Here is a 281,933-nt window from a genome sequence, read left to right on the forward strand (position 1 = left end):
TAAATCACCCTCAATGAGGAGAGAACCTTGAATTCTGTCTTTGAACACTAGGAGACCATGATGTAAGGCTTGAAGCTCAACAGTTATTGAATCAGCAACACTGAGGGACCAATATAGGATGCCAAAATAGACCTGAAGAATTTCTGAAAACACCATCAAATATAGCAGGATCCAGATTGCCAAGGGACGAGCCATCAAAATTAAGTTTTGTTACTTCATTATTTGGCGGCTTCCATTCTTCTACTAAAGGAGGACTGAAGTGAGAAAGGAAAGAGATCTGGAACCAGCAACTTCAAACAAGATCATTCCTAACCTCATCAAAGAGGGGAATAGTACCAAGCCAAGTAACAATCTAAGCAAGAGTTCTTTCAGCAACTCTCTGCCAAGGCAACGCATAATTTTGGAAAATCCTTCCATTCCTCTCATTCCATACACTGCAAGAAATAATGGTAAGACAAGCCTGAGACATGATCTGGCCAAAAGAAGAAGTTTGAGGCCAGTACCAAGCTGCATGAGACTTGAGAGAGAGGCTGACAGACAAACTTGAATTTCGAACCTGTTGAAGAAGAAGCACCAAATATGCCAAACGAAATTGCAATGGAGAAGAAGATGATTGATAGATTCATCAACAAGATGGCAAAGGGGACAAATCTTGCTTGGAACATGGACTCCACAGCGAATTAAATTATCTCTGTTGAGAATTTTTCAATACTGAGCACTCTGAAGGAAGAAATTGGCTTTAGGTGGTTCTTGAACTATGCTCTCACAATAACCATTTTATGGCTTTAATAGCCAACCTCCATTTCACAACAGCAATGGCCATCCTGCATAGGAAACAGCCATACTTAGGAGCAGCCAAGGAATAAAACTGAGAGGAAATAGAGAAGGTGGTCTAATAAAACATACTGAGAAGCTGAACAAGGCAGTGGTCAAGCATAGTATTTACAATTACAACCCTGAAACCATAAAATTGTGGCTGAATTTTCCCAGGAGAACTATTCACCTTAAATCACATCAAATAAGGTAACACTGTTCAGTGGCATAATAATTGCAACAAGTATTAAAACGATAGAAATTAGATGCTTATTTTCTCCACGGACGCAAAAATTCTTTTCACCTGTCACCTCCTTATTCGCTTGACCCGGCAGCTTTCGGCCAGTGTGGTCTGGGACTCTGTTTAACTAGTAATTACAATTTCCCATTTTAAATTACAAAGAACATTCCAGAACCCTAAACTAGGGTCTATAAGTCTTCTCCTCGTGCTCCTCCGTCCTTCGATAAGCAGCCCTAGCAGGAATAATCTCCAAGCTATCTACTGTTTCTGCCACTCTCGTAGATTTTTGAGAGATTTCTCGGATGGCGGATACGGAGACGTTTGCCTTCCAGGCGGAGATCAACCAGTTGCTCAGTCTGATCATCAACACCTTTTACAGCAACAAGGAGATCTTTCTTAGAGAAATCATCAGCAATGCATCCGATGTAAGGAGAATTAATTCCTCTAGTAAATTTCTTGATTTATACACTTTTCTTTTTCTTTTTCTTGTATTTAGTTTTCCGATTGGAGACTGTCGTCTGTGGGTTTAGAAACGAGAGAAGCTTGATGCTGATTTATGTTTTAATTTTTTTTTTTGTAGGCTCTGGACAAGATCAGGTTCGAGAGCTTGACGGACAAGAGCAAGCTCGATGCCCAGCCGGAGCTGTTCATCCACATTGTCCCTGACAAGGCCAACAACTCCCTCTCTATTATCGACAGTGGCATCGGCATGACCAAAGCAGGTCGGTATTTCAATTTTCATTAATTATAATGTTTATTTCCCCTTGCGAGTGGTTTTCTTCTACCATACGTTGGATTTAGTGCTGCTTGTGATGTTAGATTTCTAATGATCGCAACACTCTCCTTTAGTTTATGCTGGTAAAAGCTAATTTTGTTTTTTGGCGTGCTTTATCGATATGTTGCAAAATCAGATTTGGTGAACAACCTTGGCACTATTGCGCGATCCGGAACTAAGGAGTTCATGGAAGCTCTTGCCGCCGGTGCTGATGTCAGTATGATTGGGCAATTCGGTGTCGGTTTCTACTCTGCTTATCTTGTGGCTGATAAGGTTATTGTGACGAGCAAGCACAACGATGATGAGCAGTATGTGTGGGAGTCACAGGCTGGGGGTTCCTTCACTGTTACTCGGGATGTGTCAGGGGAGAATCTTGGGAGGGGAACTAAGATCACCCTCTTCCTTAAGGAGGACCAGGTATCCTATGTCTGCCAATTGGAATGGTCTTATTCCCATTGTAGCTTTTACTTTCATGATTCTATCCTATGTCTACCAATTGAATGTTTTCATTCACATTGTGGCTTTTTGATTTCATGCTTCTATCCTATGTCTGCCAATTGGAATGTTTTTATTCCCATTGTGGCTTTTAATTTCATGCTTCTATCCTATGTATGCCAATTGAATGTTTTAATCACAGTGCGGCTTTTGATTTCATGCATTTATTTGTTAGTTTGGGCTGGGAGGGCCAATATTTTGAATGATTAGCAGTTTAATTTTCATTGAATTTTAGAATTTTTATCATTAGGTGCCTCACTTCCCAAATGGTTGCGAAGAACTTTTTGGTTGCTTAATTTTAAAATTGCCCTTTTTCACTGGGAAAAAATCAATTTAAAAGTTGCTTTCAGCTCTCCCAGTTAGCTATGAAACCGTTTCCTCTCTCAAATCTTTAGATTGATGTAAGGATAGGCAATATGGGTCCTTAGCTGAAGGGTTTTGACTCAAATTTAATAAACTTTATTGTTTAATTATGGTAGTTTTTGAAACAGGATTAGGCTCACAATTGTGTGACAAGGTCTTCATTACTTGGGATGAATCTAGAAGTTTTATTTATGTTAGGATGTCTGCAAATAACTCATGTTGTCTAATAACCTTCTCAGTAACTTATTTCTCCATCACCTGGGATGAATGTTTTCTATTTATATTGTCTAATAATCATCTCAGTAACTAATTTCTCCTAGGGGTCCTAATCTAGTCCTTGGTTTTTGTTATAGTTGGAGTATCTTGAAGAGCGTCGTCTCAAGGACTTGATCAAGAAGCACTCTGAATTCATTAGCTACCCCATATCCTTGTGGATTGAGAAGACCACGGAAAAGGAGGTCTCAGATGATGAAGATGAGGAGGAGAAGAAGGATGAAGAGGGCAAGGTTGAGGATGTGGATGAAGAGAAGGAAGAGAAGAAAAAGAAGAAGATTAAGGAAGTCTCTCATGAGTGGTCTCTTGTTAACAAGCAGAAGCCTATCTGGATGAGGAAGCCTGAGGAGATCACGAAGGAGGAGTATGCAGCTTTTTACAAGAGTCTCACTAATGACTGGGAGGAGCATCTAGCAGTGAAACATTTCTCTGTGGAAGGCCAGCTTGAGTTCAAGGCTATTCTCTTTGTTCCAAAGAGAGCTCCATTTGACCTTTTTGACACTCGGAAGAAGCCCAACAGCATCAAGCTGTATGTCAGGCGTGTTTTTATCATGGATAATTGTGAGGAGATAATCCCAGAGTATCTCAGTTTTGTGAAGGGAATTGTTGATTCTGAGGACCTTCCTCTCAATATCTCTCGTGAGATGCTGCAGCAGAACAAAATCCTCAAGGTTATTAGGAAGAACTTGGTGAAGAAGTGCGTTGAACTATTTTTTGAGATTGCTGAGAACAAGGAAGACTACAACAAGTTCTACGAGGCTTTCTCAAAGAACCTTAAGTTGGGTATCCATGAAGATTCCCAGAACAAGGCTAAGTTCGCTGAACTGCTGAGATACCACTCCACAAAAAGTGGAGACGAGATGACTAGTTTGAAGGACTATGTGACGAGGATGAAGGAAGGCCAAAGCGACATCTACTACATCACTGGTGAGAGCAAGAAGGCAGTGGAGAACTCTCCCTTCCTTGAGAAATTGAAGAAGAAGGGATATGAGGTATTATACATGGTGGATGCTATCGATGAGTATGCAATTGGCCAGCTGAAAGAGTTTGAGGGAAAGAAACTGGTATCTGCTACCAAGGAAGGCCTCAAGCTTGATGAGAGTGAGGATGAGAAGAAGAAGAAAGAAACTCAAAAGGAGAAGTTTGAGGGGCTGTGCAAGGTTATAAAGGATGTGTTGGGTGACAAGGTGGAGAAGGTAGTGGTTTCGGACCGTGTTGTTGACTCTCCCTGCTGTTTGGTTACTGGAGAGTACGGTTGGACTGCTAATATGGAGAGGATTATGAAGGCTCAGGCTCTGAGGGACTCCAGCATGGCAGGCTACATGTCTTCGAAGAAGACTATGGAGATCAACCCAGAAAATGCAATCATGGAGGAATTGAGGAAGAGGGCTGAAGCGGACAATAATGACAAGTCGGTGAAGGACTTGGTCCTGTTGCTTTTTGAGACGGCCCTTCTTACTTCTGGCTTCAGCTTGGACGAACCTAACACCTTCGGCAACAGAATTCACAGGATGCTGAAGCTTGGATTGAACATCGATGAGGATACCGCAGTTGATGTGGATACCGACATGCCCGCACTGGTAGAAGCTGATGACGCCGAAGGCAGCAAAATGGAGGAGGTCGACTAATCGCATCAAAACCCCGGATGAAAAGTGCCTAGTAGTTTCTCTGTGTCTATGATTTTATACAATTTAGTGTTAATTTTGAGTTCTAAAAGATGTTAAACATGCTCGGACGGTTTTTATTAATTAGCGTTTTGTTTTCATCTATGAAAGATGCAGCCACTTTGTCTTATTGTTGTGGGAACACCGACATCCCCTCTTCTGAGATTTTATTGTGAGGTCTCGTAGTGCAAATTCAACGTTAGAAAAGAAACTGGTTAGAACAATCAGCAAAATAAGGGGCTCGAACATGATCGCAACAATTGCTGCATCGTTAAATAAATATTGGTTTATATGTAAACAATATTTGATATAATTACTAATTACAAATGATATACGATATTCTTCTTCTCATATTTATCTTCACATTTTTTCTTCTCCCTTCCATAACGGGTCAGAGACCATACTCTATTACCACCTTTTTCCTTCTCTTATGAAGAAATTTTAACATTAAATAATTAAATAGTAATTTTTAATTAAAGAGCCCGTATTAATGGTAATGTAATGATGCTATGCAGTTGTTTTATAAAATATTTAATTACCCCATCAATTGTCACTATTTAATCTTTTGTACTTCAAAAGATGCCAACGACAAATATAATTGACATTATGTAACAAAAAATCTTTGAAGTTCCTCTTCTCATTCTCTCTTTTTTCTCTCTGAAAAATAGGGTTTACTACAAAATTTCCAGCTGCTCGTAAGGGTTTAAGAAGAGTAATTAAAAGAAGAAAAATAAATAAATTTCGAAGCACCAACATATACACGAGCAGTGTGAAAATTTCAAAAATCGCCGAAATTAGCAAAACTCTAATACTGCAGATATCGACAGTTTACCATTAACTTCAATAATGTTAAGGTTTCATGTATTTCTGCTTAATATTTAATGGTGTATTTACAGATGTCTATGCATTCACATGAACGCAAGGATTTAAATCTATACTTTATAAAACGGTGAAACTTCTACGTAAAAGACAAGAGTTAAAAGTTCTTCAAATTTTAATGAAACGGAACCTAGTCTTCACTTTAAAGAATACAAGTCTGCAGAAGCCATCATTCTGATATCCCCTCCATCAAATTCACCAGATTCTTCACTTTCAATAACCCCATTTGATCCTTCAACAAATGCTACAGAAATGAAGCTATGCACAACCATCTACGGTGGCCTCAGAGTACATCTGTTTCGTCTTTTGATGAGTTATTATATATCAACAGTACAATCCACACCTTGGCTTCCAAGTACCTGAACTACTTGATCTTTGGTTTAATCACGAGACATCAGCCATATAGCCCAAACCTTACTGCAATAAAGGTAGTCTTGGTGCAGGTGGATCAATAACGATTGTACAGTGCAAAACGGTTTCCAAATGGTTGGCAGTAAAAAGTGGGACTAGGGAGATGGGAGCGTGAGTCTCTGGCTTGATCAAACATTTCCCTCTTTTTTCTATGAGATCGCAAGGCAGTTACACAGTTTAACAGCAGAGAACCACACAAAGGTAAGGAATGCGATATTTTCCTAGCCAAAACAAGATATTGAAAAACCAGGCCTGTAGGCATGGTTTTGAAAGAAAGATGGAAACAGAACCATCAAATGCTACATACAGCTACATTAGATTTACACTTAACTAGTCGTGAGTTGATTTGTAGGCGTCTCTGATCCTCTGCTTTTACCGTCTGCTCTAGAGTTCAAGATGGCTCCCACCTCAGTTCCGGATGGAGAGTGTGATTTGCTGCTTGTACCACCATCACCTGAGGGCAAGGCACCGATGCTATGGGGAACGGAACCGGAACCAGCACCATCCTGATGCTGGGGAACATTAAGTGCATTGCAGTGCGGACAGTAGTAAGTTATGTAAGGAAAATCTTCTTTTCTGGCAAGTCCTGTGAAAAGAGAGTAAACAATGGACTTGAGAAAAGCTTCTCTAGGAGGTACATCAAATGATATCAAATATGACAAATGGTATGCTTAATAAATTTCTGCAAGTCAATGCTTCAAATGCTGCTTCAGTTGAAAAAGAACATTAACAGTTGGCATCATCCCAACATGGCCATTGAGTCAAATGTCCAATCCATATGACTGTACATTTGCCTTGTGGAATAATTGTACAACCCTCGGATGTAACTAAAATCGCAAATCTTTAGATTTCTTTTTTATAAAGCAAACCATATATTCTTAAGAGGTTCACGGTTAGATTTGTCTGACTCACCATTATGCATATGGCAGTTACCACATATGAGTGCAAAGCTCTGAGTTGGGTCCTCACCCACCAACAAGGCTGCCAGACGAGCAAGCCATCCCTCATTACTGTTAGTAGGTTGTTGATAATGTCCAACTACAACAGGTTGATTCTTTCCTTGAACTTCATTCTCTTCAAAGCTAGCAGTTTGGGCATTCTCCTCAGCGGAGTGTGGTGTTGCAATACTCCCAGCACTGCTGCTTTGGGAATGCCTGTGTCTTCTATTACGAAGTCCACTGGACTGGACAAGCTGAATATCGTTGCTTTTTCCAGAGGGTCTGCTAGTATTTCCTTCATCTCCTACATATACTTTAAGTCCAGCGTCTTCCCCCAACTTATGTGCCAGGACACTTGCTGCAGCTGCCTTTGCAAGAGGGTCGAGGTCATACATCTGTATAGGAGTCAAAATCACACAATACAAAGTAAAAGGTTCAATTGTTCGAATTACTTGGATAATAATTAAAGTTTTAATCAAACCCATAAGACAACTAATTGCTTTATCAAGTTTAAAATGCTTAATCTGTAGCCTATTTGCCAGTGTAAGAAAGCATGTTAGACTTAAACATAACAACAATGCCACCTAATCATTTTTCTTACGTGAATAAGCTGTTGGGTTGAGTAGTAGCCTGTCCTCTCTTTCAGTTCATCTAGCTTTGCTTTCCTCTCTGCACGCAACCTCTCAAGAGTCATCCGGTCCTTCCTTTCACCTACGCATGCACAATTGATGATTTGATCAAATGCCCAACAGGCATACTTCCCAAATAAAAAATCATCATCCATCAAAGCAGCCAAGTAGCAACAACCAGATACAACACTTGTTTTTTTTTAAGAAATGTTGGTTGACTTTATTTCTTGAAATAATATATATAGAGGGAAGAATCAACCTCAAATTGAAATTGGAAAGGAGTTTCCAACCACAACGGAGTGGCGAGAAACTCCCTCCTTAGCTAATTTATCAGACATGCTATTGGCAGATCTTAGTGTGCTGCCACATCAAGTGATTTATGTAGGCTTTTAATTTCTTCAAATACATAAAGAATCTCCATGAGGGAGGTAATGATTCTTTCATCCACATCGTTGAAAGCATATTGAGTTATTGCCATGTTGGAGCAAAGCCATTCTAACAGAAACATTTAAAGAAAAAAGTAAAATCTAAAAATTAGAATAATCATATTCAATATTGGAATTTAAAACATAAGCACATTAAGACTGATTGAGTGATAGATCCTGCATGGATTTGAGTCAACCCATCACCCGCATACAAACAAATGAACAGCTGTAATGGAGACGAGCAACAAAGAAATCACTGCCGTTTAAAAATATCTGCAGATTACAAAGGGCTTATATTAGGCTTAAATTAAAATGGACCATCAGAAACAAGATCAAACAAGCCTCGGTCAGTTCCTTAATTACGGGACGTTTTGAACCAGACAATTGCATATACTCCATATAACGGAGTGACTTTCTTCCAATACTTAGAACCAACACAAACAGAATGAATGAGATTATTACCTGATTGCACAGTTTAAGAAATTCCACTTCCCAGCTTGGATTTCACTTATGCAGCATTCTAGAATTTAGGTTAATATAAATGTGGCAGACAACATGTGAAACACACACACACACACACACACACACACAAAAGAACGAATAGCTTCCAGATAAAAATACATACTGCTTCACATCAACTTTTTTAACAAAATTAAAACATTGAAAGAACACAGGGCATAATGGGCTTCATTAACAAAGTTACAGCTCTTAACATCTTATCAATTAGTTACACAATGGAAGCCACTATTCTTGGATGACTGGTGAAGACTCAATGTATCCTCTGTACCTAGTTCCACATTCCCTGATCCGCCCACTGGTGACAGACCTCTCGCAAATGATGCAGCACATAGTCAGCATCTTATTCTGGACAACTTTGTCTCCCTCCTCAACATATACTAACAAATTCATCTGATATAAATTACTGAGCAACTGAGAATAGATTGGCATGGGTCAGGACTATTACTAGCTTCCCCAGGCAACATAGCTGAATGGATGCACAAAGGCATCAAATCCCCAGGAAGCAGTCTCAGTTAGAGCACAGAAGTTGGTCCAAGAACTCCAGTTTGGGCAGAAAGTGAACTTAAATATGATAAGATAGGAAGAAAAGACAATTTCAACTCTAAAACTGCATGGTAGCAAACGTGACAATTTAACAAGTCCCTTTGTAATTTCTCGACTAATGAGCTAACTTTGATTTTCATATCTCTTTCCACAATAACAAGAAAGATTCCTGCAATAATCATGTATTCTCTGGAGGACTTGTGACTAATGCAGAAGCACAATCAGCTTAAAAGCCATGTTATCGAGGTTTCTATTTTGAACAAACCGATCTATAAAACCAGAACAAGCAAAGTACAATAAAATCAAGACCATCCAAATGCAGCTATGCAATTATCCATCATAATCTTTCCCATTTCTAGTTATACCACGAACTACACCATTCGCTTTTTTCTTGAATGTTATTCCCTTTTTCAATCTGTTAAATCTGTTCTCGTCCCAAAACAACAGCCAATAGCAGTTTACCATCAAAGTAATGATTTTCTCTATACAATAGAACTCTGTCCAGTGGCGATTACAATTCAAACTCAAAATAGGGGTGTTCCACACTGAACTTACGCATCCTGGTGAAGCGAGAGAGCATCGAGTAAATGACAAAGGAAAGACCAGGCAAGACAAACATAGGCAACACGTGCAGTGCTCTCATCTTCCAATTCAAGCCCAATGTTCTGGTAGTTAATACTGCATAAATCACAGCAACAACCTGGGGAAAATCCAAAAGCTGTATGAGCTAAAAAACAAAGTTCCATCTGCAAATCTGTTAGTACTTAGTGGACCATAAATTTTCCACTTGAAAAGGTATCACGTATAAACATTAATCCCTTAGACTTGCCACTAAAACAACAATACAAACATAACAGGCTTATGATGAGAGTTAGAAATTGAATGCAATACGTCAATAGTTCTGTGTGAAAATACACGTCATCTCAGATAGCTTAGCACATAAACGTGAAAAAAACCCTCTAAGAAGCACACAATCATAGGACGATCACGATTGTAATAATATCTAATTCCTACTAATTAGAAGTGTGGTGAGCTAATCTTACGAAGATCCTCCCGGCACTTAGATTTCCAAATTCCAGTGTCACAAACAATAGAAATGAGCATGCAGGGAAAAAAATATGAAAGATCAAACAGCAGAAAATGTTGTAATGCATCACATATCTGTTTTTGACATCGCAATGTTCCTTCTTCTTTTTTAAGATAACGCATTTCCTTTTCTAATTAAACAAAATCGTACAAAGGAGGCATTCGACTTTACTAATCAAGTTCCTCAAGAAAGCACAGCATAAACAGATACACAGAGAATCAAAGCTTTAATAACTCACCTCAAGAACCACGGAGAGAGAAATGATATTTCTGGCGGTGGTCCGCCAGCGCCTTGTTCTCTTTTGTAATCTTGCATGAACAGAAGCTTCTTCCTTAGAGATATGCTGCAGCTTCTTCTCAAAATCGTCAGTCTTTCTAAATAGTCCATTCCAAATTCTGGAAAATATACCAGGCCGTCGCTTCACAGTGGTTTCAATCGTTTTGAGCAACTCAACAGGTGCCTTGGAAGCTTCACCCGTAGGTAGGTCTTGTTTTGGGTCATCGACCTCATCCGCCATCGTCTTAATTGCTGGGAATGAAAAAGGTAGAAAACACCCAGTTAACAGGAGTCCCAAACTCTAATGACCAATTACAAAAAGAAGGAATCATGTCAATTTTATGATCATTTCCGCAGAGTGAGAGATAACCAGATCTAGGAGAAATAAAAGTAAAAAACCTGAAAAGACAAAGGCTCACCGTAAACAAAACCGAAACCTAGAGAAAAAGAAGCAAGAATCTCAGTGAGAATCCTTTTTGCGTGGAGAAGAATTAATGAAGATGTTCAGAAAGAGAAATCAAATTCTGGCCTCCTGTTCGATCTCCTCCTCTGCACGAAATTAAATGCCGGGACGCCTTTCTGTGTTTTTCTCTGATACGAATAGTAAAAAATACACCGTTTACAGGCCGCGGTCGTGGAAAGGCGTCAGGGGCCAACGCTCGGAATCCGAATGAGATACTCGGTACTGGTCGGACCCACCTTAGTGACGGTTCGGACAGTGCTGGAGATACGATGTTTCTAGAAACATGTCTCCGTGTACACAGCAGCGAACCCCGATCCCTAACTCGCTTCGTGTCAGTGCCGACCGTCCTGATCTGACAAATATAACCTAATCGTCCAGGAGACAGGAACTCGGGAAACGGTTCGCGTTCTCGACCCGGCTGGTCCTTCCATCGTGAGCAAGAATACGACTCCCAATTCCGGATCACTCCGGCAGAAAGCTGGATTGATTTCGGTTTTTTTTCCTAATAATAGTGAATTAAACTCCACACGAATCAACATTAATTCTCTGATCGACTCAATTATCCAAGCTTCAATGTGATTACTACTTGATCAATGCAGATTTGATACACAAGTGTAAGCAGGATTTATTACCAGCAGTTGGCAGCCAGTAATTAATTACGGTCATGGTATCCGCGTCTGTGGCCGTCGTAAATGAGCGCGTGCCGGACGTCGGGGAGACGCAACAAATGGAATTCGAGGAAGCTTTTATTACTATCTGCACTTCAATTACGGGAGTAATTACGTGCACGGAGGTTATTTCTATTCCATTTCACTTTCTTTTCTTCTCTTCTAATTGCTTCTTCTGGGTACTTAAATCGTCTGGTTCACGAACTGCAAAAAGTTGTGTTCCCGTAATTTGGATTATCTGCGCCCTTTTTGGCTGTAAAGTAATCACGTCCCACGAATCGGATTAAATGATGTTTCTGGTTGCTGCTGCCACCCAGCAACTGACTCTTTATCAGAATTGGACTATTGGGAAGCATTCTTTATTATTACTTCAATTCTAACTCGGCATTATGTTGGTGGCAAATGCAGTGAGCATTCGTCAGTTTTGCAATTAGAGTTGTGATGGATTTGTGTTGAAGCAGGTTGGGCTTCTGGCTTCTGGCTTCTGGCTTCATCCCAACTGTTGTCATGAGCCTGATTCTACTATTTTTTGTATGTGATTGTTTTAGATCAATGCATGACTGAACTTGATGGTTAAGTGGATAGAACGTAATTTATGTGCATAGAAAAAGCTCTCGCTTAATTACTTTGGGGAAATTCAACAGGGTACTAGTCTTCATGGGAAAGGAAAGAAGTTATCCAACTTTGGTAAAATCTCTCCTTTGTCTTTCCTAATTATTTTAATGTCTAGTAAGCACTGTAATCAAAATTTCTATTCCAGTAGAGAAATGATTAGTTTGAATATTGTAGTCATTTTCTATTTTGGAATCCCTCTGCATAATTCCATAATAAAAACATTTTTTTGAATGGCAAAGAAAATCTTTTTCTACTACTAAGGTGTATTTTTCCTTTTATTTCAAATTTTATTGCTGAAAAAACCATTCTATCAAGCTTCAAGTAATGGGATCATTCAAAGAAAAACACATACTTGGCTTTTAAGCATGGCTTGGTGTTGGAATGAACGGTATGTACAAGACTTGTGCTTAATGTTGACAAGGGAAACGGAGGAAGAAGTTCACTCAAGCTTTTCAAGCTCTTGTTCTGCTTAGACGGTCAGTGATCCTAGCTGCATCATCTAATCTATTTGCTCTTTGATATATCCCAGCTGCCACAAGGTACAAATCTTTCTTGCTAATGTTGGGATCTTCTTCTAACCTCTCAAACAATGAATCCATCAATTTAAAGTTTCGTTGTGCACCCAATACGCTGAGCATTTGGAAGTGAACTCGATCGGTGAAAACACAACCTTCCTGCTGCATCTCCGAGTAAACTGCCTCAGCTTTGTCAAATTGCTGGAGCTTCCCATAAGCGTTCACCACCAATGCAATTGTTTCGGAATCCGGGAAGTACCCGGCATATCTCATCTTTTCGAAAACTTCCACCACATTCCCATGCTTTTTATTTCTTGAGAAGAGTTCGATCATGCATGTGAAGACAGATATGTCCTTCATCTCTCCCGCATCGACTGCCTGGCGGAAGACCCAGGTTGCCTCCTCGATACGGCCTGCCCTGGCAAGAACTGTCACCGCAGCAGTCCTTGGGAGAGTGCCGTCTGGGCGTTTGAGTTCACTGAGCAGACGCTTCGCATGCCCAACGAGACCTGCCCGCTCGTAGGCAACAATCATTGTCTGGTACAATACATGGTCGATTTCCACGCCAGAGCTCCTCAACTTTTGAAACAATATAGCAGCTCGGTCCAATTTCCCTGCCTTGCACCATATGGATATTATAGTTGAGTAGGTTATTGTATCAGGGTTGACCCCGTTCTTCTGCATCTCTTGTACCAGATTAGTGGCCTTCTCGTGCTCGAGTGATTTCCCATAAATCTTGATCATGGTATTGTATGTGACGACATTTTGGGGAACGTCCTTCCTCTGCATGAGGCGGAAGAGGTGGATTGCCTCGCCAAAGAGCTCGGCCTCACCGTATACCCGTAACATAGTGTTATAGGAGACCACATTCGGGTCGATTCCCATCTTCCTCATGCCCCAGAAGAGCCTGTCGGCCTCTTTGACCATGTCAAGCTGGCCATACACATCGATCATAATATTACAGGTGGTGAGATCAAGAGGGCAGCGAGGATCTGCCGTCATCTCCGAGAACAGAGACAAGGCCTCGACAAAGCGGCGACCCTCAACAAGCGCACCAAGGAGGGTGGAGTAGCTGACGGTATCCGGAGTCGTGGATGGACCCGACAGGCGCATTTCGTCGAGCAACTGACGGGCTTCTCGAAAAAAACCAGCTTTCGCATAGACGTTGATCATAGAATTGTAAGCCACAATGTCAGGCGTTATTCCCGCTCCCTTAAGTCGAGAGAAGATCGAAATTGCCTTGGAATAGTCCTGAAGTTTCCGAGCCAAATCAATCAAGTTGCTGTAAAGAACAAGATCACCGGAGATTCTGTCCTGCTCCATCTGCTGCAGCCAGGACAGCGCCGAATCAAAGAATCCGGCCTTAGAGAAGTAAGAGATAAGGGTGGAGTAGGTAAAGCGATCCGGTGTGAGGCACCGGGTGGCGCGCATCTCGTCCACCAGGCCAGCTGCCAGCTGCCACTGTCCGGCGCGGAGGACATTCCGGAGGACGACATTGTAGGCGAAGATGGAGGGAGAGTAACGAGCTTCATCCATCATCCAGTCAAGGAGAGCGAGGGAGCGCTGCCAGTCAGGCTCGCGGGAGAGGATGGAAACCATGAAGCGGAGGGATAGCTGACGATTCTTGTAGGGGGACATCACGGAACGGAGCTGGTCCGCGTCGGCGGTTTCACACAGACTGGATAGAAGCTGCTCCATATCGACGCAGTGGTCCAAATACTGTTGGTGGCCAGGGCGGTGGCGCAGCGGTTTTGTTACAGCCGCCGCGGTGTTCGGATTTATCCATACGTCTTTCTTCCTCCACGCCGAGGGGAATGCTGAAGCTGCAACGATATGGGGTTTGGTGTTCCTGGGCAGTGTCTGTAAGGGGAATGCACAGGCGGCAGGGGCAGCCCCTTCGAGCACTCTCAGCGTTTGCATTTCAGCTATCAACGCCCGCTCAGCAACCTCGTTGAGGACCTAACAAACATTTCAGTGGTCCAAATACAGAACGAAAATTTTCATCAAAATATCAAAGAATCGTCATTTCAAAATGAAAATCGAATAATCACAATTTATGCAAGCACCTTTTTTTGCCATTTAGGTAGGCCGCTTATTTGGTTTAAATGCAAATTTCCAAGTGAAGCAGAATAAAAAACATCGGTTTCCTTTCTCAATTTATTGGTGTAATGGGTGACGAGGAAGATAAGCAGGAGGCCGGTTTTCTTCTGGAAAGGTCTTTCCTCTTTGATTTTCTTCTGCTAAATTTAGCCATCCACTTCTTTAAAACCTGGGCTCCGAGATATGTTGATGATAGCAGACCAGTTAAATATCTCAGTGAAATGGTTTCCGTCTTGGCATGAAAGAGTTCCTGAAGCCAGTGCAAGTTCTGTTCATAATAGTTAATGTAGCTGGTCTCAGAGTGATTCAGACTTAGAAGACATGGATGAAGGGTTACCCATCAAGAAATGTTTTTCTTCTCACTGGACCATTTGGGGTACATTATCTGTACATTATCTGTACCATTAATAAATGATAAACGGAAAATCGGGTAAATGGTTAAAATTGACAATTCAATCAAATGATGGACCATGTCTGATCGAGCTTAGTTCAACCGTTTGATTCAATCAATGTTTTAAAACATGGGTTTTTTTGTAGTCTTATATCCTTGTGGGTTAGGTCTGGTCTAGTAACATTACTAAAACAATATTTGCCTGAATTATCCAAGCTATGTGCTTCATAAGTCCTCAAGTAACTCGTATGTATAATATTGAAGCATACTTGAAGCTCGTATACTCAGTTTTCTGGTTATGTGGATTGACCTGCAATGCAAGACCAGCGTTCTGTGGGACCCAACTCCGAAAGCTGGTTGGTCCTTTTCTTGAATCACGTCGGAGCCCCCAAAGCGCTGATGAACGGCCGCTGATTGTAAATTTGGTAGTTGGCCACTGCCCTGGTTTTTCACGCAACCAAGACGCCTTTTTTTTTTGTTTTTTTCCCCCGGTTGGCTTTTTTCTGATAGTTAGAAGAAATATGGAGGGCTTGCTCTGCAATGCTCACACGATTCTCTGTTGTTCTGGATCCAAGATTACAGCGAATATTGGACACCCTCTTGCATCACCTCTTCTCCCTGTTTCTAGGCCTTTTCGCTCGAGAAATCCCTTGAAGTTGCCTCAACGGCTTTGCCGTTCTCCTGTGACTGTAATGCAAGCATTTGATTTTCAAGCAGGCAAAGGGTAACGGCTTGGTCTTTCCCCCTTTTTTGTTTCCGTTTAGTGATGGTAATGGGAATCACTTTGTCGGCTGTGAGAACAAATTAGCGTCAATGTCATTAGTGCTCTTTTTTAGCATGAATTTTCTATGAAAATTGTGATATTAAATCACCGATCTCGTCTTTCCAGTATGTTTTGTCTACCTAATGGGTTTTCCCAACGATTGATCAAATTCTGACTAATAGTACCTCCGTTGTGGGTTTTTAATACCCGCATGTGGTGTCCAAACTTTTTATTTCGGAATGCAACGGGTGTGATTCTTAACCATCGATTGTTTTGTGCTCTCAATCTCTTCCCAAATATTTGGGAAAACGCTTTTTATTTTTTTTGATTGTCGATACTTGGATGTTACTTCACTGTTCTGATCAGATTTTGGCTAACGATACTTTTTATTCACATAAAGACTTCTGAACAATGTTTTAAATTTGACAATGCAGTTTTTTAACTAGTCTATGACATTACTTCGGATTCTTACAATCATACTTCTGTGGCTTTAGCGGTTTTCTGGGACGCCTCAACAGAGCAGTGGTGTACCATTTGCTCTGCCTATTTATGTTACCTGTTTAATAGTTACCTGACGTTTCTTCACTGAAAATTGACTGCCTGTTTTTAAATTTTAAGGATGAGTGGATTTCATGATGTTGAGCTTCAAGTACGAGACTATGAACTTGATCAATATGGTGTAGTCAACAATGCTGTCTATGCTAGTTACTGCCAGCATGGTGAGGTTCCTTTATGATCAATATTGTGACCGTTATTCAGCTTAAATGATATTCTGTGGCTGTAATGTTTATTAGTTTCTTATGTTCTATGGATCATACACGTAGTTTGGTTGCTCAAGGATGTTGTAATTGCATATAGTAGCCTACTGTTAATAGAGAAGAAAGGACTCTTGGAAGAAATTGCCATTTGTTTGTCAGAAACAAATGTACTGATTTTTTCATTCATTTTACCAATAAAGAAAACTGGCTAGAAGATAAAAGGTAGTAGGGCAAGAGTGGCACTAGTTTACACCCCCTCCCTTCCGCGCGGAAAAAAAAAAAAAATGAGGGAGGAGATGGACCGAAAAGTGTCTGCAGGGAACAGAGTACATCAATGCCTTGCCCTCAAACTCAAGACCTTACAATAAATTTGCAATTGACAACATGCAATCCACTTTTATTTTGTCTGAAAAGAAACTGCTACTTTGTGTAGCCAAGCCCTCTGTGCATAGTATGCAGGCCTTATCTCTTTCTTTTGTTTGGATTTCTGTTGTGTTTGTCTGTAACAAATTTTTAAAGGACTTTCTTTATAGCAGCTAAGTTACCCTCTTCAGCTTTTACTTCTATCCAGCTTAAGTGGATTGGCCATAGGCTCTTGGAGGTGTTTACCTCCTACCTTTCACTCCACCCCGCCCCCCAGCCCTTGATCTCTCCTTTCCCTAAACTTTCACTACCTTGCACTATCACCGTTTCAACAATTCTTCACTATTTCTGGATACATTCCTAAACCCCCAGCCCTTCTCTAGTCCTTGATTTATAAAGCCTATCTGAGCTATTTGGATACATTCCAAACAATGACAAATATGGTCAAGATGGAAAATGATGACAATGATGATGATCAACTGGTTTGATATGCTTGGGTACTCACCTAGTCTCTTTCAATGTCTAAAATATTTTTGTAATTTTCCTTCAAAAATTATTCTTGGAACGTCTGATGTTTATTTGTTTGTTTGTTTGTACCTGTCCAAGTAGCCTTATCATATTCATTATGGTTATGTACTTTGTTTTCTTATTTTTTTTGTATGAATTTGCTATATCATTTTATGACTTACTCATTTCTTGCATAATATTGAACAGGTCGTCATGAACTTCTTGAAAGGATTGGCATCAGTGCTGATGCAGTGGCTCGCACGGGAGATGCACTTGCGCTATCAGAGCTATCTCTTAAATTTCTAGGCCCTTTAAGAGTAAACCTTCTTCCATAAGTTAAGCATCAAACTCATGTTCTATAGGTAATTATAACCCGATTACTTCTGTGGTGTTTTGCACAGCCAGAGTGGTGATAGGTTTGTCGTGAAGGTGAGAATCTCTGGTTCCTCTGCCGCCCGCATGTTCTTTGAACATTTCATATTTAGATTACCAAACCAGGAGGTAATAGTCTTTAGATATATATATTCATGCTCCATTTCCGTTTTTCATTGACGGCCTTACCAAAGTATTCTGTCACTTTTTCTTCCAGCCCATCTTGGAAGCAAAGGCTACAGCAGTGTGGTTAGATAAAAGTTACAGGCCTGTACGCCTTCCTGCAGAAATGAAATCAAAGTTGGTACAGTTTCTTCGCTACGAGTCCAACTGATTTCGGTTTTTCTACGAAAATGAAAATAATGTAAGTCATTCACCTTCTCCATGTTGAAAATATGATACTTATTTTATATGCTATAAGGTGGCAAAAAGGTACTGAAACTCACAATAGTTCTTTTTCTCAACTGCAGAGCAGCAGAAAGTTTCATGAATTGTTGTCGATGGTGCAAGGGACTGTTCCTTTAACTCTAGCATTGGCTGGGTTAATGGTTGGCTTCTATGTATGAGTGTGACCGTTTATAATGCTTCCCAACAATTTCTACCTTTAAATGAGGAAACTTTCACATAAAAAGCATTATTCTTTTTGTTATATTCATTCTTATTAATGTCATTGTAGTCATTACCATTGGGCACAGTTTAAAGATAGCTTTATGAAGTAGCAAAACCTCTTCTTTAACTCAATTACGTAGATAATGTCAACAACAATCACAGCTTAATGACACAGTTTTCTACAACATTCATAGTTTAATTTATATGTTTAGACACTAATTTTTAGGTTATGGGCGCATACACGATTATCCGATCCATAAATTTAAGATTTAAAGCCAACTACTTTCATAAAGACTGAAAAAGTTTTGAAACACTGAAATTAATAAGATAAATTTAATAGAGAAAGTCAAGAATTCTATCAAACAATTTTATGTCGAAATTTTTAAAATAAAAGTCATGCTTGTGCACAAGAGGTACGCAGCAAAATATGAGAGTATTTTGAAAAGAAGAAAATGATTTTAGTCTTCCTGAGAGAAGTAAGAGTCTTCTCGAAAGAAAATGAGGAAATATTCTACATTCGATTCGGTTTATGCAATCATAAAAGGTCCTAAAGAATTCGTGGGCCTGCTTAGTATTGTGCACGTCTAAGAAGGTAGAAAAGTCCATTGTATCTTGGGAAGTGATGGTCAGTAGGGGTGGCTTCGAACCGTGCCGGCTCGGTTCCGGCTCGGTTCAATTCAGTATACCCAGATAAAGATCGTTTGTGTTAACGAGCCGAGCTCGACCGAGTTATGATTCGGTTCGAAAGCTCGCGAGCCGTCTCGTTAACGGACTCAAGAGTCGGGGACTCAGGAGTGGGAGCGGGGGAGCGAGAGCAAGGGGGGGGGATTCTTCCTCCCCTCGTCACTGCCGAGCCCCTCCGTCCATTGTCGTCATCGACAGCTGCTCGCCAGCCACCTTCGCTGCCTGGTTCCATTTTTTGAGTAGCTAAGCATATCCTTTGCATATTTGAGATGACTAATAAATAATTCATCAGTAGTTGGTAAAACTTCAAGACCAAGAAAGTAGATGAGCGGACCCAAATCTTTAGTTGCAAACTCATAATTAAGCTCACGAGTGAACCTAGTGATAAGAGCTGAGATGTTGCCAGTAATAATTATGTCATCAACATATAGGAGCAGATATATAGTATATGAATGCTTATGAAAGACAAATAGAAAAGTGTTAGCACGACTGTAAGAGAATCCAAGTTGAGTAACAAATGAGTTGAAGCACTGGAACCAGGCATGAGAAGTTTGCTTGAGACCGTAGAGAACTTTCTACAACTGACAAACGTGATGCAGAAAATGAGGGTCCATGTAACCAGGAGGTTGTTTCATGTAAAGATTTTCAGTGAGAGTGTCGTTGAGGACCGCATTCTTGACATCAAGTTGGTGAAGAGGTCATTTGTTGGTCACAGCAATAGATAGCACAACTCGGAGAATAATAGCTTTTACTACAAGGCTAAAGGTGTCAGTGTAATCAAGACCAGGGATTTGAGTGTAGCCCTTGGCAACAAGGCATGCTTCGATACTCTCAATGGATCCATTAGGCAGGTATTTGGTTTGAAACACACATTTGGAGCCCACAATATTGGTGTTGGCAGGTCGAAGGACTAAAATCCAGGTCCGATTATTTGCAGAGCTCTAACTTCTTCATCCATGGCAACAAGCCAAGCAGGATTCTTAGCGGCAAATTTGAATGCTTTAGGCGCAATAGAGACAAGGAGAGCAAAGAGAAGTCTAGAGGAGCCCACAATACAGAGGTTGGCAGGATGGCGTGGTTTGAAAATACCAACTTTACCTCGTGTTAGTATAAGATGAGATCCCAACGGTAGTGTAGAGACTGGAGTAGGAGTAGGAGTAGAAATGATTTGTGTCTCGGGAGGTTCTGGACTGGAAATCTGGTGCGACAAAGAGGGACCTATAAAAGAATCAGTGGTCTGCATGGACTCATCGATCGGATCAGTACAAACTGAACATGGGTTTAATCCAGATTGAGTAATGTGTGGAGAATGGTATGAGGAGGAAGGAGGAGTTTTTGTTTGGATAAGATTGGGTTCTAGAATGTTGAAAAAATGGAGAGAGGAAAGGGGGTGAGCTTGAAATGATTTTATAAAAGGAAAGTTGTTTTCATTAAATTCAGCATGGCGGGTAATGTAGATCCGTGAGGTGATTGGATCAAGGCAGTGAAACTCTTTATAAGAGGGACCGTAACCTAAAAAAATGCATGAAATACTATGAGGTAAAAATTTGTTAAACATATAATCAAGTAAGCAAGGATATGCATGACAACCAAAATGATAAAAAATTTCATAATTTGGAAAGGGACCATATAAAAGTTCAAACAATGATATACCGTCAAGAAGTGATGTGGGCAAACGGTTGATGATGTAAGTTGTAGAGCTGAAAGCTTCAACCCAAAAGCTAGGATAGACATGGGAGTGAAAAAAAAGTGTCAGACCAATTTCAGTCACAGTGTTTGCATTTTGCACATCTATTTTTTTGCAGGTGTATATGGGCAAGAAAGCTGATGATAGATTCCAGAGGTACGAATGTAACAATTAAAGGAAAATTATACGTTAATTTACTAATAGAGAGAAGATTTTTAGTGAGATGTGGAACAACTAAAACATCTAACAACTTAATATTTGGGGTAGGAGAGAGAATACAAGTATATGAGATAGGTAAAGAAGCACTATTCCCAACAATTACAGAGGCCTTACCCGTGTACGAAGTGGACTGATCTAAGATGGATATATTATTAGACATATGAGTGGAAGCCCCAGTATCCAAGAACTAGTCTGAGGGTGCAAATCCAATGAGAATGTACAATCCTATGAAAGACTCGACAAAATGGGCATGAGACTCATTGGACTCACTACGGACATAACGTTGGTTACATCAATCAGTATAGTAACCATTAAGATTGCATATCTGACAGTGAGGAGGGTGGCGCCCTTGTGTTGAATGAGTTCGCCCTTGGTTAACATAATAACGGCCAGAACTATTTGTTCAGCCATGGGTTCGACCAGAGCCGTGGCGGATCAACTAGTCTGATCCATAGTGTGTGTCAATGAAAGCAGCAACGGGAGAGACAAAGCTTCTAGTGAGTTTTGATAGAGCTCTCGGCTCTAGAGACGAGGTTATAGAAGCGGGGGAGGCGGGAGGGCCGAAACATCCTTTTGTGGTTCTGACAGAAAACACTCCCCTCTCGCGTCCCCTCTCGCGTCTTTTCACGGTTTTCTGAATCCATTTCGACTACTCACAGAGATCCCTAAATGCATCAGGATAGATGAAATTTACGCCTCCAAGCTACTCCTAGGGAGAAAACAACAACTCGGAGGAAGAGGCGAAGATGTTGAGACTCCTGAAGGAGCTGAGTATTTTGGGAATCGGAGCAGAGGAGCTGCAAGGCACGCTACGGAGTCTTGCCCAACCGGTTACAAGAGCAGATGCCACTGCAACAATGTGTGCAAGACATGCGAGGATATTCCGAAAATATGAAATCCTAATAAGTTTCCGAGCGGAAAGTTCAGGATGAAGAGCTATGGTGCTCTGAAACCGTTCAAAGGTTTTCATTCTTACTTAAAAGAAATTATAACTGTAATAAATGAGAAAATTCAAAATTGCACCTTGAAAGTTTTCACATTCTGTGCTTAAAGCTAGGTCTAGGAGTTTCAGCAAGAGAACTGATAGCAAAGACGGGATTGAAAGGGTGGAGCAAAGGTGTCGAAACTACATGCAAATTTTTTCATCAATTTTAACAGGTCAACTTCCTAAAAACATGATCCATTTGATCAATATTGTAAAAGAAGAAGTTGATCAGAAGTTCGGGATTAGATTGAGAAAGGAGATACGTCTTGTGCCTTTCCATGCTAACGGAAGAGTTCCCGAAATGTACTTCAAGTTCAAATTTCTAAGCTTATCAGGGCATTCCCCTGTAAAATTTATGATAAAGAGGTGCACCCATTTTTTTATTTTTAATCCCTGTTGTAGTACCGAAAAGGCAGATGAATGTAAACATGTTTGACTGGCATGCCGCAGCATTCCCACACAAATTATATTTATACCAATTTCTGCTTATCCAACATAGCAGCAGTAGTTTGGCAAGCATTTTGTTTCTCAGTCTTCGGCTCTGCTAGTTAGTGCCTTTCCAAGTATGCCTTTCCAGATAGAGCCTTTGTAAGTATATGAGTGAGGATTCCAATCGGACAGAAAAGCAGGCACAGAGAAACTGAATGGCGAGTCTCGATTTCGTTGTTCAGGCCATCATGATATACCTGCCTGGAAACCAAGAAGAATGTCAGATACACTAAACTAAGCTATTCAATTCTTTTCTCTAATGCCACTACAAGAACGCAAGAGAGGAGAAGCTAACACATGCATCTGTCATTAACGTACAATGAAGTCATAGCATGTGCATAGCTATGCACAACAACTTGAGAACTCATCACTGAGATTCCTTCCTTCAATCTGAAACGACTGTAGCAGTACCGCTGATCAGATGATGGTAGACATCCAGGTGGTTTCTGTTTACGATCTAATATACAGTGGGAATGCCATTTGAGCTTTAAAGGTCGGATCATGTTTTATTCGAGATTGCTCCTATTGATACTCAATTCCTACCATAACATGGGATCAAACTGGACTAGATTTCTCCAAATGTAGTGAGATTCCCATTTTTCCCATCAGTATAAACGAACTGTCTATGAGACTATGTACAGAAGCATTCTACGAGTATGAACAGGGAGCGCAGAACATATTTTCAGACCTTGCAGCAAAAAGATCAACAGCTAAGAGGTGAATCCATGCAGAAGCTAAGGTCATCTCATTGGAGAACATCTTCGCTATACCTTGAAGCTGTGAAGTACCTCAGACTGTCATAGTTAACTGTGAAATGGATCAACATGAGTAACACAAGATGCTTTTTGCAAGAGTATACACAAACCTCTGGCAACCAGTATTTACTGGCAAACATTAACTGAAGGGTGTCGGGTGTCCAAGAAAGATGCAGAAGATATGCATAAAGAGCCCCTAGGATGACATAAGGCATGCTACTCTCCATAGTTTTCTTGGTCTGCAGATGAGATGTACACTGATCATTTTTCATGGCAAATAGAGGCAGACATGCTCAAGTTCTTACATTAGAAGAACTTACAAATTCAGCTTTAGGAGCAACAACCATGAGAGTGTAAAATGGAAGAACTGCAGCTGTTCCGAGAGTGAAAACATTACTAGCAATTTGAGAACTTGTAATCCCTGAAAGAAACGTTGTATAAGATAATTTTAGTTCAGCCTGTTCCTTGAAGAGTGGATGATGAGAAGCCAAGAAAAAAGTGGTTACTAATATTAAGCATCAAACTAACAGAAGAGCTGAAAGACCATCTATCAAACACATGAAGTAATATATACACTTTAAACATATTGGCAAGTTTTTTTTCCTCTTTTGAGCTGATGGGAGTTGGCCTAAAAATGAAGAAAATATAACATTACAACAAAAGGTTTTAAACAGTAAGAGGTCAGTTAACATTCAAAACTTCTATCATATTCATACTTGGTTCCAACTGACTAGAAACAGCATTTTTGAACGAGGGCTTCACTCCAAAAGGAAAATTTTACACATACACAATTCAAACATGGAATATGGAGAAATTGCAGCTAAAGTTCCCAACTAGTAGTGTGGTCAAAGAAGGTTGTAAGGTACATACAATCGTTTTGGCTTTATCAAATTACCTATCCTGCCTCATTAACTGTTTCAAGTGAGCACTTCAGTTGACTATTCCTTTTACCTAGCAGTTCAGAAGAAAGATTAACCACAAGCATGGACCATCATCTCAACCTAATTTCTCATTTGGATTCCGGAGAATTCCAGAAATTCAAATGAAAAAGATATCCATCACTTTGTTTCAAAGGCATGTATTCCAGACTAAGATGGTTCATAGTTGAAGTAAAACTATGGGAAAAAGGCATAATTCTTTTTCTTGAGCATTGGTATGGCGCAGCCAAGATACCACTGAGAAGACTTGAATCAAAGACCTCAGAATGAGAAACGCTTGAACCACTGAGATACTACCACTTAAATTATAAAGTCAACATTTTGAACCTCATGCATTTCAAACAAAAAAACAAAAAGGACTCTGTGAATTGAAAGACTTCTAATATTACTCCATTTTTTTTCCAAAATTTCTTGTCTAAAACTAAAATATCCAACACATCTGGCACAGAAGAAGCACTTGAAGTTGAGACTTCAGAATGATGTTGAAAAAAAAAAGCTGAAACTTTAAGAACAGAGAGTTTCTCAAAAATACAGAAAGACGAGCCACCAAACACTGTAGAGGGAACTCATGATAATGCATGAAACAATATAAATACTATCAAACTCCTTTATAATGGCCAAGCACATAATAGAAAAGAGGAGAATCTTCCTTGAAACAAAAGCTATATCTCAAGAAATTTGTTGAATAGAAAGTAACAGTTGCTATCAATAGAACAGGGTACAGTAAACCATAATACAATGACGGTCATAGTTTCATAGAGCAATTAATATCACAAAAATAATGTTTACAGGCCTAAAGAAAAAGCATTTGAAACTACACAACCCAATTAAGAAATTGAGCTTTTGTGATTGTAAGTCTGGTTAAAGGGATTTCAGTCTCATTTTTCCCATAATCACTATGAGGCCAGTCCATTCAAGTCAAATAAATAACAAACTCCACCTCTAATAACATACCCCACCTCTCGAAAGAACAACTTTCAAAAAGCAAAATCAGGATTTGGACATTTGAAAAAAATATAGTATTAAAAGTTGCCCACTATGATTCATCCTCTTGCCTTTTATTGCTGAGTTTTATCTTTTATTGACTTCTGAGTTTTCCCATTCTCAACTGCACTAAGAAGATGATACAGAAATGAGTTTGCAGAAAGTGAAGACAATCCACATCAGCAGCTCATATTTCAGGTTAAAGAAAATGTTAAAATTACTAGAAGAAGGATTACATGAAGCACCTGGAATTAAGCATTTTCTGAGCGATGGAAGCCTTGCAACTCTTGGCTGAAGGCCAAATCTTAATTCTCCCATGAAACTCGAGCGAATTCTCATTACGTGAGCTATTCTTGTAACCCTCCCACTAGAGAGTTCAATATTTGATATTTCTGGAGCAAAGACAGTTCTGCTTTCTATTGCACCAGAAGGAAAACTAACCAATGATGATCGATGGGCCTACGCAAAAGATACCATGTGATCAGTGAAGAAACTCATCAGGAAGAACCAGAGAAGGATGAATGTCAAAGCAGGACTTATTTTCTACATTTTTCGTAGAACACTACAGTAGGACTCTAGTAGGCTCTCAAATCATAACAAGTACATGAAAGTTTACATATCATCTTATATTTCTTTAAAGGGCAATCAACTAACTCCAACTCCAGTAGCAAATTATGCATGTTAATATAAATCGGTGCCATAAGAATGCATTTTACTCTTTGATAGGGATCTGAAACTTCATTGAAGAAAACTATTTGAAGTATGGCAGAACCCTGACCACAAGTTGACTAGTTATTAGACTTCCGGTGAGTCTCGTAGTGTAAAATCAATGTCTCACTGAAAAGTTACTCTACAAAAATTTAATTAACAACTGCAGAGAGCCAACGCGTAGAATGAGTTATATATCCTATTCGCAAATCCGAAATAACATGAAAGGCAAGTCAACCATCATGTGAAATCTCCACCCTACGAACTAAGTAACATAGAATTCTCGGTACCAAATGTAAATCTGAATGAAAACTTTTTTAAAGTACATATAATAATCCATAAAAAGATACCAGCAAGAACACTATCCCAGAAGGTAACAGATAATGAGATATACAAAAATATAATTTTAAGGTCTTATCATGTCTCCCATCAAGAATAACCAGCATATAGTACTTCAGAAGTCGATAAATAAGAACACAATAACAACGGAATAAAGGGATGAGGAGATGACCATGATAAAAATCTGGGAAGAGCAGAGCAGAGCCATCTATTGCAAGCAAAAACGTCAATGGGAGGAAGAACGCCGACCCGAGGCAACCGTTTTCTCAAAGCCCACCTGAGTCTTTAAATAACAAAGAAAAGCAGAGAACAGACGGAACCTCGGAAAAGAAAAATGATTCATCCCGCACCGCACTAAACACTCTTCTCCTCTTCCCTTGCTCCTGTCCATCGTCCAACACCTCTCGCTCCTCTCGGAAAATTGAAATTGCACGGCTTCTCAACAAATGACTAAAAATCTTACTTACATGGACCAAAATTCCCTTTTTTCCTCTTGCTCTGCGCCTATTTTAAGGATATATATGTCATTACGTTCTAGTGATCTAGCGGTGAGGGGCCGGGTGGCGAATGTGGTGGACCACCTTAGTCGCCAACCCACGTGGGACGGAGCGATGACGTGGGAGGACCGCAAGTAGTTGAACCTTCTGACGTTGCCAACTCGGAGATCAGAAGGCCAAAGACCCATGTGACCGACAGTTATTTCCCTATTCCGGATACTCGGACCGTAGATTTTGTACGGTATAATAATTGGACGAGGAAAAGAGGAAAATAAAATAGCATAACCATAAAATTAAATTATTAAAATAATAGTTAGGCCTGTTAATGCCCCTGTTGGAATTTTAATCACAGGACAAAGCCAGATATGTTTTTTTCCTGATACATATTTCCAATAAATCAGGTAAAATTAGTGTGCCTTACTATAAATTACATGGAAAATTTTAAAAATTTCCAATGAAAATTTAAATGGTCCTATTAGTGTTTTTTTCCAAGGAAATAGATAAACCCTAATAATTAATCTCATATATTACCATACTTATTTGATAAATTTTCAATAATATAAAATATAAAATATAAAATTACCATTAAAATTTGCCATGTGTTGAAAATATTACAGTATCAATTGTTAAATACTTGTTCTAAATTTTTCTATATGGTTTTACAGTCCATCTTGGCAAAAAATTCTTAGCAAGAAAAGTGTTTCTAAGAAACATGAGGCATTAATAGTCTCTGGAAATATATTTTTAGTATAAATAATTTTTTAATATTTCTTGAAAAATACACTAACAGCGATTTAGTGATTTAGGGTTTTTTTTGTTGTTTTTATCATTTTTTAGACTAGAAATTGTTTTGCTTAATTATTTTTTATTCCTCTTGCCTCTAAATGTTAAATAGATAAAAAATAAAAAAATATTTAAAATATTAAGATTTTTGTTGTTCTTACTCCAACCTTTTTTTTGTTATATATAAAAATATTTATATTATTTCTAATGTGGACATATATTCTATATTTAATTTTCATTGTTTTCTATAAAAGCACAAATGAAAAAAATATGTTAGAGAAAATTTTAATGAAAAATAGTAAAAAAATAATTTTCTTGATACTTTGTTTTGGGTGGTATTTGGTATAATAAGCATACCCAAAGGTGCCTTATTAAATTAAGCTATATATAGTTTTATAAATTATATTTACCGAACAATCTTTCATAAAATAGTAGATTTAGATAAATTATATACCTTTTAAGGACTTATAAAGAATTTCTTAAGTGTATGTATTTTGTATAGTTTTGATATTTTACCTAATTACTGGATTTATATAGAGTAAACCAACAATTATTATGTGGGTTACACTTAAAACTATCTACTTGTAGAACCATAAAAAGAGAGTTTACACCTAAATTATCCATTTATAAAGCTACAAAAGAGGACATATACCTAAAATTATCCACTTGTAGAGCTACAAAAGAGGACTACACGTGAGGAGAAGTGTTTAGGAATAATTTAGGGTTTATCTTACACTTAAATTATCCAGTTGTATTCACATAAATTAATGAGTACAAAAATCTTAAATTTATTAATTAGAAAAGAGGTTTCTAAGCCTTGACCCAATTTAATATACGCCTATGCTAAACATGTAATTGTTGCGGTGAAATACACCCTTAACAGTCCGCCGGACATGAAAAACCTAGTATCTTTTTTAACTTACCAAATTAGTGAGTTGTATATGCACGAGGATTGTATGTCTCAATTCCGAACGTCGCTTAACACGCACTGACACAACCCAAGCATTTACGTATTTATGGTATTAACAGATAAAAACAAGTTTGATATAGTCATGTATCGGAGTTATCAATATCGGTTTTTGCGTATCCTGATACGATGCCGTTCTCAGCTGTTAGTGGAATCTGCTTCAATTGTTTTTACTGTTATCGTTCAGAACCACATGATGAATCTGTTCAAACTTCAAAGTATATCCTCATCGTGTTGTTTGTAGACCTGCATTTCCATGCTTTGTAGAGCCTCAGAATCTTTATTTCAAAGCCCATTTCCTTTGAGATGCTCAGGGCCAGAATTTTAACGCATGATGCATAGAGCTGGCTTTTGATATTACGGTTTCTGTTATTGCCCTTTTGGTGCAGAATCCTTGATATGTCAATGCATGAGCTTCAACACAACTTTGACTTAGAGGCTTCTGATTTCGTAAAGCATCCATCTCGGTATGCTAGAAATTTATTGGGGTACTGTTGTTTCAGGGCTCTTTCTGTGTCTTTCCAAGAAGTAGGTCATATCAGTGATAAGCACTTCCGCGATATGATGCTGGCTTGGGAAGCTCCTGCTGCTACAAGCCAACCGGTACTGAAGGTATAATTGTAAAATTTTAAAATAATGTAGACACATAGTTATTCCACTTCTGTAATACTGAAGCAGTAGTTTTGCATTTTTCAGCCAAAGAAACAGAGCTTACAAAAAAGTATCCTTCTGTGCCGTGTAATTATTGCTGAATGGTCGATTTTACTTGCAGATAGATGTGGAGAGTACTGTTAGAAGCGTAGCTTTTTCTCGTATAGCACCTGCAGTTCCTACTGTTGTTGATGTAATTAATTACCTGTGATGATCTCTTTGGAGCAGTTACAGGTTCAACTGGTGGTCGACTTCCTTTCTCTGTCTACGACAAGTACCTTGGTGGACTGGAAAGGTTAATTCTCTTGGTTCAGTTCATTCTACTGGCTCATCTTTGCTGAATATGCAAATCTTTACTGGCATCATATGTCTGTGCTCTGTTACTTTTATCATATCTCATAGCTTCATGTTTGTCTGATAGGCACATCATCCATGATGTCAATGAATCCTTTTGCATTCGTCATTGTAGACTTCTCTCTTAAAATATAAACCTCAGTAGAATTTCTACATTCTTATCTCATGTTAGCTTCTTTTCTTGAGATGTCAACTCTAGTTTTCACATGGGTTGCAACCAAAATCTGTTGGCTAACCAATAATATTCATTTATTCAGAGCAATAAAGAAAATGAAGACACAGTCAGAATCATCCCTTCTTTCTGGTCTCCGATTACCTAGAGGTGAAAGAATCCTTGATTTAGATGGAACAGTCACCACCGAACCGGTATTGCAACACGTGGGAACATCTACTTGGCCTGGTGGATTCATTGGAAAAAGTTGTTGATGGTTTGTCAAACTCACTGCTGACCTGATGATATCATAAATATAGATTGTTTCTTATGTCTACCATTGTGCATTTTCCTAGGGTGACAAGTTAATATTTGCTGCCTGTAGGTAGATTAGTTCTGACAGATCATACCCTTTACTTTGAGCCGCTCAAGGTTGTATCTTTTGATAAAGAAATAGTATATAATTTATCCGAAGATCTGAGACAGACTGTTAAGCCTGAGTTGACTGGTCCATGGGGTACAAGACTGTTCGACAAGGCCGTGCTCTATAAATCTGTTAAAATGTAAGTTGCTAGCCTTCTTCTTATTCTTATTCTTTTACTTCTGTTAATGTTTACTGCCCTTAACATAATGTGAGCATTTTATCTGTAGACCTGAACCAGTTGTTGTTGAATTTAGGATCCCACGATTAGAACCTCGAGCAAAGTAAGAGAGGGAGAGGATAAGAAAAGAAGAAGATAAGAGAAGAAAGAAAGGGAGAGAGAGAGCCTTTAGGCTAAGAGAGAGCTTGGACGAATTAAGTGAAGGGAAGAGAGCTTGAATGTTCTACCCCAAGCCAAGGGCCTTTATTTATAGATTGTGAGAGGATGTTACAATATCCATAATGCCCTTAGGCTACAAGCTTTACATAAGAAAAGACATAAATAGACATGTTCCTCCTTGTCTAATTACATCCTTGTACCATCTTTATGAGAAGTCTTCTTATTTACCATGATGCCACCTCTCTTGGACGTGTGGGCCTACTCCTTAAATATGTGGGTCTTCCTTGGTCATGTGGGCTTGAGCCCAGCTTCCAACAATTGTCATGGAGTTGCCAGAGCTCATGGGCCACTCTCGATGAAACTATTGGTTAGCTATCACTCAGGAAATTTTATATGCTCATAAGTTTATAAGAAAATATCAAATTAAAGGAGTTCAACAGAAAGAAGCACTTTCAAAGGCGGTATTAGGTATTTTGAGAGTCCAGGCTCTTCAAGAAATAATAGCCACTGATCAACTTCATTATGAGGCACTTCTTATGTTCAATGTAGCGGACCGTCTTCCTGGTACTGATTTAATATTGGAGGCATTTGCTAGTTTGCTGTCATCACATGAGGTGGAACTAGGAAGCACTGTAACAGTGCAGAGTGGAATGTATTCCATGTCTGCTATGGCTATGTTGTCCAACTTAGATTCTGTATTGGGGAGTAGCACACTAGCTGTTGATGAAGGATGTGTTCTCGTGGGCGATATTGTTGTTGGTGAAATGACTTCTTTGGAGGCAGCAGTAAAAAAGTGGAATTGGCACAGACAACTGTTGACGGAGTTGAAGGAGAGGGTATTGACACCATTTTGGCTGTAATGAAGGTATAGAAATATCTAGTGACCAGTATAAACACTGGTTATATCTTGGTTTCTGCTCCATTTGGTAAATGAACAACATATTCCAGTTTCTTGAATCTGATTGTGGTGTTACTGATATCAAATAAGAAATATAGGAACTAGATTTGCTTGCGGAAATGATCTTGAGCATGGTTTTCTCATATAGCTAATGAGTTTCATTTGATGCACGTTTGGTATTTGGTTTAGAAGGGATCAATATATTCAAGACCGATACAGGGCTCCTTTGGCTAATACATTATGGATATTTGAGTTCCCTGGTACAACATAACATTGATAGAGTGAACCATAATCATGAGGTGTTGAGCACAAGGTTTATGTCAAAGTTGAGTTAAAGTTCAATACGAAATGGCTAACCAAGTTAGAAGGTTTCATCTCAAGTAATCGGATCTTTCTCATTGTTGTACGTGGGATTATATTTAACTCTCTCCCTCAAGTATGGGTCATATCTATGGCTCCTACACAGAGACATTATTTGGTGGAGGCCCTTGTTTAGATAACCACTCTAATGCAATGATAAAGTTGAGTTTATATCCATCCCAAAATGACTAGCTAAATTAGAAGCTATCTTCTCTAGAAATAAGCAAAAGATCTTTCTTAAAGTTAAGAATAGTGTCACATAGACCTATAATAAGAAAGATCTTGTGCTTATTATTTGGGAAGAGATCTTTTAACTTGGTTAATCATTTTAGGATGGACTTTGACCAACTTTATCATGGTATCAACAAGTAACTTGATGGGGGCCTCCTCCCAAAACTATCCGCATGTCGGAACCACAAAGAGGACCCATACTTGACGAGGAGTGTTAAAAATAACCCCACATGGATGAAAATTAGAAAGATCTTGTGCTTACTATTTGGGAAGAGGCCTCCTAACTTTGTTATCATTTTTGGATGGATTTCTATCCAACTTTAAAAATTTATTTCATCAAGTTTTTGGTGAGTAAATTTTCTGGTGCTCAATCATTTTCACAGTGCAGTCCTTCGAGATCATTGAAAGATATGATTGTCTTCTCCTCTTTATGCAGTGCTTCGCGTGTTCTGAGTTCCATGGTTTGTGGTTGTATAAACAGTTTTCTCTTATCCTCTTATCATGAAAGGCGATTCTACAATTGTCATCGGTTGGTGTTCTTATTCTGCATGACCGCCTTAGTATTTGCTACATATTTGTGAGGAGATTCATTGGTATGCCAGGGAGTTGATTTTATTGGATATCATGTTTTGAGAAATGCAAAATCTATTGCTGATTCTCTTACTAGAATGGGAGTTAATTTACATCATATTGTTGTAGGTGACTCATTCCTGTTGGATACAGCTTGATTTGTTTGCTTTGGCTTGGGCAATTGCGTTGTGCTTCTTGTAATCTTGTAATGATATCTTCTTTAATAGAATTTTTCGCATTAGTAAAAAAAATAAAATTGAACTTATCAAGGTGGTTATTGTTTTTAGCTACCAATAGAGAGGTTAATATACATTGGCTAAACATACGGAACTAGTGTCATTGCTGAGATCGAGTAACTGGCAGTTTCTCGTAAAAGTTTCATTTGCTTGTGATCGCTCAGGAACATTTATAAATTTGACTTTTGATCCTGATATTTGAATTAGTCAACAATAGTGGTTTAAATGGACTGCAATTTTGTTCTGTACATTATGCATGCCAATCTCATTTTAAATTTATTAAGCGTGAAAAATATGATGTGGTATTATGGCCATGCTGTAATGGTCAGAATGACCTTATTTCTTTTCAAATACTCATCACGGCAATCTTTGACAGTCTTATTGTCTCCTTTCTAAGTGGATTTTTATTTCTGACTGGAATCGTCTGTTCTTTGCAGGACCTACTGCCCCCTCTAACTGAATTTGGACAATATATTTCTTTTTTGGCATCTTGAGATGTGCCCATTAAGTCTTTGGCAGTCTGTGCCATTGGTGCATACTTAATATGCAGGTTTGTTATTATTAAAGGATTAATACGAACTATTTACAGCTACCATGCATGTTTAAGATTGTGTAGATTATATGCTATATGTACTTCTACAATGCTGTGTTGTTTGGCCATCCATGCAACGTATCTATATTTGGTATATTTATGGAGAATGCAATATGGTGTACCATCACATGTGGTTCGCATGCAGGGTTCCTATGTTCTTTTTGTACTAGGACAGGTACTATAGTTGATCTGCATGTATGCATTTTTGTGCTTCTTTTTCTGTACCTCTGTGTCTATGTGGCTCCACAACTTCCTTTCCTTTTTTCTTTCTCTTGTTGAGTAATTTCCTTCAGAGCACTAGAAATCAGTTGTTCAAACGAACAAGGTGACCATGAACTCTGTTAGCTTTGCTACTTATGATTTAAAAGTATTGTAGATTTCAGGGCTTCTTGGGGGAGGGGGGGGGGGGGGGACAATTTTTGGTGTTTTGAAATTCAATAGTGGATAACCCTAATTATAGTGGGTTTATATTTTACCAAACTATTAACTATGTAAAGATTTCCCTTAAACAGAGACTTTACATTAGGCAAGTCTTTGTGTACCCAGTCTCCCGGTAACATTACCATTGCAGCAATATGCCATCTGTGCAAATCTTCTTGTTAGCCAAATAAATACAAAAAAAATACTATTATTATTGTAAATGCACTGTCTGGTCCAGATGTGTCCTTGGTGTCATTTGGGAAATCCAGTGGACATTTTAAGTATGTGGATGGATATTTTGTGTGCATCATACTGAGATTAAATCTTGTATTTCTCAAGCTCTCTCCAGTGGTTGAATTCAGGTTTAGTTTTGTGGCTTTTATGCATTTATAATTATTTTTTCAAAAAATAAAAATAAAAATAAACAATTCGGGATTAGAATGTAGCTAAGCTGTCATTGTGGTTCTGGTTAGTTTTATTCCAAACCATTTAAAAAATTTGTCTGCAGTGAAGCCATGAAATTATGTTTAAAATAATAAATGTGTAAGAGAAAGATGAGAGGACGTTTAGAATAAGGAAGACAAAGAAGAAGAAGGTTAGAATTTGAGTTGAGGGAAGTGTTTGCTGCAGAAAAAAGGGTAGAATTGACCACAATATTTGGGCCCCCTTAATTTACGGCATAGAAAGATAGAAATCCTCTCATTTGACATAAAAGCTAAGTTGCCCTGTTGGTTGTTTATGCGTAATGAACCTCAATGTTGGGCTCATTCCAAAGAAATCTGAACTATTTCTTCATTTGCAATGTCCTAGACTTCCCACTGTAAGTCAAATTCAAAATTATGCAATACTTTAACTCATGTTTTTGAAATAAAAATGATTTGTTTTTGGCGAGTTTTATAAAATAACAGAAAGGTAGGAATTTTTATAGCTCAACAAGAGTATAGAGCTGCTAATGTTTTTTCATCATACACCATATCATCCTTGTTGAATTCTTTGTAAAGTGAAAATGTCATTGATTTTATGTAATTTGAGTACAATGAACCTATATTTATAATATAGGAAACAAGTAGAATCGAATTAACTAGAAGGAAAACAACTTCCACTACTCATACTTCCAAATGAATTCTAGAATGTGAATTTTTAACCCTAATAGTAGAACTTAATAAATTTGACGAAGATAACTTTTTTTGGGGTGATCATAATTTTTAGAGTTGACAATGTGGAAGATGTTAGGAATTAGATGCCCTAATTCCAAACTAATGAGAGCAATAATAATAATCACGGAAGAAAGGAAAAACAAGAACAAAAATACAACAAGATTTATATAGGTTCGCCTCAAGTTGAGACTACGTCTTGTCTTTCGCCGCTGCAGTAATCCACTATGAAGATGAAATAGTTTCCAAGAGAGATCGCATACACTTACAGGTGTTTTTTTCTCTAACCTCTCTCAGCCGCAACTGATAATCTTACTCTGGTGATGATGATTCAATCCTAATAACGGTGTCTCCCAAATTATAAAGAGAAAACTTGGGAAACCACTTTACCAGAGTGAAATTCCCAAACTGCCCTTAATAAGACTAGGATTAAGTATGAGCAAAACTCTTTGATTAGAAGAGAAATATGGCTAAAAAAATAGGAATCTAGGAGAAAAGGAAACTCAACTCATGTCAATGCATAGAGAGATAATACGAAAGGAAAAAGGAAAAAAAATAAAATTCAACAGAACTGACCTTCAGTACTTCTGATATCAATATCTCCCACAAGATATATTAGATTCACAAACTGTTTGTTTATTAAGAAACTAGGCTCAAAAAGTTTTAAGTTGATACCTAATTTGACATAAAAATTTTGTTCTTGAGTTTGTTATGACCTCTTTATTTTCTTCATTCATTATTTGACAGTTGCCGACTCCCATGTGAATATCTCCTTACATATAGATCAGATTGACATGAAATTTTTTCTTTATGAAATTTGTTATGACCTCTTTATATGTCAAAAGACATAAAGACCATTGTGTCTTCCAATATTGAAATCTCCCTCTAAAAACTTGGATTTAGAATTTGTGTGATACATAAAAAATAAACTTACGAATATTTCTTTTGACATATAATTCTCCATATAAAGTCTCGTTCTTGACGGCATAAAATGCCTCAAAAATTGAAGTTTTTTGCGACTACTCGAACCTCTCTTACAGTCTGACCTTTGTTGTTTCAAATATCAATTTTTCTTTGTATAAACCTTTGATTGCTAAACTTCTTTTTGAGTTGGAAAGTAGACTCGAAGATCTTTCCGTCAATATATAATTTGCAATATGAAAAGTTCTTTATGGAAGTGCAAGCGCTAAGAAAACAATTAGTACTGGGATAGGAAAGAAATAAAAAATATAGAATATGAACCTAAACTACTAGAGATGATAGATTAGAAAATGATCACATTATCTCTGATGGCTTCTTTGATACCATGTTGAATTTCTGGAAAAATAAAAAACTTCATTGACTTGATGATGCAGAGGATGGGTGTGTTACGCATTTGATCTGGTTCTTCTCTGTATGCTGCTCACCTGATGCTTTAGCCAAGGGAGACCAGTTGATGAGGTCAAGGTCCTGGTTCCGCCTCCAATGAACACCTTGGAGCAGCTCTTGGCTATTCAAAATGTTATTTCTCAAGTTGAGGAGCTGGGTCAAGATGGAAATGTCTTCCTTTTGAAGTTGGGGGCGCTGCTATTGGCTGCCTTTCCCCTGGTTTAGTCTTTTTCTTTATAGTGTGTCTATATGTCTGTCTGTCTCTTTGTATGTATTCTAAGAACATTACCCTTTAAGTGCTTGTAGAAAATTTGCCGACATGTAATTTGATTACGTGGGATTCACATCAAATTCATGTGACCATTCATCTAGATCTAGGCGTGAAATTAAGTCCAAATCAACTTGACAATATTATATAGTTTATTAGCGAAGATATGATCATACCAAGTCTCAACATGAGCCATGCCTACAATTACTTGCAGGTTGATTAATACTCCCTGTGGAATTGTCTTATAGCTCTGTTCTATTTCTCTTGACATATTTTCCTGGTTACTCTGCTAGCATTACTGCATTGACTGTCAATGTTAATTTTTATGATTTTTTTGCTTCTCAGGCAACAGAAAGAGTTGCACTAACTCTAGTTCTGATGGCATTGTTTCTGGCTTTCCTTCCCGTTAAGTATCTTATCCTACTGTTGTTCTTGGAGATGTTTACAATGTATTCTCCTCCCAGGAAACCGACCACCGAGAGATGGATGAGAAGACTTAGAGAGTGGTGGTTCAGCACTGGAAGGAGGTAAAGAAGACAAGAAGAAAGGTAGCACCGGATAGACTTTAGATGTTAGTCCTTTTATATGTTTGTTTCTTTTTTCGATGGCTATTCTGACTGGACTCGTTCAGCAGCCACTAGCAAGAACTCGAGCACTAAACAGTAAATTCGTTTATCCGCCTTCTCAGCCAGAAAACACTGAACAATTCTTAAGAAATTGGCTACTAGAAGATGGGACCTAGTAGGAAAAGTCACGTCTGCATCTGGATCTGCGTCAAACTGAAGCTGGTTGGCTCAAGCAGACCCAATAAAAGAGACCCGTCAATGATGCCACGTGAAAACTTAAAAAGTTCAACAAGCCACCATTGCCGTCAAACAAGCAACCAAGGAAACGTTCTACGTAAATCTAGAAATCCCATCATGGTTCGAGATTATCTGCGTAGTGTTCTAAATGGAAAGACTGTGCAGGACCATTGTCTCAAGAGATGCTCAAATAAGTTATGCTGACAGCATTAAAGAATATCCCATTTAAAAGTTCCGCCAGATGATTTGACTGAATAGAAATCAAAAACACTTGAAAAAGAATTCATCTAGAGTTTCTCAAATATTCGATCAGGTGGTATTTGCCTCGGGTATTTGACTGGCCCAAAAAATTTCCAATCGGTTTTTCGTTTCCGCCGTGTATTTTGTAGAAACTGAACAGGTGATCAGAAATGCTTCCTATTTTCTTTGATATTCACCGTCGTATCCTTTATAAACTGTTGTTAAACGAGAACAAGAGAACGGGCCGGCGCCGCTGTGGATAATCATCGAATGGTCCAATGGCGGACCCAAATGATAGGGAGCAGGAAGGTCGGCCGAGTTTTATAATGACAGCTAGGCTCCGCTACCCCTTGTTAATAAATGTCATCGGCTTATTGCTAGGGCTATTAACGCTTATCCTTCATTTCTCAAGAGAGTAAAAAGGAAGCTTTACGAGGTTCTTAACCACCGCCTATTTCTTTCCACCAAATCCCCTGATAATCCAAGCCAAAAGCCTTTCGTATAATAAATAATTATTGGCTATTAATCTTCTATTAGCTCTACCTAACACCAACGCAGGCCGTGCCTGTGGTGAGTCTTATGAATGACATATCCGGGAGTGACAGATGTGCCGTAACAATTGGATATAAGATTATAATTTCCAAGTTCTCTCACTAATTCCCTATTTAATAATAAAATAATAATCAATTATCTTGAAATGTACTCTATTCTTAAGTTTCTAACCCACTAAACAACTATCAATAACACGGTCTTATGTGGATTAAGTGACAGCGTTATGCATTAAAGAAATGGGCCTGAAATGTAGTGGTACCCTCAACACTGGAAGCACGCGATTGACTGCCTCTCTTTACCACCACCTCACACTGCACACGTGCAAATGTCTTATAAAAGGGTCATTGCTTTTAGGGCCCACCACACACATGAAAAAACTGGTCCACTTTATCCACTATGGTGCGTACCGTGGCCTACCAAGGAACGTGTGTTTTTTGCACATTCCCACGAGCAACCCGTGTGGACACTATCAGCCTCTCGTTTGTGGTGTCAATTATCGTACAAAGCAGGTAAAATGTATACCCCTTTTTTTTTTTTTTTTTTACAGAAACATGAATAAAGAAACGGATTATGTGCTCTGGGTCCCACCACTTGCAATCTAACATAAGTCTCGCACCGTGCGCATTAGACGTCCCGATAAGCAGAAATCCAGTCATTTTCCACCACGTGTAGGACTTCTGGTGGTCAAGATCGAATAGTTTTGGCGCGGCCACTCGTTTGTTTCGAGAACGGCACCGATCACGTGCTGACTCAGCGAAAGGACAAAGTTGTTTCCCTTGCTGACTCCCTAAACTCATCCCTTTTTCTGACGTGGAAACAGCATCCTATTCTTTCCAGCCACTTGACCGGAGACGGTTCGCCACGTGGAGTAGATTATTGTATTGAAATTTCCCTGTCTCGCTCGTTAAATAGCCGTCTACCCTCTCCAGCCTTCCCTTCCACAATCTGCATTTCTTCTTTCATCAGTTGCCTGGGTCTGATTTTTTGCTGCTTTTGCCTCTTCCGTCGGTTTTCCTTTTCTTCTTCTCTGGTGAACGCTGTTGCCGACGTTCCAGGTTCTTTGTTAGGTAGAACTCCAGAGGAAGTGGTGATTAGAAGCTGTTCTGCTTTAGTACTGCTCTGTTTTTTTCAGTTTGGAACGGGTAGTTGACGCCATGGAGGTGCCCATTATCAGCAGAATCAGCGACTTTGAAGCCGGCTTTAGCCGGTTGCAGAACCCTTCTTTTGTTTCCCGAATTTTCGGTCTATCGGGAATTGATGAAATTGCAAAGCTCCGCACTTTTTGGACATGGGGAGCCCTGATTCTGGCCGTTCTCGCCACCTTCAGCAGCCTGCTTAAACGGACAAAACTGCTCTTGTTCAGATTACGGACGGTCAATACTGTAATATCTCAGCCTCTGCTTCACTGCGATGACTATGACGACGATAATGGCGACGATGACGAAGAATCCTCCTGTTCGTCATCCTGTTCAGAGGACAGCGACTCTGAAGAGGAAAACGAAGACGGTTTCTTGATGCCAACGGCGGGGAAAAGGGGCCAAAGCTTTATTTTCGTTGCAGATTCCGAGAGATCAGACGAAAATTGGAGTCAAACATCTAATTTGAAGCGCCGACCGCGGCGATTATCTGACCTTTCTGGGGACAAAGGCGGTGAGAGTCAATTTTCAACTAATGTCGTGAAGCTATGGGACGGATTAGGTCTGGGATTCAAGAACTCTGACCGGTGCGGATACATTTCGACATGTGATTTCGACAGAAATGAATCCTTTTTCGCCGGCTGGTCACAAACCTCGCAGCTTTCAGCTCCGTGTCCGGCCGGAGTGGACAAAACTCGCAGCGTGGCACTAAAGTTTTGGGACGCCAGAATGGGGCCACAGACTCCGGCGGTGGTGGCAGAGTGGGAGCCTCCCCGGCGGGAGGTGGTGGGAATCGACGCCAACGGGGTGGAGAAGGTTTACGTAAGCGATGACGTCGGATCTGTCTCCGTAAGAAACTTGAGAAACGTGACGGCACCGTCGACGGACCCGGATGGACTCACTTGGTTTGACGCTGACGCCGTCATTGTGGGCGGCGACATAGACTCGCCGTCGTCGTGTCCCGGTGTCGTGACGCGGTGAGGTCTTACTTGTTTTAAAGCGTCAAGCAAAGAAGCTCGACACACAAAACAAGTAAAAATTGCTATCGATGTAAATACATTTGAGCGTTAATGTTGTTTAAATGTTCAGAGTAAACTGCTCTTATCTCAGTTATTTTATCTTTTAATCTCTTGCGTAAATTTTTAACTCGGTTTGAGAACGATAGATACGATACTGGTGTGGGCAACCCTGACTTTTGTGCAGGAAAAGGTTTCGTGTATTTTGTGAACTTGTTTAAACAAAAAAAAGGGGTCAAATTAAAGCAACTCTTTTCTCAGATCTGTCCAGTCTCCACTGCTTCTTGTCATAATTCAAGTTGGGCTCCAACAGTAGCTTCTCAGCTCATTGACAACCTGGAATGTAGATGGTTTGATCCAGATTCCTGAACCACTCCTCCTCGCCTATTAAATCCACATCAAACCCTTTTCTTTTTTCTTCGATTATGCATCTTCTATTTCTTTCATCAATCTCTTTTGGAATCATCAAAGACCGCCCAAGCATGAAATTTTGTAGTGGAAGAGACTGAAGCGATAGGAACGGGCAAGATTTGCATCCAACCAGGTTGTTACCTGCACATAAGAAAAACCCCAAAAGCCAAAAACTCTTGTTTATATTAGGATAAGAGAAAGAAGGAAAGCCCATATTGTCTTCAGTTGGGCTATTGTCCAGCAGAGCAACACTTGTTTACGGACAGACTTCTGGTATCTGTTTTGTTGGGGTAAATCTTTTACACGGTTTTCTGAAGATGGAAATAAAACTTCCCATATGGTTCAGAACCTTTCGCACACAAACTTATGTGGCTTACATTATAGATGTATGAAGTAGCCTCGAAAGCCTCCATCAAGGATACAAGTTGCGGCACCACAAAAGGGAAAAACACACAAGTCAATTTGTAAAGGATATCCTGCTTAACAAAAGCCCGAAGACCAAACTTCCATTACTAGAATCAAAGGCAGAAGACCAGTTAGCCGAGAGGCATAAAAACCAGATTACAGTTGTAATTTTTTTGTATAAATTAAATGTAAACTTTCAATTATGGTTATAAAAAATATTTTAATTAAATTTTACATGGTATAAAAGCCTTTGACTTGTTGATGAAGGCATTTTCCAACATGAACCAGACCTCTCATGCAATGGAGAGGACAACAGCTTCGGCCATTGCCTCATTGGTTAGTGAGGAAGCTGAGAAGGAGTTAATCGATTGCTTTCCAAGCCATATATTTGATAGTAGGGGTGGTAGAATCCGCAGCGACAAACTGAGGTGGTGGTACTACGGTTCCATCCACAGTTGAGGAGATTTTGACTCTCTAGAAAGGAAAAAGTTGTTTTTTTTTTTTTCGAGAGGAAGTATGTTGGGAGGAGATTTAATGGTAATCGTGTGAATTAGGGTATAAAAGTGGAAAAATTAAAGGATTCAACAACCAACGATGTTTGACCCGAGAGACCGACTACTGCATGTTTCTAATGCTTGAGATCAATGTCTTGGACAGGACAAAGAGATGAGGAAGTTGGACCGAAAAAGTTTAGAAGAGAGGTGACTTTTTTTACTACATAAACAGTGAAGGAGTTGTTCGGGTCAACACGACCGTAGTGGTTATAGCACGCTCGAGTGAAAGAGAAGAGACAGAGAGACACCTCGGTGGGAAAGACGGTATCTCTACGACGATGATGACGAGTGAGAGATTTTATTTTCGTCTTGAAGAGTGATTCAACTCAAGATTCAACCCGATGTTACAGCCGATCTGCGAGGCGCAGCTCGCTCAAAAACAAAAACCCATTAGCCAGATAAAGAGGGGAAGGTGACAGAGGGACAGTAGATCAAAATTGTTGGGGCCAAGGTCCGATGCGTAAATCCAGCAGAGTTACAGTGGCAACGAATGCAGAGCTAGAGGAGTGCGACGGGGTTGTCAACGTTGCGACGATGGTGATGAAGGGTGCTTTGATACCATGTAAGATTTAGTTAAAATATTTGTAATCACCACGAATTGATGGTGAGAGTTTACACTTAATTTATACAAAATAATTACAACGGTAATTAGGTCTTTCTGCCACTCGACTAACTAGTCTTCTGCCTCTGATTCCGGTAATAGAAGTCTGGTCTTCGGGCTTCTGTTACGATGGGATATCCTTCAGAGTCAAGAGTCTTAAGGGCAGGTAAAACTATTTGAATTAAGGGTAGGGCTCCCGCTTAACAACATTCTCGAATATATGCAAATTATAAATACTAACAAAAAAAAACTGTCTCAATTAAGGGAAGGGCTCCCACTTTTCCATTGTTTTTTCTCTTAGAAGAGAAAGTGAAGAGAAGAGGGTTGGACGTTGGCATACTTCTCCTCATTCAACAAAAAATTGGGAGCACGCTGGTCCCCTAATGCCTATGCCTAAAAATTAAAAAAAGGGTAATCAAGGAGGACCCTTCCTAAGTAAGGGGAGGGTTTCCCCCATAATGCATGCAATGTTACAAAAGAGTCTCCCAGAACATCTAATGTTCACCACGTTACATAACTAGTTGTTTTGCATTTCAATGAAACTTCTCTACACCAGATTTTCAACGATGATTGCTAAAAAAATGACAGTAGAGTATGAGAAAACTAGATGTGTCACAGTGAGTGACAACAACGAAACATTAAAACCCTAAGTTGATTAGGAATATCTTGCTGAAATCTGCAAGTTGAAGACAACCTTTAAAGTGACCATTGCCAAATCTTTCAAATTAATGTAGCATTCCATGGTTTTGAAAATACCCATTCTAAGATTTCAATTAATAATAGGGAGTTCTAGTGTACTGCTTAATTTTTTAAAAATAATAACACAAGTAACCAACTTTGACTGGTCATCTGCACATCTGTATAGTTATAGGTGACACATAAGTTTTGACCGCTTATGCGGTGACATGCCAGTACCCAAAGAATCTCATGCCATATCATCAGTAAACCATGTCATACTCCATGTATGATGACACATAGTTTGCCATGTCATTTAAATGCTTTATCACCATTCATGATTGATGACATGTCATTGTGCCATATCATCACATGCCACAAAAGTAAAATAAGGTATTAATAGTTTTAAAATAATTTTTAAAAAAATTAATAATAAAATTTATATTTGTTGTCATATTAAAGTGAGGGTATTGAAATGAAATGTGTATGATTTTAAAACTAGAAATTAATATTTTTAATTAAATATAACCTAAATAAATCATGAAAAAAATGGGACAAAAAAGGCAAACTGATGTGAAGGGCTTACATGGTATTCGATGTCGTGGCGGGCGACATGGTGTAAGACTCTTTGTGATTACATGGCACCACATAAGTTATCAATGCTTATGTGTCACCTTTGACTATACACGTGTTGTTGATTGGTCAAAATTGGGTATTTGTGTAATTAACTTCAAATTTTGGTTATTTGTCTTATTATTTTACAAAAAGGGGTACTATACTAAAATTTCATTAATAATACCACAGTATTTATAATATTTTTTTACACTTCTCTTCAGAGAGAAACCATCACAGATTCAAGTTTCATCCTAAAAAATACTACATTATCTTAAAAGGATTTTGCTTACAGGTTACAATTTGCAATCATTTATAACAAATTTGAAATATTTTCTTTCACTCTAGTTGTTGACAATTCATAGGTATGTTTAACTTTCCAACATTGATCTGAAAAGATGATAAATTTTGTTGTGTATAATTTTCATCTTGAAATGCACAGCGTTAAGATTGACCAACAGAGAAACTAATCCATCTAATCGACACAGAAGAAGGATGAATCCTCCCTGGAGAAACGCAGTTCAGATCTATGCGAACTGTTGAACACCCAAATGCACCGGAGCGGCATTGGTTACGATGTTTCTATTTAGGTGTGATTCAGATGGTTCCGGTTATCAAATTCCGTCGAACGGCGGCACATTGGGTTCCGGTTATCAGAGTCCTTGTGATTCCATCGGCACTCTCATTTTTTTTTCGAAGAAGACGAGAATCAACATATAATCGCGACAAGGAGAATATGTAATTCACGTCAAACTAATTCTTAAGAGTGATTCAGAAAGAAGAACGATGGGAATGGTTGCAAACTGTGGGGCGAATTTTTTTTATTTTTTTTATGCATTTCAAACAGAGAGAGATAATTGCACTTCTTTTGAGGGAGAAAGAAGAAAAAAATCAATTAAATGGAAGTACGTCACATCCGATGGTCCAAGCAATGATCATCGGCCAAACTTAGTTGCTTTACCACCCTTAATGTAAATTATGAAAAGAAAAGAATATTACCTTCTAGCTTTGAACGGGAAATTTTTATGAGAGAAATCACCCTTCAGGAAAGAATCCTCTTGCACCAAAAGAAAACGGGATTTATCGTCTTCCCTTTCAGTATTCGCGGTAAGCCTCGATAGCCTCCATAACAGACGGCGAAAAGGAGTTTCCCATGCACGGAGAATTGAATACTGGATCCGGACATCTATAAAGTGACTGATGCAAACAGTAGAAGTCGGATGCGGTGGGGGTGAAGAGCGGGATATCTGAAAAGAATGGATTCTGTGGTGGACCGAAAGCCGGCGAGACGGAGGTGCTCACCTGCATTTCGGTGATCCTACCGTTCTCGTCAGTGACGACTGAAGACGAGGTGCCGTCGTCGAAACTCCCGATCGTAGTGCTGACACCGTTCCCTGTGGACAAGGTGGGGCGTGTCTCGGGGAAGAATGCGCCTTGCCGCCGGGGTTCGTCGGATCGAGACAGACCCGTGAGCTTCTGCACCAAGGCCATGAAATCTCGCGCCTCCGTGCGGATAATCTTTGGCGAGTGCGTGTAAATAATTACAGGATGGCGCTGCTGCCTCTGCTGGTGGTGTTGTTGTTGTTTCGACATAGCGGCCGCGGTGGTGAGGGAGGAGGTAGCACAAGAGGAGGCAGCGGACTGCTTTTGTACAAGATGAGACTCTTTATTGATCTTGAGCGGGGTAGGGCGTGACCCGTTGATCCCACTTCGGTGGACAAGATCGTCATGGAACTGAGGACTCATGGCTAACGTTTCGCTCTTCCTTCCTCCAAAGAGAATGAATAGCTAGCTCCTGTTGAGAGGTATGTACTTAGTAATGTTCAATTAACCAAGAAAAAGAAGAAAATCAACACACAGAAAGGACCACCAAATCCTTAAAGGGGTATATTCGAAGGGCAGCCAAAGAGGGAGTTTAGGAGGTTAGTGTAAGCAAAAAAGCCAGACAGAGAGAAACCAGTGTGGTGGTGATGGTGAGTTGTGCAGGAGGGGGTTATATAGCTTCCAACAAGACATGGGTGAGGAAGAAGAGCAGTAATGAAGAGATAAATAGGGGGGCGTTGGTTTCTACGAAGGTGTGATTTGGAAGGGAGGCACTAGCCAGCGATTCTGACCGTTGACATTGTTGTGCTGTGAGAAGTTCAGGCTTTAACGGAGAAGCCGTTGGGAGGATCATCCTCAGTTTTTCTCCTGTTTTTTTTTTTTTTTTTTTTTACCGGAATCGTCGCGTGTGCCGCCACGGCGCGATTGGAGCTTTTTTATTCTCTTCTCCTTCGCTCTTCCATCGGACTTTCCATTCCAGCCCCTTTTCACGTTAACGGGAATTGACATTTACAGTTTTCATGTCGTAGGAAATAGGATAAGGTGAAGGTAGAGAACAGTCTTGAGTCTTGACGCGCCAAAGGGATAACGAGACGAGTTCCTCACAAGGCCTTGAGTTTGACAAAAGAAAGGTCAGAACTCTGCAACTCTCTACTCATTATTACATGGAAGGTTCCAGGAAAAGCAGCTGTGCCTAATGTTGACACTCGATAGCGACTTTGTCACCCCAAACTAAGACTGTTGAGTAGTCCACTCTTCCATTAGAGCTTTCTGACATGAGAAGAATGTCAGAACCTTAATCAAGGGTAGACACGGAGCAATATTGACCACATGTGTGGTGTAATTCTTCGTTCTTACCTGTGAAAGGATACTGGGGACGATAGCCAATAACTTCATGGGGTGTTGTTAGTCAATCTGAACAAAATCCCTCGTCGATTACGGAACCGTTTTTATTGAACAGAATTCTAACGAGAAGATCAATAAGAAAAATAAAACAAGTGGCGCAGCGCAGCGGTGGAAAAGCAATCCTTCTCCATTTATTTTTACCTGGGGGGATTTTCTTTCCTTTTTATTTTGCATTGATGTTCAAAGTTGAGACTGATACGCTTCGCAAAGTAATAGCATGAGTGTGACGGCGTTGACGATCAAATTAGATGACAAGTTGTCCTCACGATACGAAGAAAAAATTAAATCACATTCATGGAAAGAGGACAAATGTTTTTATGAACATATTTATTAAACATATGATCGATGAGATGCGAACATACGAAGAGAATTTACTAACATCAGTTCAACCTTTCATGAAGTACCCGTGAACTAATCACTCCCCATGCTAACACCCACCAGAATTTTCCTAGACCACACCAATAAACTACCGAAGTTTGAGAAATCTTACGCATAAAAAGCCAGTAAAACCTCCCGCTCATCAATTCAGTCTTCATCCTCCCGCAGACCCTGAAACGATGACGAAACGTTTCTTCCCTTTGGTAATCTTAGGTGTCCTGGTCTCAAGATGCTGCGGCAAGGAGACGCCCAGTGCCCTGGCTTCGCTGTGCATCCCACAGTTTGCTCTCGCGAACGAGGCATGCTTCGTGCCACCTCACACGACGTCTCCGATGCTTCCGACCACCGCAGCGGAAGTGCACCACCGCACTCGTGATGGAGGTGGCAGCAACCGTGACACCGCAGAGGATTCTCCCTGCTGCCGCTGGTTGCTGGAAATCGACGAGGTTTGCATGTGTCAAGCGCTGGGCCGACTACCCAGGTTCATTGCGTCAATTTCACATACGATCACACTCCATCCGACCAGTGAATGCTCCGTCTCCTACCATTGCCCAATTTACTGACCTTGTGCTAGCGTCGTTAACAATATGAATCTCTGCGTAGCTTACATGAGTGAAATACGTTATCGATTAGGACCTTTTGGAGCTTTGGTATTGCGAGTCACTAGCTTTTCTATTGCGAGTATTTGATTTGATTGCTCTTGGCTTTTGTCTTCTTCTTCTCCTTCTGAGATTTGACACAAGCCCGGCATCGAATTAGTGTTTAGTGGGTTTGGATTTTTGTGTGGAAATACAGAAGATACGCTTTGCTTTTCTCTAGTCATTACTGTCTTGATCAACAAGTAGGGTTCAATGCACTTATTTTTATTGGCTTACAAACAGCAGTTTGTAGTATCCTTTCAAGTGGACAAAAGTAAGAATCGCATCAAAGAGAAGGTGGTTAGTCCAGGTGGAGCTGGCATTAGCCACTAGTTGGTATAATATATGTGTTTCACAATGCGCCCACTGGGAGGAGAAGTCGTCTTCTTCAACCCCAGCCCTTTTTTTTTAACTTGTAATTCATAATCTGTTCTTGACGCATTTTGTAGTTAAGACCGTAAAGCATTAGAGGTAGATTCTATTCTGATATGAATAAATAATAGAGCTTTGACGAAGCGTGTTCGCGTCATGCACCAAATGCTTGAGACGAGAGGATGGGTAATGGGCTTAAGGAGGTGAGATAAAGCTAATTTACGCAGTGGTACCTTTTTGTTTCTGGAAACGAAAAGGTTTTACGATAGTAGCAAATTCGTGCAGGTTAGAATTCTGGGGGACTACGATGCAGAGTTGCACACAAAATTTATCGGGATTGTTTTTCTTTGTCCTTTCCATATTCCCACGTAAACTGTCCGCATGCCCGAATGCCCTGTTTTGAACCGTAAAAATAAGAAAATCATTAAGAAACAGGAAAAGATGACAGGCGAAATGTCTCACATTTCTGTCGTGAACACTCTCTAGCACCTGTACTGTGATCACTGATATAGCTGACTCGGACACCCGCAAGAAAACTGAAAAAAAGGCAAATATACAGAGCAAGAAAGGGGGAAATTTCATTTTGCTTTAATTCACATTTTCTGCCGTTTTACTGGCTCTTCTTCTCTCTCTCTCTCTCTTTTGTTTTCTTCTTTTTGCGGGGGTTTTCATGTCTCGTATCACCTCATGCTCAGGCATCGTCAAGCATGAACTATGAAGCAGTGAAGCGCCACCGTGGCTTGCCGTCGATTCTTCATTTCATCAGGGAGGTGCCTCATGTCCAAAATCGGGCAGCCTCGTCCGCAACCTAACCCAGCCAAACCGGTTTGTAAAAATAATGGCAAAAAATGCAAGACAGGGACAAAGTTTCCCAAAAAAACACAGACACGGCGGCTAGCAGTGGCCTCCGAGGTTGGTTCTGCAGCACCTACACCAAGCGACTCTCCTCCAAAAATCGCTTCACCAACCTCACGCTCGGCTCCAACATGTTCTTCTCCCACGCTTCGTTTGAACTCTCTGACTTCGACGCCATCACCGCCCTGAACGCCTCCGTCGCGTCCATTCGGTGTAAATCCCACCCCGACAGTCTCAGCCGCTGAATCTTCTGCATCTGTCGCAACGCCAGCTCGTACGTGTTCTCCTTGATTGCCTCCACCGCCTCCTCGAACCGGACCTCTCCCGCGAAGTAGCGATCGAATTCCGGCACCCCGATGGCCTTCCGCAGAGCCACTGCCGGTAACGCAGCGGAATCTGGGTCGTAGAACTCGGTCAACTCAGTGAACATACCCAGGTCCAGCATCTCGTCGACCCGCCGGTTCAGGTACTCGAATAGAACCTGCACTGAGACGTCCACCCAGAGGAAGCAGCAATTGTAGCGGAGGTCCCCGGAGGGGTCGTCTTCATCAGGGGAGACGAGCGCGTGTATGAGTGAGTTGGAGCCACCGACGAGAATGGGAAGGCGACGACGGGAGGAGATTTTCTGTATGGTGGAGTCGGCGAGTGAGCGGAAGTCGCGGGGGGAGAGCTCACCGTCGGCTGGGTCGAATTCGCCGAGAAGGTGGTGAGGGACGCCGCTGCGATCTGGGACGGGGATTTTGTTGGTGGTGATGTCGAGACCTTTGTAGAGCTGTATCTTATCGGCATTAATTATCTCGGAGGGGAAACGACTGGCTATGTCGATGGAGAGTCGGGATTTTCCGGTGCCGGTGGCCCCCATGATGAGGACGAGCTTGTCCTTGCGATTCATCCGGCCCCACTCGCTTCCTTCGAGATTTTGTTGTCGAAAATTCAATCGGAAAGACTGAACTCGGTTGCCGCAGATGCTTGAAAAGGAAAGTCTCATAGAAAGAGAGACAGGGCGTGAGGGCTAGCGAAGAGTAGACTCTCAGAGTCGCAGTAGGAGAAAAAAGTGAGAAAGCGCGAGTGAATCAGAGGCACAAAGGGAGAACGCTTTTGGGTGTTGTGGCTTCTCCACCTCTGTGGTTTTTGTTGTTTTGTCTGTAGACCGTATAGAGTTGTTATTTTATTGGGTAAGGTAGAGAGGAGGAGGAAGAAGATGAAAGCGGTCGCAGACTCTCCACCACCTGCACGCCAACTGTTTGTCAGAGAAACCTTCTCAGACAAACGCCATTTCGCCCCCCTCGACTCTGTGTTCCCTTGTTTTTCCAGCGTTCGTTCTCTCTCCTTTTTATTGACACTCTCTCTCCCCTCCTCCGCCTCCTATTCCTATGTTATAATCATTCGTCCCCTCTTCCACACCTCCATAGAATAAAACGATAGCCACATTAATAAGGAGCAGGCGCGCGACGTCGGGTTTTTATAACATTTCCCGGCCCCGCTTCTCGTATGATAACCACGTGGAATGTAAGACCCTCTGGGTTTCTCCATCTAGTGGGCCACCTTCGCACAGATGCCTCCACTGATCTCATCAAGATCAGGTGGTACCCCACACTCCTACTTCCGATGCATTTATAGAAAAAAGAACAGGCTCATGACTCCTACTTGTTCGTGCATGGTCGTTTCGGAAGGTTTTACTTTTATTTCATAAGTAGGAACTAGAAAGAGGAGTCGACGCCTGTGTATGCATTTGTCCTACTTCGTTGTTGAGAAGGGAGTGGATCACCCACATGGTCCATTAAATCTTAGTGCTTCCATGTTGGCTATGGTGTTTCTACCTGTGTCCGCTTCCCTACTTCACCAACGACACCACTTCCTCACAATATTATAATTTAGTGAGAGCATTAACAGTTCTGCTGCTGCTGTGTGTGGAAGGGGTCACATGGGTAGTTCAAAATTCTCACGAATGGCTCTCTCCCTTTGCTAAATCCTGTCTCCGTTGCGAAACCGGCGAGTGGAGCAGGGGAGATAGCGCACCCATCCGGATTGCGACGAATCAAAATATTTCTGCATCGAATATGGGTACAGCTCCATATCTTCCCATGTGTATCCCCACATCTGGTAGCCTCTGCCGCCTCCTATCATCACTCTACACGTACTGCTGCGGCGGCAGAAACCACTGGCTCCGGTCCCAGTTCGGTCTTCACAGGAGATGATTGAAATTGAAGTGAATGTTTCTCAGAAGACGGGAGTTGCTCGTTACATGAAAGTGCTCTCACAGTAGGACCAAGTGGGGAAGATGGTAAACGCCGGAAAATATGTTTATTTTGCTAACTCACCCTACTCCCTATTCCATAGTCTCTCACTCTCACTTCATTTATTTATTTTCTTTCCTTTCTTTGCATGAGTTAGGTAAATATTAAACAATAAAATATAAATACATTTGCAATAAGCCGATGATGTCTTCCTGCCCGATGCCTGGTAATAAAACATGGCAACTTGTGCACATGCGCGTGCTTTGATCAATACACTAAACTATTTGCCTTGTCTCATAATTATACGGCCGCCTCCTCCGCCCCCCCCACGGCTTCGATCGTCTACACACTCTCTGTACTTTGCCAAACTTTTTTCCATTTAATCTTCTGTCCCGTTCTAAGCTTGAAACGAACAAGCGCAGATGCTATGGTCTCTTAATCATGTCGCTAAGATGAAAGAGCACGCGGTGCTGTACTATTTTGACGGCCCTTTTAAGCTACCCATTCACTTGCTAAGGTCCCTTACATTGAAAGCTGTAATTTGTTTATGAGCCGTACGACATGACCGCTTCATCACATTTTTATTCGTTTTTTTTTATGTAACAAAAATAAGAATCGAGGGACACAGAAGTAGAGAGAGCATGCCTCGTCATCCATCCATCACGTTTTACTTCTCAATTACCGATAATGAAAAAATAGGAATTATTGGATGAGATAATCTAATCTATCCCGGTTTCCTAAAATCTAGGTTTATAAACTGAGTGTCGAGACAAAGCTAGGGAATATTAGAAAGTGTCTGAGCATCCATCTCGCCATTTCTATCTGGGGTTAGTTAAAGCAGTTGACAAATTTCTGGCTTATTTAAATTTGTGGACAATTGGGGGTTTGCCAGTCCAATATCTGTGTCCCTCCATAACCATTTAAACTAATGCTTCTGATCTCCATTAACTAACGACTGCTAGGGTCTTCGGACTGGAGCCAGTATTAGCTGCGTTCAAAGCAACCTGGCTTTTAATAACCTCTTCAATCACTTCAACAAGCATTAATTACTTTAAAATTCTTTTTGAGGACACATTTTAAAATTAAAACAATCACAAAGACCTAAGTTGGAACTTAGAAGAGACAAGGATTACTATCATTAGACTTGAATTATATTATTTCAATGTTGTTGAGGTAGGAATTTAGTATTGAAGATAAGCCGACCTAACCGAAAATGATGCCTGTTTGGCTTTCGGGGGTCCCACCAGACACGTCCATATGTGTACGAGATTGATGTGCCAATCCATGCAGTGGGTCAATGGCCTCTTTAGTATCAAAGCTTAGTAAGTCACATCATTGGGCGTCCTTATCTAATTGAAGTACTTCGGAAAAACTAAAGAGGAGCTTGTTCAAAAGCGACACATATGGAAACGCATGTCGTGGAACTGGTCTATGTGGCTCGTTTAAAATCGTGAGTTTCCTTTTTCTATGGTAAGTCGAAGGGTTGAAGCGCTTGACCTAAGGGTTTCCGTTCAGGTCAGACGAGGATGTCTGCTTCTGTGATGGGATTGGAATGCGTCTTCGTCGACTTGCGATTTGTTTTCTCCTTCTGCAGAATCTGCTTATTTTCTCTCTATGCTTCTATCGTTCAATCAAAAATAGAGGATGGGGGGAGAACGCCCTTTCTAGTCGCCGGCAGAGGAAGCCTTGAAGCTGCTTTCCTCAAAGCTTAAGAAAAGATAATCACAGGTAATATCCTATTTGCCAATACGTAGGCTTGCTTCTAGCTTACGTTTTCTTTATATCCTGAGTACATTTCATATTATCCCTGTTTTATTTTTTCTCGTGTAATCCTCGATAGATTTCCATTCACATATAGATCGATACTTTCAATTTTCGGATGTTTCAAACCTTATTTCCAACTATATTATACAAGCAGGTTGCAGGAGGTAGTGGGCTCACGACTCACGAGACTCTCGATGGAGGAGACTCATGATTGGCGATGCAGCATTGAGCCTGAAGGTTTCGTCCACCGGCCTTGCATGCGTCCTTCATCGACTGAACCGTGGTTATATTCTAGAAAACGTCAGTCGCGTCGGATCGAATGAATTCTCAGTTTCGATTTGCGTTGCGCAATCGGGCCGACTGGTGAGTGTGCACTGTGTCCTGTGTCTCCTACTCGCACCGGGAGGACACGAACCAGGTTTTCCGGCGGAAACCATGAAAAAGGGTGCTTAAAAACTATAAAATTTTCACCTCGTGGTTATGACTCACTATAAAGTAACAATTTAATAAATGAGAAATAGTAAATTCACTCGGTACTTCTTTCCACGCTTTTGTTGCCCGTGACAGGAGTCTGCTTCCTCTGGCTCCTCTTCTCCCTGCAAACTTAAACTTCAGTTAACCTAGCACATGGTAATCAAGATCAACCACGTCTGCATTTGGATTATTTTTTTCTTTTTTTGTGATTAACCATGTTGAGGAGTGAAATACAAACAAAAACAGAAAAGTCTCCTCAGTCTTCCCATCCGGTTGTGAATTGTCATCCGATCTTCATAAATAACATTAGATAGCAGGGGCTTAAAACTGTTGAAGAAACAAGGAAACTCGAAGACCGCGATATTGAATGATCTTGATTCGATGCTTGAGCGTCCGGCGTTGCCAGAAGATCAGATCGTAAAACCAACATAAACATCCGCCTTGTGAAATTATGAAAAGGTCGATGAGTCCCCTGGAGAAGCAGAACAAGTGTCCGAATTGAAGGATAGAGAGAAAGGAGGGAGGATGGCAGGATGCAGCTTCGTGAAACGCCTCGAACGACTTCAGAAGGCAACAATTCTATTTCTACGCCGAACCGCTGGTTTTATCCAGTTTATTGTTGCAACTCTTACTTTCACTACTCGATTCCAGGCGAGTTTATGTTGATGTTGGACCAAACCAGAGATGAATTTAACGTTCATTGCTGAACCGACGACACCTGTACAGCCACACACCTAGCCTCAAACGAATTGTGAATTTGTAATAAGATGCACAATTCTTTATTTCTTTTTTTTTCTTTTACAGAATAGGGTACTGATGTAATTATCTAAAACTTAATAGGGTTTAGACAAACAGTAAGGGATTATTTGTGCCGCCACAGGAAAACAAAACAACGAAAAAATTATTTTTTATATTAATTTTTTTTTCTTTGACCGATTTTTTTTAATTTACATCACCAGAGGAAACAATAAATTTTTTTTTTTGTATTTACACTATAAATAACTTATTTTTTATAAATAATAAATATAAGGTTAAAAGTAATAAATAAGTTATCAATAAACACTTGTGCTGCTTGGTTTATTTTTCCTATACTTTCCTTTTAGAGTAATAGGAAACTTATTTTTCTATCATTTTTAACATTTATTAACGTAAGAGTAATAAAAAAGGATCAAGAATAATCACAATGAAAAAAAATTGTCCTAAAATATTAAAAAATATAGGTCAACGGAAAAAAAAATCTATGACATTTTTTCCTACTCTTTTTTAATAGTATAAACACACAACAAGGATGGTAAAACAATGAGTTTATCGTTGATACTTGCAAACCTATCGTATGTAAGACACTAACCCCTTTGCCATCTCATTCAATTAGCCAAAGTTTTCCTTATTACTCCCTCACTCTCGTATTATTGATCGGATGCATACTTTGTAGTGTTACGATTTTTTTATACCTATCGAATCACCTATATTCTAGTTTTAACTTTTAGTTTTTCTTTTAGATACTCCTAAAGTTTGTTAATTAACTACGTTTTATGATTGTTTTTCACTTTAACCTCAATATTTGCTTAAGTAAGCTAATGTTTTGTTTTTTTATTATTGATTATTCTCTATTTCTTACAATTTTATTATCTTTCACTCTGGTATTTTTTCTCTCTTTATTTTTAATTATCTACTTTGCTCTTCTTTCCAAATTTATGTTTAATTTTTTATTTGCATTTTTTGCTTCATTGTTAGTTTCTCTTTCAATTATTTCTAAAGCGTTTAAATAACCATGTTCTATGATTGTGTTTCAATTAAGTCTCAATCTCCACTCAAGTAAGCTAATACTTTATTTTATATTATTTAATATCCTTTGTGATTGTTTTCTTTTATTATGGTATGTCTTCCCTACGTTTCTAGTCCTAAAAATTTAATTTTTCCTGTTTTTCCATTGTTATGCTTAACTTTCTACCTACCTTTGTCAGCATCCATTTTAGTTATTTTTAGTGTTTGCTAATTAACCATATTGAATGATTGTTTTGCATTTCAATCTTAAATTCACTTAGGTAGCTAATATTTTCTTTCTATTATTGATTATCCTCTATTTCTTACAATTTTTTTGTCTTTTGTTCTGTTTTTTTATCTCTTTATTTCAGTCTTGCAACATTTTTGTTCTCATTATTTCAGTATTGCAACATTTCTCTCTCATTTGTTTTGACAAGGTTTACTCATAAACTCTAAGTAGAGTCTCACCAAGGTAATTGTTCATTGTTTTCTCATCTTCAATCATAATTTTAATAAAAAATCATATGTTTTAATTAAACACCGTATCAACCAAAAAATATGAATGAATTATCTTCCTCTTCGAGGATGGATGACTCTGATTCATTAAGTGAAAAATATTATTTTTTACTTTTAAAAATAATTTTTTATAATGGTCGCTGAATTTTATGAATTAGTCTGCAACCAAATGATGAAAAAGAGTTTGGAAGAGGGCAATATTTTCCACTAATTTTACAGATTTATTTCCGTCTACTACTTTTTTGCATATGACTTATTACTGAGATTATTACTATAAAATGTGATTATCAATACATATTTGATTAATAAAGATGTTGAACTAAAATACGGTGATGGATTGGCAGCATCGTTAACTTCAAGTTGTCATAACCTATCAACTAAGAAGAACATTGTTGCTTGACCAAATATTTGTTTACATTCTTTCTTCATAGGCTTCAAAATCATATTGCCCTTATGCGGGTATTGCTCACAATTCAACATCTACTCGGTACATTAAAAAACATAATACGCAGTACAAATACAATGGATGTTCAATTTTTTAATATTTTTTAATTAACTTTTGCTTTGAACAATTGACACTCCTATTTGGAATATTTGTATTACACATTTTTTTGTCTAAGTTTGTATTTTTGTCTCTTTCTCTCCATTTCATTCATAAATAAGCAATCATTGTTCAAAAAACTTCATTTGTGATAAATTCAAGTTTTATTAGCAAGTTCCGTACTTTTAAGTGATGAGGATTCTTTAGTTGAAGTTAGAAAAAATTGCATAGAAGAGAAATTATGGATATCTATTGAAAATTAGAAACATCCTATTTGTGGTAAAAAAAACTCTATTTCATGTAATTTGAGGCTACGGAGTTATGCTCCATATTTGATTATTTTATGTTTCAATGTTTTTTAGATAGTTATCGTATTAAAACAATCTACTATGTTTTCATTATCTTCACTAAAGTGGCTTCAAAATTGTAGAAGGAATAATAAAATTTCCACTAATTCACGTGGAAATTCCTCTTGTACATGTACTATAACAAATATTTAAAAGAGGCATCTTCTAGTTATCTAGGTTTGGGTGGGAAATATTAGTTTCTAAACATTATTTTGTTTTCAAATATTTAATAGTTCAAACATGTCGTTGATCTTGAAAATCAAGGCTATGTTAATCTACTATAAGAATTGTTCTAAATCTTTTTTTATGGAAATTATCTATTTTGATATTTATCGTACTACCATCCTAGGGGCAAGTACCATTGCTAACAAAAACAAGGCAAGTGTCCATTTTTCTTTGCATAGTTTTGATTTTCCATTTTGATGTGTTTTTTCGTGTTTTGGTATTGTGATGTTTTTCAATATATATATATTTTTTTAATTTTATTTCTTCCTTGAAAATAAGTTGTCACGATCTTTGTCCTCCAATCATCCTATAAAATAACACATTTGCTAAAAAAAAGTGAAGTAGCTCTATTGTTATCTGCATTGTTTTATTCTCTATTTTGATGTGTTTTGAAGATTATTTACTACATGTCTTTTATTTTATAATGTCTTTTAATATTTATGGTTTTTATCAGACATGGGTTGAGATGGCCGAGTTGGTCTAAGGCGCCAGATTAAGGTTCTGGTCCGAAAGGGCGTGGGTTCAAATCCCACTCTCAACACACTTTATTATTTTTTATACATTTCAAGTGTTTATTTTTTTCTTCCCTTTGCTTCATATTGGTTTCCATTAGTTATCTCCCTATGTGGAAAAAAATAGAGGACAATGAGTTAACATGCATTTATTTGAGCAATTCGTGTAGTATTTTTTATTTTTTTAATGAACAAAAAAGTTAATCATTCTCTCTTCATATGGAAAAAATGAGATATTGCAAATTAGATATTATAACATTACTAAATGTTGTTCAAACTATGTTAAATAAAGTTAAATATAGGGATGCTAATATGATGAATTTGGTAGTTATTCTAAAATCTTGCCTTATGTAATACATACATGAAATTAGTTGTATTGTAAAATCATATTTATGAATTAGTCTGCAACCAAATGATGAAAAAGAGTTTGGAAGAGGACAATATTTTCCAATAATTTTTCAGATTTATTTCCCTTTACTACTTTCTCATATGACTTATTACTAAGATTATTACTTTAAAATGTGATTATCATTACATATTTTATTAATAAAGATGTTGAACTAAAATACGGTGATGGATTGGCACCATTGTTAACTTCAAGTTGTCATAACCTATCAACTAAGAAGAACATTGTTGCTTGACCAAATATTTATTAACATTCTTTCTTCATAGGTTTCAAAATCTTATTGCCCTTATTTGGGTATTGTTCACAATTCAACATCTACTCGGTACATTAAAAAACATAATATTCAGGACAGATACAATGGATGTTCAATTTTTTAATATTTTTTAATTAACTTTTGTTTTGAACAATTGACACTCATATTTGGAATATTTGTATTACATATTTTTTTGTCTAAGTTTGTATGTTTTGTCTCTTTCTCTCCATTTCTTTCATAAATAAGCAATCATTATTCAAAAAACTTCATTTGTGATAAATTCAAGTTTTATTAGCAAGTTCCATACTTTTAAGTGGTGAGGTTTCTTTTGCTGGAGTTAGAAAAAATTGCATATAAGAGAAATTATGGATATCTGGTGAAAATTAGAAACATCCTATTTGTGGTAAAAAAAAATTTATTTCATGTAATTTGAGGCTATGGAGTTATGCTCTCTATTTGATTATTTTATGTTTCAATACTTTTTAGATAGTTATTGTATTAAAACAATCTATTATGTTTTCATTATCTTCACTAAAGTGGCTTCAAAATTATAGAAGGAATAAAAAAATTTCCATTAATTCGCGTGAAAATTGCTCTTGTACATGTACTATAACAAATATTTAAAAGAGGCATGTTTTAGCTATCTAGGTTTGTAATATGGTTTCTCTCTTCTACTTTTTTTTTTAATGTTTCTTGTATCCATTGGGTGGGAAATCTTTGTTTCTAAACATTATTTTGTTTTCAAACATTTAATAGTTCAAACATATCATTGATCTTCAAAGTCAAGGCTATGTTAATCTACTATAAGAATTGTTCTAAATCTTTTTTTTTATGGAAATTGTCAATTTTGGTATTTATCATACTACCATCCTAGAGGCAAGTACCATTGCTAAAAAAAACAAGGCAAGTGTCCATTTTTTTTTGCATAGTTTTGATTTTCCATTTTGATGTGTTTTTTCATGTTTTGTTATTGTGATGTTTTTCAATATATATATTTCTGTTTAAATTTATTTCTTCCTCGAAAATAATTTGTCACAATCTTTGTCCTCCAATCATCCTATAAAATAACACCGTTGCTAAAAAAAAGTGAAGTAGCTCTATTGTTATCTGCATTGTTTTATTCTCTATTTTGATGTGTTTTGTAGACCATTTACTATATGTGTTTTATTTTGTAATGTCTTTTAGTATTTATGATTTTTATCAGACATGGGTTGAGATGGCCGAGTTGGTCTAAGGCGCCAGATTAAGGTTCTGGTCCGAAAGGGCGTGGGTTCAAATCCCACTCTCAACACACTTTATTATTTTTTATACATTACAAGAGTTTATTTTTTTATTCCCTTTGCTTCATATGGGTTTCCATTAGTTATCTCCCTATGTGGAAAAAAAGAGAGGACAATGAGTTAATATACATTTTCTTTGAGCAATATGAGTACTATTTTTTATTTATTTTTGAATGAACAAAAAAGTTAATCTTACTCTCGTCATATGGAAAAAAATGACATAACATAGTGCAACTAAGATATTGCAAATTAGATATTATAACATTACTAAATGTTGTTCAAACTATGTTAAATAAAGTTAAATATAAGGATGCCAATATGATGAATTTGGTAGTTATTCTAAAATCTTGCCTTAAGTAATACATACATGAATTTAGTTGTATTGTAAAATCATCTTTATGAATTAGTATGCAACCAAATGATGAAAAAGTGTTTGGAAGAGGACAATATTTTCCACTAATTTTTCAAATTTATTTCCCTCTACTACTTTCTCATATGACTTATTGCTAAGATTATTACTATAAAATGTGATTATCGATACATATTTGATTAATAAAAATGTTGAACTAAAATACGGTGATGGATTTGCAGCATCGTTAACTTTAAGTTGTCATAACCTATCAACTAAGAAGAACATTGTTGTTTGACCAAATATTTGTTTACATTCTTTCTTCATAGGCTTCAAAATCGTATTGCCCTTATGTGGGTGTTGTTCACAATTCAACATCTACTCGGTACATTAAAAAACATAATACACAGTACAAATACAATAGATGTTCAATTTTTTAATATTTTTTAATTAACTTTTGCTTTGAACAATTGACACTCCTATTTGGAATATTTGTATTACACATTTTTTTGTCTAAGTTTGTATGTTTTGTCTCTTTCTCTCCATTTCATTCATAAATAAGCAATCATTGCTCAAAAAACTTCATTTGTGATAATTCAAGTTTTATTAGCAAGTTCCGTTCTTTTAAGTGATGAGGATTCTTTAGTTGAAGTTAGAAAAAATTGCATATAAGAGAAATTATGGATATCTAATGAAAATTAGAAACATCCTATTTGTGGTAATAAAAACTCTATTTTATGTAATTTGAAGCTATGGAGTTATGCTCTCTATTTGATTATTTTATGTTTCAATACTTTTTAGATAGTTATCGTATTAAAACAATCTACTATGTTTTCATTATCTTCACTAAAGTGGTTTCAAAATTGTAGAAGAAATAATAAAATTTCCATTAATTCGCGTGGAAATTCACTTGTACATGTACTATAACAAATATTTAAAAGAGACATGTTCTAGCTATCTATGTTTGTAATATGGTTTCTCTCTTCTACTTTTTTTTTTTATGTTTGTTGTATCCATTGGGTGGGAAATATTTGTTTCTAAACATTATTTTGTTTTCAAATATTTAATAGGTCAAACATGTCGTTGATCTTCATAGCCAAGGCTATGTCAATCTACTATAAGAATTGTTCTAAATTTTTTTTATGGAAATTGTCAATTTTGATATTTATCGTACTACCAACCTAGGGGCAAGTACCATTGCTAAAAAAAACAAGGCAAGTGTCCATTTTTCTTTGCATAGTTTTGATTTTCCATTTTGATGTGTTTTTTCATGTTTTGGTATTTTGCTGTTTTTCAGTATATATATTTTTGTTTAAATTTATTTCTTCCTTGAAAATAATTTGTCACAATCTTTGTCCTCCAATCATCCTATAAAATAACACCTTTGCTAAAAAAAAAGTGAAGTAGCTCTATTGTTATCTGCATTGTTTTATTCTCTATTTTGATGTGTTTTGTAGACCATTTACTACATGTGTTTTGTTTTGTAATGTCTTTTAATATTTATGATTTTTATCAGATATGGGTTGAGATGGCAGAGTTGGTCTAAGGCGCCATATTAAGGTTCTGGTCCGAAAAGGCGTGGGTTCAAATCCCACTCTCAACACACTTTATTATTTTTTATACATTACAAGAGTTTATTTTTTTCTTACCTTTGCTTCATATTGGTTCCCATTAGTTATCTCGCTATGTGGAAAAAAAAAAGAGGACAATGAATTAACATCTATTTTCCTTGAGCAATATGAGTACTATTTTTTATTTATTTTTGAATGAACAAGAAAGTTAATCTTACTCTCTTCATATGGAAAAAATGACATAACATATTGCAAATGAGATATTGCAAATTTGATATTATAACATTACTAAATGTTGTTCAAACTATGTTAAATAAAGTTAAATATAGGGATGCCAATATGATGAATTTGGTAGTTATTCTAAAATCTTGCCTTAAGTAATACATACATGAATTTAGTGGTATTGTAAAATCATCTTTATGAATTAGTCTGCAACCAAATGATGAAAAAATGTTTGGAAGAGAACAATTTTTTCCACTAATTTTTCAGATTTATTTCCCTTTACTACTTTCTCATATGACTTATTACTAAGATTATTACTATAAAATGTGATTATCGATACATATTTGACTAATAAAGATGTTGAACTAGAACACGATGATGGATTGGCAGCATCGTTAACTTTAAGTTGTCATAACCTATCAACTAAGAAGAATATTGTTGCTTGACCAAATATTTGTTTACATTCTTTCTTCGTAGGCTTCAAAATCATATTGCCCTTATGTGGGTATTGCTCACAATTCAACATCTACTCGGTACATTAAAAAACATAATAGCTGGATTAGGCTCGGTTCGATTCGGTGTAGCTGGATCTCGAGCCGAGTTTGAGATCCGAGATCGGCTCATTTAAATTAACGAGTCGAGCTCGACCGAATCAAGGTTCGACTAGAAAGCTCGCAAGCCAGCTTATTAATTTAACGAGCCGCATGGGATTTGGGGGAGTCAGGATTGGGGAGCGGTACCAAGAGCTAGAGCACAGAGCGGAGCGAGGGGGGGAAAATTCTTTCTCCCCTCGTCACCGCCGAGCCCCTCCCTTCTGCTGCTGTGGTCGCCTCTGTCGACGTACACAGTTGCCTCGCCGGCTGCTTTCTGCCTTTCCATCGCCGCTGATTCTATGGTCGCCGCTCGATTTCTTCCCCCTTGTCTCCCGTCGCCTTTGTTTCCGTTGTCGTCGCTTCCATCACCACCACTTCTGTCCCAGCCGTTATCCCCAACGAAAGTTCCTTGCCGACGCCGTTGGAAGCTTTTCCTTCTGCATCGTTCCTAGTCCTCGGTAGAAACCACCCTCCCCCCGCGAGAAGACAATTTTGCACTTGCGAGATCATAAACAAGTGAAAAATAATAATAATAAATTATAGGGACTATTAATGGTTTTTTTAAGGGAATTTTACCAAAATACCGATTTAAAATAACTTATTTATGAAAATAACGAAGATCTCAAATTATTTACAAAACTACCGAACTTTGACCGGTCCACTATATATGTGGACAGTCAAAGATGACACGTAAGCTTTGACTGCTTACGTGTTGCCCCGTCATCAGAACGAAAACACGTAGACTACCATGTCATCATTATTGACACATCATCTGACACATAACTTACCACATCGTTTTATATTACTTTTTTTGCCATATCATCAAAGCCACGTAAGCACCCTCCACGTCAGCCCTCACATATTTTTCACTCTAATCTCTTCCGCGATCTGTCTCCTCACCTCTCGTCTTGTCTCGGCTGCTCTCCTCTCATCGCTCCCCTGTTGCCGCTCGCTCCCCTGCTGCAGCCGCTCCCTTGCTGCCGCTGCTCTGCCTCGCCCTCGCCCTCGACGACGCCCCCTCTCAACCGCTCTCTCTTCGCCTCAACTTGGACTCTCATTCTTCTTCTCCGTTCCCCTCTGTTCATCTTCTCGCCGCCCCTCTCTCAAAACCGAAAACTATCATTTCATCTCTTCGTCGCCCCCTTTCTCAAAACCGAAAACTATCATTTCATCTCTTCATCGCCCCCTCTCTCAAAACCGAACCCTATAATTTCCTCTTTGCGCCCCCTCTCTTAGTACCCTATTATTTCACTCTCTCGTCGGCCCTTCTCTCAAAACCGAAGACCCCAATTTGAATTTTAGAAGCCGATTTAGCAGGGTGATTTTTTAGGGCGTTTGTTAATTGAATCCAATTACCGTGTTTAATTATAATGTTGATTTGAATTTAGGTGTTTAATTACTGTATTGATATTTTTGTGATTTGCTGTTTAATTTCTGATTTTATATTAATGAAATTTCTGTCATTGCAGATAAATTAAAATTATTGTAAAGTTTAATTTTAGTTTATGGATTTTTTGTATAATTTGTTGTATTTTTTGAAGTTGCTAGTTTAATTTTAGTTATTTTCGTTTAATTTTCTTATTTATGAAGTTGCATTTTACTCTATTGAGATAAGATTTGCAGGATTTTTAGTTGCTAGTTGTTGTTAAATAAATTTGAAGTGTCATGGAATGATCATTCCATGTGGTGAGGAGCTTTGGGTGTTATAAATATCCACCACATGGGTTTTTTTATTTTGTTTTTGTTTTATTATGTTTGCCCTAGTTACTAGGATGGGTACAAATTATGATGAATAGTAGGTTGGGTAATGGAAAGTGGGTTGTCTATGTTTTATTGAGTTTCCATGTGTCCCTAGGGATGGGTAGAGAATCTGATTAAGAGTAGGTTGGGTCCAGTTCAAACTAGGCTGAGCTGCTTGCACAGGCGTCCATTAGCCAACGAAGCCCAACCTCCATCACTGACGAGGTACGGTTCGTAGTGACTGCGAAGTCATATGGGGCTCTACCAGGGGTATTCGGTGAATTTGGACTTAGGTGTGTTTTTGCATTGTTAGGACTAGTCATCTGTTATAGAATTAGTTCGATTAATTTTTAAATGTTGTAGAATGTTGTTGAATAATTTTGAAGTGTTATGGAATAATTTTTCCATGTGGTGAGGAGATTTGGGTGTTATACATAACCACCATATGGTGTTTTTTTTGTCTATGTTTTATTGAGTTTCCATGTGTCTCTAGGGATGGGTAGAGAATCTGATTAAGAGTAGGTTGGGTCCAATTCAAACTAGGCTGAGTTGTATGCACGGGTGTCCATTAGCCAACGAAGCCCGACCTCCATCACTGACGAGGTACGGTTCGTAGTGACTGCGAAGTCATATGGGGCTCTACCAGAGGTGTTCGATGAATTTAGACGTAGGTTTGTTTTTGCATTGTTACGACTAGTCATCTGTTATAGAATTAGTTCGATTAATTTTTAAATGTTGTAGAATGTTGTTGAAAATTTTTGAAGTGTTATGGAATGATTTTGTCATGTGGTGAGGAGATTCGAGTGTTATACATAACCACCACATGGTATTTTTTTAGTCTATGTTTTATTGAGTTACCATGTGTCCCTAGGGATGGGTAGAGAATCTGATTAAGAGTAGGTTGGGTCCAATTCAAACTAGGCTGAGTTGCCTGCACGGGCGTCCATTAGCCAACGAAGCCCGACCCCCATCACTAACGTGGTACGGTTTGTAGTGACTGCGAAGTCATATGGGGCTCTACCAGGGGTGTTCGGTGAATCTGGACTTAGGTGTGTTTTTGCATTGTTAGGACTAATCATAAAAATTAAAACTTTAGATAATTTTTTGCATAAATAAACTCTTACTAATATATGTAGTTTTTATAGATAATATGGTGTCAGTTGTTGGGTTCTTCTGTCGATACAATGGAAAATTGAAGGAGAAGTCTGGATATTTTGATAGTTATGATGGAGGTGAATCACAAATGAAAAGGATTGCAGTTTCGACTAAGTTTAGCGAATTCTTAGTAATGATGTACAGATTCATGGGGTGGGATGGTGATACTCATCAAAAGTTTATTAAGGCCAAAATTCCATTTTCTGACGGGGTTTTTGTTATCTCAAAGGTGGAAAATGATAATGATTTGATTGAATTATTTGAGATGGCTTCAAGCAATTGATCTATGGTTGAGATTTTCTTATAAAAGATCCAAAGACAAAGGGCCCATGGAAGGGAACGTACGAGGAATCGAAACTTTATTGGTGAAACATCTTGTCCCCAAGAACAAGAATTACCACGTACTCAGGAGTAAGTATTTATGTTCGTATATTTATGATAAGAATAGTTAAGTTTACATGACTTGTTTTTAAGTACAAACTATTATCTATATAAGTTTAATACACAAGAGTGTGAAGTGGGGTTTTTGAACCCCTCGTCTATTGCATCACTGTCTGAGTGTGGAACGTCTTCTCCCTTGTAAGTTTTTTACCCTTTCGTTGTTAAATGTGTGATATTTATGTTATCCCTACTCGGGTTTTTATGTTTATTGTTGTGTTTATTCAGGGTGGTTAATGATGATGATAGTGATAGTTTTAGTGATTATGATATTGGTTCAGAAGATAGTGAAGGGGATGGGGATGAGATATTCGAAGCTGGGGTTCATAGAAATAGAGTTGAAACAGCAGATTCAATTGGATACCCGGATATATATGAAGATGCCTGGGAGGTTAATACTAGATGTATCAAAGATGATTCTAGAATAATAAATGTTTTAGACTCAACATCAAATAATATTAGCGTGGGTCAAATATTTGAGGATAAGTCCCAAATGGTAGATTTTTTTAAAAAATACTCGATTGAAAGACATGTTAAGTATAAGACATTAAGGTCTAGCAGTTGTGATTATAAAATTGAATGTGGTGAAGATGGATGTCCTTGGAGTGTTTCTGCATCATGTGATCAAAGGATTTGTCAATTTAAGATAAGAAAGTATGGTGGAGATCACACTTGTGTTAATAGTATTATTCGTGAAGATAATCCAGTGTGTACATCTTCTTTTATTTGTAGTCATTATGCCAACAGTGAGAACGAATTTTACTTTGAGTCCTAATGATATACAGCAGATCATGAAAGATAAGTATCATATCTCTGTCGAGTATGCGAAAGCATGGAGAGCAAAATGCAAGGCTATAAAAGTAATTTATGGTGATTGGGATGAATCATATAATATTTTGCCACGATTTTTAGATGCAATAAAAGAGGCAAATCCAACTAATGAATTTATACTGTGTTGTGAAGAATTTGGGCATGAAATGATGTTTAAGTGTGTTTTTTGGGCATTTGGGTCATCCATTGCTGGATTCCAATACTGTAGACCCTTTATTAGTGTTGATGGAACACATTTATATGGGAAGTATCTTCATTGTCTGTTGATTGCTACTACTCTTGATGGGAACAATGATCTTTTTCTTCTAGCTTTTGTTATTGTTAAATAAAAAAATCAAGACAGTTGGGAATGGTTTTTAGCTTGTCTAGATCGCTTTGTTATTAAAGGAAAAAAACCATTTACTTTGATTTCAGATCGTCAAAAGGGTTTATTAAGGGCGGTCCAGAGAAAATTTCTACCTTCAGAATGTTTTCATCGTTTTTGTGTGCATCATTTAGTTGCCAATTTCAAGAAGACGTTCAAAAATGATATATTGAATGCTCTCATATAGTCTGTAGCAAGGAAGACAAATACTATTGAATTTGATCGTACGATGGAGTTGATTGCGCAACAAAGTGAGAGAGCGAAACAATTATTGACAGAAGGACAATTGAGACCTGAGTTTTGGTCATTGGCACACGGTGGCAATGTTCGCTTTGGTGTGTTGACCACCAATATGTCTGAGAACTTTAATAATGTTCTAAGAGGCACTAGAAGACTTCTAATTCAAGCATTAGTGGCAACAACGTTTCATAGATTGAATAAATATTTTGTGGAAATACATGAATTTGCAAGAATGATGACATCGTTTTGTACTCCCTCTGTTGATGTTTCTCTAAAAAATAAGAGGGATAAAGCAATAGCATGTCGTGTACATCAGTATACGAATAATATGTATGAAATTTCTGTGGATGATGAAATGTTGAATCAGGTTGATTTGGTGAATATGGCATGTACATGCAACCATTTTCAAATGGAACAAATTCCTTGTACCCATGCCATTGCAGTGTGTGCAAAAATCAATTATGATTTCAATCAATTGTGTGGTCGTTGGTATAGAGGAACATATGTAATTGGATTTTATCCTCATAAAGATAAACTCTATTGGCCTAATACAGGTATTCAAGTTGTTCCACCAATTGCAAGGAAGCAACCAAGTCGTCCACGTTCAGTTCGTATACGTACAGAAATGGATAAAGGAGAACGTGGTACCCATTTTTGTGGTACATGTAAACAATCAGGGCATAACTCTAGAAAATGTCAAAACGCGCCAGTTAACCCCCCCCCCGATAAACACTCTAGGAAGTAGCAATCCAAAGTAAATATTTACATTACTCATGAAATTTAAGTATTACTATTGATAACTGCCGTTTATATTTTGGTATTCTATATGTATTAATCAGTCATTTTAAAATTTTATATTTTGTAGCCATTCTTTGTGGAATTTGTGGTTAGTGCCCATTTGGTAACCCTTGTTTGAAGATGAGGGCACGTCAGTGGTTGAGTTTCCTGATGATTCACCATTCGTGTAAAGACTGGTAATAATTCTATCGTTTCGTTTGTATTTTTTGTTTCATTTCAATATAGAGAGTACTTAGTTGAATGCATTAAGGTTTATTTTTCCTCATTTCATGTAGGTTCAAGATTTGATCTCCCCATCTAGAAATAATCAATCAAAAGCTTGGATGGGTCCTCCGGATTTGTTTGTAGAACTTGTCCAGCAGGTAAGAACTTGTCAACTTTTGAGATAATTCACTTTTAAACAGTTACGTCCAATGTCTTTTCAAATCAGGTCAAGCTGCTTCTTGAAATGCTTGTAAAGAAATGTGGTCTTAATGCTTGTAAGGTTTGTCTTGTTTCAGGAAATGTTGACTAGTGTTTTTTGAGCGTTAAAAATGAGGACAAATCAAAGTGGATACGAGAAGGTAATTGTCTTTGTGTTTTCAGTTTAATGAATTTCAGAAACTCCACAACTTTGTTTGTTTGGTAGGAAATATAAGTATGTTCCCTTGAGTTTGATCCTTTTCAGTCATATGGACAAAAACTGTCTTGAGAAAATGGCTAAACATTAGAACTAGAGCCGATGAGTTTCACTGCGATAACACTATAAAAGGTGAGTACTCTCTCTCCCTCTTTAACTTTTTTTGTAATGGAAGTCGCGCTAGTTTCATGGTCCCTCACTTTCATGCCTCAATGTGCTTTTCCTTTTTCTGAACAGAGAAGGAAGAGTTGTTCCGACAAAGATCGATACGTTTATCTAAATGAAGAAATTTCAGGCAAGACCCTTTGTTATAATCAGACAAAAGAGTGGAATGAGAATTTTAATATTCTTTGATATTTTGATGTAAAATTATTTATTAATATACAACTTTCCATTGATCATATTTAGAGCTTTCAAATTAAGAAAAAAAGATTGAAAACTGTGTGCAGATTGGTAATGGGTGGACAGACTCGGAGACAGACCAGAATGGTTTTGTAGATTATGCACGAAGTCATGCAGTGATATCAGATGAGAGTTACAGGGAGATTTTAATTCTTCTCTTATTAATGAAACTACTTGGCAGAAGGATGACTTTGATGATGAGGAAAAGGAGCATTATGATGATGAATGAGCTAAGTGTACCTTTGGCTGTTGAGACTTGAGATAACTTTTAAACTTGTTGAATGCATAATTTTATGTTGCTAAATAAATTTTATGTTGGGTTTGCTTTACAACTTGAGTCTATTTGGTTCATCCTCTATGAAGGTTGTTAGAAAAATTGGTGTGCTATAACTTGGTTCAAGAAATGTAATTTCAGTCTTTTGAAGCTATGTCAAATATGTTAGGACACCATGACGCCCATTAACGATCTCTTTGACGTCATTGTATAACATTTACTTTCTCTTGTACCTTGACCACAATTTAACATTTTTTGCTTCAATGTTTCTATCATATTTTTAAATATTCATATTTTCTTAGTTAATAAATATTTTAAATTAATAATAAAAGGTGTTGAAGTATGACCTTATTTACTTTTTAATTAACTAATGTATTTTTTAATAATTTATTATTTAGTAAATAAGGTCATAAAAAGTATACAAATTAATTGTATTTTTAAACTTTAAAATATATTTTTTGTATATTTTTTATTTTTAATATTTTAAATCCATAGTAAATGGGTAATAGTTAGATTTTTCTATTTATAAATATTTTAAATTTCAAAATATTATTATTTTTTAAATAAGGTGATAAAAGTATACAAATAAATTGTATTTTTAAACTCTAAAATATTTTTTTTTGTATATTTTTTTAGTTTATAAATATTTTAAATCGATAATATATGGGTAAAACTTAAGAGTAAGATTTTTTAAATTTATAAATATTTTAAATCCATAATAAATGGGTAAGAGCTAGATTTTTTCTATTTATAAATATTTAAATTTGTAAATATTAATATCTTTTTTATAAGGTGATAAAAAGTATAAAAATAAATTGTATTTTTAAACTCTAAAATAACTTTTTGTATATTTTTTAAAGTTATAAATATTTTAAATCGATAATATGTGGGTAAGACTTAAGAGTAAGATTTTTTTTCTTTACAAATATTTTAAATCTAATATTTTACTTATTTTATTTTATTTTTTAAATTATAACGTAATAAAAAGTATAACGATCATTTTTTTAATTAATAAATATTTTAATTGATATTAAATGGTGTTAAATAAGTAGGGGATTAAGACATGTATCTCAGAATTCTTATAGCTTAGTGTGTAAGCTGTATAAGACATCCTGCACAATATCCTCTTTTGTTGTACTTCTTACGAAGGACCCCCACTGAATCATAAGCTCAGTTGTTTGAAGGTGTTGGAGGCTCATCATTTTATTTTTGTAATGACGTATTCTCTCTGAATATTCCTTAGCATCCTGTTCTTGGCTGGTTCATTGCAATTGAATTTTTGATGGAGGATCCGTTAGACATCTCGCGCCGTTGGGGCAAGTTGTGATATTTGGGACCATAGTGGCTTTATCATTACTGCTCATGGTAGTTGTTACTCTTTTGAGGTTGTGATTAGAACATCCTCATTGGTTTTATTGATCTCCCCTGGATTCCCCTCTCTTGTGGTAATATGTCTCTCAGTTGTAGTTATTAGTGTTATGTTTGATAAAGTTGACCATTATAAATAAATTATTCTTGATAAATTAGTTAGAGATATGGGAAGCCCGCATTCACCCCCTCGTTTGAGGCGGGGTGGGTTCCAAAAGCTACCTTGCAGTTTGGGGATAGGGCTAACCTCAAAAACCTGACACAATCCAATTTATATGTGTTGGATTTTTAGTTTGAACTTGGTTCTATCCCAAAATGATTAGCCATTTAGAAGGCCTATTACTCAACTTTATGACCCATTAAATTTTCTTTTCAGTTTTCAATGTGAGACTTTTTTTACTTAACACTCCCCTTCATGTCCAGGCTTATACATAACGGGCCTAAGGTGTGGGCACAAACCCTCGAATGGGACACACGCACTCCTTAATGGAGCCCACAACATACACTCCTACCTTATGGAGCTCACAACAAACAAATAGCTTGGAGAGCAAAAATTGGGCTTTGACCCATACACACAACCTGCTTTGATATCATGTTGGATTTTTAGGTTGAGCCTGGTTCTATCCCAAATAATTTGCCACTTAGAAGGTCTATTACTCCACTTTATAACCCACAAATTTTTCTTCTTATTTTTCAATGTGAGGTTTTTTGCCTCTCAACAATATGTATAGATTAGTTAAGTTTATAAAATACCAAATATAATATGATATGATGTAAACTAATTTAACACTTAGAGTGGGGTGGGGCATGCATGCTTGGGTTTCATGGGGACAAGGTGGAGACGGGTTCTTGTGATCACAGGTTTTCAGGATTTCATTTTGGATTTGATCTGATTAGTTGCCATCCTTAGAAATAGTTGAAATCTGTTCTTCATTTATTATCTCTAGGCGGCATTCCCTTCAATAATTTTATAGTCTGCTTAGCCTAAGAAGGTGGTAATTTCAAGGTTGAAATCTGTTTAACTATCTTATGTCCATCAGTTAAAGAATCATGGTATTTCTTATAGTTTTTTATTAGTTATTATTTGTATTGGGAAAGTTCTTAATAATATAAAAGATGATATGAGAATGTTGAAGAGCATCAAAATTTTCAGCCTAAAAGTGAAATCTCAAAGGCTAAGTTGTTATTTGTTTGTGTTGATGATTTTTCTCTGGTCATCATCTTTCCTTTTTGAGCTCTTCCTTTTCCGGCCTTGATATTTTTGGCTTAATTTTTTTTTCTTTCTAAGTTTTATACCTAATATTTTCTCTGAAAAATTTCTATCATCTTCCAATTCTTCTTTTTCCTTTGAAAATAACATAGGATTTTTATCAAATGTTGTGTCTTTTTCTTTTTTTCATTTCTGTTTTTTCAGATTTCTTTTTAGGTGCATTAAAGCTACCTAGTTTGCTGTTTTCCATTTGCAAGATTTACTTTAAGATATTAGTTAGATGGCATGCATGGCAATTTTGCTTGAATATTAACAATCCATTCTCTTTTCCTCAAATATGTTATGTTCCTAGTGTATTTTTACCCTTGAAATAAGTCAATTCTGGCCTTGAATTGCACTGCACGTGTGGCTTAGGAGTTAGAAGAATAAAATGAGATGGAAGGCCCAAGACAAAGAAGAATGAAGGAGAAGAAAATGAGAAATCTATTTTTTGTATCGTGATATGGGGGAGGACACACTTTTTCATATTAATACCCTTGATTTTTTTTTATTTTTTTTATGGAAGTAATGCAAAAAAACAAGGATTTTAGTATCCTTGTTGTTCAACCTTCTAGAGGTTTTCTGAAGTAGACCAAATCATGCACCCAAGTTACTTATAACTAGTTGTTCCTCAACAGTTTTATGTTTTCATTTTGTAAGTTTGTGTGGTAATGTTGATTAGATAAATTTTATGTTCTCTTCCTTTGTGATGTGTACTTTATCTTTTCATTTAGTTTCAGTGAAGGCTGAATTACAAAAATGGGGGTGGTTAGTGACAAATGCATTTTTAAAGATTGGTTTCCTTATCGTTGTTTGAAGAAGCTCTTTCTGAACAGGTCACACAAAGAGAAGGGTTCCGCCTATGCCCCAGAATCAGGGGTGCGCTATGATGGCATTTACAGGATTGAGAAATGCTGGCGGAAAGTAGGAATTCAGGTGCCGTCACTTTCTTAAGTAGCTTACTATATTGCATGATGTTGTTGATGGCATCAGTTCTGTTTTGAATTTTTTCTCAGTTAATGAGAGTTAACATAGTGGGGTGTGATACTTTAATTTGATCTTGATTTAAGTTCAAAAACATCAAAGTTGCTTCTTTAGTTTAAATTATATGGATTCATTTCTTTGACAAACCTGTTTCAGGGGTATAAGGTTTGCAGATATCTGTTTGTCAGATGTGATAATGAACCAGCACCTTGGACAAGGTCGGTGGAGTGTCTAGGTATTTTGTTCTGATTTGTTTTCGTTTTCAATATCAACGTTATCATTTACTGTGCAACTTTGGCTGCAGTGATGAACATGGGGACCGCCCAAGGTCCCTTCCTGCAATAAAGGAGCTGAAGAAGGCAAGTGATGTTACAGAGAGGAAGGATACACCAGCTTGGGATTATGATGTATGCACAATAAACATTTTATAGCATTAAATGTTAGATGTTGTTTTTTTCCTTAAATAGTTTTGAGAGGGTAGAGAATATATTGTAGAGGCTTGTAATGCTGGAGAATATTCTTTCTAGTAGTTGTTGTCATTTTCTATTTTATTGTTTTGTGGGTTTTTGCCTTAGGAGTTTGGTATCTTACAGGAGGAACATGGTTGGAGTTGGACAAGGCCCTCACCTACAAGCAGAAAATCAGTTCAAACTGCTAATCCTGAGGACAGGAAGAGAGCTAGGAAGGCCATTAGACAAGCACAAAATTTCTCCGTCAGGGAACGTCTTCTTAAAGGTATTGTAAATCCCTTCTGAGGATCTGTCAGGCCTCATTTGGCAAAAACGTGAAACCTGCTTTGAAGAAGTAGAGTAAGATGTTGAAAAGTGTAACTTCAGAGATACAGCTGAAAACTTGATTGCTTTACTATTTTCCACTGCGGTGTTTGAACATTGAAGAATATTGATGATTCTATGTTTTCGAGAATTTCATCACAAACTTAAAACACATTGCCTTGTGGTCTCTAAGCAAATTTGGCACTGCATAAAGTTGGGACTTGTGGACTTGATAGTTAATACTTTTTGTTATTCTTGACTCGAGGCCTGTCGTACTTGTCTTTATATTATTAACTCTTCTAATTATACACTTAAAATAACTCGAATTTGTTTTAAATTGCAGAATTCAGTTGCCTGATCTGTCGGAAAGAAATGATTCTTCCTCTCACGACTCCTTGTGCTCACAACTTCTGCAAGCTATGTTTGGAGGGTGCATTTGCTGGTCAGAAATTTGTTCATGAGCGGACACGTGAGGGAGGGCGGACTCTCAGGGCCCAAAAGAATGTGATGAAATGCCCCTCTTGTCCTACTGACATTTCCGATTTTCTTCAAAATCCTCAGGTGAAGTCAAGAGTTAAAACATGTTTAACTGGTTGTTCAAACTAAAAACTTTCATTCACCTAATGTTAGTTGTCTGTGACAGGTAAACAGAGAACTGATGGATGTCATTGAATCATTGCAACGTCAAAGCAAGGATGAAAGTGGGGAATCGCCCGAAGGAGCTCCTGATGGTTCTGAAGTTTCTAAGGCCGACATGGAAGATGATGGTAGTGAGTTGGGCCCTGAAGGTCAAGACCTGGTGAAGAGAGGGGACAAGGATCATCAAACTCCGCAGAAGCGGAAGAAAAGTGGAAATGGAATTTGCATGGATACAGAGGGTGAGAAGAAGTCAAAGGAGAGCACAAAATCCGATGAGATTCTTGAAGCAGGAAATGACTCACCTTCCGGTCCGCTTCATGCTCGATCTGATACTGAAGACTCCTGAGAGAAATGCTTCAACAGATGGGAAATTAAGAGTTCCATGAGTCATGACCTCAAAATCATATACTGTTTCTTTTTGTGAAGTCCAATACTCAGTATCAAAGTCGCCGTCTAAGGTATTAACTCTTTACTTTTTTCTTCCTCTTCACCAGTTATTTGGGGCACAAAAAAATGTTGTATATTCTCCATTTCTTTGCCCCATCAACTTTACCCCCTTAGTTTACAGTCGAAACTTTGCATTAATATCGTTCATATATGAGAGGAGTGGGCTTGGAAGCTCCATATAATTAGTTGTTGGATAACACAATTATGAACAATTTCTTCACATATGGAAATATGAAAATTCTTTTGCTTGGATGAATGGATGTAGACACATATAGCTATATTTAATATCTGAATTGATTGGCAGTGCCCGATTGTTCTTTTAGTGTTAGTGGTTCTTGTCTTGCAATGGCGAGGACAATCAGAAAATATGATTTGTCTGCCTAAAATGCATGCAGTTCACAGATTTTTTCAATCAAATGATGGTTTGAATGGTAGTGAATGCCCCATAGATTGTTAGTCCTTATCTTGGAAATAAGGTGGATGTTTTATTTAGGAATTTTTGCTTTATTCGAAGCTGAACTGTACGAGCTAGGTGACAATAGAACTATGTGCATAATCGACCCTTCCTGAGCATGGAAAACAAATATGCTGAGCGGATTTGCATTTAGGAGGTGATGAGGACGGAAGCAGGTAACTAGCTGTAGGTGAGCAAAGTTTAGGGGCGCTTGATTGTATATGTGCTTCGCGGGACTCTGCACGTCTGGGTCTATATTGCGATATTTTTTACTGGGATGTCCAAATTATTCTGGTAAGAGACTGCCGCGTTATAATTTAACCTCTCTTCCTACTTTCGGTTTGGCTGCTGCAAGCACCCTTTTTATATGAATATTGATAAAAAAATATGTGAGCAATTATAGGTGCTGCGAAGATGCCACGGAAGAGGTTAATAGACTTAAACAGCGAAGAGGCCGTGGACTTTGTTGCCTTTCATACTTCTGTTGGTATTTGTTGCTTGGTGTCACACGGTTAGATTTTGGCTAAGTCCGTCTAGCCAAGCGGAATATCTACCCCGTGCGGCCTAGTTCTTCCCAAGAACTAGTCAGCCTCCTTGTGCCTCGGATCTTTTTCCCAACCTCCCACACTCGATGTTGCCAAATAAAGGGACAATGGAAAGACCAAAGAGATGGAAGAGAAAAGCTCAACTCTATTGAAGGTTAAAACTCTCTGTACACTTGGAGAGCAATGAATGCAAAGAATGCTCAAGAATGCTTTATTGGTAACAGCAAGAGAAAGCACAACACGGACAGTAGTAGCTTTGACAACCGGACTGAAGGTGTCAGTGTAATCGAGACCAGGTACCTGAGTATAACCTTTGGCAACAAGGCGAGCTTTGAGACGCTCGACAGAACCATCTGACAAATATTTAGTGCGAAACACCCATTTAGAGCCCACTATGTTGGTGTTGAGAGGACAAGGAACCAAAATCTAAGTGCCATTTTGTTGCAAAGCTTGAACTTCTTCATCCATGGCAGCAAGCCAAGCAGGATTCTTAGCTGCAGATTTGAATCTTTTGGGCTCAGTAGAAGTAAGAAGAGCCGGAAGAAGTCCAAAAGAGCCCAAGACACTGAGATGTGCTGGATGGCGAGGCTTGAAAATACCAACTTTAGCGCGGGTAATCATAGGATGAGAGCCCAAGGGAGAAGGCAGATGAGCAGCAGTCTCAATAGAAGGTGGACTAGAGACCGAAGATGGCAAAGAAGCATCTGCAAGAGAATTATCAACCTGCACAGACTCATCCAAAGGGTCAGAACAAATATTACACGGGGAGGAGCTGGATTGAGGAATGTGCGGGAAATGGGGAGGAGAGGAAGAGGTGTGTGGCTCAATATGATGAAGACGAGGTTCCAAGAAATTGGATATGTGAAGAGAAGAAAGTGGTTGGGCCTGGGAGCTAGGGATTGTAGGAAAATGAGTTTCATCAAATTGAGCATGACGGGTGATATATAGCCGAGAGGTGAGAGGATCAAGACAACGAAACCCTTTGTGAGAGGGACTATAACCTAAGAAAAGACAGGGAACACTACGGGGAGAAAGTTTGTGAGGCATGTAATCACGCAAGCAAGGATAAACACGACAACCGAAAGGATGAAAATTTTCATAAGTTGGAGAGTAGCCGTATAAAAGATCAAAAGGTGACTTACCTCCAAGAAGCGGAGTGGGCAACCGGTTGATGATATAAACTGCAGTGCTGAAAGCGTCAACCCAGAAGTGAGAAGGAAGATGAGAGTGGAAGAGAAGTGCTAAGCCATTCTCAGTCAGATGACGATGTTTTCTTTCAGCGCGACCGTTTTGAGCAGGAGTATATGGGCAAGAAAGTTGATGATGAATGCCAGAAGAACGTAGATGGGCTTTGAAGCAATTACTAGTAAATTCAGCACCACCATCACTTTGAAAAATCTTGATACGAGTGGAATATTGGGTTTCCACAAAATTTTGAAATTGAAGAAAAATATCAAAGAAATCATATTTAAATTTCAGAGGATAAAACCAGGTGAATCGGAAATAATCATCAATAAAAATGACATAGTAGAGAAAACCCGACGTTGATTTGGCTGGGGAAGGACCCCAAAGATCGCAATGAATGAGATCTAACACATGAGACGACCTGCGTTCATTTTGAGAATAAGGCAAACGATGATTTTTAGCAAGTTGGCAGGTACTACATAGTTTGGGAGAAGGCAATAAAGACGTAAGAGAAAGATGTCCTTTTTTATTTAAAAATGAAATAACAGAGTGATTCACATGACCAAGATGAGCATGCCATAAATCATATGAAGCACGCAGAGATTTATTGCGAAGAACATAAAGAAAAGCAGAGTTGCCGCAATCCAGCACATAAAGCCCTCCATCTCTTTTACCGGTTGCCACCACTCTTCCTGTTTGACGATTCTGGATAGTGAAAGAAGCATTATTAAATGTAACAGAGAGGGGGAAATCAGAAGTTAATTTGCTAATGGAAAGAAGATTTTTGTGAGATGAGGAACACCCAAAACATCTAATAAGTGAATATTTGGAACAGGAGAAAAGGTACCAGTGTGGGTAATGGGTAGAGATGCACCATTTCCTACAATCACAGAGTCCTTACCCGTGTAATGTTTGGGCTGATCCAAAGTAGATGGATCGGTGGTCATATGGGCGGAAGCCCCAGTGTCCAAAAACCAGTCAGTAGCCTCGGATCTGGAGAGAGAACAAGATGTGTTGAAGGCTTCAGCAAGATGAGCCGAGGAGTCAGTCTGAGCATACCGCTGATTGCAACGATCAGCATAATGGCCCTCCATGCGACAAATTTGGCAGCGGGGTGGACGGCGACCCTGACCAAAGTGGGTGCGTCCTCGGTTGGAAGAGTTGCGGCCGTGGGAATGAGTACGACCTCGGTGGTTACCATGGGAAGCAGTAGCAGTTCCATGGGTATTGGTACGACTGCGATGAGTGGCTGTGAACGCCGCAGTGGTGGCAGGCGGCTCAAGGGACCGCTGGAACAACTCAAAACTTTCTGCTTTAGAAACTAAATCTGCAAAATAGGGGAGAGTGGTGAGAGCCATCTGAGCGGTAGAAAAACTGGAAAACTCAGCGCCGAGGCCACGAAGGAACCAATGCACTTTGTCAATATCCTCGACAGGTCTACCAATGGCATGAAGCTGGTCACAGAGGGCTTTAAAAGTACGAGCGTACTCAGCAACTGGTTTGGTGCCGTGTTTCATCAGTTGCAAATCATCCTTGAGTCGTAGTTCACGAGCTTTCGAATGATGGCTGAAGGTATTCTCCAACGCAACCCAAACATCACGGGAAGTGGAGAGGCCAACAACAGCAGCCATGGCTTCCTCTGTGAGAGAGGATAGCAATAAACTGAAAAGTCTTTGATCGGCTGATTTCCATGCAAGAAATGTGGGGTTGAGTGTGGTAGAGGTGGCTGGTGTAAATCAAGGTGGCGGGACAAGAGTACCATCGACGTACGCTAACAGTTCTTGACTCTCAAGGAGAGGAAGAAATTGGCTTTTCCAGAGAAGATAATTAAAAGAAGAAAGCTTGATGGTGATCATGTGGATTAGAGTATTAAAAGGGATAAGATGAGAAGAAGATTCAGAAGCCATGGGAGAAGCCGAGCTTTTTTTTTTTTTTTTTTTTTTTTGACTTTGACTTTGACTATGACTATGACATGAATTTAATCAAAGAGGTAAGAGAGGGAAGAAGCAGCGAAGCGCCAAAAAAAAAAAAAATTTAGGCAAAGCGGCGAAACGAACAAATGTGGATGAAGCAGCGAAGCGAGAAAAATTGAAAACAAAAAAAATTTGGGCAAAACGGCGAAGTGAATAAATATGGACGAAGCAACGAAGCAAAGAAAAATAAATTTGGGTGAAGAAGGATACGAAGGGATGATAGCCGACTCACCAGGAGGCGCGGCGACGTCTTCTGTAAATACCGAAGCGAGAAACAGAAAGCCGAAAATCAGTGAAGGAGAAACCGGCAAACGGCGATCGAACATCGATCGACGGTAGATTGGTTCGCGTTCGGCTGGAGGTTCGCTTTGGATAGCAGTGAGCAGACGACGAACAGGGGAGATAACAGTGATGGGATGCACCGCCACCGGCTCCGCCAAGAAAGTTGTCTTTCTTCAACGGCGACGATGACAGAGACGATGAACAGGGACGCCGTGAAAATAAAATAAAGAGGTAGTGAAACTCGGCGGAGAGAAAAAAAAAATTTAGAATCGCTCGGCAGAGACAGGGTAGAACGCCTGCTCTGATACCATGAAAGGATTTGATAAAAACCACAATCCGAAGGTGGAGTTGATGATCAATTTATAAGCTTTACAATGTTGTATACAGAATATTACAATCAATCTAGAATGGAAAGTACACAAAGAATTAGCCTGTAATCAGGGCTAATTATCCTCAACGGATATACAGAAATAGAGCCTTGAATCAAGGCGAGATATCTTTAACAGTATCTTCAACAAGAGGTCCCTCCTATTTATAAGCCTCCTCCTTGGCCTTGGAAGGCTCTAGAAACTCACAAAATCGTGCCAACTGTCCTTGGCCTTTAGAAATTTCTAGAGAGGCCCAGAAAACCCGTCAGACCTGGAGATTTCCGCTTCTGGTGCCTTCTGGCACCTTTTGGCGCCAGGCCGCGCGCGCCCCGCCTGCCCCGCCTGGGTCTTGCGCACCGGCGCCTCGCCTGGACTCCTGCGCGCGGGCGCCAGGCGCCATGCCACTCTGCACAGGCGCCAGGCGCCATGCCACTCTGCGTGCAGGCGCCGGGCGCCAGGCGCCATGCCTCTGCGTGCGGGCGCCGGGTGCCAGGCGCCATGCCTCTGTGCGCGGGCGCCCCGCCTGGAGTCTTGCGTGCGGGTGCCTCGCCTGGAGTCTGTGTGCGCGTGGGCGCCTTGCCTGGAATCTGGGGCGTGTGTAACCCCGCTTTGCCTGCCTGGCTTGCGTGCGACTTGCCCAGCCTTGTGTGCGCTGCGCCAAGGAATGTGCTGGGCTTGCCGGCGTTACATCCCAAACTTGGATGACTGCCATACGCGCTTCCTCTGCCGTATGCGCATTGTCTTTCCTTGTGCTGGAGCAGTGTGGTGGGAATGTGGGTCTGCCGTCTGGACTCGGCTGGTTGCCCCTCGTCTCACTTGGGCTCTTGAAAGATGGCTCGTGAGCTTCTCCAATTGAGTTCCTCTTGCGGTCTCTATATCGGCAAATCGGCAATGATCCAGGTCCGCCTCTTACCTCTTGCGGTGTTTATTTGGCTGTCGTTGTTCTTGTGATAGTGTTTTTTCTTTCCACGCGCTTATTTTTTTATTGAGTATTCACATTTGTTGTAGTGAGATTTCAAAAATTATATTCTATTCTCTTGTGTAGATGTTCATGGTTTATTCTAGATATGTTTTTATCCTTTGTTCTTACTGAAAAAAATAAGGAGAGATGGAGAGAAAACGAGAGAGAAAGAGAACGGAGAAGAGAACTCCAAAATAGTGCTGCATTGGGGTCCTGTACAACCCCCAACTTATTTATTTAAGTGCGATTGATAAAATTATCACAATGCCCCTCGTTTAAGTGATACCTTAATCTCTTTATATCTCTCATTTTCTAAGTCCTATATACAAGTAAAATGGACCATAGACTTAATTTAATATAAAGAGAAATATTATCTGAAGATATGAGAATGAGGGTATGGTAAAATGACCAAAATACCTTTATACTTATTTTTTGACATTTACAATTAACCTGAATTCTCACATGTGTCGATGGTAACAAAATTCTGAGTTTTTGGAAATTAGGAGAACAATATTCCGTTCTCTGGATTAAAATTGTAGTAATTACCGAGGGGAAAGGAAATTAGGAGAATAATATTAATTCTTTCCTGCTATTTCATATGTTTTAGTATCTCTCTCTTTCTCTACATAGACACACACACATGCATGGGAGTCGAAAAGAGAGGAAAAGTGATAAAGTGCAAGGGAGATAGATAAAGTGAGAGATTGAAAGAATGAGAATGAGAAGGGAACACAGGGGAGTGAGAAATTTTTTAATTTCTATCTTATGGAAACATTTGACAACCATTTTTATTAGAATTTAATAAGAATTTTGTTTAGCAATGAAGGGGGAGAAAATTCATTTATACTTTATGAGTATTTCTTTTGCAAGAAATTTAAATGGATTAATAGAGATGAAGCGTGGAAGCGAGAAGTTGAATTGGTGTAGGCGGATAGGTGAGTGTGAGAGTGAGAAAGAGAGCAAGTCGTCAAGTTAAGTTTTTAACTTACAAAGACTAATATGACATTTCCTTGGTCAAAAAGAAGGAACGAGTCAATTTAATAGATATGGGGATAAGTGAAATTCTATTAAAATTTTTAAGATTTAGAATTGCAGCAATTCTTTAGTGGATTATTTAAGGAGATAGAGGATATTAGTGCTCTCTTGATTGTTACCTTGGTTCACAACCCTTAAAAGCACGTATTGCTTTCTAGTTTGGTACCCAAGGAAACGACCTCCATCAATGACTAGGTTTTCATATTTTTTTTAGTCTCTTTTCTTGAAAATGTTAGAATTCCATCTTGAAGGGAATATTTCCCTTCATTTCCAAACAAAAGAAGCTAGAAAACTTTCTTCCTAAAAGTGACCTCGTTTCTTAAGAAAAAGTTTGTAAGAAATATCCCTTCGTTTTGTTTTCTTCTAGAATATCCCAACAAAAATTTGGCCGCACGCGACAGACTTCTCACGGCTATTTCTATTTCTATTTGGACAGTTTCTTGAATCCGCTTGAAAGCGATTGGACATTCTAGCGCAGCCTCCGTCGGAACTGGTCTTCTTTGTTGGCCTAAAAGAATTTGGTGGGTGGTCGGACATGAATCACGACCTGACCCTATCGTAAAAAATTCCAGAAACTTAAATAAAATATATATGCCGGCATTGTGGTATGTGCTACATCGGTTAATGTTCATCATTTAGAGTTTATTAATATGAATAATAGCTGTGACATTCACATTGCTTGGTTATTCGCAAAGAGGTTAGGTAACCAACATTCTCTTAAGTACAGTTCTCTCTTTCTCTTTCTCTGTTAAATATGAAATATATAAAGAACGAAATAGAGTAACGGTGCATGGCCATTAATCTTGTTTTTTCTCAGGAATAATGCACGGCTCTCTTGATACTTTTTATCTTCCGACATTTTTGAAAGCTCGACTGATTTGATTCTTGGATTCTGGCCGCATGTAGGCATGTTTACTTTAATCTCTCTATCTCATATCAATCTTCTTTTAGTTAGAATTAAATTTAGTGACGCACGATCAAAAGATCGCTTTATGATAAAGCCTCAATTAATTAGTTAGAATGGCTTTTGTTTTGGATATGGATAGTCCGTTGATTTTGGTCCTGGAAGCTGGAAAGTAGTGTTGCACTTTCTAGCAACTGAAAGGAAAGGAGGGCTGAATGCATGCGTTGGGTCCACAATTGTATCGAGGCTTTGTGGTAAGACCCGCAAGCGGAAGACACGTAGCTGGTATCGTTTTTGCCTGAAAAAACCAGCCGTCATACTGGTCTTCCAGAACGAGCTTTGAATGATCGTTTTCTTCTGCGTTGTGCCTGACTTTTCCTCTTTTCTAGGAATTTCTTCCCTGACGTGGTTAATTTCTCTTCAGAGGCTTCTGGTTACTTCTGCAAGTTTTCTTCTTCTTCGTCTTCCACCAGTCGACTCTCTTCTGTTCCTTGCCTAATTCCCGGAAAAAAAATCTCAGCGTGAAGTTCTTCTGGTGGGTGGGCTTTTCGTGCTTACATCCTAACCTGCTGATTATTTTCCTTTACCAAATTTCATAGCTGAAAATCCATCTCTCCGGCTTTTGTTGTTCTTCTGTTTTGACGTTTCTTTCTCCTTGCGTTGGGTTCAGCTGCGGCAGGCACCCTTTTCTATGCATTATTGAACTGATAAAAAAGGAAGTGAGTGAGCAACTTTAGGTGCTGGCGAGATGCCAAGGAAGAGATTAAGGGATTTTTACAGTAAAGAGGCCGTGGGCTTTTTGAACCATGTGATGAAGGATCGTCCGTCGTTGCCTTTCATACTCCCGTTGGTATTTGTTGCTTGGGCTCTTGAAAGATGGCTCGTGCGCTTCTCCAATTGGGTGCCTCTTGCCGTTGCTATATGGGCTATGATCCAGGTTCGCCTCTTGCCACTCTAGTGTTTCTTTGGCTCGTGAGTTCTGTAAGTAGTACTCTGGTATGACGACTTTTTAGTTCGATATACATATTTTTTAATACAATTTAGTTCACATTTTCGCGCCGAGATGTTGATACCGTTTTATTCAATTATCTTGTGAAGACATTCGTGGATTAATCTAGATATGAATTTCTTCTTTTTTTATAAAATTACTCGGAATTTCCACAAACATCGATGACAACAAAATACCATGATTCACTGTTTGTGGCTGTACATTTGAAATTTTCAGTGTTTGTGGAATGGCGTTTTCTACTTTTTTTTTTTTTTTTTGTTGATTTGTCCTGGTTGTCATTATTTACGATTCCAATTCCGTTTCTGGTTTGAAGTAGTAATTACCTTTGTTGGAGTTGGACAGCGAATGGTATTGATATATTCTATATTCTCTAGCGTTTCCTTCTTTCCCACTTCTCTTAGTGTTGCAAGCTTGTGATGGGAAGTTTTTACTTGTGGCTGGCAGAATTTCGCAGTTGACTCATCTTGTATTCTAAGGTTTAATTCTTTAAGGTGTAGTTTGCAGTAAGAAGAAAGGTGAAGAGAGTGTGCGAAGAAGAAGAGAGGTGTTAAGGCTAGCAAGTGTGAGAGCGAGAGGTGAAGAGAAGAAAGGCGAAGAGTGAGAGATCTTGTGGGGGAGGTAACCCTTAGGTTAGAATTATGGTGAGCTTCTCTCTCTTTGATATGTATATTGAGAGTTGTAACAAAATTGCATACATGCCCTTAGAGGTTGCTCAAGGGTAAAAAGAACATAAACAAGAAGTCACTCAGCTTATTACATCTTATTATTCAACACTCCTCCCCTCAAGTTGCTGGTGTAAAAACATCAACACACCAATCTTGGAACATCATTGTTGAAGACAACTTGCTGCAACCTCTTTGGTGTAGATATTTGTAATTTGATTCTTTGAGAGAATGTTGTGTGTGTTGGTAATTCTAGCTCTAAGTTTTTCACATATAAAATGACAATTAATCTCAATATGCTTTGTTCTCTCATGGAACCTTGGATTTATAGTTGTGTGAATGGTTGCTTAGTTATCACGATGAAGTTGCATAGGAACCTCTGCAGGAAAACTGAGTTTTTTAAGTAAGGATTGTAGCCACAACATTCACTAGCTGTTTGTGCTATAGCCCCATATTTTGCTTCCATGCTAGATCTTACCACAATACTTTGTGTCTTATTACGCCAAATCATTACCCCCAACAATTGTACCAAAACATGATGTGGATGTTCTATCATTTGGAGAGCCTGCCTAATCTATATATGCAAATGTATTAAAGTGGCCATGATTTTTGTACAATAGTCCTTGTCCTGTATATTTTTTTAAATACCTCAGTATCCTTTCAAGTGCTAGCCAAATGAGAAAGTTGGGGTTTATGCATAGAATTACAAATAACACTCACAACAAAAAAAAAATTTGGTGTTGTAATTATCGAGTAAATTAACTTACCAACCATCCTTTGAAACTTAACTACATCCACATCATTTTCGGACTTTGCATATAATTTCACATTTGGGTCCATAAGAGTATCAATTGGCCTATACCCCTAAATATTCCAATTCTTTCAAGTAGGGGTGGCATCGAACCGAGCCGGTTCGCGAGCGGTTCGAGCTTGGCTCGTTAACTCAACGAGGGCTCGGGAGCCGGGAGCGGGACTGTCACTGTCATTGTCGCTTGACGTCCCCATCGCCGCCGTCGCCGCCGCCACTGTGTAGAACCCCCCTTGCTCATCTCGACAGAACCGAGAGACCGAAAAAATATTTTTCACTTTCCCCCCACCATGGCTCAAACAAAACAAGCAAAAAAAAAGTAAAAGGCAACCAACAAAGATGGTGAACGAGCACACTGAAACGAGAGTTTGGAACAGACATCCCACAAAAATAGTTGGAGTTAGGGGAAGAGATTTCTTGGCGGAAGTTTAGCCCGCTCGCTCGAGAGGAGTCACATCAAGGAATGAGTTTTTCTTCCTGTGTATGGTACTGTGGCCGTGCAGTGGTGGCGTGGTTAGTCTTCCAAAATTCTGACCGCCCACAGGGAGGGAGATGAATATCCTTGAAATTAATGACATACAATTGCAATTGGTGGCTAAATTAAAAATTAGATCTACCTCATTTAAATAGATTTAGGTTTTCATTTTTTACTTTATTGTAAAAGGTATATATTTGAAACACAAGAAAAATAACAAGAATTAAAGTTTCTAGGTCTAGTATCTAAATTTCTCATCTAATTCAATCTCTATTTACTAGCTTGATTAATGTTTTAGATAATTTGATAAATGGTTTAGAAAATTTTCTTGGTTGGCTACAGGGGTTGCATCGAACCGAGTTGGTTCACGAGCGGCTCGAGCTCAGCTCGGTTCGATTCAGTTTATTTGGATCTCAGATCAGGCTCATTTAAGTTAACGAGCCGAACTTGATCAAACCATGGTTCGGTTCAAAAGCTTGCGAGTCGGCTCGTTAACTCATCGAGGGCCCGGGAGCCAGGAGCGGGAGGTGTTTCGTCTCGACTTCTCGGGAATCAAGGGGAACAGGGAAACGACGTTCCACAACTTTCTTCCTCTTCGATTTCTTCCTCCCCTCGTTTGCCGTCGCCGATCCTTATCATTGGCGAACCCCTCCCGCAACTTTCTCTCCTTCTTCTCTGTCATCTAAAACCATTTTTCGTAAACTTTTTATTTATCTCAATGATCTTGTTTTCCAGTCCTTGAATTAGAATGATCTGATTGAGTACAAATGGACAAAACTAGCGTTGCTTTTCAAATGAATGTTTTTGTGTTTGATTATTGAATAAAGTTTATTCATAATTATGGAGCTTTTATGAATAATTTTATGCAAAGTTAATATATAGAGGTTATGCCCCAATTTTATGTAAAATGTATACATAATTTATATACAATTTATTTGACATGTATTTTATGCAAGTTTTAAATGTTGGTTGGAGCTCGAGCTCGGCTCGAGCTCGATTAAAATTATTGGGCTCGAGCTTGATTACAATTTTAGGCTCGAGGCTTGGCTCTGCTCGAGCTCGAGTTCAAATTATTTAAATCCAGCTCGGCTCAAACATAGGCAAGTTCGGGCTCGGCTCGGCTCGGCTCGATGCCACCCCTACTTTCAAGTAAATCCAACACATACTTCCTTTGAGCTAAAATCTTTAATTTGAAAAACTTTACACAACTCCTCTTTTACTTGGTGAATACCACTTTGATCACTTATAGCGAGAATGATATCATCTATATAAATGGCCAAAAGAATAACGTCATTGTTAGTATCAATTGGCTTGCATTGCTAAATATTCTAGTTTTTTCAAGTAAATCCAACACATACTTCCGCTGATATAAAACAATATTATACTATGATGATAACGCTTCAATGCCAAGAAAATATTTTAATAAGCCAAAATCTTTAGTTTGTAAAACTTTACACAACCTCTCATTTACTTGGTGAATACCACTTTGATCACTTCCAACGAGATTGATATCATCCACATAAACAGTTAAAAGAATAACATGATTGTTTGTATGCTTAACAAATACTGAATGATCCATGTCACTGACAAGATTTTCCCAAACCAAGAGATTGATTTCGATACCTGACACTTGATCCTGCACAACACAACTAGATCGAGAGAAATGGACATTACAATTATTATCGACCAATTGGTTAATAGAAATAAGATTTGTGGAGGAGTCAGGAGACACAAAAACATCAGTTAAACAAGAAGAAAGATCACCTACAATACTAATAGGCAGAGAACTGCCATCAACGGTATTAATTTTCTGATTTCCATCATAATTTCTGACATTGGAAAGAGAAACAACGGTATTGGTCATATGATTAGAAGCTCCGGAGTCAAGATACCATGACTTAGAAGAAACTTTATGATTACCTGAGAGCCCAAAAGTAGATAAAGCAGAAATGATCATTTGTTGTACCATCTCAGGAGTGAGTTTGTTCGGGTTGGCGGAAGTTGTAGGTGCAGTAGGAACAATTAGCGAGGTAGCAGGCAATGCAGTAGAACTAGAGGCACCAGCGTAGGCATGATAAGCAGTATCCGGCTTCCTTTCAGGTCGAATGGGGCAAATAGAGATGATATGACCTAGTTTCTTGCAGTAGCTACAGAACTTCCTAGGGCAATCCCGAGCAATATGACCAAAAGCTTTACAACTATAGCATTGAACAACACGTATATCTCTTCCCTTATTCCTCCCCCGGGTTGCATAAGCCATAGTAACAAGGGCACTAACATTAGCCCGATGTTCGATGCCAGCTTGAGTTGGTATACGCTGCTCTTCATGGAGAAGTTCACTGAAACAAGCAGCTAGAGATGGTATAGGATGACGATTCATCAGATTAGACCGTGCAATTTCAAAATCGGAATGGAGCTTCATCAAGAATTGATCTTTCTTGCTGGTTTCATGCACTGCTTGAATAGCAGAGTGAGCTGTAACGGGAACAGTAGAATAATCAATGTCGGCATAGTCAGCCCAAAGGTTTTGAAAACTAGAAAAATATGCCTCGATGGATAGACTTCCTTGTGTGAAATTAGCCATCTCATATTCCAATTGAAAACGCCGAGCCGTGTTGTCTTGATGGTAAACCTGGGCGAGGTAACTCCACATGTCAGTCGTATTTCTATAAGGCCGCAAATTGAGAACAGTGAGGCTCAACGGAGCCAAGGATCCAGGTCATGACCCTAGCATCCTTGACTGTCCCCACTTGGCCAAAACGTTGGCCTCTCGAGGTGCGGGATCAGTCCCATCTATATGACCCCATAACTCCTTTCCCATAACAAATAAACGAAACTGAAATTCCTATGCATTGTAATTTTTACCCGTAAAACGGATAGCGAACGAGTCTAACCTATCAGAGGACATGATAAAATGTAGATGACTTGGGACTGAATCTCCCCTTCTTGCTTACTGAATCTAGGACTGAACCCAATCCAGTGAGGAATTTTTTCAAACACTAAACTGCACTGTTAAAGAACCTTACATGTTCTCACTACGAGCCCGAGATGAGTCTGCTGGCCTTCCTCTTCCTGCCGGCTCTGCTTTGAAATAATTTCGCTGCAGAGAGTCTCAGACCATGAAAAAATCACAGATGCCAGAAGCCAGACCCTTGCCTCCCTTCCAACGGCTAGACAGCTTGGTCTACGACTGTCGGAAGTGCCAGTTGAATACCAAAATCGAAAATCCGAACCCGAAAATCGTAACAAATGTCGGAAGTTCCCGTTTAACTCCACAGAACCCTCCCCGACGATCAACTCGCGACGCAAAGGACTCCGTGAGAGTCCATCGAAACCAAATCAAGAACTGATAACCTAGATCCAAGATACCACGAACTGAGAAAGAGGGAAATAGAACTCACCCAAAGGAGCAGTCGCCGAGGACCTCCAACGCCAAACCGAGACCGCCGAGGGCGCCGAACAAGCTCTTAAAAAAAAAAAATTCAGGGCTCGAAACGAAGCTCTGATACAATGACAAGATTTTCCCAAACCAAGATATCAATTTCAATACCTGATTTTCTGTTCGATACATAGATATAGAAGTTTAAGACAAAAATTACATAATGCCCTTATATACGATAACAGTCACACCTTCTAAAACCAAAACCATAAACAACCTTGATAAATTTATTAAACCATGTTGAAGGTGATCGCTTGAGGCCATAAATTGACTTTTTAAGTTTACACACCTTCTCTCCCTCAACCACAAAATTGTGTGGTTGATGTATGCAAATCTATTCTTGAGGTTACATTGAGGAATGCATTTTTAGTATCAAGTTGATGAAGAGACTAATTGACTAATTAGAATTTGCATAAGAGAAAATAGTAGTCTAACAAAATTGAGTTTTGCAACTGTAGAAAAAGTTTCTCATTATCAATTTCATAAGTTTGAGCATACCCTTTAGCAACTAGCCTCACCTTTAATCGAGCAACAAATCCATTTGGATTATGTTTTATAATAAACACACCATCTACAGCCCACTGGTTTCTTTCCAAGTGGTAGAGAGGTCAGCTTTCATTTCTTATTAGCACTCATGACTGTCATCTTTTCCTCCATGGCAGCTCTCCAACCTGGATGCTTCAAAGCCTTAACATGATCCCTAGTAATTGACATGGAAGACAAGGCAACATGAAAAGAGCAACACTTTGGGGAGAATCTGTGAGTGGAAATAACATGAAAAATAGGATGAGAAGTAGAGGCTTTTTGTTGAACACATGAATGAGGTTCTTTACGAATAGGTATTGGGCGAGTATCAAATGGAGGGCCAAAATATGGAAAGTCAGAATCACTAACATCAAAATCAGCAGGTTGAGCAATTGAATGGTCGACCATTGGTGAAGAAGGAGCTTGTAGTGGCTGTTCGGGAGGCTGTATAATGGGCTGATTCAATGGCTCAACTGGTTTGGGAATACTTATAATAGTCTCAAAACCTAGAGGGGAAGGTCTATGAATAAAAGGGCTTCTTCTCAAAGAAGGTAACATTAGCTGAAACAAATGTTTATAAGACACATAATTTGTTAGATGTTTTGAATAGCCAAGGAAGATGCATTTAAAGGACTTTTGATCAAGTTTATTTTTGCCTGACAAAAAGATTATGAACAAAACACACATATCCAAATACTTGAGTTAGAAGTGGAAAGGTTGGTGATTGGGAGGAAGGTATTAGAATGGTGATTTAGAGCCAAGGACACTTGTGAGCATGTAATTAATGAGATAACATGCAAATAAAACAGCATAAGGCCAGTAAAATTGTGGAAGATCCGTGGACATGATTAGAGCATAGACAATTCTAATAAATGCCTATTTGTCCTTTTTGCAACACCATTTTGTTGAGGTGTATATGCAAAATTTGATGAATAATACCTTTTGAGTTGAAAAAAGATTGAAATTGAGATGAAAATATTCTTTGGCATTATTAGAATGAAATACTTGATTTTTTTTTTTTAAATTGAGTCTCAACCATATAATAAAAAAAATCAAAGATAGAAAAAAGTTCAAATCTATCTTTCATTAAAAATAACTAGGTTAACTCTCGTATAATCATCCACAAAAGTAACTATGTACTTGGACTGAGTAATATTAGGAACTTGAATGGCTCCTTAGGCATCTGAGTAAACTAAAGAGAAGGAACTAGAACTAACCTTCTTAGATTGAGAAGGGAAAGAACTCATATGATGCTTACTTAATTCACAAAATTCACATTTTACTCGAAACATATTTCAAGTAAGGAACTAATGATTTAATGAGGGATGTCCCAACTGATTGTGCTATTGTGAAGCTTCTCAAGATGAAGTGGTCATTGGTGAAATTATGGCTTCATCCAAAAAATACAAACCTTCTCTTTCATGGCCTCCACCAATTATTCACTTGGTTTGAATATCCTGAAAAACATAATAAAAAGGATGAAATGTCACAAAATAATTGAGTTTCTTTGTAATTTGACTAATTGACATAAGACTCAGAGGAAATCGGGGAACAAATAAAACATTGGATGTAGGCAAACATGGAGATGGTGTAGAACAACCATTACCTTGAACTTTAGTTTGAGAACCATAAATAATAGAACCAAATTGGTCAAAAGGACATGGAAACAAAGATGATATATTGCCTAATTTTTCGATAAGATATTCAGAGGCACTTGAACCAATAATCCAAGGCGAATTGTTGGAGCATGAAAGAGAAAAAGAGATACCTGTATCTATAGTAGCAATAGTGGTTGGAGGGGTACAAGAAGATGAGGCCAACATACTTTTAAATTTTTGGAGAATTTCGTAGTCTTCTTCTATAAATTTTTTGGAGCTGGTTTGGGGTAAAGAGCCAACTTCTTTGTTCTTTGGAACACCAACAACTTGATTCATATTGGTTGGTTTTGCATGCAACTTCAAGCATCTTTTGACCAAGTGATTATTCAACCCACAATAAGAGAGAATCCAAGGGGTTGAAGAATCTCTGGAGGACTCCGCAAAATTGCGACCTCTACTTTTGCCTCTACCAAAGCTTTTGCCAAAGCTTTTGCCAAGGCTTTTGCCAAGGCCTCTAGAATAGGTTCATCCTCTACCTTGACTAATCATGGATGATGTCTCAAGTGATTCAATCTCCAACTCAGTCGACTTGATTGGTATTCGAAGCATTATAGCATGGATGTCATCAAATGAGATTTTGCAGAAGCACTTAAACATCTGATTCTTGGCCACTTGAAGGTATGACTATAAATTAGCAAGGCAAATAGCCTAAAGTAATTCCTCTCTTTATTTTTCTTGAACAACTATATTAGTGGGATATGGCTGGGCAAGCTTCCACTCTTGCAAGAACCCTTTGAACTAAGAAAAGTACTTATCGTGGTTCTTTGAATGCTTGGTAGTGTGCATGGCTTGAAAAACATTGTTAAAAATAGTAAGGGTTTTCTTGTCTTTGTACATATGCTGTAGTAGCTTGAGTTTGCATTATCTTATTCAACAAGTTTGAACATGTATATTAGGAGATATAAGGGATTTAGTGTATTTAGTTAGTGGGGGTATTTGTGTAATTTGAATCCTTTTCACTTAATAAAAGATGTGGAGGTCATGCACGATCCCCAAGGAGATCGGTTTTTAGAAGTCTCTTCATTCTCCCTTCTTCTTTCTCAATCTCTCTCTTTCTCTCTCTTTCATTTTTACTTTTTTTCATGGTATCAAAGCAGGTTATCCTGGTTTGAAAGTCTTTATTTCTTTTGTTCTATCCCTATTAAGGATTGCGACTTCAGAAGGAAGAGGCTTTTGAAATTCGTGCCCTACTGATTGGTAAAAAAACCCATCCTTTTTCCTCTTTTCTTTGCCATAACCTTAGGGTTGTTGGTTTATACTACTTTTAGTGTAGTTTAATTATGATTTAGAGGCCTAGGAGGACTCATTGGTGAGGGTTTCTACCTCTTTGCTTGTGCGCAATCCAATACTGGGTTTTTTTACTACATCACCCTTTGGAAAAGTGATGTCAGCTCTAGATCTCTAATTTTGTGTGATTCTTGAATATAAAGTCATTCTATTTCGGTGAAATTGGGCCGACCTAGGTTTCTGCAAGCATTGCTTTGTGTTGGAAGATATGAATAAGTTGGAGTGTCATTAATGTAATTAGTTTACGATTTTTGTCTCTTCTTCACTCTTACTAGGGTGAAGGGTATACTTGCAATATTGATATTTTTAACATCTATAAATAAAGCTTAAGGGGAAGGGTTTGGACTAAGTCCATAACCCTATTCTTCCTCCTTTTTGTTCTCTCTCTTCTTTACCCAAGATGTAATCTATGGAGTCCTGAAAATCAACATGGTATCAGAGCTGTGATTTTTCAGACTCCAGTGGATGTTCTGGTCTCTAGTGAAGGACCCTAGGAGGTTTTTTTTTTTTTTCCTCTGCTACGTGCCTCTTTACTTTGCTCGTGAAATTTTTGTTCCAAGAGATCAAAGGAACTCTCCATGTAGGGAAGAAGACGAACACAGAACTCAGCCATCATCACCCTATTCTGCTGGTAAAGTTTTTTTCTTTCTGGAACTTCTGCTGTTTCATCTGTTCTGAAATTCAGAATGAAACGGTTTGCTACTGCTGTAAGAGAAGCAGTACGAGATGTGATCATCTCTATATTCCTATGTGATTGACGATCTGTATTCAGAAGCTGTACGGATCTTGGAAGGCTGGTGTGTTTACTGCTTTCAAACTTTCCTTGATTTCTGCTGGTGACAATCCAGGAAAGTTATATTTCCATCAGTTCTCGGTCTTCTTGAACATGGATTATGAAAGTGAATTACCTTCCTCTCAACTTCATGATCAATGAATTATGGCTTCACATTCCTGTATCTGCTGCTGTATTGCGATCTCTGTTATGATCTTGTAGCAGTAGCATCTCTGGCCTCCTTGACGTGCTCAAAGGTTGCAGAATAGAACTCGGAAAGATTGTGAACAGAAACATAAATCTGCGGTTGGGATGTTTCTTACTGCTGGCTTGGGAAGTTTCTTATCCTGGCTATCTTAATTAGCAACGAAGGTTTCCAGCACGATGCTGACTGCTGAGAGGCCTTCTCCTTGCTTGAGAATTCTGTAAAAGGGTCATAAATTCAACATGGATTAGTGAGTAAAAAGATCTTGCGTTTATTAGTTGGGAAAAAAGTTTCCTAAGTGGGCTAGTTAGTTTGGGATGGGCCTTGAACCCAATTTAACATAGTATCAGAGCAACCACTCAGTGTGTGGGCATTCCACCCAAATTATCCAAGTGCCTAGGGGGAGTGTTAAGGAATAGTACCACATGGATTAGTGAGATAAAAGATCTTGAGTTGATTAGTTGGCAGAAGAGGTTTCCTAAAAGGCTAGTCATTTTGGGATGGGCCTTGGACCCAACTTCACAGGAATTCTAACAAGACTTCCTGCTGCGTTGCTGGAAATCAAGATATGATAGTATCTGCTGTGAGACTTTTATAATCCTGAAAGTGTTCTGAGAATCACGAGGCCCCCCTGTTGGATTCAGCAAGTGATTCAAAAACTAATCACTGGTTCTTTTGTGATTCAGAAAGGAAGTTTTTCAGCATGCTGTTGGTTTTCAGGAGAAGTTTCAGCACACACATCTATCATTCTGCAAAGTTTACAGCAAGATGCGTGACGTTGCTGAATTAAAGAAAGTCTTACTGATTGATATTGGGATGTTGCTGTTTGATGCTTTTATTCAGCAAGTTATTGATGATTTCTAGCACTCAAGCTGCTATTCAGATTACGGAGTGTTTTTTTTTGGTTATCTCTGGCTGACCAGACTGGTCACATTACTGTTATTTAGGAAACTTTCTTGGTTCTCTCCTTTACCGCAAGCAGCTGTATTGATTTTATATGGTTGTCTCTTGAAACCTTTCTATGAAGCTCCCGAGTTCGATATTTTCAGCTAGTTCACTGCTCTGTTTTTGAATACTTGCAGCAACCTTCCGTATTGGAATTCTGCAGATTGCGTAGCCCATTGGGTAGCTTTGAGCTTCGATTTTGAGAAAGATATATTTGCAGCAGAAGACAGAAGTTTCCTTGCCTTTCTCTTCACCGCTACCTTCTCTGCTTCTGCACCCAATCTCTTCTCTGTTTTTGAGTACTCAACCTTCCCCTTTGAATCTGCTACTGTTTCTTCTCGGTCTTCTTCGCGAATTTGCTACTGCTTGCGTACATTTGAATTGCGTTCTGCTACTGCTATCAAAACTATTGAGAAAGAGATTATTTGCAGCAGCCGTTGGGGAGATTTGAGACATCTGCTATTGAGAAAGAATTCGACTCAACAGCAGACGATCCTTGGTTTTTCTGCCAGCAGACATGATGCTGTCTTGCATTGCCTGGAAGACACGCTCATGAATAAATCCAGCACGTTACTGATTATTCAGCCAAGCTTTATCACGTTGGTTATTCAGCAAAGTCTTTTATCTCCATCTTTTTAATACAATATATTGCTGGAACTCTTCTAACACTTGGTGCTGAGATTCTTGGTCACGTTGCAATTGTTTGTTTTTATCAAGCTGGTGAATATCTGGTCTAATCCTTGGAAGCACATATACTGGTCACATGAATATACTGGTTTTAATTTGGACGGAAGAGGAGAAGATGATCATGGCGTCTACTCTTGAATGCTGCTTGTCTTTAATTACTGCTCATCCTTGATTGCTGCTTGCTCTTGGATCTTGGAAGATTCATAACTTTGCTTCGTATACAACATCAAGAAGGCGTCCAATTCTGCCCAGCGAGATCTTCATATACCTCTTGAAGTATACTATAAATTCTCAACAGATAGGACCCCAGTTTTTTATAAAATAGTACTGTTTCTGTTATTGGAATTGGTGGAGATGATCGAAGTTGTCTGCAGATAGCATGTGCTTTTGGTGCTGTTGAATTTTTTGTTGTTAATGCTGCTTTGTACATCTTAATACATGATGCTTAATTCAACACCCACTTCATGCTACTGCACTCAACTTAGTTATTTTTTGTGAAGATTAGTAGTACTCTGTTCCAGCTTATTACTTGGTGCACAACTTCCTTATTCAAGGATGAACTCGCTACAATTTATTTCATGTGCCCTTATTAATTTTAAGGACTTTCACTATTTACCGGTTATCTGCTATATAACCACATATTTAGTACATGTTATTTGGGCATTGGTACATTACCTCAGCTGCTATTGTCTCTTTGATTGAGATATTATTATTAAAGATGAACTCCTCGGTTGCTTGCCTTGGGTTTATTATTTGCTGCCTGTTGTCGGCATTGGTTCATTATTTCATATGATGAAAATTATGAATTATTTCGGAAATTAAAACACGTGATAACCCTGACTTCTTCACCTTATCTTCCTTGCGTTACCCATTATCCTTTTATTATTTGGCAACTTTTCTCCTATCGTCTTTTATTTGACTCTCATTTACCCCCTTTGACCAACCCTTTTGGTGCTTGCTCTAGTTAGTTCTTTTTATATATATGGGTGTTTTTAAGTCAATTGAGATTTTTTATTAGTTCCCTTGGGTTTTTTATCGCTGTCTTGGGAATGACAAGCATTAACCACTTTAGTGATTATTATCACTATATTTGTTCGAAATAATTTGAGTTTGGTTTTGACTTATGTTTTATCACCCATTTCTACTTTTTGAGAGTCTGTCGTGGTTTCGTACTTATCCTTGGGACATTGTGAGGAAGGAGATTATTATACATCTATGTTATTTGTTTCAAGTTGGGATCATTGCCATTACCTCCCAACTTGAGGGGGAGTGTTGGATGATATGAATAAGTTAGAGTATCATTGATGTAATTAGCTTATGATTTTTGTCTTTCTTTCACTCTTACTAAGGTGAAGGGTATACTTGTGAGATTGGTACTTTTAACATCTATAAATAAAGTTTAAGGGGGAGTATTTGGACTAAGTCCATAAGCCTATACTTCCTCATTTCTCTTCCATCTCTTCTTTTCCCAAGATGTAATCTATGGAGTCCTAAAAATCAATACATGAAAACCTTAATTTATGTGAAGTGGGGCCCACCTATCTTGTGCACATAACATATTAATTGAAGTCTTTATTTACTGAATTAGGGTTGATCATGGTTGATTCTGGTCAAATATACATCCTGTCAAGAGAGGTAGGGAATTCTGATGGAAAAGATTCCATCAGAATATCGCAAATAATGAGGGATTGGAGGGAGGTCCCATTTTTAGCTAATCTATTGGCAAAAGATCTTACCGACTTGTTAACATGGTTCCAAGAGCAAAAAATTACAGAGACAATGTTGGAAATGGAGAGTAAAACAAGCCAGTGGCGCTAGGGAGGAGAAGCTGAGCTTGAACACCAACCAATGACAACGTTGGAGTTCCCTTCAATGAGCAGATGGCTGGACAGGTGTTCTTTGAAAGCGATCAGGCCTTGTAAAAGGGCGAAGATTTCTGTAGTGTTTGAGTCAGCAACACCCAATGATCAGAACATGAAAGGATAACCTCCCGAAGAATTCCGAAAGACGCCCCCGAAACCAGTAGGCCCGGGACAGCTGATGGCGCTGCCATCGAAGTTTAGCTTAATGCTGCCGGGGTGGAGGAGGAGACCATTCCACCATGGCTGGAGGTTTAGAAGGCCTAGACATGTGCGGAAGATTGCGCCAATTCATTCGGGAATTGTGACAACTCTTGTTACTTTCTTTATGATCCTCCTGCAAAATATTCCTTCTATGCTTTGTTCTAGTTTTTGCATGAAGTTTACCAGCGACTATTTTCAAGACTTAGTGAACTGCGGGCATTCTGCATCTTACATACGATTGCTACATATAAGCAGGTTATTTTAAGAAGCACGTATGACTTAATTTGTAACTGTTGCTCATATACTAAGAATAAGACTTATATGGTATCTGATCCATCATAAGTACAATGATGAACCTTAAAAACAAGAAAGAAGAGGTCAGCTTTTTTTTTTACTTGGGTTAGATATTTAATTAAAATAAATAGAATTAAGTGTTACATTCTGAAAATATTGAGGTAATCTGGGTTATTTTTTATTTGTAGTATGGTAAATTCCAACGTCGAATACTTGTGGAGGATTTGAACAAAAAGTGGACAAGGCTCATCCTGAACACATTGGTACATTTTTTATACTTATTTAAGTGTCTTCTTTTCATTTTATCTGTATCTTGAACATGATTTTCTTGTGTTGGTAATCTAATCCCCGTAATATTTTTATTTTCTGATTGTTGTTCTTACTTGATGTCTTATAGCCGATAACACCTTTGGAACCATGTGAATGGCTAAATAAGTTGTTAATGGAAATCTGGCCTAACTATATGGAACCAAAATTCTCAAGGAATTTTACATCGATTGTGGAGGTGATTTTCTATACTTGTTTTATTTCTAGGTTTTGACTTTCATTTTCAACAAATTATTTTTTCAGTTGCTAGCATTAGAAGATCTTCATTTAATTACCCATATTAGTCGAAAAGGACAAGGTAGCGTATGTGAAGTTGACATCTATGCATCCGAATTTTTATTCATTATACCTTGTGCTTGCAGAGACGCTTAAAACATCGGAGGCCAAGGCTTATTGTAAGCATTTCTATGCTTGCCTTGTAATACAGTATCTATCCTCCTTTTAACTACTCAGAGATGAATTGAACAAGATTTTTGTCCTGTCAGGAAAGCATCAAATTGGAGGATTTATCCCTTGGTTCTTGCCCCCCTAGCCTGGGAATGCATGGGATTCATTGGTCAACTTCTGGTGAGCAAGTATGGTAGTAGTATTTGAAGCTATAATATCATTTACTGTGAATTTTTGTTGAGGTTTGCTGGGGTAACATGATATCCCTGGACTGTTTACTTCATTGCAATGCTTTCATTTTTCATTCGTTTATCTACGGTGTAAAATGGAATGAACTTGGAGAGTTTAGAGAAATACAGCAGAACTGCCCCAAGTCCATTCATGTATGTTATATTTAGCGAACGAAATGGTCATTTTCACATAAGAAAACAAGATAATTCATGGGTTGTGGTATAGATATTTAGTTGTTCTTATCCAGTGGCGTGGTGGTCAAGATGTTGATGTAATACACACAAAGTGTCTCAAATTACAACATGCAGATCATCAGAGCCTTTATTAAATGGTTAAATGATGAGCCATGAGGAAGTCAAAGCTGAGAGCTGTAGGACACAACATACAATTTTGGTGATAGGAGTCCTTTGGTTTCAATTGGTATGATTGCATAAAAATGTGTTGGCACTGCCTTTAAGTCCTTGCATTAACTGTGTCAGATCCCTTTTTACTAGAACCTTAGAGGCATTAATGTTATAACTGTGAGAGTTGCTGAGTTAGGATGAGAACCTTTTATTTGAAGATTATTTGATAATTTAATTGTTGAATTTATGGAAAAAAGAAATAATTTCATTGACTTATTATTAATTGAGTACAATGAGCCTCTATTTATAATAGAGAAAACAAGTAGAATCTGATTATAATTAAACTACCCTTGTCTTAGTTATACCAAAAGTCTAACACTTAAAGATAAGTCCTAGCATAATTAAACTACTAAACATAAATAGTTAAAACACCTGTTAACTGAAACATTCTATGAGACATCCTCCCATGAGACTCATGTAAGATTCTGCCACGTTAATTACTGCTTGTGAGACTACTTTCTCTGAAAATCATGTAAGATTCTCCTATACCTGCTTTTCAACACTCCCCCTTAAGTTGGAGTTTATAGCTTCAACTTGTAAGGAAAAAGATTTTTGGTCTTCTATTTTCTTTGGTTGAAAAAAGTTCTTCATAGATACAAAATTTTTTATCTTTTTTTTTCTGCCCCTTATCTATCTAGATATTCTTAGGTCACATAAAAATTTACCAAACATGTGGAACGGAATAAAATGCTTCTTTCTTTTACTCTTTCTTCTACTTCTCCCCTTCAAGTCGGGAAATAAAAAGAACATAGAGACCCAATTTGGACAAAACAAATATAGGAGAAAAAAGTCACTCATACTGTACAACAAAGCTCCATACACCAATAAAAAAACGGTCATAGTAAAAAGCCAACTCTGCTCAATTTCAAAGGTGGTAAAAAGGCCTAATTATAGTTATAAAAAGAGGCTACTCACTTTTTAAGGGTAGCTCAAACACAAATTACCTCTTGGGTGAAGAATAAAAGACTTGTTTCAAATTAGATGTTGGACACACGCCTATACTTTTTAAGTAGTTGGTCTAGGCATTGCTTCAAATTGATAAAAAAATAATAAATTAAAGAAATACTAGAGGAATACAAGGAATTCAGATGGAAGGAGATGACAATGCAACACTCTACTTCCAAAACTAACTCTAGAAACTTTAGATAGAAGGAGGCTTTAATGCAATACTCTACTTCATACCGAGTTTTTAAAGAAAATAAAAAGAACTTGCTCATCAAATCAATAATGAGTGTGACCTTCTTTTTTTTGTGAAAAAAATAGGGGAGACTATAATTATAGAATTGTAAACATAACAAACAAGTTGGACCAAGTATAACCTTAAAGAAAATTTTGGGGGTGAGCATATGTTTTGGAGATGATGATGCGGGATATACACATCCAAGTAACAATAATGCAAAAAATTGAAAACAACATCCAAGCTTGATATACATGGCGGCATTGGGACATGTTTTATGATATATGTAATTTAACCTCTTCTTTAAATTGTAATTGGAAGTACATTCCTAGGTCAGCTGATGCTCAGGCTAAATTAGGTGTTTCACTCCAACACCTTGTTGTGGGGGAAGACCCTATTTAGCAAGGTATTGTAATCTTTCTCCTCCTTTTTAATAGCTTATACATCTTCATTCAAAAAAAAAAAAAAAATCCAAGCTCGATATCACATACCTTGAACGAGCTCATCTGGAATGAACTACGGAATTGTAGAATAGGCCATTAATAACTAGTGAAACTGGAGAGTTTCAGAAACTAAAAAAGGCAAAGCACAAGCAATCATGCAAAGACAGGAGAAGACTGCAAACAACTCTTAGCAAGATAAGCATAGGAATAAAACGATGACATAAACTAAAGAAAAAACTTTGTTGTATTAAACAGAGACAAATAAGGACTACATCACAAAGAGAATAGCATTAACTTTGCGTGTTGACCAAATCAACTCACAAACCGATCACCTGTTCTGATACCATGTTGAATTTTTGGAAAAGATAAATAATTCATTGACTTGTTGTAATTTTGAGTACAATGAACCTTTATATATAATAGATGAATCAAGTAGAATCTGATTACCATTAAACTAATCTTTAGCTTATAGATAGCTTTCTTAAACCTACACACTTTAGAATTCTCCCTGTGAGCAACGTACCCTAGAGGTTGCTCCATATAGACTTCTTCTTTCAAATCTCCATATAGAAAGACATTATTCACATCGAACTAGTACAACGTCCACCCTCGATTCATTGCCACCGAAACCAATATAGGACAAAACTAAATCGATGAGAACGTTTCAAAGACATCTATACCAAATGTCTGTGTATAGCCCTTGGTTACTAGTCTTGCCTTATATTGCTCAACAGTCCCATCAGCCTTACACTTGGTAGTATAAACCCAACAACAACTGCTCTAGAAGGAGGATCACAAAGGCTCCAAGTATTTCTAGATACCAAAGCATCCATTTTCTCATCCATATCACGTTTCCCCTCAAACAGAGTCATATCATCCTACATTGATCAAGGAATAGAATAAGAAGACAACGACTTAGCAAATGATTTGTAAGATCAAGACGAAGAAATCAGAACAGACAGTGGGAAATCGAATAAGATGTGAAAAATTGTTTACCTTGTCGGAGATTGATAGGAAGATCCAACTTGAGGTAGTAGGACCTGCAAGCAAAAAGGAAGATGGTAGGCATTGAGAAGGGAGTTCATGAGCTAGACAATTTGCTGATGGTAGTGGAGGTAATAGATGGTGAGAGCGTGTGCTATACACTTGAAGTGGTGGAGTATGACGTGCAGGAGGAGCATCCATAACAGCAGTAGGAACTGGGTAATCAATTTAAGGCGTTGAAGGAAACTCTGTGATAGAAGCTAATATGGAGTAGACTAAAAAATGTGACATCAAAAGAGACATGTTTTCTTATTAACTGGATTATAGCACTTGTATCCCTTCTGATTATGGGAATAGTCCAGGAAGATACACTTTACAACACAAGGAGATAATTTATCCATAGCTGGATTGAGAAAATGAACAAAAGTGGTAGACCCAAATATACAAAGAATAACATCAAATGATTTACATTTTGGCTTTAAAATCTGGATTGGAATTTGTCCATGTAGTACAGATGATGACATCTGATTAATAAAAAAAAATGATGTCAACACTGCATCTCCCAATATGATGTGGGAACATTCATATAATATAATAAAGCACGGTTTACTTCAAGAAGATGTCGATTTTACACTTGGCTACCCCATTTTGTTGAGGAATATAAACACACGAAGTCTGGTGAATAATCCCATGTGTGGCACAAAAAGATGTACACTGCTGATTAAGGTACTCAAGTCCTTTATCAGTAAGAAACACACTAACACGTGCATCAAACGAGTTTTTTATTTCATTGTAAAAATTCACGAATACATCAAAGACCTCAAAATTTTCTCTTAAACAATAGAACCATGTTACCTAATTGAAGTCATCAATGAAAGATATAAAATACTTAAAACTAAACGAAATTGGGATTCAATATGGGCCCCATACATTAGAATGATCTAATTCAAAAAGATAAGAACTACTACTAGAACTAATTGGGAAACTAGATCGATGACATTTTCCCAATTGATAGGACTCATGCTCCAAAAACACATCAACTGGGATTGATGGAAAGGATTGACGTAGTTTTGCTGGTGATGGATGCCCCAACCTCAAAGGCCTTAAGAACGGTGAATCTTTTGTAGATAATGCCAATGGTGTCGGAGTAGAAACACCCTTCGACACATAAAGTCTTCTTTCTTATGTTTGGAACAAATCGTCCTCTTTATTTTCAAATCCTGAAACACACAGGAGGTAGGAGAAAAAGTTACGTAATAATTCAAGGACTTGGTAACATGACTAACAAACAAAACAAAGTCTAATGACATTTTGGGAGTAGGAAGAATAGTACCCTCTCCCTAAATTGGGGAAATAGAACCATTAGCCAAGACCACATGACTATATGACTTGCAGGAACTAACTGATCGGAATAAAGATTTCATAGTTGACATGTGAGTAGAAGCTTTTGAATCAATGATCCAGGAGGTATAATGTGACACATACAGTGAAGTCATACCTGTGTTTATCATTGTGGCACTTGCTGCAGTAGAGGAGTCGATCATAGTGGTAGTAGTGGCTGGAGTAGAAGTAGTAGTAAACTAACCCGGTCGTTGAATCAACTGTTGTATGTTATCTAAAGTCCAGAATAGGAAGATGTATCTAGGCTTGTTACAATAGAGTTAGCCCAAGCTGGCTTACCAAACTTCTCCAACATTTCTCAGAGAAGTGGTTTTTTCTTCTACAGTGAATACATCTTCTATCACCTCATGATTTTGACCATGACCTTTAGTAGAGGAATCCCTCCCTTGCCCTCTACTACTGTTTTTACGACCTCTATTCTCAACCTTATTATATGAAGGATGAAGGTTGAGAGCTATTGCATCAAATGGTTAGGTATTTTTCTCCCCCTTGCCTACTACTACTCCCTCTACCCTTTAACTCTATTAAATGCTTGTTCAAGGTTAGTAGTATCATCAGTAGCCAGTAATTGTGCCTTATGGAATCATATTTTGATCCAAAACCATCAAGAAATCGAGCAACCAGTATTTGATTCTCATTCTTCCGATTGTCTTTAGCATTCGTAGTAAATGGATGAAATGTACTTATCTCTTGCAGTACATCTCTCATCTCAGTAAATTAGTCAGTTACTGTGTGATCATCCTTCTTCATGTTGAAATATCGGACATACAACTCATATATACGAGAAAGTTTGCTTTCTTCTGACAAGATAGAAGCCAAAGTATACCACATTGCTTTGGCTGTCTCACAAGTTATAATCTGGTCACTAAACCTGGGTTCCATACTGTTGACTATCCAAGTTATGACCTGGTTCTCCTTGGCTTCCCAATCTTCAGTAAATGGTGTAGGAAGATCATCCCTTATATATTTAGCCTTCTTTTTGGCCTTCAGGTACATTAGTACAGACCTAGACCGATTTACTTAATTAGACCCATTCAATTTAATCTATGTGATCTGAATAGACCCAGAATCCTTACCCTCATAAACTTCTGAATATCTAAATGCAACAACTCGAGTGCTTGATTATGTCATTTGGAGTCTTAAATGTACCCCAACAAGTGTACTAAGCTAATTAGAGGAAGTGACAAGCTCAATTGAAGTTCAGTTCAAAATTTTCAAAATTAGGGTACATGGGTCCACACTCCAATTACTGCACGCCCTTCTCAAACCTTGCACAACTATTCAGTTATACCAAATTTCCACCAATAATACTCTCAATATAGTATAAAATCGACTTTTGGCAGGATGATGTGAGCAAGGGTAAGGTGATACAGACAGGTATGGGGCTAAAAAAAATTAGTCAATGTCTTCTAGAGACAATTGGGCATTTTAACTGCTCAAATAGTAGCAGTAGCCATCAACGAAGGAGGTAATGGCAGTAAAAAAAGGAAAACAATAATTTTTTCATACCAGGGAGGAGATCAATCTGATTTCTGCTTTTGGGATTGAGAAATCTGAGAGAGAGAGAGAGAGAGAGAGAGAGAGAGAGAGAGAGACATGATCTGATGTACAAACGCCCAAGGATCGGTGCTATCTCTCTGATACCATGATAAAAACCAAGAAGTTAGAGGAATTTTGAGTTAGAAGAGGAGAAGAGGTAAAGGGGGAAAGAAAGTTGAGAGAGGCAGCAGTGGAGGCTGCGTGATTAGTCTCTGAAAATCTCGACTAATCTTCTTTTATAACTACTTTAAAGTGAAATCAAGATGAAAGGACAAAAATGCCCCTCAAGTACAACCCTCCATATCTCTCTATACAACTTAGATTTTCACACAAACTGAAACATAGGCTCATGACATAAAAGACTGCCTATCTGAGATATTATGACACATGTCAGATATATGGAAATAACCAAAATACCCCTACCTATGTAATTTGACAAGTATGCTGTCAGTGAACACTAAGATGGTTCAATAGGTTTGCACATTCATCAAACATGTGCAAGTCTCCAGAATGAAGGGATTTTTTTAGCATCCGACTTATAAAATGTGCTTAGTCTCCTTTACTACCACCGGAGAGCTGAACATTTGAATGTAGAGTTTGATTCATTGCTAGAAAGCTCATATTTGTGCTTCAGTTAAGCCGCCTGAGCCAAGAGGTCTTGAGAAAACTAATAGGATTTTACTGGAGTGATCTTGAATGACCCCATAATGCCGGCTGGCCTTGGGTTTCCCTAAGATCTTCCATTGAAATTTAATTACAGCAATGCTCATTAGGAGGAATTGAAGTGAGAGCTTTATTAGTGTATTGGCTGTTAAGTTGGAGATAAGCTTCCAGTGACATTGGATGGTGGAAGTTGGAAACGGTGTCAGTTCTGTACAGGGGTACCTCTGGTTTTCCAAGATGTTTCATGTGGCTAAAACTCTAAGATGTCTTGGTTGAGATGCTCGCTATAACATCTCTTTATATAGGGGGCATATCATGTCACTCCCCTGAAAATCCAAGATGCTTTGCTCCAGACATATTGGCATGATGCCAACCCCTGGTTCCATACATGAGCTGGCTGAAAGCAAGATACTATGTATGATGCTTTCAATAACCTTACCCTTTGAGCTGGATGAACTGTTGAATGCTTTTTATTTCTCTCTTCCCAAGGACACTATGGCACCACAGCCATGCAGTCTTCCTAAGAATTTTATTGTATTAGTGAATCTGCATCTTGGAGTGTAATCTAGTTGACATATTGAGTTAATTTTCTGTCCATGTGTTGGCAGCGGATCATGCGTATGGGCTTTGACTGGGACACGAATGATATGAACATTATGTTTCTGGCTAAGATGGCAAAGCCATTACGTGGCACAGCTCGCATTGTCGTCAACAATCTCCACATCAAAGGAGAGGCAAGTAGCTCTTTATTTCGTTTTTTAACATAAATTTTGTAAAAAGTATCTTGATTTTGAAATTAGATTTGTAATTGTTTTCATGAAGCTGGATGTTTTATATGGCTGTTCTCTTATAGTATGTTCTATAGGACCACTTATTTCTACTGTTCTGTTTGCAATATGTCAAACCAGCTTCTCATCATGCCAATATTAGATGGACAAGCAATTCTCTTTTCATTTGAATCAACTCCAGAGGTGAGAATAGGAGTGGTGTTTGGAAGTGGAGCAAGTCAAGGGCTTCCTGCAACAGAACTGCCAGGTGTCTCAACATGGCTGGTATAGTTGTTTCTGTGACTATTTACCGATCGCATACTAATTATGTCAAGTTTAGCAATTCTTTGTGTTTATTATAACCAACTTTTGGTTACATCTTGTCCATTCCAAGAACTCAAAAGTGAAAATGTCAACATTGTTAAAAAAAATTGGCTGACAATCCGCTTGCACTTAAACTGATTGTCTGAGTGACTAGGTCTACCTAAATCTGTTTTAATGGAAATGGGTCTGGCTTTTCAATTCCTAGAACTGGTTGATTCACATGTTGAGCAGTTCAACTGTAACTTTTTCTACTGTTCTTAACTAAAACTTCTGATAGAAAAAAACTTGTAAATTTTTATTTCTTGATGTATGCTACTTCAGTGCAGGTAAAGATTTGTACAGAGACCTTATCAAAGACAATGGTGGAGCCTCGACGCCGATGCTATTCTTTGCCATCGACAAATTTAAGGAAAAATGCTGTTGGAGGGCTATTTTCTGTCAAGGTTGTTTCAGCAAGTAAACTGCTTGGAGGAAGCACTATAGGAGGTGCAGAAAGGTGGCAATGCTCAAATGGAATGAGTCCTTCAGTTGGGAGTTCTAGTGGGAGATCTCTTCAAACACTTGTTGAAGTTGAACTTGGAGAGTTGACCCGGAGAACTGGTGTCAGCGAAGGTGCCAACCCTACATGGAATGCATCCTTTAACATGGTTTTGCATGAAAGCTCTGGGATTCTCAGGTTTCACCTGTATGAATGGACCCCGAACAATGTGAAGTATGACTACCAAACCAGCTGCGAAGTTAAGGTACTCTTGCATTTGATGTGAATTGAAGTTACTTATGTTGTGATGGCATTTGCATGGATGGTGTAAAGCTTAAGCTTATGTCTTGTGGACAGATAAGGTATGTTGAAGATGACTCCACGATCTTTTGGGCAATTGGACATGGATCCAGTATATTAGCAAAACAAGCAGAGTGCTGTGGAAAAGAAGTTGAAATGATGGTTCCATTTGAAGGAGAGAATATAGGAGAGGTACAAATTTCCCCTTGTTAGAGAGAACTGATACTAAAACTATACTCATTGAACGTGAATGCTGAGAGTGATAGGTTTACATTATGAGTTGTATTATAATGTGACCCGAACTATTAATTCAATAGCGGTAGGAACTTACCGTGTGAAGTCCTAGTCTAGAAGAAATAATGAACTTTTATTATTGAGAGAAATAATCAACATTTTAGGATCGCTAGAGGAAAATAATAGTGTAAAATGTCAAAGGTAAAGGATACAAGTTTGAGACAAGGAAAAGAAATCTGAATATAATGAAAATGTCATGGGTTCAGTGGAAGATTCTCTTATGGTACCCAGTGGCCATGGCTATGGGTCATCAGCCATTCCCAAATGATATCCAGCAAACCAAAATCCGCATAATGTTTTTAAGAACATAGAGCCATATGTACCTGAGATATTACAAATGACCATTAGACAGCTAGGAACACACAATCTGGTAAAAAAATATTTTTCCGAGATATGAGGTAGAGAATTGGTATGTGACATTCTCCTCCACATATTTTTTCAGCGTTTCCGCAATGATGTGCACTCTTTGCTCAACTACTGGGGATTGCTTAAAAATCTCCATTGACCATTGCTATTCATGCCCAATCTCCAACTGAGTGTGTAACTGTTGTCACCTTTTACTGAGACGAAGCCCTGTGCATTGTTACCCCTTGTGCAATTGCTAACCTGTCGAACTGCAAGTGCCCCTTATCATAGTGGGTCAGATCAACTGATCCAACTGGCAAACTCATCTCCAGGATCAAACACTCTTCTCTTTTGATCCGCATCAAGTCTGGCTCGAATACTATCTATCATGTGGTTAATGGAAGATCCCTGTGCAGCGCCCAATAGCCTCTTCTACATGGCCACAGGCCAGCTTATTCTTTAATGGTGGTTCTGAAGGACATAGAACTGATGACAATATGTACTTAGATTAGAATGCTAGGAAAATGTCATTTGGAGAAGGTCTGCTTTCAAAGCATGGGGGAGAGAATTGGTCTGTAACTAGAAGGCACAGGAAATGGTTTCTATGTTATATTATTTTGTTTGTTTTACTTGTTTTATATACACATGAGACATTATAGTTAATTTTAGAGACCTTTATTTACTGCTTTATAATGATTCACCTTTTTTTTTAGCAACTTGGTTTGCTTGTATATATAACCAGTATTCTAACTTTTTCCCCCTGTCATTAGTTAACTGTCAGGCTTGTTGTAAGAGAGTGGCAATTTGCTGGTATTTCTGCTAGTGGGAATAGGTCTGCATATGTTAGTTCCCAAAACTCTGTTGGCAGTGGCTTATCTCAGTTTGAGCCAAGAACAGGCCGGAAACTTATTATAACTGTTAAGGAAGGTCGGAACCTTGCTGGAAAAGATAGATCTGGAAAGTGTGACCCTTATGTAAAACTTCAGTATGGGAAGGTAAAATGCCTTTTTTTTCTCCTTTTCCCCGTTGTATTGAATCTGGTTCATATTATTGGTTTGCATGAAGTTTTGATTTGGCCATTTATAAAGCCTCTTGTTGAGGGGGGAAAAAAAAACTTCAGCATCTGTATCACTGTCAATTTCTTTTTTCTATCTTTCAGACCCTTCACAAGAGTAGAACAATTCATCATGCCTCCAATCCAGTGTGGAACCAGAAGTTTGTTTTTGATGAGATAGGAGGGGGTGAATATCTTAAGATCAAATGCTACAGTGCTGACATATTTGGAGATGACAACATTGGGAGTGCTTGTGTTAATTTGGAAGGGATAGCAGCAGGTTTGATAAAGGATGTATGGATGCCACTTGAAAAAGTCAGTACTGGGGAGCTGAGGCTACAAATAGAAGCGGTGAATAATGAGGGCTCTGAAGGATCACAGGTATGTCCTGGTTTATGCCAGTTGACCTTTTATCTGTTTATTTCTATGTTTAGAAGTTCTAACCCTGTCTGTGGAGATTTGTGTAGCGTTCAATGAAGAGCCAAGGGAATGGTTGGATTGAGCTAGTGTTAATTGAAGCAAAGGATCTTGTAGCTGCTGACTTGAGCGGGACAAGTGATCCATATGTAAGGGTACACTATGGAAACATGAAGAAAAGAACCAAGGTTAGCCACCGTCACTCAATGATTTAATTTTGGATAAATACAAGCACAACAAGATGCACAATTGGATGTGTTATACTGTAAAATAAAAAGCCAGATTTGGGTGAAGGAAGAGGAGAAATTGAGAGAAAAAAGAGAAAGGAGAAGAATAAATTTCTGAAGATCTTGAAAGGTTTCGTTGTGAACTGTGCACGAATTCCCAAACTTCTTAAATAGGTGTTACAAATTCAAAAAAATACACTTAATAAACCTTAATCTCCTTATATCTCCCTAACTAGACATCCAATCTACGTGAAAATTTAACCACTGTTATAATTTAACATACAGAAAAATATTACATAAATAGAATTAACCATTGAAGTGGTAAAATGACCCAAATACCCTTGGAGGGTACAATTACCAAAATACCCTGGATGTATATTTTAGCATGTACTAATCCTTCGTAAAGATCTAAAATGTGGTTTCTTCAATTTCAGGTTGTGTACAAAACTCTGAGTCCCCAGTGGAACCAAACGTTGGAGTTTCCTGACGATGGGAGTCAGTTAGTACTGCATGTAAAGGACTACAATGCCCTGCTTCCCACATCAAGTATAGGTGATTGCGTGGTTGAATATGAAAGATTGCCTCCAAACCAAATGGCTGACAAGTGGATACCTCTACAAGGAGTAAAGAAAGGAGAAATTCATGTGCAGATAACAAGGAAAGTTCCAGAAATAGAGAGGAATTCTAGTGTTGATTCTGACATTTCTTCCTCTAGTAAAGGAAATCATCTTTCTACCCAGGTGAGTTGAGCTATTTGTTTCGTTCCACATATTCTCACCATTTCTGCTAGTTGGGTTGCGTAAGTTGTGTTCTCCGGTGTTATGCCGTGCAGGTTAGTGAACTCTTCGGTAAGCTTCGAGGTACAGCAGAAGATGGTGATGCTGAAAATTTGTCACTAGCACTGACTAAAATAGAAAGCTTGCTAGATGCACAAAATGGTTACATGCTACAGCTTGAACGTGAGAAAGCTCTGCTCCTGAGTAAGTCCAGTTTGCTTGACCGTGAGATGAGCAAACACCGGAATTCTTCTAACAGGTAACATTAGCAGATAGTTGTTACTTGTTCTTGTATTTTTATGTAATTTACAATATCGACCGGGCCCTGAGGGGATAGCAGTGAAGATGATATACAGCACATAAAACACTAACAAGTCATATATTCATTGTGAAGTCACTCCTTGTATAGTTGTATTAAATTTGTGAGGAAATGTTTTAAGAAAGGGTTAACTTGGTGGCAAAGTGAGTTAAGGAGAACAAAATGGAAGAGAATCATGACAGCTATGGCGTGATGATGATTGTTCTCATGGTTCGGTGACTTTGGTTGCGTCCCTAATTTAATTAAATGAGCAAGAAATATAGCCATGAACCAGAGACTCCATGTCTAGTGTCGTTACTGTTGCTTATTTTCCTTAGTAAGACTATCCAGACAAAGTGAGGTACACGTGGGTTTGGAACGGTTGGCCACTGAGAACTTAGAAGTTGTACCAGCGTTTAAAGGAGTTCATTATTAAGGTTTAATAACCCATTTACTGTGACAAACTGAACCGGTCCATGTCTCCCATTCATGTAATAAAGCGTGTACACGAAAATTCAACTGGCGGAGTAATCTCCGTTAAAGCTATGAAGAAAAACAGACCATAAGAAAACTAGGACTCGCATCAAGCCGCTTATTTCCGCTACTACGGTAGATTCACATCTCTCCGTCCCAAAACTCTTCCGATGACTTGAACATCCCGTCCGGAAAGATGAACTCCGGTATGGTCGCGACCCTTTTCTGGGGGATTTCACCGATCTTCTGCAGTTCTTCCTCAGTCAGTTCCCAGTCCAGTATCGCGAAATTTTGTGCAAGCCTGCCTTTGTTGAAGCTCTTGGGTATCAGGCTAACTCCTTGCTGTAATCCCCATCTCAAGGCAATCTATCGAAACAGATAAAGAGTCTTTTTTACTTTTTGGCTCTATATAACTTTCGACTAGTTGGACGATGTCTAGATAAGAGAGAAATTAAGCTAAAGAGTCGGGTACATAAGTCAATTTACCTGAGCAACGCTCTTTCCCTTGGCTTTAGCAATTTCATTAATTACAGGGTTGCTGAGGACTACATCGAATCCCCATTCTTTAGCTCCTAGAGGGGAGTATGCGCTCACATGAATGCCCTTCTCTTTGCAGAAGTGTCTCAGTTTCTTCTGTTGCCAAACTGGATGCATTTCAACCTGAAGAGATCAGCACAAAAAGCGATGAGTAGTCGCCAATGACCTTCGGATAAATAACGACTAAATATGGGAAATGGGTTCAACCTGATTGACGGCGGGAGGGACCTTGGCTACGGCAAGCAAGTCCGCGAGCTTCTTGCAGGTGAAGTTGCTCACTCCTATGGACTTGGCCAAACCCATCTTATGTATCTCTTCCATGGCTTCCCATGTCGATTTCAGGTCAAGAGGAAGAATGTCATCCTTCTCGCAGCTCATATCCAGAACATGTTCCTTCAAGTGCACAGGGAAATGAATCAAGTACAAGTCCACGTATTCCAGCTGCAGCTTCCTGCAACATAATAACATCGTTCAATCAACCGAGAGAAGACAAGAGTTATATTAAATTGCCCTCAACATAAAACAAATGAAAATCTGATTACCTCAGCGATTCGCGAATAGCCGGAAGGACGCGTCCGGGAGTGGCATTATTGCACCATAGCTTAGTAGTGATATGGAGCTCGTCTCTGCTCTTAATAATACCTCTCTCCAGAGCTTCAGCTATGGCTACTCCCAGGCCGTCCTCGCTCTGATAGAGCGCTGCCGAATCGAAGTGGCGGTAGCCCACTTCCATGGCGTCCAAGATGGCGTTCTTGAGATCTTCTATCGGCGGAAGCGGCCACGACGCAGTCCCCGTACCCAGCAACGGCAACTTCCTTCCGGAATTCAAAGTCACCTCCGGCCCCCGAACCAGTTTCTCTTCTTTCTTCTCCTCTTCCTTCACAGCTTCTTCGATCACAACAACGTCTTCGTCTTTCTCTTCTTTCTTCTCTTCAACCAAGAGCAAGGCACTTTCCTTCTCCTGTGGCAAAGAAGGCAGGGTACTCTTTGTGTTCCCTTGATCATTAGCTCTACCTGATAGATTGTCGCTCTCAGTTACGACCGTAACAGGGGCCGGGGCCTCGGCCTGGCTGACAGGAGCAACTCCGTTAAGGATCTCCAAACCTCCCATATTCACTTCAGCGGGGTCTAGGTTTTCCTCTTTCAAATCTTTTGCTTTACTATCAACAGATCGCACTGAGAATCAGAGCCTGTTATCTCCGTTTTTGTAATGACACGAACTCATGAAGACAGGAGCCCCCCCCCCGGCATCCACCGTTCAAAGATATTTGTTTCACATATTGTTCTATATCAGGTACTCGCCTGTCAAGCTGCCCGTCAAAATACACCAGTTACAGCGAGACCAGTGGACTGGAAGCTTGAAACTCGGCTTTCCAGTGTTGGCAACAGAGGCGGCTTTTAGAGTGTAGACTAGGTGACTGGACTGCGTCCCTTGTCTACGGTTGGAATTTTGCAAACATGGCAGCTTCAATAGATGCCGTCGATCAAACATGGCTAATGACCAGTTCTGGTTTTGCTATTTCCCGACTAAAATAGCTTGCTCAAAAGAGGCACTAAGGCCACTGGGGATCGTTGAGCTATTAATGGCTGGCATTAGGCAGGTTCGCGAACAGGATTATCTCACCTGTGAATGGGTCCTTATACACTCTCTTCTACGATTGAAAAGAAATCTACCAAAATACTAATAGATGATTAGATTTTGAAAAGAAATAAAGAGTAAAGATAGAAAATCAGTAAACCAGTCTTAAAGTTTTAACCAGGTAAAAAGCAAAAGATGTGGATAGTCAAGGTTACTGGCAATTAGGAAGAATATAGAAATCTTTATTACTTTAAAGTTTAATTATCTCTAGATACCCTTGTCATTTAAGTGTTTTGTAATATTGAAAATAGATGGAGGCTCTAGTCCTTCCCTCCCTCGTAAGGTGGGTCTCTCCTGCTACTCAAAAAACGAGGAGAAACCCCTCCTTCCCATACCCACCCCAGGCTTGCATTTGAAATTATGAAATGCAACATCTAAGAAAGCCTTATTTAGAAATGATATCCCTACTCTTTCTTGTCCATTGTTGCATGGTGAGAAAAAAAAAAAAAAAAAAAAAAAACCCATCTCCCTTTACTTCACACCAAGTGACTTACCATGTGGTTGGATGAGGAAAGAGTACCGGTTCAGGCATTATTCTTTGTACTCACACTTATTGGGAGTTGACTAATCCAATAGGGTTAAATTAGTTTACTATGATGCTAGGTTATTCTTCAACCAGATTCTCACTTGTAGCCGTACTTGAATCTTCCTTGTCCCCAAGGGTCCTGTTTCAGTGATTCATTTGTTTTTTACACCTTTAATTCTTTAATTATTTCTGAACTTTTGATTTAGGAATCAGGCATCTCCCATTAGTTCTGGAGGTTGTCTGACCATGAGATTAAATTTAGAGATATTCATTAGTTTATAAGCATTTGTTTAATTATTTTATTTTTATATAATTTTTAAAATCTTTATTAATTATCACAAGTTAAAATTTATCTTAGTTTATTAATTAAAAAGTTAAGTATAATTATTTTATAAGAGTTAATAGACTAATTTTATATAATAAAATATATTTTTTATATAAATTAATAATGTTTAATATTATATTTAGTTACTAGTTTAAGAGTAAGAATTTAAACACGTAAAAATAACAATTTGATTAACTATTTTGATATTATAAAAGTAAGTATTTTTTTCTTATTTATTTTTATAAAATTAATTAATTATTTATTAATTTATCACAATTTAAATTCTATCTTTTATTTTATTAATAATAATAACAAATAAAAATTATAAAAATTAAATCTATCAGATTATTTAATTAATAAGAATTCTCTCAGCACTTTGTATTATGCGCACTAACAGATCCTTACCGACCTTTTTCTAAATGCTTCCCTAGTTCAAAGGTCAGTCCCGCCGTTTAATTTGGATTGGTGTTCCAGGACGAACGTCCAAATCACATTCCCCTCTCCTCGCTCCCCGAAGATTCTCAGGAGCCATGGCTGGGAAGCAGATTGCCGGTGATAATTTGACATCTCACCTCGCAGGAATGTCTAAAAATCAGCTTTATGATGTCATGTCCCAGATGAAAGTAAAGACCCCTCTCTTCCTGAAATTTCTTCATTTAATCATTTTGTTAGGAATACCATATTGTGGTTGTGATTGTTGCTCGTTCAGGCTCTTATCGAGCAAAACCAGCAGCAAGCAAGACAGATCCTCGTGGAAAATCCTCTTCTCACTAAAGCTCTTTTCCAGGTAATTGTTTTTCGTTTTTGTCTCTATTAGCTTGTTTCGAGTTAGACAATTTTTTGGCTTTGTAAGTCCTAATTGTCGACTTTATAGTTTGGAAATTGCGGTTTTGATGCTTGCCTTTTATCTTCATTCGTAGTTTACCTCCCATTAAGATTGGTCTTTTCAGTAATTATCGGAATTTGAAAATACGAAACGATATCATGCAACGATATTTATGGAAGTTCTTTGTAGAAGGCTTTCAGAAATGTAAAATATACAGAAATTTTTTCTTATGAGTAGAAGGCATGGTGGTTGCTGCTGCAAAATCATCAATAACAAGTTTTATGCCGGCTATAAATCTAAGCTGCTTCTCATTTGCCTGTTCTAGCCATGGCGAGCAATGCAACCCATTGGATCGGATGTCTACTGGTGGGTGATACTAATCTTGATTCATCTCTGAATGTATCAAATTATAAGTTGTTTTGTGTGAAATGGTCACAATTCATCTTTGACCCAGTACTACTTTTATATGGCTGAGAACAATCAAGTGTCATTTTTTTCAGGGCTAAATGAACATTGAACTTTTGTTGTGCTGATAATTCTAGCTTCAACAAATATTTTTTTCCTACCACAGAGGACATTGTTTCCTACCAAAGCTTCAACATAGAATCTTTCCTCCATCTGTTGACCAAGTAAAAAAGAGCTAGGGTTAATAACTCATCTTATGAAGTTTTTGTCAAAATCTTGCTTTTGCAATTAGATCTCTTGCATCTTTTGCTGTCTTTTATGACTGTAGTTTGTCAGCTATATTTGGGAATCTGGGGCTGCCAAGTTGTGGGGGTGTCTTCCACATTCTAATGGTATTCCTACTTCTGCCCCCTTGGCATCATTGATTCAAACAATGCTGAGATCAGAATGAAGACTTTCAAGCAGCAGTGTGTTTCCAATTATTTGTTAGTTGAAGGGGATCCAATGTTGGTGATCAGCTGGTGCAAGAAGACTGAGGATTTTCCATGGAGATTCAACCAAAACTTTGAACAAATTCTTGATTTCACAGATTGTGTTCACATTGTTGTCTCATGTGCGTTGGTCGGCCAATGGCCTCGCTTATAAGCTCTTCAAAGAGGGGCTTAGCTTTCAACATCTTGTTGGGAATATTGCCATCTCTTAGCTCTTTGGAATCTTTGTTTTTGCTGTTTGATAAAAAAATTGTCCTTCCAAAAAAAAGTTGAATTATACTACTGGAAGCCACTCTGGCAAGTATTGAAGTTTGGCCTTCCAGGTAGAGTTCTATATTGAATGTTCCAGTGGTAGAGATGGACAAGTGATTCTTATGAACTGATAGGTATTTGCTTTTTACATACCATGGCAGATCATGTTAATTAGTTACTAGTTCAAGTGCAATGCATCATATAGTTGGTTACGCAAAAAAAAATTGGGCATCCTTTTCTCTTTTTCCCAGATGAGTAATTGGTCTGACCTCATCATAGTCATGATCTGATCAAGCCAAACACCTGTATTGTTTGTCATTTATTTTAACAATTGAATGTCTACAGGTTCTCTTGCGCAACAATGCAAACTATCCATAGATTCGAAGAGACTCCAGAAAGTTTGTTGAACTCCTGGATTCTCTTCACAGTTTGTCTACATTTGTCAGGCTTTTTATATTTGTTGTACTTTGTGAGTTTTACCCGGAATTGTTAATATAGCTTGAGAACTGTATCTGAAAAAACAAATATGTATTTTTTGCTTGGTCAAAATATTTTGCTAGTCTATGAAATTTATCATGAGGTTGTAGTCAGTTGATTATTGAAAAGCAGTAAAAATTGTCAGTGTCAGACTTATTTAACTGAGCTTAGTCTTCTTCTTTTTCTTCTTCTTATTCTTATTCTTTGGAGTACCTTGGTACTCACTTTACAAAAACTCATCTAATTCCCAAGGATGTGAGTTTCATGCATTTGTTTCCTTGTTAAGATAAAATAGTCAAGGGTCTTAATATTGGTTTTCCTTTATCAACTAAACATGTAATATGTAGATGTGTAGTACGAGGGGCACATTTCTCAGAACCCTCTATTAAACAGTAGGATTCTGGTATTGTGATCAAAGTTAGTGCCCAAACTCTCCTGAAACTGCATCTGTGACCAAATTGTCCTGGCCTTTGATAATCTGCTGATGCTTTTTTTTTTTTATTTAATGGGTTTCAAATTTTTAAGTGGCATGTTACTGATCCATTTATTGCTTATGCTTTGCATTTAGGCACAAATAATGCTTGGAATGGTGCAGCTTCCTCAAGTGGTTTGCTTACAACTTTCTGCCAATTTCTGTTACCTATATTGTTATCTGAATGTAATCGTTAACTTTTCCTGTACATTGTTTAGATGCCAAACATTCAGCAGACATTATCTCAGGCTTCTCAACAACCACCACCTGTACAACCATGCCAGCCCTTGATTGTGCCTCCTACTCAATCACTTCCTGGTCAGTCTGTCCTTGCAGGTCAATCAGGCTCATCCCAGCTCCAATACCCATCAAGGCAGCAATCAAGTCAATCTTTTCCATTCACAAGTGCCACTGCTCCACCCTTGACCCTTCCCTCCCAGACAGGTCCACAACATTTCAAGGCCCAGTTAGGTGCACAAATATCCTCTACATCACTTCCCCAGCCTTCCCTATCTCACCATCCTCCTGCTGCCCCACATCATTCTGCTAGTCCACCATCTTCTGTTCCTCAACCTTCTATCTCAAGTCAGTCACAACAACAAACTTTGCAAGCCCCTGGAATACACCATCAGCCACTAAAGCCACCCATGCTACCACAACCAAGGCCCTCTTCTTTGCAGCCATTTTCACACCAGATGCATTCACAAATAGGTCCCAGTGCAGGGTTCCAACCGCCTCAACAACTCATGTCACAACCTATGTTTCATGTAAGTTGAGAAAAGACGAAATCTAGGCATGTGCAGATTATTCTTAGTTCTGTTAATATGCTTGTCACACAAACTTATAGCTCTCCATATATTTTAGTCAGGTGTCAACCCTCAAGCTGGTATTGGTTCATCCCTCCAGGGGCAACCACCTCTGCTCAGTCAACTACCATCTCAACAGCTCTCTTAGGTTTTAATTGTGGCCTCTCTCTGTTTTTTTAAAGTTTACTCTTTACTTATGTGCAAGGTGATTTGTGATTCTGCGTCCTGTTATTCAGTTGGTGTTCCTGTGATTCCACTGGAAGATATTAATTCTACTGAACCACTTTGGTGTTACTTTACCTGGAAGAATAGGAGATTAACGCTAGTACCAATTGTTATGGAGTTTCTTCCACCAATTTTTTGCGACATGAATGGATCTGTGGTCTATACTGGACAACTCTTTGCTTTATGGGCTCCCCTCTCCGCTAATTTGTGGCTTGATCATGTTGTACCTTTCAGGTGGGTGGGCGTGGGGGAGCAGAGTACAGCAGTAACCAAGGAGCAACTTCAATGCAAGTGGATAGAGGAGCTCCTTGGATGTCTGGTCCAGTGGAGAGTTCAGCTGGTGGAGCACATTTACCAGGTCCACCGTTGGTTCAAGCCCAGATGGCCTCTGGTGCCCGGACTCCTCGGCCTCCACAGGTAAGTTTCTCAGCTTCTGCTCTCCACGTGGAGTGTCTCAAGCTTGGTTCGTACTTGGTTTCTACTTCTTTGTCATTCATGTGCAGTTGACGCCTGAGATGGAAAAGGCTGTGCTCCAGCAAGTTATGAGCCTTACCCCGGAGCAGATTAATCTTCTCCCACCAGAGCAAAGACAGCAAGTTTTGCAACTACAGCAGATGCTTCGGTAGCGGCAATAGAGTGATGTGGGTCGAGTCTAGAGCAGGTAGAAGAGCTTGGCTGCTCTTTAACTAGTCGCAAGGGTGAATGTAATATTATGGTTCAGAAATAGCTGTTTATCTCTTAGATGGCATGGTTTATCTAGGGGGGTTAGTCCATAATAAACTTGAAATGAAGTGAAGAATTCAATTCATTTTAAACGAATAGATTTAACTTCAACTTATCCTTAGGTGTTAGTGTAGACGAGTTCAAGTGCACTGGCAAACAGATTCCAATGTTAGTGTCTCCAAATGAAAAGTATAATATAAACAAATGGATGAGTAACCTTTTATAATATACTTAAATAGAAAATATTCTTAAACAGATAATTAACCAAAATAAACATGGTTATTGCATTTATAAGTGATTTAACGTGTAGTATTAAAATATATTAATATTATAATTAATAAAAAATATTATAATATTAATGATTATATTTTATTGTAAATTAATATAATAATTACATGTGACTAGAATAAATTATTATAAATAATTAATTAAAAGTAAAAAAATAACATAAGATATATTTTAATATTAAAAAAATAATTTAATATAGTAATAAAAAAATTATATTGTCACAAAATTTAGAACCATTGATTTAATTAATTATAACAATGGGATAATAAAACTAAAACAATTTATCAAATATTTATTTTAATAATATTTTAATTATGACTATTAAATCACTAATTTAATACAATAATTAAAAAATAATATATTGAATAAATAAAAATAATTATTTTATAAATAAAAAATATAGATTATTATTTTTATGACGTTGGTTTAATTTTTCCTAGCTTAGGAAAAATTAAACTTCGTCTTCCTCACGGCGACGGAGGCGATGCTCCGACGGTACGTCGAGAGGGAAAAGAGAGGAAGGTCGAGAGAGAGAAGAGAGGCCAGGAGATTGAGAGGTTCGGCTTCCCGTGCTCTGCAACGGAGGTCGAGAGGGAGAGGAGAGGGGGGGGGGGGGGGGGGGGGGGGGGGGGGGGGGGGTGTGGAGGGGATGGAGGGGAATTTTGGCCGAAGTATCACGAGGGAGGGGGGGATGGAGAAAAGCGCACTTCCTGTGCGCTTCAATTGTTTGATTCGCAAAACAAGTCGGAATCTAAATTACCTGTTTTTTGCCTGAGCGAATAAATTGACATGATTCACTAAAGTGTAATTCATTGTACACTAACCCCTTAATCTAATGAATTAAGTAATGTTGGAGTGATTTATTTCACTTCATGTCAACTCAAATTCTCCCAGTCGTGTGAAGTTTCTCATGGAGTGGGTTTGGGCCCTTACACTACCAGCAAACAAAAACAAGGAGGGGCAAGGCCTTCCGCCCCGACTTTCTTTTAAAAAAAATGAAATAATAGATGATGATGATGATGATGTTAAGATCTTGTCGAGTTGGTAGTTTAACATACATGAGCCGGTTCAATCGGAATCCTGTTAAAGAGAATAATTTATATTTTTATGATTAATTTTCATTTAATTAGTAAAATCAATGACATGTGATTACCCAAAATCAAGAAAAAAACATCTTGATTGATTTGATTCTCTAGATCAAGAACCACATAAAATTAAGGATTCAAATTATCCCTCGTTAGCCCATAAATTGGTTTAACTGTTGTGATTTAAGAAATCTCTTTTTTTCTTTTAGTGGAATAAGCTCTTGGCTAAACCACGTAAAAAAAATTTATGCCTTTTACTTTCAAGCATTTAATTTCATTTTTATACAGATTTTTACAAGGTATAAGAGCTAAATTTTTTCTCTTTGGCATAATTTTTTGTCACTCATTAAAAAAAATTCTCCGTATCTATTCTATATTTATTTATCCAAATTACTTTATCTATCAAATAGATCATTTAATTTTGAACATTTCACCTTTTGTCAAGAATTTCAAGTTTTCATGGGAGATTTTTTTTTAAAAAAAAAAAAAACCCTTTTGTCTTACCAATATAATATATTTACCTCAAAATTGAAAAAACTATTGAAAGAAAATAAAAATTCAATCCTTTTGCCTATGATGTTGTAACAAGAGATAAAAAGGGGCATCACAATAGATGACAAAACCAACATGGCTCGTGCCAATTGCCATGTTGACAAATCAATCAATTGATATGCATTGATCATCCAAAATCAAGAAAATTTGAATATGTGATTAAAGCTTCAAATAGCCTATAATAAGTTTATAATTGATTAAAAACCATCCTAATTTAATAAAATATTTCCTTACTTTTTCTTTTGTAGGTGGATTAAGCTCGAGAACCACATAAAATTTCATTTTTATACGAATTGTTATAATTCCAAAACCTTTTCATGTCCCCCCATAAGTTAGATTTTACAACACTGATATGAGCAATGCAGTCTATTTTTTTAAAAAAAAAAAAAAAAAAAAACTGAGCTTGATTGTTTAGGTTTTTTTCTTCAACAATAGAGTTGGACTTGATAAAATATTTGTTTTTTTCGTTGTTCTGCTCTACATATAAAATGGAGCTTAGGCATAGGTCCTACTGAAAACGATGTGTCGGATTCCTTAGCTTCCGGCCTCCAGGTATGCTAAAAGTAGAAAGGACGGCTGCTGAACTCAAAAACTCGGCTCTTCTCTGTTATATTATCTCATGTTCTCTCGCTTTCAGCCGACGAGAGCAAGCGTGAGACCGCATTTCCAAAAAGAAGTGTCTAGTTCGCTTCTTTAATTTAATTTAATTTAATGGGTCTTCCTCTCAGGAGAGATTCGAGCTCTGTTCCGTTAAGATCTCACTCGATGCGTCGTGAGTGTGGAAGGACGAGCGATAAATATCGGTTTCTAGTAACAGAAATGAGTGGAATGCATATATATATTAACTCTAGAGGGAGATGATAAAAAGCTGCTCTGCCTTTGTAACTCAGTGAAGACGTAGCTGTTTTGGGTACGGGGAAATGGCTTTCGAGAGCTATGCTTCGTCTATGATCTGAAGAGTCGCGCTGTTGTGGTTGAGAATGCTCATTGGATGGTAGGGAGCAGTTTGAGGATCAGTCAGGCCTAGGCTTCAGCTGGAATGACTCTTGCTCAAAAGAGTTTGGCTAGGGCAAACTTTTTCGATCCATAGGCAGCAATGGTTTGCAGCGGTTTCCCATTATTTATGAAAGTAATGGAGTCTTCCCGTCGCCATGTACATATGACATTCAAACGGCTTGTAGAGGATCAAGCGAAAGTTCAAATTCAGAAAATCCTTGGTTTGTTTTCCTACTTTTTTTTTTTTTTTTTTTGTTGCAATAAAGATTATTTTACTAGTCTCTTTCACCGTTGATTTCTGAACTGACTTCTGTACATATGAGTCCCAGGTTCGGTTCAGTTTCCCATTCAGTTTGAGCTTAACATGACGTTTCATGAGACGCTCAGAAAAAAGAGTTTCCTGCAAAAGCGGCAGTAGTTGAGCCTATTCAAGTCCGCTGGGAAATTACTACGGGTAAATTTTTTGGTATTCAGCCGTTAAATCAGAGTTTCCTGCAGCGACCTGTATCTCCTGCTTTTGTTATGAGATCTGGCCTGGCCCCATTGTCGTTCTTGTTGGGCTGCACCAAGCAAATGTTTCTCATTCAGGAGCAGGAAGAAGGCTACTATCTCTGCCTGTCGCTCGAGAGTGGAGAGAAGTGGGACTTAACGAACCGGGATTCACCCAAGTACTTGCGCACGTATTGACATGACTTGGCGCCATTCGACGGAGAAGAAAACCAAGTGAAAGGATAGCTGACAGCAGCAACTGTAAAATGCTACTTGTTCAAAGTTGGTTAACATAACCTGTGCTTTACCCTTTTCAGCGCCGCGAAAGCGAATCTATCGCGCAGAAATGGGACAAATAAAGCTGCATATAATTACGATCAAGTATTTATAATTGCAAAGGTAAGAAAACAGAAAAAAAACGACGAAGATGAAAGGGATTTCTTGGCGGTAAAAAGCACGTTACTGAACAACGCTCACTAATGCGTCTAAAATCAAGCAAAAGAATAGAGGGAAAGGTGCTTGGAAGCTTTTCTGCGAGTGTTAGTACTGCTGGCGACACATCTTTAAAGTGTTTACTTTAAAAGTCATGGACATTCCCCTTTTAGTTAATTTGCAGTAAAAGTCGACTCTGTGACCTTCCACTTCACCGCGTGCTTACGATATAAATTTTCAGTGAGGGACAATTGCCTGAAGCTCTCACTGGATTGGTTCATCCGTTTATCAAAGCTCTCTCTGTCTTGCTCTCATAAAGAAAGAACTTGTATAAATTAATGTACCCACGCAACGTAGAGGAGTCTCGAGCCATTCAAGAAAGCTACAAGACGATGCTGCCAGAAAGTGGTTAGCGTGGAGCTTTTAAGCTCGAATCGGAAGGCTTTGGTAGGAAAAAAAAAAAGACGAAGCTGTTTTCCGTGATAACATTTGCAGAGGAATCGTTTAATCTGATTTAACCAAGATACCACAGAATGGGTGGCTTGCAAATTGCAGTATCCAAATTTAAGCTAGAACGGATGAACATGAATTAGAATTACAATGATCGTTAGGCCGAGTACATGAAGCTGCCACTGTCATCTATATAGCAATAGGGTATTCCTAAGCCTAAACCAATTTGGCGGGAAGAAGTTTGGAGATGATAGATGAGCTAGGATTCTGTGCCGTTGTTTGGATCAAGGCAAAAATCTTGCAAGAAAAAAATTAGAAAAATTCGATGGACAATTCTAGATTTTACTAAAACTTTCGATAGAAAAATCGTAAGTAGCTCTTTCTGCAACCTCTCGACCTCCTTCAGTTTGTTTCAAACGAGAAATTTGGATGATTAAAAGGCGGTTGTACTTAAATATACTACTCTGCAATGACCGACGAAACTAAGCATTTTTAAATTACTGAAGTTCTATCAGAGATCTGTTTAATTTGAGTGCAACTCAACAGCTCATTCATGAAAATTTTGTTCTTTCTTTTTGATTTACGATAAACTTAGCAGAAGACATAGTCTAAATAATCAATGCTAGTAATACCATAAATACTAAAATCCCGTAACTTTAGGTTAGCTATGTTAACAGTGCCCTCCATTCATAGCTAATATTAAGAAGCATGATTTTGTTTAAGTCTTTCTTACTACCTCTTGTTTGTTGTTCTTCTAACGTAAGAATCTTACTTCCTAAGGTCACCACCACTTTTCCATATCTAGTCAGAAATGCTTATGATATTTGATTTCACTCGAATTCACAAGCTAAAAATTAGATTCGAACTATTGGAATAAGTCAAATGGTCTTTGAATAATGTAGAATCCGGAAGCAAACACAAGACAACACCAAAGTATGGGCTTCTGCTTAAGATTCCACAGAAGGAAGAATGACTTGCTGGGAAGAAGTAAGTGACGATATGAAGAAAGAAGAGAGTAGCAACCAGCCAGTATGAGTGTCTTTGGACTTCATTCTTCGACTACTCCAACATGCAAAAGATGGATATGCCCCAATTATATTTGATGCGTAGAGTTGATCGGAAATCTGGTAAAAGTAGAAAGAATCTTCAAATGTTGAAACTCTTTCCACCATTACAAGAGAAGGAAAGAACTCAGCTTATGCAAAAGCTACTGTGTCAAGGGCCATTTAATCATCTGGCTACGCAAAATGATTTTCATGGTGCTTCAACTAATGCAAGTAATACTGCTATATGATATCAGGTGTCAAAACCAGAGCAGCCAAATTTTAGTAAAACCAACCACTGTAAAAACTACAAAAATGGAAACAAAAAACTAAAAGGACACCAGTTAGCACAAGTAAATATCATCACAACCCCTTCGGAAGTAAAAACTTGACCGATGGTCCCCCCCCCCCCCCCCTCCCACTCCGTCTAATCTTTTGAGGGCATTAAAGAAAATCTTTGACTTCGGTACTCACAGACTCTGCTGAATTAGTGCACACGACTGAGGGGTGCTTCAATTTCCCATTCAATTGTCCACTGGTGCCATCCTTGAAGCATTTCACTCAAAAATAATCTTCATATCTTTGCAAAAGAGAGGCTATATAGTAGGAGTGCCCTCGAACTAGACCTACGCGGTGCAATTCAGAATCTTGCAGCATGCAGTCCATGGTTTCTTAGCTATAGCTACAGCAATTAAAAGCTACTTCTTCTTGGTTTGTTTGTCCCCGCCTTTGAAGCATAATATAAATTGGATGAAGAAACTATAGCAGAGTACAGCAACAAAGCAATGAAAACTTCTAAAGAAACTCCGGCCTCTGCGTCGTAGCCGTATTAAGGTACGGTGATTGGGCCACTCCAACCACCAATGATCTGCATAAACTGCAGAGGCTCTTGAACCATTGCGTTCTGAAGCTGCTGAAGGTTTTAGTGAAGCACTGACCACTGATCACCTTGTTTTCTTGTACATGAGGATGATGTGACAATTATCTTTTCAGTTGCATAACTGGTACTTGTACACACAGTTGCGTAACTGTTGTCCTTTAGAGAGAGCACCCATTCAAGCATGATTTTCTTCTCCTCTGTGATCCCAGCAAGTTTACAAATGCATTTGCGAGAATTAAATGTTTCTCTCACGTACGCTGTCGTCTATTTCAAGTTTTCGAACAAGTGAGCACGAGTAATTATTGTCAGGATAAAATGAAGGATGAATTAAGATGTAAGAGGGGGCGCATTAGAGAGAAAAACTGAATGATAGGAAGGAAGGATGCAGTGGTCCCGTTGGACGTATCGTACTAAGCTATCCTATCCCCTGGCACTTTCATGGAGGTAAACAAAGCCGTGGTCCCGTTTTTTTCACGCAAATACATGTACGAAGTACAAAGTGAGCTCGTCTGTAATGGAGTACTGCAATTATCTTTCTTTCTGAATGTACGGTTGTCGTATAGAATTGCTCACTGCGGGAGGTCGAGTAGTCTAAAAGATCCACTACCGCATACAAGGAAGAATTTAATGGTCGATCTGATTTGGGAACTTAAAGTAATGACTATGGTGAGATCTGCAGGGTGGTCTATTCAGAACTACTAAGAAAGCGGTCATGGAAATTTAAAGCCCTAACTCTCGGCTTTTCTCCAAAAGTGTAAGCACTGTGAAATATTACCGTTGCCTGAAATAAAAGATACCCGATTTGTTTGAGAAGGGGGACAGGGTTTAGGGTTTCTCGTTGGCTTACTGCGGCGTTTGGGGTCAACAAGATATAAAAAGTAAAAGCGACATAACAATACTCAAGAAGAAAGCCAAAGTATGCTCAGTCAAGCAAAAACAAACTCGACTGCTAAAAAAAAAACTGAGAGGGATCTAACTCCTTGTCCATCTGCTTCATTCATCTCTTGTTTCCTTTTCACCACCCTTAGTACACAAAAACCAGAAGAAGCAGCTCAAAGCCAAGGTAGCCGATGTGGATTTCAGCTCAAAAGCTGCCAGACCCGTCTGTCCTGCCTGTAAAAAGGAGGGTTCCCTCTTTCATGAGATCACTCTTTTGTCACTTTGTTTGAGTTCACATCGAGAAATAGCTTCCTTCACAGGAGAACTTCCACTTTCACTCTTGTCTTAAAACTCGTCACGAAAACGATTGATCAAAGGTGGCTCGAGTCCTTGCTCCTCCGCGTAGCTACAATTCAGACTTCCTCCACTGAACCGGCCGTGGGGCCCTCCTCCTCTGGTTGCCGATGATGCCGTCCCTCGCACCCCGTCTGCGGTACTGAACCCAAGAGCGACTGGGGAGCCCATGCATGTGTAATTTGGCTCTGCACCGTAGCTCTGATTTTGATAGTGGTGAGAACTGTTGGGAACAACGTGGCCGATGAAATAATCCGCTGGTGCCGGATAGGAAGATGGGTAGGAAAGAAGGCGCGAAGAGGATGGGTACATGTAAGGCTGAGGTGGTGGGAGGATGGAAGGAGAGGAAGGGGAAGGGAGTCTCGTGTAGACTGTCCTCAAGGGCAGAGATGGATCTGCCATCACTCCTCTCTGATGGAAATTTCCTGATGGAATGGTTTGGGCGTTGCACCTGTACGTTTTAACAGAAGAAAAAAAAAAAAAAAAGGAGGAAGGACGAGTTAGTTTCAAAGATGTACATGTACAAAACAAGAACAAGAAGATGATTTCTTCATGTAGATCAGGAAGGAGAAATAAAACTAATTAAAGCAGACTCAAAATCCTGATTCAGTCTTTTTTTCCCCTTTTATACGCTGTTCTGGTTTTCTTTCTTTTCAGCCTCAAGAGAAAGAGGGAGCCAGAGAGGCCATGGAACAGTCTACTTTTCTTTGAGTTTTGTCTTAAGGAAATGATAAAATCGAAAGTAATCTACTGGAAGAGAGTGTGAGTTTGAGAAGGGCAAAGCAGGATTTGCAGTTGCACTCACACCAAGAATGTTTTATCTATAAATAAATGAGAATAAGAAAGAAGAGGCGGGCTATCCTTCAGTTTAGCTCCCATACCCTAAATGAGAAAGAGGGCCTTGCGCTGCTAGGCTTTCATTGCTGAAGACAAGCTGACGAGCTCGATTCAGAGTCTCTGTCTCTCTTTCTGTCCCCACAAACATCAAAAACAACATCAAAATATTTCGGCCGGTAATGATAATATTGTTCTAAAGACATAATTTCTTTGGTGTTATTTTATAATACTTTAATTTCTTGCCTTGGCGATGGCGGTTCATGTGGCCACCAAGAGCTTGAGATTTGCAGAACTTGAGAGAGCAAAATCGGCACTCGTACACCTTCTCGCTATCGTCTTTTCCTTCCTTCCCACCACTTTTCTTTTCCCTATGCCCTACCATACCTCAAAAATAACAACTCCCAAGTAAAAAAGCAAGAAAGAAAACTAGGCACCCTCTAAAATTAGGAAACGTTGTAAAACAGATGACCACTTTCTCCGTAAGGAAAATTGTGGAATAAACTGAAAATCTGTATACTGTAGAAAAATAATGACAACCCTTTAGCCGAGCTGTGTAAAATAGCATAAAGCACTACGCGTAAGCGCTTACTGTTTGGATCAGAAGATTCTGCAGAGGCCGTCGAATTCTCCTCCAAGACCTGTTTCCCCTCTCTATATCTCTCTCCGTAGTCTTCCGGGAGATTATTAAGGTCTAAAGGGCTCCCTTCCTCCCTCCTGCAGAAAGAAAACACATAAAAACGAAATGGGTAAACGGGGGGGACGAATAAAAGAAGATAAGAAGAGTGGTGTGAAGAAGAGAGCTTACATCGGCACCTGGGTAAAGGTGAAAGGTCCAAGTAAATGGAAAAGGAAGACAGAAGGAGATAAACAAAAAAATTTGTAATTTAGGACTGCAGTTGAGACTGAAATGTAAAAGGGCCTAGTGATATGTGGGAGGAGAAGGAAGGGTTTTGAAAGTTCTCCATCAGTTTTGCCTGGCCGTCAAGAGACACAGAACAGTATCTCTCTCTCTCTCTTACACTTATCTCATGGAAGGGCAAGGCAGTAGAGACATCGATTCTCGGGCTTGCGCAAGTAATCTTGTTCTTTCGTTAGGGTGAGAAAGAATGAGAGGGACGTGACATTTCTCTTACTCTAGGAACCCTATAGCTTCTTTAGACCCTACACAGCCTACTTCAACAACTGCTAAGTAACATGCTAAGATTTTTGTAAGAAATGTTTACACAAGGAAACGAGCGAGCAAATATTTCCATGGCCTGTTTGAACGTTAACATTAAAGCATGTCTGGGTGAGGGTAGAAGACTTATTCCATCTTGGCAATAAAGAGGCCCCAAACCTTGAAAGATCAGGATGCTGTTACTAACTTGAGAATGGCCATGGCTACGGCTGTGAGCTACCGGCTACCGGTCAATGTTAAAAGCTTCATGGGTACCTGGGCCTTTACCTCGGATGGAATTGCTGCTATCAATAATCATGATTGACTACACATCTTCTTATTTGATGTAGTTCTACTAACTAACATCTATCTGCATCATAATCGCTTATCTCCAGGGCAATGCCCTAATAGTTTAAAGTGTTATTAGGGCTCAGATACGCCACTCGGCTCATATCAAATTGCAATTCTCTGTCCAACCAATGACCATCTTTTATGGTGGGGACGGAGACATAGTAGTGTCGGTACATTTTGGCTGGCTTTGTGAGTGTGATGTGGTCTGGGTTGATGGAGGCAAGCGACATTTTCTCTTTAGCAACGTTGAGAAGCCCAGAGGAAAGGACAGACGCCCAACAGTGTCACTACAGAAATGGAAGCCGGCATGTGGCTCAAAATTGAAACGGAAAGATACTCCTTGTTACTGCTGGACTAGTTATAGTAACCCTAAAATAGCTTTAATGAATTGAATAAGCTGCATGATTGATGGGAACTTATTTAATGTCTTCTTGTTACCACACTTGGGGTTTCATTATCAGAGAGCAATTAAGGCTGCTCATTCATTCTGTCTTCTCAACGATCACTCTTATGAGTTATGACAAACATTAAAAGAGAGACTGGATTCTTCCAATTATGTCAAGGCTTATAACTCCAATGTAACCTAGTCATATGTACTGTATTTTTTATTCCAGGTTATTAATTCGACAGCAAGAATAAAATGGGAGAAAAGATTTTCCAAATATATACTCCAAAATAGTATTGATCCCCAATTATGCTGCGTAATTGTTACATGCCTTTTTGTTTGTATTGGAACTTTGATCAGTTCTGTTAAACATTTTGTGGCAATCTGCATTGATAAGTCTTATCAAATGGACAGGATCCCTACCTCAGCACGAGCACAAAAATCTCCTATTGTACTGCCAACACGTCCAAAATGCATACCAGTTGGAAGTATCTGCTGAACTGTGTATTAACCAGGACGAAGCACTGAAGCAAAACCTGTAAAAATGGCTCGTTATGCCACGCACCTCCCAGTTTTCTGTTCCATCAAGAGGATACTTCTCGGAATATCTTCCTGGACCCTGTGCTGACTGTAAGAGATAAAAGTAACTACCGTAAACAGTTCTAAGATAAGCTTCAGTTACTTCGATCGATAGGCGTTTTACTCAGTGACTGGTCTCTGCTCCGAATGTGAGATGGTTCGAGCTTCCTCGGAGTAATGGCGTAATATGATTATTCTGTTAGATAGGATCCGAGGACTGTTTTTTTGGTACAGACAACATCAATCAATGAACCAGTTCTAATTAAAGAAAAAGTAAAAGCAACTACAACCACAAGTACTACCTTGGGTGGATTGCTGTTGCAAGTTAGAAAAAGTTCTCATGGAAAGATTACATGCTTAGATAAAATTTTACGTCAGAAAAGTAATCAATAAGAAGCTATTCAATAAGATTGATTGTAGTTAGTCTTTGTATTGGAAAAATGACAAAAACATAAAAAATTAAAGCTTTCGAAACGCCTTGGTAACAAACTGAAAATCCACATCTTAGTAAACAAAGAATCCTATACTAATAATCTCCGTTGTTCTTGAAAGGGACTCATTTGAGTGAATCTATTTTCTTACTTTTCTCATCCAAAAGGTGCATGCTGGAAGCAAAGGCGGGCAAACAACTCATTATAAGGAAATAGAAAAGAAAAAAGGAAGAGAAACAAAAGATAAAAAGAATTATTATTTCAATTGCTTGCTTTTTCAAAGCTTGAGTATATGGGTATTTATAATATTCAAAAGAAACTTCTACATTTAATGACTTGTAACCAAATATATTCTCTAGATGCATCTGAATACATGCTTGTTCGATTTTGTTAAACAACCTGTAGTAAATTAGCAATAACTTCTTTTAGAAAGCTTTTTAATTTATGAATAGTTTGATTCATTGGAACCGAGACTGGTATAGTTTTTCAATGATATATTATTTGCACCATTTAAATGAGAATAACCTATTCAACTGATTCTTTGATTCTAATCAAATTTAAAATCCAACTCCCCCTCTTAAACTAGATATCTTTGCAACACCGATCAATATTCTCAGCTTCTGAAAACTTTCATGTTTGAGAAGCTTTGTGAAAATGTCAGCAGCTTGATCAAGTTATTTTACATATTCCATCTCAACTTCCATTTTTTCAACACGCTCGAATGAAATGATATCTTGTATCAATACGCTTGGATCGATCATGAAACATTGGGTTTTTTGCTACAACTTGTGCTGATTTGTTGTTTATTGTAATCTTGGTTGCTTCATTTTGTTCTAAATGGAGCTCGTTCAATTGTCTTCTTAACCAAATTACATGACAGGCAGAAGAAGTTACAACAACATACTCATATCACATATTGAAAGCGTGACTATGGGCTACTTCTTGGAACACTAAGAAATTGCACTATTTCCTCCAAAGAAGACAAACCCAATAGTGTTTTTCAGTCATTAGTATCTCCAGCATAATCATTATCACATTACTCTATGAATTTGAATTCATTTGAAGATGAAAGGAAAATTTCATAGTCAAATGTACCTTAAAGATAGCAAGAATCCTTCTAGTTGACTTCATGTGAGTTTCAAAGGGATTTTTCATGAATCGACTCACAATTCCAACTAAGAACAAAATGTCAGGCCTGGTACAAGTCAAGTACCTCAAACTTCCCATAAGGCTCTTGAATAAAGTTGGGTATACTCTTGCTCCATCCTCTATTTTTAAGACTTTCATTCCACATTCCATGGGGGTATTGATGGGTTTACAATTCACCATATTCAATTTCTTTGTCACTTCTTTTGCATAAGTCTCTTGAGATATGAAAATGTCATCCTCTATTTTCTTTAATTCAATTCCAAGTAGTAAGACATGAGGTCCTTGTCACTCATTTCAAATTCTTGAGCCATAGTCTTCTTGAAGTCTTCAAACTATTTTGGATTGATTCCTATGAAAATAAGATCATCCACATACACACAAACAAGAAATAATCCTTCATTTTCTTGTTTTACATAAAGTGCATATTCATGCATACACTTAGTGAAACCATTCTCTTGAAAATACTTATCAAAATGGGTTTTCCAAGCTCTTGGTGGTTACTTGAGTCCATGCAAAACCTTCTTCAATTTTAGCACTTTGTATTCATGGCCTTTAACAATATATCCTAATGGTTGTTCAACGTAGGCCTCCTCCTTTAGATAACCATTCAGAAAAGTGGACTTTACATCCATTTGATAAATCTTCCATTGATTTTAAACTGTAAGAGAAATTAGCAATCGGATTGTCTTTAGGCTTACAATAAGAGCAAATACTTTTTCATAGTCAATGCCTTGTTTTTGCTAATACCCCCTAGCATCTAATCTCACTTTGTATCTCTCTACTTCCCCCTTGAAATTTGTCTTAGCTTTGAATACTCATTTAACTCTGATAGCCTGATGATCACTTGGAAGAGAAATAAGTTCCCAATAGTCATTCTTTTCAATTGCTTGAATTTCTTCATTCATGGCTTGTGTCCACCTTTTCTCTTTTACAACTTCTTCAAAACTGAACTGTTCATCATTAGATAAAGCATAAAATAAGTTTTCATCTTCTAACCTTTCAATTTCAGGGTAGATGTTATCAAGGTAAAACTGCACTAAAAAATGATAGAGATCAAGATGATCAGATTAAGAGAAGTTGAGATTGTCTCAACTTCTACCTCTACAGTCATGTACACATGTAACTCTACATTCATGTAAATCCTTTTATCATTTTATAACTATAAATTCATGTATCAATGAAAGTAATATCATTGCAAATATATTTTTTATCTTTCTTCTATATGGTATTAGAGCTTATGAGCTGATACTTTCTTTTCTCTTCCCTCTCTGCCGCCCCTACCATCGCCACCATCGACGATTGGTACCTGAGCCTCGACATCTCAACACTGAGCTCAGTCTTTGCTCCTCTCTGTTGATCCCCTCCACTGTCCCAGAAGACCTTTGCAGAGCCCACCTGAGCAGCTGCAACACACTACCACTGTCGCTACTGCCGACGACTCTGTTGTCGTTGTCGCTACTCGCCGCTAGCCGCCGTCGCGAGTAAGAGTTCCAACATTGTTTTTGATCGTTTGTCGTTGACGGTCCTACGCCGCAGCAACGTAGCCCGTCGAACCTTCTGCCACCGTTTAAAGCTTTCATCATCGGCAGCTTTCGTCACCGCCGAACCCTTCGTCGTCGTTGAAAGATTCGCTGATGCCAAGCCAGAACAGGCAGCCTCCAGCCACCGCAACCCGCAGTCGCTAGCCGCTAGTTCTCATCACAGCTTAACGCCGCTCGCCGTCGCGGCGAGCCAGGTACTTCTTCCTGATTTTTATTTTCCCGCGACCTTCAGTTTAATCCGAGGCCGGTTTAATTTTAGGGAGGAAGAAGATCTACACACCTATGATCTTCTCACGTGCGAGAAAAAAAAAGTTCTTTTTTTTTTACTCATGGATTTTGAAGATTCTTGTATTACTATTCCCAATGCTCGTGACCCAACCACACCGTTGACGGTACTCCACATCCACAACTCGGTCAAACTCACCTCCACAAATTATTTTAGCTGGAAAACTCAGATAGAGGCTATTCTTTTTTGTTATGATCTCCTCAAGTTCGTTGATGGTTCTTATTTTCTGCCGCCTGCCACAAAGATGATCAATAATCATGTCGTTCCGAATCCCGAATACAATGCGTGGCTTCGTCAGGATAAACTTATTTTTTATGCTCTTATTGGTACTTTCATACCATCTATTATTCCACTTATCACTCACTCAAGTACCTCTCATGAATTCTGGACTATTTTGGCCACTACATATGTTCGGCCCTCGCGAGGCCACATCAAACAGATCAAGGAGTAACTCAAACATACCACTAAGGGATCTCAATCGATTTCTGAGTATATGCAGTATATTAAAACGCGAGCTGATGAACTTGCGGCCCTAGGCAAACCCATGGATCAAGAGGATCTCACTGAGACAATTTTGGTTGGGCTTGATGATGAGTACAAACCACTTATTGATAGTATCAATGGTTGTGACACGCCAATCTCTTTTAATGAGCTTCATGAAAAATTCATAAACAAAGAAGTCTCGCTACGTGTTAAACAAGCTCACTCCACTTTGTTTCCAGCTTCTGCAAATCCTGCCAGTGCTCGGTCCAATTCTGATAGGACTGGTAATCGCAAACACCGATAGCAAGGGGTGCCCTCATCATGCTCACAACATAGTACTACCTCCAGTCTCCACAATATAGTCACTTCGGATGGTCGATCTCAACCTCGACCTTATATCGGTCGTTGCCAGTTGTGCCGGGAAAAAGGACACAACATTCCACAATGTCCTGTCTTTCGCCAAATGCAACAGTCTATGCCACCTCCCCAGGCTCCTCGCACCACCTCTCAGTGGCAACATCGTCCTGCGACATCATGGCAACCACGTGCTCATCTTGCAACCACCACTGCTTCTACTGGTTCTCCTTGGCTTCTGGATAGTGGAGCATCGCACCATGTCACCACCGACTTGAGTAATCTCTCTTTTCATACTCCTTATGATGGTACTGACGACATTATGATTGGTGATGGCACGGGTCTTCCTATTACTCACACTGGTTACAAATCTCTCTCTACACCCTCTCAAACATTTTTATTAAATAATGTTCTTTGTGTTCCCACCATGCAAAAGAATCTTATTTCTATTTCTCAATTTTGCCAAACTAATCATACTTCCATTGAATTCTTACCCACTTCTTTTCATGTGAAGGATCTTCGTATGGGGGTAACACTTTTGCAGGGTCGAACTAAAGATGGTGTGTACGAATGGCCATCGTCCCCAGTCTAGTCTCCACTAATAATTATTTTCTCTAGTATCAAGACCACTTCGTCTGCTTGGCATCATCGTCTCCGATTTTACGTCATATCATGCCACTTTTCAGTTAGACTTGTCTCATTCTTTAAATTTTAATTTTACTTGCAATTTTTGTTTGTGCAATAAGAGTCACAAATTACTTTTTTCCCACTCCAAACTTTTCTCTTCTTCCCCTCTTGATATTATATTTTCTGATGTCTAGACCTCTCCAATTTATTCTATTGATAATTTCAAGTATTATGTCATTTTTTTGGATCATTTTCCAAAGTATATCAGGTTTTATCCTCTCAAACAAAAATCACACGTACTTGATACCTTTATCCGATTTAAATCTATAGTTGAAAATTTCTTTGGTAAATGGATTAAGACACTCTACCCAATAATGGGGGGAATACAAAGCAATGTCGTCTTTTTTTGGCGTCCAATGGTATCTCTCATCTTACATTTCCTCCTCATACACCTGAACACAATGGGTATTCTGAACGACGACATCGTCACATTGTAGAAACAGGTTTGTCGCTTCTTTCACATGCCTCTATACCTCTTTCTTACTGGTCATATGCTTTCTCCACTGATATCTCTCATCAACCGGCTTCCCACACCCACACTAAGTCTTCTTTCACCTTATGCCAAACTTTTTGGCAATCCTCCTAATTATTCTAAACTACGCAGTTTTGGTTGTCTTTGTTATCCATGGCTCCAGCTATACTCTTCTCACAAACTCACTCCTTGTTTCTCTCCGTGTGTTTTCTTAGGGTATTCTACTACTCAAAGTGCATATTTATGTCTTGATCCCACTACATCTCGTCTTTATGTGTCACGTCATGTTAAATTCGTTGAGTCTATTTTCCCCTTCACTTCACTTCATTCTCATCTTGACTACCCCTCATCTGACACACTCTCTCACTAGTGTTACTCTATGTCTCTCCTGGCTACTGGCACATCATCTGCAACTTCGATCTCTGTGCCCTCGGCTAGCCTTATTCATGATCCCCCTCCTCAGCCCTCTCCATCACCACTCCCACCTCCTTAGCCCTCTCCATCACCACTCCCCCCTCCAACCCACAGTCCCACTTCGGCTGACCCGCACCCATCATCCCTATCACACCCCCCCTCGTGTTATTGTCACCAGATCCGAGAACAACATTTCCAAACCCATCCAAAAACTAAACCTCACAGCCCAAGTTCCCGCATCTGCCAACCGTGAACCCACAACTGTAACTCAAGCTATGTCTAATGAGTATTATCCTCGTGCTTGGTATCATGAGTTGTGTCAGTTTCTCATTATCTCGGGCTTCTCCAACTCTCATTCAGACTCATCTCTATTTATCTCACACACAGGTTCAGATGTGTTGTATATTTTGGTTTATGTTGATGACATTATTATTACAGGAAACAATAATCAAGCTATGACGATATTCATTCACCTACTTGCTCAGAGATTCTCAATCAAGGATCTTGGCCCCTTGGCTTATTTTCTCGGTATTGAAGTTGTTCCTCATTCTCAAGTCCTTCTTCTCTCAACGCTGGTACATCTGTGACCTCCTTGCTCGCACACACATGACCAATGCAAAACCTGTCGCTACACCCCTTGCCACATCATCTACACTCACACTTCAGTCTGGCACGACACTATCTGATGCATCTGAATATCGAACGGTTGTTGGAAGTCTGCAATATTTGTCTCTCACTCGCCCTGATATTGCTTATGTGATAAATAAGTTATCTTAGTTTATGCATTGCCCCACTACTGATCATTGGGATGTTGTCAAGCGTTTGTTACGATATTTCTGTGGGACTCTGAATCATGGTATCGTCTTACATCGACAATCTTCTTTGTCCTTTCATGCGTTCTCTGATGCTAATTGGGCAGGCATCAAAGATGATTTTACTTCAACCAATGTCTATATTGTTTACCTCGGTTGCAATCTTATCTCTTGGAGTTAGAAGCAACGGACTGTGTGGCTCGATCCTCTACCGAGGCGGAATATCGATCTGTTGCAACCGCTGCCGCTGATATTCGTTGGATTTGCTCTCTTTTCACTGACTTTGGTGTTTTTCTTCCATAACAACCGGTCCTTTATTGTGACAACATAGGTGCTATCAATTTATGCTCCAATCCAGTTTTTCACTCGCGAATGAAACATGTCGCTTTGAATTATCACTTCATTCGAGAACACGTTCACAGTGGTGTTCTTTGGGTGACTCACGTTAACAGATGCTCTTACTATTAACAACTAATCTCACTTTGTATCTCTCTACTTCTCCCTTGAAATTCGTCTTAACTTTGAATACTCATTTAACTCTGATAGCCCGATGATCCCTTGGAAGAGAAATAAGTTCCCATTAGTCATTCTTTTCAATTGCTTAAATTTCTTCGTTCATGGCTTGTGTCCACCTTTTCTCTTTTACAACTCCTTCAAAACTCAACTGTTTATTATTAGATATAACATAAAATAAGTTTTCATCTTCTAACCTTTCAATTTCATAGTAGATGTTATCAAGGTAAAACTGCACTGAAAACCTCCAACTGCAGCTACTTAGTGGAAGTACCGGTGCATAGTAGGAGAGAGAGAGGGGCCTATTTTCAATAGGCAAGAGAATGTTACGTCTCTCTCATTATTTTCATCCAAAAGAAGTGCGAGATGACTTACGTGAGTCCTGCTGTGCACTCCTGGCTAATAATCACAATAACCTATGCCTGTCAGATGACTGATAGAGAACACTCGAGCTCTTTTATCTATCCACACATGCTCTCAATATAATGCTTCGTAGAGAAATTTCAGTTGTCTTCGAAGTTTTTTCTCTGTATTTCGTGTTTATCCAAAAGCCAACAAAATATGCTCTGCTTCGTTTTCTTTAGGAATTTTTTTTTTTTTGGTCATCTCTTTTCATTCAACATGCTTGACGTTTCGTTTTTCATGTTCTGAGCCGCGGGTGCAACGCGGATGACAGCAGAGAAAGTTCATTCTATGCTCCATTTATTTTGTTTGGTTAAGCGAAACTGCCAGAAAAATGGTTCCTCCTCATCGATTCATCTGTTACATATGAGTGGTAGAATATGGCTTCTTTGAATCGATACCTTTTTTTCTTAGGGTGGAATCAAAGCTATCTTAGTATTAAGCAGGTTTTTCTTAGCCTGCTGGCCTGCATGTTCGCCCATCACAGAGCTTCATGGTATTCAGTAAGTGCAAAACCCATTATTTTCAATGAAATCTCTATTCAAAGCCCCTGAGATTTGCTTAAGCAGCTTGTGAAACCCACCTGAATGAAGGGTCCTGAATCATTGTTATAAAATATCAGACCATTCAGATGAGGATACAAGGGTGTAGTTTAGATTAGTAAAAACACTTGAATCGTTTTCGGGTTAGAAATACATCCTCTTCGTATTTATAAATTTGAGCATATAGATAAAAAAATGTACGCAATTTAAGTGACATTTCAAAATCATTTTTAGGCTGCATTTGGCCCCTCTTTTATAGAAGCCTTCTTCAGATGGCCTTTATCAAAAAGTAAAGAGACCTTTTTACAAGAGGAAACGTCATTTGGTTACAACTCTTTAAAAGAGCCCATTACATAGAAAATAAAATTTTGATAGTGAAAATAAAATTAAATAAACCTAAACTTTTATGCGTGCTTTGGTCCATATCCTTTTTCTCCTTCCACTCATTTCGTAACCTTGATCCCCGACGCAACATAAATACAAGAAACTTCTAGGAAAAAACGAAAATATTTCTGTTCTCCTTTCCCCTGGATCTTGAACTTAAATGCCAACCTTGAACAAACAGTGCTACATGAAGTGGAATGAAGAGTTAAGTAAGATTATTTAACAGCTGCTACTACTTATTCTGAAGCAGAAGCGTCACAAAAATTCTAAGCCTATCGCCACAATCATACCACCAGATTTCAGTTACAATACATGCTACTAAAAAATAAAGGTTAGCCCCTATTGATAAATTTATTTTCTTTTTCTCTATACATGAATTGTTTATGTATTGTGAACACTAAATACCAGCAGCAGCATTATCTTACTGTGGTTTTTTCCTTTCCACCTGAAGGGATCAAGTTAGTGAAAACCGCACAAAGCCACAACATTTCAGCACAGCTTAAACGTACACAATAATTAAAAGCATAATAGAAACAAGATCAATTTACTCAACCATCATTAGAATTTTGTCCACTCTCACCGATTTGAGCATCACTAGTCTTCCTGTTCTCAGCATGATCTCTCATCCTTTTAACAAGCTCAGCAGCAGCACGAGCTGCTGCTGATGCCTTCTCTGCAGCGGCAATGGCAATTCGCGCTCTCTCCATCACATCACAAGATCGAGAGCTTTTCTCCATGTTCCCATCATTTGGTGGTCCATCCCTTTGAGCAACAGTATCAAGGTTTGCAGCACTATCCATACCCACTGAAGTAGTCGGACCACAAGATCTTGTCTCAACCTTGGACGAAACTTCAACCCTTTCAATTCCTTGGTTTTGACTAGCAGGTCTGCTGGAATGTTCTTCCTTGGCAAGTGGTAGATCAAAAGAGCTCTGTGGCACACGTGCCTGTAACTCTGCAGCTGGACTGCATATCTGGTTTGAGCCGCCATCCTACAGTTGAGATTTCAATAGTTAAATTCACGCTCAGAAAGATCCAACTAATGATAAATCAGACGGACATAGCAGAACAGTCTCCAGAAAAGGAATACCAATCAGCTCAGTTCCCATCAGCTACGAGGAATGAACTGATACACTGTCCCAACATATTCCACATCCTCCCCCCCACCCCCACACACACACCATAAAAAAAAAAAAAAAAACAAAGGCAACCATAAATCTTCTGAATTTTCACTATTCATTGGTGGGAATGGCAAGGTTAATGTGCAAAGATGTCACGAAACATATATTTGTAATTGTGATTATTAGCACGCAAAAGAGATTACATACTTAAGGGCCTTGTGATAGATGTAATGAATTCTGATAGTCATTAATCACCTGGACTTTTTAGTATGGTATAATTAACTTATATATGTGAGTCATCTGTTGAAATGGGGAAATATAAATTTTGGCCACCAATAACAGAGTTTGGATCTCCTCTACTGACAAGTGACAAAGACATATAGCTGAAGATAAAAACTTACAGTTATAAAAAGATGCATTAAAATTTCTTAAAAGCATTCTAATGAACAAGAACTATAAATATCAGTATTTCAAGCCTGAGTATGAATAAACTGTAATGAATCAATCTGGGTCAAACCAATGTCAGCTTGGCTGGTTCCAAAATTGAGCTCGAGGTTCTTCATGTGCTAGCATAGCTACAAACGTAGCTAGAACTCAAGCAAGGCTTCCCTAAATGAGCTCTCCCCAAGCTTGTGCACAAGAAAACCTACTCAGATCAGCCAATTAACAGCTATTGACTTGACCCACTTAAATTAAAGACCAATAAAAAGCAGCAAACAGAGGAAATAGAAAATACCAATAAATCTTCATGCTTTTTATTGAACTCAGCTTCTGTGCTAGAAGAGTCCCATTCCAGGACAAACTCTTGAGCTATGTCCTTCAAAAGCTTCAGCTTTACATTTGCAGGTGGTGCTTTAACTGAAAGTTTCTCGATTATCTGAAAATATAGCAAGACAAACCTTAAATTCTTGAAGGTTGAGAAATTTGTTGGATCTCTGTAAGAAAAAAGTGTCACTTTGGGGGTATTTTTAGTGCAAGGACAGTCAGAACAAAGTAACTATACTAGCTATCAGATCACCCAGTTGAAATCAAACCATAGAGACTTAAATTTCAGCAGGAGACAAATCTACCTTCAAGAAGTTGAAAAAAATATTAATGTTAAAACAGCAACAAGGAGTCCCTACCACACCTACATACTCATCCAAATTCCTGCTCCACAAGCAACTGAACAAATGGCATGGGAATGCAGCAATAAATTTTTTGATCATCTAGGCCTCAAAAAGTACATCAAGAATCATCCATCCAGCACTGGGAGGACAAACCTAGCCTCCACCATCCAACGTTTGACTTATTTTAAGACCAAGCATTGAATATTTTGAATACCTAAATTTCCATTTATGAAGTGATGTGAGGGTCCATGATTAGGGAACCATTTGAAAGGGATCCACAGTTAAATTTGACAGCTTTTACGTCAGACTATGTCATTGTTTGTCATGAGACAGCTTTTACATCATACTATGTCATTGTTTGTCATGGGACAGCTTTTACGTCATACTATGTCATTGTTTGCCATGGTATCTATCTCCCTAGCATTTCTTGTTAATGTTGAGGCAACTCAGAGAAACAGAGTGACAATACATGAGCTTGTAGAGGCAGATGAGTATTGCCACTCACAAGATTAGGTTAAGATAGCAGGAATGACAATGGAATAGAAGAAAAGGAACATTTTGATAAATATCCTTCTCTGAGGCAAAACTTCATGTCAGAAGTATTAACAATGTGTTTGATACAATTTATAGTAGCGGTTGATGAAACTTAACAAACTTCACTATCCCTTGATGCAGATTTTTGTAAACTACATCTGAGATGTGAAAAAAGAACTTACACCACGGTTAACACAACTATCAGGCCGAAGCTCGGAAGCAGCCAAAACAAACTCCTTCCCATATTTAGTAATGAATAAATTTCTGATTTGCATCAATTCAGGCAAATCTAGACATCTTGGAGCAGCAAAGATTATGCTTGCAATTGCTTCCTGCAATTCTGGAGGACACTCCCTGACACATGTAAAGCATAATAATATAAGCGTAATACTGGTAATTATGGATGCAGCATATTATTCTAAGAATAAAAATCTATGATTGAAGTGTACTAATAACTCCCCTTAATAAGTTTCAAATAAACACAAGTGGAGTGAGCCTTTGGCCTCAATACCCTCATCAAAAGGTTTCTTGACTACAATTCCAATAATAAATTGACTTATTTAATGATGATTTGGCTACATCACTACAATATTCATCACAAAAATGCATAAAATGTCATCCAACTTAAGCTCCTTTGCTTACTAAAAAAACAACAATAAAGAGCAGCATTGATTTTACAACCAAAAAAAAAAAAAAAGGCAGGGAGGATAACATTCAGGCATTTTGCAAGGACTACCCAGAGGTGCTCACATCCATCCTTTTGTTTTTTTCTTGAATATGATCAATGTAATAATAATTTATGATACAAGTTTAAGAGTACAATCTCATCTTTTATATGCAAAAGAATTCATATCAGGAAACAAAGCAGAGATTTTGTAAATGTGAATGAAGCATCTCGGTGAGTGACCACCCTTTACTGCTGATTAAGAGATTTTTCTTATAATGGAAGTACAGAAGCAATCAACTTGTGACTAAGAAAGCCATGTGTGATAGAAATCATTCAGCTTTGACAAAACATAAAAAATGTCGTAAAAAAAGTTTGAGATGTTCACTCTAAATTATGTACTTTTCCATCCTTAGACTGCCGTAAACTTTTGTTACAACAGAATATGAATAGAGACAAGGAGGCTTGGCTGCACCCAACTTTTGCACTCTTTTTAGAATCATGATACTGGCACTTATTCCACAATGTTTACATGAATGCTATTAATTAAATTCATCTTATCAGTCACAATTGAAAAGGTTTAAGAACAAAAATAAACATCAACCATGAATACATAGAGCACAAGTAATGTAGAAATAGAACATATTTAATCTAAGACATTGGACCCAAATCTAATGACAAAAAGAGAAAATGTAAGCACCAAAAGTACATTGAGTCCATTTTTCTAGTTTTGACCTGCACATGGTGTGCCTAGGTTCTTTTATTCTTATGTTTCGCAGTGATTGCTGCCCTTATGAGGTTTTAAAAGTTAATAGACTGCCAACATTCATTAAGAGAATGCACAACAAGCCCACGGTTTATATAAACTTCCTTCTCTAATATTCCAATACCATAATACTGTTTCTTTATTTACAGATACTAGTAGGTGTGCTTATTACAGAACCAAATCTCCTTATACGTTTGAACTAATGCTTGTAGCTCTTAGGGATGCCCGTCCCTGACTCCCAAAATGCTGAAGTTCCAAATATAAAAGGAAAGTCTTTATTTTGCTCTACTAAGAAAAGTATCATTGACAGTCTACAGCAAGTGGAAAGAAGAACTCACTTTTGGGTTTCAAGGATGGGAACACGTGCATAGACAAACTCGCAGAACAGCTCCAGAATTTCATAAGCAGCCAATATGTTCATTTCACGTATGATATGTTCCACCTGGCATAAGTTCGTAGCAGATAAATTTGTGACAAAACAGAAACCAGGGAAAAACGTAGTTGCAACTGAAGCAGTAATAGGATTACCCGAATTCGAGCAATGGCCTCTTGCCCTGTCTGTAGGAATTGGGCTATCTCCTTGCGCATATTTCTTAGTTGGAGTTCTCTCTTATTTCGCAGATGCTTGATTCTCGAGATTGCCAGATTCAAGCAAGTTTTGCTGAATCAATGGATATAATCAGAAGGCGAAAGAATTAAAAAAAAAAATCCTTAGCAAACTTTTTAAAGTACTGATCTTTCAATGTTTGCCCTAAAACTAGTTGAATGTTTATGAAGAATAAACGAAAATCGATCACAGGAAATTAACGACCACCCCGATGAATCCAATCGAGAAGAACTACAGAATCTCCATCAGCAGAATTAAACAAAGAAAGGCAAAAAGGAAAAGACTTTGAGAGAATTCACAGGTTTTTGCATTCTGTTAGCTGTTCATAACTGACTATAAAGTGGGGTAAACGAAGTACCAGATTTGAAAGAATCTGATCCGGGAACAATCAAGAATTTGAAGCGAAGTCTTTGGTTAGAGAAACAGAATTCGAACTCACCATTTGCCTCCAAGAATGCCTCTGTTGAACAATGAATTGAGAATGGACATGGCGACAAATCGACCTCAACTGCCGCGAGCGAATATCGAGTGTTAAACTTTCTAGGCCAACCCACAGAACTCAGGAAGGGCCTAATGCTGAAGCCTGAATATGTTGACTATCAAGATCTCTCGGTTACTCTCTTTTCATTATGTTGCTACTTACCTGACATTCTCACCTAAGTATCTAAGAAGACTGTATTTGGCCACGCTTGAGACGGAAGTTTATCAAATTTACTGTTTAGCCCAGATCAATATTATATACTCTTAGGTATCATAAAATTCCATATTTGGCCAAATATCATACTATTAAGCAAAGGGGGCTAATATTCTCCCTGGCATGAGAAGAGGAGAAAATCCCCTTGGGTACATAGTGAGGAAAGCCCTTGCTATAAAAATAAAACCAATTAAAGTAAAGGTTAGGAGAGATCAGCTACCCTTCCACATCCCTTTCCACTTCAGAGTGAAGCAGGAGGCAAAGAACCTCACCAGTCCCTTCCTTGTTGCATAATGGAAAGTAGTTGGTGCAGCCAAAAGAAGAACCATTTTTACATAGAAAAGGAGAGTGAGAGAGGATGCAAAGAGCAGTTTTTCTCTATCCTAGCTAGATATAAAAGAGAGGAAAGAGTGGAAGTAAGGCCGGCTGAGGGTAAGCCCGTCTTAACGATTAATATAATTGAAAGCAATCAATAGAAAGGCAAACTCAATTTAATCGATGTTACAATGACATTGTTTAGTAATAATATTAAAATACTATTGATTCATTAAATAACTAAATAGAAATAAGGAGTAGGTATTAGGTGTGGGTATCCCAAATGCAAAAGAATCCAATTCCACCTAAAAAACCCAAGGATAGGGTTTGGGTTTTCACGTTGTAGGTCTAGGATGGGGCAAGAAAAACCCATTAGGTTTTGGGTAAGGGACAAAGTTTTTTTCAAATCTGACCGACAGAGATTAAATATCCCAAATGCAAGAAAGGAGTGGAGATACAGGGATAGAGATGTGAGACAGGGAAGGCACGGCAAGAACAAGGCAAAATTGAAAGGAAAAGGTTGGTTTTTCAACCCTATTTGGGTTCTTTTTATGGCCAGGGTTTAGGTAAAGGTTGGGTTTTCAAAAAGTTGATTTTGATTCAACCTAGTAGGTATCTTGTATTTTATTTCGTTGTCTTATTGAAGAGGTTGTTGGCTGGTCCATTTTCCCACTTATTTGGTTTCTATGTAAAACAAAAATAGGAAGAGGGAGGATGAACCTTCCTTCTAACACTGGTAAAGAACAGGGATTGGGGGCCTTTCAATTTGAACAAAAAGAAAAAGATGAAATTTCCCTTATTTGAATAACAACCCAAAAAGACTAATGAAAAATAAAAATGGGAGGAGGCAATGGGATTTTCTCCCCCGTTTTTTACTTTTTACTATTGAAAAACAAGTGCAGCCCTGGGTAAAATATGAAGAATTTTCACTAATATTTACGAAAACAACACTCCGTTCTTCCACTATGTATGTACTATTTGCGTACCTACCAATGGGACCCGACAACCGAACGCCCTGTTTGAGCAGATGGTATACCTCATCAGGAGTGCCCCCGCCCAACGTGTAAATTTTATTCGACTTTGACTGCACGCATCCATGCCTCTCTACAAACTGCCTCTCTTGAAAAATTCTTAATGTCTTATTAAAACCAAATTACTCATTCCAAATAGGATCTGTTTAAGCGGCCTTGTGCCATCGCTCTTCAATGGCTGACTGCGAATAGAGAATCAGTAGCAGTAAATGAATAATGACTCTTCAAAGCCCGCCGCTCCATGCAAGTAATCGGTAGCTATAAATGAAGGATGGTCGAGTTTCAACAAACAAATAGTTATCTTTTAAAATTGAACATTTTATCAACACAAAAAAGTTTAGCTTCCTAATTGATTTTTTAACGCTGGAAAACACTAGCCACAGTGCAGTTAAGAGAGTAAGATTTGGTGGGCAACTTTGGGTGGCCAGGCGTGTGGTTTATGGACTACGTACAAGTACACGCCTCGTTCTCCAACGCCGTTCAACCAGATGGCTTTAACCGTCGCCCCGGACATCCTTTATAATGTTGTCGACCATCTTTACCAACCCAACGTTACTTTACACCTACGACTCCATTTTGCAATTCGATTCTATTTTTGGATATACGCAGTGTACGATGATTGGGTTATCAAGAGCTGGAACTTTACTCATCGACCTAGTTTCTCTTTCTATCACAAATTCCCGCTGGGCCCAGGGCCCATTCTCTCCTGGCGGGGAACGTACGATGTCGAAGCATGTAGTATGCACCACCGACTGACCGTGCTTCGTCCGGTAAGGTCCGTGGAAGGAAGTCGAACAGTGGATCTGGATTCTGTCATGGTGTGCCCACCTGATGAGTGGCCCACCGACTTGTTACGAGGCGGCTTTGTAGACAGGAACCAGTTCCAGACTGGAATCCGTACCTCCCATGGTCAACTGGATGTTAGCGGAACCGATTTTGCCACGTAAGCAAATTAAATAGGGGTGTCCGCGTGAAGGCCGATCCTATCGGCAGTCGGCCGGCTCTCCAAAATCCCCAAGTACCCCTTCGTTAAGAACTATAAGACCGCGTTTCTCCCTCTCTCCCTCGCTCTTTCAAGTGGCGGCCTCGCTCCGCGCATTTGTCTTCCTCTCAGTCTGAAACCCATTCCTGGGGAATTTTGCCTTATTTACTCGATTGTCGAATCTTGAAGCTTCTGAATAGGGGTTTGGAATTTTGAGGTGGAGTTTTGTTACGGATGTCGCCAGATCCGTTTTCCGGCGTCGGCGAGAAGGAAGAAGACGAGGACTTCTTCGACCGCCTCCCGGATTCTCTCCTTCTTCTCATCTTTAATCGGCTCCAGGACGTCAAGTCTCTCGGTCGGTGCTGCGCCGTCTCTAAGCGCTTTAACTCGGTTGCCCTTCAGGTTGACTCGGTCGTCGTGCGCGTCGATTGCGTTATTTCCGACGCCGACGGCGGGCCTGCTTCTAAACCTCGCAGCGTCTTCTCCAACCTTTTCAAGCTTCTTCTCGGAAGCTTCATCAAACCTTTGCAGGTCATCCAGCAGATCCTTGGACCCAAAAAGGTTATACTCGCCGAGGTCTCTCACCACTCGCCGGGTGAAGTCCTTAAAAATTTTGGAGAAATTCGATCTCTTCGCATTGAACTGCCCGCCGGTGAGCTCGGCGTGGATGGTGGAGGACTCCTGAAATGGAAGGCGGAGTTTGGTAGCTCCCTGGACAGTTGTGTCATCCTCGGGGCCACCTCCTTCACCAGAAAAACTGAAACTTACGTTGTTGCGAATCATCAGGCAAATGACGATCAGGGAAACATTCCCGAGTCTTTTTGTACCAATGGTGGCTTAAAGCTGCGGGTAGTTTGGACTATCACGTCTTTAATTGCCGCTTCGGCTCGGCATTATCTCTTACAGCAAATAGTGGCCGATCATCCGACCCTCGAGAGCCTCGTATTGACCGATGCGGACGGACAGGGGATGCTCTGTATGGGCAAAGATCAGCTTGCCGAGTTCCGGCGTGCTCCATTGGCGGCATCCACGTCATCGAACCGGACACAGGTGCCTGCCCTCAACATGAAGTTGTGGTATGCGCCGAGGTTGGAATTGGGATCGGAACATGTCATGGAGGGCGCAACACTTGTTGCAATCCGACCAGTTGATCGGCCGATGAGAAAAGAGAGTGATGGGTTTGTCACGACTGCCTTCGAGGAGCCTTTCCGAGAGGCAGTGAAGGCCATGGTCAGGAAGAGAACTTATCTGCTGGAAATGAATCCGTTTTAACTGTGTTTTGTGGGAGGTAAATATTGGTTTAAATGTGCGCGATCTGAAGGTCTTTGGGACTGGAATAGCCGTTGGTGCTGTTGTTTCTTGTTGCTGTATTTCTATCTTGACATAGCAATTAAGATTTTGGCGTCTGATACTCGTTGGAGTGTTGAAACTCGAATCTCTGTAACCAATGTACTGTCACATTCTGTATGATTTTTCTCTTGTGTATACTTTCTTTTCACCTCTATAATGTGTAGTTTCATTGATGAACATATACCTCTGGCTAAGTTGTACTTTTGGAGGAACATCTTTTTCATTACTTTTCTGGGTACTGGATGGTTTCTCTAGAAGTACTCTAATGGCTTTGGACCTGTGTTTGCAGAGATTTTCAGGGCCATCTCGAAGCGAGTTTGTTTTAGGTTGTAATGATTTGCCAGAGTCTATAGGAGGTAACTTGCTACCTGTCTTTTGCATTGTTTTTGTTGTCAGTGCCTGACGGTAGGAGAGAATTATCTAGGAGCTTCTGACCTTTTTAAGATAACAAAAGTGGTCAGTATCCTTATGAGAGGAGCATTGCTATCACATCCCATACATCTGTTCGTAAATTTACACGATCTGCTAGTGGCCTTCACTGTTTATCTTGCATACATTGGGCTAGAAAATGTATATTTTATCATCATAGCTGCTTTATTGGCCATCACTATTTATCTTGCATACATTGTGCTGGACAATGTATATTTTATCATCATAGCTGCTTTATTGGTGGTAGAATCAGTTTTCAAGTACAACTTGCAAGCGATACAAACAGAATTTGGCATACTAATTCTAAGGTTATTTCTGTTGCTTTTGAGAGATCTGGGTTCTGGAGGTAATTGATCTAGTTCTCAATTGATAAAAGAATGTGTTCTTGCTTTTTGAGTTGACGGTGAATTTGAATGCTTGATGTGAACTGAATACCTGATGCTAATTGTTGCTGGTGCACACTCATAATTCTGCTGTTTTGCTCCAAACGACAACAATGAAAATGATTTGAGGGTTTGCACCTTGCTTTTGATATTTAAGCATTAAGATCCATATTAGTTTGCAATTCAAGCCATATGAGACAAAATTAGTCCAAAGAGGGACGAATGAAGTGGTGCAAGCATAAGATTCAACAAACCTTCTTAAAAAGCAGATAAAAGGATACCCCTGCTTAGCTCCTCCTTTGTACATCTTCTCCAATATCTTGCATGTCATTGTAATGAGTTCCCAAGTTCTTAGAATCCTTTTTTCGTGCTGCTTCCGCTGTGCATTAATTGTCAAATTTTCACAAAAACTTAATTGCTATGCATATGACCCGTTGAAATAAGCGGCATGTGTACTAGCTTGATTACGTTTCTCTCCGTAATTTTAAGGTTGTTGCTGGTTTTTTTGTTTTTAACAACACATCCTGTTTGAAGCTGTGAATAACAGGAAAGCAGAGTAAACAAACTCTGTCAAGTAAATTTTTCAGGAAAGCAAATTTTTCAGCACAAAGTTATTGTCCTTCCAAAATTATAGTTCAAAAACAAACCTTGAGCATGATTGGAGATATAAACAAGCAAAAAAATGCAAAGATTTTGGACGGGGGCACGCCTGAGCATGATTTATGAGTCCCAATTACATGAATCTGTTGTGTTAAATCTTTTTTTTTTTTTTTTTTTTGTATTAACAATGAGAAGAAGGATGTCATTAATAGGGCTTATGAGGTAAACAAGACGCCAAACTTTGCATTACCTGTGAGAGCTTGGCTTGGCTTGATCTCTTGAATTTTTTAACTGGAACTCATAATTGGATGGCTAACATGGATTTTTTTTTGTTTTTGGTTTTTTGATGTTCTGTAAAACTTAAACTATCATGGACCTTGGCGGGTTTGATTGTTAGCCCAACTCTCTAACTAGCCTTCAAGCATAGGAACTGTATTCTAATCATGTAATCAGAAAAAACACAAAGAGCAAGACTATATCAATCTACAATTATAGGAACTGTTTAAATATTTACAATGTTTTCCGTGCTGGAACTATAAGCCTTCTCTTTTATTGGCACACTCGCCTTCTGGTTTGTAAACCCTACAGCATATGTTTTGCTCTAACTACTGTACTTTAATGAATCTAAGATGCATGTTTTGTTCTAGTATTCCCTATGGTGTATCTTCTTATTTCAATTAGCTTGAGTTCTCGAGTGCTTGTCCTATGCTTTCATGTATGAAGTGCCTTGTCTAGAAAAAACAAGCAGAGCCTAAGGGAGTCTATGATCAATGAGAGCTCCTGCCTGTGTCATTGGGATTTTGCTTGCTGTATAATGGCTCATTGTCTAGAAATTGCTTCATATTCCTCGCTTCAGTCCTCTTGCAGGAGGAAAAACATAGTGCGTGGCTTTAAGATCCTCTTGCCTTATCTTTTGCAGAATCGAGTAGATGCAGTTGCCTGAGTGATTGTTTTTCTGTAGTAGCATTAACTTATATGGAAACATTCCAGTTCTCTGTATCTTCTTCCTGATTTATGGGCATGTGCAAATTAGACGTTAGATTGATGGTTAGACGCAGATGAGGTGCTACTTGAGTGCCTGCCTCATAAGACTTCAGCGAGTAAAGGGAACTTGAAGACGGAAAGGACTGGGAAGAAGGAAACATTCAATACGTTACGCTTTGCTTTGAAGTCTTACATTGTTCAGCTTCTGTATTATTTAAAATAAACTCTTTCTACTACTTTCTGGCAAGCAACACTTGTCTTGAAGTGGAAAACGTCAAAAAGTGCTTGCTTGGAAAAACTTGAAAGAAAGGCATGTTCTTGAGCAGTTCAACAAGATAAAAATAACAAATGCTTGGTTGAGTTGTCTGAAATATGTTGTTTAAATTTCTTGTAAGCAACTAAAATATACATAGGACAAAAAAAATGTAAAACTTGATACAAAGAAAGGCTAAGAAAGCTGTTGAGAAAAGAATACAAAAGTAAAACCTATTTCAGCTGTTGATTTTCATGTTTGATCTTGGTTTTTCCTTTCTTTTGTCTCTAAATTGTTTCTTCTTATTAAACATTAGGAGTCTCTTATGAACTTAACAACCCACATGCTACCCACTTCTCGAATATTAAAGCCTATTGTGACGAAACATTAGATTTGGTCTATAGTCAAAACCTCTCTGGTCTTGGTCTCAGACACGACCAAGTCAATAATAATATGAAAGACGAAAGATTAGATTTGGTCTACTCAAAACCTCTCTGGCCAAATCATTAGATTTGGTCTAGTCAAAACCTCTCTGGCCAAATCATTATCCTGCTCATCAGTAACTTCATCTCCTCCTCTTCTTTCAGCCTTTTCTTCCTAAAGCACTTTTTACTTCTTTAGAGCTCTTCAAGCTTCCTCTTTTTCTGCATAGGGATATTAAATGAGTGAGAGCTAGAGTGTTTCAATGTGGGAAAAGGGAAGGCAAGGAATAAAAACTTGTACTCAACTCTTTTGTTGGCTTTCTTGATAAGATGGAGTAATGTTGGATCCACTGAGCCTTGGTTCTTCTTGAAAAAGGCTCCTATTTTTCTGTAGTAGCTGTCTTTGTCTGCCCAGACAAAATTCACGAATGTTCTTATGGCTTCTTCCAGTATCAAGAGAAACTCTGCCGAGGGGACATTGGTTTCTAATACCTTCCTTGCGTTGATCACCTTCTGAACCTATTGAAGCCAAATATAAGATTTCAGACAGTATAGAGTATTAGAATATCAGTGTATGGCGTCTAATCTTTCATTTCTGATTGGATCGATTAGTTCTGATTCTGAATAAAGAATAAGGTAAAAATTAAAAGAAGCCGAACAGTGTCACGGTCAACTATAGGGATAGGGGAAACAGTACTGTCGTCGCTTACTGTAAGTAATCATAAAATGCTGAACACATTAAAGAAAAATAGCACCTTTGGAATTCAGGAACTGGAGTAATTTTGCTCTGGATATCTTCATCCGGACATAAATCTCGGGTCGAGTACAGATTTCGAATGGCTCTGTTTCGATGATTCTCTGTAACAAGACCTGAAATTGTTGGAACTGCTGAGCAACTTGAGCAGGGCAACCTGTATCTTCCTCTGTTTTTTTCTGAGCTTTAAGTCTGCGAAAGTTCTTGTGGTTCCAATTAAGCGCTTCCCATGCCAGACAAAGTTGGGCTACATAAACCGCTTCTAGCTCGTGATACGGGCTCTTACTAATCTCCATAACATGCTTGTTTCTTGAACGTAATTTGTGCAGTAAATTCTGAGAAACTGGTCTTGGGTCTACCTCTATTGATCTAAGAGATTCTGAAACATTACTTCTTGGGTGTTAGACAAAGAATGCTTCAGAAATATGTATGAGAAGACTCAATAAAAAATAAGATGTTGTACCTGTTTCAGTAAGTTTTTAAGCAGTAACTCGATCTAGAAACATTATCTCTTCATCATATTTTCTGTAAACCGTATAGGCTTCCCCGTGCGAGGCGCTGCTCCTAGAATACGAGGAGAAAGGATCATCAGTCTCTGAATCACGGAAAATTGTTGAGCTCCTCCAATCGCGTGAGCTGTTGGAAGTGATCCTCCAGTGAATGAGTCGGCAGGAATCTCTAACCAACATGTTTAGCAGTAAAAATAAGATTTTCAGGATTTTTAGAGCCAGTTTTTATTTATCTTTATTAAATACCAAAAAATAGTGTTAATCATTAATAATGAATAATTTTTTTAATCTTGGAATCGTATTATTTAACCCAAATCATCCCAAACAAATTCTCTCTCTTTCTCTATCTCCACTGTGAAAATAAGCCTCCTAAACCCTCACGCACGATTTGAGATGTTTTTGCCTCCTTTAAAGCTTAAAAATAAGTGAAATTCGGTAATTTTTCTCATTGAGGTATGCATATAGTGTTCATCCATTTAAATCCTTATTGAAAATTTTGATCTCAGTTTGTTGAATGTGTGCAAATTAATTATAAGCTCATATTTGATTTAGCTGTGGTATCGTTAGTTATGTAATTGACTACCATTTGAAATAAGTTTTGCAATCTCTTATGTTTTCAATACATGTTAGTACCTTTTATTGAGGCATTTGAAAGGGTTTTTATTAAATATTAAAGTTTAGGGACAAGGTTTCAAATCTAAATATTTACACGCATATACTTTGAGATATCTGAAGTATACTTGGTCAAATAAGTTCTCTACTTGTAAACTATACTTGTTTATGCATTCCCTATTTTGAACAAAAACAATCTCAAATTTACATTGATTTAGATTTTCAAATCAAATCACCGATGATTATTTTGAGTTGATTATATTTTTAATCAAATCATTAAGAACTAATTTAAATTATTGATTATATTGCTTAGGTAATTAAGAGTGGTATACTTATTGGTTTGTGCTTTGCTTAGGTAAAAATAGCATTATTACTAGAAGACATAATTACGCAAAAGATCAAGTAAAAATAGCTAATTAATTAAGGAGTGCAATCAATCATAAAGGAAATAGAATTGGAAGATTCCAACTCAAAGATGGTAGTCTTTTTATCTCCTAAAATAGACTAACTCTTGTTTTAATATCTTTGTTTCATGTTCATGTTTCTTCTCAAAATCACAAACGCACGTACTGCTAATAGATTAATATAGTTAAAATTAGATTCACGTCCATATAACGCTTTTCAATTTGTTCACGTGACGGGAGGATGACTACACTCTTGAAACGTGCCCAGGAAAAATGATCTCGAGCCCGTATACTAGCTAGTCCTTTTCAAGATACTACCACCTGTCTCAAATAACAAAATATGAACGTGTTCTTCCTGTATTATCCAATGATTACTCAAATTAAATATAAGCTGCACGTTGAGAGAAAATTAATTAGTCCGCCTAGCTCGTGTCTTAATTCAATTTGAACATGGATCTCGACTGTGTACCATACAGTTTCCCACTCTTGATTTCTTCGTTGATGAACCCGGATTAGTATTCTTCATTTGAAAAGAAAAAATCTTCCGTCCTGATCCATTGGCAGCCATGTCTTCTTCAATAAGGACAACCCAAGAGCGAATCCAGTCTGGAGGAGGCGACTGAGAGACTACACGAGTAGCACGGAGGAAGAAGACTTTAGCTTCTAGAAGACTTCTAGTCGGTAACTTGGATGAATTGGAGATTTCAAAACCAACGCAAGCTTCTTGTTAGGATTGAAAAGAAAAAAAATTGCAGAGAGAGGTCGACGGAAATCCAAATGAAGAACGCACGTCATGTGGGGGTGAAGTCGGCGTGCGGGAAGATGTCAAAGCCCCTCCTTCCCTTGGTCTTATTGGTTGGTGACTACGTTAAACCACTTTTAGTAAGTTTTGTCGACTCCGAAAACCTTTCCTTCCCCTTGTTTATATTTTCCTAACGAGAAGAAAAGTCCACCTGAATGAAATTAACCCGTTACGGGGGACCGAATTAACGTGGCAGGCAGCGAAACGCGTCCTTCTTGGGTATTCCCATGTCTTGCATTTGTAATTGTGAATGCGGCTTTAGCTTGTTTTGACTTTGAAGTTGGAGTAAGGGTTTGCAGGGCTTGAGTTAGCTTTTCGTTTCTTGCCGTCCAAATTTCATCGAACGGTAACAAGAATCACCGCCATTAACGTCATTAGTCTTTGTATGAGATTTAACACCACATTATTACTTCCGTACCTGCTCAATGAGTGATTGACTTATGGAGAGTCTTATGAAGATGAGTCGTGTCATCAGATGATTGGATGGGAGATCCGAAGGCTGCCTCGAGCTAGGAGTAGCGTGAGGGGATGGCGGGGATTGGGTGGGTAGAATCGTTGGAGGTGGTTGGGAGAAGAGCAGCAGCCAGCAGTGACCGAGACTCAGCATCATCCATCAATAAACCACTGAAGTTTCATAGAAATTTCAAAATGCCATTTCCTTTCAGCAGAGGTGGTAATCGTTTCACATTACCCCGAATGGTTGGTTGGTTGGTTGATCAGTAAAACAATTGGAAAAAAAAGGGTACGTAGGTAGTTGCGTCCTTTTTGTCCTGTCCGGTAGTGGCTTTTTCTGTAATTATCGGAACAAATACATGCACGCCCCTTTCTGGGTATTTGAAGATATATGATGATGACCTGTGCACGACCAAAACTCATTTAATATCTCCTTTTGCTTGTCAAATGAGACCCTTTTAACAATCGTCTCTGCTTCGATTACAGATACCCATTTGGTTTCAGAGAGAGAGGACGATCGCTTCTGATCTCCAACTCCTTTCTGCTTCTTCGTCGCCTCCGAAATGGAGGAGAACCTTCCCCCGGGCTTCAGGTTCCATCCCACAGATGAAGAACTCATTACTTACTATCTTACTCGTAAGGTTTCGGATTTTAATTTTGTTACTCGAGCGATTACGGATGTGGATCTCAATAAATGCGAACCTTGGGACCTCCCAGGTAGCCTCTGTTGTTGTTGTTGTTTTTTGTTTTTTTCCTTTAAACAGAATTATATATATTTCTTCACGTAAGCGGCCTTTCTCCTCTCTTTTGCCCGGAAGAAAAACGGAAAACAAAAGGATCAACATTATCCGGAGAATATGATAGTGTTTAGAGTCTGGCGTCCTTCAGATGTTTACTTTTCCAGCTTTTCCAGGTTCTGGGAATTGCTGGTTGAGGGTCGGTTTTGAGTTGGATCTCTCTTTTTACTTAATTGAACTTCTATGCGAAGGACTGGCTATAGGCCGGAAAGACATAAGCTACTTATTTTGAGTTCCTTAACCTGCCCATTTGGATTGTCATGTCTTTCCAAAATTTTAATTATCGTTTCTGTCTATTGTTGAAAGAGCGGAATAAAATAGGAGAAGAATAAGAAGAAGAAGAAGAAGAAGAAGGTTATACTATTTTTTAGATGGATTAGACAAAGTTCATCGCGTATTTTTCAGCCATTGAAATATACGTCTTCAAAATGAATGCTTAAATAGCACTGGGATTATTTTCTTTCTTACAGAAAAGAAGCCCTACCTTCTTCTTTCATGGTATTTGGGAGAATCTACCAGTTTGATATTCAAGTAATCACATTTATCTGATCAATAAAGGATGCAAGAATAATATTTCTTGAAGCAACTATGTATCCATTATTGATCAAAATTTCAAATGTCATCGATTTTGGTTTTCTTTCATTTCTTTATACTTGACTAATGACCAGTTCTTATTGTGTTTTCTCCTAAAATATTTGAAATTTCACGTGCTGCATTTACCACTTGCAAATTTTAATATAAGAGAGGGGTGCTTTCTGTGAATCTTTTGTAGGCAGAGCCACCATGGGAGAGAGGGAGTGGTATTTCTTCAGCTTAAAAGATCGAAAATACCCGACGGGTCTCAGAACCAACCGAGCCACAGATGCAGGCTACTGGAAAACAACTGGCAAAGACAAGGAGATCTTCCATTCAGGAGTAGTTGTTGGAATGAAGAAAACACTCGTATTTTATAAAGGCAGAGCTCCCAAAGGTGAGAAAAGCAATTGGGTGATGCATGAATATAGGCTCCAGACAAAATACCCTTACAAACCCACAAAGGTAATAACTGTGCCTGTTTTTTTTTTTTTCTGAAATTAAACTTGCATTCCGTATTGGAGTTCCGTGTTCACTGGATATTTAACCAATGATGAACAGGAGGAATGGGTAGTCTGCAGGGTCTTCCTGAAGAGCTCCACAAGCAAAAAACCGCCCTCGAGTCCACCATCCTTACCTTCTTTGACTTCTAGTGATAACTTGGTTAATGATCAGATGGAAGAAATCGATGTGACACACATAAGTGGTCTAGTTGGCTCTTCGGACAATCTAAACACAGACATGAACACCCAGAACGTGGAGATGACAATGAACTCGAACATGAACTGGGGTTTCGCTGGTGAAACGGTTAATAATCCCATCTCTTGGCATTCAAACTTGATAAATTCCGATTTTGTGACCAATGCAGCATTATTGAGGGCACTGCATTTCAACCAATATCAGCAGCAGGAACAAAGCACTAATCTGGATCTTGTGGCACAAGGAGATGGTTGTTTTGGAGGAGCAAATTTGAGCTCAAATTTGCCTGCATCCTCCTCTAAGGTCATGGATCCCAGCCAACAACAACCGATCCATCTTGAGTCCATATGGAGAAGCAGCTAGAAGATTGAAGGTGTAATTTTTTTCTATTTTTATCCATGTCAGGTCACATGAGAGTAAATGAAACTGTGAAGAAAGGTCCAAGGATCACATTCTAAGCTGGCAGCCGAAGGCTCAAGCCTATGCCCCCAATTTGCACCAGATCGTAGATGTAAGTAGCAGGAAACCACAAGCATCCCCTTCTGTAATCGTTTCTCTTACTGAGAAAACAATGTTTACAGTCTTTGAACAAGTTAGCCATGTCAATGATATGAAATGTAGGAGTTCCAACAGCAAAAGGACCTTTATCAGCTCTTCGTTTTCAGTGGGTTTTTAACGTGAATTGCAGAAAATACACGACATCAAAAACAATTTGAAGGTCTCAAATAAAGCACGTTGCTTACTATTCTACTTCTCTGTTTGCTGTTGAAGACTTTCTGGTGCAGTTGGATGAGTGCTAATAGGAAGAAGATCATTAGTTTCAGTACAAGCCTGACTTCCTGTTATGGTAATCATCCATCGATTTGGAACCATTTTCTATTTTTTTAATAGTGAAAGTACCATTTTCTATTTAGCATTTGCAGGATATACACACGCAGTCCTTTGTAAGCTCAGTTTTCTTATGTTTGGTCCTTTTTACCATAGTTTTCCAAGAATGAAACTGAGACCGATATACTTAACTCGAGAAGACGGGGAAGTTCCTGAACTCGTTCAGAAAGCACAGCCATAACGATTAATTGTTTCTTTGGGCATAATTTTGATACGCTAACAAATGCCGGAACATGGATTTGAAGCCCTTCAAATTCGACTACTTAAACGAGAAGCAAATGCAAGAAGACGTTCATTTGAGTGTCAAGAAGAAGGCCAATCGGCCCAGCACCAGATAATAAAAACATCTAGGTAACGTTGAAAAAAATTACAAATGTTTAAGATGTAGTTTTATTCTTTATGTTCTCTCCAAGTGACATCATGTTACAGCAAGGAAACAAGTATGAAAATGTAAAATATATGATTTAGTAACAAATCAACGGAGTGACTACTAATGCGATCAGATCTGCTAGACTGTTTTCGTAAATCTGAAGAGACCAGCCCTATTGCTAGAATATGATTTAACAAATCTGAGTAACTCACGTACTTTTCGTAAAGTTTCGGATGATCACAATAGTTAAAAACGACGACTGTTCATATTATATCCTGCTGTGAACCAACCGTATGACCACTCTCTGAGTGCTTTTGCTTCCGATAGCAAAAGAAAAAAGCTTCTGCAGTCAATTGTTTAGTGGGGAGAGAATTTTCAAAGAAGCAATCTTCTTGTCTTTTTGTTTCTACAGCTTTCTTCATATAGGTGGCGGCATTCACGTATGGATCTTCATAGTTCACCTACCAGTTCTAGAAGGTTTCCAACAGGGTTCAAAATGAGCATTATCCTTGTGTTTTCGTGTCCTTATTTGCAGCTGAAGACTGTTTCTGGATGACCGATCACGGCAAGTGAAGCAGCAATTTTCAATCCACTATCTGCACAACTGGATCTTCTATTACTCAATTTGCTCTTTTTGTCCTAATCTTCGTCGTCTTTCGTCCCGTATGTGTTGATCTTTTTGTATGATTCAAGATGTTTTCTCAATAGTTTCTATAAAAATAAACAAGATTTATTCAAAAAGAAAAACCAAACATTCCCACTCCTTGAGGAGGCTCCGGGCGACGCAACTCGGGCAGTATGAGACGATTTGCGATTTTCCTGTTAGGGTTTTTCATCTAATATTGCACATGAGGATTTTTTATTTGAATAGATGATGCAATATTGCTTCATAAATCAGTGCATTGTCTGCGACGAATAGTTATTTGATAACGATGAAGCATACTCAATTGAGGAGACAGCCCATAAAATTTCAAAGAAAAATGAAAACTTCCTAAAGAAAGCGATCACCCCACCAATGAAGAAAGCAAAGCTACTCGAGCATCAGCAGAGTAACGAAGTCACTTTTCTAGTAGCCACATTGAGAACAGGAGTGTGGAGACAGGTGTTTTTGTCTGTTTTTGTATCTTTATGGCCCCAAAAATTTTCTTGACGACTTCCAGAGATGATAAATTTCTTCACAAATAATTGTTTGACCTTGTTGTCAATGTTAAAGGCATCTCCATTCATTTAATTTCGGGAGGTAACAGAAGCGCAGAGAATCACAGAAGCAGAAAAAAATAAAGTCAGGCCAATATGTCAGTGATGACAACAATGAAGAACGAGCGCATAGCAAACAACATACATGCTACATATATAAAACTAAGAGCAAAGAGTCAAAAGTAAATGAACATGCATGGGCTTGTTTCTGTGAGTGCTAGGGTCATTGTTCATGTGTCTATGTGCACGTCTGTTTGGGGGTAGCACATGTAAGCTCAGATGCCAAAATACAGTTCAAATTATAGAATCTCCCTTCATGACAACCCAAGTTGCAAACTACCAGTAATTCTAAGTAGCTAATATACATTTACACTAGTAAGTGAACTTTTGCCTTCCTATAATTCAATGGATTTCCAACAACAAAAACATGAAAATTAGCACTGTAACTAAATATTAAAGAATGCATACAAAAACATACAAATAGAGCATGGAATACTCTTGCCAACAGTGGGTTGCACCCGATTTTTTCACTATTTAAAAGATAATATATACATAATCTGTTTTCTTCTCCATTATATTTAGAACACTAGCATTATGTCTAGTGTATCATTTAATCTTAGAAAACCAAAAGGACATCAAGCATGAGAACAAAATGAACAAAAAAGGTGTAGCAAAATAAGAGTTGACATTTAAGTCATTAAATTCATAGCTGAAGAATGAATCAAAAAGTGGCTGCGCCAAACTTCCATGGCCTTAAGTCCAAATTCTTGTCTTTTTTATAAAAAACACGACATTTTCATCTTTTGTTCCTTTTTCCTTCCTTTTCTTCTGTAAGGATGACGAAGAGGGGTAACTGGCTTGCTTTGTTTCTGTTGACAGCAGAAAGAAATGTAAGTACCTGAGGGATACTAGAGATGTTGCCTCCACCAATTCCGACAGTAGAAAAAACAGTACCCTGTGGCACTGAAGCCTCCAAAGAACTATTCAAGTTATGATACCTAGACATGGCATACCTGTTTTAATAGACGGGCTATTCTTAATGTAAACCTGTCAAAGATCAAGTAGTTTAAGTTGTACCGTCACAGTAAATTGTACCCTGTAGGATTAAAAAAGGTCGGATAAACTTGACCTCCATCTTCAAGTCTTCCATCCTTCAGTGGCATCATATAAATACGAATTTCATAAATAAGCAAAACAAGAAAAACTATCAAAATGGAACAGTCAGAAATACTTTTTAAAAATGTCAAATAAACAACCTATAATGATGTTTCAAATCCAATTATGCCACTTGTTTTGAATTGAAGAACAAACAATCATTCATATGTTTATGAATGCACATTGAAAAATCACAAGGAAAACATAATAATTTAAGATAAGCCAAGATAATTGACTGAAGTCCAGTTTCTCTTCTTTTATCATCAAAATAAACACATCCAGACTGTGATGTGAGCCTTCGGGCTCAATGGTCATATGGGGGGGTGTTAAAGAAGTGTGTGTACATGTGTATTCAGCATTCCAAAAAAAAAAAAAAGCCAAACTTGAGTGATTATATCATCAATATTAAGAAGTAGAAGTAATCAATAAAAACAAGTTCATTAGTTAAGCTATTTGAAAATAGTGGTTGACTTTTCAGTTACAAGCTGAATCAATACTAAAAGCAACAAAATCGCAGTATGATACCTTCAGGTGATGATGACCAGCAGGAGTCCTCGATTTGGACATGCCTAAAGATGATGGTCCCCTTTCAGGGTACCTATCCAAGCAAGAAAACCCCTGCGGAGAACCTTGAAGCATCCACATCTCGAAGTACTTTTTCCTAAACCTATATCCAAACTGTTGTAAGTCTTGATGCAATCTCCAAGAAGGCCTCTTGCACTTACCAACATTTCTGAAATTTGCAGGAATGAGACTCAATCAGCACAATCTCTTTATAGACCAATAACCATCACAGTTAAATCAATCCACAGGAGCAAGAGATAACTGTGAAAAAACAAATATATATGAACTTATCCTAAGCATATCACCTGCACGAGCTCTTCATTTGCATATGCGTACTTAGGCTTGTGGCTCTTGGAGAAAACACAAATATTTCCCTGTGTTCATCTCCTTGTCACAGTAATTATATGGCCACGCTCTCTAAGTAGACAACCAACCTTACTTGATGGGACTAGAAGCCTTATTATGATGATACCATTTTCAGAAATGTCACTTATCTTGTTTCTCTGAAGCAGAAGAATTGCCTCTATAGTTGGAGATCATGGGTCCCTCAAAACCTGAAGATAATCTTTGAAATTGAAAATTTTAAGAACAGTCAACAAAAGATACCATCTTCAATAATTGGGTTTAAAAGTAGCATATTTCACTTCTTTAGAAGAGACAATGATCACACCTTCGTTTGCATCAGATTCCACGACTTCAACAAGAATGTTTGCCCCTGTTTCTTGTTGTAACTGTTTTACACTGCAACCTTCCTTACCAATCACTACACCAACTTTCTCAGAGGAGCAAACAACTTTCAAAGAAAAATCTCCTGGGGTCTCAGTGACAGGAGAGTCCCAACCCAAGCCAACTGGAACAAATCCAGGTCTTTCAATTTCATTTTCTCCAAACCATGGCTCAGAGGCACCAGGGTGCTCAGGGGACCAAATTCAATCAACACTCCGGGAACCCCAGGGTAAAGAACTTTTAGTAAGAGGTGGATCCTCTTTTTTTTAAGGATTTTGGTGCAACAGAGTAGAAACTTCATACAGAGCCTTCTTCACAACAGATGATGACCCAGAAATCTGAAAAGTTTCTTAAAAAATTAGAGTTATTGGTGATAACAAAGACACCTATAGAACCAATCTCCTGAAGTCAGTCTATGTGCGTATTTTCAGAATCAACCATCAAGGAATACATACAATAGATATATATACACACATATACATACATACATACATACATGCTTGATATAAGCATAAAGAAGAAAAGTGAACCTGGTGCAATGATTAAGCCTTGCACTGTACAATGCTCTAGTGTTCCTCCCTCCCTCTCTGCCTTGTACATGTATATATATAGATAGATAGATAGATAGATAGATGGCGCTGGAGAGAGAGAGAGAGAGAGAAATTGACAACAAAACAGAATAACTTTTCTGAAATGTCAGAGTACTGATCCAAAATAAAAGTAAATTGCATGTAAAAAGTGGTAAAAATGTGTATCAGATCACACAAGCAGAAATGTCATGTTTCCATCTTCCTCAAAAATATCCCAAAATTACATCCTGATGTGCTTGCAGGTGAGACTTCATGTTTAGATGTCATAAAAAAGATAAACAACAGCAAACTTCATTTTTCATCAATCTTCTAGCTAATCTAATGTGTTAACTAAGCCAAGTATCACTTTTTCTAATCACACTGAAGTATCGAAAACCGGACAATTACCTTAGAAAGCTTTTTGTTGCTTGTGAAAATAACTTTCACAGGCAACTAAAAAGAAGTTAACAATGAAATAACTTTTTCAAATTATCATGAACTGAATACTAAAAAGGCAAATCATCTTAACAAGAACCCTAGCAGACCAAGTTCACAGAATGGTACTAAGCATGGGGACAGTGTTAACACCTTCACCTGCTGCCTTAGCACAAGTCAGACCATTCACCCGCTGCATACCACTCAAATACATCACCAAAGGAATTTCATTGCAATCTTCTTGAATCATAGAACCAAAAGTATTGACATGAACTAATACTGTTACACCAAACAAGAATGCAAAGCAAAGAATAGCCAGGTTCCATGAGTCTCACTGGACCTTCACAAGCACAAGGCAATCTCCTTTTTCTTTTTGAATAACATACATGGCCACCTCATATTTTCAAACAAAGTGCACATATTATACCGGCACTTGTGGTACGCCAACAATGAGAGCAGACATTTCCTTCCTAGACAAAATGTGGACACTTACCTCTTACTTTACTTTCCACATACTGATTTTCAGTTTCCCACAGACAAAAATATACTGAACCATATCAAGGACAGATGACAAAAGATACAAGGACACTACATGTACTAACGGATCACTGCCCATAGCCCCATAAGGAAGAAATGTTGTAGGCAAAATTCGAATATTTGCAAAAGTATCAGGACACAATTTTTTAATAATATTTCCACCTTTCCCGAGAAGACACCCAACCTTAATACTAGGAACTAGAAGCCGTACTACAACGATATTCTCTTGCTCGTTGTTTTCCAGCATCAAGTGATCTTCTTCCGCAACGATCCCTTCATGAACTCTTAACAGAGCATCTTGTGTAGGACAGTGAGGATCCATGAGTTTGTCATCTTCCTCAGGACCCAAATTTGCATTGGACATGTTGACTTTCTTTATTGGAGGGTCGAAAATTATAATCTCATGTACACCAGGAATGGGATCAGCAACCCTGATTTTTGCATGAGTTCCATCTCTGAGAGCATTAATTATAGTCTCACTTTTTCCAACGACGCAAGCAATCTTTTTCCCAGGGCAAAGAATTCGGTAGAGGATGTTCTTAATTTTAAGAGTCATACATTATGTTCACGAACAGGAATTCTTTCTTTTCATGAACTGGATAGAACGCAAAACTCAGTGAAAAGTCTTGGACCATCAGATTAAACTAGTTCTAAAGCATCGGAATCAAACCGAATAGCATTGACAAATGAGCGGTAACACTCCTAAACAATTCCTACTCAAGCCGGCATTCACAGGAACCTGCTTCTGAAACGCAACCCTTTCGAGGAATTTCAAGTAATATGGGACTCAACAAAAAAACGAATTTTACAAATTCCATGAACCACCTTGGCAGTAGCTTCGAAAAAAATTATAGCACAATAAATCCCCTGCATAAAAGAGAGAAAAGTTTAGCAGCATGAGATGTCAAAATGTTCACGACTAGACGTCTAATATGGAAATGAACTACCAGCAACTTGTTCTCTGTCATGTTGGAGCACTCTTTAGAAGAATCAATCACGAAACAGTAGCCAGCTGATGGATTTGGTATTGATTGTAAGGTGGTCGAAGTTCAAATGATATTTTTTCAAACGGGACAGAGAGAAACAGAGACAGAGGGAACAAAAAAGGAAAGAAAAGGCAATTCATGGCATAGGAAACCTTTGTTGTCGAGATAACTTGATAAGGAGGACAGAACTCTCGTGTTATAGCTGGATTGCGGACGGTTATAGACGATATAATCGGATCACGAACTAGACTAAAGAGAGTTAAGTAAAAGATTATTGAATGATATAAAGGAGCATGAGGGTTGTGCATCAACACGATTAATTTATTTTTAGATAAAAAAGTTTTAAAATTTTGTATTTAATATTTTTTTACTGAAAATTTATTAGATACATATGGTATTATATGAGATTAATTATTAATTTTTATTTATTTTCCTAAAAAATACACTAATAGGTTTGAAGAAAATTTTAAAAAAATTCATGTCATTTACTAGTAAGGTACTAATAGAATTCTATTTGAATTTTTCTTGAAAATTTAAATTCTAATATATTTTTCCTAGGATATAAATTTTCAACTAGGGCCACTAACGACACCTTAGGGAAATCTATTGGAAAGGCAAAAAGGTAAAATTACTTATCCTGCTTGTGCAGATAAAATTAACACTTTATGAGAAACCTTTAAAATAATTTTAAAATTATTTTTCCCAGCTTACAAAGTTCCCGGAGTGAACAATGGTTACCGGTCGATGGCCGGGTAGGGTCTTACAAGTTTGGTTCTTTAATTCACGGTTAAAAGGCATATAGTCCGCAGCGCCTACCTCATCCGGGGGCATTAGCCAGCCGAAGAAGAAAGCAAAAGAACCGACGCGAGGGCGGGAAGTCGAGAAAAAATGGTGAGAAAACGTGAGGTTCAGTTCGACGACGGCCCGCCGGACGATTTTGATCCCAACAATCCGTATGCCGATCCGGTGGCTATGCTGGAGTACCGAGAATATTTGGTACGCGAGAAGTGGATCGACATCGAGAAGGCAAAGATCTTGCGAGAGAGGTTAAAATGGTGCTATCGAATCGAGGGCATCAACCACCTCCAGAAGTGTAAGCATCTTCGAGAACAGTATCTCGAGTCAACTCGGGGCATTGGATGGGGGAAAGATCATCGACCCTATGAATTGCACGGTTAGTACACTGTTCCTGCCCTTTTTTTTGCTTTTTATTTTTCCATATTAATCGTTGTCATTTTATTTTTTTGCAGGTCCTAAGAAAGAGAGTGAATCTGTTGAATAGCTTGAGGTAATTTTTATATCCCTCTATTTAGTTATTCCATGCTTACAACTCGCCATACATTAAAGAAAAAAATATTTGCGTTTTTTTTTTTCTCTCTTTGGTTCAGTGTGGATACTCTTGTGATCTGTTCTATACGTTTTTTCTTTGTTCCCTTCCGTGACGATGTCACTTATTAGTTTTTGCTACATCGCTTATTTGGATATATTTGTTGCGATGCATGTAAACTGTTGTTATTATTTCATTTTCTAATGTGATCAATCTTTAGATTTTTTTTCATTTTCCTTTTTAAGGTTTTTTGTGTTGCTTGTTCAATGTTTTAAGTATTTATATATTTGCTTTTTACTGTTACTTCTACTGTATTATTATTTTTTCTGAATTGGAAAGCATATGAAGCAGTCATGTAATTTTCTTGAAAGGGTAACGTGGACTTTCATAGCTGACATAGTGGAGCTGTAGCCTTTTTTTCTTTTTTCTTTTTGGCTCTGTTTCCTTGGAACTTTGTTTTTGGAGAGTCAATGAAAAGTGTCAAGGAAATTTACATTTATTTAGTCATTTGCGTATGCAGGGTATATTTGTATCAATCAATAGTATGACTTTTTAATTAAATCAGAGGTAGTTTCCTCTGAGATAAGTTGATAAAAAAAATCTGCGACTAAATTTCTGACAAACTACTTTTCAGGAGAATATAGATATTATTATGTTAAAAAGATTATTTTTTTCTTCCCAATGCTTCTGCATTTTACATTGTCAAAGTTTCCAGTAAAGTAGATGGCAAAATTAGCATCCAACCATGTTATATGCAGTTTAGTAGCTTAGTTTAGGCAAAATTGCCAAGTGTGTGTAGCTTAGTAGAAGTGAGACAGAAGAAATCCCTCTTGAGGTCAACTTTTCAAAAATTGAGAACTATTGGAACAGTGGTAAAATATTTCTTTCTGATCCATGTTATCATTTGAGAATCACTTTTGTAGCAGTATCTACTAAATCTAGAATTACTTTGCCTTTCACATTTGCACCAATCTGGAAGTTTGCAATGAAGAATGAGTCATACTGCTATTGTTTTTTGGCTTTAATTCCCGACCATGTTTAGTTCAGCTTGTTCCATGACCTCCTTTCTTGTCTATGTTAAAATCTTTACAATGGATCCATGTGCACAAGGAGCAATGGAAAATCCTTGAAGGGTAAAAATTAACTTAAGAAGGAAAGCTAAAGTGTATGACCTATTCTGCAATTTTTTTGAATGATTATTTTTTTTTTGTCAATGTATTAGAAGCAAAGAGGACAGAGGTGAGTTGCCATAGAACAAAAAATCCCTTAACTAAGCTTTTTTAAGTAAAGTGAGAAAACTGATTAGCCTTAGACATAGAATTATTTTGTTTTTATTTGTTAAGGAAAATTTTCAGAATTCTTTTTTCTTTAATGGAAAGGACATCTTACTGAGGTCATCTGTAATTTCTTTCTTTTATTTCTCCCAATGCAGTCAGTTTATTTTTATTTTATTTTTACACAATAGAAAGAGAATTTATTTTATGAGAGAAAGCATAAGGAATTGCAAGGTACCCTACCAGGTGGAAGCCCAATTGGAATTCCCCATTTGCTCTGTCCAAAAAAAAACAGAAGCAACAAAATCAAAACCGATGGCTAGGCTATTGGAAAGTATTTTTCACAAAAAGATGTTGCTGTTACTTCTGGCAAGGCAATTGGCACTTCTAGGGATGGGATTCACGAGATAGACAAGGAGTTGCCAACATCATCAATCTCATGAAACAAAAATTAAAAGCAGCAAATGCTGGGGGGTTGATTTTCTCTCCTAGACGACTGATGATGACCTCTGAGTCCCCTTGTATGCCAAGAGAGAAATTGTCCTTGTACATCTTCTAACCTTGGAATAAGGCCCTTAACTTTACTTTTATGGAACCGCAATGACCAAAAAGGAGAGTCAACCAAATAGTTTTTTTTTTGCACTTCATAGACACACTTCAACTGAGCTTAAGACAACCTATCATGGGAGGAATCTGGTCCTTGAGGATTATAATTCCAACATCTGAAAAATATCCAACTGATTTCAGATTGTCTCTGAAAATGTAGCTGTGCCATTGATGACGTTGTGGAATTTGCTGGTGCCCCAAAAAAAATTGTAGTGAATGGCCTTCTTGATCACTCTCACCCATTGAGCAGCACCTTACCACCAAAGTCTTGTATTCCTTATCTTCCAGATATTGAAATGTTGTTATAAAGAGTAACAGCTAGCTTTCCATTCGGCATCTCAACCAACTGCTCGAGTTTGGTGAAAGCAAGGAGAAATTAATGCCAAACAAGGAACCCCCCCACCCCTCCTCCCTCCCCCCCTTCTCTGCATATCAAATCAGTTAGCTAAGGCAGGGTTATCAAGGCATCTGGTATATGTTGGAGAGGCCCTTCCTCTCACTACTGATGTTTGAGGCTTTGCCTTCCCATTTATATCGTATTTATCTTCTTCTTCTTTTCTTAACTAAAAACTTCATCCTTTGTGAGTTCAAAATCAGTCATACAGTAGCATGCCCTTCAAAACGTTGCAATCTATATTGCTCCTCCATACATCTTTATCCCCATGTTCTTGTCATAATGCACAATACCTCTTCAACCTGGCTTTAAGCTCGTCATGGGCCACCTTAGGCTCCCTTTGAGGATACATTTTCAATTGATGCATCATGCAGGTGATCGCACCAACATGAGTAGGTGCTTGTCTTGTGAATAGGTATTCCTTACTCGGGAATCACACCCATGCCCATTGTGCTGACTCCTTTGAAAGCCAAATGACATAACCACTTTACTGAACTTCTCAAACCAAGCTGTGAGGCTCTATAGACGACTTACTTCTTGTGAAGCTGATTTAATTTATGATGTCGTGGGAAAAAAAACTCAAAAATGTGGTGACTGAGGTGCATGGCCTTAAGTTACAAACAACCTAGTACAGTTGCTAGAGTTGTGCTTCATACTTGCAAGTCCCTCTTACGCTGACCTCTTCAGCAAGCAAAAGGGTTGCAAAGAAAGAGAGGGAGATAGTCTTAGAGATGCTGGTCAATAGTGAAGGTTATAACCTTTAACTGCAGAGGATCTTGGAGATTGATGTTATAGGGGAGTTAAGGGGTGAAGGCCAATAAAAAAGTTATATTGGTAGGCTGAATAAAATCTTGAAGGACTTCTTTTCCTCTAAATAGAGTCATTACCTGCACCTCTAATGTAAGTGCTGTCACGAAGGAAAAGTGAATACAAACTTTATGGGCTTCAGCTTTGGTAGGGCATGATGCCTCATGAGGTCCCAAGATTGATGAGTCCCATTTCTGAGGGGAGGTTTTTATGAGGATTTGAGGGTTTTGATAATTTTGAAAATGATTGGGCGATTATACTCTTCTGCTCACTGATCCGACCAAAACTTAGCATGAGTACCACTCTGGACATAATGGTCAAATCCATGATAATTTTGTTCATAAGTTTGCAAATTTATCTCCAAAGGCTAGATGGGTATGAAACAAATGGAATCAAGAGGGCACCACATTTGATCATTGTTTCTATGTTTAGTAATAATTGATGTCATCCAAATCCTATCCTTGTCAGAACCAAATGTCCTAACCGTTTTGACAGGGGCACGATTTGGTGGCTGAATGCCAGGGCTTCCACCTGCTTCGGCATGTCGACTTATTTTCAACTGACAAGATGATCTGCGAAGTTGATCTAAGCAAAGAAATTGACCCTCAATAGCCTTCATTTACTTGGTAACATTGGTTGGAAATAGCTTTCATTTAATTGGCAACATTGGTCGGATAAGGTAGGAAGGAGAGGTGGTAGTTGGCAGATCACAAGGGTGGACTTCATTAATGTTGCATGACTGGCTAGAGATAAAAAACTTTCCTTTGCTAGAGTCAACTGCCGCAAAATAATTCTAATGGAATTTAACAATTGCGTATGTAGTGACTGCAACAAGTTGGATTACCTCTTTAAGATGGCATTTCTCCGCTAATGTGTCCATTACTAAAGTTAATATGATGAAAGGCGCAGTAACTTATTTTGAAAAATCATGTTTTCTGAAGATGAAGCTGTAGAGTTGCACTTATGTGGAGGGCAATTATGACATAAAACACATCCGGTCTCTTGTAGGCTCTTGGGATCAAGTCTTGAGGGTGTCCATAGATGGAGACCACACATAAAACAACTATTTGGATATAGTAGATGCAGTTGTCAGAGTAGACACTAAGAGTTGCTGTAGGTCATTGAAATCAAATTTGACTGATGTTGCTCTGGGAAGTTTATCAGGATTAAGCATCTTGTTCTTACTCCAATTTAAGTTTTTCTTATAGATAAAGTGGTCACTTGGTTTTTCTCATTTTCTCACTTGATTCATGGATTTTGTGTTCATTTTTCTTAAGTGTTTCTGGAGGAAAAGGTGTTGCTTGCTGTGGAAGATGAAACACGTTATTAGGCGTTCTCTAATTTGAGCATGTTCCTGATGTTCAGAGTCAAAGTGGTGACTAGACTTCCATAACAACAAAGAGTCATAACTTCATTTTTTTGTCTATGTAGGGATAGCAATAGGTAACGGGCAGTACAGGTAAAGGTATTCTGTTACTCGTTCTGTTTACCCCTTATCCATTCGATTGTTCATTCATTCTGGTTAACAGATGGAGTCTTCTGTTTTTGTTTATTTACTCGTTTACCCACGGGTAACCTGGCATACATGGGGAATTTACTCATCTTCCCCACGCTGCATGTGCACTTCAATTGAGAGAAGCAAAATCTGATAAACAACAGGCACATGTAGTGGAGGTCAGTCATTACTCCAGTAACTAGTCTATTCTTTTATTAGAAAGAATATCAAATTGTAAAGATATAGTTAGTAGATAAGAATAGGTAAAACAATGGCTAACAGATTAAGTTGTATAGAAGATTTTTAACAGATTGTGAGCAAGTAAACAATATCATTTAAAACCCAATGAAGGATGAAGAAAAAATAACCAATTCTTCATGAATTCATATTTGGGATGAAAAATATGCTATGGTAAAACCATTTGAAAGTGCCATTTACAGGGGAGATGCGATCACCTGAATGAAAACCTTAGAGCAGAGTAAATCAGCAGTCCGAAAAATAAAATCAACTAAATAATTTGTTGACAAATAAATATGAAAAAATTATGAATAAACCAATTTAAATAAAAAATATAGAGCCCTTTCCTAATGTTTGTCCTTAAAGGATTCACCAGTGGAGAGTATTACAACACGTTTTGAATCTTTTGATGTCGATTTCTAGGAGGCTAATTTAGGGGGTTTTGGGGTGACTGGGGGGAAAAAATGAGAATCTGAGAGAAGAGTTAGAGAGGCATGGCCTGAAAGGGGAATTTTTTAGGGAGTCCTGATTCGAGAGAGGATAGGTGCTTCTGACACTTTTTGATAAGCTGGATTTTTTTACTTCAAGGTGGAACCGTGTATGCAAGTAAACAGAAAATTAAGAGAAAAAAATGAGAGATTAGACATGAAAACAAGAATAGAAAGCTCTCGAGTTGAGGTGAAAGACAAAAAGAACCCAAAGATTGGAAGTGGAAGAAGAACCATGTCTTTTGTAGCCATTGAGAAAAATCAAGAGAAGAGAAAAGGGCATCTAGGAAGAGGAAAAATCTGTCCTGTTTCTCCATAAATCAGGTAAGAAATTTGAAGGAAGAGAATTGAGTGCGAGTTGATTTTCTGGCTTCAGAGTTTCAAAGACTCTAGATCTGGTCTTTGTTCTCTCTGGTGTTCAGGGAAATCCCAATTTTCCCATCGCTTTTGAGAGTAGGGTTTCTACTTTCATCTGGAAAGAAATTAAAGGGTAAAGTTCCATCTATACCCTTATATGGTTTAAGTTACGACTTACAAGGAAGCCAAGTAAATGGGTATGGTAGATCCATTACCCAATTCCGTTCCATTTATTAAAAGGAATACGGTTAATTGGGTAATCTTACCCAAATTCTTTTACGGTTAGATTTTTTTTTTTTCTGTAACTGTTTATAATTGGACAGCTAAAGCAGTTAGACAGGTAGTCAGGCAAAATTGACACCCTTATGTCTAGGTTCCATTTATGGCCAGCTTCTGTGACCTAAACTAATGTGGGAGTAGGCCTGCAATCTGTCATTGTATTTGGTCCCCTCCCGATGTTGTTTCCTCAGTTTTTGGCCTCCTGGCCTCCAATGAATTATCTTCTTCCTCAAAAAAATAAAAATAAAAGTGGCAGTCTATGGCATAAAATCCCCCTAAAACCTTACTACTTAGGGCCTGTTTGGGCATTGAGACAGTCCTGCCATATTGAGTCTTTTCTCTAGGCAAGGAATTTTTTGGCAGAATCCATTCAATTAATCAAGGTTCAGTTTTCTGATTTTGGGTAAAACTATGTTATTTCTTATCAGTGGAATATCTTAGGCACCTATTGGAAGAGTTCTATTGATGTTGGTAGATGAACTAGCTAGATGTAGAGAAGGGCCAAAATTAAATGCATGGAATAAGGAAAGGTTTTCATGGTGTTGCTGATGATGACCCTTCGAACATCATGATGTACTTCATGGGGTGGTACTCCTTGGATTGACGCACCTGGTCTAGTAGATTTGCTAGCTAAAGTGGTCCAGATGAGCAATATCTCATTGTTCGTAGTCCTCTGCCATTTGACATAATCTCTCACAACACTGGTTGATCATCTTGTATTTTATGTTTAATGTCTGGTTGATCCTCTTTTATAGAAGCATGGTATTTTGTGTAGCTCTGATTGTACTGCTGGGGTATATTTTGCTTGCTGTTTAATGAAGTAAACGCTTTTTCTTTTAAAAAAAAGGTTATCTGAAGGATCATATGCCAGTTCCTTAAGAAGGTCCTCCAATGAAAAGCAGATAAACGCAGTGAAGAGAGTTTTCAGGAAAATTCAAATATTACCTGTTTATCTAAAAAATATTTTCACGGGTAACCATGTTGTTTTTTTAATAAAAGAATCTATTTGTCACCTTCACCTAATTGCCAGTGGAATTGCTCTTGTTTTGCTGATATCAGTCTAGTATTCAAATGGTTTCAAGTTCTTATCATGTTTTCTCTCAAAAAAAAGTTCTTATCATGTTATCATGGAAGTATGGTCTCGTATTTTCTGTTGCATAATACATTTTTCTCTCTTCTAATCTATCAATACTTCTGTTCACAAACCACTGAAGTTCTATGGGACATGTTTGGATGAATATTATTTCTGTATGAGCGTATTAGTTCTTGGCTGTTGTTGTTTGTGACCATTAGTTGGTTTATTGACCTTTTTGTATTGATAAGAAAGTTGGTTTGTCGACTGGAAGAGAAAATTGTCGCTCTGAGTGTGGGCATCAATTTAACCAATTCTTGAGAAGTTTGCAGTAGTGCTGAATGCTCTAATTTGTTGAGTTAAAGAAAGCTGACGTTTCACTTATAAATGGCTGAAAATTAGTCTTTAAATTGCTTGGCCAATCTATTTGTTTCTTTGCTATGAAGTGCTTCCTTTTAGTAATTGTAAAATGAACCCTTGTTTTGTTCTCTGTGCTTTTTTTTCTTCTTCTAAATGGATGTGCTTCTGCACGTTGCGCCAGATTTAGTAAATACACGGTTCTTCTGTCACAGTAAAATTCACATTTGAAGCTCAAAAAACTCTGAACTTGTATCCTTCTTCAGTCTAATAATTATTTTTGAAGCTGAATTCTTTCTTATGCAGGTGATTGGAATCAGCCATCGCTTGAGAGCTAAATTTGGGGATAAATGCTGAACTCATCGATCTTCATTTTTGGTTTTTATGAATTTAACTAGAACATCCTTCTTATATACTTTTTCGCAATTGAGAAGGCAAATTTCCGTGTGGATCATGGAATAAAATGGATTCGTGCATTAGATTCGCTGATAACATGTTGGTTTCTGTTTCATAGAATCGATGAGAACTATTTCTCCATCAAAGAAAGAACGATTCTACAAGTAAACAGGGGTGTTTGCGGAAAGCCAGAAAAAGTTACATAAGAAAGGGGTTACAAAAGGTTTAAACTTTAAACCAGTGCGCATAATCTGTTGACTCATGGTCCTTCGGTGCTGATGTCCCTCGGTGTCTTCAGTTGACTACCCGTGTGCGTCGGCCGCCTCTGCCTCTCATTTCGGTGGCATAGACGAAAATGCAATGGGAGGATGATGCGAGATGTACGAAGTTTTCATTTTTTTTATCGAGTGCTTGAGTCTGTAATACCCTGTTCCCTGGACCCAATTTCGTTAAGAGTGGCGACAACCCGGAAACTAACGGGACGGCAGATCATTTTTCTTTTTTCCTCCATTGCATCAGCTTTACGACGGTTTCTGAAAAACAGTTCAAAAGTGATTTAGCCTTCTAAAGTTCAAGACTCTTTACTTGTGAAGTCTGTCGCCGCTCAGTGAGCAGTGGGTCCACCTCCTATCCATGTTGTACCCGTAACTACAGTACAAACAGTCGCACAGTGAAAATGCTACATATTTCGATGAGAGCAAATGTATAATTATAGCTATGATGCAGGCTGTATAGCCCTTCAGAAAACAGTAAACAAACACTTGAGACTTGAGAATCTCTTTAAAAAAAACGGAAACATTTTTACGGTTAAAATGGTCTAGAGCACGGGAAAGAAAAAGCGTAGATGATAAGACAAAAAGTTGCAGAATTCCTTGCTTGTGGCTAGTAAATGTGATGGATAAGGAGCCCAAGCAAGTGGCAGGATTGGCTCCCACAGCATGCATTGAACGAGGATATATTTGTTTATACTGATCGAACTTAAACATAATAAGCTTATCTGGATGCATGAAGTGGCAGCTCTAGCCACTCTACCCTCCTCATTGAACTGAATGGAACCCGTTCAGTTCCCATTGAATAAAAAAGCAGCAACAACGGATAGACAATCACTGCAGGCACTGAGACGGTCCCTCCTTGCTTGCCTCCTCCCGTCTTAAATACAGGTTTTGGGCTCTGAAAAAAGGTCAACTAACTGGTGTTAGCATGCAAAAATCAATTATGGGGATCTGCAGATTTTCATACATTTCTATAAGATTGTACGTACTAAATGTTGTTCGTATTCTGCTCCCGGACGGTTTATCCGGCGGCGTCGTTAACAGTTCAGACAAATTCTCTCTTTTGGCATCGGATATTTCTTTCGTTTCCAAAATCCAAACTCAGAGCTTCAGGTCGAAGAGATGAAATTGCTCCTACCATTGAAATGCTCCCATATGGCACTTAGTAGATGAAATTGCTCCTACCAAAGGGATGCCGTCGTAAGTAGGAGCACAGGCTTTCTCAAAACCATGGACAGGACTCTGGAGAAATAAAAAATGGGGCTTCATCTGGTGACTCTAAGATTTAGGTTTCAGGGGACCTGTGATCTGCTGACCCTGCCGTTCTGAGTTCACGTGAGCATTGGAAAACCTAATGGCCAGAAATGCTTTCAGAGGCCACAAGTAAATACAGACGGAAAGAGATGTGTGCGTGTGCTTTACAGACGCAAGTACGCCTACTTTATATCTCTGCTGCTGGCCTAAGGTCGAAAGGGAAAGGAACTTTTGTACTTGTTTCTTTTCTATTTGGAGTCTTGAAATGATATATAATCATCCAGCTCCTCTTTGCTTAGTGCTTTTCTGCTTTTTGTAGTTTAATATTTCTTTGAGAAAGGAGAAGGGTGTAATGTAAAGGTGGCCCTTCTGGCTTCTGCCCTGTGTAAGGTCCTCGAGACTCTCAATCTCTGCAACCACCTTGAAAGACAGACAACGTAACCTGGTTATTTTACTGTTTACAAGTTCAAAGTTCAGACACGTTCCATCGTGCCGCGCTGTTTCTACTACTCGATCGGCGTTGCGCCTGTAAGACAAGAGACATTGTACAGGTCCGATCAATGAATACCCAAATTTATAAGCCTGATAAAATTAAAACCTGATTTAGAGAGAAAAGCTTATATTCCTTAGTACCGATCTAATATGAGCTAAGACTGTTTGATTCGCAACGGATGAAAACTACAGAAGACAAAAACCATGTATGGAGGGTGAGGGCGGTAAAGGAGTTAAACGGTTGTTGTAAAACTGGTAAGTCGTAATTTTGAGGCATTGCTACTGCAGGCAAAATCTGCAATTGCATTGATTGGTAGTCAGAGTATGTGACGCATGCAAGGATTGCTCATGACAGCCGGTGCTTGTCGGGATCAGATTCTCCAACTTTTGAGGATCGCGAATTGCAAAGATCGAGATTGTGGCTGCGACAGCGTCACAGGAACTACGATCTTCAAAAGTAGAGTTGTCAACGACGGTAGGCCTGGGATACTGTTCATAGCGGTCCTAGACTAGGAACTTTGTCAGCAATCATTAGTTTTCCAGGTTTCTCAAACTATTTAGTGTGGGATCCGGTTCTATTCACTTTTAGTTATGTGATCGATTAGGTTCTGGAATATCTTAACAACTTCGGAGATTATGTCTCTTTGTTTCTACGGTTTTTTGCGGATTTTTTTTTAAGAATTAAGAAGGTACTGTCTTAAAGAAAAATCCGACACTGATTTCGTGGGTTTCCGGTCAGATATAGGAATCCCCAGATCCAATTTACAGGGACGAAGCCGAAATATGAAACAAGGTAGACACCGTGCAGGGACGAGTCAAGTTTAAATTAGGTTTCGAGGATGGGATAACGATGAATTTGGGTTTAAGTCAGGTATTCGAAATCTAGGAAGGTATCCAAGCTGTGTCATTTGAATCCGACCCATCCAATTAGTATCAGGATCTTGATGGAACAAAATTTAATAAAGATCACTACAAAAGTGCTGATTATAAAGCGTATTTGGTATTTATGAGAAAGTTTTTGGGACGTAAGTCATAACAGCAATTACCCACGTAGTGTTCTCGGAAGCGTTTGTCCCTAGTCTTCGGAAAGATGGAGGTGTAAACAGTAGGGACCGCAGATTCGTCCAACCAGATTAACTTCGCTGGCACGAATACCGGAACGCGTCGTTAGATCGAGATGAGAAGGCCGTGCGTACTTTTTACGAGGGGCTGACCGGCCGACATCTCGATTCCGAGTGCTGAACCCGCTATCTTCCCGAAACAATTGCTTCCAAAACTATGGATCAGCAACTCCTTTCCTGGAAAGTTGAGAAACGTGATCCGGCACCGCGAGGATATCTTCTCGCGAGAGGGGGGCAGCGCCTTATGAGGCGGCGGCTCACGACTCTCTCCCGATGAACCGGAGGATTCGTAGATACGTTAATAATATATTTTGCGGGCGGTGGGAAGACCGACCATTAACGGAAAGTTGGACTTGTTAAACTAATAAAAAGTATTTTAAGTCGCTTTTATTTCTCCAAGTTGTAAGGAATTAGGTCACGATGTCACCACACCCCACCCAGGGGGAAAAACGAGCCTCCTGTTTCCCGGGAGACGCTTTAAAGAACCCTGTTGGAGACTCCGTAGTCGGCCGAGTAATTATATTTATTTATTTTAGACTTTAGACAATTTACAATATGAATTCCTAAATTCGTAGGTTCTAAAGAATGTAGATGAAGGTTCCCATGAGATGTCTCACCCCGGGTGGATGCGAATTACAAGGTTAATTTTCATTTACACCATAAAGAAGCTCGAGTGATTCACATTTCGGAAAATGAAAATCGTAAGGCCCACATCTGGACGAGCAAGATTCCTTGACCAGGTAGGACCACATCTATATTCTCTCGAAACTTGTCAATCCACTCCACAGCGGTAGTGGCTGTCAGACCCACTCTTTCAACATCATCCACGTTGGCGCAAAACAGCTCTGTATTTTGAGGATGGAGAAACCTAGGGAGGAGTGACGGAGTCGTCCAAGGCTCCAACCATATATCAGAGGTCCCACCAACCGCTCGCCACGTTTCGACCCATGTCTATATCACATGGGGAGGTGGCGTTTTCCCAGACGCCTCCCTACAAACGGCAACTTGGCAATTCCATCTCCAGTTCCCGTCACCGACCCACTACTGATTCGGGGGCCCCGCTCACAAATTTCGTGGCGTCCTCCGGTCGAGATGACCTAAATACCCTTAACAATCCACTCTGCTGCCGCCGAGTAGGAGTACAATCGTGGGTATACCTGTCCGAAAAATATACAGAAGCATAGAAAGTGAAAGTCAATGACCTGAAACCATACCCCGTCCCAGGTCGCAGTCGCCCAAATTCCCACATTTGAGATTGTCACGGAAAAAAAAAAATGGTCCCAATACCACGAACGGGGCCGGAGGGAAGCGAGACATTAAAATAACAATCTATACTATAAAGGGCGGGGTGGTTTAGAAAGGTAAAAGTCCTTAGGGATAAGCATTAAAGGGCAAAACCGCTGGCCGAGTCTCATCGGGCGCCCACAGTCGAGCAACAAAACTGGAAACGGGGGTAGGGCGGTTTTCTAGGGACGAGGGGAAAGTGGTATTGTACGAATTCCAGAAAACCGGGAGTGTTTTCCAGGATATGTGGCGACCCGCCCGCAGTCTTAGATGTGAACGTGGTTGACACGCGCCTCTTTCGCGGCATTCACGGTTTTGGACCCACTTGCATGCTCCTCTCGCTGGTTTCTGCTTTTTTCACACCTTTACCTATATATCCCCATCGTTTCTCGCTATCATGACCACTTTGCCCTCCCTCACCCTGCGCACTCTCCGGGTTGGAAAGAGAACCGAAGTGGGAATCTTTGAAGGGGAAAAGTCCCCTACGAGGATTTGATCAAATCATCTCCGTTTTCTCAAAAGCCTCCTCCCCATCCCGTCTTACTTTTGCCGGTATCATTACGTCTCCTAGGAAAGTGCTACAAAGTTAAGCTAGATCCAATAATCAACTAAGTGATAAGCTTTGAATCGAATGCAACCGAGTCATGAATTACGATTCTCTTTCAATAAGAAGGTCGTGGTAGACTCATAATGCCTTAAGAAATAGTTTGAAAACTACGTAGTGAGACTAAAATCTGATATGACTAGAGAACGGAGAATAAATGACACTTAGCATTCATGATCAGGGAGGCGGATATCCGCGATTCATTCAGGAAGAAAGAAGAGACATGAATGGATTTGGATGGTGATCCATCCAATGTGCGCGGAAGTCGTACGGGTCTGTCTGTCCTGTTAGATAGAGAAAAGACAAGAATTTCACGAGGAGGTTAGAAGTGTAATTTGGCATGCGATAGGGGCAAAGTAAAGATGGAGACGAGGGTATCTGGGAAGGGGCAAACAGAGTGGTGAGCAGCCCAAGGCTTTCCGAAATAATAAAACCGGGTTTTCCCACTCTACCGCTACATTGGAAACCACTGGCCAACTTACAAACCCGGGACCTTCTTACCACTAAAATACCCAACTTCTCCTATTCGCTGTTCGTCACTCACAAGTCTCTCTACAAAATACCGCCTCCCCTTCTTTCCCCCTGTCCGTTCCTATATCTCCTTCCCTTCCCTCGTCTTGTGCGATAGACTCTCACAGAAATCATAGAAGCCATTTCTTCAGACCTCCAACCATGCGGATGAGTTGCAACGGATGCCGAGTGCTTCGCAAGGGATGCAGCGAAAACTGCAGCATCAGACCTTGCCTGCAATGGATCAAAAATCCTGAATCTCAGGCCAACGCCACCGTCTTCCTCGCCAAATTCTACGGCCGCGCTGGGCTTATGAACCTCATCAATGCCGGTCCGGAACATCTCCGTCCAGGTAATTTGCATACTTTGCTCGTGTTTGATTGTCCTGGGCTATGGCTCTACTTTTTTGTTTCTGTTTGAATCGTTCGATTCGTAATTGGTTGATTGATTTATTCATTCACTAATAAGGAGTTTTTTTGTTTGCAGCTATTTTCAGGTCTCTCTTGTACGAGGCTTGCGGGAGAATCGTTAACCCCATTTACGGTTCCGTCGGGCTGCTGTGGTCCGGAAGCTGGCAACTCTGCCAGTCTGCCGTGGAAGCTGTTCTCAAAGGCGCGCCGATCATGCAAATACCCTCCGAGATGGCTGTTGCTCCCAACCCCCCGCTCAAAGCCTACGACATAAGGCATGTTTCCAAGGAGGATAACCCTGTGGGGCAGGACCTTCACAAAGTCAAGACGCGCAACCGCTTCAAGAGGACGGCAGTTAAACCCAAGACTAAGCTCGACGCGACAGCCGAGATGATCGCTGATCCCGAGAACCCCGAGTCTGCGGCCGTCTGCAACCTGAGGTGGCGCCGGTGCTACCCAAACGGTGGCTTTGAACGAGCCGCGAGCCACGACTCATCGCTGAGCCACCAGTCGCAACCAAATGGTGAGAGCAGGGAAACCGACAGCATGTTCTCGGCGGAGACTGTGGAGGCATCGCTGGTGAGCCGACAAGCGGAACCGGTTGTGAGCGAGGACGGCGAGGTGGAGCTGGAGCTAACCCTCGGCTTCGAGGCCCAGCACGGGAGCCGCGCCCATCCCTTCTTCCCTGCAAGAATTCGCGATGAGAAGATGAACGGCCCAGTCGTGGAAGCATGCAAGGTGGAGCTGGGACTTGATTTGCCGGCGTAATTACGGAGTCCTAGAAGCGAAAAAAACAGTTTTGGCGGTGGCGGGATTCGTTTTCTAGCCATCACAACAAGCTCGTTTCTGTTTTTCCTTTTCCTTTTTCTCTTTTTTTTGTTTTTTGTCCTCTTGCTTCTTGTATAAATCTGATCTTATATAAATATATAGAGAAATAGCAGAAAGATGCTACAGATTTACACCAACACTCTTTTTCCCATTTCTCCAGAAAAAATTAAATTCAAGTTTTTTATCGTTTTGAAGTGATATGTCAATCATTTCTACTTCTTCTACTAGTTTTTACCTCAGACATGGACAGTTTATCCGAGCATGCTCGAGGGGAGTATGTTCCCAATTGGAATAAATGCAGAGAATCAGTCTCCGGTAATAATTGCTATGCCCGTCCTAAGGATCCGATATAATTGGTCTCTTCGTAGAAGATGCAGACAGGGTATGGAGCCTTCATCGCTAGGGGAACCACTGAATATTTTGTTTCATCGTCTTCCTCTCTGCTAACGAGTCTTTTATCTTTCCCCATTTAGTTGGGTCTAGGCACAGTGCTTTTATTACAATTTTTAAATCCATTTCGTCAGTTTGACTATTCTATTAGACTCTATCATGCAAATCCTAGATTGATATTCTTCCTGACATCATGAGGTCCTGAATTGCGTTGATACGAGGGCTATTCTAAAACTTGTACTTAGTCCCGGATGAATGGATGATAGACGATAGATCTCCCTGTTGCGGTGTGGTTGTCACTTTAATAATCGAATGCTTAGCATCAATCACTTGTCTATTCTGGAAATATCTATGAATTGATTAGACAATCGAAGTTTGCAAGTGACGATTGTTAGGAATCAGTCGATCAAACCCACGATCATGTACTTGACAGTCGATCACCGTCGGCGGGCACTAATCTGCTTCCTTAATGTCTTCCAGGTCGGCCTTTTTGTTTTTTATTAATTTTTGCTAACACTAGCCTAAATTATACAGCACTTTCATACAATGCAACTGCATCTCGTATTGGAAAGTTATTGCTGATGACTCGCTCTATGCTGTCGATCAAATGTACTGGTCATATATGGTTCGTCAAGGAGCCAACCCCAAGATACACTTCTTGGTAAAGGTTAGATGGTGGATCCAGCTCCGCTTCGATGTGGATCTATATTGAAAATTACGTCATAGTTAATAATTTGTATCTTTACCAAGTCGAAGACAAAATTTTCAAGAAGGAAAACGTTCAAGTCTGACTACTTCTGTCTGGATTTATTCGAAACAGATTATAGCCCTTCAGTTTCTGATAACATTTCATCCAGGCTTACAGTACTTTCGAGAGTATAAGACTGGCTTTTCGAACAACAAACCATATTCTTAAGCACTGAAACCGAATTACGTAACAAGTCTCTCTCCATTATAAGGATTTTTTGTTGACCCAGCCATCCCATGTGTTCTAGGGGACCTTGAGAAGACCGCGGACCCAGGAGAGGTTTCTTTTGGTAATTAAAATAGTTCGACTACGAGAAAACCAGGGAAAGAATGGTGGTTCAGTCGTTTAAAAATCTAATACTACCAGTAGTTTCTGAGGGTGTCACGGTCCGTTTATTGAGGCGAGAAGGACTAAATTTCCAGGCCTAACTTGTTCTGGTTTACCAGTTGAGAGCATGTGAGATTTATACTCCAAGAAAAATTCCCACATGGAATCCTACAAAATACGAAGGAAATACAGTTTTGATCGGCGAGCTTTGTTATAAAAAATGTTGAAGCAAAACGGGAGGACGGGAGGAGACATATCCATTCTTCTCTCCTGCGAAACTCTAAAGGTCCCAGGAAGAGTAGAAACGAATAATATCGATGTATGGGAATAAGAAAGAAGGGAATATTGAAGGCATTGGAGTTGATATCACATAGAGAAAAGGAGCCGTCCCACAAAAAACAGATCAGTTTTGGTACGTTCTGGTAGCTTCTTCTTTCTTTACTATATCCTTTTCCACCTTTTGTTCCCTTCGTCGACTTCGTGTAACAAACACCACAAAACCTTGGAAGCATTCCCACGCATTTATCTTCTTCGAGTGGATTGATTAATTAAAGCTGTCATCATTCCTCTTCAGGTAAGAAGGTTTTGTTATCTGCGAACATTTCACTTTCGGGCCTCAGATTTGGCAACATATGTATGCGTAGATGCTGTAGACTCACCTTAAAAAAATCAAGACATAAGAAGATAAACAACGGCGAGAAATATCTAATATCTACCGGAGGGAACGGAATTTCTCTGATGAACTTGGTTGAGACGATGCGGAGAACCGATAGAAACTCGTCTCTGAGAGTGTCAATTCCTTCACTGTTCTCTCCCCTCGTTTTTTAATGCTGACAGTTATTCAGGAGGCGAGGAGATTTGGTTAGCTTCGCTTAATTTCTTCTTCTGTGTGTTGTTCAACTTTCCACGGCCGATATACTTGGACAACAAGCAACTACTGACTACTTAATTCAAGATTATGCTCCAGTTAATACTTTATTATATAAGTAGTTAGAAAAGAACAAAGTGGATCATCGACTAGATCTACGACGCGTGATTATGAACCTATCTTCATTTCTGCATGGGATGCAACCGAAGCTCATGTTCTGGTTCTACAAATGGGTTCATTTACCTCGTCAAAGCCTGATTCAAAAGTCGGATAAAAGAGGACGGCTTCCGACGGATTATGAGAATTTCTCTGATGTTTGATTTGCTTATAAGCAATCGAACAAACTAATCCCTGCGCCGGTCGCGAATAAAATAAAACAGACACTTGCTTGTATCATGGATTATTTAGGAGACTCGACTTATTATACTCACGTAATGATATCATTAACAGGCTACAAACATTTGATTAAGTTTGCGGAGGATATAATTAGTCTAAATGTAGACTTTGAGAGTGTTTGACTTCGCCCTTTGAATTAAAGATGTTAACTAGATTTTAAAGATTATGAGATTACACTTGTAATGGCTCCGGTTGCGCCTGCAAAATGCAGTTACAGACATGTTTCCAAATAATCTTACAAATTCTCTTAGAAAAGTGAAAAATGATGTCTAGCAGCAAAATCTTATGGGGAAATAATTTAAAATAACCCATCATTTTCTCGTTAGAACAGGCTTAACTTCTACTCACACAAAGTGGGCTGCACAATTTCCAGCAGTTCATGCATCTGATCAATCCAATCAATGGGTCAGAGAGTAAACGAATTGGGCTGTGCAATTTTTTAGGCCATAGGTCCAGCAGCGCAGGAAGAAAAACGCCATGAGAAGGGAGCACCAAAAATTAGATGTACTGAGACAATCACCTGAACCGATTTCCGTTACCCAACTTACGAAACAATATTGCACATAAAGAGTTTGACTGATCGGACATCGGTGCCTGTTATGTCCACTGTCCAGCCAAGGTAATACCGCAGCTCCGCCTCTGAAGCTGCACACTGTATATCTATTTATTCCCGAGGATTTGGAACTCATCCGAGAGTAAATCATCTAGTTCAGCCTTCGATTCTGGCGTGCTCTCTGTGTCAGCTGTATCTACAAGATAAACTACTGCATCCACCTGGAAAACAAAGGAATATCATTTCCCCGCGAGTTTAATCAGTACAATTATATTCATGCCCGATTCACATATTTCTTTACCTCTAGGTTTTTGTCAAAATTCAATCCCAGAGTGGGCTCTGATTTGTAGTTGTAGAGTTTACTGGTTCTTCTAGTTGAATTTGATTTATGAGCAATATCAGGGAAAGAGACCACGACCCATTATCTAGAGAAAGGAAGCTTCATTAGTGCGCACCTTCAGATTGTTGACTGTTACTGCTGTTGCTTTTCTGGACTGAACAGTGGTTCGGTGCTTGAATCGATAGATCCATGGACACGTCGCTCTTGCAACAATAAAAGCACAATTTCTACTTCGCATGAACAGCTGGTAAGGTAGATTCATGGCAGCTACTTTAAGGGTGAAGAAACCATGAATGGGGTGGCAGCTTCTACTGTACACCTGCAGCGTTCATTTGATTGGTAAGTGTAATATGACCAATGATTCAGAAGGTTTCGAAATTGGAATCAGTCTCTACTGAGTAAGAAGACAGCAGTTACCACAGTTTGATCCTATGGGACTTTTAAAAGCATAAACCTGCTACAGCATGCATTTCTGAAAAGAAAGGAACCGAATTTTGTATTTTTCCCCCGAATTGTCAACTCTTCTGTCGAAAATAAGAAAGCAAGTTTCCATTTGGAATTCCAGGTAAACAATTCCAATGGCAAAGGCAACTTTTCCAACCAAGGTGAGACGTCTCACACGTTAAGTCCCTCTGAATAATTGTCACATATCAGAAGATCCAAAGCTAGACGCGGAATGGTCAAGTTCAAGTCTTCCCGTCTCTGCAATCCCGAGGATATTCGATGCATTTTCGTCGTTGGTACTGCGGAGGCGGAAGTCCGAATTTCAGGTATTTCCATATAAAGTCGATTGCTCGCGTGTTTGTTTCGAAAAGCTCCTCACGTAATAGGGTTTTGCTTCTCCTTCTACGACCGGCCCTTTTCCGTGACTACAAGGTAGATGAGGCATTCCCGGTGTAAGATAGGCTTCAGGGTTTCGAAAGACTGGAGAAAAAGAAGTCATCTAGAGCCCAGACTGATGAAAATGTCTGTAATCAGTTTTTAAGAAAGCCAATGATGTAACTCTCACCCCCCAGGGATTCGTTTGCTTTTCTCCCCCACAGCAAAAAAAAAAAAAAAAAAAACACGATTTGGAAGAAGCGCGCAGAGATGAGGAATAGGAAAAGAACAATCAACAATTACAAAGTCAGAGACATTTGAGAGATTTGGTTTGCTTGTGGTCCAGATGAGCAGAAAGAGTGAAGGAAGCCGATCGGCGTATCAGAGTACATTTCCTCTCCACCCCGTCTGTTTCGCTTCATTGCACGCTTACCCATAGCGTAAGAACAAAATTTCAGGATAAGAGGATTGAACCCTCATCGCCCGTGAAAGAACAAAGCAACGAATACTAGGGACAAAGAAATTAAGAGAAAACGAGTGCAAAAGCCAAAAAGATCGAAAAAGGTTGGGTGTACAGTGTCTCTCTCGGCCGTCCCCCCATGCACAATTCCAAAACCAACTTTTCCCGCTTCGGGGACGAAAACAGAGACGCCGCTTGTAGAAAAAGCTAAAACGGATGTAAAAGGCACAAAACCAAGAACCAGCTTCCAAACGACGCTGGCCATGTATATGATTAGTATTCTGACGTTCTCGATGTCGATTACGATGTTGCTCCCTGTTCTCCACGACCCTTCTGCCCTTTCTCCTTCCTCAAAACTACGAGCATGCCACTGGTTTCCATTATTGATGCGTCCGCCAAGAAGATTGATCGGAATCCGGAAGGCTGACGGAATTAGGAGAGACTAGAAATGATGAGGGTGCCACCTTTCATTTTCATAAAAGCGACTAATGAACCGAAATGGTAAGTTGAATAGGATATATGCTAGGTGAGGATATACGTCTAAATTTTGTATTAACCGATACTTCCAATCCATGGTATAGGGTTGGTAAACAATTAGATTTGTACCAACCGATATAGCTCACTGATTTCTTGGGCCGCGAGGGTGGGAGTTGTAATAAATTCAAATGAAAAAGGGTATTATTATTTTTAATATACTTTTTATTAGTTTTATATCCAAGAAATTGATTGTCCAAATTTTATTTTATAAAAAATACACTAAGTGACAAAAGTATTTCTTTTAAATATCATTTAACAAATATTCATATAACTTAATCACCCTTATAAAATTTTAAAACCATCATTATTTTGAGTTAAAAAATTATTACTAAAATCTAATCATATCCAACAAATATTAATCTTATAAATACTTAAACTACTAGTATCTATTTTTAATTGAATAAAAATAAAAAATTAAAATTTATGATCTACGATTTTACCATACATCAAATAATTTTATATTTATTTTACACACTAGTAACATGATAATGTCTCGTTATCAATCAATGATAAATAATTATTATTAAAAATTGAAAGAAGTTTTTAGATATGTTAATTATATAATTAAATAATTTGACATTCAAATAAGGTCCACAAGTCGGCCCTTTTATAGGAGTTAGGGGCACTTATGCACATAAATGAGAGGGGTCCTGCCCTCTCTCCACCCCTCCAGGGCTCCTCTTTTTTATCATTTGAAGACTTTTCCTCTCTCGGATCTTTAACATAAAGTAAAATAACAATTTATTTTTTATATAAATATATTTAAATAATAAATTAGTAATTATTATTTTTATTAGTTACAGAAGTGAACTGGTATTACATGGCTGTATTCAAATTATCTCATCTAAATGGTCATATTTAAGGCGCACGTTAAACAAAATTTAAAACATTATTTTAGATATTTTATTTTTAGAAGTAAGAGGCAAGATCGACGCGCAGGTTTTAAGTTCTACTTATTAATAAAGGGAGTCCCATGTGTGTAATGTAGCATTTCGAGCAACATTGTTTCTAAATACCTCCGGGGAACTCTCGTGGCACAATGGTTATTTGTAGCCGAACGGCGGGGAACTTTTCTTTCACCTCTTCTCTAAGATAGCCAAGCTCCTGCGTTTGTCTGTCATCACGTGGAGGTGCTAGGTCGTCTCTCTCGCTCTCTCGCTCTCTCTCACTGCTTAGTATCTGCATAGACTCATATTCTACCCCAGCTGCAGGCCCTCTCGCTGTCTATAGGAGATCATCGAGAACCCGCTTCTTCTTTTCCAAAGTCTGATCTCCAATCGCCACCAGAACCGTATCGATTGCATCATGTTTGTCGGGGAAGGCTTATCTCCCGGTTAGGTAGTTAGATGCGATTCCTTCTCGGCGATGCAGTCGGCTGGGCACAGGCGCATCTTTCTGACTCTTCTTCTTCTCTCTCTGACCCTTTTGGTGCACATCTCCTTCTCTCGGAACAACACCGCCGTGGCAGCTCGGTTATTTTCGTCAAAGGAATGGGTGAAGGAGTTGACGAGGACGACGGTTACTTTCAATTCGAGTGGAAATAGAGATTTCGATGAGAGCAAACGGAGAGTTCCAAGCTGCCCCGATCCTCTCCACAACCGGTAATCTTTTCCGAACATTCGTTTCCCAAAATACCCACGTTTTTTTTTTGTCACTCAACAGGTATTTGATTGGCTCGTTTTGAGGAGGATGCTATTCTTGTTGTGAATCAGTGGGAAAACCGGGGGTATTTTGGTTTTGGGCCTTCTGTGGATGAGCGACTCCAACGGACGAGCATGTGTACAGATGAGGTTTTGTACTAGCTTGTCGGACTTTGTATTGCTAGAATCTTTGTAATCTGTAGCGGTTATTACGAGCAAACTGAGTATCAGAGGGAAGCGGGAGGGAAAAGAGGAGAAGAGGGGAAAAAGAAATGTAATTTTACTTAGATTCTAGTCTGTTTCGATACAAAGTCCTGTTCTCACCTATACAGCCAAAAAAAAAATTACTCGTCCATGTCGAGTTCGAACGAGAAAAATATTAGGTTTGATTCTACCAGTGAATACTTGAGCTTTCTTGGTTTTGCTTTCTTAATTGGTTCTCTTGTTCCACAGCACTCTGCTTTGATGGTATTTCGGTACGAGAGAGATACTTGATGTGACTTTGTTTCTGAACGCAGAGATCTGCTTTCAGATTTTTTTTTTAAATTCTTTTGCTGTATATGATGTATTCGGCTCTCTCAGGGAACTGTGAAGGTTTACGATCGATCGGGAGTTACATGTTACAACACATTGGTTTCACCAGCAAACTCAGGAAATGTTTTTTAGTAAAAAATGGGGGACGTAACAATCTTTAATGATTTGTCTTTCATCCTTCCATTATTAAGGGATGAGTGTTTTTAGTCTTTTTATTTCGGTGGTACCTTCTCAATAATTCTTCAGGATATTCGTTAGAGTCGCACTGAGAAATTAATATATATCCGAACTTCATGTCTGAAATCAACTGTTAATAACCAAGAAAACTACAGTTTTATTGTGTTCTGAATCTTCTGAAGCATGAATATCTGCGGCAAGTCGCTCCAGAACAAGCTCCTCCGTCTATTCTCCACTACCCTGAGAGCAGCTACTGCTAGTTAAATCGGTGGCGCAGATGATAAGAGAAGCTCCGGTAGCTCAGCCTACGACGACTACAACGTCCCCTCGTAATCTAGCTTGCTTATCGTCTACAGGTTTCCGTTGTCAGCTCCGCCGGAAAGGAAAAGATACGATGGTTGGCACGTTTTGGTTTTACTCTAGATTTAAAAAGGTTTAAACGATCAAATTGTCCAACCATTCGTGGGAACAAATAGTTTTCATTGTTTTCCTCGGAATCGGGTTCGAGCCCAAGAGACAGCCATACTTAGTCACGAGCAGCCTTGTTAAGAGTGATCATCCGCGTTTTGTGGGTTCAAAGTCGAAAATTGTCAGCTTCGGAGTTGTAGGCATCCAAAAGTCCAAACCCGCACTTGGTTTTGTCGACCAAATCTGGTAAGATGGTTGCACCCAAACCTTGGCTCTATGAATCGGCGAACCCCTTTGAGATTCTCGGCTTCCGAGACTGATCGAGAATCTGAACTTCAAGGGTAACCCGTTGTACGGCGCTGGCTGCGCAGCCGCGGTGTACGTTAACGTTCCCATGTTCTTCGCCGCTGAACATGGCGTATCTGATAATTACCTTAGGGAAGAGCTGTTTGGAAACAGCTTCGTTTCCGTTCCCCACACCTGGGCCGGATCGTCGGGGCTCTGGCACTTTACCTGGAAATCTTAACAGGATCTGTTCGTCCGTGTGGCCGGACTGCTTAAGCGAGGCTTTGACCAAACAGTGGACAAACGCAAGCACAAGCACAGCGTGGCATTGGCTCGTAAATTTTGGACAAAAGCGGGGGTGTCTCGTTCCCATTTGCGAGTTACGAGTCTCGTTTTCTGGTAACTGAGTTTGGAGTTTGAGAGATGAAAAGGGTAGCAGATACCAAAGTCGGAAGGTGCCACGTCGGATGCGGCTGAAAAGGTTAAAACGAAGATTTGTCGTTTTGTGGCTTGGACGGGGAATCAATTTGACCTCCATTCTCACTTCTTCCCTTATTTTTCACTCTCTCACGCTGCTCGAAACCTCCTCTTCTTCCTCGTGTGAACCATCATCATCTATTTGCTACCGTTAATGAATTTCTCCACTAGTTATATATTCATCATTATTTACTCATCATAACGACGCATTGTAAGCAGAGAATCAGCAAACACGCAGAGAATCGATCACCCAGGGGGAGGATCCCAACGATTGCTTACTGATCAAGACTCTGACTCGATCTCTTACTTCGCTCTTTAGGATAAAACTGCTTTCGGTGGCGAGATTCCCAGTTTTTGACTGCGTTACAACTTACAAGGTGTCCGCTAAGCATTGACCCCATGTTAAGATTTGCCTTGATATGATTTAAGTAATCCTTTCAGTCTCACTCGGCTCGATCGTACTTACATATTTTAATCTCCCAGCAAAAACTGGGTATAAGGGTTTAAGCCAGTACGGGGAAGAATAATTGATATATCCTAATGTGACAAGCTGGATGCATCGGAGAAGAAGACAAGAGAAAAAAAAAAAACAGCAAAAAAGCCAAGATCCGTCAGTAAAAAAGAGTAGCAATGCCCTTAAATGAACTATACCCAATCATTGATTCCATGTCAGTAGAAACAGGTTAATTTTTACTCCAGTGAATTAACTAGATAACCCCATATACATTATTTATAAAATTATATGAGCCTGCGGTTTAAGTTTATGCTTACCTACCCTGCTAAATCTTACAAGGCATATCAAAGAGATCCTAGACCAAGTACTTGACGACTTACGTCCCTGGAGCACAAGTGCTGAAACCAGGAAAGGAATCGGAACGCTTTCAAGTTTTTACTGGATCTCTTCTCAACGCGCTCCTTTGGGTGGTCGATTGAGTAGTCTCAAGCATGGTAGCACCAAGGATATCACCGCGACAGAGAAGTCAAGCGTCGAGCGGACACGGTTGGGCCTGGCACTGACCGCCGTCCACCCAATTTAGGTGGTGAGCAGCGGGTGGTGATGATCAGGTTCCAGTCAGTAAAGAGGTTGCCCGATAAATCTAATCAACCCGATGGACGTAAAGATCATGTCGCTCCACCAAAAGGAGTCTGACGTCTAGTGAATTACATTATCAACGAGGGGGGAAGCGTGCTTCTGGCTTTTGCCTCGCGGATCTTTCTCTTGTGGACTTATTTACATATAAACGGTGTGCAACTTTAATTTTGCGTGGAAGAGTTGTTCGAGCCAAAATCAGAAAGACTGGTCCTCACAAGGAGTAGGCAAAATTCAAAACAGTGAGAGGAAAGGGAAAATGAAAAAGACACTTTACAGATTCTCTTTCTTTCGTGCGTTTTGGAAACTGAAAGCCTGGAAGGCTGGAACCCGGACCCTACGCCATCGCATAATAAGGCCATGGGCCATAGTTATTATGTCATATTTCTATATATATTCTAATATTTCATAATGGTAATTTCTCCTCCCTTCCTTAAACCTAAAGGAGAGGGAATTATTGGGCGAGTCCTTCTGGAATGTATATGCAACGTGGTCCCTTCCCACATAAGTGGGTCGACACTGTATTTATGCACATGAAAGAATCATTCATTTTCATTGCAAACGGGTTGTTCGTTACAGCTAGTAATGTTAGAAGTAATTTACGGCATATGTATTCATATCGTAACGTAGGTAAACAAAGTGATATATACTAACCGCAGTTTGTGCTAGTCCAGCAATGTGTACATCGTTAGAACCATCCACGTCGCACAAGTGGAAAAGAAGGCTCACCGTTGATATAGGACATAGCCCATGGCTGAGGTCTTTATGGCCCAAAACTAAATTCTTCGGTTTTCCGGAACGCAATCGCATACAGTGAAATTGAACAACCAACAACTATTTTAGTATCAGATACAGAGATTAATTGGAGCTATTATTGAAATAATGCTGAAAAATGTGTCGATGAAAGGTTCAGCGAGTCATACACATTCTTGGGTCTTATTAGAATCTGATCATGAAATTCGAAGGAATTGATCCCTATGGCCTTATTTATTTGGAATCTTATTGCGTCACCCGGATTCAATGTAGAAGATCTGTTACGCATCAATCATATCAAGCATTCTAATTAGATGGATTCGGAACTAAACTTACGCGGCGGTTCGTCTTTTATCTATAATAAAAAAAATTGGAATCGTTTGATAAGCACAAGTAACCAGCAAATTTGAAGTAACACCCCACTCAAAAACGATAGCTAGGATGGGAACAGGATAAAAGCGATGGGGATGTGAAGTGCCGTAACGGAGAAGGTTTGTCGGAGAATTATTGGGTAGCAAAAGAAGCAAAAGCACAGAGGATTCCTTCAGTTTCGCAATTAAGAATTCAGATAAGTCAGAGCTAATTTGTGGAAGGAGTGATTACACGGTTCAAAGCTGTTCAAATAATGCCGCTAGTTCATGAACCGTCGCAGTTTCAAAAAATAGATCTGCCGATGTTCATGTCTTGAGATTAATTGGTAACTAATTGGTTGGTCCTTTCAGTTCAGCAGAGAGAGCTCTTTTACTGTGAGGCGAGGCCATTGATTGTATGCGAATTATCTGAGTTCTGCAGCTCTATTGCTCTATTAATATTAAAGATTGATTACCATAGCAGCTCCAATCTCGTTCATGAGAACCATTTCAAACAGTGAAATGAAAATCTTATTTTAGTTTTGAAGATAAGGATTGACATTTAAAGAGAGGGTGAAGTCCAAGCTGGGCATTTCCTCTTCCTATTTAGAGGTTGTGGCAGGATCAGGGACGACCACGGCGTCTGGGATCGGAATCTCTTCCTTGAATCGTTGACTGGAAGGAGAGGAAACCTATCTCTCTTCCAAATGTAAAAGACTAGTCTCAATCGCTTCACCTCTTTGAAGTCTCCTGAGTCGTCTCTCCAGCGATGTTTGGCAGATCGAACGTTTCTAATCAACGCATAGAACTCCTCCATTTTTCCTTCCTCTGTTCGTCCATCTTCCGCATCCTCAGGCGGGACAGGAGAAACTGCAGTTGAACACTTCCTCCAGCCATCTTCTTCCATTAAGACGACCGATCGGTTGGCTGTCTCTTTCTGATCTCCTTCAGCTGGGAGGAGTTGGCGTTGCTCCCGGCCCCCGGGACAGTGACAAATTAAGCTGTCAATCAGTGTCACTGAATTAAGATGAAGTTTTCTCATGTGGTCTGTTCTTTCTAAAAGGGATTACGAAGTTTGTCGCCGGGGTACAGTTTCCGTTTTGGTTTTTCTAACCAGAACACGGTGGAGTAGGGCGAGTTAATTTTCCTTTTCTAGACTTGAATACTCCCTCTAAAATTAGACTTTAAATTTGTAGAAATCCGAATTTCCCATTCTTCAATTTGTAGTGGATTTAAATGCAGAACAATGGAGTAGAGAAGTTAGGGATATGTGAAATGATATTGGGATTTGGTGGCCTTTTGACTTAGATAAAATTATCAATAAATTTTTTAACTCAATTTAAATGCCATGACAAAAGAGGGTGCAACTTCCATCATCTTATAATTCTTTTTATAATACAACTCACCAGTAAAATGTAACTACTGCTGTGTCTTTGACTCTGTTTATACCTTTGCGTGTGAATACATGAAGAAGGTATTAACAATCATAATTCACAGACAAACACAAAAATGTGGGAATATTGGGTCGTCTTTTTCTTTTTCTTTTTACTGTTTTTTTTGGTCCCAAATACTATATTTGAAGGGGAAAAGAAAAGAACGAGTATAAACATGGCTGAAAAAGCAACCACACAAGGCTTTTCAATAGTAATTAACGCTCGTTTGGATTCATTCTACAATTGCACGGCTTTTTAACTTAGATAAAATCTATATAGTTTAAATGCTTCAGGAAAGGGTTTACTGAAAGAGAAAAGAAAAAACCAATTTATTTATTAAACTGCCACTCGAAAAACCAACAAACCTACTCAGTACTGATTACCATTGTCGCGGTCACGCGGTAATGGGCCTCATATCATTATGTTGTAGGAACGGAGAAAACTTTGCAGACGTTATGATTAAAACGGGTTAAAGTTGAACCCGTCTCTTGAAGAAGACGCATGAATCTTGAATCAACTGATACCTATGATGTTAGAGGGTGCGTTTAAGAAATTTGCTTAATATAGATTTTTTTTTTTTTTTTTCGGAAATATGGTTATGTTTTCTTCGTAATGACTATATACCCTGATGCGGATTGAGGTACCAGCATCGCCAATCCTTCCTTTCCAAGGTATCAGCACGAGTTAACAGCATCGCCATGCATGCAGGAGGGCTTCCCTCAGTTCGACAAGATATAATAGCAGGTCTATCGTTCCTCTTCTTTAGTTTTACAGAGAGAACTAAAAAAGTAAAAAGGAAGAGAATAGGAAGGAAGGAAAATAAAATCGGTGATAGGCTAATTTCAAATTTGGATTAGAGGGAGAGATTAAGGTCCAAAGTCTGATCTTTTTCTTTCTTCTGGCTCTTCTTCGGGGGACCCCAAAAACTCACGGGGTTTTTGAAGTCGATCTCCTGCGCGAAGTCCTCCAATTCAAAGGAAGGCGCCCAAGGGGCTTTCCTTTCATTCACTTTCTTCTTTTTGGATTCGCTGGACTCGGCTCTCAGACGATCTTTGGTAGCTTTGATACGCCTCAGCAGCGCGTAGAACTGCTCCATCTTCTCCTCTTCGTCTGCTTCGTCTTCGTGCGGCGCATGCCTCTTTGAGCTCTCCGTCTCCATGACGTCGAAGATTCGCAAAAAATGCGAAATACGCGAATGCGACTTTGCAGCAAGTTCGGATTCGGGGATGGTTTGGACGCGAAAGTTCAGCTGCACAAGTCTGCCTTTTATACTGAACTAGGCCGAGTAGTATTATAGCACGAAACTACCGTGTGATGATGTCACATAGGTGATGTCATCGTTGCATTGGATACCCTTCAAGCTGTCAGCGGTTGGACAATGGATCATTTGGAAACAGCGCGACGCGCCCGTGATTCGGTCAAGTGCGAGCAATCCCGGTTTGGTGTTCCAAATGGACTACCGCTTTGTGTGTTCAACAAATTACGAAGTCCAACGGTGACAGATGCGGAGGGTTGTTGTATCATTTTGACTGAGCTACGACGGTTTTGGTGTATGATTTGGACTGATCCAAGGAAGGTTTGGTGGAAAACGCGAGAGGCCGCGCAGATCGTGGCCACGGCGGCCCCGCCTATTCTCATATTCCGGAGGTTATTTTAGTAATTGGACATATGAGAAATCGGCATTCAATGCCGTCAAATAAGTGACGTAAAGGCCTGTCGCCTGTCCTGACATGTGCTGCTGAGCTCATACAAGAGCACATCAGTTGCGTTGGCGTGACGCCTTTTCCTCCTGTCGCACACACTAGTACCGTCCACAAGAAAATGTGATACACGACGTCGGCCTAAGTAGATTTTTTTTTTTTTTTTTCGGCTCAAACTAGTCTCTGTTTCTTAATTTCTTTCTCAGGTAGGTTAATTGCTTCCGTAGCCTATGGCTACAAGTACTTCGTGTGTACCCTCAGTTTCAAATTTCTTTGTCATATTAAAAAGAAATAAATCCTCAACCACATTCAGTCATTTGAATATAGACTGGAATATCCTCTACGAATAAAATGATGATTCTTAACTAGTGTTATTCAAATTAGAAGGTTCAATATAGAATTTATCAAAAATATATTTTACTTAAATTTAAAAAAGCTTCTTCGCTATGTAAACTTGTAGTTCTCTCAAATAAGAATAGGCAAAAGTGTGGTCGTGTTCGATATGCGCGTTTCTCTGAAGCTATCGTCTTTTCAACACGTAAATTCCAATCCTTTTAGGAATTTCAAATTGATCCAGTCCGGTCTACCTGTATCTGATTTAGACGCTGGATTTTAAACAGGCTCTTATATTCCATGAGTACGCCCGAATCACCCTGAATTTAGACTTGGACTCGGGTGACCTACCCTTTAAATCCCCATTCCTAAGTCTTGTAAACCCTTGTTCAAACAGACTTAAAAGAGATTTAATTACAAATTCCGTTTATTGTCCAGTCAACCATATTAACCTTCAGGCCCTGTGCCGTGCATTAAGAACGTTCACGCTAAAGCATTCAGAAAGAACATATCATTCAAGAATTTGCCTGCATCTTTGAGAAAATTTCATTTGGCAGATGAATTTAATATGTTTCATTACAGCGATATTCTTCCAAGACACTCATGTCAACTCACTTAGTAAGGCCTGAACAAAATTCCTCCCGTTTTGCCTAATACGGACTGCTGGCAGCGCAAGTTCTGAGACTAATTCCGGGCAAATGGCACAGATGTGGCAATAAGAACCCGAGCATTCTGTTTCCAATATACAGCAAATGAATTCATCATGAATCACCTTTAGCAAAAGTCTCAAGCTGAACCTTCAAATTCCAATTTTAAAGAAACCATAGGGCATAGTGTTGTTACCTATAAACAGCAAATGAATTCACCCGGATTCACATTTAGCAAAAGTCTCAAGCCGAACCATCTGGACAATTCGATAGCGTTGGTTAAGAGGAGAAGTGAAACAAATCCATATTGCCACCCTGATCCAATAAACGAAACTACTGTTGTTGCCACTGAGCAGACGTCACCGGCCGTGGCTTTTCATGTCCTTATCTGTGGTTGCGAGCTGGGGAACGTGCCCGTGGCCGCCGCGCGTCAGGGATAAAGAATCGTTACCTACAGTAATGGCCCTGGTGGATCGTGGAGGTAGGAGGATGGGTCGTCCGTTGCTTCTTAATATAGGACGTCTATTTAGTCATGAGCCAAGTGGCAGTCTGGCAGAGCTGCGGTGGAGTGCATTTAATACAAGTAGTGCTGCCTAAACAGACTGTCACTAAAAGATAGAGAGATAATGCTGCCCTTCAAATATTATATGTCACCAGTGTACTTTATACTTTATACCTTCCCTTGTCCGGGCTAATATGTTTGTGCACTTCCGCAAAAATGGACCGCTGTGGGAACTTTAGCGATTGAATTAGTGTGACCAACCGCTGCTTTAGAAAAAGAGCTGCTACTACAAGGAGCCAATCAGGAGAAAGCTATGGGAATATCATATACTTCGCATCTTACTTGTACCGTGTGAGGGATGAATAAAATCTAATTTGAAGTCCACTTTGGCACAAGCTCCTTTAGGCATTTACTCTGGAAATTGCTTTCGGTCTTCCATGATTGTTTCAATTAGTATTCTTGAGCTCTTCAGATGACTTAATTTCCCAATCTTGGACTCCTTGCTTCATTCCTTTTACTTAGATTACATAAATTAATCCTATAATTAAGAAATCTAAAAATAAGAAAATGCTCTTTATTAGAATAACGTATAATTTATGTGACTATGGGTCTCTTATCGATTGAATAGCATTTCCAATTCGGTCCAGTACGAGAAATGGTCAACACGGTGCATGTGATGCAGACTTGAAGATAAATATGTACCCGGTATGCACGTGATTCAGTCATACGGCATACTCGTTTCACATGGTGTGTTCGATGTTTGTTTAATCCGTCTGATTCGATGGTTTAGGAAGCATAAAACCTCAGGATATAAATATGGAGAGATCCATACGAGGGATGAACAACCTCTAAACTCGTCCGGCCAAGGCGACCCTCTCACGAGTCCAGACAGTCGTCTTTCCTTCTTCCCAGTTCCTTACTCATGACTCATTACTGGCGCTATCGGTGTTAACGAGTTTGGTGAAGTGCATCTTCTTTTGATTAGGTAATACTTGGAAACTAAGGTAGTGATCTTCTTTTTGCGGTTGTCGCCTCCTTATCTTGTACGTGACGTCGGTGCTTTTGGTATGTAGCACCTGTCAACAACTACAAGAACCTAAAAACTGAAGTACGTCCAAAGAAGCAAAACCAGTGGCTAATGGCTCAATACGCAACCTCTTGTGTCATGTCACAGGGAAACTTCGGCTGCGTGTGAGACGTCGTCATGAGTCATGTCGTCTGTGCACCAGGGACGGAGAGTCACAATACTTGCGAGTTATGACCAATTCATGAAATGAACGGGCCATATTTTCCAACAAGAAAGAAACAGAAAAAATAATAACACTGCCTTTTGTTTGGACTTGTGAGTGGAGCCTTGGCAAAACCATCACCTCCTTCGAAGTAACATCCACTAGTTTGCAACGTAAGTTACGCTGGAAGTAACTATGGAGTCCATGAAAAGAAAGGGTTTGGTGAAATTTGTGAACGGAACAGTGAGCCGGTGCAAATACGAGAGGCTTTGGTCATTGAGAAGCAAAAGTCTGGGCGGCCTTGCAAAGAATGGAATCGATCCACAGATTACACGTGGAGGCCAATAGCAGAAGACGAATTCAATAATTCCGCGCAATTCCTCTGGTTTCGCCTGTTGAGAAAGTAGATGCCAAGTTGGTGAACAAGTGAGACTTTTTTGAAGTTTCGTTCTTGATCCTCCTTTCCACGGACCATGTTGACAAAAGCTACAGGCCACATGAAATGCATTTCAATGTTTGTTCGTCTTTGATTGGTTCAAGCGCTTTTCAGAGCAAACCGAAAGATACTTTTGTGAGAAACTATGCTCCGCTCCACTAAAGATGACACAGACCTCCGCGCTTTTGATCGTCTTAAATTAAGCTAATTTTAAACGCATTGATTAGTGACACTGGTGAGTGTGTCATTTTTAGATATATTATAAGTAATAAGTTTAATCTGAAGGTCTTAAAATATTTGAAAGAAGAAAAGAATATATTTTTTTAAAAGGTGCAAACAATTTCCTAAACTTGTACCTTTGGCACATGTGACGTGTACTTCCAAAACATCTCAATAATATCAAGGAAAGTGCCCCCTGGAAAATTGCTCTGAAGCATCGTTCCCAACAGTAAAGAATAAAAAAAGAGCTCAAATTTTAATAATCATATTAGTGTAAAAATAAAATGGCTTCTGATCCTCCATTTGAATTAATCGCAATTAAAACGTAAAAAAGTAGAAAACGGTCAAGCGCTGACAGCGGGAAGATCAGATGCAACGGAAGAATCGCTTCAAGCATCTTTACTTACTGTTTTTGGCTTTTTTGTGGGGTCGGTGATGAATGGCTCCCGTCAATTGATGCCATGGGTTTTTTATTTTTTTCTTTGAACGCAATCGATTATTCGTTTTGAAATTATTAGTTCCGTATTTTTCTTTTTCTCGGATATCTCGCTTAAAACGTATTATGATTGAACGAACCCACGGCAACGTATCTCTCACTAGACGAGGCAACATTGACTAGAGATATCACGTGTCAGTTCCTTCCCGTTCGTAAGTCTCCATCAAGGGTTATTCCTGAAAATTCTCTCCTATTCTCTTTCAAACTACCAATTTTAACATTGTATATAAATGCAAAAAAGAGGTAAAATCTAGATGAAAATTCGGCTGAATTTTACAAAAAAAAGTACGAGATTCCCACTTACATTTAAATATTAAGAAAATACCTATTATTTATGGAATAGGCTGCCACTGGCAGCCCTCAGATTTGAGAATACCGTGCAGGTCCGTGACTGTTACACGCGACGCCCTCGCCTGTCTTCCTTCTTTTGACTTTATCGGCCAAATAAACTCGCACGTTAGTCACCGTTTTCCATTATTTATATGGACCAGACGGGTCTCCCATGCTTTGTCGAGTACACACGAACCGACGTCGAAGTAGTCGCGGGCCCGAGAACGAATGACGTCATTGTCCTTGCGTCATAACCCGGAATCAGAAGACGAGTGTGACGGGCGGCCTGCTTGCGTAACCCACCTCTAACCCCTAGACCCCAAATATAGGTCGAGTTTTAACGCCAAAGAAAGATGAGAGGAGAGCGAAGAGAGCATCGCTGAGCATCGCTGATGGATTAAGAATTGGAAGGCAGGGATTTATCATTTATGAGGGTGTAGAGGCAGAGGTGGTTGAAATTTCCCTTTGGCGCTCCCAAATTGCATGAAATGGAGACGGAGAGTCGGAAACGGCCTGCGAACGGCGAGGAGGACGGGCGGAAAGCGAGGGTCCGCAGCGACGGAGGCGGGACGGCCACGGACGCCGAGGTCGAAGAGTTCTTCGCGATTCTCCGGCGAATACACGCGGCCGCCAGGTATTTTGGAAAAGCCAAGACGGCCCATGCAGAGGAGAGTAACAAGGGAGTTACGGATGCCAAGTGGAGGCCCACGTTCAAGTGGGAGGATTTTGAGGGCGGTGTGGGTTTAAGATCCGAGGAAGGCAGCGCCGTTTCTGATGCAGCCGGAAAAGCTGACGGTGCGGAGAGGGAAGGAGAGAAAATAACAGAGAAGACTCGGCCCTTGGTCGACTTGAACACGGAACCCGAACCGGAGATTCAACTGAGTTTTTGACAGCGATTCGTCTGTGTTCGCCCCTTGGCAGTCGAAGCGCTTTCACTCATTAACCGCCCTGTGTTTTTTTTTGCTTTCTTTCTTCTGATCGTGGTTCGGCCTATTGACTCTATATAAGGTGTATAACCCTTTTTGTTCATAAAGGGGAAAATGTAAGCAGTCGAATGGTTTGGTATGCAAAGCGTTGATACTAACGATCTTTCTTGAATCGATTCACTCTAATTAATTTGCAATCCGTCCAACCAACCAAACTTGTATTTCTTCTTAGATGTTCCCTTTTTCTTCTATATTTCAACCAATCAAACCTGAAAGCTCCTTGGGATCAGGTGCCGCACAGATCTGCGTCTGGTTGTGACTGAACTCTGAGCCGCTAAACTGCCCGTGTTATATTTTTGTACTATGGAAATTGCAGCGGATGCGGAAGAAATGGGTGGTGACTGGTGAGGCCCCAATTGGTGCACACTGGGACGGCCATTCTCCGTTATTTACCAAGGAGCCCTTTTTACAAAATGCTAAAATTTTGTTGCTACGAAGCATGATTACCTCGCTTTTTCCTGATATCTTCCGGCTATTTTCCAGGGAGAAGTTCTCAGCAAGGGAGATTGGAAACTAATCTCCTGTAAACCATCTGGCCTCTCTCTCTCCTTTCTTTTCTTCCTTCTCCTTTCTTTTATTCTTGTTCTCCTTTTCTCCTCTTGCTTCTTTCGCATCCCCTCTCAACAGGGAGAGACACCAGGTCGCCGGCGGCTTCACCGTCATCGCCGAAGCAAATAATAAGGCGGAGGTTGGCACCAGCTTGGTGTAACCGGTATGGGTCCCATTTTTTCTCCGACAACTGCTGACAGTACGACGACAATGGATGGGACATGATGGCAGCGGAAAGGCCGTACAGCAGCGAGTGAAGGGAGGTATGGCGGCGGCCCGTGTGGAAGGAAAAACGGGGAGGGGGAAGAAACCCCGAGTACTTTGTATTTTGAACAATAATCAGATAAAAAGATTAACAATATATGTATATTATAAAATATATGTCTTATTTTTAGCTTACATATTCTAAAAATATGTATTAAATAGAATTTTATATTATGTAATATTTTTACATACCTTTTTTATCCATTATAATAAGATTATATGTCACATAATCTTATTAGTTTACATTATAGTTTGTAATTTTTATTTGTTATCCGACAAAATATTTTAATAAATATAATGCTATAATAAGAAATTATGCTGTAAATTTTTATATAAAATTTCTGTAAAATATTTTATTTTTATTTTTAAAAGATACAGTATTGTTATTAGGGTCGCACTCCAGACAAACACAAACAAGGACCAAGGTCCGATTAAGGTCTTGTAATCTTTAATGATATTTTTAGAAACTATATTAATAGTTATTGAAAAAATCTTATCTAACCAATTTTAATTTCCTAATATAAGTACTAATAAAAATTTAAATGAAAATTTATGGAAAATTAAAACCAGGAAATGTATTTCCTGATTTTCTTAGCTTAATTAGTTCCTTCGAACGGTACTAGCGGGTCACTGTATTATAAACTACTATTTTTACCGTAATGTGTCAGATGGAATGTTTCACAAGTCTCTTCTTTTTTCTTTTGTTTTTTATTAATTTGACCGAATCAATTAACTTCTGTTGATTATTACTTATTGACTTCATTTGCAGGACTCAAAAGTCTTGAGCTCTTGCAAACATGTAAAGAACACACAGAAAAATAAATATTTGGACTTTGAAAGACCCGACAAATTCTCACTGCAGGACTTATTTGGTAAACCTTAAGAAATACCTCTCGAGTTCTAACCTTTCAAATAAATTTTAATGGACCGATCATTAACAATTAATACCAATTTGAACTATAATCAGCCAACCATTTAAAAAAAATGACGAGTTTTTCTTTTAGTATTCTCTGCACGGCATGAGATTTATAGAAAATCATTTTATAATATAATGAATTCATGGAAATCGCATGGATATTTTTTATATCTATAATATGTCGGAATGACGACCGGTCAAATGTCGATAGTCAGTTTATATTGAGTTCACCAAAAATTTCATATGAAAAAATGGTTTAAAAAGACCATAAACGCACGATTAAAACCTGATCGCGTGAATATGGTCAGAAAACTAAAATGAAATCGTCTGCGAAAATCTTCACTTCGTGAGTAATCAGTTGTTCGTTCTATGAGTTGGCTTTACTATGGTATACAATATTTCCCTCGAGCATGTACCTCCCATTAAAAAATATTAAAGGAAGTGAATCAATGTACGTTTACAGAAACCAAGTGTATTGACAGAATACTCTATACAGTTTTTTCCCCGTAAGAAAACAGTCTCGCGCATATGAACTAACTACTCTATCCAATCCAAATCCCACGCAATAAACAAAATTTCAAAGTTGATACCTCTAAGGCCTGTGCTTCAACTTCGCGGACAGGATTCTGCATTTGGAAGAGAAGCAAGCCAACGCGACTTCTCATCTCATAAAGCACTAACCAATACACAGCTTTTTTTTTCCCCTAAGAAAGCAGTCGCAGTGTAGATTGTATTTCAGACTCGTGGGCCAAAATCAGTGACTAGGCCCCATTCGTTGGCATCTAAGGATACCCGGTCATTCCAACCGTTGAGTTCGGTCGATTAGGTTTGCTGGTCGCCTGCTGAGCCGTGGCTTTGGTGAAATACAAGTAATAGTAAACATTGAGAACCATGGTGAAAACAACAAACACAGCTCCTGCTATGAATACTCCTTTCCGCAGAGTTTCACAAGATAAGTTTTGGGCATAAATGGCACTTCGATATTTGGTATGATAAGCATTCTTTGCTGCACCGCCAATAATGCATGCCTCCGCAATTAAAAAACTTAGCCTGCCAATTTTTGTCAACCAACGACGCGGGTCAGTAGTAAACATGATGGAAGGAAAGTGTTACGACCAAACAAAACTTTATGCAAGGCCAACAGAGTAACAATCTTCATATCTTCAACTTGATCCAGGACTTTGCAAAGAGGTCAAAGCATACAGAGAGAGAGAGAGAGAGAGAGAGAGAGAGAGAGAGAGAGAGAGAGGCACACCATGATGTGGTAAAATATATAATGGACCATGCTCGGTTGCCTCCAGGGGCTAAAGGCCTCCCGAAACACATGCACTTCGTGACTCCCATGACCAAAGACTGGCTTGAAAGAAGAAACAAGAAAGACCCAACTCCGTAACCAGTTGCAACGTCAGAGCTGTATGCACAATAGGTAGCATTGTCTCTTGGATCTGTCACTATGAGGCCCTGTAGGTGAAGAAGAGAAAAAAATTCTGTCAGTGTACAACTCAACTAAAGTCCATAAAGCACTAGAACATTTTTTTACCTAAAGGAATATTTCATACATAAATAAATAATAATGCTACATATATTTGGAGGCCTAGCCTGCAGAGAGTGGAATGGATTCCCTTACCACTTAGGAGGGTCAGAAACCAGAGTTTAAGATGCTATGTTCCACAAACCGTACATTGTAGAATTCAGGCTACATCTATTTGTCTTAATTCTACTTTAAAATGGAACAGAATTGGTTGGCTGCCTCACACTCTAATGAGTTTTTATCATTTTATCAGCAGCAGACCTATATATAATTTGACAAGAATTTCAACAGTGCCAGAAGATGCATTCTATTTTGGATAAACATGATAGAGTTGGCCTAAAACAAAGCAAGCACGCATCATTATAGACACTATTTATCCACCAAAAGATAAATATATAACATTGATCAGACATGATGAACAAACTAAGATATTGTGTAGATATGGTCATTGAATAATGAATGTCACACTAAATGAGGCCTGCATTTTTCAACATTTCATGATTTTCTTCTGTGTTCTATTTGAAGACTTGAGTTTTAAAACTTCCATGAGGAAAATGGACCACATTGTACAGGTCACAGTGAACATGAGAAAAGTAAAAACCTAAAAATACGTTAAATTTAGACAACTTCAAATCAAGGGTATAGGTCACTGTTGCATAAAGATGCACAAAAGTGAAATCATGACATATGTACAAAATAAGATTTAACACATCAAGTGTCTTGGTGATGGAATTCCCTCAATTTTCATGGTGATCCTTTCTAGGATAATAGAATAAATGGGTGTCCAAAAGTACAAGAAAATCTGAACATCCACCTCTATTCACAACAACCTCCCCCATCAATAGCAATCACAAAAATTAAAGAAAACCTATTTTTCTCCCCTTTTACATTAAACAAGTGTCCCACCTAAAATCTCTAGTAAATTTAAAAGAATATAAAAAAATGGGGTAAAGAGATTTGACTTGTTTCAATTTTTCATTTTTATCTCCACCTTGAACAGTGAGAAGAAGGACAAGTTTTGTATCCTACAGTCAGTAGTAATATTACCCATCAAACAAGAGCATAGAGTCACGCTAACAACAAAGTCGTGCAAGACAATCACATATTTTAATGCTCCACTAAGGAAAATGGACTATTTAACAGAGCTCCAAGAGCCAATATCATACTAGTCACATAATGTATTGGATGAGTGAAAACCAGACAATGGCTAAAGCATTTTAAGATGTTAAGGTAGAAAGCACAAAGCTATCATCAAGACAGTAAAACACGATTACATTTTATTGGAATGAGCTGTAAATTATTACCGTAATTATAGGAAACGATTTGTTTCCTTGTTTTGTTCCGAATTCTAAGATCTAAATTAGGTTGTAAATGTATTATAAAAAACCTCCTCGAGGAGAAGAATACACATCGGAAAATTCTTTGAAATCCTTCGTTATTCGGTTTTACACGGTATCAGGGCGGGAGAAAATTTCTGCCGTCGCTGTGAAGGAAGAAGCCACTGTCGCAGAGCTTCCTATAGCCAAAGAACAGAGCGGAAGCTCTGTCCCGTAGCCGAAGTGCACGAAGAGCTTCTAGCCAAAGAATAGAGTAGAAGCTCTGTCCCGTAGCCGAAGAGCTGGTTTAAACCGGCTTTCGAACGTCGGCGACAACCGCACTGTCGTCGCCATAAACAGATGAGCCACTGCTCGGTCCTCCAACAGACCGCACCACTGACTGAAGGAAGCCAACGCTTGCAGAACTTTTTTGTTTCTGGAACGACGGTCCCGTAGCCGAAATAGCGTCGGCGACGACTGTCGACGACCACACCACCGGCCCCGTTATCGCTGCCAACCACCGCCATCGCCGAAGGAAGCCGACGCCGAGGGAAAAAGGTGAAATTTTTTTGTTTTTTAAACTTAGGAACTATTGTTCCTTTATTTAACTGCGGGTGAACCCAGCGGATCCAAATCGGACCACAACCGGATTGGACTGAATTGGACCAAACCTGACTACCGAACCGAATCGGACTACTTCCCGGACCAGACCCAAAATCCGAATCAACCCAAAGATAGACAATGGGGAGCTATCGTCCAATCTCTAGAAAAGCTAACAACTGGGTATGCACTCACTGCGGGGAAAAAGGTCATTCGCAACAACGTTGTTACGGGATTATTGGTTATCCAGAGTGGTGGGACTTCTCAAAAAAACCTCGGAAAAATATTGTTGGGGAAAAGCTGTTGCCTACGACGAATATTGCCCATCCAGGTATTATCGGTAAAACATCAGTATTCTCTGCATATTCTAAGAATAGAACTTGGATTATTGATACAAGTGCATCCGATAACATGACGAAGGACTCCAGTCAGTTAAAATCTGTTCTACCTTCTCCTCAATTCGTTATTTCCACCGCCAATGATAGCACCTCTCCTATTACTGGGGAAAGATCAGTTATCTTGTCGAATACTCTTACATTAGATATTGTCTTTGTTGTTCCATCTCTTAAATACAATCTGTTGTCTGTTAGCCAAATTACTTCAACTCTTGCTTGTCCTGTAACTTTCTGGCCCTCCTTTTGTGTCTTTCAAGACATTCTAACCCGGAAGATTCTAGGTTATGGTGTTAGACGGGGCAAACTCTACTATTTGGAGTTGACAGAGAATGGGGGATCGAAAATCATTCAGGCAAATCAAGCTAGTAGTGAAGAGAGTGCTCAAGCAACTATATGGTTATGGCACCGAAGACTCGGTCATCTTTCCTTTGGTTATCTTAAGAAATTGCGACCACAACTTTTTTCAGGTTTGAATAATTTGGATTTTCATTGTGACACTTGTGAACTAGCTGAGAGTCACCGTATCTCTTATTTACCGAGTTTGAATAAGAGTTTTGAACCTTTTGAGGCTATTCATTCTGATGTTTGGGGTCCTGCAAAGGTTCCCTCTATTTCTCGAGCTCGGTATTTTGTGACATTTATTGATGAATGCATTAGAATGACTTGGGTATCCCTGCTTATAAAAAAAATGATGTGAGTCTAGCTTTTCAGAAATTTCACCAAATGGTACACACTCAGTACCAGAAGCAGATTCGTGTTTTGCAATCTGACAATGGTACTGAGTTTGTAGATGCTTCTCTTGGTAATTTCTTAACAATCATGAAATTCGTCATCAGACATCATGCACCTATACTCCCCAACAAAATGGATTGGTAGAGAGGAAGAATAGACAACTTTTGGAAGTAGTGCGTGTCTCTCTCTTTGGCATGAACATGCATAGGTTTTATTGGGGCGAAGCTGTCAAATCTGCTGCCTACCTTATAATCAAACACCTTCTCGAGTTATAGACTTTCAAACTCCTCAACAAAAACTGCACTCCCTAATTTCCATTCCCCATCTTCCGAATCTTGAACCCTGGGTTTTTGGGTGTACTGTATATGTTCATATCCCAAAAGTCTTGCGAAATAAACTTGATTCATGTGCCAAACGATGTGTTTTTGTTGGCTATTTTGATTTTCAAAAAGGATATCGGTGCTATGATCCACACACCCGAAAGCTCCATGTAACTCTAGATGCCTCTTTCCATGAATTAAAACCTTATTACTCAGGGGAAGTCTCTCGGAATTCTCTTTAGGAGGAGAGCTCAAGTGAAGAGAATAGCAGAGGGGCTGAGTTTATTGAGTTAGAAACGGTGAATGAATTTTTTAACCAACCAAGTCATCATGATGTGCAACAAGAATGTGCTCCCAACCATGAAGCCGAGAGTGAATCATTAATTGCTCCTGAAGAATCATCAGAGTTGCCTCCTCAGGTAAATACGAATCTTGTGTTTGATGAATCTATTGAAACGTGTTCCTACAGAAAATATAATTCCTAGATATCCACAAAGATTGAATAGAGGAGTTCCAAAGAAACAGTATAAACCTGATCCTGAAGCCAAAACCAAATATTCAATCAACAACTATGTGTCCTCCCATAGGTTGACTGAATCGTATACATTTACTGTTGATCAATTATCCAGGGTTTCTATTTCTAGTAATGTGCAGGATGCATTAGCTGATCCAAAATGGAAAAAGGCGATGAACGAAGAGATGGAGGCTCTTCAAAAGAATGCCATGTGGGAATTTGTTTCACAGCCTAAAGGAGTGAAGACAATTGGATGTCGATGAGTGTTTACGGTGAAACTCAAACCGGATGGAAGTATTGAAAGATATAAAGTTCGGCTAGTTGCAAAGGGATATACACAAAGGTATAGGATACACTATCAAGATACTTTTGCACCAGTAGCTAAGATCAATACAATTCGCATTCTTATATCTATAACAATAAATCGAGACTGGCCTTTGCAATAATTTGATGTTAAAAATGTTTTTCTCAATGGAGACTTAGAAGAAGAAGTCTACATGGAGCTACCACCCGGAGTTAAAAGTAGTTCTTTATGTCAAGGTAAAGTCTGTAAATTGAAGAAGTCCATTGTATGGGCTGAAACAGTCACATAGAGCATGGTTTGGGAGATCCTCGACTACAATGAAGGGGTTTGGCTATAAGCAAAGTAACTCAGATCATACTTTGTTTATAAAACACAAAGAAGGAAAAATAACGGCTTTAATTGTGTATGTTGATGATATAATCGTGACAGGAGATGACCTATGTGAAATGCAAGTTTTACAGGAGTATTTAGCCACTAAATTCGAAATGAAGAATCTCGGACAACTTAAATATTTTTTGGGAATTGAGGTGGCAAGATCAAAACATGGAGTCTTCCTTTCACAGCGAAAATATATGTTGGATCTTCTAGTTGAAACCGGAATGCTTGATTGTAAACCAGTAGAGATGCCCATAGAAATGAATCATAAGCTCGGAATTCTTTCAGATCAAATCCCAACAGACAAAGGGCGTTATCAGCGATTAGTTGGAAGATTAATCTACCTATCACACAGACCAAATGTAGCATATGCAGTGATCATTGTGAGTCAGTTTATACATGCACCAAGTGAAGAACATATGGAAGCGGTCTATCGGATCTTGAGATACTTAAAGAGTGCTCCAGGAAAAGGTTTGTTATTCGCAAAAAAAAATCTCTAACATTGAAGGATACACAGATTCTGATTGAGTAGGAGATCAAACAACCAAAAGATCCACGTCTTGTTACTTTACTTTTGTGGAAGGTAATCTTATCACGTGGAAAAGCAAAAAAACAGAAGGTAGTATCAAGATCAAGTGCTGAAGCTGAATTTCGAGGATTGGCTCATGGTGTATGCAAATTGTTATGGATAAGAAATATACTGAGGGATTTAGGGATTGAATATGTTGAATCTATGAATCTTCACTGTGATAATAAAGCAACCATCGAAATTGCAAAAAAATCCTATTCAACACGATCACACTAAACATGTTAAAGTTGATTGTCATTTCATCAAGGAAAGCCTCAATGCAAAGATTATAAAATTTCTTTTTATTCCATCTAAGAGTCAGCTAGCTGATATGCTCACGAGGGGAGTATCGGGGAAAGTATTTCATGGTATAATTGACAAGTTGGGCATGATCAACATCTATGCACCAACTTGAGGGGGAGTGTTGGAATGAGTTGTAAATTATTACCATAATTATAGGAAACGATTTGTTTCCTTGTTTTGTTCCTAATGCTAAGATCTGAATTGGATCTAAATTAGGTTGTAAATGTATTATAAAAAGCCTCCACAAGGAGAAGAATACACATCGAAAAATTCTTTGAAATCCTTCGTTATTCAGTTTTACACATTTATACAAAACTGATACAACGACAGAGGAAGAAAATTTGGTTTAATCACAACGAAGACAACGCGCAATGGTTTTTCATGAAGACTTTTCACAGAATTTTCTTTTCTTTTCTTTTCTTTTTTTTTTGGGGGGGGGGGGGGGGGGGGGATGTTAGAATTTTTTACTCCTTCCCTTCCTTTGTACTTATGCAAAACTGAGATAGCAAAAAAGGAAGAAAATTTGGTCTAAGCACAATAAAGACAACACAGAATATCTTTCTATGAAGAATTCCCATAACTGTTAATTTTACTCCCTCCCTTCCTCTCGTGATCAGTTTCTTCCTCTTTTCTGTAGACTAAATTTACATTTCCACTCCTATGAAATTTCATTTGATTTAGGCAAAAGGGATAATTAGGCTTCTTTTCCCATCTTTTTATTTTGACTAAGAACAACATGTACAACTATATTACAGCAATGTTTGCTTCGAAAACAGTCCAAGTCAGGACAATTCAAAGCATGGATAGTTGACATTAATGAACTATAGCCATAAGAAAGATATAATAGGCACAAGTCAAAGAACTGCAGCAACCATCGCTCTTTAAAGCAAGCAACCACACTACCATCACATAATTCACTCAATCCAAAAAAGAATCACATGATATGACTGATGTTCCACACTAGACCTCAAAACTTGCAACAGGGTCCTTACCACTACACTACTGAATTAAAGTTTACTGTCAGCGAATTGCAGTGAATCCAGCATACAGGTTTGATAAAACTTTCTTTTGCTACCTGTGAACCTTCTTCAAATACATGATAAGTGATCACTACAGCACTAGAAACCGTAATAATCAGACTAACACGCATATATTGCTCCAGAGGAAACATGGATAGTGCCATTTGAGCTGAAGAATCGACTAACTAGGATTCTTAAAACACAAAGGCCACTTTTTTCTCTTCACGAGAAAGTTGGAATTAAAAAAAATACATCAGAAAGATGAGCAAGATCTCAGAAAACTGGCTCCAAATATAACAACGAGTCCACATGTGGGAAACATCCAGCTAATAGGTAAAATAAATACAAATGCAATTCCAGCAGAGTTAGATCCTAAAATTTGACCAGTAAAACCCTAATATGACGTGGAAAGACGAATAGTTAAAGCAGAGTCTGGTGAAGGGAAGAAGAAAACAAGAAGCTCACTTTGCTTCTACGGCGTTCAGCAGCAACGGCAAAACCAAAGGCGACCAAGCAAAGAACGACGATTAGCAAATGCAGTAAAGTGGAGCCTCTTCCTTCTGCCATTATCTTCTGCCTACGGTGTCACGGCTTCCAGGACACTCTCCCTTCCCCTTTCTCCGGGACTGTAAGGAATATTGCTTTTAAAAATTAGAGCAACAAAAAGCGTTTTGGGGGGAGAGCGCGAGTGCGAATCCTGTGTCTTTGCCTCGCAAAAAGCATGCAAGCCGACAAATTGGTTTAGATATTGCCCCTAGTCATTTGATGAATTTACAAATATACTACTTTCTGTATTAAGTGCCTATGCGAGCCAGCGAGATTGGGCCGCGGATCCAATGGAACTTTTCGGTCCTTTAGTGGGCTCCAGTAATAAAATTCAAAATTAATGTCAAGCCCACTGACAAGTTCTTCTCACAAAATATCCCTCGTAAGTTTCTGCCGAACTTGTATATTAGCCAAGCCCACTGACAAGTTCTTCACCAAAAATAATTAGGCCCGTTAGTGCCCTGGTTAAAAATTTATATTCCAAAAAAATTTTAAATAATATTTTTAGGATTCACATTTCCAATAAACCTTTAGATAAAATTCTTCAGACGTCTTACTAAGAAATTATATATTTTTTTAGAAAATAGATTTGTGAGTACCTTTTTCCAGGGAAATAAATAAAAATTAATAATCAATCTTATACATTACTATAATAATCCGATAAAATTTCAGTAAAATTAATTTTCAAATACAAAATTATCATTAAAAATTATTTTGTGCTGAAAGTATTTTAATATCAATTATCAAATACTTAATAAAAAAAATCATATGGTTTTTCAACCTATATTGACTAAAAAATCTTACTTTAAGAATTATATGATTTTTCTAGTAAGAATTTTTTATTTAAGAAAATGTTTCTAAGAAAGGTGAGGTACTAATGGTCATCGAAAAGGTACTAATAAAACATTTCTTGGAAAAGGTACTAATAGAGCCTTAATGAAAAACCTTGAGAGTTTTTGTTATGATATTTAAAATCAAATTATGTAAATTTCTTTTCCATATCCTTCTAAGCTATTTACATTTCTAATGTAACCCTCCGAATATACAGTTTACTTAAAAAAAAAAATTCATGATAAAAATAGGTGAAATTAGATCTGTTTATGTTGTATTGGGAGAGCAAGATAGAAGAGTTAATAAATAAATTCTCAAAAAAATTATATTCCGTTAACAATTTGATTTTAATATTTCCTTTAGGGGGGATTAGTGCACATGACTCAAGACATGATCTTACTCAAGACATGATCTTCATGCGCATTATGCAATTCATGTCCTGAGGTCATTAGGAGCGTCAAAATTCATGTCATGTACATGAACATCCATGACTCAGGAGTTCATGTCCCAAGAGTAAACGGCGGAAAGTGTTTTTCGCCCGATTTTGAGAATCATCTACATGACTCACGGGCGGGGCTGTCTCTCGGGTCTCTCTCTGCCACACACTGTCTCTACCATTTCTTTCCCGCAGCCCTCTCTCGTCTTCGGTCTCCCTCTCTGGTCTTCGTCTCTATGGCATCCATCTTGCTGCGAATGTCCTTTCGGCGTCCTTCTCTCCATCTTGGACTCGCTCTCCCTTTGAACCTCCTGCTCGATTTTGACATTTGGGCTTCGATTTTTTTAATTTCTACTTCGATTCGTCATCGATTTCCCCCTTCGGCTTTGATTTCAGCCATCCCCCCTTTCCTCTCCCTCTTGACCTCCGTCGCAGAGCACGGGAGGTCAAGCAACTGTTGCAGAGCTTCTAGGCCTCCCTCTCTTCTCCCTCTCGGCATACCATCGGAGCGCCGCCTCTGTCGACGTTGCCCGCCGGTCGTCACCGTTGCCTACTAGCTCATCCCTGTTGCCGTCGCCGTTGCCCGCTGGCTCGCCACTGACGAAGACAACGATGGTTTAATTTTTCCTAAATCAGGAAAAATCAAACTATCTTCATAAAAATCATTAATTTATAATTTTTATTTATAAATTAAAAATTTTTATTTATAAAATAAAATTTTTATTTATTTAATATATTTATTTTACAATTACTATATTAAAATAGTGATTTAATAGTCATAATTAAAATATTTTTAAAATAAATATTTGATAAATTATTTTGGCATAATTATCCGATTGCTATAGTTAATTAAACCAATGATTTTAAATTTTGTGATAATATATTATTAATTAATAATACATAAAATATATTATGTACAAATATATAGTGTGTTAAAGTTATGATTAGATCAATTTTTTCTCTTAAATTATTCATTTTTAGGTTAAAGTATATCATATCTTATTAATAAATTAATAACTCAATGTATTACTTTCGTTTTTGTTATTTATAACGTTATTTATTTATTATTTATAATTAATCATGTATGTATTTCATTGGCTCATGTAATTACCATATTAATGCATAATAAAATATCTAATTCAATTAATAAATATATTAATATATTTAATTATACATTAAATAATTTATTCGTATAGTAATAATGGTTGTTTTACCTAATTTGGAGTTTAAAAATTATGTTATAATTAAGTGTACTGTAAAGGTTTAGAGATTCTCTTGTTTTTTATGTTTTTCTCAGGTTAGGATACTAACATTGAAATCTGTTTTTCAGTGCACATGAAGTCGTCAACACTAACACCAAGTACGAAGATGATCTTCATGTACATGACTGACATGATCTTCATGTTGGACATGAACTTGATCTTCATATATCCATTTGGGGGACTAACCCCCCTTTACTAAACCTCTTTTTTAGGGAACAAAGAATGAACGGGAACGAAGGAGAAAAGTGAATTCAGTTTCAGTTTTCGAGTCCTCCGGTGGAGACTGGAGAGGAGAGTTAGAGGGATTTTCAGTCATTCCATTGGATAAGAACGAAACAAGGTTGGCACGAAACCGTTTCGGCAGCGGCTGAGAGAAGGTAATATCGGCAAAAGAGAGGGCCAGAACTGGACTCATAAAATTCATTCACCTCCACGCTCCATCACACATTCCCGTCGTCGGATGAGATAAGATGAACTGACACGTGGCGCTCCGAGAAGGGTGCCTAACAATAAGAGTGTCATCCAAATTTCTCCATCATGTGTGGTCGTTATGGTGGTAATGCCCATTACCAGACCACAGGCGTCCCATGATCTACTGCCCGCAAGGAGAGTCGTCGGATAAGGAGAAGTTCGAGTTTACAAATAGGATCGAAAGGAGGAAGGCCACTCAGAGATAAGAGGAGATTTGCTTCTGGTGTGCTGTACTCTCAAAGCAAGTAGCAAGGAGAAGCAATGGCTTCCTCTATCATGTTCTCTTCAGCTGCCGTGGCTTCCCCCGCCCAACCCACCAGGGTGGCTCCTTTCACTGGCCTCAAGTCGATTGCCAATTTACCCACCACCCGCAAGGCCAACAACGACTTGTCCCACCTCCCCAGCAACGGGGGAAGGGTTCAATGCATGCAGGTATATTATGGATTTTCTGAAAGCGGCTCTTCGCTTTTAAAATTTCATCCCAAAGAAGAAGGGGACGCGGCAGGAGCAGCGGCTTCTTCTTAATGGATGATAGATCGATGGACTTAGGAAAAAAACAACAATTACAAGGAGGAGGAAAAAGAAGTGGGTTCATCAGGAGTCATTTACGAATTTGCTCATCTCGTTTTCAAATGTGATCGTGCAGGTGTGGCCACCGGAGGGATTGAAGAAGTTCGAGACTCTCTCTTACCTCCCACAACTCACCGACGAGCAACTGTTCAAGCAAGTCGAGTACCTTCTAAGAGAGGGATGGATTCCTTCCATCGAATTCAGCAAGGTATGCTTACGCTAGCTTCTCCATTCGGCGGGCGGAGAAGGAATTTTTAAGCCAATTAATAAAGAAGCAGGGGATTTATTAATTTCCGTGTTGCGTTTTGATGAAAAATACAGGTAGGATTCGTGTACCGTGAGAACAACAGATCCCCAGGGTACTACGACGGACGCTACTGGACCATGTGGAAGCTGCCCATGTTCGGATGCAACGACGCGGGTTTGGTGGTCAAGGAGCTGAAGGAGTGCAACAAGGAGTACCCCAACTACTATGCCAGGATCATCTCCTACGACAACGTCCGCCAGGTCCAGTGCTCCTCGTTCATTGCCTACAAGCCCCCCAACCCTGCCACCTAAGTCACGCGCTGCCTCCTAGGATCTTATTCCCGTGTTTTTTTTTGTACCGTCTTTGTTTATTTGTTCTCTCCCATCTTTTGTTTCTGGTTTTTCCAATCTCCAACGCTTGAGAATGGCCATAAATGGTTTGTAACTGATCATCAAGTTTTGGTGGAGGTGAACATTTTAACCTCCCGGTACATAATAAGTTGTGCCTCGTTTACTTTTAAATATTAGTGCTACATGATTGGAGTTTGGTGATATCTTTTGCATGTCGATCCTTCTATGCTGAGCATGTCTGTGCCTTTTTTGGCCCCTCGGAGAACATGGTGAACCTCATCAATCACTGCTCTGGGCTCTTATCTTTTTTCTCCTCACAATCACAAAAATATCTCCTTTTTAAAGAGGAAAAATAATAATATTAAAGGTTCCGAGTTAGAAGGCTGATAGCCATCTTATCCACATCAGATAAGGAAGTTGTCTACCACCACACACGCTGTGCCTGGTCTGGGTGGGGAAGCAAGTCCCCCACTGCTACATAAAGAACTAGTGGGTTCCGTTTCACTAACAGATTATGAATGCAGGCGATCCTCCGCCAACTCATTCATGGCCGATTGCCCAACTGATTGACAGGGAAACCTCAGCTTTACTGCATCGCCGAGAGAAACTCCGGTTTTACGGCCGTCTGGGAAGTGAAAAAATCTCAGCAACCATGACTTTTTTGAGAAACTGGTGAGAAATTGAGTTTAGGATCAACAACAGTTAAAAAGATAACTTCAAATCTTTTTCAAGAACCACACAGAACAGTTTTGGGGTCAATCTGGTTCCAGATGATTAGGGGTGGCACAAAGCAAAACTGACTCACGAAAGAGCCCATTTGTTAGCATAGATTTTTTTACGAAAAAAAAATCATTTACTCTAATTATTCTTGTTAATTCCCTCTTTAGTTGGTTGATAGTTAGCTCTTATTTACCTCAAACCTCAAAGACAATCAATAACTCAACCCTTTTGGGTTCCTCAACATCTAATGTTGTTGTTTGTCAATGGAATAAACACTATTGATAAAAACATTTACTCTTTCTTTTAGGTTGATTAAGTTGGTTATTATATATTAGTATGCTCCATTGCAAAATTTTAGACTTCTTTGCGATAATTTGTAGTTCAATAGTACTACGTTCATCACAATATTCCTTTTATTTATTTTTGTAAATTTTTTATTTTTATAGTTTTAAATGTAGGTTAAATCTCAAACTCATTTAAAAATTTTGGAGTCGAACTTGATTCCATTTTTAAGATCGAGGCTAAACACCCCTACAATATTTCGGTTGAGAGTATGTTAATGATAGTGAGGCATTTGTCCACTGTCCGCACTTGTGTTAGGCGTGTTACGTCTCACTTTATGCACCTAGTCCTGTGCAATGTCATTAAGTACCACACTTTGTATAAGATTTTGTACAATTAAACTACAACCATCTTTAGGCTAAGTAATCTTGGAATAAATAGATATAAGTAGATATCAAATAAATTTTACCCTTTCTTATGAAAAAGGTATTTGTCATCAAGGAGTAGTCAAAGATGACAGGTGAACTTGACGTATAGGAGGAATTCCCACAAAGAGATTAGTACTTTTAACTATTTTATTTTTATAATATAATTTTTTTATTAATTCTTAAAATTTGAAAATAATTTCGAGATGAAAATATATAGTAGCATAGGGCTGGTTCCCCTCTCTGAGTAGGAAATCTAAGCATCCATTTCTCTGTATAAATAGATTTTGTTCATCCATTCTTTATGACGGAAAAAAAAAAAAACCAGTCCCATTACTAAGGACACATACTAGCAAATCTGAAATCTGAACTTTTGAGAGGCAGCATGAGCATGGAACCATCCAAAAATTCGGATTGGCTACTGATCTAGCTAATCCATAGCCTACAGGGAAACGTATAGGGGAGCCAAAACGTCCTCTACTACATGAGAGCTCCCTGAATGACTCGGGAAATAACATTGTAAGTTTCCATCTTCCTCAACCTAACACCCCTTACTCCCGATTAAAGAACGAAAGCAAAAGAGTTTTCAGCAGAAGTTCTTGAGGTCCCATAGAGGCTTTGGTAGAAACTCTAATTGTATTCTAGAGCTTCTATTCATCAAGTAGGTCATGACCCTGACGTCGTAAATCGTAATCCCATAATCAAGAACGATGTGTCATGTAGCCAACGATCGACTGATAACGGATCGTGCATTTCTGCCGAAAATGAGCTTTCCGAACACATAATCTGATGACGGAACTGTGACATATAAATAGGCATATAATATTACGAATGGTTCGACTTGTTCTTGCAACATAAGCACTGTAATGGGATCAGTTTGAGCATCCTCCGCTGAAATTACAGTACAAGCGAGGAACTGGAACTTTGCTGCAGAGTTGGTCACAAATATTGTACCTTGATTAACTAAAGCAATGCCTCCTGATGACCGGGATACCTTCTTGTAGATATTAACAAGTTTTGACATTCCTCGTCCCTCAACTGATGCGACGTACTCGTTTTACAACCAACGCTTTCATGTAACCTTATCGGAAGCAACTATTGCTAGGAGCCATATGGCCGAGAGCAATGAGTTAACCCAAGTATCTGAATGAACAAATAAAAACACTAATATCTGAATCCAGCCGAAGAGCATACTATCACACTTGGGGGAAAGATTTGATAAAACTAATGTTAGTCGAGCAAATATAATTAGTTTTCAGAAGGCGGATTCATCTCTCTTATCGCACATCTACCACTGCTACAACTTATAGCAATACAATTAGAGTAAAAAAAAATTGTTCTCCCGTACCAAATAGAGACGTCTTGCATTTATTCCAGGCGGACGAATACTCTCTCATCACTCTGCTCACAAAAATGTACAATCTTCCCTGAAGTAAAAGAACGTGCATTCCTCGCTTGCACGCACAAAGTTTATGTTTCATGCCGCAGGACTTTGCTTGCTCTCGTTTTCGGCCTGATCTGGTTGACTCACAACGACGACTTCAGCTGGCCGAATAATACGATCATGTAGCGTGTATCCAGTCTGCAACCATATTGAGCAAATAAGATAAAATCGCCAGTTGAAGATGAGCAATCCAATAGCATTGTATTACTACACCTAGAAGAAAAAATGAAAGGGAAAAAGGGGAGAGCAGCTTGGGTAGCAAGAGTGGATAATAAATGAACATATGTGAGCCGTAGTCATACTGAGAGACGTTTCCTGTGTTTACAGCATCTAACCAGTGAAAGATAGCTTCGCTCTCCTCATACTGTTTTCTTATGCCTTTCAATCCATCCCGCAATCAGATGATAAAAAACCATACAAATAAAATTCCAGTCCATAGTCTGTAGACCTAGATTTTCGTTGTGATAGACACCTCTGGCTACTAAATGAATGGTTAAAATTTCCAGAGTTAAAATGAGAAATAGACCTATGCCGGTTATCAGATCAGGCAGTGACATGTCAGGGTTAAGTTGCAAAGGTTTAAATCAGGCTTTGCAAAACCATAACATAGCCAGTCACCCCCCAACCCCACCGACCAACCCAAAAAAAAAAAGTTTGCATTACACTTGACCTAAGTCACATTTGGTAGAAGAAATACCTTTATTACAGCTGCCACAGTGCCTGGCGGCTTTGAAGGATCTGGTATTTGAACCACAGCGTGATGTCTATTTGGATCAAAGAGCTCATCCAGAGGATCATATTTCTCCACACCAAACTTTTTGAAAACCTAAACAAACAAAATTATACAAGGCCAATTGATGACAACGAGTGAGAAGATATCTAAACATGGAAAAAAAATGAGAGAGAAAATAAGAGAATGATTGTATCATGCAAAAGTAGAGGCAAAGAATGATCAATTGTTCTCGAGTCACAAATGCTTAAAAATGTACAAAGATTTTCTTTTCCACACAAGAGCTTCATGTCTTCTTCCATATCTAACCTCAGAAATCTGGGTCAGAGCCAGATAAAATGATTGCGCCATTCATTCAGGCCTAAGATGTTAAGGAATTTGGAATATTGAGTAGATCTACTTTTGGATAGTGGAAGTATACAGCAAGGTGTTGGATTTGATGGCAGCAGAGTTCCATATAAATCACATGAGTTAACTGTCAAGATCGACTTCTATTTTAAACTTCAAGCTTTTATTTCTGGAAAATTTACAAGGATAGTTTCAGCTGCAGCTGCCGCAGAAGCACCAGCTTAAACAACCATCTCTTTGGCCGGGAAGATGGCTTCACTTTTGGCAACTGGCTTATACCATCAATCAATGGTTAAAGCAACCTTGAATGGATGATGGATGGAAGGATGAATGAATGAAAATGAGCCTCCATGCGAGGGCTTCGAGAACCCATTTGTCAAAATGAAAGGGGACATCCTGATTCAGCAGGCAAACTCTACAATGCTTAATTTGTGGTAGACCCATTTTTCAATAGAGTAATAACATGTTTGCCTTTTCCTAAATTTAGAAAATCTCTGCTATTGAACAAGGAACATCTTAACAGAGAATAGGGTGTGTGTTTAGTACATATAAAGAAAAAAGACTTTTTAGACAACAATCCAACTTGATATAGGTCTCTCCTATAATGCATTTGAAGAATGCAAGAAGTTATCATGAAAAGATCAAAGAATTGAAAAGCATTAATCACCCTTTTCTGGAAAGAAGGACAGTTATCATGGAAATAAAGAAATTTTGTTAGAACTTGTACACTGGAATCTTCTTTTGGTTTTTCTGAACAATCTGTAATTCTTTTTTGACTTAAGACTTTGTCATTTAACTGATTTTCACATTTGACTTTCCAAAATATAATAGAACAGATTCACTAAAGTGTAATTACCTCTGTAAGCTGTTTCACTGTCATTTCAACACCCTCCAGAAGTTCTTTAAGACGGCGTGCACCTTCAGCTGGATCTGTCGATTGCTCAACTTTTGGCAAGCTATCCTTACCAACAGAAGAAGCCCTACTAAGATTGTCTGCAACATCCAGAAAGCTCTTGGCAAAGCTCTGCAAAAGCATTTGAATGTATCTTAGATTATAACTATAGAAGGATAATGAAGTAAAGAGAAATTATCATAACAAACATACCTGTATAGCGAATTTTTTTAAGTTCTCTGATTCACGTTTAGTCCGCTCTATGACATTTTCCATCTCCGCATAGCTACGTAGAGCTTTGTCCTTCATTAGTTCCACCTCCTTTTGTTTGGCTTTCAGTAACTCTTCCTTCTCGACAACTAGTTTCACGAGATCATCAACAGAGAGATCCTCCTCCTTATCTGAATCAGAAAATGCAGTTCGTTTAGGACTACCTCTCCTCTTCTTAGCAGACCGAGTCTTGGAATGTTCGGGCTCTGCTTTCGAACCTGACTCTTCCACTTGCTCTTGAGCTTCAGGAGCTCCACTAACTGGGTCAGTGTTTTTCTCACCTTGAGAATTGTTGTCAGAAATCTTACCACTTTCTGTCACTTGTTCATCTGCAGAATGGTTTAGTACTTTATCGGATGTTTGTGGTGACACAGAGGAGGAGAACCTAAATCCCTGAATGGTTCTTCCAATATATGAACGATGTAACTGACTCAACTGTAATGGAGCCCGCTGCCACAGAGTAGAAAATATGACATAGAAAAATACAACGTCAATAAGACCACTAAATACTGCAAACAAAATAACGTTAGAAATTAGAGTACCACATAAACCTCATAAATAGATTGTATTATACCTTGCAAGAAAGCACAAAGAATTATAAAAAACTCAAAAAAAATGATAAGACTACTAATCTTGCTAAGGAAGGAATCGACGATAACCACGCACAAAACTAGAGCAGAAGTAAACAGTCTTGAGTGCTTCAATTTTTACAGTCAGTTCCATTAAAGTCGGTTAAAAATAGCCTATGTAACTCAATCTCCAGGCCATGTGGTGACCCCAAGAAAAAAAGAAAAACTGGACACTTATCCGATAATGACTAAAAACTGAAGGGATACCTCTCCAGTTCGTTAGAAGCTGCGAGTAAAGAAGATTCTCATAAACCCTAAACCCTACCTTGCTGAAAGCCATGTATCACTCATTTCGTTGTCAACTTATTCTGTCAATGGAGAAGAAATTCGAATCCCTCTAATACAAGCATTCAACTTTAAATTCAGAAAATAGTGAAAAGCAGTTCTGTCGACCCTAACATACAACCCCTTGGCTGAGAGTTTCAGAACTGCGTCCATATGAGCAAAATAAACGAGCGAACAACAAAATGCCAACCTTTGAATATCAAATAGACAAGAAAGATGAGGAAAGAAGAATTGATCAGACAAACCTGGCAGAAAATATTTGAGGACTCAAATAAATATTTGGACTCGTTCGAGAGATTAGGAAGCAATTGCGATCGAACAGAAGTAGCCAAAAGTCGAAATTGACCGACACCGCGCCTTGAAAACCTAGAGAAAACCCTAGAAGCCATCGTCGTCTTCAAGGGCAAGTAGGAATGGCAGAAGGGTCGAGAGAAACCAAAGTCGGCAGATGAAAAAGGGATGGGCTTTCTTATACACTGATGGAACCTGAACGTCTGGACTGCCAAGAGTTGCCTCCTAGCAGGGCAATTAGCGACCGTACTTTGCTATAACTAATTACGTTAGGGCTAGGGTGGTGGGTTCGGGTCAGTAGTGTTCAGATCGGTTTTTGAAAATCCGAACTCTCCTATGCAAGGCAGAAACCCTTTAAAAAACCCGGTTTTCTTACGCTCCAACCTTTTCCTGGTTTTATTCTTGTATTTGTTCCCATTCCCGTATTAGCTTATGACTAATGAATTATGATTTATTTTATTTTAAATTTTACATTGTACAAATTAATTAAATTAATTAAAATCTACAATAATTTAAGTGATATTTAAATTTTGTAGCTTTTTAAACACTATATTTGAAATAAAATCTCCTTTTTAAAATAGTATAAAATATTTTTAAAACAATTATGGAAACTTTGTAATAAATCCTTTAGGCAGGTTTCTACAAATCGACATAAGGGAAACTTATCTCCATCCCGAACCCATGTTTTTCACATGCCTGCCTAAATCGGGTGAGTGAAAAAACCCATGCCCATTGGCCACCCCAATTAAATAATAATTAGTGGTTTTACTAATTTGTATATTTTTTGGATATTTTATTATAATAAATATGAATAAAAAGTGTAGGTTTATAATTTATCATTTATCATTATGTAGTCGTGAGAAGAAGAAAAAAACACATTTCCCACCCCTAGTTAAATGCTGGTAGAGGCGGGAAAGAGTTACCTAATTAATCAATTTATGAATTATATTTATTCATTTGTTTGCATACTATCCATTGAATAAAATAAACATGATTAGAAGATGCATAATTTTTATAATTTTTAATTTAGTCCTATGTAATATATACGAATAAATATCTCTTTATATAATATTTTTAAGAAGACTTAAGTTAAATGTATTTTTTTATTGCTAGTAAAGACAACATTTGTAGTGTAAATCATATATAAACAGAGTGACATAACTTTATATTTGGGTAGGGGTATGCAAAAGTCCTTTATATATTGATAGCATACAAAGTCTCCCAAGATGTTTCGCCCCTCGAACACCGAAAACCATGTGAACAACTTCAAGGTGGCCCCCATACAGTAAGTGGTTCGATATCAAACTAGGGAGACTTTAAGTGATTAACCTCTTATGACAAACAACATTCTTCGATCTCAAGCAGACTGAAAAGGATGCAGTGGACCTCACGTCAAAGTCAAATCATCACTGCGAGGTGCTCGATGCGGTTGAACTTTGTGGTTGCTCCACTTCCCTGTTCAGACCACTGGTGGCCCTTTCGTATCGGCTATCCCAAAATCCAATAAAAGTATGGGGTGGTAATGGCTGACATCGCCTTGAATCGGCCTGTATCGCCTGATACGGAATGTCTCGGATGTCCAAAATTCGAGACGTATGGGGCTATATGCAAGACGTATCTCCCAGGCGGATACTACTTCAGAGTTCAGACGGTTCATTTTTGAAGTACTTGTGTAAAAGAAAAGCAAAACCAAATGAAAAGGTTAATAATTTAAAAGCTCGTTAGAATGTCACTCTTCTGTGATAATGATAAAGATGAGACATGCATGCACCTAGCCACAGACAAAGCTTGCTGCCAGCCGGCAGAGTGGTCGAATGGTACAAGAGTACGGGACGGCTCCTCGTTAATATCCGTCATATCAGAAAAATAAAGTCGAAATAACTGGCGACAGAGCTGAATAGTGAAAGACTGAATACCTTTTCTGAGTCAAACTGTCAAACGAAAAAGTAGCGACGCTCCCTAAGATGGACGCTTCGATTTTTAATGATAATTTCTGAAATAATACGAGAATCTGTCAATTCAAAGAGATAAATTATTTAATTAAAAAACAGAGAACAGAGACAAGCCCTTAGAACGTGCTGATCGGATCGACGACCGTTCCCACTCGCTCCTCCTCATCCTAGTGTTATCAGGAGAAGCAGCGTTTCTACCTCCCCGCACATCTTGACGAGGCCTTTAAAATACTTTTTTTTTCCGTACATCATTCTCGCCAAGTCATGTGAGCCCACTAATGACTAACTACTCGCACATGTATGAATCTATAACACGATTGTAGCAGAATATTCTATAACTTGGTAGCTATCAGACCTACGGTAGTGAATTAGTAGTACGAGGAGAAGGAGCCATGGAGTGAACGTTAATTAAACGTTTTCATCAATTCAACCGATACTTTGTCTCTCGCATGTGAGTAAGTGGAGGTCTCCCACGCGCTGCGTCTAATCGAATACCTAGATCAGATAGTTAAGGGGTGAGTGCGAAAAGAGTAGAAACGCTATACGGCTTCACATATCCAATAAGCAAGAAGAAGGAAGATGCTTTGGTCGTTGGAGAATCGACAAGGGTTCACACCTCTAAACATGGACCCCTCCAGAAAATTGAAATGGTCTGGCTAACCATGACCAAGTCTGTGTGACGTAGGTTCTCCGTGTTCACCATGGAGCATTGAACTCTTTTAACTCCAGTGCCCACCGTACTCCCAGTACGGAGCAAGTGAAATGGTTTCCCGCAGATGTCGATTGGTTCTCGTCGTATCTCCCGATACTAATGATTTAGGAATTGGGTAAGACTCTCAAAGACCACATGAAACACCAAATGCTAACGATGGGATTGATTCTAGTAATAAGCAAGCATACGGCACATTTGGCGTTTAAGAAAACGATTACACTGTAACAGAGGAGATAACCAAGTAATCCATAGAACAACCAGCAAAAACGACCAACGCTTTTTTATTATTTATTTTGATCAGAATTAAACCTACGAAAATATTTACTCAAAGGCAGAATCTGTATCAATTACCAAATTCATCTAATCAGTAATTGATTTTGACATTTTATATAGGCGGTAAAATAAATAATATCTTGTCACGTGGCTGAACAAATTTTCAATTGCCCACGATCGGTCAATCTTTGCCGTCTCCAACCGAAGAAAGAGATTGAAAAAAAACAATAATGCTTACGAGTCCTTTCTGACAGAACTCAAATCATGTTTCATGCATCCGATGCATAAATAGGTAAAAAGACAACGAACCTCCATATTTCCGATATCAAACCAAATATTTACAGACACATACCTCGCGCCAACCCCGATACACTCTGTACAGATTTTTCTCAGATGACCCAAAAAAAAAAAATCCGAAACCCCGAGCTCTTCCTAAAGTACAACAGAACTCTCTTACAACCTCAGATCCCCCAAATAACGAAAACTAAATAAATAAGGGCAGAGGGTAAAACTAAGAGCAGAGGGTTTCTCCTCTTTATTCAAAATCCAAATTTACACAGATACCCTGTAAGAACAAAACAACTCAGTATATTCACAGTAAAGAACACGTTTTCTGCTCCCCTAAAAAGCTCCTCGAATTAACTCCACTTCTCAGGTGTTATAATTTCGTATCAGCCGACTCTCTGAAAATCTTTTTTACAGGCACTCCAGCGTTAGTTTTAAGCGACAGCCGGGATGCTACAATTCCGACGATCTCTGTCGAGGCAATCAAAACCCTCGACTCGGACGGCGGGCTTGTGCCCGAATTTCGAACGAACACAGCCTTTCCTCGCCGTCGATGGAGACGATGGCAAGCCTCCTGATAGCGCTGCAGGCGCAAGCGTCCCCGGCTTCTCTTCCCCGAAACGCGCATCGTGGACCAAGGGGTTAGCAGCCCTGCTTGGCGGGGACCCACAGAAAAAAGGTGGGGACGAAGCAAGCTGAGTCAGGGAGTGATCCACGCCGTTACTACCGCCCTGTCAAATTCATATGAGCAGTTTAACATCTCATTTGTTGTTTGTTTTTTTTAAAAAAAACATTGAAGTAGAGAACAAGGGAATCGAGAAGCTCGTTTTGATATAAAAACAAAGACATACTTTTGAAATAATTAGATCAAGAAGCTCGTTTCCAGCTTTGGATTCACACAGCTCCCCTTGATGACTGAAAATTCATAAAAAAAAAAAATCAGTTTGTCTTAATAAGAATAACAAAGTTCGTACGCATCAAGTAGAACCAAAAAAAGGCAGAGGAAATGACTACCTTAGATGCCATCTTAGAGGCCGGACGGAATCGTTGACGGAAAGGCCAAGGCGGCGAGGCTTCGGGCAGTAAAGAGAATCTTTGCGATCGGATATGGAGACTGAGCTCCTCATCTCGTCGCAGGCAGCGAAGGCGGTCTGTTGAAAAGCGCAGTGATTCATATTTACAATTTTGCAAATCTGCAGATAATGCCTGGAAAAATTAGATATGAAAAAATTAAAAATCTTTAACTTGTACGGCACCGCTAGACTTTCAAACAAAACATTGGATAGATTAAAGTCAAAGTTTGTCAGATCTGAACATGTTCACGCCAGATCTGAATAAATAAAAGCTCAGATCTATCCCAAGGGGGAGAAAGAAAAGAAAATCAGCAAACTTTTGAGAAAAAGATCAGAAACCCACAGGAACATGAGAGAGCCAATACCAGCTAAATTCAATACAGAAAAAAGAAAAAAAAGGAAAAAAGAGAGAAGCAAGATACACGAGTTGAAGGAAAAGCAAGCCGTAAAACTCTGTAATTTGCAAAGCGAAAATTCTAACAAGATCCAGCTTTGAGAAGCATCAGGCACAAACAACCAGGCCTAGGGTAAGGGGAATAAATTAAAACAGCACACAGAAATTCAAGGTACGAGAAGGCAGAGGGTAAAAAACTTCTGCGCGGCATGATCCCGATTTTTTTTCCTGAAATTCTCCAGAGAAGCAGCTCGGAAGAAAAACAACGTGAAGGAAACTGTAGAAGGGACAGAATTTGAAAACCATAGCGTGAATCCCTGGTCTTAGGGAGAAACAGGGAACCCAAGGAAGAAGGAATAAAACTCTTACCTGAGCCACCAATCTCTCTCCGCCTGGGTGGAGAATCGACCCAAGAAAAATAAAAAGAAGAAACTAACGAGAAGCAGGTAGAGAGAAAGGAGACGAGATGAAGGCCATAGGTGATATTTATAGAGAGAGAAAGATGAGAGGAAGCTGCCTCGGATGAAAGAAAGCCGAACCAAATAAATTGAGTTTAAAATATTTTAATACATCACGGAGGCGGTGCGGCCTGCTAAAAGGCACATCGGTTTAGCGCCCTTAAAAAACGATATTCTAAACTCTTAAAGTCTGAATAAAACATCAAAAGGAAACCGAACAAAGAAGAAGAAATCCCACAACAAGAAAATTACTTGCCTTGTGGGAAAGTGGCGAAACAAATGGAGGGGGAAGAGGGGATTTCAATAAATGCTTGAATGATACCGGATGGTCAGCGAGCAGATAAACTCGCGACTCCGGACTCTGATCCCCTCCCGCCAGGGCCATTGCCGTCCACAAGTTTTTCTTTTGCACCTTTCGTTTATTTCCGTTTTAATCAAGAACGCAAAACAAAGACTCTGGATTCTCAATCGGATCCACGAGACTTTCTGTTTTTTTCCAAAAAAAAAGATAGAACCGCATGTGCCTCGCTGACTTGGTTTCTCCTTATACCCTTTAAACCAGTTGTAACGAGAATACCAGTCATGTCCTAGTTTATCACACCTCCTCTCGGCAATAATGGCATATACGAAATCCATAGCTACTTGTATTTTACATTTTGTTTGTATGTATTTGGATTGAGCAAAGTCGGTCAATTTCATTTAATGTTTGTTCCAAAGCAGGAATGATTTTTTTTGGGGGAAGCCTCTTCTTGAGGAGATGAATAAGCTTTTACATCAACGCTTCTTGAGGTAGTAGGGCCCGCCTGAAATTTGAATCAGACGACGTCGTGGCAGGCGATTGGGCAATCGGAAGGGCCGACAAAGAACACCAGTTGAGCTGCTCTGCTGTCGTGATAAATAGAGCATATTAAATAAAAGATAGTGGCAATGCACGTTATTTGGACAGTAAGTAGGGGTGATACGCACTAGGCGCCCGTTAGTAGCAACTTGCAAGACGTTACGAAAAGGACGTTCTACTAGTTGCGTGCGTAGAAGATGCGAAACCCATAGGAGACGAAAGCGACGCATCAGTTTAAAAAACACTTTTTCATTTTCCTTTCTTTTCTGTTCCTTGGTTCGAAAAATATCTTAAATTATTTTAAATGAGCAAAAATCAAGGCCAACCAACGCCTGAGATTCCATCATGCGAGCGGCATCTTCTATTTCTAGAAGGGCGTGAGATTCGAACACGCGACCCTCCCCACGTCCATGTATTTTTTCATACTTTTTATCTTCTCTCCTATTTATTTTCTACTGCATAGTAATTACGCCATTAGCCAATTACAGGCTGGCCACTGCGGGGTGGGGGCACATTCGCACATGCCCTAAGTTATGAAGCTGGTTGTCCACCACTGCGGGGCCCAGCATCGATAAATAAGGTCGCTGATGGCATTGCCTCGTCTGCTGTAAACCGATTCACCGGGATTTCCGCTGAAAGGACCGGCTCGGCTCAACTCTATCACGTGCGACGACGTTCTGTAGTCCTTAGCTCTTGTGCTGTATCCAAGGGGCTGTATCCAAGGGGCTGTATCCAAGGGGCTGATGAAAGCAAGCGATAATTGACGGTAAGCAAGCGATAATTGACGGAGTTAAATAACTCAACGGAACCGGATGGGTCGGGCTCGAGTCGGAGGCGGTTATTTTTATTCACGGGAGTCGGGACACTCTAGTTGTACCCCTGCACGTATTATTGTCGTTATTAACAAAGTATTATGTAGCGAGTCTGAAGCAGTATGTGGAAGTGGAACAAAAGTATATATATATATATTAGCAGGCGTTGAATATTGGTCGGAATCAGGTCGCTTTTTTTTTTAAAAATCAATTTTTATGGTGGTCTTTTCAGATGTCAGTAATCAATGGCAAGTCAAATACGACGCGGGGGCCATAAGCGTTCTACAATTTAAAAAGGTTGGACCTCCTTACAGTAATTAGTTAATGAATTTATGTGTTATGGCATCGAATACGTAGAGAGTATCAAGGGATAAAGTAACAAAAATTAAAAGATTCAGAATTTATGAAAGACCATACAATTAAATTGCTCGATTCTTTGTAAAAGTTCTGCCTTTATGATTAAAAAGTCCAAAGCTCCCTTTTTATAACTTCTAAATTACGAGCCCTTAAAAGGACTCTCCCAGGCTAATGAGATATCTTCCATTGAGCCACAAAAAGTCTTCATATTTTCATAAAGGCCACCCCGGTTAAACACGTTTTAGCAGCGGCTGCATTAGTTGAGAATAATTCACTTTCGATAGTGTCTTGCACGTAGGAAACAAACCGTATGTTGAATTGAATCATACGTATATTAAGAACGTCTAAATGCTTATTGTAAATTTCTGTATGCACCTTTAGTGTAACAATCAAGAGCCTTAAAGTTAGGTTGGGGTAGGGCCTAGTCGGGTTCCCCGTGAAACTGTGACCCTATACACAAGACAAAAGGAATGAAAAAGAGGGAAAATAGTAATGGTAAAAAACAGAATGTCAGCGAAGAGGGAGGTAGTTCAGAGTGACAAATTGTTATCCAGTTCATACATACGAGCCAACGGAAGAGACTATAGTATCCAGACGAAGATGGGACGAGACCTGAATTTGGCTTTACAGGCTGTGCGAACAACAGTATCTACTCTTTTGTAAAAAACGCATGTCCCAGAAGTGGATACTTTTTAACTCCATTGGCTCTGCAGTTGATAATTGAACATTTTGAAATTTGGCGCCGCATGCTTTCCGAGGAAGAATTGGGCGGGAGACAGGAACCTTCGTGGATATCGAGTTATCGGGCTACAGAGCAAAAGTGCGGATTGGGGAAGAATAGGATCATAATTTGATTCCAAAATTCGAACCCTTAAAACGCATGCGGATCGGCCGGACTGCGAGGCTCTCAAATGCTTGTCAAACGCATGACAGAGACTCTAAGAGCAAAAAATAACCAACCCTTTTTCATCTTAGAAGGTAGAAGGTCACTCGTGACGTGGCGTGCATGAGACACAACACTTGTTAAATCAGAGAGGCCCACATGGATCGCTGATGGCATTGGAGGAGGAGCATTGTTGGAAAGGGGAAGGCTTAGGCCCAACGCTTTGTTGCATGGGATCCTTTTTATGATGGCATCCGTTACCTTTGTCTTTACAGCCTGCAGTGATTTATTAGCGCTTTCTTTCTTTATTACTACGTTGGAGAGTTGAGATGGTCGGATTTGTATGAGGATGAAGTCTATTGCTGTTTTCAAAGACTGATTGAACAAGGTTTTTCTTTTTCTTTTTCTTTTATAAAGCAGAGATTTAATGGTTCGCATCGAATTCAAATCGTCTGAGCTTGCAGCAGAAAGGCCACATCAACAGATCGTTCAAAGATTCTTCGACAAAATGATTAATTAAGAATAAAGGAAACAATACTTACAAAGAAGAAAAACAGCTATTTGGACAAACTTAATGAAAAAGGAAGGGGTTAAGTAGAGTTAGATTAACAAACCAAGGAAACCTGAAAATGTGGAAGTGGCCTGGGCAAAGATAGCTTATCCCAGCTAATTAATAAATACCTCATTCAAAAGTATTTTTTATAATAGGCGTGGAAGAGATCACCGAGCAAGTTGGAATGTCCCATTTTTGTCATCAATTCACGTTAATTCCACCAATAGTGAGTCACGTATGAAGAATATTACAAGCTACAGATAACTATTCTCCCCTAATTAATTAACGTTGTGATGTCTTGCATAATCCGTCCTTTTTTATTTGAACCAGTCGACAAGGAAGCGACACACTGTACGATTATCCCCTACATGGTTTGTCTTTCATGCAGCAAACTCCCATGAAAACGTCAAAAGAGAAGATTGTATGGATCAGTCGCGTATGGAGATGCATGATTCCGCGGAATAAAGAGGAGACGTTTGTGAACTTGCAAGTTTATCTTCCCACCCACCCACCCACGTTCGTTTTGGCTTCAAAATCACATATATAATTATTTACTCAAAACTTAAACTTGCTTTTTCGTTGAGGAGACGGAAGAAAAGTTTTTTCCTTTTTCGTGCTATTCCATAAAGAAATCAACCGAAGATGCAGTTTGTATGATGACGCCAGTCATGACCAGAAATCTTCCATGATTTCAATAGATGGAGAGTATCGGCGGGCAACCGTTTATGGGCCCGCCTAAATAAAAGGAGAAAGCCCAGTTTGACAACTTATAATTTAAAGAGCCGAGGAGGCCATGACTCAGGCTTCTTGAGTTTTGTCGTTTATAACCCTGCTTAGCTAACCGATGACGTCAGTGTTTGGCGATGATTACCGTCGCGTTCACACTGTTTCAGTCAAGCGAGGAGGAGAGTTGTCACGATTGATGAGGAAGAGAGTGACAAGTGGATTTGAGAAGCGGTACGGGAGTAGGCAGAATTCTTATGGTGGATCATGTAAGTAACTTTTGTTTTAATGCAGTTCAAGTCCAAGTTTTGTTGGAGTAAAAATGATCTCATCTAAAGGTAAGTTGGAAGTGCTCCCATGTGGCAGCAATAAAGATTACAGAAAAATATTTTAAAATTTTCGAGTCGTATTTGGTATAATTTCCTATTGAATATTTGACAGTCACCTCCGCTGTGAGACAATTAATCTCAACTCAAATGCTGATGAGCACAGAAAAATTGATATTACTCGAGGTTTGCCAGACTTACTGCTTCTCGAACATTCTTTCACGTTGACCTGCTCGAGAGCGTTGTGAAACCACCCTTTTTGCAGCAGGCCCACTTTGGTATCAAAGATTGGTAAGTGGGCCTAATATCTTTTTGTGGATCGCTGTCAAGCTTCCTGGACAAGCCCGTCAACGCACATGCGCATGCCCTGAAACTTGCAAGCTCCTAAGCGCTTTCAGTGTAATCCAATTCTGTACGACATTCCAGACCCCACAAATGATCGCTCATTTGGTCTGCCCAATTAAGGTGGAAAATTATACAATTGTTTCTTTTCCAGAGAGATCGAGCTTACTCGAGGGGGCAAATCATATCGTGTTTTATGAGCTTCACATTAAAAAACAATGATATAAAGCAGAGTTACTGATACTGGACTTGATGTCGCCAACTCTTGGTTCTTTTTGAATTTTGTTCTTGTTCACTGACACTACCTCCGCCCTTCCCAGTTATCAAGTTTCAATACAAAAACTGTTCTACGATGACTGCTGCCTGTATAAAAATTAAAAAAAAAAGGAGACTTGAGTTCTGATTATGGCCGCCGACTCTTGCCAGAAAAAAATATTTGGCGTTGTTCACAAGTGTTGCAGAATGCAGATAAAGACAGAAAACAAACGGTCTTTTTTAATCATCAAACTTGTTTCCTTTTCTTTGAATGGTATAACGTTACGTATTCCTAGAACGACGGACAAATTTCCGATCATGCATTTGTCATCAAGTGTTGGGTACCCCCCAATCCTCTGCTTTGCGTTCTCTGGACTTCAACGGTCAATCTAGGCTCTCCGACTATGGATGGAGTTGCTCTCTTCGTAAGGGATGTTTACGCAAACTGGGGAGCCAAATCTGCCGCAAATTAAGCTGAAAAATCACATTAGTTCTTCCCCGAGTCCCGGGAACAAACTGCCGATCAAAACAAAATATATAAATTTACTTCCTTGTCTTGTCACTGCGTTCATTAAAGATTTACAGGTTCCAGTCAGTTTCAGAGCCGTACATGAACCTCAGCAGCATTCAAGTAAGTCATTTGCAACATAGAGATGCGTTACTACCGGTAGAAAAGAGGGCTTATATGGTTCAGGATTTTGGCAGTTCAGCCACCTACTGCCCCCACCGCCACTAATATCCTCGGTGTCATCTCGGACTCAGGATTCGATTTAGTTCCAGTGAAAATCCAGGTCCAATTGTCCGAATCAGATGAGTGAATAGAACGGGCGAGTTGGATTATTCGCCGAGTAGTAAATTGACCCACCGAATCATAAAACTGTACATATCCACTAAATTGCAATCCGTGGGGACTTATGTGACAAAAAGGTTATAAAACGTGGTTTAACCAAGGACTCAAGACTCATAGCGGAAGCCCTTTTCAGACTGGAAGATTCAAAATGTGCCACTTAAAGTCTGCGTTTTTCTTCTTTTTTCACTTTTTTGTGAAAAAAAAAAAAAAGTCTCTTTCAATGATATGCCTTCATGCCAACTATCTTGTCCACATTCCATTGTTCTCCGGTAGATATTTTACCATAAACACCACGCATTGATTAGTATAAACACTACGAATCACATCCAATTTTGGTCTCACATTGCATTGGTCCAGAGCTCAATCCCCCCGAATTCAGAAAAATACGTGGAAATTGGAATCAGGCCGTTATCGTCTTAGTCCGACTAGGGAACGTGCTCTGTCTGGGTTAATGAGAATGCTTCTCTTACTGGTCTTCTGTATGCAAGGAGCTTAAACGTGAACTTCCGTTAGGAGAAAAAGAAAGAAAAATAATGGAAGGGCCCGCAGCACCGTCACATGGAAAAAGATGAGGATACACTCACATGCTGGCATCAGGTTACCCATAGAGGCTTTATAACTGGAACCAAGGCCGTGCTTGCTTTGCTACTCTTCCGCCCAAAGCATGACAGTTTCTCCGTACTCCCCTCTTTTTTCTTTTTCCTTCCTCTTTCTCCTCCTTTCTCTCCGTCTATGTCTTGCAGCTCCCACCGGCAAGATTGGCAAAGGCTACCGTTTGGTCTCCATTGAAGAGTCCCCAGGTGGAGGTCTCATTGGACAACTGCTAGTCAAACAAAAAACTAACACATATGGCGCGGATATTCCCCATTTGCAGCTTTTTGTCAAGTATGAAAAATCTTTCTCTGTTTTTTTCATTCTCATGAATAAACAGCATTTTATTTGTCGCTAGTTTTCCTCTTCGCTTGGCTTTTAGGGCCTTTACGCCTAATCAAGAGATAAAGAGGTTCTAATCAGATGTACATTGTTTGTTCATCCTTTACCCTTCAAAGTGTTGGTCAGAAGACCATAACCTTTCAGCTGTTTCTTCTTTAAAATTTTGCGAAATCCTTTTCTTACTTGATAGGCTTGAGACCGAAACTCGATTTGGGTATACATGATAAAGTTTTCCCAATTATTTCGTGTTCCTTGTGAGCTGATTGAATGGCACGGAACTAATAAATTTGTGGTTTTTTATTTGCAGGCATGAGACTGATACTCGTTTGAGGGTACATATAACTGATGCGGAGAAAACGAGATGGGAAGTTCCGTATAATTTACTCCCGAGAGAAAAAGTTCCTTCTTTGAAGAAGTCCCTCGGAAACAGAGGAGACCCCTTCGCAGCTTCTGAGTATTCTGGAAATGAGCTCATATTTAGCTACATTGCAGATCCATTTAGCTTTGCAGTCAAGAGAAAGTCAAATGGTGAGACACTCTTCGATTCAAGCTCTGAGGAAACGGATTCTTATTCCAGCCTGGTTTTCAAAGATCAGTATCTTGAGATATCTACCAAACTGCCCGCCGGTGCTTCAGTATACGGACTCGGGGAGAACACACAGCCGAAAGGGATTAAATTACAACCAAGTGATCCTTACACTCTCTACACAACTGATATTGCTGCCATTAATGTTAACATGGACCTATATGGGTCGCACCCTGTTTATATGGATCTCAGGAACAACGGTGGAGAGGCTAATGCTCATGCAGTGTTGTTACTAAATAGTAACGCAATGGATGCTTTCTACCGAGGTAGTTCCCTGACATATAAGGTGATCGGTGGCGTCTTTGATTTCTTCTTCTTTGCAGGGCCAACTCCATTGGCAGTGGTTGATCAATATACTTCACTTGTTGGTCGACCTGCCCCTATGCCATATTGGGCGCTAGGTATGATCTCCCTTCCTTTGTGTAGATGGTTCAGGATCTGTGCATGAGCTTTTCTCCTTTTTCACTTCTCTTACTGGATTTAATGATATTTATCTACAAGTCCTTCACCATTCTCGTCCATAGTCTTCTCCCGGATACCGAAGGCAGTGCCTGGTTTTTTATTTCTCTGGTCGGTCCATCTGAGGGTACAAACCACCCCTCCCTTCATTTTTTTTTTTTTTTTTTGCGCCTTAAGAGTAAAAACCCCATCAGAAGCCTCAACTTGTGTACGCTATTGAAGCCTTCAATTGTGAAATGCGTCCTTTTTTATGTTGTACTTTTGTCTGCAAGCTTTAGTATCCCTTTCGTGTACATTTTTGGCGAATAGCTAGCCCGTAGGCTTACTGTATGTAACTATGCAAGTAGATTCTGTTCCCTTGAAAGCCAACCACATTTACACAGTTACAGTTTCAGTATTTATATCTTTTATTCATATGGTCATTAATGAACCGAGAAGCCTATTTTTTCACTTATCTTGTGACTGGGATGCCCTCCGGTTTCTGCTTGCCCTCTAAGATCAATTATTGAAACTTCAAAAAACGGTTGGATATAGAGTTACCTCCACGAATTGATGGCACCGATTCTCTGTTAGACGGCCACACGTTAGTTCGTGTGGAAATCGTAATAGACTAGAACAGGTGACCGGACTATTATATCACATCATGCCGTGAGCCTTGCGTCTTCAGTCACTCGGTCTTCAGTGGGAATCCTAACTCCTTTTTTCGACTGGTTTGGATCGGTCAATTTTTGCGTTTTTCTGAAGCGGTCGTGGACAGTGATTTTCAATATTATTTAGGAAGATCTGCGCGTGCGGTGTCTCGAACTCGAACCACTCTATATAATTTTTTGTACTAAGGATATATATAATTAGATTGGTCTGAATCCTAACTTTGCACATGTGTTTTCGCAGGATTCCACCAGTGCCGGTGGGGTTACCGAAATGTGTCGCAGCTCGAAGGTGTTGTCGAAGGGTACAGGAAAGCCAAAATTCCTCTCGATGTCATGTGGACCGATGACGACCACATGGACGCAGCCAAGGACTTCACTCTTGATCCTATCAATTTCCCCCGCGAGAAGCTCCAGCCTTTCGTTGAAAAACTCCACTCGCAAGGAATGAAGTACATCGTTCTCATTGATCCCGGTATCGCTATCAATTCTAGCTATGGACTTTTCAACCGGGGAATGGCGAATGATGTCTTCATCAAGCACGACGGTGAGCCTTTCCTCGCCCAAGTTTGGCCTGGTCCTGTTTACTTCCCTGATTATCTCAACCCACGGACTGTGACTTGGTGGGCGGACGAGATCAGACGATTCCGGGAACTCGTCCCCGTCGATGGCCTGTGGATTGACATGAACGAAGTCTCCAATTTCTGTACTGGTAAATGCCGAATCCCCAAGGACCGCCCCTGTCCCGGGACTGGAAAACCATGGGACTGTTGTATGGATTGTACGAACATCACAAACACTAGATGGGACGACCCTCCTTACAAGGTCAACGCGTCCGGGATCCGCGCGCCCTTGGGATACAAAACAATAGCCACCAGCGCCGTGCACTACAATGGGGTAAAGGAGTACGATGCCCATAGTCTCTATGGTTTTTCCCAAGCCATTGCCACACACAAGGCTCTTCTTGGGCTTACAGGCAAGCGACCCTTCGTTCTTTCCCGCTCCACTTTCGTTGGTTCTGGCCACTACGCGGCCCACTGGACTGGTGACAACCAAGGGACCTGGGAAAATTTGCGCTACTCCATCTCCACCATACTGAATTTTGGCATGTTTGGAGTGCCCATGGTTGGTGCGGATATTTGTGGATTTTATCCTCAACCTACAGAGGAGCTCTGTAACCGTTGGATTGAGCTCGGAGCATTCTATCCATTTTCAAGGGACCACGCGAACTATTACTCTCCTCGACAGGAGCTCTACGTGTGGGACTCCGTCGCCACATCTGCTAGAAATGCCTTGGGCCTTCGTTACAAGCTTCTTCCGTACCTCTACACCTTGAACTATGAAGCTCACACTACTGGGGCACCAATGGCTCGCCCTGTTTTCTTCTCGTTCCCAAATTTCACTGAGAGTTATGGGTTGAGCACCCAATTCCTTCTTGGGAGCAGCGTCATGGTGACTCCGGTGCTGAAGAAGGGTGCGACTAGTGTCAAGGGGGTGTTCCCACCGGGCACCTGGTACAACTTGTTTGATATGACCAAGGCCGTGGTATCCAAAAGTGCCCACTGGCTCAGTCTCGATGCGCCTCTGAACGTGGTTAACGTCCATGTGTACCAAAACACGATTTTGCCGATGCAAAGAGGAGGTATGAGGTCTCGAGAGGCAAGAATGACACCATTTACGCTAGTTGTAACCTTCCCAGCCGGGGCCACAGAGGGCGAGGCGAACGGTAAGGTGTTTGTGGATGATGATGAGCTCCCTGAGATGAAGATCGCAGGCGGGCAATCAACATATGTCGAATTCTATGCCACATTGAGTGAGAAGAAGGTAAAGGTGTGGTCTGTGGTGACGGAGGGCGACTTCGCTGTGAAGAAGGGTTGGGTGATCGAGAAGGTTAAAGTGTTGGGTTTGGAAGGACTTGGACAAAAGCTCGAGATTGAGGTTAATGGTGAGATAATGAAGGACACCAGGGCCGATTTTACCCAAGTATCGTTAAGTCACGTAGAGAAATTAGAGGGAGGAAATCACAAGAAGAGTATGATGGTGGAGGTTGGTGGCCTAACATTGTCTCTAGGCAAGAACTTTGCCATGACATGGGTCATGGGGATCAAAGGCTGAAATACGTCGTTTTCAGATTTGAACTTTGTTAGCCTTGATAAACATGTTGTTTCAAGTTAGCTCTTAAACGAGAAAGGATAAGAAACTCATCTCTTGGTCTCTAAAAATCTAAAACAAAGAGCTAATTCTATGTTTCGGCCCACAATTGAAATTGTTAAAGTTTTCAACACTACGTCCTCCTCGATTGTGGATAGGATAATTCTAGCGTGTCTTTTCCACAACATGTAATGGTGTGTCTAAAGCAATCCCCGAAGACTCAAAACACCTGGAGGATAGAAAGTTTGATCCCACAAGGGAGATTATGAGGAGTTACAAGTTGTCATTTCAACGAGTTTCCAATGGGAGGCTGACTCGAGGCGTGTCCTATGAGACGTGAGAGTGATTCTATCGCATAGGAAAACTGAGTCGTATTGGAGACTCATTTAGTCGAGGATGAAATCTACTCCAGCGCTAAACGGGCAGATGGCCACATTTATTGTACCTTGTGCTATGTTCCCAACATGTCTCACTGACAGAGATGCTTTCCACGGAGACATCTTGATCTCGGGGGAAATAATTGATCAATTGTTTATTCTCCCCATTCCGACGCGTTTCAGGATAAGATAGAAAACTCGTTTATTACCTGCGGGGTGTGTGTTCTCTTCTGACCGGCTGGGAATGGCGTAGCCAATGACATATTTTTATGGTGCGGGTTAAGAGCAAGAGACATGAAACGAAAAGTCGTGTGAAAGCATGGGGACACTATGTTGGCGGGAAATAACATAATTGCGACTTCGACACTAAATGGTCCCCATCCTTTGCACTTAGTTTATGGTATGGATTCTTATCTCTTTTCTTGTCCACGAGATCGGATTGCCTTCGCCGTTCTCTGTCTGCGAGGCCGGGTCTCCAGTCTCACGAGTCACGTTGCCGTGTTTCTTCTCCGGTAGGCACCGGGCATTCAGACCTTAGTTTTTTTAAGGTCTTAGAGGGATGTCCCGGTTGTTTCGTGAACGATTTTTTTAAGGTTGATCCTAAGAATACTATGACATAATGAACGAGTTATGATCCATATTGCAGAGATTGGCAATACTAGGTTTAATTGATAAAGATTAGGAAGCATAAAGCATTCCTTTGGTTTCCGGGTTCCAATATCAAAGTTTGGGTATGTTCACTGGGCCAAACCAAGGCCGAAGTTCTACCCATAAGACTTCGTTGCTTCATTTGGATCTTCATACCTAAAAGAGAGGCCTTTTGGCCTCTTGTTAAGCATACTACTTTCCTCACCTTAGAGTTCGATCAAATCGATCTAAATAATTATGGATCGAGCTCGTCTGATTGTGCAAGTTCAGACGGCTAAGCTTCGTTTTCTTCACCTTCTAGTCTCTGTATTAAAAATTATTTATCCTCCGCCCACACGATAAACTTCCGAAGAAGGTCAGACATTTGCATCAGCCATCCTCGGACCAAAGAGTGGTGGTTGCAAAATCCTAAAATAGAACCAGGTCGAAACCAGACGAATTGCATATAATGCGTCTTAGATTGTTTGTTCCTTTGCACGATGCGGTGCCTCCTCTCTCCGTAACCAACTACTAAAAACCAAAAACCACTCGAAAATAATACTTTACTTTTAATCTTAATTTCTCATTCACATCATCGGCTTAAATAGCCGTTTTACAAAATATACATAGAAGAATTTGAGTGATTAACGGGATTACCCCAATCACCGGATTTACAGAATATTACATGATTTCTCCTTAAGGGAAGAAATCTTTGAGTAAATCTTAACACTCCCCCTCAAGTTGGTGCATAGATATCATTTATGTCCAACTTGTCAAGACATTTGTTAAAAGCTCGGTAAGACACTGCCTTGGTTAGCACATCGGCAAGTTGATCCTCAGATCGAACATGAGAGACTTCAATGATTCTTGCTTCTAACTTTTCTTTAATAAAGTGTCTATCAACTTCAACATGTTTAGTTCTATCATGCTGGACTCGGTTGTGGGCAATATCACATGCGGCCTTATTGTCACAATATAATTTCATAGGACTTGTATCAGATTTTTTATCCATAATAATTCACATATTGCCTTGGCCATTCCCCTGTATTCGGCTTCAGCTGAAGATCTAGCCACCACCTCTTGTTTCTAACTTCTCCAAGTGACCAAATTTCCACCTACAAATGTAAAGTATCCAGAGGTAGATCGTCGATCTTCTATTGACCCAGCCCAATCGGCATCGGTATAACCTTCAATTTTCAAGTCACCTCCCTTTTTAAATAAAATTCCTTTCCCTGGAGATGATTTCAAGTAGCGTAGGATACGGTTGACGGCATTCATATGTTCTTCACTTGGAGAGTGCATAAATTGACTAACCACACTTAGTACATAAGCTAAGTCTGGTCGGGTATGTGCAAGATACATTAACTTCCCAACTAGTCTCTGATAACGCTCCTTGTTAGCAGGAACTTGATCTGAATGTATTCCAAGTTTCAAATTTTCTTCCATAGGAGTACTGACTGGACTACATGCTGTCATACTAGTTTCCTTCAATAAATCCAAAGCATATTTTCGTTGAGATAGAAAAATTCCTTCCTTGGATCTGGATATTTCAATGCCAATAAAATATTTTAAGTAGCCAAGATCCTTCATTTCAAATTCTCTAGCAAGACGATTTTGCAATGATTTCTTTTCTTCTGGATCATTCCCAGTTACTATCATATCATCAACATATACAATAAGAGCTGTGATGGCCTCCTTGTTATATTTCAGGAAGAGAGTATGATCTGAGTTGCTTTGCTTGTATCCGATAGATTTCATAAAATTCGTGAACCTTCCAAACCACGCCCTCGGGGACTGCTTCAAACCATATAGGGATTTCCTCAGTTTACATACTTGTTTGCCTCCTTTGTTTTGCATAATGCATCCAGGAGGTAATTCCATATATACTTCTTCTTGGAGATCTCCGTGTAAAAATGCATTTTTTACATCAAATTGATATAAGGGCCAATCAAGATTCACAGCCAGAGATAGTAGAATCCGAACGGTGTTGATTTTGGCCACTGGTGCGAATGTCTCCATATTATCGATCCCGTAGGTTTGAGTATATCCTTTGGCGACAAGTCTTGCTTTGAACCTTTCAATGGTGCCATTGGCTTTATATTTAATGGTAAATACCCACCTGTATCCAACTGGTTTCTTTCCTACAGGTAGGTCAACCACTTCCCATGTTGAATTCTTCTAAAGAGACCTCTTTTCTTCATTCATGGCTTCTTTCCATTTAAAATCTTTCAAGGCTTCCTGCACACTATTAGGAATAGATATAGCAGATAATTGATTCACAAATACCTCATTTGCCTTTGACAATCTATGATAAGACACAAAATTATGCATGGGATACTGAGATTTAGAGGTGAGAAGAGGTTCATAATTGACTCTAGGTTTTCCTCTTGTGGTTCGATGAGGTAGCACTCTTAGTTGAGTTTCGGAACTTACCTGAGGTTCAGACATGGACTCGGACTCAGAAGGCAATTGATCCATTGGTACATTATGAAGGGGGGGAAGATGGCGGCTGAGACTCTGGTTGCATCACTTCCATCAGGTCTTGTATTTCTCCATCCTATGAATCATTTTAATGTCCATAGTTGTAATCGGAATATTGACCACTTGTAGTATCCAAGATATCCAAATGATGATAAAATGGTCTTCAATTCAATCCTGTTCTCCCCCTGTATTGAAGACTCGGAAGTAGAATAATACATGTTTTCTTCGTGAAATACCATATCAAGAGTGACATACAATTTGCGAGATGGAGGATGATAACAACGATAACCTTTCTGATGTTGAGCATAACCAACAAAAACACACTTGAAAGCTCGGGGTTCCAATTTATGTCTCAATGACTTATGGAGGTGAACAAAGGCTACACACCCAAAAATTTTTGGTGGTAGATTCGGCACAGCAGGTGAACTTATGGTTTTATGAAGAACACTCAAGGGAGTCTGAAATTGTAACACACTCGAGGGTATTCGATTGATAAGGTAAGCTGCAGTTGTGATGGCTTCACCCCAGTAACTTGTCGACAAATGAGCTTCAAATAAGGAAGCACGAACAACCTCAAGAAGGTAGCGGTTCTTTCGCTCTGCAACTCCATTTTGCTGAGGGGTGTACAGACAAGTAGCTTGATGAGTAATACCATGATCATCTAGATATTCTTTGAAACTTTGATTCACAAATTCTCCCCCATTGTCACTTCGCAGAGTTCGTATTGTAGAATGATACTGGGTGACTATCATTTTGTGAAATTGTTTGAACAACGAACTAACTTCACTTTTTGACTTCATTAAACAAATCCAAGTCATACGGGTGTGATCATCAATAAAAGAAACAAACCACCGTTTACCACTAAGGGAGGCTATATTTACTGGACCCCACACATCAGAGTGAATAATCATAAAAGGTACTAAACTCCTATTCATGCCTATTGGGAATGGAACACGGTGGCTTTTCGCCAATTCACATACATCACACTTAAAATCTGAAATAGATAATTTTTCAAAAAGTGTAGGAAATAATTTCTTTAAATAACCAAAGGATGAATGACCCAACCGTTTATGCCATAACCAAATATCAGAATCTGCTGATTTTTTCTTCATGGAGAACGCTTGGGCTAACTGATGAAAACTTTCTGGCTGCAGATCAAGGTAATAGAGTTTCCCCCTTCTAGTACCATACCCAATTGTCTTCTGAGTTCGAATGTCCTTAAAAACACAAAGGTTAGGCCAAAAAACCACAATACAATGCAGAGTACGAGTTATTTGAGCAACTGATAATAGATTATGATTGAGGGTTGGAACAACTAATACAGAATCAAGGCTCAGATTTTCAGTGAGAGTGATAGAAACTTCTCCAATAACGTGAGATGGAGTACCATTTGCTGTAGATACGATATATTGTTCAGATGGTTTCATACTTTTAACATGATGATTGTCAAAGGTCATATGATCAGTAGCACCAGAATCAATTATCCATTCACTATTTCTACTAGGAGCGGAAGTATTAAGAACCTTACCAGATGTAGCGATTAAGACTGATGCAACCTCAGTTGTGTGAGAGGTGGAAGGTTCTGCTACTACAACGGTAGCATGATTATTTGATTTGGAGTTTCGTTTGCGAGGCGCTTTTGTAGGATCCCACCATTCTGGATATCGATAAGTTCATAACATCGTGACTTTATATGCCCAGTCTCACCACAGTGAGTACAAATGCGCTCTGGTTTGGTTGTTCCAACCTCATAACTACGATTCTGAGATCCTGATGTTCGATTTTGATCACTGTTAGGACCAGTTGGTCGAGCTGTTTTAAGCTTAGCTCGACGTGCTACCATTGCAGATGTCTCAACACGATCAACTTCACTATTTAAAGTGGTTCTAAGAACAGAGTCATGACGTACATAAGCATAGGCTTCTTCAAGATCCAATATCGGGTCTTTTCTGAGAATTTCACCATGGACTTGTTCGAATTCTGCATCCAATCCGTTTAAGAAAATATGAACACGCAATCTTTCAACGGATTTTCTATAAGCAATCACATCATCAGGATCTTTCATTATAGTCTTGTCACGATGATCAAGTTCTTGAAAAATTTCCACAAGATCACCATAGTTGATAAAGGGCGACCAGTCTGTTTGGTGGAGAAAGCTCTCTGATTCAATGAAAATAATTGTGATTCATCTGACCCATCATAGAAAGCTTTTTCCAGAGCCTTCCATATTTCGCGTGCGGTACGCAGCCGAATATAGCGCTTCATAATATCTGGTGACATAGAGGTTAACAACCACCCCTTGGACTTTTTGATTTTCAGTATACCATTTCGCATAAGAGGCATCCGTTTCTTGTGGGAATGGTGTTTTTCCCATAATATATTCGAGTTTTTCTCGTCCTGCAATTTGCATCTCCATGATCTAAGACCATACATCATAGTTGACTTCGGTAAGAGTGATGCTGGTTGTAAAACCAGAGTTTTCAGATTGCACATGAATAATCGGTGTTGATTCCTTCAACATGATGAAAATAAGATCAGCGGGGACACCAAAAAAATATTGGTCCGATCCGTAGACTGATTCGGTCTGGTCCGGTTCGTTTTCTAAAAAAAAAAATTGGTCTGGTCCGGTCCGGTTCACGTTATTTCGCTGGGCTGATCTTGGTCTCGGACGGACCGGGTCGCTCGGCAAATAACTAACCCGGACCTAAGTTTAAAACAGTAAATAAAATTTTACTGTACCTCTTCTTCGTCGAGCGTCTCTTCCCCTTCGCCGGCGTCGATTGGGCTGACGGTTCTTGGGAAGGCTTCGTCGAGACGCACGCTGGACTGGTGCCGGTGAGGCTTTTCTCCTTCTTGTTTTTTTTTTTTCTTCTTCGTCGGTCGGCGAAGCTTTCTAATGGAAGGTCGGAAGGCCGAGCACTGGCTCTACTACGATCGTCGGCTGCCTGCGGAGCTTCCGAACAGCTCCATTTTTTTTTTTGCGGCGATTCGTCGGTCGGAAGTTCTCTGGTGGAAGACCGAGCAGTGGCTCTGAAACCAAGAATCAGCGAAACAGAGTCCGTCGACTGAGATTACGGAACAGAGCTTTCGCTCTGCTCTTCGGCGATGAGAAGGAGATAATTCTCCCGCTCTGATACCAACTCGAAAATAATACTTCACTTTCAATCTTGATTTCTCATTCACATCATCGGCTTAAATAGCCGTTTTACAAAATATACATGGAAAAATTTGAGTGATTAACGGGATTACCCCAATCACCGGATTTACAGAATATTACATGATTTCTCATTAAGGGAAGAAATCTTTGAGTAAATCTTAACAAAACCTGCCGCTGTTATCCAAATCTTAATCTTCAAATACGCATTGGCCTGGCCTCTTCTTTTTGTTTCTAATTTCTATCACGGAAATGAAGAGATGTTACTCTTGAACGTGTTTCCTACCACCGGCAGTCCTCTCGTGAGTCTCTTGGTCGATTTCAGTTCCGATGTTATTAATACCCAATTCGCTTATAACGACGAATAGTGCTGAAATGCTGATGCCGACGAGAATATTTACTAGAGTAATCCTTGATAAAAATCGAAAACGTCGATGTCATTCAACTTCAGGAGGTTGAAATAAGGTGTGGAAATTATAGAAGCGATGTTTAAGACGACAAAGCAGCGATTCTCTATCAACCAAGGTGGAGTGTCTCGCATATCCTCGTGTTTCTCCTTCTCATTCTCCTTCTCTGAGATAAAAAAAGGGTGTTTCACTCAATACGCAATGGATAACCAGAACAAAAAAGCACGAATAAGACGGTTATCTACCGGTGTTGCTGGGTTAGGTTCCTGGAGACAAACGACAACATGTAGTTACCACGAAACCCAATTGGGAAAGAGAAATCTCATCCTTTCGTCCCATCCTTGTAGTTTAATTTTTAACGAAAGCTTACAGAATATGAATAACGGGGGAAACGTCTCCTTCTTTCTATCTCGATTCTCGACGACAGCGTCACAACTAATTACAATTTCGTAGGCTCTAAAACGCGAAAAAAAACAACAAGTTTTCGATTTTTCCCTGCTAACACAAATCACAAAAATGACAATCTGCGGAGGAGAAGGGAAGAAGAAAGTGAAACAGGTTCCCTAGTGGAGAGATACAACAAAGGATGTTCATATCCGAGCAGTCTCTTATTCTTCAACCTTAAGACTTGACCGACAAAATAAGGAAGAACCTACAAAAAATAATAACAGAAGGGTTTTTGAATAAAATCATAAAACCAGGTTTGATTCGACTTCACAGCTAAGAGAAGGGTTGAATCGAGCATACGCTCTTAAGCACACGCAAGAAAATATTCTTGAGCCGACTACCTAGGAAAGAATGAAAGCAATGTTTGTCCCTAACTTTGCCTTTACGGACGATTATCTTGCAAATCCCTAGCACGTCAAGTCGATTATTTAAAATGAAAAATATAAAGAAAAACCTTGTCCATGTAAGCAACCATCTTTCGTCTCTGCGAGTCAAGGGTGAAAACGGAGAGGTTAACAAGTCTAGATTGGCGGACTGCAGAAAAGTTATCCAAAAGCGAACCAAGACTAAAAATAAATACTTAAAAACGGAAATATGAGTTTATGATAATGAGATTGATCAAGTCAACATTGGTAAACTTCCGCGGTGACAAAAGTATCGGCCGTCAGGAGCGATGCAACCCAACCATGTGATAGCACTCCAATTTAGAAGCGTCGGAGTTTTTGTTTTGTTAGGCGCTTTGGAATTGAAGTACGTCGGCACGTAGTTCCTACCAAGTGGTTTTAAATTGATACGCTTTTGTCACTCTCCAATTCGAGCTCTGATCCGTGACATTCGTTTTCGTTCCTTTGGCCCTTGCTGTATCAGAATCTACAAATCGATTTCGATTTGAGAAGAGCGGGGAAAGCAAAGGAAAAAAATCGAGAACATCAAGGACGAGGTTAATTTCCGTGGAATCCACGGCTTCTCCTACCCTGAGTGAATGATACTCCGGCCAAATAAATGTTTGAATCGTACAAAAAGAAAACCAACTGGCGCAAACTGTGACGAAGAGGCCATGGGATGGAGAGCTGTCAGAATCATCGATCAGCGGATATCTGCGTGTGAATTTCCATGTTTTTAAATTTTAATTTGAACCCAGCCAACAGCAATGCTTGAAAAGCGGTTTTCCTTTCCGGGAGTAAGGAAGCGAACTGCTTGATTCTTGGAAAGCGAACACAGAACTGAGGTTTGCGAACCTCGTTGCCATCGGAAAAAAACATAACTAGGAAAAGAAGCAGGGCAACTTTAGAGCATTTTTTTTTTCGCAGGAAAGACGACCCATGACACGAGACAGTACCCAAAACAGAGTCGTCCCTTCCAAATGCGGGTTCCGTTTGTTTGAATTTGTGATTTACCGTAGAAATGCCTCTGACACTGGATTGAAAGAACGCGATGGGAACAAGAAAGAGGCATCTGCATGCAACCACCGACAAAAAAAAGCACTTTAAAAGTCTTCTTGCAAAAAATTCTTCTGGGATTTCTTGATGTCCAAATGTTTAGAAAATTGTGAGAGAATAGAAACCCATAAAACTAATGAGCAAGAAATAAAATAGGCACCAAATTGGGAAGAAAGGTTAAAAAAGAAGGATCTGGCTATCGTTTTATACATTTTTACTGAGCTTTTCCTCGCTAGCTGAGAGGATACATATTGGTTATCTCTACCTAATTGGGGATCTCATTTATGTGTTTGATCTGCCACAAATCATCATCCCATATAACTTCGGTCTGCGAGCACAACCCCACGAAATCGTCGTCCACGAAAGGGAACCAGCCGAGAAGAATGTCGTCCTCAAGCGTTGGAAGAAATGGCAACTCCACGATTCCATCCCAGCCAAGAGAGAGCTCCGAAGGAATCTCAGGCCCGGGAACGGTAATATAGAGGTCCGTCTTTTGGTGCTCAATCTCTTCCCTAGCAACCCCGTTCTCTATCTCCCTCGCACTGGGACCTTTCTTGGGCATCTGGGAATGGTCAATACCACCGCTATCTTCTCTACTTCTTTTTCGCGGCAAGCCTGCAACTGAACTCATCGCACCTTGTACACTGTATCGGAAAAGCTCGTTCTAATTCGCCAATGCTGGAAAATTCTTTGAGAGTCACTCCTTGAAGGCAGCGTATCCGTTGGAAGAGAAGAAGACAAGGGCGCTGAGGAGTTCGGTTAAGAGAGTGATACAAGGGTTATATATATAGCGCAAAGGTGGAGACGTTTCGATGAGATTCCCGAGCTGGCGTGCAAGTGGAAAATCTGAAATATTTTCTTCCCCTTCTCGCGTTTTTACCCGCGGATTTTCGGATGACCACACTTTACCGTTTACGGGCCGTCGGCCGACCCGGCCCTTCTTCATTTGGAAACCCGGCTAACGTTGACAGCTATTTATTTCATAGCGCCGATCTCATTTTTGTATAGTTGCACAGGCAAGAAGTGGCGTAGCTGGAAGTCCCAAACCAATTAAAGCGCTTTTAACGAGAGGACAGAGAGAAGTCGGGCCAAACCTTCATAAAATATGCGTTCAGTGTGTACACTAGACCGAACGGTGGTTTAACGGAAAGGTGATGAGTGTATTTTATGTTGTGGTCGACTTATCAGGACAAAATTAAGCTTTTTATTAACAATAATATATAGTTTAAGTGATGAGTGCTTGATTTATTCCTTGCCCGTTTCCCAAAGAAAGAAATATTTTAATGAGTTATTGAACAGCCAAAAGGGGAATGGATTGACTTGTCATAACGAAACCCCCCACATATATGATTTCGAGAGTGTCTTAGATTCTAATGAAATTAGCACACTTTTTTTGGGATTGATGTTCTTATTCCTTTAAAAAGAGATTAGCGTACCTAATTTTACGCTCTTTATAGAAGAAGGAAAAAAAAAAAAAATGGCAGTTCGATCTAATAGCGTCATGTGCATCGTGAGAATTATATAGGTCGAAAAAGGTGGTATTAGCTTCATCAATGACTGAAGGTAGTTTTTAGGAACTTGCATTTAATAAATAATGAGCTTCATTAGCAGCTAACTACGATTAATAATCGTCTCTCTCTATATAGGTAGGGTGGGCGGCTGTAGGCATTAGATAAAGAATGATTTAGTTGGAGTCAGTAGGGGAGTTCAGGCAGGAATTAGGATGATGGATTTTGCGAGGTTCACTTTCAATTATGTGGAAAGTGGACACCGAACCTTAAACCAAAGGTATGCAGCTTAAGGCTTTTTCAACGAGTCAAGGATTACGTGAGACAGAGCTGAGAAGTGCCATTTGACAACCTATTTTAAAAGAAGAAATTTGTGCCAGACTGCCGGACCTCCTTTTTTTCTCTTTCAAGAAACCCATACTTTTTCCTTCCAGCGAACATTTTTGTGTTTTTGTGTTTTCATAGTCGGGAAGTACGATAACCTAACCTTAATATGCAGCAATGATTATTCATCTTCACAATTTTGCATAACCGCTTTGTCCTTTGATAACTTTATGCTATATAGAATTATAGCATAGTTTGACTTGAGTTAACAAGCTTTATTGCCACTTGAATCTCTCCTAAAAAAAGACTAAGTATGCTATTAGGTATAAACTTGATTTTTTTAGTATTACACACATATTTAGCATAAACAAAAAAGTAAGAAAAATACTTTTCCAACTGTGTTTGGAACAGCAAGAGAAAGAGAATAAAATAAAAGAAGAAATTTCGTTTGTTTTTACATACAGAAAAAATGATCTACAAGCTAGAAACCTGCAGGTTTTTTTTCTGTTTTGACGGCTATTACGTCTGAGTAACTCCCCGACCAACTGCGGAATGCAGCGAGAGTGGATCACAATCCGACCGTACTTTTACTGTTTGTTGCTGTTTTTTCCACCCCAACTCTCCCGGTGGGACTTTAAAAAGATTTTCAAGGGGGGCCCCTCCGACCGGCGACTGGACTCCACAGCTGTGCCTGGAAAAGCAGCGTGGGACGGTAGGTGTTTGCTTTTCCAGGCAACGCTACTGTAACCTGCCGTTGAACCATGATTATCAGTACACAAGTGGTCCAGTCAGACGTTGGAAGTCGAATATGGCGTGGTTACGTTATCAGTTGCCATCTCACGGCCACTTTATCGTGGGGCACAGACGGCAATGCACGATCTAAGGTAATACAATATTTCCTTTTCTTTCACCTCATCGGTCGTGTCGCTATGGCAACCACAAACTCGCTCACCCCAATACCTCTGATATTTTGTCATGTCAAAGAGGCTATGGGTTGCGTGCCTCCCTTGGAGTTCCGAATAAATGTTACTGAATGAAAGCACCAGAAGCAGCGAACGGTCAACAAAGAATCTCTCTCCTTCTCCTCCAACCGCGCCTGCTAGATGGTAAATTCCCTCCTAACTGGTAACTATCGAGTCTCGCCTCTCAACGGGTCAGCTTTTCGTCGGCCGCCGAGAATTTTGTCAAGCGTGGTAGTGGATTCGGGTGCAGAACGACTGCATCTGCTTGCCCTCCCGTCTCTTTTCCTCTTAGCTGTTTTTGCCTATTGGTTTCGCGTCATGTCTCCCGAATAAGATCAGAGAAGAGAACTTTTTTTTCCTGCGTGATGTCCCTGTACATGCATGACCACTGTCTTCGGCTCATGTCGCCCATTTGGTACGTGCCAACTGTGATGGTTTCCTAGTACGATACAAAACGGAAGCTGAGGAGGTGATAAGCTCATGGGTCCCCACATACCAAAAATAAGTCGGCAAGCGGCTGTTGCAAACGGCCTAGTGAATTTGGTGAGATGGATCCGTCGTTATTTACCAACTAAGGCAAGCCTGTGAAGGGACAAAAGGATAATGTATGCTTATCACTATGTTTATTAAAATGGAAGGGGCAGATCTTCGGCGGTCGTTATGCAACGGAAAGCGGTAGTTTTGCTAGTCGGCACGCCAGAATCGTACAAGTGGGCACACTCAAACATGCCAGAACCATGTGGGCTTCTAGACTAGGACCCTTTGCTGTCTCCCATCCGATTTCTGAAAAGAGTGCTCGGACCAGCTGCCAAGGGTCCTGATGAAATTGTCCTGGACAAATAGACAACGCCGTGCCGTTCTTTACTTCTTGGAGCAGAACAACACCATTGTTTGTGTGTCGGCACGCTACCTCATTCATTTGCCATTCTTTGTTTGCGTGTCATTTTAGAATGTCTAATATTCACATTATCGTTTATATCATATCTTATTAGAAGGGTCGTATTGATCATTAGTTATTAACCTTTAGATTCAACAATAGAACCCAATTATTTTATTTTATAATAATTAATTCATTCATTAATATGATTGCCATAATAATTATCCAATTTGTTAGCAATTAATAAATACTATTTACTAAATAAGTAGTGTTATATTTTATAGTTGTGATTATTAATAAATAATATTAGAATATTCTTATGATAGTTATATAAAATATTAGTAATTATAATAACCATAAACATAACATTGTAATATATTAATTGTCATTAACTCTGTTAATAATATGAACTACCAAACCGACTTTTATATTCTACTCTCTGCAGCAAGTTAAGTAATTGGGCCTGTTTCAGTAATCCGAGCTGACTCGGGTCCTTCCGTAGGCGGGTATTAAATTTCATTTTTTCACTCAGTGTTCCCTGTTTCTTACATGATATCAACTGTGTGTACGTTGTTTCAAGGTTTTAAAAACAAAAAAAAACGTCTCATTGCTCACTTCTTTTGCCTTTCCATTTATTTCTCGCTTTCAAGGAAGACCCAAGCACCTTACCGCAAACCTAAACACATTAGGCAGTACAATGGGCCGACTTTTTTATTATTGTTTCGTGGTCGGACTCTGGCATCTCTTTTGCTTGGCCCAGGTTCGCGGGGGGACATTAAATTTCATTTAGGATTTAAAGGTTTCAAGTTTCCATCTTTCTTGTTGCTCAACTTAAATTTGGTGTGCCTCACCGCTCACGGGTTCCTTTCTTTTCAGAAGAAAATGGACACGAGAGTCCGTGACCAATCTACTGCCACCAATAACTTCTCCATTGAATGAGGAATACTTTTTCAACTGAGAGACGCCTTGCGATTCATCTCTAGACTTTCCTCCGAGTTCGATTCGACACAGCAGAGTAGTCCATGACTCATTAAACCATCCACTGTGGTTTCCAAATGATGGATTCAGCTTATCATCGTTCAACTTCTGCATTTTAGACAGTACAAAGAGGCAATAGATATTTTTCAGTTTATTTTGAGTGGTATAATTTAATAGTCACATGAATATGGAAAAGACATATGCCTTTTTCTATAAAATTATTTTAAGGAAAATAAACAGTTCCTTTTTCCTTTTTCCTTTTATAGCACTCAATAATGGAGTGAGGACTTGAAAAGCTAAAATAAAAGGAATATTTTCTTAGTTAATCTAAATTCAATACTCCCTCAACATTGATGGATCATTCTTATTATGAATACAATCAAAGTTATTCTTAAATGATAATTATACCGTGAAGACTCGAGCAGCCAAGTGACCAAAAGCTTCCATGAACAAGTCTTTTCATCAGTGAAGCTACAGAGATTGATTAAAATTTTTGGAACCCATTCGAGAAGAAAGCTGGAAGATGCTTGTAAGATGACCAGATTCTGAATTGAGCGACAACTTTCTCAAGCTCTCCCTCAACCATCCCATGACATGTCAGACAGATGCTGGATCTTCTTCACCTCACCTGTCTTTATGTTTTTTACTGGAGTTGTTCCAAGTGATGATTTCAATTCGTGGGTTGTGGGTAGTGAGTCATGCTACGATTCCAATATGTAGCTTTAGCTTTTAAAGCTTATCCTGGCAAGTAGCTCCCTCTGTGGAGATGTGGAGACCACAACTAAGGCTTTCAAATCTTCCTTTCACTAACTTCCATTGCGCTTTATTCATATGTCAATCTAGGACGATAAACCTGCTTTCGCAGCTTTATTGATGGCATTTGTTTATTTACTTTATACATATATTCTTTAGAGAAGCTCCTTCCGATTTGTTTACAAGTAATCCAAACGGAGTTGGTTTAATTACATGGTCTTCAAACCAAACGACTCTACTTGTGGATCGTCTTGAATAGATTAAAATATTTCTGATAAGGTTTATTACGTTCAAGCGCTCTCCCACACTGCGTGAATAGGAGACACAGAGAAGCATCGAGGAAAAAGAGGAGACACCAACCGGGCTGGAGTGTCAGAAAAGAGGTCAAATGATTTTTTAGTGAGAAAAAGGAATATTATCTTTAATGAGGAAGCGGTCTTTAACTTACGACCTCACCAAAGTTTAAGACCAGAGTTACTGGTAAACATTATGAACAGTAAAATTCCATCTGGGAGACGTGCAGTCGCAAACCCCTTTAGTATCTAGCTACAGAACCACTCTCTTTCCCAAATCCAATGATGATTCGAGCCTTGAAGGGAAGAGTTGACCAATATAAGGGAAGTAAAAGTTTAGGAAAAACAAAAAGATATACGAGTTTCGAAGATTTTAAACCAAGAAAAAAATTCAAAGTAGAACACATCCGGGGTAGCCTTATTTTAGTGGTTAGGTGCCTCTGTCCTCGCCGTGTCTGGTGGGGTATCGTCAGTCAGATTCTGAAGAACCTGCTCTTATCTTGTTAGTATCAAGTATCAGCCGTCAACAAAAGAATCAAATTAGAAAAAGGAACACTGAAAGAAGAACAACCGCCCATAAAAGTTGGAAATCCCATGCTCTAAGATGCTTAATATGTAATTAACAACAAGGTTCCTCAACTTACTTGGTAGCCAGAGATTCCCATATTCAGTGGCTCCCTTCTTCTGTCAAAGTAGGGTTCTGTCCTCTTCTTAAAAGGAATCAGTCGTTTCATGAACCGATTACCACCCGACAGGGAGAACCAAAGGCCGTCTAGTGGAAACCCATCAGATAAGGAACTCCTGCGCACTGAAATACAAGGCGGGCCCCTCCCTTTAAAGTCTGATGTGATTCCATTAGGCTTCGTCAAAGCACATTGAAAATATGAAAGATAAAGAAGCTGAGTGGTTCAAGTTTGATCTGTTCCCACGAGACGGGACCTTACCCGTATGCAAATCAGAAAATGAAACATCAATAAAAGGGTATATGGCACCGAAGAATAAAAACAGTAAGATAGGCTTAGAAGAAGGAGACAGGAATCCGGGCCCATCCTTTCCATTGATGGGTATTGGAGTGAAATTATTATCTTTGAAATGTCAGTGAGGTGATAAAAATGGGATGGACGTCAAATCATTTGTCCAACCGAGGCTGCATAAGCGTGGCCGGATTATATAATGTATTATTGGATTGGTAATTGGTCAAAATCAGATAAATGCTTTACATGGTTGTTTCAAATATGGCCGTAGTTGAACTTGTCAAATATGCCATTACTAAGGACTGCAATTCATAAAAAAAAATGCCACGTATTATGATATGATGGTTGATTAAGAATTTAACATTATAAATGGGGCAAGTCAGAAACTAACATATAAAAAAAAAAACACCCACTACAAAGCAACGGACGTGAGAACTTCTCATTCTCTTCATTAATGGACTAATGGGAAAAGTTGATACAGGAAGTAGCCACCATTGAAAGTGGCAGAATCATATTCAAACTGAGTATGATGTAGGTCTCGTTGACATTTCACATGGGGAGCGAGCATACAAAAATTGGCAAAGTGGGTTCGAGTCTTTTGACCGGTTGATACCTGAGGGTTCGAATGAAAGTCTGAAATATGGCTAAGAATAAAATATGACAGAACGGCTTGTTTAACATAGATAATACATTAAAGAATGAAAGTCATTATGAAATTAAGTTGTGACAATTACGGATTTTTACAAATTAAGTATTTTTAGCCCATAAGGTTTTTATGAGATCTAACTTTTGTTAATTGCTTGTTCATATAGAAAAGACTGGGTCGTTCATCCTCTAACAAACTTACTTTTTATAATTTTCTATCTAAGCGGCAACAGACCTATTTATGTAAGAATGTATAACAACATATATAATGTCGAAAAAGGTTTCTAGAATAAAGAAATAGAGGAAGACAGTTGGATAAGTCAAACCGAGCATTAAGAGTCTAATTTTAGAACATTATTTGCTCTGATATCATATTAAAATTTACTAAGTGGCTTATTTGAGAAAATAGAAAATGTGAGAAACACAATAGAAAGAGGAAACTACACGTTTGGACCCAATTAGAATACGTGAGATAGAACACATGGTGTGTGGTCTTCAACCTTTATTATTAACTTAATTTTCCTAGTCATCTAATTATACCCAAATTATAATTTGTTAAATTAAAAATATAACTAAAAAACAACCCCTTTTAATCTAATTTTTTCCTTTTAAGTTTGGTTTTCTTGTGAGACTTATCTTATGAGATTCGCCTTACACTCTAAACAAGAAGATTATAGAGGAGTTTTCATGCCTATAATTTGCATGACATATATTTAAAATACTATAAAAAGGGTGTTTTTACCATCTTATGAGACTTACTATCAAAATTAGATTACAATGGTCTTTTAGTCATCTTAAACGTTATAAGAAAAAAAAAAAAAGAACAGGTTTGAAATTCATATAAGGTTTTTAGGTAATTAATCATTTTATGAAAAACATATAAACACTAAACCAGACGATTACTTTTCGTAATTTTAAATGACATTTATAAAATAAAAAAAAAAGGTTAGTGGATATCCTCTTTTTTCTGAACTTATTGAATGAATAGGGGATAAAATTACACTGTAAGATATTTTGCTAAATAATTGAATTAAATAGAACTATTTTTTCAAGAATTTCAGTTTCATTACAAATCCAAACCCAATGCACTATCCCTAAAATCATTCTCGTGACATTGATCGGGTTATTTGAAACTTAAATCTTACTCTAAATTTCCACCCTAAAATTCAAACCCAACTCAAAATATCAGACCTAACACTGTTGCCACAGACCCGTTCCCATCAACCCAAATTATCCTCATTCCATCCCTGTCCGATATGCTCATTTCATTTCTACAAGTCCGGTTTAGGAAAACTCATCCTTAGCAGTTTTTGTTTTTCCGTTCCTTTCTTCGACTAAAATTTTTTAGTCGGGTCGGATCTGATTCTCCATAGAACCAAACGGGATACCCACTCCTAAACGAAGATGGGACGTGCCGGTGTCCTACGGGACTTCATATACTTTTTCTCGGCGCCGTGACCACTGATGCGATTCCCGCCAAATCCACATCTTCCAGCTAAATGCCATTTACGTAAGCAAAAGCTGACTGTATTTCACGCACCGTTCTTTTCCAAGGAGTGTCATCGAACCGGTTTAAGCTCCGTTCGGCTTTGGTTCGATTTGATTCGGCTAATTGTATCTTGAACAGAGTTTGAAATCCAACGAACCGATCATAATTCGGTTAAAAAACTCGCAAGCATGTTCATTAACTTAAAATGGGAATTTAGGGGAAAGATCCGAAGGAAATGGACTAACTTTAGGTAAGTTTTAGTTTTTTATTTGATTTCATCTTTTTATTATTCGTTTTTTTGTTTTCGTCCAGAGTTTGGTTCGCCATAGCTATTGGTGCAGACAGGGGAATCCTTGCGAAGAGAGCAAGAGAAGAAGCTGAGGTGCTGAAAGAAGGGGGAGAGGTAGAGGACAGATTGATTACCGAGCTTTTCAGAGTTTTGAAGTTGATGGAGATGGACTCTGAGATGGTGAAGGCAGCTGTCTAGGAAGACACATTGCGGGAGCGGCTGGAGACTGCCAGGGCTCCTTGCAGGCTAGCAATTCTTCTCGCAAACTCATTTTGATGGAGAGTGAGAATTTTGTGGACGCTGCGGAAAAGATTTGATAAATGTAAGATAATGTTCGTCGAGTCTCGTCAGTTTGTACTGTCTAGGTTTGGCACAAATGGAAGATTAACGTTTGTGACTCGCATCAAGGAACGGTCTTGATTATCATTTTCACTAATCACTATTTCTCTAACATCCATTGTTTATGTCCGTTTCTAAATTCTGATATATTTTCTCTACAGTTGATCCCATCTAATAATTCTCGCTCTATTTAATTTCTTAGTTTTTAATGATTCAAGCGGCGTTTCAAACGTCGAAAGTAGGGTTTTTTGCGTTCACCTTCTTTCCAGCAAATTTGTCTTTGAGGGTCGTAAAAAACTTGCCCTTGTCTTTTTTAATCCATTATGTTACTTAAAGGAATAAGTGCCATTAAGTTTTAAACTATGCCAAGTTTTTTTAAGGGATATATTACTCTTTTTACATGTTTAAACATTTTATTATGCCTTGAGTTTCGATTGGATGGACCAGAGTTAATCTTTTGTTTAGGGTCTCACATGGGTTGGAAGAGGTTGAATTCAACTTAAAATTAAGGCAGAAAAAAGTAGTTAGGTTTGGATTAGGAATGAGTTTTTTCAAACCTGACTTGCAACAATGAAGCCAAGATATAAAACAAGGTAGGTGTGAAGCAAGTGTAAATCAAATTTTATTTATAGTGGTGTGGAAAAAAAGGAATAAGGATGGGGTCCGGATTTCTTTCAGTTTTAGGTTTGGATCTTAAAGTCAGGGTTTGAATCTGGTTTGGAGTTTCAATAAGCTCGATTAAGGGTGGTACTAAACCAAATCGGTTTGCTTATTCTGGATGTATAATTTTTAATATTTTAATAAAAATTTTATGTTTGTTTTTTGAATAAAATTTATATATAATTATGTAGTTTTTTAAAATAATTTTAAAGAGAGTGTATAGATAATTTTATATATAATTTATTTTACATATATTTTATATAAAATTTTAAATGTAAATATGAGTTCAACTGCTAAGCTAATATTTAAATCAAACTCTCTTTGGCATGTTGGGTGCAGTGTCAAAATTTCAAGAAGTTACCGGTAGCTTTTTGCCGAGGAGACAAAAATCTGAAAAAAAAAAAAAAAAAAAAGAACCGGTTGTCAGCGTTCGGGAAGAACTGACCGATTGAGTCCCCCGTCATCAATATTTGAGCTGTCTCCTTGGAGTCTTGCCCCTGGAAGAGGAAATAATTCAGCTGCCGGTTCCCCATTCCTTACTTTTCCAACCACGACATCCGAACGTGAGCATCAAGTGACTATCCGTTGGTTTTCTAGTACGAGCTCGTGTCTGCTTGTCAGAGACGACGTCAGTAACCTAGTCGACCCGTCTGAGGAAGAATCAGAGGAGCGGAGAGTCACGTGGCGCGTATGCGAGGAACCTGCTGCCAGCGAGGTAGCCTCGGTCGGCGAGTATCCGTTGTGGGCGACACGATGGCCGAGCCGGGCGGCGATATGGGCGAATAAACGAGGATGCAGAATGCGTGCGTGACCGTCCGAGTCATGGCGTCGTTCACACTTGAGGTTATCCGAAAGGTTGCGGCGTTTCTGCACCGCTTCCTTACTTGGCTCCGCTTTTCTTCCCCTTCTCTCGAACGGCTCCGAGTCGGCTATATACTCTTCCGGCTTCCGGCTTCCAATGGATTTACGAGTTCTCGAATAGTCCGGTTCACGTCGTCTCTAGAAGAATCCAAGATGAGTAGGAAGTAGTTCCGATAAGGTATTCTCTATCGTGGGGATACCAATCGGTGGCCACCGGTTGGGTTTTGCAGAAAACCCGACCCGATCAGAATTCATACCAACCTGGAAACGACTTTAAATTTCACCCCGTAGGTTTGGGGAACCTGACCTGATTTTTATTTTATTTGACTTTAACTTTTAAATTTTATAAATAATTTAAATTTCATCCCATCGGTCGGTTTTTCCAAATTTGACTTAATTTCGATCTTAATTCGATTTAGTTAATTTATATATTTTTTAAATAATAGTTATATAATTTAAAATTATTTAAAATTTTAATTTATTAGTTAATTAATAAATATATAATGATTTTATATACATTATTTTTACGTTTTTATAATATTTAATAAATAATAAATTGGGCTAAGGAACAAGCGAAGATGGGTCAAAGCTACCGAAAAAAGGATAATAACAAAGTTACGTGAATAGTTTTTTTTTTTCCGAGTTTTTTTAAAAGTTTGAGTTTCAAAATTTTAAAAAATCAGACTCGAACCCGAGACACCTTAGGGATACTAATGTGATAAGAGCCTTGGTCATGATCCAACGGCAGGGCGCAGAACCGTAATCGTCTCGGCTGGAGTTAGGTATTTTGGGATTGAAACCGGTGCCCAATACAAGAGTACGGGCACGTATGGCGCGTATGTAACTTGAACTTGGAGAAGCACGTTTTCTGAACTTCAATAAGAAGGAAATGGATTCCTCTTGACTCTTGATTCATATAGAGTAGGAAGCAGTTGCATTCGTATTCTATAATGGTGACTCCGTCAAGTCTATTGTAAACTTGTGACCTGTCGGCAAAATTTCCACGATATTCGATCATATCAGTAAGGAAGAAAATATGTGGAAAGTTAGAAAATATATACTTAAAAAATATTATTTTATGAACCAGATATATAAATCATGTATCTGGGACAATATTTTTTTGAAGGGCTTTCGGTTCTTAGCAGCTAGTGTTGAAGCTATATTTCTATTCATCCTCATATGGAAAGTTATAAATATTTGCTTATAAATATTATTTTTTAAATAACAGTATTACTTCAACACTATGGTTAGTATGGCATGCTTCTAATTGATAAAAATGGCTATTTGGAAATTGGAATGGATTTTTAGCTACTGTTAATGATGGTCCGTTAAAGACGCCAAAAGGGCAAAAAAAAAAAAACTATTATCTAAATATTTAGTCTGTATTCTGAAATTAAAAATGTAATTCTGGCAACTAAAAAGTAAGCGATAGATAAACAAGGACGTTTCAATTGACCTTCGATGTAGTAATTCGACCAAACACTAAAAAAATATGTTTGATGGTTTAATTATTGAATGAGTCACCCGACAGTATTGTCTAAAAGTGTTTCTTTATTTTTGTGTAAATACTAAAAAGAAGAGAGAGAGGAATGCGTAAGTAACGCATGCTTTAGGTGGTCCAAGACTTGTTTTGTACTAAAATCCGCTTCCTTGCAGTTTTCTGATCTGTGATATCAATAATAGACCTATATAATGAATGATGCTTTAGACTACCATTGGCCATTACCTAATGTACGCACCTAAACCCATCCATAGAATGACAATGCGAATGCACTCTTATGATTGTCGGTCAACATTAGCACTTCACTATCTTGCGTAATCCGGGCGGTGGGTCAAATATAATTAAAGCAAATTAAAATCAAAAGATCACGTTAAAATGGCTTCAATCGAGAGGTATCAGTTGAAATGAACGTTTTAAAAAATTAACACAGGGTAGGGTTGGATATCGGTCCTCGCGTGTAACATCTTTATTACGTGAGGGGCAGGGGCTGGCGTGGACGGAGGCCACAGTGGGGGGCACTGGTTATGACTTATCAGACGACCATAACGCCAGTAGAAATCGACCACATAGGTTGCTGAGTTTTGTTTCGGCGCCCCCTAGGCAATGAAATGAAGTTTTTCACTGTTATGATTCCTCGAATCCGATTTCCACGCGCTTCTTAATTTCCATCAAGGTTCCACTTTTGTTTGGCGTACCGAAGGAAGATTTTCTTTCATAATGCCATACACGTTGAGGTTTCTAGATGTGGTCGTCGATTATTGCTAGGTCCCATTCGGAAGTCGCCCAAAAAGTAAGAGTCCTTGGCTTCTCCCGTCTCCGGCCTTTCATACAAAAATAAAATAAAATACATTAACCGTGTTAGACGGTTTTTTCGAAAGCGTCGCGGATACTCTAATTCGTGGACATGGACAATTTTGTCATCGTTTAGGTATTAGCTGGTCAAGAATTCCTCAGTAGCTCAGCTTTTCGATGTAGTATTATTAAGTTGGATTCCAAATTATAAACCGACAAAGATGATGTAGGAACAATAAAAAAAAAAAAAAGGGTTCTCTAAGTTGTCTTTCAAGCATCCGAAGCCTAAGATGGCTTTTGTAACTTTGTTATATAAAAACTTAGAATAAAACAGTCAAAGTGCAGGCTCAAATGTTTCGGATGTACTTTCTTGTTCGGTGAATTCAAAAATCGGTTAAGTAGGATTTTTGGGCTCGGTGAAACTTCTGTTTCTACGATTCCTTATAAAATAATTCCTAGTGGGTGAAATCGATCAGAATATTTTGGACGGACTTTGAAAGTGGCCAAATAGCGTGTATTAAGTGCCCCTATGCTCCGAAGCTACCACGAGGAAATCTTATATTGATATAAATCAGATGCCGTAGGCTTGGAGTCCAACAAACAAGGCGACGACCCGAAAGATCTCATTCAGTTTCTTTCCATGTTTTTTAGTGTTCCCTCTCTTTATTAAAATGCCTACGCTACCAATTTTAAAAGTATCGAATCTTGAACGGTACCGTCCAGATACCTTCAGCATTAAAATTCAGTTCGGCTGTCGTGAAGGATAGTGCTTCGTCGTTGCCCTATGAACCCAACCTTTTTAAGGTTCGATCCACTAGCGCGAGTAGCACGTAAAATTTTAACGTTTCCTTGTTTATAGTGTGATTCCTCTTAGGTGGAACCGATTGGTCCGAGTAAACGTTAGGTGTGCTACTCGGTCACAAAATCAGCATTAAGAAATATAAAAAGGCGTACGTACCACAACGCAAAATAAGTTACGGAAGGCTTCTCGAGGTAGGTATTACGAATGGACGACAGGGTGGAATTATTAAATAACGATGCAGGCCGTAGGCAAAGCAAGGAACCGAGGGATTAACTTCACTTAGGAGTCATAGCCGGCCCGCTAGGTTTCTTAATGTCAGGAGATGAGAAAATCCTGTTATGATAGCAGGGCCATATCTGAACATGTCACTGTAACACATCGTATTTATGGGCGCACAACTGTAGGCCAATGGGATCTTCTTAATCTCTGAAAGAAACCAACCATCCGAACCGTCAGATAGAGAAGGTGAAGCTACCCCTAAATCCGTCAGGCCGTAACCGTTAGCCTGGTTTTAGGTGGCAACTACCCACGGCCCATGCCTTGCAACTTCCCCAAAGCCACACCGAAAACGATCTCCACCAACCCGTCCCATTCCATCCATCTGAATTCTGAACTAACCTTGTGCCTTTTTGGTATCTTAACCAATCACCGTCGATTTCCGAAAGCGGAGGAGGGCAGTTTCGTAATCCACCCAACATCGAGCAATGTAAGCGCACTTGGCGTCCGGATTCGCGGTTTCCCACGGCCGCTGCGGAGAAAAAGATACAAATAAAACGCACGAATGGGACGAGGAATGGAACTTGGTAGACGCAAAGAACCGTTCTAGCTGAAGAGTCGGCTGAGAGAGCCGAGCCGAGAAAACGACGGGGCCACTGGGTCGGATCTGAAATCTGGAATTCAAAGGAGTTAATTCCGGGTGGACAGAAAAGAAAAAAAGGCAAGACGTCCGTGATAGCCGAAGCATCCGATCAACACGCGCCTGCTTTACCCCTTTCAAAATCCTCCTCTCACTCCTATAAAACCCATCGCCCACATCTCCCCTCCCTCACCGTACCCTTTTCATTTTCTCTCTCTAAAAAGGATCTGCCTCACTGCTTTTCTCCTCCCTCTTGTCTTTCCCCCACACTCCTCACTCCCCATAACTTTTAAATTCCAATCCCTCTCTCCTTCACCGCATTCTCGCTTCCTCTCCTCTTTTGCATCTTCCGACACCACAGGCACATGGAAGGCACCCCAAGCGCCACTAACAAGCGACCCCGAGTCGACTCGGACGAATTACCGGAGTCGCCACAGGTAAAACGCATACGAGACGACCTTTTCGATATACTCGACGATGTGGAAGACCGCAACCCTGAGACACAGGACCTGGCATACGTTATGAAGAGCTTCGAAGAACAACTAGGCCCCCAGCCACCGACGTCGGATTCCGGCGACTCTCAGCCGGATCTCGGCTTCCTTTTAGAAGCCTCTGACGACGAGCTCGGTCTCCCGCCCACATCTACCGAAAACGGCAAGGTGGAAGAACACCAGTGTATCTTGACTGACCCGGCCTCTGCCACTGCCACTGCCTCTGCCGCTGGTTTGGGCCAGATCTGGGGCTTCGATGACGATATCCCGGGCTATGATGGTTTCGGTGTTTACACGGAAAGGGATTTAAACGGGGAGTGCGATGTAGTTTTTGAGGGGCTTTTTGACTATTCCGACGGGGTTTGTGCACCGGCTTCCGAATTATCGGACTTCTCGTGGCGGACAGAGTCTTTACCGGCACTGTAGCGGAAAAGTGTTCGGCCGGTTTTTAGCTCAAAGGTTCAGTGGGTGGCTTTTGTTAATATAGATGTTGTAAAGTTGAAGAACAATAGCAAAAACAAAGAGACGACGCGACGATAGAGAACAGATAAATGATATGAGCATTGCTACTGAGAAGAGTTGCAGATCACTCGGGGCGGATTACGGAATCTGCTTCCGCATATATCTATGATTTGGAGTTTAAACCTTGGCGGCAATAATTAAAAATTAACTGCAAAAAGTTGCATTTTACCCTTTCGACTTACCCTCCAAATGCCAAAATCAAACAGATTCATTATTGTAAAAATAAACAACAGAAGCATGCCTGTTGCAACTTGCAAGAAACTTGGGAGAAGAAGAACCTATATTCGACTTGGAGAAAAGTAATTTTCTATGGTTACTAAAATTAATAAAAATCCATCCCCACATGAAAACTTCTGCAGATATTGCCCTAGTACATTTAAGAGAGCTTCATATAAGACCAAGAAAACTGAAGAGCTCAATTTTGTCAATGAAATCTGAACCAACTCAAAAGTCGATGCACTGTAATTTCATCAAAATGGATATATTCTTAAATTGTTTGGGGTAACTGATTAGTTGTTTTATAACACAGAACAACGCTATGTGCCTTTTAAAAGTTTACCATGGGAAATAAAAATATCCTTTGGCTTCGTTCTTTTCCTGGAAAAATCTTAAGATCTGTGCTTCTATGGTAGATCTTCAAAAAATCTAATAATTTGTGATGGAAAATAACAGAGAGGTCTTGTTCCAGTTCGATGTCCGAGCAATTTCGTTCGCACTTTCTCAACCTCAGCTGGTCCCACCCAGGTCTTGTCTTATATTTATTTCCTTGGTGAGCCACTGTATGTCAAATCCAAAGGGTTCTGTCTAATAATCCAGTGTTTTTGTCCTCTGGTATACTTTTCTAGGATTTTGGAAATGTTTGTGTTAATCGTGTGTTTCAAATTTTAATCATGGTTTTCTGATACAGTGAGAATCGGCAGTCCAGTCTTCGAACCTGTCCCACGCCGATTTTTGGGTGATAGGGGTTCCCTGAGTTCTGACAGGAAAACAAACCTAGAAACAATAGAGCAGACTGGCATTAAACAAGATGTAACAGATCTACTCCGATTGATGAACCTGCGTGGACCCAATATCGGAATCGGCTCTTGCAGTCCTACAAGAACAGTAGATGGAAATAACAATACAGGCAGGGATTTGGCATTATTTAATAATTGTGATATATTATTTAGAAAGAAAGAATGCTTGTTACTTGTTAGGAGAAAAAATCCATAAAAAATTCCTGTCAGACGTGCATGTGTCCAAGTACATACACGTGATTTGTTTCCATAAGAAATATGCCGAAACCCAAAAAAGTGAGGGCCCTCGGTAGAGATCAGTTTTAAATTCGTTCACTACAAAGGTGGGCGCCCGTCGTTGCGACAGTTTAAATTTCATTTGCTCTCAAGGTGGGAGGGAGTCCCTACTTTTCATGTAACGAATACGCAGCCGTGGTAGAGATGAGGAAAAAACCTAACGTAGCTGCTCTTCTAGAGCCAACGGAATACATATTTATGGATATATTCATTGGAAAATTAACAAGAATATCATCTGTCGGTCTTCCAAATCTGTTAAAGAGACCAGGTTTCTCATCCCTAAAATTGGTTTATTGGCTTGTCTAATACATTTTTAGCTTTAACATGAACCATACCTCTCAGAAAACTCGGGACACCCACCTCTTATTTGTTTGTTTAAGAGATGGTAAAGCTATCAAATTGCGGTGGTCATAATTGAATGCTACAGTCGTGTTGCGGTCACGTCTGCTATGATGAAGCCTAACTCGGTCTCTTTAGTATTAACAACATAATAAAGCGCGCACTAAGTATGTCTAGAATCTAGTTTCCTTGGCGAGTGGCGACATTGAAAACGGGAGTTCAATAATGCCGGCTTATGAGATGTCTTGACTCCGAAGAGAGAAATGCCCCCTTAGCGTAAAAAATCTAAGTACGTCAAGGTCACGAGTCAGGTTTAATGATAATGGTACTTATTAAGATGATAAGCCCGCCATCTCTTTCGAATCTAACCACCTTTTGTCACGAGATAAGGACTCCGAATGGATGGCCCATAGTGGAGGATGAAGATTCGTGAGCCTCGACAGCTCAAAAGATGGAAGGGATTTTCTTAGACAAAACTAAGATTGAGATTGAGTGCGGATTAATGTGAATTTGACAATTATTCAGTTGAAGCAGAATGAGGTTCTCCCAATGGTGTTTGTTAATCTTTAAACTTGTTTTTAACCAGAGATTACACAAAAAAAACTGCTTTGGTTACAAGGAATCAAAATCTATTATTTGACCAATAGCCTCTGATCCCCGTGATTCCATCAAATTAATAATCCTTATTTGTTTAATTGTTTGAATCAGTTTATTCACTTTTCTAATCCTTCGAGAAAAAACCGACGTCAAAATCGTACAGAGACAGGAAAAGACGGGATAACCCTCTCGGCGGTGGCTTCACCTTGTTTCCAGTTTCCAGGAGGGACAGCACCACACTCGTACAATTTTAAAAATCCATGAAAGGCGAAGAGCTCCCCCGGCCCACCATCCAATTTTTAATCTCGTTTTCTCTGACCTTGGCTGGAGGAGTCGCTGGAAAATTTGGTGAACGGCGATTAGGAGGAAGAAAAGTGGTGGCGGGACCATTCCACAAGTGGGTGGGACCGTTATCACATGAGTCACGCTCACATCATCTCCACAACCAATGCGCCTGGACTTTGTAATACCTACAAAAGTGTCCAGTCAGCCATGATGTGTCATTGGGCCCCGCAAATTTATTGGCCATGTTTCTAGTCTGCTTGCAATGGACAGGCCATTATGTGTGGGCCCGTGTTTTTCTACTTTTTTTTTTTTTTTTTTTTTTTTTTTACAGTAAGCAGGTGCGACCCTGATCGAGGGATAAGACGGGTGAATTATTCATGCTTATATTATCCGATCAAAGCCATTCCAGCACAACGTCCCTTTCGTCTCGGCACCGCCACTTGAGTCACGTGTCATCGTGAATATTGGGTCTACCTAATCTTTTCTTATCGATTCCCTCCATAATATGAGGCCATAAAAATCAAACAGTTTGGCTGAAGCTTCCTGCCTTATCTCCCCACACCCTTCCCAACCCGTGAGCGGTAATCAATAGTGACATGACTCCCGAACCCTTGACCCTCAATAACAACCACGATGGAAAGCCGTCAGAAGTGTCAAACAATCCAAATCTCTCCAGCATCCGACACCGTAATTGCACTAATGTAAGATGATTCGTTCCGTTTTCATGCTAACTCATAAATCGCGGGAGCTGCCCGTTTTGGGTTCCCCCAACTTTAATACGAGAAAAATTCAGTTAGCTGAACCCCACTATAAAGCTTGAAAAAAGTGAAGCCGCTTCTGCCATCTACCTCGGCCGAAGTGTCTATAGATGCACATAGTAAGAAGTCACGGATCTTAATCATAAAACCCACCTCACCTAATTTCATTACGGTGACAACCATTTCCATTCTGTTGGTTCTAAAAATTGAGGCACTTCTTTCTCCGAGTCGCGTCCTGGAACTCCTATTTCCGTTTCATAAACAGTTTTTGTTAATGTAACAACCTGTAAAATGGAAATTTATCACTACAGTGTTGCTTGTCTACGCTATAGGGCAAGGATCAAATGATCCCATGACAGAATGTCAAAAGAAGCTTCATCGTATCCCATGAAGCCATCATGTTTCGTGACCCCACTACATAATTAACATGCCGGGGCTTTGCAAATAATAGAGGCCAAGCCTGGCGGTTCAATGGACTTTGGGGGAAGTGTAGTAGTAGACTCTGTAGTCGTATGATGTGAGAAAGCAACCGAAAGCTCAAGTCAGCTTTGGCTTTGGGCTCTTATCTCTTGACGTTAATCCCGAAGCACAGGCATCATGACGTGATGAGGTCTCATCTCTCACACGAAGGGGCAGAGATGATTGTAGATGGGAGTTTGTAGAGTGGGTGCGAGGCCACGTCTATGGTTCAATCATCCTTTCTTCCTTATCGCATCCGCCTCACCGTGTGTGGCTATTAACAGGCAACGACTGTTGATGCTACCTTCGGCACGCAGCAAAGCGGGACAGTGGAACGTGCACCACGGCCCGCGAAATGTGCGGGCTACAGCCTACAAGATTAAAAGTTGAAACAAACTCAGTACACATGAAGGCGGTTCGAAGTACGAACGAACGTGTTACAAATTTATATCACATAAAAAGTTAAAAATACATTTCCTACGATACGCGTTTTCCATAAACCTTTAGACTGCCGAGGAAATGAAAACCAATATTTGTTTTATAAATATAAGATCGGATTGACCCATTAACGGTTTTATCTTTTTCTCATACTTGAAGGTATAAAGACGCCCATATCTCTTTAGCCCAACCCATAGAGTTTAAAATAAATTTGGGCCCAGCCGAGCAGGAGAAGGAACAAAGCCTGGGCGTTAATTCCCAGAAGGCACCAAGATGGTGGTTACAAGGCCATCTTCAAACAACACTCCATCCCCTCGCTCTCAAGGCAATAGTTTTGCCTCTGTGTTTCCGTACATAGTCAAAAGTGTAAGAGTTGATAGAGATAAAGATAAGAATTTTCCAAGATACTTACAATTGTCGACAGGCATTGCATCTGCTATGGCAAATTATGGACAGAGGGGAAGTTGATGAAATCTCAGAAGCAAAATAGATATTTTTGCCTGGATTTGGTTTTTCTCGCTCGTTTATAAAAGAAGCAAAGACGGGGAAAAAAACTTAGCTCGATTCTTACGAGAGCCCGAAAGAGATTAATATTTTTGAAAGGAAAGATGCGCTGTGGGCAATGGCAATCCTTTTCAAAATATGATTTCTGACGTTTTGGCAGTTTCACTCTTTATTAACTCTAATTCTTGCTCCATTAATTTTCATGTCATTGTCCTATTTAGTTTCTTATTCAGAATTGTTACTTCAGTGTTATATGATGGCCGCGCTTTAAGAATACCAACTAAAACAGATGGGTAACCCCAAAAGTTGATCCACCGTCAAAATGTTTTTTTTTTTTTTTTTTTTACCAGCAGAATGTGGAAGGATTTATAATTGTGATTTATCACAAGCTTGCTAGCACCTTGCAATGTCTAGCTGCTCTCATTAATCGCTTTGTTTCTGCAAATTTCAACCCTCATCCATTGAAAACTCTGTCTTATTTCTCCCGTTGAAGCTTTTATCTAGGAAGGTTTCTGTTCATATATTTTGCACAAAAAACTGTACACTGTTGAAATTTCTTCCCTTGTACAAAATATATATTCTTTCCTTGTTGGAATATCCTGTAATCACTCTTAAACTTTTCATGTGTAGATTATTACAATCTGTAAAATGGTTATTTAAACTAGACGATGTGAATAGCAATACAACACGAATTTAAATCTTATTTCGACATGGTATCAGAGCGGGAAAATCATTCTCACTCTCCTTTTAGTCTTTGAAGAACAGTGCAACAACTCTTTTTTTTCTACTTTGTAGTCGTCGTGAACTCCCGTATCCATCTCGGTCGTCACTGTGATAAGCACCGCCGTCACCTTACTCCGGTGGAATTTCCGAAAGTTATCGACGAACCATAGCTGAACCACCGCTTGGCCTTCTAACAACTTGCACCAATGTCCCGACGGAGAAGAAGAAGGTACTTGCGATCCTTCTTTCCTTTTGGTCGTCGCCGTAAACAGAATCATCATCACCCAAACTCCAGCGGAACTTTCGAAAGTACGGTAGTTTTATTTTCTTTTTTTTAAGGATATGTACTTTGTCGTGGGAATAGGTTCCCCCCATGGAATCTCTCCTCCTCGCAGAAACCTGCGAATCAGAAGTTCAACAACTTCTAGATTCCACTTGTTCTGAGAAACCATTAGAATGATGGCATAAACAAAAACCATATGCTGACCTTGAACTTCTTTATCTTGAAAAATAAATTCGACAAAAACCAATGGTTTACACTCCTTTTGATGTTGAAGAATTTTCAACACAGATCAATAACTTGTTAAATCTAGGATTAATCCGTGCAAGTTATTCTCTATATACATCTCCTGCTTTCCTTGTTAGGAATCATGCAGAGATAAAACGTAGAAAAGCTAGAATGATCATTAATTATAAAAAAGTTAATGAAGCCACAAAAATGGATGGCTATTATCTTCTTAATAAAGAAAGATTAATAACTTCTATAAGAGGAAAACAATGGTTTTCCAAGTTTGATTGCAAATCAGGGTTTTGGCAAATTCGTCTAACTAAAAGAGATATTCCCCTTACTGCATTTAGTTGTCATTCGGGATATTATGAGTGGCCTATCATTCCCTTCGGGTTAAAGCGAACACCCAATATCTTTCAAAGAAGAATAGACGATATCCTCAAACCATTCTTTAAATTTTGCTTAGTTTATGTTGATGACATCTTAGTTTTCTCTGAAACCAAAGATCAACATAAAGAACAATTACTTAAAGTATTAAATGCCTTAAAAAATGTTGGGATATCACTCAACAAAAAGAAATCAGAACTGTTTAAAACTAAGATAAATTTCTTAGAATTAAACATCTCAAAAGGAGAAAACCTTCTCCAAAATATATTCTGGAAAAACTTGCAGCTTTTCCAAACGAATTTGAAGATGTGAAACATTTTTAACGTTTCTTAGGATGCCTAACGTATGTTGAACAATTTATAAAGAATTTAGCAAAAATTAGTAAACCCTTTCAATAGAAACTAAAGAAAAACATCAAACGGGAATGGACACCCACTAATAGTTTAAAAGTAATCAGGATCAAACAAATGATGAAACACCTCCCAGTGTTAACTCTACCAGATCCAGATGCAAAACTAATTTTAGAAACTGATGCTTTAGATCATACTTGGGCAGCAATACTAAAATGTAAAACCAATGATTCCGAGTGAATATGTAAATATACCTCAGGAACATTTTCATCTACTGAAATAAACTATCATTCTTATGAAAAAAAATTAGCAGTAAAAAATGGGATAAAGAAATTTTATATTTATCTTGCCCCCAAAGAATTTTTGGTGAGAACTGATTGTAAAAATTTTCTTTTATGACAAGAAATCTAGAAGACTCACTTTGTCGTGGTAGATTACTCCGATGGCGGTAGTGGTTCTTTCAATTCTCTTTTACTGTAGAACACATTAAATGAGATAAAAATTATTTACCTGATACTCTTACTCGAAAATTTTCTTACTTATGTACTTCGTGACCCTGTTGACAGAACCACTTTAAATGGTGAAGTTGATTGTGTTGAATCATAAGTAATGGTGGCTCGTCGAACTAAGCCTAAAACAACTCAACCAACTGGTCCTACGAGTGATCAAAATTGGGCTTCAGGATTTCAGACTCGTAACTATGAGATTGGAACAGCAAAATCCACAACAAATGGTATTCCCTCTCATGTTATTGGAGAAGGTTCCATCACCTTCACTAAAAATCTGAGTCTTGATTCTGTATTAGTTGTTTCAACCCTCAATCATAATTTATTATCAGTGGCTCAAATAACTCTCACTCTGCATCGTATTGTGATTTTTTTGCCTAACCTTTGTGTTTTTAAGGACATTTGAACTCAGAAGACAATTGGTTATGGTATTAGAAGGGGGAAACTCTATTACCTTAATCTAATGCCAGAGAGTTCTCATCAATTAAGTCAAGCATTCTCAGTGAATAATTCTACAGATTCTAAAATTTGGTTATATCATAAATGGTTGGGTCACTTATCCTTTGGTTATTTAAAGATATTGTTTCCAAAAGTCTTTTCTAGATTATCTATTTCATAATTTAAGTATGATGTATGTGAATTGGCTAAAAGCTATTGTGTTCCATTTCAAATAAACATGAATAGGAGTCCAACACCCTTTATGATTATTCACTTTGATGTATAGGATCCAACAAATATAGCCTCTTAGGGATAAACGATGGTTTGTTTCCTTTATTGATGATCACACCCGCATGACTTGGATTTATTTAATGAAATCAAAAAGTGAAGTTAGCTCATTATTCAAACAATTTCATAGAATGATAGTCACTCAGTATCATTCTACAATACAAACTCTCCACAGTGACAAGAGTGGAGAATTTGTTAATCAAGGTTTGAAAGAATATCTAGATGATTATGGTATTACTAATCAAACTACTTGTCCATACACCCCTCAAGAAAATGGGGTTGGAGAGTGAAAGAACCGCTACCTTCATGAGGTTGTTCGTGTTTCCTTGTTTGAGGCTCATATGTCGGCTAGTTAGTAGGGTGAAGCCATCAAATTGCACTTTATCTTAGCAACCGAATATGCTCGAGTGTGTTACAATTTCAGACCTTCTTGAGTGTTCTTCATGAAGCCGTAAGTTCAGCTGTTGTGCCGAATCTGCCACCTAGAGTTTTTTGGTTTGTAGCCTTCGTTTATCTTCATAAGCCATTGAAAAATAAATTGGAACCCCGAGCTCTCAAGTGTGTCTTTGTTGGTTATGCTCAACATGAGAAACACTATTGTTGTTATCATCCTCCCTCTTGCAAATTATAAATCAATCTTAATGTGGTATTTTACTAAGATCTCATGTATTATTCTACTCCCGAGTCTTCAATTTAAGGGGCGCACAGAATTGAATTGCATACCCTTAATTATCATTCGGATACCTTGGATACTACAAGTGGTGAGTATTCAGATTACAACAGTGAACATAAAAATGATACAAATGAGCATGATTCATATGATGGAAAAAGTCAAGACCAGATGGAATTGGTGCAACCAGAATCTCAGTCAACTACTTCCCCCCTTAATAATGTACAAGTGGATCAATTGGTTTCTGAGTCTGAGTCCATGTTTGAGCCTCAGGTACGTTCTGAAACTCAACTAAGAGTGCTACATCATTAAACCACAAGAGGAAAACCTAGAGTTAATTATGAACCTTTTTTCACCTCTAAATCTCAGTATCACATGCATAATTTTGTTTCTTACCATAGATTGTCAATGGAAATGAAGTATTTGTGAATCAATTATTTGTTATATTTATTCTTAATAGTGTACATGAAACCTTGAAAGATCCTAAATGGAAAGAAGCTATGAATTAAAAAATGAGGTCCCTCCAAAAGAATTCAACATGGGAAGTAGTTGACTTACTTGTTGGAAAGACACCAGTCGGATGCAGGTGGGTATTTATTATTAAATATAAACCAATGACACCATTGAAAGGTTCAAAACAAGGCTTGTCGCCAAAGGATATACTCAATCCTCCTAGATTGATTACATGGAGACATTTTCACTAGTGGCCAAGATTAATTCCGTTCAAATTCTACTATCTCTGGCTGTGAATCTTGAATGACCCTCATATAAGTTTGATATTAAAAATACATTTTGTACAGAGATCTCCAAGAAGAAGTTTATATGGAATTACCTCCTGGATGTATTATGCAAACCAAAGGATGCAAACAAGTATGTAATCTGAGGAAGTTCCTATATGGTTTGAAGCAGTCCCCGGGGGTGTGGTTTGGAAGGTTCACCAATTTTATGAAGTTTATCGAATACAAGAAAAACATCTCAGATCATACTCTCTTTCTGAAATCTAACAAGAAAGCAATCACAACTCTTATTGTGTATGTTGATGATATGATAGTAACTGGGAATGATCCAGAAGAAAAGAAAGCATTGCAAAATCATCTTTTCAGAGAGTTTGAGATGAAAGATTTTGGCTACTTAAAATGTTTTTTTGGTATTGAAGTCTCAAGATCAAAGGAAGGATATTCTCTATCTTAACAAAAATATGTTTTGGATTTGTTGAAAAAAATGGTATGAAAACATGTAGTCTAGTTAGTACACCATCAGATCAAGTCTATGCTAACAAAGGTTCAAAGCAAGACTTGTCGCCAAAGGATATACTCAAACCTACGGGATAGATTACATGGAGACATTTTCACCAGTGGCCAAGATTAATACTGTTCTAATTCTACTATCTCTGGCTGTGAATCTTGACTGACCCTTATATCAATTTGATATAAAAAATACATTTTGTACGGAGATCTCCAAGAAGAAGTTTATATGGAATTACCTCCTCGATGTATTAAGCAAACCAAATGATACAAACAAGTATCTAAACTGAGGAAGTCCCTATATAGTTTGAAGCATTCCCCGGGGGCATGGTTTGGAAGGTTCACCAATTTTATGAAGTTTATCGGATATAAGAAAAGCAGCTCATATCATACTCTCTTCTTGAAATTTAACAAGAAAGCAATCACAACTCTTATTGTGTATGTTGATGATATGATAGTAACTGGGAATGATCCAAAAGAATAGAAAATATTGCAAAATCATTTTGCCTGAGAGTTTAGATGAAAGATCTGAGCTACTTAAAATACTGTCTTGGTATTGAAGGAAGGAATTTTTCTATCTCAAGGAAAATATACTTTGGATGTTTTGAAAGAAACTGATATGAAAACATGTAGTCCAGTTAGTTCACCTTCAGGTCAAGTTTCTGATAACAAGGAACGTTATGAGAGACTAATCGGGAGGTTAATATATCTTGCACATACCATACAAAATTTGGCTTGTGTACTAAGTATGGTTAGCCAATTATTACACTCTCTAAATGAAAAACATATGAACGTCGTCAATCGTATTTTGCGCTACTTGAAATCATCTCCAGGGAAAAGAATTTTATTTAAAAAGGAAGGCGACTTGAAAATTGAAGATTATACTGATGCCGATTGGGCAAGGTCAATAGAGGATCGACGATCTACATCTGGATACTTTACATTTGTAGGTGGAAATTTGGTTACTTGGAGAAGTAAGAAACAAGTAGTGGTGGCTAAATCCTCAGTTGAAGCCGAGTACAAGGGAATGGCCAAGGCAATATGTAAATTATTATGGAACAAGAATCTGATACAATAATTACACATTGAGCAGACAAACCACATAAAATTATATTGTGATAGTAAGGCAGCATGTGATATTGCCCACATCCCAGTTTAGAATGATAAAACTAAATACGTTGAGGTTGATAGACACTTTATCAAGGAAAAACTAGAAGCCATAATTATTAATGTCCCTCATGTTCGGTCTCAAGATCAGTTTGCCGATGTACTGACCAAGGTAGTGTCTTATAGAGTTTATAACATTTGTCTCGACAAGTTGGGCATGAGTGATATCTATGCACCAACTTGAGCGGGAGTGTTTAGATTTTTTTCCATTATACAGAATATTCTTTACTTATTAGAATATCCTGTTATCCTTGTAATCGTGTAATCCTTGTAATCACTCTCAAACTTTTTGTGCGTAGATGATTACAATCTGTAAAATGCATATTTAAGCCAAATGATGTAAATAGCAATACAACACGAATTGAAATCTTATTTTTGACTCACACCACAACACCTATTTGACCTACAAACTGCTTTAAAAATCAAAAGTTTTATCCTCATGTGGAAGTTTCTATAAATGCTTTGAATCTATGTTAAATTGGGTCCGGATTAGTCATTTGAAACGTCAAGCTTTAGATTCTGAATCTTCCATTTCATCTACATTACACAGCTGAAGTCAACTTTGTTTTTTAGTTTAGACTTCGCTCAGCGTACTATTTCATCTCTTCGTTTAGTTTGGATAAGTTAGCAGTGGAGATGCGTTCATAATGCAACAATTACTTGAATTACATGGAATCTCGAATACTACGTTGGGTGAAGTATGTTGGAATAAATTCTTCTTTCTAGTCGACTCCTCGAGGATATTACTAGAAATTTTCTTTTGTACAAGTACTAAAACTTGGATTGGACAAACCTCTTGAACCAGGTAGAAATTGAACCCAATCCCAGGTGAGATCATACATAGAGAGAGACAGAGAGGAGTGTTTTTTTATGGAGTGTGCATGTGAGCGTCGGAGTCGAGAATCGAGTGCGGAAGTGGGTTTGACTATTCAGAAGTCTGGGGTTGCCCTCTAAATAGAAAAGTGTATACTTTGGGCTTTGATGAAAATAACTTTTATATTCGACTATTTTTATATATTTTTTACGTTGGGAGGAAAATACCCTTATAACTGACTGTTAGTTGAATAGCAGCGGCATTTTTTTTCCAGAGATGGAATAATATATCATTATTTTTTAAATTAATTAAAAATATATAATTTTTAATTATTTTATTTTAGAATTTGTAACTTTTGTTTTTTAAAAGGATCGCATTCGCAGGTGCCGGCGTGCAGACGTGTTCTTCATCGAGCAGATTCAGAGAGCCCCTTCTTCTCTAGCCTCACGTGACGTTCACGTTCCTCGTAGTTGAAATATTAATTTCTGATTTCTGTTATAAAAACTTGTAAGGACTAAGGACGGAGGAGAGTGCAGCGAGTGCGATCCGAATGGCCGACAAAACCCCGACAGAGAAACAGAGGAGAGAAGTAAGGAAGTCCATCCCACCGTTGGCTTCAGACGCGAAACATGGCTCCATTATTTGAATCCTCGTACTGTCCCACCTCCGTGCTCGTCCTCTCTCTCTACCGTCTCTTCTTACTCCCCATACCCTTAAAAAACACTAGATGATGGTGGAGGGCTTCTCTTCGACGCTTCTTCTCTCTCCGCTCATCGTTTCCCAGACCAAAGAAAAATCACATTGTATTATCGCCTCGCCGCTTTCTATAATTAAGGTCTAAATCCACTGTACCGAACTATATAACAGTGGAACCGCCAAATATTGAGCAAGCTCTCTCTTTTGTCCTTTTTCCATTCGCCAGAAACATGGGCCCACCACGTGATCAAATGCTCCCAAGTGGGACCTATTCTTCTAAACTCTTCTCCGTTGATGATCCCATTTGTAGGCCATGCATTCCCATCCTTGTTCTCGTCGGGTGCAATCGGGTGGTTAACAAAACTAAAATTACGAGATAGATGAGACAGAACATTATCGGAAAATGACTTCAATTTATTCGGAATCAAGAGTGACTGAGTGCCCAGAGTTCGTGGGTCGGTTAGTCTCGTAAGTGATATCTCAACTTGGAGCGACTCAAAGGCAGTGGACGAAGAAAAAGTTACACGTACAGCTGGCACCCTATACTTTTGGACCTTCTCATCAATATAATCCAACAACTTTCTGCCAGGTGTCCCCACTCATCTACGTGTCCTTCTATCCATCGCCGTTAACCGCAAGACCCGGCAATTTGGCGGGAAACCGAGGAGGCAGTCTGCCGCCTCATCCGTCCAGTCCCCTCTCCTTGCGTCCGGAACAAGCTTTCTATTCCATCGTATTCCATGCATGTGAAGAAACGCCATGTCAAGCATTATAATAGACATGGATAGGCATGGATGGTATCATAGACTTGACATGCGCATCGAACTCTCCAACTACCTAGCGGGCAACGCAGCTGCAGTTCGCGATGACAGACAGTGAAAGAGTGGACAATTTCTGTTAGGCAGACGGCACGTGAAAGACAATGACACGTGAGAGATGCATGGGTGAATAGTGTAAGCGTTGGACGAAGAGAAGTATGCATTGAAGGCTGAGAGATGCAATAATATGCAACTGAAGACCTTCATTGATTCGATAAAGAAGGCACCATTTTTATAGGCTTTAATAACAGTCAGAGGACGTTGTAGTCCGTAACTTCGTTTAGTCTGCAATATTTAAGCCGAGGGAAGTTGGGATGTCAGTTGCTGAGAAAGAAAACTATTATAGAGTCATAACTTCTACGGGCATCTAATTCGGTGCAGGTGCAGTTATCTACTTTGGTTTAATTTCATTGGTCTCACCATTCACTGCGGCCAGCAGAGAGTTGCTCCTTGTCTTTTCGTCGCAGTGTACTGCTGCTTCCACCCAAAACGATCGGAAGAGTGTATAGCAGCAGGAAGGAGAGAAGAGGCCATCGTCTCTTGGATCCCCGTTTCCCCCCTTGTTACGCCATTTCCAATACTGAGGACGAAGGCGAAAGGAGCCCAATTTGACCAACGAGAAGACCCAACCGAGTCAACAGGTTTTAAGTCAATTGAACAAAGATTCGACTAAACCCATCCCGTTCGGCTTTAGAGAATTTTAGCTACGAATTATAATTTTTTTTTTTTAATTTGCAAGAGTAAAAGGCAGGTTTAAACATTCCATTGCGCTGTACTTGGACATATTTCCAGATTCTCAGAATCACGAAACTCATCAGAAAGTTGAATTAGACGTAGAAGGTATCATAATATGTAATCCGTATAATTTTGTAAAAACTGTAAAAAACTACAGAATTAATAAATAGTGACCCAAAAAAGAATCTTTCTTTGACTTCTCTGTATGTATCATCGGAAAAGAATGGAGAAGAAATGAGCATCAATGGATGAGGCGCAAACAAAAGAACTCTCAGTTGCTGCTGACTTGTCGCCAGGGGCGGCACTGAGTAGTTCTCTTTCCCCCACTTCGCTCTTCCCTCACCATGGACTCGATTGCAACCGCGGCAACGAAGCTTGGATTAACAAATCAGAATTAACAAACTGACAAACAATTCGAGGAGAAACTGTTGGAGATTGGATTGCCTACTGAGAGGAAGAGTGGAGAGAGCCGGAGGAAGGGACGGAACTGTTGGCCCCCTTTCTTCCCCTTCGCCGCCAGCCCCCTCTTACCGCAGTGCTTTTAAATATGTAACCTGTTGACATGGATTATGCCACCATGAACAAGTGTTGTTTCCTTTGCTATTACCCATCAACAAGTGTTTAATGCAGCTTCAACATTAAGCTATTCATTATGAAAATTAAGAAGATCTAAGGACCTCAAACATCTAACTAATTCCCACAAAATCAAAATTAATGATACATACATCCATTACTAACAAAATGGCTATTCAGGTAAGACAATTCTATAACGAAGGCACAATGGTTTCCATCACATAAGTAATCAATGGATATTAAAAAATCAATCAGCTATTTTATGATTCACTCATGAAGAGGTCCCATGGAAGTAAGAAATCATTGTCAAGGCTAGAATTGGACTGCATTAGATAAACATAATGTGTATTATCAACAAGACACTTCCTAACCATGTCCATAACAACTTGAAACTCTATCTACTCATATGTACTCTACAAGAACTACATCACATGAAATAAATAACAAATTTTAAACAATAAAATGGTGTCTCCTCTTCCATGTGAAGAAGATCTTAGAACATTTAATTAAGCAATAACCATGACACTCACAATGGGCCACAAAATTCTAAATCAAGAAAATAGTAACACCTAAAATCCTAAAGACAAACCATGGAAAAGTGACATCAAATATCGATGAAATAAAAATTTACCTTAAACCTACATCATTCTTATCAGATTAGGTTACCTCTAGTTTGTTCTGTGACTTCTGTTGGCAACGCCCAATTTCAACTACAAAAATCGGTTGAGTGATGAGGATTAAAGAGGTTAAGAAAGATTTGGCAGAAATAGGTATGGAATCCAATGAAATGTGAAACTCAACTAAAAAATAGGGCAGATTGCTACAAGAAAGACTCTGACTCTCTCCTTGTGAACTGTGGTTACTGGTCAGTGGTTACGGAAGATCAGAGAAAAGGACGAGTGGACGAATGCCCTATTCTCCCAAACGAATTTCCAAATCCCTGATTGCCTGGAGACCTCCCAATCGGTGCAAAAACCGGTAACGAGATCAAATTGAATTTTTAATCCCTTCCCTCGACCCTGTTTCTCTGAAACTTGAGAGTCTCCGTGCCGTGTTGCCACATATTCAATCTTATAGTTTCATTTGCTATATTGTGATGTTATATATAAACTTATATATCGGGTTTGGTGGGGTTTTAAGGTCCCCAAATAACCCATCATAGGTTTGCTACAGAAGAACCTGTCCCTGCTTCACAAAGTATGATTTGGAACCCATTCAGACCTTTTGAGGAGTGTGTCCCTCTTGAACCCACCCCAATACCATCCCTAATTAAATGTACTTGTATGGCAAAAACGATTTGAACTTTTGCGGAACTTTATGTTTCAGGGAACACGATAAAAGTTACATGTTAACCGGAAAGGATTTTGATGTGATTGTTGCGTTTGCCCCAACTGGCACGTTATATCAGAACATGACTTCACTTCTTATGTGCTAAGGCACTACCGTCTCACAGTTCACAACGTGAGTAAATATCGTAATTGGGTGTGCTCTATGATCTATCCCATATATCTACTATCCAATCATATTTTTTTCCTTTTGTAATCTCATAATTTTTGTTTCATGTCTGAGTTATCTTTGAGTTTGTCACAAGTTCCATGTAGATCGGAGTATAAATAGTATACTATTTTAATTAATATTTTGGTAATTTTTTTATCAGAATATCTTTTGAAGTATTTCGCTTATGTTTATTTAGCTGAATGAGAAAATAAAAATAATTTTAAAAAATGTAACAACCTAAATAAGAAGGATCTTGCTATATAGGTACATAAGAAATTTATAATAATACTCTTACATAATTGATAATTTAGCAATATAGAATAAAATAAAATACTATTCGATTCTATTTTATTTAATTAAAAGGTAAATAAATAAAATTATCTGATTGAGCAATCCCATAAAACTGACACCCGCAGATGCAGAGGCTTTAAATCACATCGCGAGCGTAGACGATGATTGATTGGGTGCATGACTCATTACAGTACGGTTGGGTGGGTGGCTCACCCGACCATTTTTAACTTGTAAGTGGTGCCTTAACAGGTGAGCTGTTTTTGGAAAGGGTAGGACTCAGGCGTTTGTGAAATATCTTTAGGTCGCTGCCCACGCAAAAGGCGCCGGCTCACGCGGACTTGAGTAATTGACTGCCACCGTGCGCACGGACCCTGCCGCCCACAGTTTGGAGGCCCCACCACCAAAATAACCAACGCCCTCCCTGATGGCGCCAACAGAACCTGCCGAACGCCACATACAAATATAAGCGATAAACGTAGAGGTACCTGGGACTGAACTCTTTAAGTGGTTACTTATACAAATAGAAGTGAGAGTGAGTTACTTGTTTTTGTTAATGCGTGCAATGACAAATATAATAGAAATTATTTTTTTATATTAAATTCTTGAAAAAGTATAATGGAGAGTACATAATAAATATGTTAATAGAATACTTTACTAGATTTAATTTTTATAAGATAGTTTTTGTTTAGTTTTTTTAATAATAAGTTAAGATATAATTTAACTTGTCTGAATTAAAAAAATTAAATTTATGTATTTAATTAAATTTATAAAAATAAAAAATTAAACAAATTTTACTTTTTATAATATCCAAATGCTTAATCAAATTGTTACTTTTAATATCCAAATTCTCACTCTTAAATTATTAAGTAAATATTAAATTAAAAATAAAAGATTGATGTAAATAAAAAAGGAAATTTTATTATAGGAAGTTAATTGTATAGATTTGATTCTATAAGATATTTTTATTTAACTAAACTTAATATATATATTTAATTTGTTTTAAATTAATAAATAATTAAAAATAAATTAAGACTATTTATTTAATTTAATATATAAAAAATGACTAAACAAATATTTAATTTTATAATATCCAAATTATTACTTTTAAAATACCTAAATTCTTGATCTTAAAATAGTCATGAAATATAATATTAAAAACAAGGATGTTATATAAATAAAAAAAGGGTATTCTATTATATAAAATTATTTTAATAGATTTAAATTTTATTTTAGATAGTTTTATTTGACTAAACTAAAATATTTGTTAAATTTTTAAAGATTAATAATTTTTTTTGTTATTAAATAAAATAAATAAATTTATTTATTTAGATATATACAAATAAAATGATTAATTAATTAATTAATTTTATAATATCCAAATACTTAATCGAATTGTTACTTTATCTAATTTTTCACTCTTAAATTAGAAATCAAATATAATTTTAAATTTGGATTATATAAATAAAAAATAGGGTATGACTATATAAAATTACTCTGATTGATTTCATTTTCTATTAATAAACTAAGATAACTTTCAACTTGTTTAAATTAATAAATTTTAATTTACTAGTAAAAGTATTTTAACTTTCACTTTCAAAGTGCACTAATTGCGTTTTAATTATCTTTATTTTCTCTTGCAAAGCTTACTTGTCTTCGACAGACATAATTGAACCGGACGTTTCGCTCAGATTACTAGAGTTTGTGGAATAATGACTATTTGATTATGATAGTAGATGAACCGTTTGGGTAGAGTAAATAATTAACACCGCCCTGAGTCCCGTTCCTTCGTGCTGTCTCGGTTACTCTTTCTCTAAGAGACGTTTTCGTGATTTTTCTTTGACCCGAAAGAAAAATGGTTTATCCATTTGTTCGCATTGTTATCTTCGTTTTCTAGTAAACTGTTAATCTTTTGCCATTATTTCGTTACTTATGTAATTGTAAGCAGATTTTCAGGAAAAAAAAATATTCCAACTTATAGATATTATCGGATTTGCATTTATCAAATTGAAACGAATTAGGCTACTTTTGTACTCGTTTTCAAAGATATAAAAACGAATTATTCACATACTAGAAAACGACATTATGTCTGTGGTACTTGGAATAGTTGGTTTTCTGGTTGGGGGGCAACTTGAAAGAATGCGTAGTGCACTCTCCGAAATTAATTTGCTAGAGACGAGGCGAAAGGAGAGCTGATTGGATCCAGAATTGTCTTTATTTGTCCCATTACCCAAAAGAGGAAGTGCCACTACACATCAACATCGTTGCGCACTAGTCATCACCCACTTGCCCCTCAGCGTGACCTTAGCATGGCCCATCCTTGGCATAGCCAAGGATAATTACTTCCTAGATATAATCCATCCATAACGCCTCTCTTACGTAGTCTTTATCTATTGGTATCCTAATGACTTCAGCTGTAGCACATGCGATGGGGGACGTTTCGTTGATAAGTCTCTATTTTTGCAAAGTGAAAGGTTTAATCTTCAGACAGAAGTAAGGATATGTGGTAGGCCCTACGAATGTATAAAATCTTATATTTACTTTCGCGTTAACTATGAGAAAGTTCCTCACTTTTCTCGATCATTTCATAGTGAGCGCACTTCTAAGAAAGTAAAGTTTGTTTAATTAACTCAATTTTTAAGTTACAGTCCTAAGCCGTCACGAATTAGGAAAAGGTCGAGAGCGACACTCGTGTGTTTTTTCCCCTATGGTTCTTGCAGATCGCCCTTCTCCCCATGACCAACGATTTTATACATGCTAATTATGCGACATTTTCTCCGTTTTAACGTTTTCCTGCCCAATGGGCAGGTGAAACATGGAAAAAGTATCGTGTAATCGAAAGTTTGAAACACTGACAGGCGACAACATGACTGGAAGGGTCAAAAGAGGCGGCAGGTTGCTGGAATCTGGAATTCTACTTTTCCGGTTTTCCAAAAAACACAAAATCACTATTACACGGTAATTGCAAATAATCGAAGCTGTTAAAACTCACATCGATTGGCGATAGATAATCACGAATACCGGGATAAAGTAAAAGACAAATTAAGAGAAAATTTTGGGTAGTGATTTAAAAACAGTTAGATGGCTTATCCAACTTGATACGGACGGATCCCAATCGAAAAAGGACTTGTTATCAGATTGCTAAACTGCATGTTTTTTGGTTCTACTCCACAAAAGGAAAAGAAATTCTGTATCGGGTGAATTCGAGGGGATGGCAATCTCGTAAATTATGGCTTGGTTGAAGCCTAAAAGGGAGGACAAAGAGAAAAGAACGGAGGGAGTGATGACTGCGGTAAAAGCGGAAACTACCAACGGGCGGAGGCAAATTCCTTATCGGAAACCGCAACGAAACAGAAATCCAGCTCATGCGCATGTTATGTAAATGAGAGACATGCATACTGCATGCCCATGGCATCCCATTAAGACCTCCGTGACAGCTCATAATGCGTATATATATTTATTTCTCACGTCCCATCGTATATTTTGACCGCTTGGAGAAGAGGTGTAGGTGCTTCTGGGGAGAGGGAGAGAGAGAGTGAGTGTGAAACAGAGCGGAGAGAAAAATAAATTTCAGACAGCGGAGGAAAATTGCAGGTCTCCAGAGGACGAACCTGATTTTGTTTATTTGTATTTCTGGGTTTCTTTTTTGAGATTTGAGTCTCTTTCCCTGTATCTCCAGTCTCAACCAATCCAACGATAGAGGTAAATCACAGCCATAGGTTCCTAATCTTTAACTTTTCCTTTTTTTTTTTCTTGCTCTCCCTTGTTTTTCTTTCGCTCTATATAGCTCGTTCCGGTACGTCGATAGCGCTCTCTTTTCGTGGATTTGGAGAAGGAAACTGAGGAGAGAAGGGAAGGTATTTTATGTCGGAGAAGTTTTGTCTGTTGATTGGATCTCCGCAGCAGCCCTGGCTTTCTTCTTCTCTTGCTCTGTTGTCCTTCTCCTTCCTCGTCTCAGTCTGTATGCAATCTCTTCAACTTGGGCAGATTCGTTCCTTCAGAAGGGGAAAAGTCTCGAAGGCTGGTTCCATGTGTTTGACGACAAAGGGGTATGTTGTTCTTATAAACCCTAGCAAAACCCATTCGTTATGTTTTATTTCATCTCATTTTTAGTGATATTTCATCTTAAAAAAATGTTTTGTTTTTTATTTCTTCTCTTGTTTTAAGGTTTTGTAATCTCCTTTGAGCAAGCTTCTTTCTCTGATTTATTTATCCTGGTTTTTTTCTTCGTTCGCTGCTTGGCATCATTTGGGGGGGCATATGCAGATTTCTAAACCCTAACAAAACCTTTTCTTGAATTTCTTTGCTTTTTTTTTCAGACAATCATCTCGCTATGTGTGTGTTTTACAGTCCTAAGTTCCTCTGTGATTTTTCTTTGTGGTAATTTGTTAAATATCTGATATCCTCACTCTCTTAAATGCTCTGGTACCGACTTTCAGTTCTTCACCACTACGGGACTGATGGGCTCTGTTTCTGTCATTTCTTTTTGTGTTACAGGACTGGTTCCGGCGTAGAATGCTCTTGGTTTTTCCACATGAAGGGGTTCTTTTTCATGTTGTTGTTCTTAAGAGGCGCTCTCACTTAGCAATCGTTTGAGATACTCCTCTCTGCTTTACCGTGCTACTTATTTTCGTATTTTAGGGGGTATTTTCTGAGAGAAAATGCCGGGCCCTCAACGTCAGGTTTTGACCCTAGACAAGGTGTGTAGGAAAGAAAAGAAGAAACCACTATTCGGGGAACACCAAAAGATCGTTCGCAAAATTCGTGTTATATTCAATGACCCCGACGCCACTGATTCCTCCAGCGAAGATGAAGAACAAAATGATAAAAAGATAGACCGTCTGTCCGGTTCTAAGCGCCTCATCCGGGAGATTCGAGTTCCAGTTACTTCGCTTCACTCTCTCTCTGAGAATGAGAGCACTTCAAATGGTAACAATTGCAAAAAGCCTAAGAGGGTTATTTCAAGATCCCCCAAGTCTTCCAAATATAGAGGTGTACGGCAAAGACGATGGGGTAAATGGGCTGCCGAAATCCGTCACCCACTTCGTGGGGTCCGTGTCTGGTTGGGGACCTACAACACCGCGGAGGAAGCTGCTGAAGCTTATCAAAAAGCTTTAAAAGAGTTTAAAGAAATGACGACGAAGAGCGATTCTCCAGCCACATCTCAATCGCCTTCCTGCGTGTCTGTTGAATCAGAAGCCCCTTCCGAAAACCTCTTCTCAGTGCCTTCTCCATCCTCTGTTCTTGATGTTTCAACCTCCAATTCCTTAGTTGACTCGAGTTTAACGAATGACACTGCGAAAATTGCTGAATCCATTCCTGACATTCTTAAAGATGATCGGATTACCTCTATTTCAGAAGATTTTGACTTTTTGGAGCTCGGTTTTGATCCGTTCCTGCCTGATGACTTGGGGCCAATCTTTGATGACTTGGGAGGATTGAAGGATCTACCTCTACCCGAAAAGGATATGTGGGACATGGACTTGAATCTAGACTCAGATGAGTTTTCCTGGATGAATTTGGAGCCCGAAAATTTTGCAGTTTAGTAGGCGTATTCTTTGTTTCTGTTAGTAAGTTTATTATGTTTTACAGTGAGGTGAAGATTTTGAGTGTCTTCAAGAGCTTTGAAGCTAAGCTCCTTTTTAAGTTTTTTTTTTTTTTTATTATTTTTTTGGTTTTTACTCTTTTGAGTTTTTATGGTGGAGGGATAGATAAGAGGTTGTCGATGATTTGAGGGGTGTGTCTTGGGTTTTCCCGTGCTTCAGAGCCGTCCAAGAAAATTTTCCCCCTCAAAATTGTAGTTTGTTGCAGGAGGGACAGATTTTGTAATGAAACTTCGAGTCTCTCTCACCATAACTAAATTATGTGTTTGAAATCTTTCCATTTTGCCATAATCTGCCTATTTGTTAATTTGTTGTTTCGTATAAAGTTGATTTTTATTGAATGATATACTAAGTTGGGACTAGCACATGTTCAGCTGCGTACATTTGTACAAAATCAGTACTTTTGCCTCATTAAAATGTCTTCTGAAGAAATGGAAAATCGAACAGTGACATTTTCTGAAATTCAAACAGACTGTTTGAGTCTTCTATTCGCATTAAGTGAACTTTTCATATCTCGTTTACATACCTGACAGCAGTTCTATGTTGCTCTTATTCACTGCCGCTTTGCTTTTTAAGTGAACGGGAAGGACAGCAAATTACGGCAGTCATTTACGCGTTTTAAGTACGTAAGGGCGATACTGCAAGTGAGTATATTAAATTGAGAGTTGTTGGGATTTCGAATCGGAGCTTTTCCTTCGTTGCATGCGGATTTGTCAAAAAGGAGACGTCTAAAGTATTGGTTTATTCTTCAATCTTTCTCGAGGCTTTTTGAATTAAGAAACTAGTCACTAGTCAGCGCTCCTTGGTGAAGCCTGTGTAGCGAAGAGTGTCTTTAGATTTTTGATTGTTGGGTTCGAAACAGTTTCGCTAATGCGATTTGGGGTTCCCTATGAAACGGTCCGAAACGATTCCACTAAATTCCACTTTAGTTCTGAATTCGGGGAGTTTGGCTGGGAAGAGAATGTCGAAAAAGAACTTAATTATGCCTTTAATTGACTTAGAGAGTTCGTTCCTTGAAATCTCGTGATAGTTCTTATCGCCCGAATAAAAACAATCTCAGGTGGGTGGGTTTTTTTTGTTTGTATTGTACCTGTCTGAACTGGGAAGTAACAACTGAGATTGTTTTTTCATGGCAAATGCCTCCTTGCTGGTCATATCTGCGGTGATTTGCCATATATCACTAAACCTCACATGGGAGTATAAAAGGAAAGAAAACTTCTGTTTTCTGCCTAACCATTCTGACTTCTATATTGAATTACACTAAAGACGATTCCAACGCT

At 39.0% G+C, this 281,933-nt stretch overlaps 28 protein-coding genes, 3 non-coding genes and 1 pseudogene across 42 annotated transcripts; 19 read left to right on the top strand and 13 right to left on the bottom strand.

Moving 5' to 3' along the window:
- Positions 1-1,240: 1,240 nt before the first annotated feature.
- Positions 1,241-4,725, top strand: LOC137942198 (heat shock cognate protein 80). Its single transcript, XM_068787895.1, has 4 exons — positions 1,241-1,479; positions 1,635-1,776; positions 1,966-2,246; positions 3,041-4,725. The coding sequence occupies exons 1-4, from the start codon at positions 1,357-1,359 to the stop codon at positions 4,586-4,588; spliced, it is 2,094 nt and encodes a 697-aa protein (XP_068643996.1). The 5' UTR covers positions 1,241-1,356; the 3' UTR covers positions 4,589-4,725.
- Positions 4,726-6,037: 1,312 nt separating this feature from the next.
- On the bottom strand, positions 6,038-11,020 carry LOC137941248 (uncharacterized protein At2g24330-like). The gene is made up of 6 exons (XM_068786573.1): positions 10,751-11,020; positions 10,294-10,583; positions 9,524-9,668; positions 7,454-7,563; positions 6,827-7,247; positions 6,038-6,500 (listed from the first exon to the last, which is right to left on the bottom strand). Exons 2-6 carry the CDS (start codon positions 10,570-10,572, stop codon positions 6,241-6,243), a joined length of 1,215 nt encoding a protein of 404 aa, XP_068642674.1. The 5' UTR covers positions 10,573-10,583; positions 10,751-11,020; the 3' UTR covers positions 6,038-6,240.
- Positions 11,021-12,314: 1,294 nt separating this feature from the next.
- On the bottom strand, positions 12,315-14,554 carry LOC137941726 (pentatricopeptide repeat-containing protein At5g39980, chloroplastic). Its single transcript, XM_068787265.1, has one exon. The coding sequence runs from the start codon at positions 14,510-14,512 to the stop codon at positions 12,530-12,532; it is 1,983 nt and encodes a 660-aa protein (XP_068643366.1). The 5' UTR covers positions 14,513-14,554; the 3' UTR covers positions 12,315-12,529.
- Positions 14,555-15,522: 968 nt separating this feature from the next.
- On the top strand, positions 15,523-18,531 carry LOC137942026 (acyl-acyl carrier protein thioesterase ATL3, chloroplastic-like). 2 transcript variants are annotated; one of them, XM_068787697.1, is made up of 6 exons: positions 15,523-15,807; positions 16,465-16,565; positions 17,682-17,791; positions 17,880-17,975; positions 18,064-18,210; positions 18,317-18,531. In XM_068787697.1, the coding sequence occupies exons 1-5, from the start codon at positions 15,605-15,607 to the stop codon at positions 18,178-18,180; spliced, it is 627 nt and encodes a 208-aa protein (XP_068643798.1). In that variant the 5' UTR covers positions 15,523-15,604; the 3' UTR covers positions 18,181-18,210; positions 18,317-18,531. The 2 variants fall into 2 exon arrangements, with proteins under 2 accessions (XP_068643798.1, XP_068643799.1); XM_068787698.1 differs by lacking the exons at positions 18,064-18,210; positions 18,317-18,531 and having other exon boundaries at positions 17,876-17,969.
- Positions 18,532-22,318: 3,787 nt separating this feature from the next.
- Positions 22,319-26,638, bottom strand: LOC137941544 (protein ABA DEFICIENT 4, chloroplastic-like). Of its 2 annotated transcripts, none has more exons than XM_068787002.1 (6): positions 26,416-26,638; positions 25,433-25,655; positions 23,595-23,695; positions 23,385-23,513; positions 23,208-23,296; positions 22,319-22,720 (listed from the first exon to the last, which is right to left on the bottom strand). In XM_068787002.1, exons 1-6 carry the CDS (start codon positions 26,449-26,451, stop codon positions 22,579-22,581), a joined length of 720 nt encoding a protein of 239 aa, XP_068643103.1. In that variant the 5' UTR covers positions 26,452-26,638; the 3' UTR covers positions 22,319-22,578. The 2 variants fall into 2 exon arrangements, with proteins under 2 accessions (XP_068643103.1, XP_068643104.1); XM_068787003.1 differs by having other exon boundaries at positions 22,320-22,720; positions 25,442-25,655; positions 26,416-26,637.
- Positions 26,639-28,619: 1,981 nt separating this feature from the next.
- Positions 28,620-32,624, top strand: LOC137940840 (uncharacterized; annotated as a pseudogene).
- Positions 32,625-39,245: 6,621 nt separating this feature from the next.
- On the top strand, positions 39,246-40,358 carry LOC137942216 (uncharacterized). Its single transcript, XM_068787921.1, has one exon. The coding sequence runs from the start codon at positions 39,254-39,256 to the stop codon at positions 40,214-40,216; it is 963 nt and encodes a 320-aa protein (XP_068644022.1). The 5' UTR covers positions 39,246-39,253; the 3' UTR covers positions 40,217-40,358.
- Positions 40,359-44,604: 4,246 nt separating this feature from the next.
- Positions 44,605-45,255, bottom strand: LOC137940284 (VQ motif-containing protein 8, chloroplastic-like). The gene has a single exon (XM_068785244.1). It carries the CDS (start codon positions 45,253-45,255, stop codon positions 44,605-44,607), a length of 651 nt encoding a protein of 216 aa, XP_068641345.1.
- Positions 45,256-48,552: 3,297 nt separating this feature from the next.
- Positions 48,553-49,371, bottom strand: LOC137940841 (adenylate isopentenyltransferase-like). The gene has a single exon (XM_068785963.1). It carries the CDS (start codon positions 49,369-49,371, stop codon positions 48,553-48,555), a length of 819 nt encoding a protein of 272 aa, XP_068642064.1.
- Positions 49,372-56,807: 7,436 nt separating this feature from the next.
- On the top strand, positions 56,808-56,888 carry TRNAL-AAG (transfer RNA leucine (anticodon AAG)). Its single transcript has one exon. It is a non-coding gene; the product is annotated as a tRNA-Leu (tRNA).
- Positions 56,889-58,728: 1,840 nt separating this feature from the next.
- TRNAL-AAG (transfer RNA leucine (anticodon AAG)) lies at positions 58,729-58,809 on the top strand. The gene has a single exon. It is a non-coding gene; the product is annotated as a tRNA-Leu (tRNA).
- A 1,860-nt stretch (positions 58,810-60,669) lies between these two features.
- TRNAL-AAG (transfer RNA leucine (anticodon AAG)) lies at positions 60,670-60,750 on the top strand. Its single transcript has one exon. It is a non-coding gene; the product is annotated as a tRNA-Leu (tRNA).
- An 11,020-nt stretch (positions 60,751-71,770) lies between these two features.
- On the top strand, positions 71,771-73,753 carry LOC137940842 (E3 ubiquitin-protein ligase ORTHRUS 2-like). Its single transcript, XM_068785964.1, has 6 exons — positions 71,771-71,947; positions 72,152-72,213; positions 72,300-72,402; positions 72,589-72,730; positions 73,112-73,329; positions 73,412-73,753. Exons 1-6 carry the CDS (start codon positions 71,771-71,773, stop codon positions 73,751-73,753), a joined length of 1,044 nt encoding a protein of 347 aa, XP_068642065.1.
- Positions 73,754-82,309: 8,556 nt separating this feature from the next.
- Positions 82,310-109,376, top strand: LOC137941986 (synaptotagmin-2-like). The gene is made up of 14 exons (XM_068787640.1): positions 82,310-82,498; positions 96,579-96,653; positions 96,788-96,895; positions 97,080-97,112; positions 97,203-97,292; positions 104,555-104,680; positions 104,855-104,998; positions 105,364-105,780; positions 105,873-106,007; positions 107,225-107,449; positions 107,614-107,889; positions 107,976-108,113; positions 108,587-108,892; positions 108,985-109,376. Exons 1-14 carry the CDS (start codon positions 82,310-82,312, stop codon positions 109,189-109,191), a joined length of 2,469 nt encoding a protein of 822 aa, XP_068643741.1. The 3' UTR covers positions 109,192-109,376.
- A 203-nt stretch (positions 109,377-109,579) lies between these two features.
- Positions 109,580-111,399, bottom strand: LOC137941217 (non-functional NADPH-dependent codeinone reductase 2-like). Its single transcript, XM_068786533.1, has 4 exons — positions 110,780-111,399; positions 110,445-110,688; positions 110,187-110,360; positions 109,580-110,066 (listed from the first exon to the last, which is right to left on the bottom strand). Exons 1-4 carry the CDS (start codon positions 111,346-111,348, stop codon positions 109,842-109,844), a joined length of 1,212 nt encoding a protein of 403 aa, XP_068642634.1. The 5' UTR covers positions 111,349-111,399; the 3' UTR covers positions 109,580-109,841.
- A 1,771-nt stretch (positions 111,400-113,170) lies between these two features.
- Positions 113,171-117,477, top strand: LOC137941481 (cleavage stimulating factor 64-like). 2 transcript variants are annotated; one of them, XM_068786921.1, is made up of 7 exons: positions 113,171-113,350; positions 113,437-113,514; positions 115,747-115,785; positions 115,869-116,417; positions 116,519-116,604; positions 116,916-117,098; positions 117,185-117,270. In XM_068786921.1, the coding sequence occupies exons 1-7, from the start codon at positions 113,258-113,260 to the stop codon at positions 117,186-117,188; spliced, it is 1,032 nt and encodes a 343-aa protein (XP_068643022.1). In that variant the 5' UTR covers positions 113,171-113,257; the 3' UTR covers positions 117,189-117,270. The 2 variants fall into 2 exon arrangements, with proteins under 2 accessions (XP_068643022.1, XP_068643021.1); XM_068786920.1 differs by lacking the exon at positions 116,519-116,604 and having other exon boundaries at positions 117,185-117,477.
- A 7,366-nt stretch (positions 117,478-124,843) lies between these two features.
- LOC137940843 (uncharacterized) lies at positions 124,844-131,323 on the bottom strand. The gene is made up of 7 exons (XM_068785965.1): positions 131,047-131,323; positions 130,565-130,776; positions 128,061-128,209; positions 126,305-126,502; positions 125,933-126,066; positions 125,734-125,821; positions 124,844-125,303 (listed from the first exon to the last, which is right to left on the bottom strand). The coding sequence occupies exons 1-7, from the start codon at positions 131,321-131,323 to the stop codon at positions 124,844-124,846; spliced, it is 1,518 nt and encodes a 505-aa protein (XP_068642066.1).
- A 5,626-nt stretch (positions 131,324-136,949) lies between these two features.
- On the bottom strand, positions 136,950-142,079 carry LOC137941901 (uncharacterized). The gene is made up of 6 exons (XM_068787514.1): positions 141,871-142,079; positions 141,353-141,485; positions 141,163-141,266; positions 139,577-139,748; positions 138,488-138,628; positions 136,950-137,622 (listed from the first exon to the last, which is right to left on the bottom strand). Exons 1-6 carry the CDS (start codon positions 141,918-141,920, stop codon positions 137,179-137,181), a joined length of 1,044 nt encoding a protein of 347 aa, XP_068643615.1. The 5' UTR covers positions 141,921-142,079; the 3' UTR covers positions 136,950-137,178.
- Positions 142,080-144,475: 2,396 nt separating this feature from the next.
- LOC137941224 (F-box protein At5g46170-like) lies at positions 144,476-146,287 on the top strand. The gene has a single exon (XM_068786543.1). The coding sequence runs from the start codon at positions 144,688-144,690 to the stop codon at positions 145,723-145,725; it is 1,038 nt and encodes a 345-aa protein (XP_068642644.1). The 5' UTR covers positions 144,476-144,687; the 3' UTR covers positions 145,726-146,287.
- A 6,678-nt stretch (positions 146,288-152,965) lies between these two features.
- LOC137940844 (NAC domain-containing protein 92-like) lies at positions 152,966-154,840 on the top strand. Its single transcript, XM_068785966.1, has 3 exons — positions 152,966-153,125; positions 153,978-154,243; positions 154,340-154,840. Exons 1-3 carry the CDS (start codon positions 152,972-152,974, stop codon positions 154,838-154,840), a joined length of 921 nt encoding a protein of 306 aa, XP_068642067.1. The 5' UTR covers positions 152,966-152,971.
- Positions 154,841-157,656: 2,816 nt separating this feature from the next.
- Positions 157,657-162,031, bottom strand: LOC137941667 (uncharacterized). Of its 3 annotated transcripts, XM_068787170.1 has the most exons (7): positions 161,866-162,031; positions 161,744-161,785; positions 159,322-159,715; positions 158,957-159,216; positions 158,613-158,820; positions 158,028-158,083; positions 157,657-157,801 (listed from the first exon to the last, which is right to left on the bottom strand). In XM_068787170.1, exons 4-7 carry the CDS (start codon positions 158,977-158,979, stop codon positions 157,729-157,731), a joined length of 360 nt encoding a protein of 119 aa, XP_068643271.1. In that variant the 5' UTR covers positions 158,980-159,216; positions 159,322-159,715; positions 161,744-161,785; positions 161,866-162,031; the 3' UTR covers positions 157,657-157,728. The 3 variants fall into 3 exon arrangements, 2 of the variants coding, with proteins under 2 accessions (XP_068643271.1, XP_068643272.1); XR_011110426.1 differs by lacking the exon at positions 158,028-158,083; XM_068787171.1 differs by lacking the exons at positions 161,744-161,785; positions 161,866-162,031 and adding an exon at positions 160,541-160,658.
- Positions 162,032-162,634: 603 nt separating this feature from the next.
- Positions 162,635-163,083, top strand: LOC137941596 (NADH dehydrogenase [ubiquinone] 1 beta subcomplex subunit 10-B-like). The gene has a single exon (XM_068787077.1). The coding sequence runs from the start codon at positions 162,793-162,795 to the stop codon at positions 163,081-163,083; it is 291 nt and encodes a 96-aa protein (XP_068643178.1). The 5' UTR covers positions 162,635-162,792.
- A 13,435-nt stretch (positions 163,084-176,518) lies between these two features.
- LOC137941421 (LOB domain-containing protein 41-like) lies at positions 176,519-177,905 on the top strand. Its single transcript, XM_068786823.1, has 2 exons — positions 176,519-176,882; positions 177,017-177,905. Exons 1-2 carry the CDS (start codon positions 176,693-176,695, stop codon positions 177,706-177,708), a joined length of 882 nt encoding a protein of 293 aa, XP_068642924.1. The 5' UTR covers positions 176,519-176,692; the 3' UTR covers positions 177,709-177,905.
- Positions 177,906-191,206: 13,301 nt separating this feature from the next.
- LOC137940845 (protein NIM1-INTERACTING 1-like) lies at positions 191,207-191,512 on the bottom strand. Its single transcript, XM_068785967.1, has one exon. The coding sequence runs from the start codon at positions 191,510-191,512 to the stop codon at positions 191,207-191,209; it is 306 nt and encodes a 101-aa protein (XP_068642068.1).
- A 5,221-nt stretch (positions 191,513-196,733) lies between these two features.
- LOC137940846 (protein NIM1-INTERACTING 2-like) lies at positions 196,734-197,135 on the top strand. The gene has a single exon (XM_068785968.1). The coding sequence runs from the start codon at positions 196,734-196,736 to the stop codon at positions 197,133-197,135; it is 402 nt and encodes a 133-aa protein (XP_068642069.1).
- Positions 197,136-199,382: 2,247 nt separating this feature from the next.
- On the bottom strand, positions 199,383-207,576 carry LOC137941601 (uncharacterized). Its single transcript, XM_068787083.1, has 3 exons — positions 207,403-207,576; positions 200,216-200,421; positions 199,383-200,010 (listed from the first exon to the last, which is right to left on the bottom strand). The coding sequence occupies exons 1-3, from the start codon at positions 207,502-207,504 to the stop codon at positions 199,743-199,745; spliced, it is 576 nt and encodes a 191-aa protein (XP_068643184.1). The 5' UTR covers positions 207,505-207,576; the 3' UTR covers positions 199,383-199,742.
- Positions 207,577-210,586: 3,010 nt separating this feature from the next.
- On the top strand, positions 210,587-211,851 carry LOC137940541 (ribulose bisphosphate carboxylase small subunit, chloroplastic 5-like). The gene is made up of 3 exons (XM_068785661.1): positions 210,587-210,915; positions 211,130-211,261; positions 211,375-211,851. Exons 1-3 carry the CDS (start codon positions 210,745-210,747, stop codon positions 211,609-211,611), a joined length of 540 nt encoding a protein of 179 aa, XP_068641762.1. The 5' UTR covers positions 210,587-210,744; the 3' UTR covers positions 211,612-211,851.
- A 2,396-nt stretch (positions 211,852-214,247) lies between these two features.
- On the bottom strand, positions 214,248-218,176 carry LOC137940972 (grpE protein homolog 2, mitochondrial-like). 3 transcript variants are annotated; one of them, XM_068786124.1, is made up of 6 exons: positions 217,921-218,175; positions 217,070-217,211; positions 216,705-216,892; positions 216,456-216,623; positions 215,219-215,347; positions 214,248-214,659 (listed from the first exon to the last, which is right to left on the bottom strand). In XM_068786124.1, exons 1-6 carry the CDS (start codon positions 218,062-218,064, stop codon positions 214,555-214,557), a joined length of 876 nt encoding a protein of 291 aa, XP_068642225.1. In that variant the 5' UTR covers positions 218,065-218,175; the 3' UTR covers positions 214,248-214,554. The 3 variants fall into 3 exon arrangements, with proteins under 3 accessions (XP_068642225.1, XP_068642223.1, XP_068642222.1); XM_068786122.1 differs by having other exon boundaries at positions 216,980-217,211; XM_068786121.1 differs by having other exon boundaries at positions 216,705-217,211; positions 217,921-218,176.
- A 3,012-nt stretch (positions 218,177-221,188) lies between these two features.
- Positions 221,189-223,487, bottom strand: LOC137941138 (uncharacterized). Of its 5 annotated transcripts, none has more exons than XM_068786422.1 (4): positions 223,370-223,487; positions 222,203-222,381; positions 222,040-222,103; positions 221,189-221,919 (listed from the first exon to the last, which is right to left on the bottom strand). In XM_068786422.1, exons 2-4 carry the CDS (start codon positions 222,361-222,363, stop codon positions 221,623-221,625), a joined length of 522 nt encoding a protein of 173 aa, XP_068642523.1. In that variant the 5' UTR covers positions 222,364-222,381; positions 223,370-223,487; the 3' UTR covers positions 221,189-221,622. The 5 variants fall into 5 exon arrangements, with proteins under 5 accessions (XP_068642523.1, XP_068642522.1, XP_068642524.1 ...); XM_068786421.1 differs by having other exon boundaries at positions 222,203-222,394; XM_068786423.1 differs by lacking the exon at positions 223,370-223,487 and adding an exon at positions 223,025-223,347 and having other exon boundaries at positions 222,203-222,339.
- A 6,198-nt stretch (positions 223,488-229,685) lies between these two features.
- On the top strand, positions 229,686-233,917 carry LOC137940179 (alpha-xylosidase 1-like). The gene is made up of 3 exons (XM_068785112.1): positions 229,686-229,937; positions 230,293-230,972; positions 231,922-233,917. Exons 1-3 carry the CDS (start codon positions 229,717-229,719, stop codon positions 233,790-233,792), a joined length of 2,772 nt encoding a protein of 923 aa, XP_068641213.1. The 5' UTR covers positions 229,686-229,716; the 3' UTR covers positions 233,793-233,917.
- A 24,111-nt stretch (positions 233,918-258,028) lies between these two features.
- On the top strand, positions 258,029-258,580 carry LOC137940847 (uncharacterized). Its single transcript, XM_068785969.1, has one exon. It carries the CDS (start codon positions 258,029-258,031, stop codon positions 258,578-258,580), a length of 552 nt encoding a protein of 183 aa, XP_068642070.1.
- Positions 258,581-278,552: 19,972 nt separating this feature from the next.
- LOC137941065 (ethylene-responsive transcription factor ERF118-like) lies at positions 278,553-280,934 on the top strand. The gene is made up of 2 exons (XM_068786310.1): positions 278,553-279,099; positions 279,548-280,934. The coding sequence occupies exon 2, from the start codon at positions 279,712-279,714 to the stop codon at positions 280,594-280,596; it is 885 nt and encodes a 294-aa protein (XP_068642411.1). The 5' UTR covers positions 278,553-279,099; positions 279,548-279,711; the 3' UTR covers positions 280,597-280,934.
- The last annotated feature ends 999 nt before the right edge of the window (positions 280,935-281,933 follow it).

Source organism: Aristolochia californica, unplaced genomic scaffold (assembly GCF_029961685.1).
Source record: "Aristolochia californica isolate CCGP_79_NKW_82.1479 unplaced genomic scaffold, dmAriCali1.0.hap1 SCAF_9, whole genome shotgun sequence".
Classification (NCBI taxonomy): Eukaryota; Viridiplantae; Streptophyta; class Magnoliopsida; order Piperales; family Aristolochiaceae; genus Aristolochia; species Aristolochia californica.

Excerpts from the sequence above, each read along its gene's own strand:
- LOC137942198 (XM_068787895.1), top strand. The coding sequence starts at position 1,357 with ATGGCGGATACGGAGACGTTTGCCTTCCAGGCGGAGATCAACCAGTTG. Across the intron at positions 1,480-1,634 it reads TCATCAGCAATGCATCCGAT|GCTCTGGACAAGATCAGGTT; the intron begins GTAAGGAGAATT and ends TTTTTTTTGTAG. Across the intron at positions 1,777-1,965 it reads CATCGGCATGACCAAAGCAG|ATTTGGTGAACAACCTTGGC; the intron begins GTCGGTATTTCA and ends TTGCAAAATCAG.
- LOC137941248 (XM_068786573.1), bottom strand. The coding sequence starts at position 10,572 with ATGGCGGATGAGGTCGATGACCCAAAACAAGACCTACCTACGGGTGAA. Across the intron at positions 7,564-9,523 it reads CTCTCGCTTCACCAGGATGC|GTGAAAGGAAGGACCGGATG; the intron begins GTAAGTTCAGTG and ends GTGCATGCGTAG. Across the intron at positions 6,501-6,826 it reads TAACTGCCATATGCATAATG|GACTTGCCAGAAAAGAAGAT; the intron begins GTGAGTCAGACA and ends CTCTTTTCACAG.
- LOC137941726 (XM_068787265.1), bottom strand. The coding sequence starts at position 14,512 with ATGCAAACGCTGAGAGTGCTCGAAGGGGCTGCCCCTGCCGCCTGTGCA.
- LOC137942026 (XM_068787697.1), top strand. The coding sequence starts at position 15,605 with ATGGAGGGCTTGCTCTGCAATGCTCACACGATTCTCTGTTGTTCTGGA. Across the intron at positions 16,566-17,681 it reads TGCTAGTTACTGCCAGCATG|GTCGTCATGAACTTCTTGAA; the intron begins GTGAGGTTCCTT and ends AATATTGAACAG. Across the intron at positions 17,976-18,063 it reads TTAGATTACCAAACCAGGAG|CCCATCTTGGAAGCAAAGGC; the intron begins GTAATAGTCTTT and ends TTTTTCTTCCAG.
- LOC137941544 (XM_068787002.1), bottom strand. The coding sequence starts at position 26,451 with ATGGCTCTGCTCTGCTCTTCCCAGATTTTTATCATG. Across the intron at positions 25,656-26,415 it reads CTTCCCAGATTTTTATCATG|GCCCATCGATCATCATTGGT; the intron begins GTCATCTCCTCA and ends TCTTTTGCGTAG. Across the intron at positions 23,297-23,384 it reads GTAAATACTGGTTGCCAGAG|CTTCAAGGTATAGCGAAGAT; the intron begins GTTTGTGTATAC and ends GGTACTTCACAG.
- LOC137942216 (XM_068787921.1), top strand. The coding sequence starts at position 39,254 with ATGGAGGTGCCCATTATCAGCAGAATCAGCGACTTTGAAGCCGGCTTT.
- LOC137940284 (XM_068785244.1), bottom strand. The coding sequence starts at position 45,255 with ATGAGTCCTCAGTTCCATGACGATCTTGTCCACCGAAGTGGGATCAAC.
- LOC137940841 (XM_068785963.1), bottom strand. The coding sequence starts at position 49,371 with ATGAATCGCAAGGACAAGCTCGTCCTCATCATGGGGGCCACCGGCACC.
- LOC137940842 (XM_068785964.1), top strand. The coding sequence starts at position 71,771 with ATGGGGGTGGTTAGTGACAAATGCATTTTTAAAGATTGGTTTCCTTAT. Across the intron at positions 72,214-72,299 it reads GAACCAGCACCTTGGACAAG|TGATGAACATGGGGACCGCC; the intron begins GTCGGTGGAGTG and ends CTTTGGCTGCAG. Across the intron at positions 72,403-72,588 it reads CACCAGCTTGGGATTATGAT|GAGGAACATGGTTGGAGTTG; the intron begins GTATGCACAATA and ends GGTATCTTACAG.
- LOC137941986 (XM_068787640.1), top strand. The coding sequence starts at position 82,310 with ATGCCAAGGAAGAGATTAAGGGATTTTTACAGTAAAGAGGCCGTGGGC. Across the intron at positions 82,499-96,578 it reads CTATATGGGCTATGATCCAG|TATGGTAAATTCCAACGTCG; the intron begins GTTCGCCTCTTG and ends TTTTATTTGTAG. Across the intron at positions 96,896-97,079 it reads ATTTTACATCGATTGTGGAG|AGACGCTTAAAACATCGGAG; the intron begins GTGATTTTCTAT and ends TTGTGCTTGCAG.
- LOC137941217 (XM_068786533.1), bottom strand. The coding sequence starts at position 111,348 with ATGGGAGGTTTGGAGATCCTTAACGGAGTTGCTCCTGTCAGCCAGGCC. Across the intron at positions 110,689-110,779 it reads GCTATTCGCGAATCGCTGAG|GAAGCTGCAGCTGGAATACG; the intron begins GTAATCAGATTT and ends ATTATGTTGCAG. Across the intron at positions 110,361-110,444 it reads TCCCTCCCGCCGTCAATCAG|GTTGAAATGCATCCAGTTTG; the intron begins GTTGAACCCATT and ends TGATCTCTTCAG.
- LOC137941481 (XM_068786920.1), top strand. The coding sequence starts at position 113,258 with ATGGCTGGGAAGCAGATTGCCGGTGATAATTTGACATCTCACCTCGCA. Across the intron at positions 113,515-115,746 it reads TCACTAAAGCTCTTTTCCAG|GCACAAATAATGCTTGGAAT; the intron begins GTAATTGTTTTT and ends CTTTGCATTTAG. Across the intron at positions 115,786-115,868 it reads TGGTGCAGCTTCCTCAAGTG|ATGCCAAACATTCAGCAGAC; the intron begins GTTTGCTTACAA and ends TACATTGTTTAG.
- LOC137940843 (XM_068785965.1), bottom strand. The coding sequence starts at position 131,323 with ATGATGAAAGCTTTAAACGGTGGCAGAAGGTTCGACGGGCTACGTTGC. Across the intron at positions 126,503-128,060 it reads TCAGCAGATACTTCCAACTG|GTGCCGATGTAAGCTCTCTT; the intron begins GTATGCATTTTG and ends ACCTTTACCCAG. Across the intron at positions 126,067-126,304 it reads TTGGAGGAGAATTCGACGGC|AGGGCATAGGGAAAAGAAAA; the intron begins CTCTGCAGAATC and ends TTGAGGTATGGT.
- LOC137941901 (XM_068787514.1), bottom strand. The coding sequence starts at position 141,920 with ATGTCCATTCTCAATTCATTGTTCAACAGAGGCATTCTTGGAGGCAAA. Across the intron at positions 141,486-141,870 it reads GGCATTCTTGGAGGCAAATG|CAAAACTTGCTTGAATCTGG; the intron begins GTGAGTTCGAAT and ends CCATTGATTCAG. Across the intron at positions 137,623-138,487 it reads AAAAGCATGAAGATTTATTG|GATGGCGGCTCAAACCAGAT; the intron begins GTATTTTCTATT and ends TCTCAACTGTAG.
- LOC137941224 (XM_068786543.1), top strand. The coding sequence starts at position 144,688 with ATGTCGCCAGATCCGTTTTCCGGCGTCGGCGAGAAGGAAGAAGACGAG.
- LOC137940844 (XM_068785966.1), top strand. The coding sequence starts at position 152,972 with ATGGAGGAGAACCTTCCCCCGGGCTTCAGGTTCCATCCCACAGATGAA. Across the intron at positions 153,126-153,977 it reads CGAACCTTGGGACCTCCCAG|GCAGAGCCACCATGGGAGAG; the intron begins GTAGCCTCTGTT and ends AATCTTTTGTAG. Across the intron at positions 154,244-154,339 it reads ACCCTTACAAACCCACAAAG|GAGGAATGGGTAGTCTGCAG; the intron begins GTAATAACTGTG and ends AATGATGAACAG.
- LOC137941667 (XM_068787170.1), bottom strand. The coding sequence starts at position 158,979 with ATGCAAATGAAGAGCTCGTGCAG. Across the intron at positions 158,821-158,956 it reads CAAATGAAGAGCTCGTGCAG|AAATGTTGGTAAGTGCAAGA; the intron begins GTGATATGCTTA and ends TGCAAATTTCAG. Across the intron at positions 157,802-158,027 it reads ACCTTTTTTAATCCTACAGG|AAACAAAGCAAGCCAGTTAC; the intron begins GTACAATTTACT and ends TGCTGTCAACAG.
- LOC137941596 (XM_068787077.1), top strand. The coding sequence starts at position 162,793 with ATGGTGAGAAAACGTGAGGTTCAGTTCGACGACGGCCCGCCGGACGAT.
- LOC137941421 (XM_068786823.1), top strand. The coding sequence starts at position 176,693 with ATGCGGATGAGTTGCAACGGATGCCGAGTGCTTCGCAAGGGATGCAGC. Across the intron at positions 176,883-177,016 it reads TCCGGAACATCTCCGTCCAG|CTATTTTCAGGTCTCTCTTG; the intron begins GTAATTTGCATA and ends TTTTGTTTGCAG.
- LOC137940845 (XM_068785967.1), bottom strand. The coding sequence starts at position 191,512 with ATGGAGACGGAGAGCTCAAAGAGGCATGCGCCGCACGAAGACGAAGCA.
- LOC137940846 (XM_068785968.1), top strand. The coding sequence starts at position 196,734 with ATGGAGACGGAGAGTCGGAAACGGCCTGCGAACGGCGAGGAGGACGGG.
- LOC137941601 (XM_068787083.1), bottom strand. The coding sequence starts at position 207,504 with ATGGCAGAAGGAAGAGGCTCCACTTTACTGCATTTGCTAATCGTCGTT. Across the intron at positions 200,422-207,402 it reads CTGAACGCCGTAGAAGCAAA|GGCCTCATAGTGACAGATCC; the intron begins GTGAGCTTCTTG and ends CTTCACCTACAG. Across the intron at positions 200,011-200,215 it reads ATATATTTTACCACATCATG|GCTAAGTTTTTTAATTGCGG; the intron begins GTGTGCCTCTCT and ends AAAAATTGGCAG.
- LOC137940541 (XM_068785661.1), top strand. The coding sequence starts at position 210,745 with ATGGCTTCCTCTATCATGTTCTCTTCAGCTGCCGTGGCTTCCCCCGCC. Across the intron at positions 210,916-211,129 it reads GAAGGGTTCAATGCATGCAG|GTGTGGCCACCGGAGGGATT; the intron begins GTATATTATGGA and ends GTGATCGTGCAG. Across the intron at positions 211,262-211,374 it reads CTTCCATCGAATTCAGCAAG|GTAGGATTCGTGTACCGTGA; the intron begins GTATGCTTACGC and ends TGAAAAATACAG.
- LOC137940972 (XM_068786121.1), bottom strand. The coding sequence starts at position 218,064 with ATGGCTTCTAGGGTTTTCTCTAGGTTTTCAAGGCGCGGTGTCGGTCAA. Across the intron at positions 217,212-217,920 it reads CCTCAAATATTTTCTGCCAG|CGGGCTCCATTACAGTTGAG; the intron begins GTTTGTCTGATC and ends ACTCTGTGGCAG. Across the intron at positions 215,348-216,455 it reads CAGTGAAACAGCTTACAGAG|GTTTTCAAAAAGTTTGGTGT; the intron begins GTAATTACACTT and ends TTGTTTGTTTAG.
- LOC137941138 (XM_068786422.1), bottom strand. The coding sequence starts at position 222,363 with ATGAATCACTGCGCTTTTCAACAGACCGCCTTCGCTGCCTGCGACGAG. Across the intron at positions 222,104-222,202 it reads CCTCTAAGATGGCATCTAAG|TCATCAAGGGGAGCTGTGTG; the intron begins GTAGTCATTTCC and ends ATGAATTTTCAG. Across the intron at positions 221,920-222,039 it reads TTGATCTAATTATTTCAAAA|GGCGGTAGTAACGGCGTGGA; the intron begins GTATGTCTTTGT and ends TGAATTTGACAG.
- LOC137940179 (XM_068785112.1), top strand. The coding sequence starts at position 229,717 with ATGACAGTTTCTCCGTACTCCCCTCTTTTTTCTTTTTCCTTCCTCTTT. Across the intron at positions 229,938-230,292 it reads CATTTGCAGCTTTTTGTCAA|GCATGAGACTGATACTCGTT; the intron begins GTATGAAAAATC and ends TTTTATTTGCAG. Across the intron at positions 230,973-231,921 it reads TATGCCATATTGGGCGCTAG|GATTCCACCAGTGCCGGTGG; the intron begins GTATGATCTCCC and ends GTGTTTTCGCAG.
- LOC137940847 (XM_068785969.1), top strand. The coding sequence starts at position 258,029 with ATGGAAGGCACCCCAAGCGCCACTAACAAGCGACCCCGAGTCGACTCG.
- LOC137941065 (XM_068786310.1), top strand. The coding sequence starts at position 279,712 with ATGCCGGGCCCTCAACGTCAGGTTTTGACCCTAGACAAGGTGTGTAGG.